The sequence below is a fragment of the Lagenorhynchus albirostris genome, chromosome 11 (assembly GCF_949774975.1).
Source record: "Lagenorhynchus albirostris chromosome 11, mLagAlb1.1, whole genome shotgun sequence".
NCBI classification, from domain to species: domain Eukaryota; kingdom Metazoa; phylum Chordata; class Mammalia; order Artiodactyla; family Delphinidae; genus Lagenorhynchus; species Lagenorhynchus albirostris.
The window spans coordinates 38409260-38697617 of record NC_083105.1 but is presented as its reverse complement, the minus strand read 5'-3'; the positions used below and the strand labels follow the sequence as shown (position 1 = coordinate 38697617).

The window sequence follows — 288358 nt, the reverse complement described above, 5'->3', positions numbered from 1 at the left end:
TTCCAAATGAATGAAATTTTCCTGCCCTGTTCATCTCACCTGTATCAAGCCGATTGAACCTTATGGAGGTGGTTTCAAAGATAATGTTAGGATTTATGAATGTTTTCTCCTATTTTCTTTCTTTTTTAAAATTTATTTATTTGTTTATTTATTTATTTTTGGCTGTGTTGGGTCTTTGTTGCTCCACGTGGGCTTTCTATAGTTGCAGCGAGCAGGGGCTACTCTTCGCTGAGGTGCGCAGGCTTCTCATTGCGGTGGCTTCTCTTGTTGTGAAGCATGGGCTCTAGGTGCGTGGGCTCTAGAGCGCAGGCTCAGTAGTGGCACATGGGCTTAGTTGCTCCAAGGCATGTGGGATCTTCCCAGACCAGGGATCGAACCCGTGTCCCCTGCATTGCTAGGCGGATTCTTAACCACTGTGCCACCAGGGAAGCCCCTCTCCCATTTTCAACAGGGAAATGAGTCAGAAATGGCAAAATGAATAATTACTTTCCCTTTTCTTTATGCATCTCTCCTGTTACATTTATAATAAAAGTGCACTTTATTTGAGTCTAATTCAATTCATTTATTCTGATCTTTGAGTTTAAAATACAAGTAAAGTGACTAAACTAGTTTAAATTGCCTAGATTAGGTTTTAGTTATTTCTTTTTCTTGTATCTTTAAGGAAACACCCTAATGTTTATCACTTGGATCTTGCTTCTGTATTTAAAATTTGCTTAATAAAAAGATTTTCTTTCTTTTTCCTCTGTCTCTCCTCTTCCATCCTCCCTACCTCCTTCCACAGCTTCTGGCTCCACTTTGATTACTAAAAAAGAAAGGAAAAGCCAACAAACATTTGTTGAGCATTTACTCTGTCCCAGGAACTGTACTCACTTCTCAGATTCTTTTTTTAGTCTATTTTATTCATGGTAATCTTTCCTACTCCCACTGGTTCAACCATCATCTTTCTACTGGACTTTCATTCTCTAGACAATGTGTCACCTAGTTCTACTGACTCAGCTTCATAAACCTCCCTTAAATCTATCCTTACCACTCTATCGTCACTGACTTACTCATCTTTCAGCCTAAGTATCTAAATGAACTCTTAACTTGTCTCTGTGACCTCATTTTTTCCAGTCTTTAGTGCACGTATATTTTTATCACTATCAAAATAATCTTTCCAACATGCAAACCTAGTTGGTGATTAATTCAGCAAAAATTTATTGCGTGTCTACTGTTTTTCCAGATGCTTTGTGCTGTGAATACTTGTGTGAATATGACCAGGGTTAAAACCTCAAAATGTTTCCTATTTGGCAGAGGAGGCAGATGTATAATTGGACAATTATTACAGAATGTAATAGGTAAAAGGATAAAAGTATATGCACAGTATTAAGGAAATGCTAAGGAAAAGTATGAGCCTTGGGCAGTGAGTGGGCAGAGAGGTTTAGGAAAGACTTTCTGGGCAAAATAATTCCTGAAAGGCATTTTGAAAGATGAAAGAAGATAATTTAGGAGGAAGATGAAGGTCGGGCTGGGCACGGGTGCTAGAGGAAAAGGACATTCTGAACCCAGGGGTAATCTTAAGCAAAGGCAACAAAAAAGAAAGAAATAGATTGATGTTTTCAGAACTAAAGAAATTCTGTTTATTGTTAGTTTAAACTCCTAATTTGGGGGATAGTATATTATGTAGCAATAGATAACTAATGCAGCAACTGAAGGGCTGTTTACAAAAATAGTACAAAGAAAATCTAAACTGGACTGGTAGCTATAGAGATGGAGAGAAATATATGGACGTAAGAAACCCAAAGGAATTAAAATCTTTAGGATATGCTGTTGAGTAGTGAGGGTGAGTGAGAAAGGAGAATCAAGGATGACTCTCAGATAAGTTTCAACTCGGCCACGACATGGACATTACTCCCCTGTACTTAAAACCTGTTAATGGTTCCTCATTATTTCTAGTAAAAATATCAAATACCAGCATAGACCTCTCTGACTTCTACAAAATGGCTCTTTTTTTTGGGGGGTACGAGGGCCTCTCACTGTTGTGGTCTCTCCCGTTGCGGAGCACAGGCTCCGGATGCGCAGGCTCAGCGGCCATGGCTCACGGGCCCAGCCGCTCCGTGGCATGTGGGATCTTCCCCGACCGGGGCACGAACCCGTGTCCCCTGCATCGGCAGGCGGACTCTCAACCATTGCACCACCAGGGAGGCCCAGGCAGCTCTTTCTTACCTTACCAACTTTATAACCAGTTCCCCCCTCTCACCCCCACCCCTGCTCATGCTATTGATTTTGGAACATATGCTCTTTTGCTTTTCTTTTTTAACTTTGCTTGTGGTGATTCCTCTTCTAGAAATGTCTTTTCTCTTCGACCCAACCTCAACTCTTCACACATACTTCAACCACACAAAGCACTCTTTTAAGAATCCATGTTTCTCTCATCCCTCCACCCAAGTCAAAGTTAAATATTTGATCTTCTGTGTTACTGCAGCGTTTTACATTTATCTATATTGTCATATTATATCATAATTATTTATTTACATGTCTACTTTTTCTTCTAGACTATGGACTTTTCAAAAAATGCTCATTATCTTACTTTTTTTGGTGTAACTGCCTATACTAGCACCTGATGTATAGTAAGTGTTTAATCAATATTTATTCAATATATGAATGAAAGTATATGTTTGAAATCAATGAAATATCATTATATCTCTCCTGAATTTTTAAATTCTTCACTTTATGATACATATTGGAGATGCTTACACATGGAATTTACCTGAAAATTAATGTAGCTTTTACAGAGTCTGTGATCACCTGTCCTTGGTCTCTCCACAGCCTAATCATTCAATCAATTTTTAATTGGTTTGTAATTTTTTCTTTATTTTTTGTTACCCAGGGTAAAAATATTTTTCATTTCTGTCATTTCTTCATATCCCAGTAGTCCAAGGAAGATGAGAGGCACATGGAGCATGCCTGGACCCAACTTACAGCTTGGACCTAAACCCAGTCAAGCCCAGGCTAGATCAGTCAACCCCTAGACAATGCACAGACGTGTGATCAAGAAAAAATATTGCTTTTTAGAGCCACTGAATTTCAGTGTTGTTTGTTAAATAGCATTATTACAGCAATAGCTACTGATAAAATCAGTTCCTTTCTTTCTTTCCCTTCCATTCTCAACGCTACCATCCTTTTTCTTTTATTATTCACGTGGAGTATTGCTATAGACCACTGAGAAAAGTCTTCCAACCTTTAGTTTCTTTTCCTCTCAACTCATTTTATGTACCACATCAGATTAATCTTCCTGTTTTAAACCATTCTTCAAATAAAGTCCAGATAAGTAGTCTATCTCCATTTATTGAAATTCTGTCTGCCCTTCAATGTCCATCTCAAATGCCACTTTCTTTAGAGACCTGCTGTCTTCCTCCCAGTTGATGAGCTCTTATTTTTCCTTTGGACTTTATCATCTCCCCAATTCTCCCACGACTCAACCCCTGGTAACCACCATTTTGCTTTCTGTTTCTACAAGTTCGGCTTTTTTAGATTCCACATATGGGTCCTATACAACATTTTTCTTTCTCTGTCTGGCTTATCTCACCAAGCATAATGCCCTCAAGGTCCATCTGTGTTGTCAAAATGGCAGGATTTCCCTTTTTTCTCATGAAGGAAATATGTATATATATGTATGTATATATATATATAAATGTATATAAATATATAGTATACACACACATCTCCTTTATTCATTCATCTGTCTATATCTCCAACCTCTAAATATTGAAGTTCTCCAGCGTTTAGTCAGTGAAAATACTCTATTGTTTCTTTATTCTACTTAGAACTTTTGATCTTCCAGAATCTATGGATTGATATATTTCATTAGGCTTGGAAAATTATTGGTTATCATCTCTTCAAGTATTGCTTCTGTCCCCTTCTTTTTGTAAATCCAGTTATATATGTTAGACTTCACAGTGCACTCTAGCCCTCTTGCCACATACCTTGATTTTTCTTCTCTGGATTACGTTTTTCTGACCTTTTCCAGTTCCCTATTTTTCTTTTTAGCCTGATATAATTTTCTTTTAAATCCTTCCATGATTTCTTAATCTTGGTAATTATATTTTTAGCTGTTTTCAAATTTGCTGTGATTTCTTTTTATAGTTTTCAGTTGTCAACTTTCCATGAATAAAGTAAACATGGTTGTCTTAAAGTCTAATTATGGAAATTCCAACATCTAGAGCCCCTGTGGATCTCTCTATTGTCTGCTGTTTCTGCCATATCTCCTTGTATACTTTATTATCTTTGATTGTAGATCAGATATTATATTTGAGGTCGGTTGTAGAAATACTTTGAGGCCTACATATATATTATATTCCTCAATATAGACTGATAGTTTTTACCAAGTTCTTGAGGGCACTAGCAATCTAGTATCACCTTAATTCAGTGTCAGCTTTGAGATTTTTCTGGATTACTCAAATGATTTGCAGTCTGAATCTTTGATGCTTTTCTGAAGTTATGGATGTTTTTATAATTAGGTAAGCATTTACTTTTTAGCAAAAGAATTATTTTGTCTACTTTCTTGCTATTTTCACTCTCATGCAATCTTATAAAACCTGATGGCTTTAAACATTCTCTGTGTATACGTTGGTGAGGCTTGAATTTGTTTCTTTACCCTGGACTTCTCCCTTGAATTCCAATCTTGTATATGCAGTGTCTTCTCTATGCCTCAATTTGGATATTTACCAACATTTTCAAATCAAACCTGCCTGAAAATAAACTCTTGCTTTTCCCCAGAGCATATGCTCTTCTTGAAGTTTTTCCAGTCTCTGTTGATGGCAATTCTATCCTGGATGCTTAGTCTAAAAATCTTAACACCATCCTTCTGTTCTCTTCCTTTCAATTCTATTTCAAATCATTTGGTAAATTCTTGTAGTTTTACAGTTCAAATATATTTAACTGAGTCCAGTCACCTTCATCACCATTACTCTGGCCACAGCCAGTATCCCTCCTACCAGGATTAGTATAACTGCCTCCTACCAGGATTAGTATAATCGCCTCCTACCAGGATTAGTATAATTGCCTCCTACCCGGTCTCCCTGCCTCCACATAGAGAGTAATAAGATACCTTTTTGACCTCATGAGGTATACCACATAATATATTTTTCACCTCTTCTGTTACTCAGTTGCTAGTTCTTAGCTGGTTTTCAAACATTCCAGGAATGCTTCAGGCTTTCGGACTTGCTCATCCCTCTACCTGTACCAGATTTTCTCCAGACAGCCACAGGGGAAGCTATGGGTCTTTGTTTAAATGTCCCCTATCAGGGAGGCTTTTTCTGACTGTCCTGTTTACAGATGCTGTCTTCACCCTACTCTAACCCTTCCCAATATCTCATCATTCCCTGTAATTTTTCTCCTGTTTTGTTTTTTACATAGCATTTATTAGCCTCTGACATACTATGTGTTTTATTTATTGATGTTTATTTCTTATTTTTCTCTCTCTCCTCCATTCCATTAGAATGTAAGCTTCACAGGATAAGGATCTTGATGTGTTTTCTTTACTATCCAAATCCCAACAACAGGAATATTGCATGGCACATGATAATGTTAAACGGGTATTTGTTAGCTGGGTTAATGTTCCCAACCAGAGGAAAGAAGTGCACATTTTTGGTCAGTTTCAGAACTGAAATCTTATTAATGCAAAAGGCTATTTTCCTTTAGGGCAACAAGACAGGATTGCTTAAAATATAACTAACAAGAAATATTTAATCTCTCAAATTTAATCCTATTAAGTCGATTGTAGATGTCCAACTTATAATGAAATGCCAGTGGTTACTATAATTTCATGTTAGAAAGGAATTTCTAGGCAGCAAATAAAAAAATGTCACTGAATTGATATCTACTGAACATTCAATTACCATCTGGTTCGCTATGCTTCTGGCACAATCAACCGTGAATACTTATTTTTGTGTTTATCCAATGAAAGACATTGGTGTGGTGTTTCACACGGATCACTTTAACCTGCCTTGACAGTCCTTTGGTGAACTGGTGAGAAATGGCAGTGATCAAAATCTCTTGCCAAATTAGATATTTGACCCAGGACACATCAGGACACTGTTTTGGATGTTTTACCATTATTCTACTCACTGCTTATACCTTAATATGCTTTCAAAACATTAATGCCAACCAAATTCTGAGAATTTATTTTTAATCCCGATTTTACAGATGAGCAAATGGGGAAGAAGTTAAATGGCTTATTTAAAGCTGCCTCACAAATTAACAGCCTACTGGGACTTTGTGTCAGGCATTTTTGTCTCATGTTTCTAAGTTTATTAATGTCATGATCTGATGCCAGGATAATCCAGGCCTAAGGAACATAATTTATCTTCTGGGGGTGCTGCCATGATGACTGGAGACTTCCCCGTTAAAATTCAGGGTCTGGAACAAGACTTGGTTCACGCTGATAAAAAATGAAGCTCTAACGTGTATTTCTGTTCTTCGGGAAGAAGTATCATTTTGGTGTTTACCAGCCTTTTAGATAGAGGGGCTCAAATAAAAGGCTTAATGGAAATATAGAGCTCCACGTGTTCTGATGCTAGTACAATGGAGTATTATGGTTTATAAGTAGAGCTAGAATTTCCTTCTCCAAGAAGGTAGAGTTAAGTTAGGTATCACTTCTCTAGGCAACCACATACTCAGTTATACATATGTAGAGTAGCTTGTTGTGAATCAAAATGCGTGAGTTCCTTCTGGGGTATAGGGGATTCTTACTGCATCTTGTCCTTGGGCAAGGACTCCTTTCTTGTGTTAGAAAGAGGGGCTTAGAAGTATAATTATACTTGGCTAAAACTGCCAGCTGGTTGATAAGATTATTTTCTTATTCTTTCATATTCTTAGTTTTCTCATCTGTTAAATAGTGATCATTGTAGAATCTCTCTAATAAAGTTGTTATAAGAATTAAATAAAATTAAGTTGAGTGTTTGGCACAGTGCTTCGCACATGACAAGTACTACATATTGTTACTGTTGTCATTCTTCTCATCTTCCTCCTTCTCATTATTACCATTATTAAATGATGATGATTATTAAATGAAGATGAGAACATATGTTTTCCAGATGAGTACGATGGGGATAGTGAGGAATTCTTTTTATCTTCTATATTTCAAAGACTGGCTATGAGAGCTTTTGCTACCAGATGCAAGATAAGAACATCATCAACTACTTAGTAGTCAAATGACTCCAACATGGAAAGCCAACAGCTATATTAGCATTTTAAAGTGATAAAAACAAATGTCAAGAAAATATTAAGTCATTTTTACTTAGATTAAAAAAATGGCAAGAGTATAATAACAGACTGTAGTTGAATAGTTAATTGATGTGTTCTCAGAGAATAGAAGTTAGAGTGAATGTAGGAATGTAAAACTAATATTGACTAGTGGCACATCATTAACACAGAAATGTTTTTTGGATGAATGAGTAAATGGGTGGGTGGTTGGTTCCTAGCCTAACCACAAGTCTCTGAAAATGTCAAGTGTGGCAGACATATAGATTGTCTTACCCACATCTTTCCCAACTTTCTTTTAGTGTGTCCTTTTGTATTGCAGAGATTGGAAAGCTAAAAACCTTATCTCCCAGACTTCTTTAATAGTGAGGGTACCAGATATGATTTAGGTCTTGTCAGTCAGGTGAACTCATGTGAGCTTTGAATTTGGACCTGAATTATGCCATGAAAAGAAGAGCAAGAAGTATCCATTTTTCTGGTTGAGACTGTTGTAGGGGTGGATGGCACTGGGGCTGGCCTTGAAAGTGGGTGCTCCTTGATTGTGATAGGGGAAGCAGCTGTCCTGGCAGTCCATTCCTGCATTGGGAACTTGGGAGTTGTTCCTGAACACTCTGCCAGAGTTTATTCATTTAGTAGTCCCATTTACTCTGTGAACCTTTTAACACCTGGGACTTATAGCAATCCCTTCCTATTTAAAGAAGTCAATATGGATTCTGTCCTCTGCAACTAAGACTTGACTAGTGGTTCCTTCTACCTCCAGTGCCCCAACTTCATCCTTCTTATCTTTTTTCATCTTGCCTTGGTCAAACGCTACTTCCTTTCGTAAATATTTTCTGATCTCCCCAGCTAATGGACTTTATTTGATCCACTAGAAGGTTTTGTGTTTGTGCTATGGTTTTTGTAATATTCTGTCTTGGTTTTGAGTTAGTCTTCTTACTCTGAATGCAAGTTTTTTGAGGAGGTATAAAATTAAAATATGCTTCAAGGCCTTTTTGAATTTCCACAGTGCTTATCATAGTTTCTTAGATATAGTAGGCACTTAATGAATATTTACATCCGAATGTTCTACTCACAACCTAAGACAAACATTTCCCAAACTGAATTCATCATTTATACCCTTAACCCTGCCTTTCCTTCCCCATCACAGACTGGTCTTCATGGAGCAACTCTATCACATTTTTTGAGTTATTTTTCAGCTTTACCACGATTTTCCTTATTTCAGCTTTAGTGTCAACGCAGTTCAGAGTTAAATTACTGCCTTATATGGATCATTTTGAGAGACTGTACCTAGAGTCCAGTTGTAAGGCTGATTCTGAGGTCTGCTTTGTTAACTATTTGTGCCCAGTTTTGCCCGCAAGATGTAAGTTTTCAGACAGTCTTACCATCGTTAACTAAACAAATCACATCAAGTGTCATCTATTATTATTATTTTTATTATTTTGTTAAGAAGCAGAGTACAGTGTTGAAAAGTGAGGACATGGAGTCAGACTAACTGGGTTGGGATCACCCAGGCTCTGCCACTAACAGCCTGGTGACCTTCGGCCAGTTCCTTAATCTCTCTGTGCATCAGTTTCCTCATTTGGAAAATGTGGATAATACCTTCTTCTAAATGTTGTTGTAAGGACTGAATAGTCAGTATACATAAAGTACTTAGAATGGTGCCTCGCTCGTAGTACACATATGGCATCAGCTGTTATCTTTCCTATTTATTAAATGTGAATTTGAGGGCTTCCCTGGAGGCGCAGTGGTTGGGAGTGCGCCTACCGATGCAGGGGACACGGGTTCGTGCCCCGGTCCGGGAAGATCCCGCCTGCCACGGAGCGGCTGGGCCCCGTGAGCCATGGCCGCTGAGCCTGTGCGTCTGGAGCCTGTGCTCCGCAACGGGAGAGGCCACAACATGAGCTTTTTAAAAAATAAATTTATTATATATTTTAAAATTTTTGTCTGTGTTAGGTCTTCGTTGCTGCCCGCGGGCTTTCTCAAGTTGCGGCGAGCAGGTCTACTCTTCGTTGGGGTGCGCGGGCTTCTCACTGTGCTGGCTTCTCTTGCTGTGGAGCAAGGGCTCTATGTGTGCAGGCTTCAGTAGTTGTTGCTCGCGGGCTCTAGAGCGCAGGCTCAGTAGTTGTGGCGCACGGGCTCAGTTGCTCTGTGGCATGTGGGATCTTCCCGGGCCAGGGATCGTACCCGTGTCCTGCATTGGCAGGTGGATTCTTAACCACTGCACCGCCAGGGAAGTCCCTTGCGCTTTTAAAGTATCTAAATGGTATGAAATTCTGACTAGTTAGGACAGAACAACTAGTATTTCTGGGAATGTATGTGGACTTCAGGGATTTTAGTAATCGAGTAATTTTTCTCCACATTGTGAAATAAATGTACATAAAATAAAACTTTTTTTGAGTTCACTTAAAAAAGCAGTGTACATAGATTAAATTATCCAGATAATTGTTAATATAAAATAGTTCGCTCCACAAGAGTCATAAGGAAGCAGTGATATTTCTGTAGCTCTTGCAGATGTTTATTGGAACTTAATGATCTTTTTATTCTCATACCCTTTTTTAAAAGGAAGAAGTAGGTAATTAATACTCTGTCACATTTCCTGAGTTTTTAAATTATATAAAGTAGGGTGGTGATTTCAAGGGAAGAAAGGCAAGATATTTTTTATTAGCTATAGAAATAAAATTAGGCTGTGGAATGAGTTTTCTCTTTTTTTGTCCTTTAGTCTAATTTGTGGAACATTAACATCTACAGTATCTTATCTTTATTTTTCTCCTCTGATGGAAAGGTGACTATTAATGATTCATTTTTTGAGCATCAAGATATATCATCCGAAGGTGACAATGTTCATGTATGGATATATAGGAAATCAGGCATTTCTTTACTGGCATTTGGTGTTCAGGGGAGAAGAATGCTGCCTACAGAGAACTTGGGGGTTCTGAGCACCCTGCTCCACTCTTGCAGGTGCTCAGTACAGATTCACTGAGTGAACAAAGAGGTGAAGTTCTCTAATAACAGGCAGACTTGTTATATCAGGCCTTGCCATTCCGTGGATGAAATCTTTCTGAAGGATGTCAACTTCCTTTTGCTTTCCTTCTCCAGTCCTGTTCCTAGGATCTCGGAGACTCAAATAAAGGATCAGCCACCGTTCAAGACTTTTTATGTCACTTCAACAAAGGGACGTAAAGGTCAATTTCAGGCTGCTCACATTCTACATAGAATATTCAGAGTTAATGACTGATAACTATATTTTTCTATATGTATATTTGTAGTAGAAAGAATATTTTTATATTTTACGGTCAGCAGCAGAATTCGTTTTTGGGTGAGGATAGGCTCTGTTTAAGAATGTACCATAATAGCTACTTTGAGAAGGATATGCGAAACTGTCCCCGACACTCCCTCCTTACCCTCTCCTCCTTCTTTCTCATGTAGGCTTGGCCAAGGTAGGATTGACTGAGATCAGGAGGGAACAGTATTGCTTGCTTCATATAGAATGGGAGAACTTTTGTGTTTCTGAAAGAAGATCAAGAGAGACAAGGAGAGAAACTCTTAAGAGAAAGGAATATACGAGAAAGATTTAGATCAGCACTGTCCAATAAAACATAATGTGTCATACAGATATATAATTTAAAATTTCCAGTAGCAAGGTTTAGAAAGAAAAAGAAACAGGTGAAATTAATTTTAGTAATATATTTTACATTAACAGCATGTCCCAATTTGGGCTAGCCAGATTTCAAGAGTTCAGTGGCCACACGTGGCTAGTGGTTACTGTACTGGGCATCACAAATACAGTGACAAGAGCCCCAGCATCATTAAAGTTCTGAGCAGTGGGAATGGATGAGGGTTCTTTTTTTTTCCCCCCAAATCATTTATTTATTTATTTATTTATAACATCTTTATTAGAGTATAATTACTTTACAATGGTGTGTTAGTTTCTGCTTTATAACAAAGTGAATCAGTTATACATATGTCCCCATATCTCTTCCCTCTTGTGTCTCCCTCCCTCCCACCCTCCCTATCCCACCCCTCTAGGTGGTCACAAACCACCGAGCTTATCTCCCTGTGCTATGTGGCTGCTTCCCACTAGCTATCTGTTTTACATTTGGTAGTGTATATATGTCCATGTCACTCTCTCACATTGTCCCAGCTTACCCTTCCCCCTCCCCGTATCCTCAAGTCCATTCTCTGGTAAGTCTGCATCTTTATTCCCATCTTGCCCCTAGGTTCTTAAGAACCTTTTTTTTTTTTTTTAGATTCCATATATATGTGTTAGCATACGGTATTTGTTTTTCTCTTTCTGACTTACTTCACTCTGTATGGAAGTCTCTCGGTCCATCCACCTCACTACAAGTAACTCAGTTTCATTCCTTTTTATAGCTGAGTAATATTCCATTGTATATATGTGCCACATCTTCTTTATCCATTCATCTGCTGATGGACACTTAGGTTGCTTCCATGTCCTGGCTATTGTAAATAGAGCTGCAGTGAACATTTGGGTACATGACTCTTTTTTTTTTTTTTGCTGTACGCGGGCCTCTCACTGTTGTGGCCTCTCCCGTTGCGGAGCGCAGTCTGCAGACGCGCAGGCTCAGCGGCCATGGCTCACGGGCCCAGCCGCCCCGCGACACGTGGGATCTTCCCGGACCGGGGCACGAACGCGTGTCCCCTGCATCGGCAGGCGGACTCTCAACCACTGCACCACCAGGGAAGCCCGCATGACTCTTTTTGAATTATGGTTTTCTCAGGGTATATGCCCAGTAGTGGGATTGTTGGGTCGTATGGTAGTTCTATTTTTAGTTTTTTAAGGAACGTCCATACTGTTCTCCATAGTGGCTGTATCAATTTACATTCCCACCAACAGTGCAAGAGTGTTCCCTTTTCTCCACACCCTGGATGAGGGTTCTTAAATTAAAAATTTTAATTCATTTTCTGTGTTATGCCAAGATGCAACCCCCTCTCCATCATCCCTGTATCTTCAGTAAAATTCTATTATTGTGTATAGAATATTTTTTGTGAAATTTATTTTTATCTGTATTGGCAGGAATACTATTAAGTATTCACCCAAGCCAGGGGCATAATGTGTCTCCCTCATTTCTGGAAGCCTAATAAAGCCAAGTGTCATTCATTCTACAGCCTTAACATCTCCTATTAACATCTTAACATCTCCTATTAACATCTTAACATCCTTAACATCTCCATTCTACAGCCTTAACATCTCCTCCTTTCTGTCTCCACTTTGCTTTGTTTACACTGTACAGTAAAAAGAACAGGGGCTGTGTTCCATATTTGGGTTACACAAAGCAGAGAACATAAAATAGCCATCAGGAGACAGATGTGAGTGAGATGAGAACCCAACAGAAAAGGCAAATCAGAGAAGGCTTGGAGATATGGCAGGAGGGCAGAGCAGGGGGTTGCCAGTTTGCATTGGATGGGAACTTGACTCATTTTTATTCAAGTATTAAAATTAAATTTGGAGAACTTGGGACCATTCAAGAAACTAGTAATTTTTATGGGCAGGCGTAGGTGTGAGATCTGGGAAAGGCTACCTAGGATGAATTAACGTAACGTAACGTAACGTAACGTAACGTAACATAACATATTCTGTCTTACGAAAATAATTTGTTGACCTGAACTACAGTACAGGTCAACAGTATACTACAGTTTTGGGTTTGGGTACAAACCTAGCATGAATTGACGTAACATTATTCATAGTATTTATTTTCACATTTAGGGTGACTATTCATACATTTTGTAGCAGGAATATTAGTATATTTAATAATGGGGTGCTCCCTCAGACCCCACGATGGGGTGTGACATAATATAAGATATATGCACTCTATTGAAGTCCGCAAATTTTAGAATTCCAAATTCCAGCTGGCCTCTTGAGTTTCCAGTAAGGGACTGTGGACCTGAATTTGGATTGGAGGTAGGGTGTGGGTGGAGAGAGGAGGAATGGGAAAAGCTTTCCTAAAACACTTCACATCACAGCCTAGAGGTCAGTGCTTGACTTGTCAGCTCTCTGCTGATAGACACACCCCTTCTCCCCTGGTGACAGCAAATGTTCTCTCTCTTTCCCTTACCAGCCTTCATATCTTTCATTCCTTGTTGTTTGTCCTCTACCTCCTGAAGTCCTATAGGGTTGTGTATAGTTCTCCACATAAAATTCTAGGATTGTTGGGTAGTTGGGAGAAACTCTTAAGTCTCAAAGTAAGAGATGCTGTTAATCAGAACTTCACCTCAGAGTGTTTTTTTGGAGCAAAAGAGGAGATTGTTTGACTCACGTTGGTTATGTTTAACTGAGTGTGTTGCTTGATCTTGAAAGCATGTAGAAGGCAGTACATGGGCAGTAAATATGTGCTTGACGTTACACATCAGTCACTATTTTATATATAGCATAGTGATTCTGATCCTATTGGAAGAGTAACAGCTCATGGGGTATGCTATTCAGGTATACTATCTAAATCTAGAGATTCTTTCATCTAAGAGAGTTAACAGTACTCTAGAAGGGGCTGATGTATGTGTTTTTAAAAAAACTTTATTGAAGTACAGTTGATTTACAATGTTGTGTTAATTTCTGCTGTACAGCAAAGTGATTCAGTTATATATGTGTGTGTGTGTGTATATATATATATATATATATATATACACATTCTTTTTCATATTCTTTTCCATTATGTTTTATCACAGGATCTTGAATATAGTTCCCTGTGCTATACAGTAGGACCTTATTGTTTATCCATTCTATATATAATAGCTTGCATCTGTTAATCCCAAACTCTAGATCCATTCCTCCCCCACCCCCTCTGCCCCTTGGCAACCACAAGTCTGTTCTCGATGTCTGCAAGTCTGTTTCTGTTTCGTAGATAAGTTCATTTGTGTCATATTTTAGATTCCACATATAAGTGATTAGATGGGGCTAATACATACTCAGGGAATAACTTACATGGCCAGAGAGATGTGTTTATCTCTTCTGTGTATTCAGAGGCATCCACAATGTTCTGATATTTTGTATCTTTCTTTATATAATGTCTGATGCAAACTATAGAAAGGAGTTTGCTCTCTCTCAGATAGAGAGTCCTGCATGGCCAGAAGTCTTTGTTCCCCACAAATCTCTCCAGATTATTTTTTTCTGTTTATCTTACTGAGCCAGACTTCTTTCAAGAATTATCTCTCTCCTCTATGTAATATTCATTTTGAAAATGCTTCTCTTTCTATGCAGCTATGACAGAATAATGTGTTCCTTGCTGAACAGAATGCAGAGTAATTTCTTATCCAATAAAAATGAAAAAATGAAGCTGTTCAAAAGAAACTTCCAAATTGCCCTGCAAAGGGAACTCCAGAGAGACACCCCAGCAAGCTGGGAGATCAAAGGGTAACATTCAGGACTCATCCATTTGCATTTATCTTTCATCTGGGCAGCGAGTGATGTGCCAGTCATTAGCCTTTTGCTGTTTCTAAGGCAGCAAACAAATATTACAGTTACTGGAGAAAAGACCTGAAGCCTTGTGGTTGATAAAAGAAAACTCAAAAGTAGGCCTTAAGTTCACAGACATCCATTGTGATTGGTTTTCAGTCAGAGACCATACAGAGCAGTAATTATTGGCCTATGTTGAGTCATGATCATCACAGAAGAGTAAGGACCCTTTCCCCAGAAAGATGCATGCACACACAACTTTATATAATTTAGGTGTAAGCGTGTGGATTCTCTGAAGCCTGTGTCTGTACCCCAGAGTAAGTCTAGAAAGGGAAAAGCATAGAAAGCAAGTATAAATATATGTTCTTATTTTTTTTTAACTTTTAAAATCTGTTTCTGGAAAATAATGCTTTGTTTGTATCTGTATCTTAAAGAAATTACTAAGAAAAGGTAATGTTCAGTTATTTAATTCTGGAATTGTATGTGGCTGAAATAATAGATAGTAGGAATCAATAAGATTAATTTCAAAATCCTGACAGGACAAACCATCTTGAGATTTTTCCAAGGTCTAAAATGTCAGTTTATCTGTAGACACTAAATGAAGAATTCTATCCAAAAAGACTCTGTGGGAGTAGAGCCACCTTATTCATACCTGAATTATTATTATTGGACCTTTAAATATTCTGCAGCATGGACTTGGACCTTTACATATTCACTGTCGCCTTTAGATGGGCTTTTTGTGGATTGTAAGTGCTCCAGCGTGGAGGGAATAATGGGGATGAGAGGTAGGGGAAGCAGTTAACCAGTTAGTAATATCACTGTGAATGGCTCTCCAAATTAAAAGACATTAAAGAATTATTGTTAACTAAAGAGCATCTTGAATTCGGTGCCTTATAGAGTCCAACAATACTATCTAAATGTTAACTTTCTAGGGCCTTGAAATTCATTTTATGGGTACTTTTGATAGCTATTATCATATTTTATTCTCTTTACAACCATGTATGGTAATTATTATTACCATTCTTATATTTTGGATGAGGAAATGAAGGTCAGAGTGGTCAAATAACTTGCCCCCAAATCCTAGTTGTGATAGATCTGGGGCTTTGATCCAAGTTTCTGATTTGCTTCCTTTTGACTCCATCGAGAACAATACATTCCACGTCAGAGTCACCTGGCACTGACAAGTGTTGGTCTGGTTATCACTATCAGTGAGAATTTGTAAGATGAGACTGATTTCTTCTAGGGCAGGAAGAACCAGGGTCACATGAGTGTGCTAGACTCCTTGTTGTAGAGGAGCATGGAACAGTGGGGCATGGTAGATAGAGAATAATGGCTCTTGGGGTTTGGGAGTTTGGTAGCAAAGAACATAGAAAATAGAATCCTTACTTCTCATTTCTCTCAGCCTACTCCAACATAGCACAGTTTGGTAATGAAGTGAAAGATGTCTTTAGGAATGAGAAAAATAAAATAAAATAAAAAGCAGAGGCCCAATCAACCTTGTGCTTCATTCTTTGCTAAGGAAGATGCTAAGAAGATTTTCCCTCCCAAATTCCAGTTTGAAGCTGAAAGGTCAGAAGTACTAGAACAGATAATGACCAAGGCACAGTATGTTCTAAACCTAATGACAAAGTAGATGCAAATAAATAGCTGGAACTGGAGGGCACTCATCCAAGGGTCCTGAAGGAACTCAAGAGTAAAATAGTCTGTGGGTCTAAGACAATTTATAGTCACAGATGACCCTTGAGTGTTCCTAGAGTTTGAGGACAGGTAACAAATCCAGTTCCCTGTTACAAAAAATTCAACTTTTGTCACTGATTTGTTTTTATTTCTACTTTAAGAAATCAATTCACAGGGCTTCCCTGGTGGCGCAGTGGTTGAGAGTCTGCCTGCCGATGCAGGGTACACGGTTTGTGCCCCGGTCCAGGAAGATCCCACATGCCGCGGAGTGGCTGGGCCCGTGAGCCATGGCCGCTGAGCCTGCACGTCCGGAACCTGTGCTCCGCAACGGGAGAGACCACAGCAGTGAGAGGCCTGCGTACCGCAAAAAAAAAAAAAAAAAAAAAAAATCAATTCACAAATGTTCATTGAGTATCTACTGTTAGACATTATGACATGATTATGTTTTTGACTTTTCAAGTTGATTTTACTAGATTTCCAGAAAGCTCAACCAATACCCAGAGGTTCCACAAGAATCCTTATAAACCTAACAGCCTGCCTATTCAGGACTTTAGTCTATTATAAGTTAAACACCACTAGTTTAAGAAAATAAAATCACAGACCAATACCCAAAACCCATAACATAGTTGACGAACAAAATTAGTTTCTTCTTTCAGGTAATTTAAGAGATGATGTTTTATGTACTTATTCTAAATAGGAATGATAGTTTTTGAATGAGGATTACAGGAAAGTGTATTTTTATTTCTTTTCTGTCCTGCCAAACTAGAAATGGTTCTCTAGATTTTTTACAGAAGCATGGAATGGCTTTGAATTGAAACTTTAAAGTTCTTTTATTTCACTCCTTTCAGTCAACCTGAAAAACTGTCAGAATCAGAGAAAGAATTTTGATAGAGTCTTTGGGAGATATTCCCCCAAAGAAAAGCAGTATGTAGATGAAAAGGTACTTTAGCTGATGGTTGTAAAAATGCAACAATTAAGGCTATATAGTTTTGCAACTATAGAAGTTGCAAACTTTTTTTCTCCTTAAATAACACTTTTTTTTCCTCCTTAAATCCTTGTAAGAGACAGTTGGATTTCTGCTCCCTGCTCTATCTTTCCATGACTCTTTTTTTTTTTTTTTTTTTTGCGGTACGCGGGCCTCTCACTGTTGTGGCCTCTCCCACTGCAGAGCACAGGCTCCGGATTCACAGGCTCAGCGGCCATGGCTCACGGGCCCAGCCGCTCTGCGGCAGGTGGGATCTTCCCGGACCGGGGCACGAACCCGTGTACCCTGCAACGGCAGGCAGACTCTCAACCACTGCGCCACCAGGGAAGCCCTCCATGACTCTTAAATGTCAAGGGAAGACAGAGGACCTATGGGGGTGAAGAGGGAAGAAAAGAAAGAGTCGCACTTGGGTATTCTTAATATTAGTTGAATTACAGCCCCCTGACTGTTGCTGGGACTAGGATAATAATAGTCATAACGAGTCTTCAACATATTTGTATATCTTTTAACTTTGGACCACGTAGTGCGATTGTACTTTCCTAGAAAACTCCATGTAATGGTGGATCATTTAGTAATAAGACTCCATTCTATTTCGTCTTTTTTGTTATATATATGACCTAGCTCAGGAAGTGAGTTTGTCTATTTTTCTCTCAGTTCTTTTTCTCATTGGTATTCTTTCTTCTTCCTTTTATTGTAAAGAGAAGGAAGTTAGACTTTAAGGGATTAGAGGAGGGCTTGTTTGACTTTCCGAAATCGTATTCATTCTCAGAGACTTGTATTTTATAGATGGGAAATAAGGTTTTTCTTATAGCTACCCATAAATTAATGCTGGCCTTTGAGTGAGAAATTAATATGCTCCTCAGAAATTTCTGCTACTTATCTGGCAATTTTCCTCACATGGAATAAGGATTCATCGTTATGTCTAAATGTAACATGAAGATGGAGTTTATGAATGTGCTCTTCATTGGAACTACTGTCAGAATTATGGAGGGTCAACAGTTGTTTTTTTCTGCTCTCTGAAATATTGGTTGAGCTGAATAGTGTTGAGTTGAATAGTGTTCTAACACAGGCTTTCATTCACATTTGTATCTCCAGACTCTACCTAAAAAGTGCTCAATAAACAAACATCTTGAGCATCTATTAAGTTCTGGGACATGGTGATGTTTAGGAAGATAGGCTCTGGATATAGAACTATGTTGCCATTGTGGTTCCACTGTTCTTAACCTCTTTGTATCTCAGTTTTTTATCTGTGAAAGAAAATAATAGTGCCTTCCTTACAGAGGTGTAAGAGTTAAGGAACACAATGTACAATATCAGGCTAGTTTCGGGATTGTTTGTGCTCAGATCCATTCCTTGCCCTTCCCCAGCAATACTTTGTGTCACAGAGGGGCTGACTCCTCTGAGCTGCATTTCCCCAGGCTCCTGTGTCAACAGACTTCTGGCTGGTGAAAAATTGAGGGGGCAGAAGAAAGGGAGACGTCAGGGCATTTCCCCCTCCCTCTCTACTCCAGGGATATTCTTGGGCAACAACTACATCTTCTTCATGGCACCAGCTCCTGCTGGACAGACCCACCTGGCTTCCTACTTCCTTCAGGTGTCCCCAGCCTCTGGGCTCCCTCCTCCTTTTGTCTCTCCATCCTGTGGGTTACAGTGGCTTCCCGCCGCTGCTGCTCTCTGGCTTACCTCACTCTTCCCTGTTTGGGTCTCAGTTCCTCCAGTCACTTGTACAACCAGTTCCCTGAATTATTTTCTCTGTTGTAAATTCTTAACACTGTTTCTGCTTTTCTGGTAGGTTCTTTATTGATGCATGTATATAAAATATTTAGTCTAGTGCCTGGGCAATAGTATGTTCTCCTTATATGGTAGGTATAAACAAGTATAAACCAAGTAGAAATTAGTAAATCTGTAAGCATTTTAAGTATAAGGAAAAAACCCACAGCCTCCTTATCCATAATTCCAAAATCTATAAAAGCTCTGAAAACTTGAGTGTTTCAAAAATAAGTTTGTGGCAAATAACTTTGATTGCAAATTCTGACTTGAACTGACATGAATTATTTATTTATCCCACTTAGGGTGATTTTATTTATGTTTTATTGCATAAAATAGATGTGCTTGATCTCAGAAGACTGATCAGGCTCCACTGGGAATGTTATGTAATAAATGGTATGTGCATATATTCTCTGTATAAACTCCCCAAAATTCTGAATTCAGAAATTCATTGGACCCAAGGGTTTGGAACAGGGGATTGTATGGCTGTATCAGATTTCAGAAAAAGAAAAAGTTGAAATGGCTTTGAAGAATGGGAGAGAGAGGAGATGGGGAATTCTGAGTAAAAAGGCAGTTATAAAGAAAAGAGTGGAAAAAAAGGAAAAATGAGGTGAATGTGAAAAATAGTAAGTAGGAGGAGGAAAAAAGAGAATAAGTAGTATACAAATTATAAAAAGAATCTTCAAATGTTGGATTTTATTGTTAAGAAATAGAGAACCCTTGAAGAGTTTTGAGCAGAAGAGTAACTTAAATAGCATTATGCTTAAAGGAGCATTAAAATAGGTAGGTTGGCATAAAGAAAAAACCTTTTGGAAATGGAGATACATTTAACAGGCAACTTTAATAGGATGAGTAAATGCAATTGGAGTGAGGTAGTGGCGTGCCAAACAAAGTACCAATATAGAATCTACGGGACTTGATAATTAACTGGATATGGAGGAAGAGAAAGTGTGATGGTTATTTTTGTGTGTCAGTTTGACTGGGCTAAGGGATGCCCAGATAGCTGGTAAAACATTATTTCTGTGAGGATATTTCCAGAAGAGGTTAGTATTTGAATCAGTAGACTGAGCATGGAAGATTGCCCTCACCAATCCATTGAAGATCGGCTAGAACAAAAAGACCAAGGAAGGGCAAATCTGCTCTCTGCTTGACCTAGAACATCCATCTTCTCCTGCCCTTGGACATTTGCGCTCCTGATCCTTAGGCCTTCAGACTTGGGCTAGGACTTACCTGCTGTCTTGGTTCTCAGACCTTTGGGTTTGAATTGACTACACTACTGACTTTCCTGGCTCTCCAGTTTACAGACGGCAGATTGTGGACTTCTCAGTCTCTATAATTGATCTCTTTCTTTATACCTTTATATATCTTATTGGTTCTGTTTCTCTGGAGAATCTTGACTACTACAGAAGGGTATCTAGAATAATTAAGTTCTTGCCTGGGCAATTGAAAGAATAGTGCTGCCATTAGCAGATGTACGCCAGGCAGGAGGAGGAGCAAGTTTGTGCGGAAGACAGTATGTTTAAGTCATGACATACTGAGAGACTCAAATATTAAAGCCATCTGGAAATGATAGAATGTTTATGAAGATGGAAAGTAAATATCAGTTTTGCTAGATTCATTTATGGATTCATGAGATTTTGAGAAAAGCAATTTCGAGTATGTTCTTCATTTGAAATTAACATGTAGAAATCTGGCTGCAGAACGGATGGATTTGCTTTCGTAAAGCTCTTCAAAACAAAAGCCTTGCCAATGCAAGAATTTAAATAAATATACTTTAAGTAAAACTAGAAATTTCTATTCTTATATTAGCTATTCATTTCCCCAGCAACTATGCCACAGTTCCAGAATTACAAATTCAATGAACACATAATTATGAAAAAATTCCAAAGTGATTTTCATGGTTTTTACTTCTTGTGAATTTGGAATTACCATTTTAAGATGATATGAAAATTCTTATTCTTCAAAAGTAGTTTACAAAGTGGACATTTATCTCCTTTTTTTGTGAAATGTCATTACAAAACCACAATCATATTTCATCATTGCTCAAGTACCACTGAAACTGCAGTGTCATAGAAACAGATGCACTTCTCTAATTATAGAGAAAGTGCCTTGCTTAAAGGCAAGCAGTCTTCAAATTTACGACTAGCTCCTTTTCATTAAGTGGGTCTCCTTGTGGCTGGAGTGGTATTAACTGTGATAAGTGTACACAAAGACACCTGTATGAGTTTGCTAGAGCTGCCATAGCAAAATACCACAGATGGAGTGGCCTAAACAATAGAAATTTATTGTCTCACAGTTTTGGAGGCTAGAAGTCCAAATCAAGGTGTAAGGAGGGTTGGTTCCACTTGAGGTCTGTGAGGGAAGGATTTGTTCTAGACCTCTCTCCGTGGCTTGTAGATGGCCATCTAATGCATGTCTGTCTGTGTCCAAATTTCCCCTTTTATAAGGACATCAGTCATATTGGACTAGAGCATACTCTTTTGATCTCATTTTAATTTGATTACCTCTTAAAGACCCTATCTCCAAATAAGGTCACATTTTGAGGTACTGAGGGTTAAGGGTCCAGCATGTCTTTTTGGGGGGACACAATTCAATCCATAGCAACACCTCCTCATAAGTAAGGTATGTTCCTATGACTCAAGTGCCCCTAGGTCCCACTTTAATATAGAAAAAGACTATGGAGTTTCTTGAGAACTAGGTAGAAAGCTAGCTAGCAGCAAAGCAGATGTAAGGATCTCCTGGTTGGTCAGCTGTCACAGCTCTTTCAAGGAGGAAAATTAATAATAATTGAAAGACTAATATTTGCTCACAGAGTCCTCTTTACTTTTAGAATGAAGATATTATCTCCAAAAACTTAGAGCCTGGATACAACATAATTGTCTGCCTATGAGTAAAAGCAATAACTTTGATATGAAAAAATTTTTGAGAGGTACTTTTATTTTATTTAAGGTATTTGTCTTAAATAACATTTATTTACTTAATTATAAGTTTCTGCTGACAGGACTTTGTCTTATGTTTGACATGTAGTAAGTTTGTCAAATGAATAAATAAACTAATGAACAAATGACATTGTTATATAACATTGGATTATCATTTGGGGATAAGAATAAGGAAGAGGAAATTAAAAAATGGAATAATAGAATCCCCTGTAAATAGAATTAAAATGAAATCATAGAACATTATAACTTAGAGACTTTGAAGATCCTTGTAAGAGAAAAGTTTAGTTCCTCCTTTTACAATGGAGAATTGAGGGTCAAAGATGTCAATGTTTCTGAGACCACAGGACCAAGTTAGTAATGTGGTGTAGTGGAAGAGCAGGCATTCTGAAATCAGAGTTTTTGTTGTTGCTGTTTTTTTAAACAGTAATCATTAATTCTGTAGATCTGTAGGTCAACTGAGGATTGGCTGCTCTCAGCTGGACTTGGTTGGTGGCTCTGTTGAGATTGTCTAGCCTCTGCTCACGTATCTGGAAATCAGCTGAGCTAGGCTGTGCTTGACTTTGATTTGAATTTGCTCACTGTGTCTCTCATTTTTCTCCTGGGAAACTTGGGTATGTTCTCATGGCAATGACAGAGGAGCAAGAGAGCAAGCCCAACTGTGCAAGCTCTTTCAAGCTTTTGGTTATGTCATGTTGCTGATATTCCATTGGTGAAGTCAAAGGGCTGAGCCCAAGGTGAAGTGGTGGGGTATATTCCCCCTCTTCAGTGAAAGGAGCTGTGAAGTTACATGGCAAAGGCTGTGGATATGGAGGGGCAGATTATGAAGAATTGGGGCTTTAAACTACTGCAAGTGATGAATGTTGGGGAGTGCGAGATAGAGGGTGGGAGTTTGTGACTTTTTTTTGCCAAGAATAAGGTACATGCGATCTTGACTTTACTGCATTGCTTTGAGAAATCTGGCTGTCCTCAGTTTCTTTATCTGTGAGCAGGGATTAACGATATCTGTATTACTGGATAATTGTGAACAATAAAGAGGGAGCACTTCTAAAACATTTGTTATGCAGTATATTTTGAACTTATGTTAGGTCTCTTCCCTCTTTTTCAGAGCAATTTCAGGGTGTACATCCCTAAAAACCAAGAAGACCATTATAAAGCAAAAAGCAAATAAACACATAATGTACTAATGTATGTTAGTGCATTAACGTAGAAGAGGAACAAAATAAGGGAAAATTTTCTTGGCCTGAAGAGGATATTCAATGAGGATTAATGGAGGGGACTGGAGAGGGTATTCCAAGGGTAGGGGGGATAAAACAAAATGTGGGGTGATGTCAAAGTGAACACATTTAGAAGATCGTCTCATTACAGTGTTTTCCCCCATGTGGGAGACTAGAGAAAGAGGCCTGTCCCACGTGGGTCCTTAAAAAATTTTGAAAAATATCTCTTCTCTCACTTCCATCTGGTCCCTCCCTTTTCCTTTCCCAGGACTTTTTAGAGATTTGTAAAAATGGAGAGAGGACCCAAGGAGGCTGGACTTAGATGTGGTTTGCTTCTCTCCTGTCTTCTGATCTTTTCTCACTGCTTTTTCTAATCCTTGCTAAGAATGGATGTGGCTTTTTTTTTTTTTTATTCATAAAGCCATTATTGATGGCCAGCTCTGTGCAAGGCACTGTGTCTGACGCTGAGTAGAGGTGGTGGAGTAGTGGTGGTGGGATGTGTTTACAGAGACGTATGCAAAGTGTTTCTGCTATAAGGGAGTTGCATATTCTCCATTTGCCTGCACCCCCGATAATCTCCACTCTTTGCTCCTTGCACTGTGTCTCAGGCTGTCCTCTGTTGCCTTCTGGCTTCCATTGGAGTTCAGTCAGTGAACCACCAGCAGGAGGTTACAGACTGGGAGATGAGAGTTTGGTTCCTGCCCTGCAGTCTTGACAATTGGCATTGGCTACACTCCTAAAAGTCATGGCTCCTGTACCCTTTCCTAGAGCTACGGATCCAGCTTCCCCTGAGTTCTGGTAACTGCTCCTTCTTACCCCTTTAGCCTAAGCTGGTAATAGCTTTTCAGCGTTACTAGTCCTTAGATGCTTCATCAATACTTGGTGGTTTCCCTTAATCCACCCACACCTTTGTAGATACCCCTTCACTAAACCTTCTTCAATCACTTCTTCTGATTATGCCATCTGTGTTCCCTCAGGACCCTCACTGATACACCTTCCCACTGTAAGATCAATATGGGAATTGAGAGACAGGTGGTGCTAATGTGCTTTCTTTCCAAAAGGAAGCTTTGCTGGATTAGTGATACCCTATTTTTTAAATATATATTTCATACATTTGCCTTTTTGCTTGGAAAATGCTTTCATCAGGGCTATTTGTCTTCTCTGAGATACTGAAGACAGCATGTACTGTGTGGTATAGTGGCTTTTTCCCTCCCTTCCTTTACCTTTCCTTCCTTCCTTCCACCCTCCCTCCCTCCCTCTCCCTCTCCCTCTTTTTCTTCTTCCTTCCTTCCTTTCTTTCCTTCTTTCTGTTTACTTGCTCTGTGTAGGAAGACGAGAGACAACATTTGAAATCTAAGCAATGTTTGCACAAAACTATAGAGCTGGTGTTTTAAGGAAAGAGGATAGCACTAAAACCAGATAATTTGGTCCCCATTTTACATTAGGAAAATTTTAAATGCTGGTGTTTCTGTTTATGCATTATACTTTCTCATGACATACTTCCAACTAAATACCTCATTCTCAATAACCTCCCTGCCCCCTTGCAGTCTGTTGCCAAATTTTATATATATTACTTCTACTGTATCTCAAGAATTGATTTCTTTGTTTCTATTTCTGTCATACATTCTTCTTAAAATCTTATTCTATGGGGCATTTGAAATAGACCTGAGTGTATGATGGCTTGATTTAATTTTTTCTCCATGGCCAAACTCAACTTAGCTCATGAACCCCACGTTCAATTTTGGCAGAAACTCATTCTTGTTAATTCAAGGTTAACACAGTTATGCCATATATTCCTGAACGGAGTATCAGACAACAGCCTCTCCCAGGGTCTGGATTCTGCCTACTTTGTTTCCTGTCTCATCCTCTGATGTTCAGTCACTGTTAACATGGGGCCAGGCTGAACCACCTGCAGTTCCTCAGTGTATTTAATGCTTTTTCCTACCTCTGTTTTCAAACGTGTAGTTCTTTTAGCTGGGTAAACCATGTTCCCCTTTCCCTCCTGTCACCTTCTTCACTTCAAGTGAGTGAATAAATGTCTAGTCTCTTTACTTGACCTCTCTTTCAAAAAATTCAATAAGAACCTAGCTTACCAAAGTCCTATGGAAGTAAAGTTATTCCCATTACAAAGATAGGGAAAATGATGCTCAGAGATATGCTAAGCATCATAAAATGGAAAAATATATGAGTTGTGCAGGTGGAATTGAAAATTCCTCTTTCTGACTCTAAGTTTTGTGTCTCACTTTCTGCTTACCATAACCTATTTATTCGTGTAGCATGTATTTGTGGAACTCCTAATATGTATCAATCACCGGGATACAGAGATTGTTTAAAAATTCTCACAGTTCACTGGAAATGGTGTGTAAGTGGAGAGAGAAGCACAACACCAATTGGAGAAGAATTAATGGCAGTAGAGTTAGAGGCAGAGAAAAGTAAACGTGCCATCCTCTGGGAAGATGTGAAAATACTCTCAGAGAGCTAACATTTAAGTTAGTCTTTATTTAAAAAAATATATTTATGTATTTATTTTTATATATTTGGCTGCACTGGGTCTTAGTTGTGGCACGCGGGATCTTTGTTGCAGCATGTGGGATCTTCATTGCGGCATGTGGGATCTTTATGCGGTAACTTTAGTTGTGGCAATGTGGGATCTAGTTCCCTGACCAGGGATCAAACCCGGAACGCCGCATTGGGAGTGCAGAGTCTTAGCCACTGGACCACCAGGGAAGTCCCTAAGTTAGTCTTTAAATATAAGTAAGACTTTTCTAAGCAGAATGAAATTCAGGCAGGGGTAACTTTTTTTAATTTAAAATGATGGTAGTTTGTTTATTATACATTTTTTTACATTGACTTAGATTTTTAAAAGTATTACTTAAAATATTTTCTTGATTTTTGAGTTTTTTTGGTGCCCCATTAAACTCTGTGTTTGAAGCAACTACCTTGCTCTTCTCACCCTGGTCCTTTTCCTGTAACAGTCATGGAGTTGGAAAAGGTATACTTTTCCAGTGAAAGATGACAATTTAGGCTTTGTAGAGTGAAGGGTGTGAGTTGGTGTCAGCGGTGGGGAGGTGGAGACTGTCCAAAGATATGGCTACAGTGCTGGATTGTGAAGTGGCTAACAGGCTAGGAATTTTGGTTTTGATTTTTTAAACGAGTTTTTGGATGTCTTTTTTAAAGATTAAGAGTGGTAAAATCAGATTTAATTTTTGGAAGCTCTCTTTATAAAGAGTACTCAGTGGAGGAGGCAAGACTTGAACGTGGCAAAAAATTAGCAGTTGGTTTCATCAAACAAGATAAATATTGAAAGTCTAAATAAAAGCAGTAATGATAGATATGGTATTGGAAGTAATGTGATCTTATATTTTTTAATTAAAAGTTTCTCTTACTAATTATACAATTAATTTTTTTCTTCAAGGCATGTTCATTTGTCCAAGATTTTTAAAAGAAAAATCATCTTATTTTCCGCCTTTTAATATTTTACTTCACTCTAGTTAAAGTATAAAATGATGGTGAAGTGCAATGTTACACCTTCACCCCATAATGCCCTATCTGATGAACATTGCTTTATATGTTCTCAAAAAAATCAACAGCAGGAAACCTCAGAGTTGATTTTGTTTAGCACGTCACCACCTAGTGAAAAACACGCACATACACACACATGCACACACACGTACAAAATAAGTGCAAAAAGCCTGAGCAATTGAAAGTCATCTCCCAGTCACTCAAGAATTGCCTCTCATAATACTTTACAAACTCTTTCAGCCCTAAAAAGGAGAAGACTCCTCCACCACATGAGTGGTTAACTTACTCTAGTGTAGTTTTCTCATTTGTTGACTTAGCAACAGTCTTTGAGTCTGAGAGTTAAAAAAATAGGCTGTAAGGAGTAAACATTGATTTACCTAATCAAGTAAGCATCCTTGAAGACAACTAGTTCAAATATAGGCCAACCAGGGTATGTCATGTTTTATTAAGTTGTACTAATTTTTTTGAGAGGGGTCTCAGAGTAACTATACTGGGAAATTAAGATATGAAAATGATAAGTGACGGCAATTAATGTTCTTGATCAGTTTGCACCATGACATCAACAAGAATCATAGCTATAAAAGTATGAAGTTAAAAGAATGGAGCAAAGGCTAAGGTAAGTTTGTCCTAGAAAAATATGAAATACTCTGGAAGGTAATAGGTAACTTTATTTTGGCAGTGACTTCTGGCCGACTTGGAGGATATAATTTAATAGATTTTTCTGAGTGTTCCTAATAGGGCATCTTCATCATGAACCTCAATGCTAAGTGTGTTATCTTGGAAGTTATCATCTCTTCTTTCAGTGGACAGAGAAAGAGTTGTTGAGAAGCCCCTCTCTAGTTTGGTAAATAGACCATCTTTAAGCAATTAAGAAACTGAATATGTATCCGTAGCAGACGTTAGTTAGTCTCTGTCATCATCTTCCCTCCCCTCCCCTCCTTGTTTTCTTTCACACTTTCACAGTTTTATATTTTACATTTAGGTCTATGATCCATTTTGAGGTATTTTTTTGTATAAAGTGAGAAGTACAGGTTAAGGTCTTTTTTTCTTTTTTTTCTCCATTGAATTTCTTTTGCACATTGCCAAATACCAACTGACTATGTGTTTATTTTCTGTTTCACTGACCTTTGTTCTTTCACTAACATCACTGTTTTGATCATTGAAGCTTTATAGTAAGTGTGAAAATTCAGATACTGTGATTCCTCCAACTTTGATCTTCTTTTAATTGAGCTTTTAGTTGTTTTGGTTATTGTAATTCTTTTACTTCGTCAAGAGCTTGTAGAATCAGCTTGTTTATATTTTCTGGGAAGAAGAATCATGCTTCTTCTGGGTTTTTGATTGGGATTTCATTAAATCTACAGCTCAATTAAGGGAGAATTGACATCTTAACAATATTCTGTCTTCCAATACATGAATATATCTATTTTTTTTCAGATCTTCAGTTTCTTTCATCTGTGTTTTGAAGTTTTCAGCGTATGTATTATGCATGTATCTGTCAGATTTACACCTCAGTATTTAATCCTCTTTGGAGCTGTTGTAAATAGTACTTCTAAAAATTTTAGTTTTTATTTGTACATTTATAGTATATAGAAACAGGGATGAATTTTTATATTGATATTTTATCCTGTGCACTGCTAAACTCACTCATTAGTTCCAGGAGCTTTCTTGGAATATACCTCGGAATTTTCTATATAGAAAATCATGTCCACTGCTAATAGAGGTGGTTTTATTTCTTCCTTTACAAACTAAGTGAATACCTTTTGCTTTTTATTCTGCTGCTTTTTTGCTATGGCTGGAATCTCCAGGAATATTGAAAAGGAATGGTGAGAGCAGACATCTTTGCATTGTTCCCTATCTTAAAGGGAACATTCAGATTCAGTTTTTCACCATTAAGTATTATATTACTTGATATTTTGCAGATTCCCTAATCAAATTAAGGAACTTTCCTTCTATTTCTACTCTTTAAAGTTTTTTAAAATCATGAATAAAGTTTGAATTTTGTTGAAGCCTTTCCTGCATTTATCGATATGATCATGTGGTCGTCCTTCTTTAGTGTGTTAATAAGATGCATTACATTGATTTTTGAATGTTGATCCAGCATTGAATTCCCAGGATAAACCCCACTCAGTCATGATCTTTTTGAAATATTCCTAGATTCAATTTCCTAATGTTTTCTCGAAGATTTTTGTATCTATTGTACATTCATGAGGTTTATAGATCTGTAATTTTATTTTCTTGTACTTTGTTTGGTATAAGAATAATGCTGGCCCACTAAAATTAGCTTGAAAGCCTTATCTCTACTTTTATTTTCTGGAAAAGATTGTGTAGAATTGGTATTATTTATTCCTCAAAAGTTTGGTAGAATTTGGCAGTGAAACCACTTGGGCCTGGAATTTGCTTTGTTGGAATGTTTTTGAATTTGATTTCTTTAATAGATATATGACTATCCAGGCTAGCTATTTCTTTTTGAGTAAGTTTTAGTAGATTTCTTATTTTAAGAAATTGGCTCATTTTATCTAAGTTATCCAATTTTAAGGCATAAACTTGTTCACAGTATTCCTTTACTATCCTTTCAAGGTCAGTGAGGGCTGTACTAACAACCCCTCTTTCATTATTTATATTAATGGTTTGTGTTTCTCTTTTATTCTTTGTCAATTCATCAATTTTATTGATCTTTTCAAAGAACCATCTTGTTGTTCTATAAATGTCTTGCATTGTTTTTCACTTTTCAATTTCATTGCTTTCTGCTCTTTATCATTTCCTTTCTTCTGCTTGCTTTAGGCTTAGTTTGCTCTTCTAGTCTCTTAAGGTAGAAATTAGACCTTTCTTCTTTTCCAAGATAGGCATCTAATGCTGTAAGCTTTTCTCTAAGAAATGCTTTGGTACCATCTCACAAACTTTGATATATTTTATTTATTTTCATTTTTATTTAGTTCAAAATATTTTCTAATCCAACCTCCCTTTGCAGCCTCATCTTCTAAGACTTCCCTCATGTAGCTTGTGTTGTAGACATACTTATTTGATTTTATGCTTTTGTTCCTTCGCTTCTGATGTTTCTATTACTGTGACTCCTTTTTCTTAGTTCAATCTATCAGTCTTACTTATCCTCTTCAAATGTCATATACTCCATGAAGCTTTCCCTGATCACTTCCCAGGGAAGTGATATCCCTTCTTTGAGCTCCCAAAGTATATTATACTCTGCTAATGTCATTTAATAACTATTTCCTTATAGTTACTGCCTACTATAACCCATTTTCTTTGGCTGCAGAGGAGCATTGGTAACTTTACTCTGGATAGGGCAAACAATGGTCAGAGGAAACAGTTTTCCAGATTTTTGGATTGCAGTATTTCCCTGAATGGTTTCATTATGTACTCGATTACTCCTACAGGTGCCAATATACCTAAATAGGTGGTGGTGGTAGAGGCAGCAACTAATAATTCTTCTTTGCCAGCTAAACTTACATCCAGAATGCTGAAGAATGGTTAAATAGTTCTTTGCTCAATGCTTTCAGTGATGAAAATCTAGAATGTACACATTGGGCATGTTTGTGAAAAATTATGTGTTGCACCTGTAGTCTGACTCATCCCCGTGTACCAAATAAGAATCCATTTTCTTTCTTCAAGTCTTCTCTTTGTTCCTCTACCACTGCCCTTCCCTCCAACACACTCTGCTTTTGTCCTTTTTATTCCTTCTTTTCTCTGGCTCCAAGTCTCTACCTTCCCTCCTGTTCCAAATTACAGCCCTTCTTCCAGCAGTTAACAAGGCCCTTGCCTTATCTTATATCTTTCAAATCATACACTACTGTATATAAAATAGATAACCAACAAAGACCTACTGTGCACCACAGGGAACTTTACTCAATATTTCCTAATAACCTGTAAGGGAAAAGAATCTGAAAAAAATAGATATATATGTATGTATAACTGAAATACTTTGCTGTACACCTGAAACTAACACAACATTGTAAATCAACTATACTTTAATAAAAAAATAAATAAAGCTGGGAAAAAATCCCAAATCATATGGATGAAGATTTGGCAATGTGAGTCATTGTTCTTCTCAGGGCGGTCCCTGGAGAGGTAGATGTTGGCTTAAGAGGTGGGGAAGGGCATTGGATTGCCTCCTACACTGACTTGTTTTTTTCCTTCTGTGTTATTTTTTCTGCATTTCCTGAGTATTTTAAAAAGGCAGTGATCTTACATCATTCATGTTGAGTTCTTATCAATAGGTACCTTATAAGATCATATGCTCTCTTTTATGTATCTCCCAACTCTGTTAGTTTAATCTTGGAGGATACCATCTCTAATTACCTTTTCCAAATTTCTGTGATTCTTTTCTCTTCTGCATTGATTACGGTGAGCAGAAGGAAAGGCACTTCATAACATATAATATTGTTTGTATACATATATCCACTAAATTAGAATATTTCTTGAGAGTGTAGATTAATTAGTCTTTTTTATTCATGTGTTTCCCACTTATCATTAATTACCATGGTGCTGGATATTTCATTCATCCTCAGTTAACGAATAAAATTGAAAATGAATGAATACAATTAAGACATGGTAACAACAACAACAAAAAACAGAATACCTGGAAAAGTTTCAAAATGAAGAAATCTAATCAGATTTGCCAACCTGTTGAGGCAAAGAATGCAGAAGGATATCTTATTAGGAATACAGATTTGGACTCCCTCTTGTAAGAGCACCAGATTCACAACTAACTTCTGAGCCATCATTGACAGGAAGACACTGGAACTCACCAAAAAACATACCCTGCATCCAAAGACAAAGGAGAAGCCACAATGAGATGGTAGGAGGAGCACAATCACAATAAAATCAAATCCCATAACTGCTGGGTGGGTGACTCACAAACTGGAGAGCAATTATACCACAGAAGTCCACCCACTGGAGTGAAGGTTCTGAGCCCCTCATCAGGCTTCCCAACCTGGGGCCCTGGCAATGGGAGGAGGAATTCCTAGAGAATCAGACTTTGAAGGCTAGTGAGACTTGATTACAGGACTTTGACAGGACTGGGGGAAACAGAGACTCCATTCTTGGAGGGCACACAAAAAGTAGTGTGAGCATTGGGACCCAGGGGGAAGGAGCAGTGACCCCAGGGGAGACTGAACCAGACCTACCTGCTAGTGTTGGAGGGTCTCCTGCAGAGGCGGGGGGCGACTGTGGCTCACTGTGGGGACGAGGACACTGGCAGCAGAAGCTCTGGGAAGTACTCCTTGGCATGAACCCTCCTGGAGTCCTCCATTAGCCCCACCAAAGAACCTGTAGCCTCCAGTGCTGAGTTGCCTCAGGCCAAACAACCAACAGGGAGGGAACTCAGCCTGACCCATCAGCAGACAAGCGGATTAAAGTTTTACTGAGCTCTGCCCACCAGAGCAACACCCAGCTCTACACACCACCAGTCCCTCCCATCAGGAAGCTTGCACAAGCCTCTTAGACAGCCTCATCCACGAGAGGGCAGACAGCAGAAGCAAGAAGAACTACAACCCTGCAGCCTGTGGAAGGAAAACCACATTCACAGAAAGACAGACAAAATGAAAAGGCAGAGGACTATGTACCAGATGAAGGATCAAGATAAAAATCCCAGAAAAACAACTAAATGAAGTGGAGATAGACAACCTTCCAGAAAAAGAATTCAGAATAACGATAGTGAAGGTGATCCAGGACCTCGGAAAAAGAATGGAGGCAAAGATCAAGAAGATACAAGAAATGTTTAACAAAGACCTAGAAGAACAAACACCTAGAAGAATTAAAGAACAAACAGAGATGAACAAAACAATAATTGAAATGAAAAATACACTAGAAGGAATCAATAGCAGAATATCTGAGGCAGAAGAACAGATAAGTTACTTGGAAGGCAGAATGGTAGAAGTCACTGCCGCAGAACAGAATAAAGAAAAAAGAATGAAAAAAAGTGAAGACAGTCTAAGACACTTCTGGGACAACATTAAACGCACCAACATTCGCATTATAAGGGTCCCAGAAGGAGAAGAGAGAGAGAGAGAGGACCCGATAAAATATTTGAAGAGATTATAGACAAAAAATCCCCTAACATGGGAAAGGAAGTAGCCACCCAAGTCCAGGAAGCACAGAGAGTCCCAGGCAGGATAAACCCAAGGAGAAACAGGCCGAGACACAGAGTAATCAAATTGACAAAAATTAAAGACAAAGAAAAATTATTAAAAGCACCAAGGGGAAAATGACAAATAATATACAAGGGAACTCCCATAAGGTTAACAGCTGATTTCTCAGCAGAAACTCTACAAGCCAGAAGGGAGTGACATGATATATTTAAAGTGATGAAAGGGAAGAACGTACAACCAAGATTACTGTAACTGGCAAGGATCTCATTCAGATTCAACGGAGAAATCAAGAGCTTTACAGAGAAGCAAAAGCTAAGAGAATTCAGCACCACCAAACCAGCTCTATAGCACATGCTAAAGGAACTTCTCTAAGTGGGAAACACAAGAGAAGAAAAGGACCTACAAAAACAAACCCAAAACAATTAAGAAAATGGTCATAGGAACATACATATCGATAATTACCTTAAATGTGAATGGACTAAATGCTCCAACCAAAAGACACAGGCTCGCTGAATGGTTACAAAAACAAGACCCATATATATATGCTGTCTACAAGAGACCCACTTCAGACCTAGGGACACATACAGACTGAAAGTGAGGGGATGGAAAAAGATATTCCATGCAAATGGAAATCAAAAGAAAGCTGGAGTAGCAATACTCGTATCAGATAAATTAGACTTTAAAATAAAGAATGTTACAAGAGACAAGGAAGGACACTACAAAATGATCAAGGGATCAATCCAAGAAGAAGATATAACAATGATAAATATACATGCACCCAACCTAGGAGCACCTCAATACATAAGGCAACTGCTAACAGCTATAAAAGAGGAAATCGACAGTAACACAATACTAGTGGGGGACTTTCACACCTCACTTTCACCAATGGACAGATCATCCAGAAAGAAAATTAACAAAGAAACACAAGTTTTAAATGACACAATAGATCAGATAGATTTAATTCATATTTATAGGACATTCCATCCAAAAACAGCAGATTACACTTTCTTCTCAAGTGTGCATGGAACATCCTCCAGGATAGATCACATCTTGGGTCACAAATCAAGCCTCAGTAAATTTAAGAAAATTGAAATCATATCACACATCTTTTCCAACCAGAATGCTATGAGATTAGAAATCAATTACAGGGAAAACAACGTGAAAAACACAAACACATGGAGGCTCAACAATACTTTACTAAATAACCAAGAGATCACTGAAGAAATAAAAGAGGAAATCAAAAAATACCTAGGGACAAATGACAATGAAAACACGACGATCCAAAACCTATGGGATGCAGCAAAAGCAGTTCTAAGAGGGTAGTTTATAGCAATACAATTCTACCTCAAGAAACAAGAAAAATCTCAAATAAACAATCTAACCTTACACCTAAAGGAACTAGAGAAAGAAGGACAAAAAACCCCCAAAGTTAGTAGAAGGAAAGAAATCATAAAGATCAGAGCAGAAATAAATGGAATAGAAACAAAGAAAACAATGGCAAAGATCAATAAAACTAAAAGCTGGTTCTTTGAGAAGATAAACAAAATTGATAAACCTTTAGCCAGGCTCATCAAGAAAACAAGGGAGAGGACTCAAATCAATAAAATTAGAAATGAAAACGGAGAAGTTACAATGGACACCGCAGAAATACAAAGCATCATATGAGACTACTGCAAGCAACTCTATGCCAATAAAATGGACAACCTAGAAGAAATGGACAAATTATTAGAGAGGTATAACCTTCCAAGACTGAACCAGGAAGAAATAGAAAATATGAACAGACAATCACAAGTAATGAAATTGAAGCTGTGATTAAAAATCTTCCAACAAACAAAAGTCCAGGACCAGATGGCTTCACAGGTGAATTCTATCAAACGTTTAGAGAAGAGCTAACACCAATCCTTCTGAAACTCTTCCAAAATATTGCAGAGGAAGGACACTCCCAAACTCATTCTATGAGGCCACCATCACCCTGATACCAAAACCAGACAAAGATACTACAAAAAAAGAAAATTACAGACCAATATCACTGATGAATATAGATGCAAAAATCCTCAACAAGATACTAGCAAACAGAATCCAACAACACATTAAAAGGATCACATACCATGATCAAGTGGAATTTATCCCAGGGATGCAAGGATTCTTCAATATACACAAATAAATCAATGTAATATTAACCATATTAACAAACTGAAGAATAAAAACCATATGATCATCTCAGTAGATGCAGAAAAAGGTTTTGTCAAAATTCAACACCCATTTATGATAAAAACTCTCCAGAAAGTGGGCAGAGGGAACCTACCGCAACATAATAAAGGCCATATATGACAAACCCACAGCAAACATCATTCTCAATGGTGAAAAACTGAAACTATTTCCTCTAAGATCAGGAACAAGACAAAGGATGTCCACTCGCCACTGTTATTCAACATACTTCTGGAAGTCCTAGCCATGGCAATCAGAGAAGAAAAAGGAATTCAAACTGGAAAAAAAGAAGTAAAACTGTCACTATTTGCATATGACATGATACTATACATAGATAATCCTAAAGATGCCACCAGAAAGCTACTAGAGCTAATCAATGAATTTAGTAAATTTGCAGGATACAAAATAAATGCACAGAAGTCTCTTGCATTCCTATACACCAACAATGAAAAATCAGAAAGAGAAATTAAGGAAACAATCCCATTCACCACTGCAACAGAAAGAATAAAATACATAGGAATAAACCTACCTAAGGAGGTAAAAGACCTGTACTCAGAAAACTATGAGACACTGATGAAAGAAGTCAAAGATGACACAAACAGATGTAGAGATATACTATGTTCTGGGATGGGAAGAATCAACATAGTGAAAATGTCTATAGTACCCAAAGCAATCTACATATTCAAGGCAATCCCTATCAAATTACTAGTGACTTTTTTTTACAGCAGTAGAACAAAAAATCTTAAAATTTGCATGGAGACACAAAAGACCCTGAATAGCCAAAGCAATCTTGAGGGAAAAAAATGGAGCTGGAGGACTCAGACTTCCTGACTTCAGACTATGCTGCAAAGCTACACTAATCAAGACAATATGGTACTGGCCCAAAAACAGAAATATAGATCAGTGGAACAGGATAGAAAGCTCAGAGATAAACCCACACTCCTTTGGTCAACTAACCTATGACAAAGGAGGCAAGGATATACAATGGAGAAAAGACAGTCTCTCCAATAAATGGTGCTGGGAAAACTGGACAGCTACATGTAAAAGAATGAAATTAGAACACTCCCTAACACCATACACAAAAATAAACTCAAAATGCATTGAAGACCTAAATGTAAGAATGGACACCGTAAAACTCTTAGAGGAAAACCTAGGAAGAACACTCTGACATAAATCACAGCAAGATCTTTTTTGACCCACCTCCTAGAGTAATGAAAATAAAAACAAAAACAAATGGGACCTAATGAAACTTAAAAGCTTTTGCACAGCAAAGGAAACTATAAACAAGACGAAAAGACAACCCTCAGAATGGGAGAAACTATTTGCAAATGAATCAACAGACAAAGGATTAATCTCCAAAATATATGAACTGCTCATGCAGCTCAGTATTAAAAAAACAAACCCAATCAAAAAATGGGCAGAAGACCTAAATAGACATTTCTCCAAAGAAGACATACAGATGGCCAAGAAGCACGTGAAAAGCTGTTCAACATCACTAATTATTAGAGAAATGCAAATCAAAACTACAATGAGGTATCACCTCACACCAGTTAGAATGGGCATCATCAGAAAATCTACAAACACCAAATGCTGGAGAGGGTGTGGAGAAAAGAGAACCCTCTTGCACTGTTGGTTGGAATGTAAATTGATACAGCCACTATGGAGAACAGTGTGGAGGTTCCTGAAAAAACTAAAAATAGAATTACCATATGATCTAGCAATCCCACTACTGGGCATATACCCAGAGAAAACCATAATTCAAAAAGGCACATGCATCCTGATGTTCATTGCAGCACTGTTTACAATAGCCAGGTCATGGAAGCAACCTAAATGCCCATCAACAGACGAATGGATAAAGATGATGTGGTACATATATACAGTGGAATATTACTCAGCCATAAAAAGGAACAAATTGGGTCATTTGTAGATGGACCTAGAGTCTGTCATACAGAGTGAAGTAAGTCAGAAAGAGAAAAACAAATATCGTATATTAACGCATATATGTGGAATCTAGAAAAATGGTACAGATGAACCAGTTTGCAAGGCAGGAATAGGTACATAGATGTAGAGAACAAACATATGGACACCAAGGGGGGAAAGTGGAGGGGTGGTGGTGGTGGGATGAGTTGGGAAATTGGGATTGACATATATACACTAATAGGTATAAAATAGATAACTAATAAGAACCCACTGTATAAAAACAATTAAAAAACAAGAAATGCAAATTTAGCTCCAAATGCATAGAACACATGAAAGAAGAACAATACAGTCTTCTACAAAGTTGGCAAGCCTATTTTCTATTCTCCAAATACATTCTCAATGGAAATAAAAAGCAAGGAAATATCTAAGTCACTCATGTGACTTATGTGGTAGATCTATGATCATAAGATCTATGATCTTATGATCTATGTGGTAGAATTAGGTGATATGCAGTGCTTAATTTCTATTTATGAAAATTAAGTCTTTCAAAACGCACCTATCATCAAAGTGTTAGATACAAATATCTCATTTTTAGGTGTGAAGCTCTCAGATGAATACAAGTTGAAAATTGTATTGGCATACTAAAATGTCTCAGAAAATTATATTATATAAAAGAAAAGCTTCTTATTCAGGAAAATGTGCTGAACTGTATTTCTAAAAGTGAATAAGTGTTGGTTCAAGAAGACTTAATTGAAGTTACCTTGAGCATTGCCTTACTCTATTAGAAGCCTCTCAGATTAAGATTCTTCAGAGAGATTATAGAGCTGAAAGGAATAAGCATGATTCACATTTTTAATCAGGGGAACTTGTATTCCTTTATCTAGGAAAGCAAATCCTTCTTTTCATGCACCCTTAGGTTCTGCCTCTAAGTTTTTTTTCACATTGAGCTCTTCTTTCATATCCTGTGTCAGACTGGGTATCTTGGCAACTCTACTTCGGGTGTGGTCCTTGTCTTGGGGTAGTGATGGAACCTACCAGCAAGCCAGGGTGACTGTTATCCTGGCTTGCTCAGTTAGCTCTTTTCTATACCAAGATGAAGACTGAAGTTTCATTTCAACAACCCAGACATATGTATCTATTTTAACAATGGCCAAATGAAGTTCTTTAAAATAAGACTTTGGAATAATTGAGGTTGATTCTGAAGACACAAAGCTATCAGTAATTTAAAGGTAAGTTTTAAAATAGTAAATGTAGGCTTGTAAGTGATCAATTACAATGTGTATACTCAGTAATCACTCTTCATTAGAGGAGAGAAAAACATTTTAGCCATGGGTGGCTAGAAAACAAGGAGCAGTCCCAGTTTTTTACTCTGCTGTAATTTTTGCCCAAAATTGAGCAGCTGTTGTTCATCTTCTAATAGAAATATTCAGAGTCTTAGTTTTGGAAATTTTCAGAGTTTGCTGCATTTGCTGAAGCACCATTATATATATATATAATACTTTTGCCAAACTCTGGTATCATATTTTAAAACAATTTTTTTGAGATATAATTGACATTTATTAAACTACGTATATTTAAAGTATACAATTTGATAAATTTTAACATATGTATAAACCTATCATGCCATCACCACAAACAAAAATAATGAATATTTCAATCATCTCCGAATGTTTTCTTGTGCCTTTTTATAATCTGTCCCATTCTCTTCAGAACCCTCTTCCCCCTCCCTAGGCAATAACTTATCTGCTTTCTGTCATTATGTATTAGTTTGTATTTTCCAGACTTTTACAAAAATGGAATATCAGAGTATTTTCTTTTTGGTACCTTGAAAGAAGTATGCTTCTTTCATTCAGCATACTTTTTTGAGATCTACCCATGTACTTGGCATGTATCAATTATTTTTCCTTTTGTTGCTGAGTAGTAATCCATTGTATGGATATACCTCAATTTGTTGATCCAGTCACCTATTGGTAGACATTTGGGTTGTTTTTAGTTTTTGGCTATTACAAATAAGTCTAAATTCCATAGACATCCTTGTATAAGTTTATGTGTGGATTGATACTTTTATATCTCTTTGGTAAAAGCTGGGAATAGAACTGTTGGGTCATGTAGTAGGTATATATTTACCTTTTTAAGAAATCGTCAAACTGTTTTCCAAAATGATTGTACCATTTTACATTTCTAGTAGCAGTGTATGAAAATTCTAGTTGTTCTCCATCATTGCCAAGAAATGATATGATCAGTCATTTTAATGTTAATCTCTTTCCCTAGAGACTAATGATGTTGAGCATCTTTTGATGTGCTTATTTGCCATCCATATATCTTCCTTTATCTTCCTTGGTGAAGTGTCTGTTCAGTTGTTTAGTCCATTTTTAAAAATTGGGTTGTTGGTCTTATTGAATTATAAGAAATATATGTGTGTGTGTATATGTATATGTTCATTCTGGATCAATGTCCTTTTTCAGAAAAATGTTTTTCAAATATTTTCTCCCGATAGTTTTAGAAGAGTAAACGTTTTTTAATTTAATGAAATAAATGTGATGATTTTATATTTGTGTCTTTTGTATTATATTAAGAAATCTTTGCAAAAACAAGGTAATGAAGATCTTCTCCTAAGTTTTCTGCTGGAAATTTTAGATCTTAATTTAAGGTCCATGATCTATTTCAAGTTAATTTTGTATACGTTCCCTAACCATGTGGTTATCCAGTTGTTCCAGCACCATTTGTTAAGAAGATTCTCATCTCCCTATTGAATTGCCTTAGCACATTTGTAGAAAATGAATTGATCATATGTGTACTGGTCTATTTCTGGATTCTCTATTTCATTTTACTGAGCTAATTGTCTATGTTTTTGATAATACTACATTGTATTATTTATTGTAACTTTATTATAGACCTTGAAATCAAAAGTATAGATCCCTCAACTACATTCTTTATCAAAGTCGTTTCTGTGATTCTCTGTACTTTGAATTTTTACAGAAAAGCCTGTTGAGATTTTGTTTGGGATTGCATTTAATCTATAGATCAATTTGGGGAAAAATGACATCTGAACAATATTGAGTCTTCTGATCCATGAATATGGTATATGTCTCCATTTACTTAGGTCTTTTTAAATTTTTGCAGTGTTTTGAAGTGTTTAGTGTACAGGTCTTACACATATTATATTTGTTCTTTGAGGTTGCTCTTAAGCTTTGTTAGAGCAATCTTTAGCCTAGGTTAATTTGCTTCACTACCAAAGTAATACTCTTCTGAATACTTTACCCGATACCCTGTGGATTACAAGGTTTTCCACTGAGTCTCATGGGAACATGAACTAGTCCTAGCCCTAGGTGGGTTTTATTTGTTGTTGTTTTTGCCAGCAGCAGATAGTTTCTACTTGCATGCGTGTACTAACCGATACTCAACTGCATATTTAAGGGGGGCTTTCTGCAGATCTCAGGAATGTCTCCATTCTTCAGAACTCTGCCTTGCAAACTCTGGCTTTCTTGGCCTGCTGCATCTCTCAGCTTGTCTCCTCAACTCAGAGATTACCAGTCTATGCCTGGGATCCCCATTTCTACTCAGACACTAGACTGGGGCAATTGAAGTGCTCACCACACTGTTTCTCTCAGTGATCACTGTCCAGTGTTGCCTGACATCCAGCATCTGAAAACCATTGTTTCATATATTTTGTACAGGTGTTTAGTTGTTTCAGTTGGGAAGTTATACCTGGTCTCTGTTACTCCAGTTTTGCCAGAAACAGAAGTAATACTACTTTTAAAATCTTCTTTCTACCCTTATCTTTTTGCATTTGTACACTTTTATTTTGAAAGTTATTTCTCTGTACCTAGTATGTAAATTATGAGTTTTTAGTTTTAACTACTGCTTTTGAGGTGGAAGTTTCAGGTAAGACTTGAATCCCAGTAGAGAACTGAGATATAGTACAGAAAATGTTGTGCATTTGAAGGCTTATTACACGATGAGGCTTTCTAAGGAAAGCAAAGCAGGCGCCCAAGTAGGTCTGAAAATGGCTTGAGAGAGCAGGGAAAAGGAGACTGGCTTGGCTTTTATTGTGACCGGGGGGTGGGGCTGCTCGCTGGAGCAGGCTTATATGGTTTGAACTTGTACTGGAGCCAGAGGAGAGCTCTCTTATCAGCTTGCCCACATGTGGGACAGAAGAAGAAGTGGGAGTGGTGAGGCTTGAAAGCTGTCAACAGTCAAACATCAAAAATGGAGTCAGACTCATAATTTACAACTCACCCTGATATTTGACTGATGACTGAAATGGGTCATGTTTCATTTAATTGAATTTGACCTTGTTTAAGTAAGTCCTTATGGCTCTATATAGGTCTTGTAGCCTGAGGTCAGTAAGGGAGGTGAAAGCTTCATTTTGCAAGCCTTTTGCAAGAGCCCAACATTGTGTATTTTGAGAAGTGAAATGAGCATCTTGATCACTTTCAGTCATGTTTAGAACTCTGAAGGGGATAGGGAGTGAGGCCTTGTATTGTGGCTTTATGTATGTGCAGAAACATGTGAGATCTTGGTTTATATTTTGGGTATATATGAGGCAAGAGATTTCCGGATCCCTTTACTCTAAATAAAGAACATAGGGCTTCCCTGGTGGCGCAGTGGTTGAGAGTAAGCGTGCCGATGCAGGGGACACGGGTTCGTGCCCTGGTCTGGGAAGATCCCACATGCCACGGAGCGGCTGGGCCCGTGAGCCATGGCCACTGAGCCTGTGCCTCCAAAGCCTGTGCTCCGCAATGGGAGAGGCCACAACAGTGAGAGGCCCGCGTACTGCAAAAAAAAAGAGAAAAGAACCTTGAGTAAGAAATTGTTCTTGCTGGACTAGATGGACAAATAACAGTGGCTTAACAGTTCTTAAAAATGTGCAAATGGTGCCCAAATTTGGCCAGGGCATCCAGTGCATGAAGTTTTGGATTGTGTTGGCCCTTGGATCCCATCCATGGTTTGGGATATCCTAGTTAAAGCAGCAGCTCTTGAGTGAGCATCCATCATATGTTGGTGTTCATAAAGTACAGTTCATAATACTTTTCATTAAATACATAAAATACAAAAAAAAAACACCCCAAAAAACCCTCCCGTTGCTATTCACTCAGCTGTTCCCAAGGGGCTTCTCAGATAGCCAAGGGGTCTTTGAGAGGGCTGACTTCCTCCAGAAATAAGGCATTTGGCAAGGTACCGAAGGGGAGACCACCCCCTCCTGTAAGTAAGATATGCCAGAAAGGCTAGGTTTGTCTCTTTCCTGTGGGTACCATTTCAATTTTAGCAAAGAGGCCTTGGGGGCCTTGCTGAGCTTTCAGGGTGCTGCTTTCATAACCCAAGGCATGATGGGTATGGAGGAGCATGGTCAAGGCCTGTGAGAGCATTTTGCTTCCAGGATGACCCAGTGTACAGTCAGTGATTGTCCCTTTAATGGGGCAATCTAATGTGGCTGAGGAGGGCAGTTTTTTACCTCAGAAGTCCATGGGCAACTTGTGGCCATCATGGAGGGTCCGTAGACTTCAACAGGCATTAGAGGGAGTTGCTAAAGCCTCAACATGGAGGAGACTCTGGGGGAACACTAAGGAGAGTGCTATAGTATTGTAATTCAGACAGATTCTAGAGCCCTTTATCGTGGGGAGTCTCATTCAAGGTGGGTCAACTTGTGAAAAACAACATAAATGGGATTAAGAAAAATTTAAATGAGGAATGTGTTGCCATCAGAACCTAACTAGGCCTAAAAGATGTTGAGCTTGTTTTAGTTCAGTGGTTGCTTAGAGAGTTGATAGCTGTTTCTTGACAGTGGCGGGATAGAGTTGCTTTTAGGAATGTGACAGCAGCATGTACCACAGTGACTAGTCTTCCTCACGTAAGTGACTGACCATAAGTAGTCTGTGTACAACATGAGTGGGCCTGTATATTCCACAGTGTATCAGCCTTTCTCCTGAGCTCTATCTAGAATTAGGGCCAATGCCTGGTTGAGTCATACAACCAGTGGTCACAGGGTAAGAGCTTAGAGTTAGTCACAGCTTATGCTGGAATCAAACTCATGATTCAATCTGAGATACACAGATAGGTCTGGTCCTATCCCACGGCACATGACCCAGGGTCACTTTTTTTTTTTTTTTTTTTTTGTGGTACGCGGGCCTCTCACTGTTGCGGCCTCTCCCGTTGCGGAGCACAGGCTCCGGACGCGCAGGCTCAGCGGCCATGGCTCACGGGCCCAGCCGCTCTGCAGCATGTGGGATCTTCCCGGACCGGGGCACGAATCCATGTCCCCTGCATCGGCAGGCAGACTCTCAACCACTGCGCCACCAGGGAAGCCCCCAGGGTCACTTTTTAAGTAGGACCCCAATCTTATACTCCTGTCTCTAAATGTTAGTTTTCAAAACTTTCTAATTAGGTCAGTTATATCTATGACAGAGGCTCAGTAGGACTCAGCAAATGCAGCATAAAGCAGCACAGCTCAAAGTGCAAGCTTGCCAGCAGGCAGCAGCATAGCTCAAAGAATGTGCTAGACAACAAGCAGTAGAGCCAGTTAGCCAGTTGTTTGATCCAGTACATTCCCTTTATACCAATTTGCATCACCATTGGAAAAGAAAAGTTAAATAGTACATGGTTATACTAAACCAAGGAGCTCCTGATTTAGTATATCAGTTAAAAAAAAAATTGTGATTGGTAGACAGAGAGGTAGGATGAAGGCACAAAAGAAAGTGTAATCATCTTTTCTAGGGTAGAGAAGGATTTAAAGAGAAGGGAACACTTGAGCTGGTCTGGAAGGAAGATTAGAAGTTTTCCAGGTGGAAAACTGCTGGAGTGGGGATGGGTTGGTTTGGTATTATAAGCTGAAAGAATTACACATGCAAAGATGTGCAATAGTGCATTTAAATAATTGTAAGAAGCTCAGGATGGTTGAAGTGGAACGTTCACATCAGCAGTTAGGCTAAAGCAGATAGTGGAGACCTTTGTGCTCCACTGAAAGAAAATCATGATAAGGTTTACATTTGGAAAGGTCAGTATTGCAGCAGTACATGAATGACTTAGAGGAAATGTCTGGAAGCCAGGAGGCCCAAGGCTACAGTTAGCTCATGTGGAACTTTTATGCAAATTAGATAATGGTATCCTTTCTTAAGGTACTTTATTTATTGGAAAATATTCATATCACTGATTATAATGGATGTTTTATTGTGAAGTGAGAAACTTTTATAAAAAACATATAAATCTGTAATGCCCATGAAGTAAATGGTACCTTCATCAACAATCTTAAGTGTGGTGAGTGGGCAGAGCACAGACTATACAAACATGCATATCTATCATCTATCAAGGCCAATAGCAGCAATTTAAGTTGATATAATCCAAGGGCTTGGTGATCTATGGTTACTCAGACTCGAAATTCCAGATGTAAAATTTGAAAAAGTGGTAGGACTCTTAAGAAATCTCCAATCCTGCCCTGTCCCTTGGGAAATGGGTGGATAATTATGTCATCCAAAAAATGGGCAATAAAAAGAGAAACAGGGTGGTGGTTGGAGGGGTATATTAGGAAATGATAGTTTGGTTTAGCTTTAGACATACTAAATTTGTAGTATTTTTGGACTTACCTGTAGGAAATTAGATATACTAATCTGTAGCTCAAGACAAAAAAGTAGATTGAAGTCACAGACTTGATAGTCACCAACATATTGGCAGTCATAAAAGACATGGGAATATGTCATGCTTAATTACAGGAAATTAGATGGCTGAAAGAACCAAAAGTAAGCATGGCTCCTTGTCTCTTCCTCCCATTTTTTCTAATATTGTGACAGGGTTCTTGTATGATTTCATACAGGGAGAAATTGAGTCTCCCAAACAACTGGTATTGGATTGTCATCCTTCTACCCTGATGTGTGGGGACTCAGAGACAGATTTAATTCAGTTTTAGAGAAATGAAGCAATGTGCCTTTTCTTGAATCTGCTAGTTCATATTCTATATATAGAGGCAACAAAGCTTCCTGATTGAATACACTGGCTCTGGAGGCCAGTGTTACTTCAACGTGAGAAAGTGACATCCTAAAGTGGAACATGGCATGTATAGAGAAGAACCAGCAAAATGGGGATAACACAATAATAAGGGCAATCTGGACAGAGAGGCAGAGAGTGAAGCGATTAGGGACTTTGAGATCAGATTGCCTGGGTTATAAGGCAAGCTCTGCCTCTTACTTGCTATATTAACACATTAATTCTCCTTATTGGGTCAATTTCCTCATCTGTAAAATGGGATAATAATGGAATGACCTCACAGAGTTGTTTTATTAATCATAGGATTAAATGAAGTGATATGTATAAAACTTTAAATTTAGTACCTACCGCATTTGTTTTTAGCAAATGCTAGTGATGTGCATTTTGCATAAGGAATCTATGTGCTTGCTGTCGATGTGTGTGTCTTTACAGTATGTATAGAAAAATGTTGTAACTATAATTGATTAATTGATGCTTATTCTAATTTATTCACAAAGGGCTTTGATGTGGCACTATCATTAGATACAAATATAAAGAGATTAGAATAAAAGGACAAATAAGTTGAGTCATATAAAGCCAAGAGGACACAGCAACACATGCCATAAAGTACAACACAATATTTGCAAGTGGTCATATATTCAGCTGAACAAATTTTAAAAGGTGGAGTATACATTTTGGCTAATTCCTCTTTCCAAGATAGTTTCTGGGTTCATGCCATTCGTGTATTTCCACCCTGCACTCCTTGCATCTTGGCAACGGAGTAGTGTTTCACTCTCCCTGAAGAGAAAATGTTTCCAAAAAGTTCTTTTCTAGTGTCTTCCCAATTTTGGTTAAGTGTTCTACCATACGCCCAACTCTCAGAAGTAAAACTTTGGGCATATCTTGGTCCCTTTCTCCCTGTATCGACTCCATTAAGGACATGTTTTCCTCCTTTGCAGTGCCTGTCCCATCAGATCTCACCTTTCCATTCTCACTGTCATCCCTTTGGTTTAGATCTTCATCACTTCTTGGATGTCCTTTATATTATTTTCCTATCTGTTTTTCCCTCTGCCGTTTGATCTCACCCTATTTCAGTCCCTCTAATACATCTTTATCAGATGTATCAGTAGCTGCTCCAAACAGAGGTATAATCCTATTACCCACTCGCTCGAAAACTTTGAGTGGCTCCCTAATGCATTCCAAATAAAGGATAAACACCTGAGGTACAAGGGATCCTCATAATCTAATCCCACTTTTTATTTCCAGATTAATCTTTTACAGTGTTCCAACACATAGCTGTGTTCTAACTGCTACCCCAGTGCTTTCTTCTTTCCTTGTTCCTGCATGTTTAGAGCAGTGTATTAATCGTCTCTGTGTTCCATGAAACACAGAGTGGAGTGCCTTGCTTAAGGTAGAGAGTTCAAGTAAAAACTAGTTTTCCTTTTGGTGAATTGAAAACCCATGGAGTGCTGCCCCCTTTTGTTTACAGTAGCCTAGAGTCCAAACCACCAAATAGGGAATGATGCTGAATGACTCATCTTTTCCTTTTGGTTCGAACCCTCATAGAAACAAATAAGGCAGGGTGAAATAATTCCATACTCTTTTTTCATTTTATCTAGCTTCAAAGATTGTTTAGGGAGATAGAAGATAGAATTCTATATAGAAAACTTGGATCTCTACTGATACAAATCATATATGTAAACTCAGAGCTGGAGTAAAGCCAATAGTACTTTGAACATTTCCAGAACCCTAAGAATATTCAGGCTTTAACATAGACTTTTATGTAAAAGCTAGGGGATGGTCCAAGGACATATATTTCCTAAAGACTTTGTAAGGTTAAAGGGCAGCCTCCAGATTAAAGGGATACTGAGGCAAGTAGCAAGGTGGTTTTTCACACTGATACTTGGCATTTGGTCAAGTAAGAAAGAATGTACCTGACCTAGAAGATAAAGAGTACTTCTTCCTTTTTTATTTTAATTAATTTTTTTTATCGGAGTATAGTTGGTTTACAATGTTGTGTTAGTTTGTGCTGTACAGCAAAGTCAGTTACGTATATATCCACTCTTTTTTAGATTCTATTCCCATATAGGTCATTACAGTGTATTTAATAGAATTCCTTGTGCTATACGGTAAGCCCTTATAGATAAAGAGTACTTCTGTAGGACCTTGCTGGGTTCCCAGTTTGTGACTCCACCTGAGCCAGTCTCGAAGACCCAGCAGAAGTAGAGAGGAAGGATGACTCAGTCCAGTAAGGATGATGGCCACATTTTTAAGAAGGGATGACAGGATGATAGATGCACAGGAAAAACATCCCAAGTGCATGAGGCCTCTTGATTATAATATGAACGTCCAAGGCTGTGAATTTTAGAGCTTTATAACCATGTCTTTGTTATGAATCACATTGAACCTCTCTAGGTATAAAGACAATGAATAGTAGATAAGCATGCACTATAAAGAACAGGAAATCTCAATTAAGACAGGCCTTGAGCTTTATCTCAGATGTCAATAAAACCAAACTTCCTTGGATCTGAAAGGGAAAGGCATTCTAAAACTGAAACTTAGCGGTTGACAGGATGCTCCGCACCTCGTGGAGGACAGAAATGTTGTGGGCTGGTGCCTGATGCAATCTTGGCACCATCTTTGATTAGGAGCTAATGTTAGCAGAAAGATCAGGTGTCAGTCATGACCAGAGTTGTTCTTTACTATCTTGAGAAGGTCACTGGATTGCTGCCCCTTCTTTTTTGAAACCTGATCTGGGGACCACAAACAGCCACAATGAGCTGGATCACTGCCATGTGTTCTAAATTGGGCTGACAAGGCTGACTCAGTGCCAGGAGTAGACACAGGATGCAGCTTGAAATATTTAGATGGAGAGAGGGTTGGGTTCTTTTTCACTTTCAGTAATGCTATTTGAAGAGATAAGATTGGATATGAACATCAAAGAGTAAATTAAATGAGATTTGTCATGCATTTGGATAGAGGAGATCCACAAAGGTCTGCCACTTTTCCATGTTAAATTTTAGGTTGTGGATTACCTTCCTGTCTTGGGAGGCTGCTGTTCCTTTCCAATGTGGTGGGCCTTCTCGTTAACACGGTAAATTTAAACTTAGTTCAAATGTCCCGTGAGAAGCAATGGAAGATCCCTCTTGTGAGCAAGGATATGTACATAGCCATAAACACAGTTTCTGTTATTTCTGTGTGAATTTGCCAGCTGCACCTCACTAGAGCTGAACTTTTGCTACATAAATAAAACCATCTGTTGTATCCCAAGAATTTCAGTCTCTAGAGAACAGGATCATAAACAATCGATCCTCCCCAGAACTTGCAGTATGTTAGTTTGAGTAAAGCTTTCCCACAGCACTGCTTTAATTATTTTATCTGTTTTTAATCTAAGGATTTTATAATTTGGTCTCTCTAATCTAATGTTTTTTTGTGGGTATGTAAGGAAAAAGTCTACCCCACCACTTTGGGCAATGTGAAGAAAAAATGCATCCTTTAAGGTATTTTGCTGAATGGATCACAAATAGATGCTCAGACAGATTAAGAGAGAGTTTGGAAGACGGAAGTATATTATTCCATTTTTCTGATGGGAAAATGAGACATAGAGTGATAAGTTCAAGGTCCCACGTACCACAACTATTAAGGGCTAAACATGATCCAGATTTTGTGAATCCCAGTTGAATAATCTTTTTACTCAACACTGTCTTCAACTTGATGTTTATTTTCTTTGAAGGATGGATAGCAATCATGTTTCTTAGTAAAACAAAGAGAATCCAATCTTTGACCAATTGACCAAACAAGACCCACCAGCTGGGAAATTGGTTGCCTCATAAAAGTGAAATTAGCTTCTTTCTGCTTTTCTCTTTTCTTCAACCTCTCCTGCCCTCTTTAGCAGAAATTGTTTAGTGTTATTTCATTTCATGGAAGAAATGAATTTCTAGGAGGCTTCTGAAACTAGAATATGTTTGTCTAGAAGACCAAAAGGGATTGATCACAAAAGTCTTATCATTTTAAAAATTAATTAATTTATTTTTGGCTGTGCTGGGTCTTCGTTGCTGCACACAGACTTTCTCTAGTTGCGGCGAGCAGGGGCAACTCTTCGTTGCGGTGCGTGGACGTCTCATTGTGGTGGCTTCTCTTGTTGTGGAGCGCAGGGCTTCAGTAGTTGTGGCACGTGGGCTCAGTAGTTGTGCCTTAGCGGGCTCTGGAACACAGGCTCAGTAGTTGTGCCGCAGGGGCTTAGCTGCTCCGCAGCATGTGGTATCTTCCCAGACTGGGCTCGAACCCATGTCCCCTGCATCGGCAGGCAGATTCTTAAGCATTGCGCCACCAGGGAAGTCCCGAAACTGTTACCATTGAATACTGGCCAGAGAGTGTCTCTAGACACAAAGCTGTATTAGAATCACCTGGGGAGCTTAAAAATGAAATACTAATGCCTGGGTCCCACACCCAGAAAGTAGAATTTCTTTGGTCAGGGCGGGGATCTCTAACATAATTCTAAACGTGCAGGCCGGGTTTGAGAACTACGAGTTGATGCACCTTATTCCACAGGGGCAATGAGCCTATGGATTCCAGTCTTTCTGCTAGGGTGGTCTTCTTAGGAATCATTTTAAGTGAAGCTAAGAAATCAGGTAGCAATATGGAAGGAGGCTCAGGAGGGATGGAAAACAGCTGAATGTAGTGGCAAGACTCACTAAAAACTGGTTTCTACTTTTTCCTGAGATTTGACTAATTCTCCAGTAAAGCTTAGGTGGTTGGAAGTATGGAACATAGATTGACAGGGTTTCCTGACCATGGCTCCTGCCGGAGCTGGCCACAGTTCCTCTGGCACCGTTTTTATAGCGGGTTGAAATACTATATAGACTCTGCCTCTTTAATTTGGATGTATAACAATGCTGTTGTTGTTATGATTTATTTTGGCACATAAAGGTATTAATAGCAAGTATCTTCACTGAAATTGTATTTGGATGTGACTTAGTAGGCTGCTCTATGCACACACTGATATTTACTGAGCTATTTGGGAACAGGATGTACCCTGCATCTTAAGTGACCATGAGCCTCCCCAGTCCAGTAAATGCATACTTCAGCTAGTACAATTTTTAAATATCTTAATGCTTAGAAGTAATAAAAAGAAATTCAAAGAAGTTTAAAAAATAGTTAAAGCTGATGTCTACTTTTTCTTTGGGACAACAAGGTATCACGGATATCAAGTCAATGTTTGCAGTTTGGGAAGAATCTATTCATGAGTTTATCTTATGCCAAAACCATGGGCAAAGTGAATCCTTGTAGCTCGTTATGAGAATTAATCCAAGTTTTGTTTAGTGTTAGTATCCTTACTGGTTCCTCTTTAAAAATAGTTCTTCTTTTAGTTTGTAGTTCGTGCTTTTCCCAGGCTGGTTCGGAAGAGCCTGGTAAGGCAGCAGCAAACAGGGAAAGGACAGCTCTCCACCTAAGGCACACCAGTTCTCTGGTCAGAAGGCTTTCTGTTAGCATAAGGGAGTGTGCTGGGAGGAGATGAGGGTAGTTTCATCTGTAGGCGTGAGGTCACTATCTCTTTACTTTCTAGGATAGATCTGTTCTGGCCATAAGACGTACTTTAAGTTTATTTTTATATCGTGGCTTTAAAAATATTGGATATTGCCAGATACCTACTATTTTAGAACAAGGCAGGAAGGGCTCAGTGAATTTTTTTAAAAAAACCACTTAATGTGTTTCTTAATACATGTAAATTTTTCTCAAGAGAACCAAATATGGTATCGATTTATAAAGTTTTGTTCTGTTTGTTATTTCTCTTTCAAAATAAGAATGCCACATCCAAACAGTTAACCACTTACTTAGATGGGACATTAAAATTTTTTTGACAATTGGTTCTTTAAAGGCTTTGGTGTTAAAATAGTTTATAATGATTCTGTTGTAACAAAGTGACGTAAAAGAGTAATGCTCAGGGCCAGCTAGTGTGAGTGAGTTCTGGTGCCGGCTTCACTACTCACTAGCTCTGTGACATCGAGCAAATTATCTTGATCTCTGTTCACAGGGGGAGAGAGGGCAGAGGGACTGCTACACCAGCTTTAAATACTATGGTGCACTTAAACACTATTTACATTTCAATGAAGAAATTCTAAAATGAAATTTTATACAGATTTGCTTTCAAGAAATTCATCTCTGTGTGTAAATTATTACTTTAATCATCCCTTAGAAGAACCAGTTTATACTCAAGAATATATAGCAAATTATTTGTGTAAGAGACATCAAGATGGACCCCCGCCACCCCCTGCCCCCCATTTGCTCTTTCCTTCTATGGGAAAAATCTGTTTCCCTGGCCTGTGTATCTTGGAAGTTCTGATACATTATTTTGTCTCTCTTAGATACCCTCAGCACATATGGTAGACTTTTTGATGAAACTAGTGTGACAAGTCAGAGCCCAGAGCAAAACTTTCTGCTTGGCGAATGTCTCTGTTCTCACAGAAGTTGCTATGAGGCTGGTTTCGTACCTCCAGCAAAACTAGTGCAGTAATGTGAGGGCCCCAGCCTGCTTGTCCCGTCATGGTTGCTGCATTGCCCTGACTGAGATGGACTCAATCCAAGATCAGCCAGTCACCTCCCCCCCACCAACCAGAATTCTCTCTCAGATCCTTATTCCTAGTCCCTCCTTCTTTGCTTCACCATAAGACCTTACTTTCTCACAGAATTTTATGGGAAAATAGAGGCTATGTGTTGGTTAAAAGTGAATTTCCATGCAGGAAATGTTGCTTTCTCTGAAATAAGGTCCTGGATTTTACATAAAAAGGAAGTTTCTCCAAGATTCTGTGAAGCATTATCCGACTGAAACTCTTGTCATTAAAAATGAAAATAGCATGTTCTCTTAACAGCCAGGTCTTTTTGAAGGAAAATGCTGTGTAGTTCTAAGTGAAAAAGGACATGTATATTTTTGTCCAATGTATTATTACATTTTAAATGAGGGGAAATAGCTGTCAAATTAAAAGCTTCTGATAATTGATGAAAATAATTAAAACCTAGTAAGTGGTTGTTAGAAATTATATTTAAAAATTGTTAACCATGAAACTCCTAAAAGTAAGCACAGTGAGTCCATAGTATGTATCCAAATATTTCATGAAGAAAAAGTTATTACTTAGACAATCAGTTGAAATTGGAGAAAATGTCCTCTTCACTGTTACACAGTGTGGGCTTATTCAAAATGTTTTTTAAAACATATCTGTTGAGCTTTAGAAAATTATTGGTAGAGTTATCACAGCAAGGTTGAGAGAATTGGATATCTGTAATGGACCCTCTAACCCCCTTATCTGGAAAATACAAAATGTCCTCTAGATGGAGCACCAGGACTTCTCTTTGTTAAGATAAATAAGTCTTAATTTTGTGAAAGGAACTTCAGAACTTCATTTTAAACAGAAAATAAAGAACCTGTTCTTAACTTTGGCATGTATTACCCGGGACATGTACTATTTGATGAAGGAAATGTTATATTTCAGACAACTTATCCTTGCATGTGCTGGAGTAAAATGTGTTTGATTTTTAATTATCCAAGTGAGATTCACTGGGTCCTGGAGACTTGCTGTGGCATGTGCAAGAGCCAGAAAAGCTGCAGATGTTCTCTAAAGACTTCAGTATAAGTGAGAGGGAGGGATGGTGGAGGCTAAGAGCCACAAGGGTTAGGAAAAGTCCCTTTGCTAGATGGAAGCATTCTCCAAAGGTAGCTTCTTCTACTTCTTCTACCGAAGAAGTAATCATGAATGTGAAATACAGAAAGGAAGTTTGAAGTCATCTAATGCATTCTTCTCATTTTGCAAAAGAATAAAAAGAGAATCAGAGAAGTAGATGCTTTCTTTTATGCTGATGCAGTTAGTGATGTCACAGACAAAATTGACTAAGTAGTATGGTGAAGCTTTGTGGTTTTAGATGTCTAGCATCCAGTCCCTCTTCCTAAAAACACTGATTTTCTTTTGGGAATTATATTCCCCAAAGTGTATGGAATCTTACAGTGGCATCTGACGTGTCCCATGAAATTCCTTCTGTATAGCCAAGGGTTAGGTATGTGACCCAATCAGTTTTCCAGGGACTTCAAATCTTGAGCAGAGTTTTTGTAAGAAGATAGGAAAGAGTTGGAATTCATTTATCTTAGGTAATCTTATAACCTAATATTCATTTGACTAAACATGATTCTTTTTTCCCCCCAGCTTTACTGAGATATAATTAACTTATAGTATTGTGTAAGTTTAAGGTGTACGACGTAATGTTTTGATATATGTATTCATTGCAAATTCCAAGCATGATTCTTCAACCTTCCTATTAGTTCTATGAGATGTCCAATAACCTGATAATTCCCCTTTTGCTTAGGTTGGCCAGAGTTAGTTTCTGATACTTGCAACTAAAGAACCTTGTGATTCCAGCAACTACCATCCACCCAACAATGAAGCAAGACCTTCTTATTACAAATTTAAATCACCCAGCAGAGCTGCCTTAGGTCACCAAGAGTAATTTAAGACTGATTCATACAGGAAAAATAAAAACACTCTTCTAATTGCCCTGACCAGAAATATAATCAGAATACTATGTTCTAGATCTTTTGAACAATTCCAAATTTTGAATTCTAGTCAGATTAACCTGACAATGCTATTGTAATAAACATTTGTTGCCTCAATAAGAAAAGTTTTCCGTTATATAATATTATGCTAGAGAACACTCTAAAATTATATTTAAGGTAGCATTTACAATCTTTTCTGATGATAAAAGTAATACTGATTTATTTTGCTCAGATTTTTTCCTAAATCTAAAAATTGTATAAAATGAATAAACTGTTGCTTCTTTTCCTATTAGAAATGAGGAAAAAATTCTCCAAACTGGTAAAGTAGTACAAACAATAAGCTATAGAATTATGTGAGTCAGACTAAAATAACAATGAAATACTATGACTGTTGAAATTTCTTTCCTCATTCAAATTCTTTCTCAAAAGCATTTAGCTTAACCCTGCTATGTAGAAAATGTGTACAAAAACCTCCTTTTTCTTTTTAATGTAATTTCTTTTAATATACCCAGCAAGTAATCACTCACTCCCACCCACGGTATCTCAAAATATAATTTTTAAAAAGGAGTTTGATGTTTATAAAAGTTTCTTAGGCTATTATAACTAATCTTTGGAATAACGCAGTAGGATATGATTTATAAGCTGACAGGTCTCGTGTTTTAACAATGAAATCTACTGGAAACAGTTAGACCATTCTTATCTTAATGACATTTTAAGGCAAAATTTGCATTTTGGCTCAGCTTGCAAAGCAGGGGAAAAGAATGCTCCGAAGCCTGAGAGCAGGCACGTTGGCTTTCAAAAGCAAGCCAGCAGAGGGCTTTCCTGGGCTTGCTACAAGTGCCTTGTTAATGGCATATTCATAGCACAACTGAAGAAAAATTACCTTATGAAATATAAACTCATATTAAAAGGAAATCAATTTCCTAGATATGAGCTACCTTATTAAATAAAAAGAAAAGCTGGTTAGTAGATTGAAATTTATATGATTTAATTCAACCTAAAATTTGTCTTTTTAATGTAACATCCTTTTGAAGGTCACAATGTGTGTTAATCAGGTAGAAGTGCAGGTAAAACCTCACCAGACTGTGGGGTCCACTCATATTAGATTTTGATGTAGGTGGTGCCCTACTGTGGCTTTAACTGGGTTGCTGTGCACTGGGGCTGGAGCCAGCTCGTACTGGCTCGTGAAAGCCTGTTATTAAATTTGCAGAATTTAATGAGTCAGTTGGAATCACATTTGTAGCTCAAAATTGGCCATGGTGGGAATATTTACACCATGGAAATCTGCAAACACTCTGAATCTGGGCACTCCCCTTTCCCCTGAGCTGGTTGTTAAACATTTACCAGCACATCTCTGGATATAACAAAAAGGGGATTTTCTTAAGAATTGTGCCATCTCACACCATTTTCATGCCTGTTCATGCCTGCCTCTGTCCAGGCTGGCTGAGTGCACAAAAAGTCATTCTTGAAGGTTTGGTTCCAGTGTCTTAGATATTGGGAGCTCAGTCTGGCTCTTTCTTCACCGACAAGTAGGTGGGATCTGGAGGTGGGCTCTGGAGTCACCCTTGGGGTTTGGTGTGCAGGAGAACGTGTGTGGATGAGGCAGTGAGCGCAGGCCTTGATGTGTCTGTGAGCAGTGGGCTGCAGCCCCTATCTCTGTACCTATTGTTTATTTTCTCCCCTCTGGTCTTTCACAGGTTATAGTAATTGAGATTGTCTCAGGCAAGGTTAACCTATGTCTCAGCTGTGCCTTCTAAAATGCTATGTCCTTTCAGCTTCACACCTCACATGGCATCTGTCATTGTTGATGTAATAATATTGTTATTTATAAATGTGGTGGGGCCTCAGATTTATGAACACCACATGCAGATGTGCAATGAAAAATTAGGTTCTTTATTTTTTTCTGTAGCTGACCTTATTATGATCACCATCCACAGCTCTATTTGGTTGGCTTCGGTAAATGTCCTTCACAATTCCAGCCCCTTCCCCGGCTGGCATCTGCGTGTGGAGGTGTCACTGTCCTTGACTGTCTTTGGAACACTGGCTCTGAGGTCTGTACAGTGTTCTCTGAACTAGTGCTGGTCTCCGCTGGGAGTGGCTGGTCTGGACTTCTCCGTGGGTTGGTGACCTTTGCTCTACAGTTGTTCGTATCCCTCGTGTTTTGCTGATGTTTGCAACTGCTGATGGAAGCTGCTGTAACTCTTGCTTTGTTATTCTGGTTATTTTCTGATGATTTGGGGCTCTCCTTCAGCTCTCACTGGCTTTGTGGAACCCTTTGAAGTCTGTGAATCCTTGGCCATGCATCCAACCACCAGACTTCTGTGTCGGAGGTGCTTCTTTCTTCAGATAGCTGCCCTCTGGTGAGCTCTGAAGTCAGACTCTCAACAACCTTCCATAGCATTCCTATGGAAGCATGGTCTCATCTGTCAAGTGGCATCTGAGGGCTGCCAGGAGAGCTGCAGGCCCCTCTTTGCTTAATCCATACTTTGCTTCTACCTTCCACATGTCCTTTGTGGAGCCACCTTCTTCCCTACCTTTGATTCTTTCTCCTCCCCACAGTCTTTCTGGATGTGTGTGATGACCTTTAACTCCTTCTTCCTCCTTACCTCACTGAGAACTCCATAGAAAACTCTAAGACCTAATTCCTAAGTCCTGCCTTTTAATATATGAGGGGGAGAGAAGTAGTATAGAAAATCTCCTTCTTTGGAGATTTTGGAAATACCGTTGGAAAAGCTTGGCTTTTAAATTTATTATCTTTTTGTAGGCAAAATATCCTATTTTGTAGTTTTGAAGCTGAATATCATATTTTCCTTTTTTCCTCTGAATAATATGAAATCCTAAATGCAGATATACGCCTCATTCTAACTTGGAGAAGATCATACACATAAAATTGCAAAAGAGAAAATATATATTAATTATCCCCATTACATACATGTAACTTTGCTCACCCTCTGGATTATACGCTCCATGATAGAAGGCTCTCCTGCTGTTCAAGACCTGTTCTCTCTCTTTGAATTTGCAAACAAAGCAACTGACATAGGATTAATCTCCAAAATATATAAGCAACTCATGCAGCTCAATATCAAAGAAACAAACAACCCAATCCAAAAATAGGCAGAAGACCTAAATAGGCATTTCTCCAAAGAAGACATACAGACTGCCAACAAACACATGAAAGGGTGCTCAACATCACTAATCATTAGAGAAATGCAAATCAAAACTACAATGAAGTATCACCTCACACCCGGTCAGAATGACCATCATCAAAAAATCTACAAACAATAAATGGCGGAGAGGGTGTGGAGAAAAGGCAACCCTCTTGCACCATTGGTGGGAATGTAAATTGATACAGCCACTATGGAGAACAGTATGGAGGTTCCTTAAAAAACTAAAAATAGAGCTACCATCTGACCCAGCAATCCCACTACTGAGCATATACCCTGAGAAAACCATAATTCAAAAAGAGTCATGTACCACAATGTTCATTGCAGCACTATTTACAATAGCCAGGACATGGAAGCAACCTCCATGTCCATCGACAGATGAATAGATAAAGAAGATGTGGCACATATATACAATGGAATATTACTCAGCCATAAAAAGAAATGAAATTGAGTTATTTGTAGTGAGGTGGATGGACCTAGAGTCTGTCATACAGAGTGAAGTAAGTCAGAAAGAGAAAAACAAATACCATATGCTAACACATATATATGGAATCTAAAAAACAAAAAAATGTTTCTGAAGAACCTAGGGGCAGGACAGGAATAAAGATGCAGACGTAGAGAATGGACTTGAGGACACGGGGAGGGGGAAGGGTAAGCTGGGACAAAGCGAGAGAGTGGCATGGACATATATATACTACCAAATGTAAAATAGCACAGGGAGATAAGCTCAGTGCTTTGTGACCACCTAGAGGGGTGGGATAGGGAAGGTGGGAGGGAGATGCAAGAGGGAGGGGATATGGGCATATAGGTATACGTATAGATGGTTCACTTTGTTATACAGCAGAAACTAACACAACATTGTAAAGCAATTATAATCCAATAAAGATGTTAAAAAAATTAAACAAAATAAAATAAAATGAGGATAATGATAAAAAATAGATACCTCATATGATAAAAAATATATTGATATATAATTTATCATATGCATGTGTGTATATTTATGTGCATATATTAATATATGTTCCTATATACATATAATGTATGTGTGTGTATACATACATGCATACGTGTATGTACACACACACACACACACACACACACATACACATATAAAATCCTGTTTATGTTACTCCTTTGCTTCAAACTCTCCACTAGTTTCTATTCTTCTGAGGGTAAAGTCCAAAATTCTTACAATGGCCCAAAGCACTTGAATGACCTTCCTTTGCTGTTCCCACATCCCAGCCTTGGCACCGTTCTCTCCCGGCTCACTCTGCTCCAGCTGCACCAGCTTTTATTTCTTCAAACCTACTGTGCTCTCTCCTTCTTAAGGCATCTACATAAGTTGTTTTCTCTGCCTGGTAAAACCTTGGTTCTCTCTGGTTAACTCCAGTTCTCAGTTTAAAAGTAACCTTCTCTTGGAAGTCCCTTCTGACCCTCCCCTTTCCTGCAAGACTCTCTGAAGGCATCTTGTACTTTCTTTAAGGGCACATATCACAATTGCAATTAAATAATTAACTTCATAATTATTTTAATGTTGTTTACGTCACTGAGGAAAGAGGCTATCATATTCATTTCTCGATTTTTTTTGCCTATAATTATAGTACCCACTTGGTTAGTTTGAGATGATTTGAATGTTTTATCTTTATGTGTTTTATCGTCATACTACTTAACATAGTGTTTCACCCATAGTAAATGTCCTAGAACTTATACCAATAAATAGTTATAATTTTTATTTTCTCTATTTTCCCCCCCTGCCTCCTTCTGTCTCCTCATCTGTAGGAAAAGGAGAGTTCTTTCTGAGATATTTCTGTGAAGATCAAAGCAATCAAACTCAAACCAAGAAGTAAGCCAGGTGTTAGATTCTGAAATGTTGAATTCAGCTTCGTGTAGCAGTTTGCTATCAGAGACCTTTTAAAAAAATGCCACTGGAACTTCTAATGGATCACAGTTGCCTCCAGAATGCCTCCAAGTCCATTATATTTAGCATGGAACATAAGGCTTTCCACGGTCTGGACTTCGCCTCCTTCTAACTTCATTTCCTATCTCACTTCACCCCGCCCTCCAATCCTGCCCACCAAGCCCACGTGTCAGGAAAGGGAGATGATCATCATTATTACCATCACCACTAACAATGTTTATTAAGAATTAGTTTGCACCAAACACTGCGTGAGGGCCCGTGGGGACATACAAAGATGTTTAACTCAGGATCACAGCTCTCAATCACCTATTAAACTAGTCGAAGTGACAGATATACTCATAAAAGATAGTTAAATAGCAAATGCCAAAGAGTGGTTGAGAGCAGAAGAGCAATTTCCTGAGATGCCGCTAGTGCTCTGCTTTAGGTTTATGTTTCCACAAGTCAATGTGACTTTTGGGAATCAAGGAAAGGTAGGGAGGAGATATTTAATGTTCTGCCTGTCTCTTTGAAGGTAAGTCCTATGATTTATCCACGGCTTTGTGTAGTCTTCCTTCTTCCTCATCTTCAAAACTATTGTAATTCAATCTGAATTCAGGATACAAAGGAACAGATGTTTGTCAATGACCGATGGCCCTCATCCAACTCTCCTTGAGCCCTTGGCTTACTAACTTTACAAACTCAAATTTATTAGCCTGTGGAGAGCAGTGCTTGGATTCATTCACATGGAGAAGTTAACCTGGTCCACTGGTTGAGGCCATGCATTCAAATACCAAAAAAAGAGGCTTTGAAAACTCTACTTCCCCAAGAGTCTTATAGCAGAGGCATATATTAATTTATTCAATTAACAAATATTTTTGAGACAGTGAGGAAAGGAAGTGATTAAAATGTGTTCCATGCCCTCAAAAACCCACAGTAGGTGAGACAGACCAGTAAATATATAATACATTGTTCCGAGAGCAATGACAGTGGTATGGATGATGCATCACACAAAGGACTGAGCACCTTGTTATTGGAGAAGGGTTACACAGCAGGGGTGATGTTTAAATTTAGTATAGAAAATGAGCAAGAATTAGCTTGGGGAATTCCCTGGCTGTCCAGGGTCTAGGACTCTGTGCTCTCATTGCCGAGGGCCCAGGTTCAATCCCTGGTCAGGGAACTAAGATCGCACAAGCCGTGTGGTGCGGCCAAAACAAAATAAGTTCAAGAACTAGTTTTGCTTTACCAGAAAAGAGTGGATATTAAGTCCCCTATGTCTAATCCTGTGTATTTTCCTATCTGTTTTACCAGAAGTGGTAGTTCTTAGGCATAACCTGTGAAAAAAAGTAGAACTAGATGCTTTCTTTCAGACCTAGTGAAGACCCCTCTGAAGAGAAAGCCCTCCCAAGTGCCAGCCAGGGAAGGGCCATATCACCACCTCTAACTGCTCTACCGAAGCACTGACCTTACTAATTCTTCTAAATAAGGAAAGTTGATGCTACAGTGTTGTTGCATATAACTAACAACCCCAAATCTTAATGGCATACTACACATTTATTTTTCTGGACCATGTGAATCAACTCTGAGGCTATTTTACACTGCAATCTTTTCCACATGTTTCCTCGTTCCCCTTGGACTAGTGGCAACCCAGGACGTATTATTCTTCCGAGGGATAGCAGAAGTGCAAGAGAACAATCCAAAACTCTGAAACACAGGTAAACCCCTGCTGGAGTTGTGTCTGTTAACATTACATTGGCCAGAAGAGTCATGTGACCAATTCAAACATCAATGGGGAAGTGAAGTATACTTCTACTACTCCAATGGGAGGTATTGCAAAAGCACACAGAAAAGGGAAGACGTGATTCTATGACAAGGAGAATATGAATGAACAACTGGAAACAATAATCTATCCAAGTGTGTTCCTGCCTGTTGTCTGCATACTACCACATAATTCTTAGATGAAAGCCTTCATCTCCAAGCCACTCAGTGCTGAAAAATGTCTCCCAAACCCCCAGTCTTGTCACAACTTCCCTGTGTCACTGAAGTTGCCCCAACTCCCAGCAGTGGGGTACTGTAAGAGAAGTCTAACCTAGAGGTTCTCCTGGATCTGACTCTCGGGTAGCAGAAGAGTAGCTGTATTCAGCACAGTGCTTGGTGATAAAGAGACGATTTCACAGTGCCTCATTTCTGTTTCTCTTGGGGTTCTCACTCACAACTTTCATCTCCCCTCTATACCTTTCAAGAAGATTTTTCTCGGAAAATGTAACATCTTTGGGTATATATAAATCCTAGTTTTCCAATTTTTTCCTGTGTCTAAACAGATGATTTGGGAATCTTGGAATAGTAAACCCCATCTAGTTTATGGTATCTCTTACTAGAAGGTCATTGTTCCAAGATCAGTAGTTGGCAAGCTAGAGACCCAGGAGAGCCGATGGTATAGTTCTTGTCCAAGTCTGAGTCTGAGGGCAGAAGACCAATGTCCCAGCTCAAAGACAGTAAGGCAGAGGCAGCGAATCCTTGCTTACTTGCCTTTTTGTTCCATGCAGTCCTCCAGTGGATTGGAGTAGGCCCACCCACACTGCGGAGGGCAATCTGCTTTGTTCAGTCTACCGGTTCACATGTTAATCTCATCCAGAAACACCTTCACAGACACATTCAAAATACCGTTTAACCAAATGTCTGGGCACCCTGTGCTCCTGTCAAGTTAACACATAAAATCAACCATCACAGTCAGTCATCCTCCTTTTTCTCAGTTCCTCTGTCTCCGTCATGGATCACTGCATGTCAAGGAATAAAATTCTAACCAAGTTAACTCAAGTAAAAAGGAAGTGATTGGATAGATAGAAACCAAAATGTGGTGAAACATCTTCTCCGTCACTTGTTCCTTTGCTTCCTTCTGAACATCTGTTCCATTCTATTTCTTTTTGCAGAATTCTTTCCTATTTAACAACATGTACATGATTGGAAAATAGCTGCCATCCCTAATTCTGTGTGACCACAAAGCCCCAGGGCCCACAGACTTATGACTACATGTGACTTTCATCTCTATGGTTTATGTTTCAATGCCTGAGAAGGAGAATTGGATCCATTGCTAGGACCACCATATATTATTTCGTTTAGCGTCAAGTGCCTATCCCTAGTGGCCAGAGAATGTAAGTGCCTTACTTCCTATTGCTGCTGTAACAAATTACCACAAACTTCATGGCTTAAAACAAAAATTTATTATTTTATGGTTCTGGAGATCAGAAATCTGAAATCAGTTTCACTGGGCTAGAATCAAGATGTTGGCAGAACTGCATTCCTTCTGGAGGCTTCAGGAGAGAATCCATTCCATTGCCTGCTTCTAGAAGCTCCCTGAAATCCTTGGCTGGTGGCTGCTTCCTCCATCTTTGACTCTCTCTTCCACTCCAATCCTTCTGACTCCTGCTTTCACTGATAAGGACTCTATGGTTCTATTGGGCCCACAAGGAATTAAGTTAGAGGAGTTGTTAACTTAATTACATCCATAAATCTCTTCTGCCATGTAAGGCAAAATTCACAAGTTCTGGGAATTAGGATGTGGTTGTCTTTGGGGAGCGATTATTCCACCTATCATAGTGAGAGTTGTAAAGATGTAATGCCAATGGAGCAGAAGCTATGTTGCCTCTGGGAGGAGTTTCTCTGCATAAGAAGTGTGGAAAGAGTAGGCAAATTAAATAACAGATACACTTCATCTTCCCAAACAAGGAACTGTTTACTAGTAGGTAGTGAGACTGGCCCTCAACCTCCACTTAATTTTTCCGACCTCTGCTGCTTTCTCCTCCAATGGGATCTATCAATTCCTCCATATTTGTAATGCACTTGCATTCCTTTTTTTGTACTAGAATAGACTAGTTTGGTATTTAATTTTCCCGAAGCTAGAGTCTGTATTACAACACAGATGCCTAACCCCCTTAGACTCATGGATCAGAAAACACTGGATGTGATGGAGGTGGTGTTGGGGATCTGTGCTTCTAATATACTCCCTAGGTGATTCTTGCATACACCAAAGTTTGAGAACCACCTCTGTATTCTAAGGTAAAGCTGATAAACTTATCTTGTTAGAAGAGAAGACTGAAAAAAACTTTCCAAAGGAACTAGTGTGTTTTCACTGCAGCTTTTGGGAGATAATGATAACAATTTTGCATGTAACTCAGTAACACTCTAATTCAGGCTGGAAGCCAAGGAAGAGGTCATGTCAAGATAAGGGGGAAACACTTTTTAGGGCTGATCCGACCTTCATGTGACTCTCAAATCACAATGAAGGGCTTAGTTTTTTCTGAGTTATGTTTTCATACTGATTTGTGCTCTGCTGAAAACCACAATGGTGCCACGTCTCTAAAGGCAGTTTTTCTGTATTAACCTTGCCAACTTAGAAAAGGTAGAAGATGATAAGCTGATGTTTGACACTCCAGGCTGCAGGTTGCAGTGGCTATTGTCATAAATCATTGTCAGGTGTCTGAGTTGGAATCTTGGTGTTATATGAAGTCATCTGAACCATCACACTTAGGGATCTGACAGGTTTTCTCTTATATTTTAAATAATTTGATCCAAGTATGAGATGCTTTAATATGCCTTCTTTATAAATGTATAGTTGTTTGTTTTGAATAACTTGGATATAATTATTAGAAGAGTTAAATAAGTACTTACCTGTGAATCATAGATGGCTCCATATCACGAGTTTGTAATTCAGTTGAGAAGGTATGTTGCAAATACGTAAAGTAGTAACCTAGAAAATGAGAGCATATAATTTTTGATAGTTGATGGTTCTGTTTTTGGCAATGCAACAGATGAGATGATCTAAAAATTTGTCAGCTATAAAATACTTGGGCATGCTGAATAAAATAAAATATTCATCTATTTAAGTGGTTGAATAGAAGTAAGGAATATCACCAAAGGCCAAAGACAAAGCAGAAACTAGATTTGGCATTCCCTCACTTTGAGTTTGGGACTTGAATTTATACTCAGTATGCTGGGAACCCTCAAATTGAGAAATTAACATGAAATTCCTTGGAGCAATTGGCAGAAGTAAATGCAAACTCTTTTTTGGAGAGGCATAACTTCAACGCTGGCAGTAAAGAATTACCACAGAAAATGTTCTACCAGATGGGAAACCAAAATTCAAAATTACAAAACCTATGCGGTAATCCACCCTAAGTGTGAGAAGCCAACACAGCAAGCAACAGGGTTAGAACCCTCCTCCTCCTGAGAAATTCAAGTAATATTATCCCTCAGCAACTCTAAAATAAGTAAATCTAAAATGACTGAAGATATAAAATGGAATTGAAAACATGAGAAACCAACATAATTTATATTGTTATATGTGTAGTACATTGTATATTACACTATATATTATAAATGCACATGTAATGTGCTATAGTATGTAAGTGCTACAGTAGTTTAGAAAATAAAGAGAACTGTAGGAAATATTGGTTTTATATCAAGAACTTGATGCTAAAGTGTTGACAAGACAAAACTTTAGTTGTAGGAACATTACTTCTTTCAAGATGAAAGATATTGCAAATCAGTGACACCATAGAAACTTGAAAAATGAATGTCCCTATAAAACACAACACATTAACTTCTGTGGGTGAGCTTTAAATTGAAATCATGACCAACATAGATACCACTTATGACACACAGTCTGTATTCAGAAAAGCTAAGATAGATGTCATTTACAAATTAAATTATATGAAGCATTCCAGAAAGTGCTAAGCAGCACACCTCCTGAAAGCATAAATAGAATACTGCAAAACTATCTTATAATAAGGCAGTTAAATTCAGAGTGGTTAAAATCACGTCAAAGATATAGGATTCTTTTTGCTGCTCAATGATAACATAAATTCTAGATAAAATCACTGAACCTGAAATATGTTAGGTTTAGTAAGGCAAGTGAGGAATAGTTGCATTTCACTAGTAGAATGTGATATGATGGGAATCAAATGTTATCTATTTTAGATTTGATTTCAATGAATGAAGAATGAGTGTTATATAAATCACCATAGAAATTAATTTTTCTTAAAGATGATGAACTTCATTAAAAATACCCCTTTCTTTATTATTGACATATAAACTATAAGCCCAGCAATTTCCCATTCCTGACAGTTGTTTTTAATGTGGTGTGTTGAGGCCAATAGGCTGTCAGGTGTCAACTTTCTAAAGATCATATTCCATGTGGGAAAATGTGCCGTGTTCTTGTATCAGAAAGGGAACTGTTTATCTCATGCATTATGTAGTTGCCTCAGACTTCTTATGAACTTAATATCTCTTCACAAGCTGGTGACTGACTCACTTTTTGCCAGAGTTACTTTATCAGGGTAGAATGAAATATAAAAGCTGTCAACTAAATTTTGACAGTAATAACTACATGTAGCAACAGTCATAAATTCCTTTTTTTGTGGTTCTGGGTCTAATCTTTCATCTAAACCCTCTATTCTACTGTAGCTATTCATGGAAGTCTATTTTACCTATTTTCATGCAGGCTACCATTTAATGTAATGAATTCATAATGTAGTTAGTTGAAAAAGAACTTGGAATTTCTGGTATTGTTTTCTCTGCCATTGTTCATTCTCCTTTACTAATCTGCGACCTACTCTAAACCTGGATGGAGGAGGAATAGAAAGCCAGCATATGCTAAACCTCTAGCTATAAAAGAATGGTCACCCTGGGAATTCCCATTATAATTTCTTCTATTTTCTTTACCAGACAAAATAATGTATAGGTTTTAAATACATAGAGTTCAAAATAGAATAACAGTAATAAATATGCCAGGTGATATAACCTTGGAATTTTCAACTTCAACCAGTGAAAATGGCTGTGATGCTTTTGAATCAAACGTTTAAAGATACTGTATGAAATCTGAGATGAAAAGTTGAGAGTTATTACATTTGAATTAAGAATGTAAAATATCCAAGTTTATATTAGAAAGAAGTACTTTTCACAGGCTTTATATTGCTGTTTACTAATCCTTTTTCACCAAGATCTGGTAGTATTTAGAAATAACTATAAGCATTATCAAAATGTTTCTTTTTTGAACCATGAAATTTAACTTTGGTTTCCATTTGGGAATTTTCCATAGGTATGTCACTTGTGACAAATTTTAAGTCAAGCAGCTACCAGATTGGGGAAAAAAAATCCTAAAATATGATTTATAGAATCTTCATATTTTAGGTCGATTTTTATGGGAAATTATGAAGATAAGAGAAACTGTTGTAAATTAAGGAGGGGACTTAGTAATGTATATTTGTTACGTACATTTCCATGTTTTTCAGAAAGAGTTAATGAGCATTCTATGTAAATCAATTTGGTGCCTTTAATTTAAAAAATTCTTTGGAGGAAAATTATTGCTCTCTAGACAAATTTCAGGCTTTTTTTTTTAACATCTTTATTGGGGTATAATTGCTTTACAATGTTGTGTTAGTTTCTGCTGTATAACAAAGTGAATCAGCTGTACGTATACATATATCCCCATATCTCCTCCCTCTTGCGTCTCCCTCCCACCCTCCCTATCCCACGCCGCTAGGTGGTCACAAAGCACGGAGCTGATCTCCCTGTGCCATGCGGCTGCTTCCCACTAGCTATCTATTTTACATTTGGTAGTGTATATATGTCCATGCCACTCTCTCACTTCGTCCCAGCTTACCCTTCCCTCTCCCCGTGTCCTCAAGTCCGTTCTCTACGTCTGCGTCTTTATTCCTGTCCTGCCCCTGGCAAGCTTAACTTTTAAATTTATTCTGTATTCACATCTTCTTAAGTATCTAGAATATTTTAATTTTGATTGTGGTTGAGTAGATACATAATTTTTAGACCAATAATTAGAATGTAACTATAAATAGCTAAGCCTATCTGTTTAGACTTATATTAATTTATTGTCTAGTTATTTTGAGTAATGACCAATAACCTTTCAATAAATATTTATTAGACACATATTATGCTTAAATTATTTAATCTAATCCATCAAAATTTAAAACTGAGTGTACGTGTGTGTGTGTGTGTGTGTGTGTGTGTGTGTGTGTGTGTGTGTAGGCATATAGCTACTTATACTTTGGGCGAGTTGGTATGGTTTTCCTGCTTTAAAAATGAATTTATAGGCAAACATCTTCTCTTGGCTCATAGAATTGGCAATTATGTAGAAATGGATGGAAAGGCATTAAAATCATGTAAAGCAAGAGTAAAAGATTATTGAGTTTGAGACACAGAAAATAAACTGTGTATATAGTAGATGTTGGGCATGCAATACATCAGGATGTTAAGGATATTTTCACAGAAAAGACCAGGAAATCACTGCACAAAAACTGTCTGAGTACAACAAGGTATTAAGAACTGCTGTGTGTTTTTGTCTCATAAGGTAGTTCCTGTGTAGTTAGATATTCCTTACCACTGTGCCCCCATCTGTTAAGTGAGTCTTGATACTTTGCAGGTAACTGATGGGATCTGCTGTAGGAAACGTGCACCCATTATATAATCATGGCCTTCACTCATTTATGGGGCTTAGATCATCTCTATGGAGTTCATTACGAAATATTAGAGCTGCTGTCTAATGCCAATCCAGGTAGTCAATTGCTACCAGAGAAGAGTGCACTTAGTGTTGGATTAAGAAGTTCTTTTTTGTTGTCTAATTGGGTACTTGTCCCAGAGGATGGAAAAACAGGGTGTGAAGGAAGGTTTTCAGGATTAGGTGAGTTACTTTATTTTCTTTTTAAAGTCAAATATTAGAATATCATCTTTTTGTGTTATTTTCTGCTTCTATTGCAGAATGTTTAACAGAAAGATCTGTGGGCACATGAATATGTCAACTTAAACTACACTGTAATGGGGCTGGAGTTGAAAATATATGCACATAATTTTAGTTTACTTATAATTCTTAAAGAAAAGTTTATGAAAACATCTAGACATTCTAGGAATGATTGATAGGATTTTATTTCAAAGGACAGTAATTATTTTATGAATAAAACATGGAATAGATCACTAGTTAGGAATAATGCTTATCTCTTATGACATCAGGAGATAACAGGGTTTTTTGTTTGTTTGTTTGTTTGATGCTACTGACTTTAGAAGTCATCAAAGGCTAATATAGGCTAAAAAGGCGTATGATGTGCAGGAGTCGGGTAGGGTGTAACTAATACCGGCTCAGTAAGAAGCTGCCATGCATTGCTAATGAGAGATTCAGCCAAAGGGTTGCCTGCAAGTTCTAAAGCTTCAGATGCTGTATGTGGTTAGAAATCCTGGAATTGCTTTTTGAATTACTTTATTACAAAGCTATATTTATAAGAATTTGAGCACTCTACAAGTACTCATACTTCTAAGATGCCATCTTAGTAAAGACCAACAATTTGGTTACATTTCAGGGAGAAAGGCTATACTGAAATGAACATTGTGAGAAAACTCAATTTAATGATACCTTGGAGTATATTCTTGCTTCATATACTGCTGTTTTCATTACAAGGTAAGAACTCATGTTAAACTTTTACCTTATTTTATTGTATTTTAGTCTTCCTTGTAAATTGTAGAAACTGTTTCCTCTTATACTGTAAAACATTTCCAAGTCATTAGGATGGGTATATACTAAATGACACCCAGATCATTTTTTGGGAAAATTTTTAATAATATAGATAATTTGGAACTTCTGGTTTTCATTTTCTGAGTCTATTTTTTAAATGTTAAAATCATGATTTTATCATGATATGCAGCTGTACTGGAAGAAGCTCTGATTCTAACTTTTTCTCTTCTAAATAATGATTTTAAACAGTTGTGAAATTTAAACATTTGAAATTTTATAAAAGATAAGGAGACATTGAATACTTAAACTTTCTTGATGCCATCAACCCAAAGAATGGTAAAGGAATGTTTTAAGAAGGACTTTAATGTTTGAGACTAAGCATTGATTTTCAATTATATTATAGCAATATTTATAAATTAATTTTTATAAAATATTTTTATGGCAGAAAGCATTTATTTACATTCAGTTATTAACTTTTAGTCCCTGAAAAGGGCTGTATATTTTGGGGCTTGTAGAGGAAGTGGGAGAAATTACTGAAGTGTAGAAGACCAGCGAGGTCACAGACACTATCTTCCAATCCTAGTAGTGACTGAAACTCCAAGGAGAAAATGTCTTAGAGCAGCGAGAGCTGGAGGGGACTTTGAAGATCAACCTGGCTACCACTGTTATTTTGTGATGTGTTTGCTTAAGTTTGGCATTTATTAAGTCGTAGGACTGGGACTAAATCTTGGATCTCTGACTTCAGGACTAGTGCTTATTCCACTGTATCATGTCTCTGTATAAATCAAGGTACACTGCCCATTCTTTCTGAATTACTGGTCACCCTGATGTCTCACAGGGAATTTGCTGGTCAAAATCCTCTAGAAAATGTAAAATAACTAATAGCAAAACTCAGTCTAAGTTTCAGAATTTAGGTTTAAATGATCTGTTTTATAATCAGATCATGTGATCAAGATATTTGGATAATTTTTTTCATTCATATATATATATATATATTTATCTCTGGCAGGTTATATTTGTACTTCATCCATCTTGACGAGAACATCAAAGTGAGTATTTCTTGTTCTTTATGTCCTCTAAAACATAAAGATAATTGGAATGAGCAAAGCTCAGCAGGTCAGTGTATCTGCTTTTGAAAAATAAATTAAATATTTTACAAAATAAGGGCATGAGATTTAGTTCTTTAAAACATTTCCACAAATTAAAAATTACTAGGCATTCAGTTCCTTATTTATGAAACAAAAATATTTCCTTTCATTTTAATTACAAGAGGAGTTTTTGGTGGTGTCCAATGACTGTAGATACTAAGGGGACATTTTCACTTCAAAGATTTGAAAAGAAGTTATATTCAGTAATTTCCTATTTCATATTATTATTAATGTACATTGTTGATTAGAAATGTGCTGTATTCTTAACATAGAGTAAACATTTTTAATGATAAAAGAATAAAATGTTTCTAGCAGTAAATAATGAAAATCATTTTTTGGACTAAACTGATCTTAATGAAAAATGGAATTCTACTCAAAAATTCTACTGTTTGATTTTGATAACCCACAGTTTGATGTGCTTATGCTCATGAATGTTAATCTGCCCTTTAAGACATGGAAAGAGAGAGAATCGAGTATTATGTTTGAAAAACGTGAACCTGCACTTGTCGAATACTTATCTCACCAGTTTTATGAAGGCATGTGGAGAAATTATCATGCATGTTAGTGCTACACTGCTACACTATTTTGTTTATTTCTCTATCTCAAAGTTCCTTCCTAAAATGCAGTTTACATCAGAGACTGGAGAGATCTGGGGACACTCCCAAATTTTGTAAAATGAGACAGTGCCACCACCCAAATCTAACCCCTCCAAAGCGGGGAGGGGGACCTTTTCAATGTTAAAGCAAGAAAGACCTCTTTGATAAAGTGATGGAAATCAGGAGGAAAACACCAGCTCTCTCTTGGGAAAGGCTTGTTCAGGTTGCCTAGGGGCCTTTGACTATACAAGTTCTTTTTGTTTTCTTCCAGAAACGGGTTTAATGAAAATCAACAGAAAAGAGCTCTTTTAGCAGCCCAGGTAGGTTATGCCTCAGAAGGAGAGAGAGGCAGAGAAACAATCCATCCTGCTTTGGGCCTCTGCTGTCACTTCAACAATGAGTCCTTTGTGGAGGCGAATAAAATGCTAAAAACAAGACAGGAAAGAGGAGGAAGAGGCAGGGTAACTTCTCTAGTGCTGTTCTGTGACCCTCCAGCTCAGGCTTAGCTCACATTTACTTGTTTGTGGTCAGATGCTTTTTGCTATTCACCTCGGTTCCCTACTGATAGGCTCCCAGAATTTGTGGGAGATTTAATCTCACTATTTGCCAAAACATTTTAATTGGTTTAAAAATTAAGCACAATGTTAATAGGACAAATACAAGCAAAGAGGGGCAGAGAAAGGTGTACGTGATCTGAGTAAAGTACAACAAAAGGGCATCAGAGGTGTCTTAGTGTCCTGACAAATGGGTTTTATATTATCTAATAAATCTAAATTACAGGCATTGATGAAGAGGTGACCTTTCTTTTTTTAGAGGGGTGGGGTAGCACTGAATTTGAGGAGGCCTTTTTGCTTGGGTCCCTCTATATAAAGGATATTGGATAACATAATTGCAATATCTTCAAATTATGGTTGGAATGTTTAAATGGGTGGATTTTAAAAAATATTTCTCCATTTAAGATAGAGAATCCTAACTCAATATTAAGACATTTCTTTGGAAAGTAATATGATTTGAGTATTTATGTAGCAAACAGCTTATATATTCAAGGTCTTTGTCACATGCTGAATTGCAGTCAATTTCTATTAGCATTTTATGATGGATGCCTGGTTTTTTTAATATTTTGTGAACTTAAAGAGAATTGAAAAAAAATAGAGGGCAGATTTGATATGCTGTTGTGATGATTCAGAAGGCAGAACTAATTTATTCTTATCAAGAGTGGAGCTCTTTCTTTGCACTAGAATGGGCAAAGGATTGTCTATGGAAGGGAAACACTTTTTTTCTTAAAAAGAGTATTTTGTGTACTTAAGTACCTATGTATCATGTGAAGTGGTTAAAATGATTTTTCTCTGAGAAATGTGAAGTTGGCCAGTAGACCATATTAGCCACAAAAAGATATCAACATGACTCAGCAGAAAATCCAATTTTGAGAAAAACTGCATTCTGGTAGAACCCACTAGATGAAGAACCTGTGAAATATACCCCCACAGGTGTCACATGAAACAGCCTGTGGATGGGCTTCTACTGTTGACCATTTGGATGTTTTTAGAATTTGTATAATTTACCCCCCTAGAATTATCTTAATACCTCCCTTTTGTTAATAAGTGAGGAACACACTTGCCTTGATTTCCCTTTTAGAGAGAATGAATAGCTGGACACTTGCCCTTCTCTTTCCTGCAGCTAGAGAACATGCACCAACATTACTTAACATCTGAACAAATTTTAAGGGAAGAAATGTTAAAGAAGGGCAGTGAGGTCGCAATCATGCGTTTCACTGTTTAGGATTGAAATTTCATCTGTTATGAGGCCATTCTTGTCCACAGATTCACTCCCCTGCTCTAGGAAGACGGAGCACTGATGGACAGATAAATGTGCACATAAGGACTCAGGAATATGTTGGCAATGAGATAACAATGACCAGAGAAAGGGTAGACACAGACTCCTGTCAATGGTGTAATTGTGTGCTACAGTGATTTCTCATCTAAAGACTGTATTTCTTTGTGCTTCTCAGCCTCCTGTGGAGATGTAATCAGCATGGAGGAAGAATGGGTTGTCCTCTTTCATCGGTTATGTGAATTTATGCACCCACTGCTTGGAATATTTTTGCATTTGCATCACATTTCAAAATTCTTCTCCTGAAAGCAGGGGCAGATTATTTATTTATTAGAGGTTGCATACAGTTTGTATGTGCAGGAGTGACGGAGAGAGGAAAGGGAGACTAGGAAGGGAGAAAATCCAACACAGCTCTGTTAATGAGGGGCCTTCCTGCTTTAGGCATCTGGGGCTCAGTCTTGCTGGCATCCCTCTGAGGAACTGTGTACAGTGTTTTAGAATTGTTTCTCCAAGGGATGGGGGAGATGATATACTTATCCACCAGCACCTGCCTCTCATTCCTTGAGGGCAGCTTCTGGGGGGACTTAAATCCCCTGAAAGTCATTTCTCTTGTCTATCCTGCTTGGACTCTACCCTAAGGCAGAGACAAAAAGAAGCCGGTGCTTGAGGGTCTCAGTGTGCACAGAAACCCAGACGCAGGTGAAATCCAAGGTGAGATGAGAGGATAAGTGGAGGGGCATCAACAGAACATTTTATAGTCATGGTTCTAAACAGCTTTGGAAGGCAAATCATTCCCATTTGCATAATGTCTATTTCTGGTTCAGTTGGTATTTGTTGACAACACACAAAGGACCATACTAGAGGTATAACCATGAACAGCAGTGTTTGTTCTCTAGAAATTCAGTGTCTAGTGGAGGTAGAGCTGTAAAGAAGTCGTTTCTGTGTAACTTGTTCATCGAATCTAAGACACCACCAATTTTTGCCATTATTTGTATGATATAAAAAAATGAAAGAGCTCCCAATTATAAATGTAAGATGTGCCATTCTGAGTTCAGATCTGTTATAAAAATAAAAGCTGTGTGTCATGTCTTAACATGAAATGTTATAGTATGATGAGTGGAATGCTGCAGAGATTAGGATGCTGTGGTAACCAGGGGGCTGGTGTGCTAAGTACTTATTGTGATTTTCATGGAGGAGGTGTAGCCTGAGTTGGGTAAGAGGATATGGAGTGAAAAACAAATTATATGTTTTTGCCTTGGTCTAATGTTGTCAAGTGTATTCAGTTTTTGCTTAATAATAAAAGTAGGTAACATGTTTACAACACTTATGTGCCTTGCACTATTTTTGGTGATTTACTTATCCCATTTCATTTAATCCTCACAATTCCGTGAGGCAGTTATTGTTATTCTGTTTTACAGATTGGGAAACTGAGGCTGAACAGGTTAACTAATTTGTTCTAGTTTATAAGCCTGTATGAGACAGAGTTGAAGTCACTATACACTTTTAGTGAGCATCAGTGATGATTCATTAGCACCAAAATAAGAAGAATTTGGTGCCCAGTAATATTGGTTGTTGTGTTAGATTTAGGCAGTTGCAGACAATATAGCTAAAGAGAGAATAAGACTTGTCTTGAGGGAATCCAAGTCATAGACTTTTGTGAGTCTGACTTAGTTTGAAGAGGGAGGAAAGGGAAAAAAGAGGAGATTGAGCAGTGAGGACAAAACCTTGGAGGAATGAAAGCAGGAGACAATGAACTTGGAGACATGATGTGGGCCAAGGACTTTAGAAAAGAGCCTTGAAGTGGTGAGAGAGTGTGGGAATCCTTTTGTCTGCCATGGGGCAGGTTTGCCCTTTAAAAGAAAAAGTACTGCAGTGCAAATTGCCAAGATAAAACTTTTACCATGTAGGAAGGAGACCGGAATCTGTTGAAAAGAGGATTGTACCTGAAGTCACGTTCTTTATCACCCTTTTTTTTTTTTTAACATCTTTGTTGGAGTATAATTGATTTACAATGCTGTGTTAGTTTCTGCTTTATAACAAAGTGAATCAGTTATACATATACATGTATCCCTGTATCTCCTCCCTCCTGCGTCTCCCTCCCACCCTCCCTATCCCACCCCTCTAGGTGGTCACAAAGCACTGAGCTGATCTCCCTGTGCTATGCGGCCGCTTCCCACTAGCTAGCTATTTTACGTTTGGTAGTGTATATATGTCCATGCCATTCTCTCACTTCGTCCCAGCTTACCCTTCTCCCTCCCTGTGTCCTCAAGTCCATTCTCTATGTCTGCGTCTTTATTCCTGTCCTGCCCCTAGGTTCTTGAGAACCTTTTTTTTAAGATTCCGTATATATGTGTTAGCATACGGTATTTGTTTTTCTCTTTCTGACTTACTTCACTCTGTATGACAGACTCTAGGTCCATCCACCTCACTACAAATAACTCAATTTCGTTTCTTTTTATGGCTAAGTAATGTTCCGTTGTATATATGTGCCACATCTTCTTTATGCATTCATCTGTCGATGGGCACTTAGTTTGCTTCCATGTCCTGGCTATTGTAAATAGTGCTGCAATGAACATTGTGGTACATGACTCTTTTTGAATTATGGTTTTCTCAGGGTATATGCCCAGTAGTGGGATCGCTCGGTCATATGGTAGTTCTATTTTTAGTTTTTTAAGGAACCTCCATACTGTTCTCTATAGTGGCTGTATCAATTTACATTCCCACCAACAGTGCAAGAGAGTTCCTTTTCTCCACACCCTCTCCACCATTTATTGTTTATAGATTTTTTGATGATGGCCATTCTGACTGGTGTGAGGTGATAACTCATTGTGGTTTTGATTTGCATTTTTCTAGTGATTAGTGATGTTGAGCATCCTTTCATGTGTTTGTTGGCAATCTGTATATCTTCTCTGGAGAAATGTCTATTTAGATCTTTTGCCCATTTTTGGATTGGGTTGTTGGTTTTTTTGATATTGAGCTGCATGAGCTGCTTCTAAATTTTGGAGATTAATCTTTTGTCAGTTGCTTCATTTGAAAATATTTTCTCCCATTCTGAGGGCTGTCTTTTCATCTTGTTTTATGTTTTCCTTTGCTGTGCAAAAGCTTTTAAGTTTCATTAGGTCCCATTTGTTTATTTTTGTTTTTATTTCCATTTCTCTAGGAGGTGGGTCAAAAAGGATCTTGCTGTGATTTATGTCGTAGAGTGTTCTGCCTATGTTTTCCTCTGAGAGTTTGATAGTGTCTGGCCTTACATTTAGGTCTTTAATCCGTTTTGAGTTTATTTTTGTGTACGGTGTTAGGGAGTGTTCTAATTTCATTCTTTTACATGTAGCTGTCCAGTTTTCCCAGCACCACTTATTGAAGAGGCTGTCTTTTCTCCACTGTATATTCTTGCCTCCTTTATCAAAGATAAAGTGACCATATGTGCGTGAGTTTATCTCTGGGCTTTCTATCCTGTTCCATTGATCTATATTTCTGTTTTAGTGCCAGTACCATACTGTCTTGATTACTGTTGCTTTGTAGTGTAGTCTGAAGTCAGGGAGCCTGATTCCCCCAGCTCCGTTTTTCTTTCTCAAGATTGCTTTGGCTATTCGGGGTCTTTTGTGTTTCCATACAAATTGTGAAATGTTTTGTTCTAGTTCTGTGAAAAATGCCATTGGTAGTTTGATAGGGATTGCATTGAATCTGCAGATTGCTTTGGGTAGTATAGTCATTTTCACAATATTGATTCTTCCAATCCAAGAACATGGTATATCTCTCCATCTGTTTGTATCATCTTTCATTTCTTTCATCAGTGTCTTATAGTTTTGTGCATACAGGTTTTTTGTCTCCCTAGGTAGGTTTATTCCTAGGTATTTTATTCTTTTTGTTGCCATGGTAAATGGGAGTGTTTCCTTAACTTCTCTTTCAGATTTTTCATCATTAGTGTATAGGAATGCAAGAGATTTCTGTGCATTAATTTTGTATGCTGCTACATTACCAGATTCATTGATTAGCTCTAGTAGTTTTCTGGTAGCATCTTTAGGATTCTCTGTATAGTATCATGTCATCTGCAAACAGTAACAGCTTTACTTCTTCTTTTCTTATTTGTATTTATTTCTTTTTCTTCTCTGATTGCTGTGGCTAAAACTTCCAAAACTATGTTGAATAATATTTATCACCCTTTTTTCTTATCCTTCACTCTTTCCAGTTTTTCTAACATCATCTGGTCCTCAATTTGACAATTATGAGGCAAATTTTGGGAATGTGTATTCTGGTGAATGTAAAAATGCTGTTGGAAAGGACATTGCCCAAGATGATACACTAAGTTGGCATTAAGTTGGAGTAAAAATCCATAACTGATTAGTTTTAATAATCCACAGCTATTTGCTACTATTCCATATTAACCTCTAGAAATCCTAGGGTTTTATCTGGGTTGCTTAGATTAATGTAAATCTCTTTCTTGCTAATTTTTTATGTGTGAGGCATTATGCTGGAATCTTTATATACATTATTTTATTTATTGTTTGAACTACTCAGTGAAGTATATATGTGTCATTGTTCCCATTTTACAGACAAGTAAAAGGAGGCACTAAGCAGTTAAGAAACTTGCCTTAGTAATGGCAGAATCAGGACTCTAATCCAGATCTGTTTGATTCTATAATTCATGATCTTAATGATTACCCTGAAGTGCCTTGGGCTCTATAAACAGATACATTTAAATTTCTACGAACTTTAAAGTGTCAGCTCTTTGGAGACTGAGGGTGTCACACTCACACTTCAGCAGCAGAGGCTTCTGTGGATGGTGTCTGCACAGATGGGGCTGCAGGAAGTGGGTACATCACTGTCTGTTGGTCCTTTGGTCCCATGCATTTTCTCCAGACCCATCTGCACTTGAAAGTATTAAAAAACTGCTACTCCTGCAGGCAAAGCAGTCAGTTAATGCAAAGATTAGATTCTGACCAGGCTCTTTTCCAAGGAGGGCAGGGAGGCAGAACTGAGGTCAGAGAGCATAAAGGACTTGTCAAATTCAGGTAAGAAGCAAAATCAACCTTGAAATCAGATCTAAGTACAACCTTAGCGGAGCCCTTTCTGCCTCTCCAAGATTTTGCCTCAATAACCCAAGGAAATATGGAGTCAGCTCTCTATAATTTCTGTGTTTGTAGCTGTTTTCCAGATTTTCCAATTGCATGTTTGTCTTGAATTAAATAATTTAATTCTCTTGAATTCTTATTTCTTTCTTTTAAAGTTTGAAGCAACTTCTCCAAGATATTTCTTCCATGAAGCTATTAATTGGGGTGAGAGTAAAATAAAAGGTTAGTGCTACATCTATGTTTTTGTATTTGCTTTCTCAAAAGACCCTTTTGGGGGATATAGTGAATCAACTCTCAATGATTTCCACATAATGCATGAAGGAAACTGAGCCAGGGTGGTAATAGTACTTAGTAATAGTTTGTTTACTTCATATAGAAATTTGAATTATATTTGGAAATACACAAGGTTAAGCAGTTAGACAAAGCTGATAACTATATGACCAGGAAAGATATCACTGGGTATCAGGAGCTTTTTTTCTGAATCAATTACTGGCTCCTCGATTCTTTGACATTGCTTTTTTTTTTTTTTCGGTATGAGGGCCTCTCACTGTTGTGGCCTCTCCCATTGCGGAACACAGGTTCTGGACGCGCAGGCTCAGTGGCCATGGCTCACAGGCCCAGCTGCTCCGCGCCATGTGGGATCTTCCCGGACCAGGACACGAACCTGTGTCCCCTGCCTTGGCAGGCGGACTCTCAACCACTGTGCCACCAGGGAATCCCGACACTGCTATTTTTGCTTACCAATTTTCCATTTCCATTTAGCAGAATGCTAATGGTAGTTTGAAATTCAATTTGAATTTTTTGTTGCATTTAGAATAGCAGGGATTTATGACTAGTTTTGTTTTGATATCTGTTTTCAGGAGAATACACAGGGTTGTAACTAAATTTTTGAAGGAGATACATTTGCTTACATAATTACTTCGACACTTATTGATTGGAAAAATACAAGATTGTAACCTAAGATAAAATTTGAAGATATATATGCCGCCCTAGAAAAAGAAAACTGCATTTAAATTTATGAAAAACATCATTTTAATCTATATTTATGATTAAAGTTAAAGCAGCTCATTTCTCCTCAGTTAAGATATACTTAGAGAGTTGTATGTCTTTAAATGTAGAGACATTTTAGATCAATGAATTTTAAGGTGAAAGGATAATAGAGTTTTAAAATTCTTGCCTTCGGCAGAGCTGTGGTTAAAATACCGCAATTAGATAAGTGCCTTTCATGACCTGACCGTATTCCGGAGAAGGCCAGTCTTTAGTAAACACTTTACGGTCACTCAGAGATGTTCTCTAATTCTATTGATGTGTTACTTAAATCCTTTCTGCTTGAGTTTTGCCAGTTGTCTCTTGTGTTCTCCTTATTACAGGACAAATTTTCACTGTGATTCATCTGCAGTTTTAAAACTCACTAAGGAGGTCATAGTTTCTTTCTTCCTCTTTTCAACATAATTCTTTGGGGTGATTTTTCTTGCCATGAAAGAAAGAATATTTTTGGTGACAACCAGCAGTGACGTTGGCCTTTGCCCCGTTAAAATTAACTATGGGTCAGAAAGAATGCATCCATTTGTAATTAAGCCTGAGGATTAATACACAAACTTCAAATGGAATGTTTAATCATTCTCTTAAAAAAGTAGTTTCCTTGTGATTTCTATTATATATTGTGCCTGATCCCTTGAGCTAATGATGGACGTTTTTCTTTAATACAACACTTGCTCCTGGAGAAGTAGCTGATAAGACGTGCCAAATTCCGTCAAGGGAATCATCTGCAGCTTGTGTATTTCTGGTTCTCATCATCTGGGACAGAGATTCCTTACATGGGAACTTGACCTTTCAATTGCTTGAAGGAGGCTAACCTTTGCTCTCAGGGTAGTTTGAGATGTGAAAGCCTGTCTTTCTTGTTTCACGGCACACATAATGAAATGAACTAGATAGAGACTTAAGGGGCTTAAGTCTTTAGCTCATCAAGGCAATAGGCCCAGGGTTCTGTTTTAGTTAACAGAGGTTACTGTTAGTCCAAGGTAAATCTTGACAGATTTATGTTTATAAAAACTGATGCACACCAGAAGATAACTTATTTTTTTGCCCTACAGGTTCTTGTCCTCATGAATGCCTTAACGGAGCTTTCTGTTCTAAGGCTGGTACATGTGACTGTCAAATATTTCAGGCACTTGGGACACGGTGCCAGATTGGTAAGTTTCAGGGATACTTATGAGAGAATTATGAGATGCCGTGGAGAACATGAAGGCATAATTTGCTGTATTAGTGTTCATTCTTTGGGAGTTGGTACAATAATGTTGTGTATTAACTAGAGTATCCACAATTTATTTCCAGTAATTTTGAAACAATGTGAAAGAAAATGAGTATGCCCACTTTAACTTCTCACTGAACTCTATTTCCTCAAGTGTTTTTTCTTTTCTGTTTTTAAATTTTTATTTAATTTTTAAATTAGAGTTGATTTACGATATTATTATTTTTCATATTCTTTTCCATTATGGTTTATTACAGAATATTGAATATAGTTCCCTGTGCTATACAATAGGACCTTGTTGTTTATCCATTCTATATACAATGGTTTGCATCTGCTAGTCCCAAACTCCCAATCCTACCCTCCCCTGCCCCCCTCCCCCTTGGCAACCACGTCTGTTTTCTATGTCTCTGAGCCTGTTTCTGTTTCATAGATAGGTTCATTTGTGTCATGTTTTAGATTCCACGTATGAGTGATATCATATGGTATTTGTCTTTCTCTTTCTAACTTACTTCACTTAATTTGATAATTTCTAGGTCCATCCACGTACCTGCAAATGGCATTATTTCATTCTCTTTTTTTATGGTTGAGTAATATTTCATTGTGTGTGTGTGTATGTTTGTGTATGTGTGTGTTTGTGTTTCACATTTTTATCCATTCATCTGTCAATGGACATTTAGATTGTTTCCACGTCTTGGCTATTGTGAATAATGCTGCTATGAACATAGGGGTGCATGTATCTTTTCGAATCATAGTTTTTGTCTGGGTATATGCCCGGGAGTGTGACTGCTGGATCCTATGGAAACTCTATTTTTAGTTTTTTGAGGAAGCTCCATACTGTTTTCCATAGCGGCCGCACCAATTTACATTCCCACAAATAGTGTAGGAAGGTTCCCTTTTCTCCACACCCTCTCTGGCATTTGTTATTTGTAGATTTTTTTAATGATGGCCATTCTGACAGGTATGAGGTATTACCTCATTGAAGTTTTTTTTTTTTTTAACATTTTAAAAAATTTCTTTACTGTTGTATCTATTTTATTTATTTATTTTTGGCTGCATTGGGTCTTCGTTGCTGCGTGCGGACTTTCTCTAGTTGCGGCCAGCGGAGGCTACTCTTCGTTACGGTGCGCAGGCTTCTCAGTGCTGTGGCTTCTCTTGTTGTGGAGCATGGGCTCTAGGCACACGGGCTTTAGTAGTTGTGGCACATGGGCTCAGTAGTCGTGGCTCATGGGCTCTAGAGTGCAGGCTCAGTAGTTGTGGCACACAACCACTTAGTTGCTTAGTTACTCCACAGCATGTGGGATCTTCCTGGACCAGGGCTGAAACCTGTGTCCCCTGCATTGGCAGGCGGACTCTTAACCACTGCACCACCAGGGAAGCCCCCTCATTGAAGTTTTGATTTGTATTTCTCTAATAATTAGCAATGTTGAGCATCTTTTCATGTGCCTGTTGGCCATATGTATGTCTTTGGAGAAATGTCTATTTAGGTCTTCTGCCCATTCTTTGTTTTTTTTTTTTTCTTCTGTTATTGAGTTGTATGAGCTGTTTGTATATTTTGGAAATTAAGGCCTTGTTAGTCGCATCATTTGCAAATATTTTCTCTCGGTCCGTAGGTTGTCTTTTCATTTTGTTTATGATTTCCTTTGCTATGCAAAAACTTATGTTTTATTAGGTCCCATTTGTTTATTTTTGTGTTATTTCTATTGCCTTGGTAGACTGACCTAAGAAAACATTGGTATGGTTTATGTCAGAGATTGTTTTGCCTTTGTTCTCTTCTAGTAGTTTCATGGTGTCCTATCTTATATTTAAGTCTTTAAGCCATTTTTGTGAGGTTGCGTTCTAACTTCATTGATTTACATGTGGCTGTCCAACTTTCCTGACACCACTTGCTGAAGAGACTATCTTTTTATCCATTGTGTATTCTTGCCTCCTTTGTCAAAAGTTAATTGACCGTAGGTGTGTGGGTTTGTTTCTGTGCTCTCTATTCTGTTCCATTGATCCATATGTCTGGTTTTGTGCCAGTACCATGCTGTTTTGATTACTGTAGCTTTGTAGTATTGACTGAAGTCTGGGAGGGTTATGCCTCCTGCTTTGTTCTTTTTCCTCAGGATTACTTTGGCAATTCTGGGTCTTTTATGGTTCCATAAAAATTTTAGGATTATTTGTTCTAGTTCTGTGGAAAATGTCATGGGTAATTTAATAGGAATCGCATTAAATCTGTATATTGCTTTGGGTAGTATGGCCATTTAACACTGTGAATTCTTCCAACCCAAGAGCATGGGATATTTTTCCATTTCTTTAAATCATCTTCAATTTCCTTTATCAATGTTTTATAGTTCTCAGTGTATGAGTCTTTCACCTCCTTGGTCAGGTTTATTCCTAAGTATTTTATTTTGTTTTTGATGCGATTCAAGTGTTTTTTCCATTTTAAATGGTACTGGCCCATTAAAACCAGGCTTCCAATTCATCTCTCTTTTGCTTTATAAATTAGATTTGTTATTTGGAGCCACTCATTCTTTTTGACTTTGAATTAATGGAACATTCTGTACATAAAAGAGAAATAGTGTTGAGAGCTCTTCAAAGGCAGAAGGTTCTTAAAAATATTTTTATCCATGGTGTCTAGGTTAGGACCCTACATCAATAATGACTAAAAAGCATTCATTTGTTTAATGAGTATTTATTAAGCATCTACTCGATCCCAGGCTGGGCACTGGGAAGAATGAGTAATATAGACATGTTTCTGCCCTCTTGGAGGTTACAGTCTAGAGGAGGGGGACCAACACATAACAGATACACAGTAATTACACTTGTGACGTTCTGTAAAGGGAAGTGCAAGATTTTATGAAAATATGCAACAGAGGTAAGGCATACTATCAGAGAAGACTGCCTGAATAATGAATAACTCTGTTTTTTCTTGAAAAGGCCAAAGTTGGCCAAGCCTAATACATTTAGGTAAATTACAAAAAGAAAAGATAAAATGATTGTGCCTTATCTTTATGCTCTTTATAGAGTATATTAACACATTTTAATGTCTTAACCAATATGTATTACACGTTTTGAGTGCTCCGTAAATGTCACTGATTTTCATATTAATCTAGAAGGAAGGGGCTACAAAAGCAAAATGGAATGGAAGGTGACCCACAAAGGTATAAAGGGAGATAGGCATGAAGGCAACAGGAGATAAAGTTGTATGCTTTAAGACAAACACTGCTTACAATGTGACCAGTTTGAAGTCATGAATTCCTAAATTCCAGCATACTTTGGATGACTAATGCTCCCCATCCCCAGGTCCCAGGCTTCTAAACATGACTTTTTGGTCAGTGGTTAATTTTCTCTGTGGATGCTATTATTTTTGAAAGAATTGCAGAGACTAGAACACTGTCAGTGTTAATTTTTAGAACACTTAGTGGTGACATTTCTTTCTTTCTGAGCCATTATATTTGCTTTATCACTATCACCTTCTTTTACTTTATCATTATCTCCTCTCTTCCTCTCTTCCAGAGTCTTTGTTTGGAAGCAAAAATTAAGGAAGTTTCTAACATAAATCCTTTCTTCAAAACAACTTGGAGACCATGTTTTTCTTCAGAAGAGTTTGATAGTTTTGAGAGTAGTTGGTAATTTTGTTAGGTATTTTTCCCTGTGATATTGTCCACCAAAGAAGAAAACATTTATTTTAATGAAAATTAGAATTACCTAGCATGACTGAACCTTGCCAGAAACAGGTATAATTTGTTTTATTCTACTAAATATTATCCTATTTCTTTTCAGTGCCAAACATGGGCAGTGGCAGAGATGGGATTTGCAAAAGCTGGGGACAGTACCACTTTGAAACTTTTGATGGCATCTACTATTATTTCCCAGGAAACTGTTCTTACATCTTTGCGAAGGACTGTGGTAATTTGGAGCCTCGGTACACTGTATGGGTAGGTGATTCTAGGACATAATTAACTTAAAAATTATTTCTGGCCAAGTCTGTATTTTTAAAGTACTGGACAAATCATGGAAAATATATAGTAATCATAGCATGAATACTTAGGGCCCTGACTAGGGAAGGAGAGGGGCTGGTTCTGAATGGGATGGGCCAAATTTGTAGCGATTTTGAGTATATTTCTATCAAGATGGAGCCTAGGACTGGGAGAAGAAAGGTTTGCATCCATATGGTAGGGACATGTAGGCAACACAGAAATGTCTATATCATGGATGTCATAATATCAACTCCAGTTGACATACTCATTCTTCACGTTTTATTTGATCATGTTGAAGAGAGGGTAGGTTCAGGCATCAATCATATTACTCGTGTATGTTTCCTTCTTGACATGTCCAGTGTGATGGCCATCTGGATGTTTTAAAATCACATACCTCGGTCTAATCTGGGGGCTGGAATTTATTAAATGGAGTGTATGAATTATATAAACACAGGCTAAAGGATGTGGAGACAGGCAGCTAATTTCTAGGTAGACTGATACTATATGATTGAGCTCAGAGAGTTAGTTCTTAACTGCAGAGTTCTTTCTTCAAAAGAATTCATAGGAGACATCTCAAAATGCGAGCTGCAGAGTAGCTCTGGTAGAAGTAAGGAAGTAGGGACCTCTTTCCCTGCTGTTGTCTTCCTCTGAATTTTCTGGTATCTCGAAACACAGCTAGAAAACTGCAGTGCTGTCCTGTTCTAAAGCTAAAACCCTCCATAACTATCATTTGTTTGAATCTCTGTTGTTGAATCCCTCCGACTTATGTTGGAGTTGCCTAAATTTTCCTCCTCTCTTAGACGAGGCAAATATTCAAAAGTCGGCCCTAAAGCTTTTCAACAGCAACAAATCCTTGTGCCCTCAAAAGGAAATGAAGTCTATTGAAAGTTAACTTATGGGACATAAGGCTAAAACATTGGAGGTCTCTTTAGGTAAGGAAGTTAGTGGCATGCGTTTTTAGTTCATACAGGGCTCAGTCCCCTATTGTCCTTTATTCATCCACTCTAGGAAGGAGTTGCTGGGTTTATCACTCAAACATCTTCTGACTCTCTCATTGAAATGTTCTTGTCCAGTGTCCGATCCTTTTGAGGACTAAGGTGTCAAGTAGATAATTGTGTGATCCTAACACACAATGTTCAACTGTGCTTCCAGAGTTAATAGATAATTGTTTTTACTTGGCCCTGTTTGGTTGGTGGAATTTGCTTTCACATTAACAAATCCATTTACTTTAAATGTCATCTTTCCCCAATTGTAAAAGTTGTTCACCTCTTTTGTAGAAAATTTGAAAAAATTCAGAGAAGTCTAAAAAGTACTATCAGAATGATCAGTCAAGGCTTATCAGTGCTAATGGCTTCACATATTTCCTTCTAATTTTTTTCCTCCGGATTTTATACACATAAATTTGAAATTTTACTATGCATAATTTTATTTCCCGCATTTTCACCTAATATTATATCAAGAACTTTTTTTCCACGTGAAATGTTCTTGACAAACACAGATTTTGTTAGCTGTTATTTGTTCCAACTATGGAATACTGAAATTATTTAATTGTACCCTCTTTTAGAAATTTAGATTTAAAAAATATTTTCAGTATTTTAGAAGATGTGTGTTAATAAATATCTTTATGCATATATCTTTTTATGCTCTTGATTCTTTTCTTTTTCTTCTTTAAATTCAATTTTATTTTAATGAAAATAATACATGTACTTAGTTTAAAAGATTTCTTCAAGATATATGAAGCCAAAAAATAGCCCCTCTTTCCTTTACTCCTTGACCCCAGCTGAAGTCTGATGCCCCAAAGGCAATTACTTCAATTTTTTTAGCTGTTTCTTCTGGCTTTTACCTAACATGTCAAAATGTGCTATTATTTCTTTATTTATCAAAGTTAGGACTTATTTCTTCACTTCTTACTATGGAAAATGGGAAGTCATCTGTTACGTTATCCTTCGTGCCCCTAACACACACACACACACACACACACACACACACACACACAAACACACACACTTTCCTTTTCTCCTCCTAATAGTTATATCACCGTTATTGGTTAACTATGTGGTTTTTATACTATTGTTGTTTACATATTGTACATATATGAAAAATATTTATATAAATATTGTTGAGAGCCAAGCCTAATATGTTATTGTGATTTTATTTCTCTGTACAATTTTATAGAATTAACAGTTATCCCATTTTTCATTTGCTGCATTTTCTATACTTCAATCATTTTTTCCTTCAAAGTATCTCTAAACAACTGTTCTCAATATGGTCAGATACATCAGACAATCTCTCAGTTTCTCTTTCCTTCCCATGTGATGTCCCTTCCTCAGTTCTTCATTTTCCTGTTCCACCTGAGAGTGGTTGTTTTTGAGCCTACTGTACACCTAGCACTTAGGATTTTATTCACCACCTTCCTGGAGAATTTCATTCTTCTCTCTCCTGTATTGGTTTCCCTGTTTCTTAGGTCCCGTGAAGTGTCTAGCAGTCCTTGAATTTTGTTCATACTTGAGAGATAGGCTCTAAAAAGCTTATTGGATGCTCTGATCATGTGGGCAGTGCTTGTTTATAGTGCTTTCTGGAAAGGGAAGATATTTTCCTGGAAAGAGTGTTACTGAACTAGGTTCATTTTGCCCATCTTGCAGCAAGCCAAAATGCTGAGGTGCTGGGGTTTGCAGCAAAGAGAGGGTTTATTAGGCAGCCAAGTGAGGATACAGGAGAACAAATCTCAGATCCATCTCCCTGAAGGCAAGGGTCTTGGGGTGTTTATTGGATAAAGAATAAAAAAGTAGGGTGGCCTGAGGCATGGAAGCCTGGGGCAAGGTGACTGGAAAAAGGTGTGGGGTGTTTATTGGATAAAGAATAAAAAAGTAGGGTGGCCTGAGGCATGGAAGCCTGGGGCAAGGTGACTGGAAAAAGGTGTGGGGAATCGTTGTTCCAGAATGGAGACACTTAGCATGATCTGAGGGTGTTTTCAGCCCTCTGACGTCAAAAAGTCACCACACTTGCACATTGGAGCAAGTTGGAGGGGAAGGGGTCCTCTCCAGTCTTAACCAGCTAAGTCAAACTAGACACCCCTGACACCAAGTTCCTGGAAAACAACTCGGGCAAACATCTTATTGTTTAGGCTACATGTTGCTTGGAGTACATGCAAATCTTTGGTAGCAACAATTAAAACGACCTTGGTTAGTGAAGGCAGGTGAAATAGATTTGACTAATGATTACCCATGTTTCAAGAGTGCATAGGAGGGAGAAATTTGAAATCTTGATTATAGTTTGGAAATCACTTTCAGAATGTTGAAATTCAATTCATTCTGATTTCTGCTCATTTTGCATATGGTCTTTTAAAATTTCCCCTCTCTTTTTTTTTTTTTAATTTTATTTATTTATTTATTTTTGGCTGTGTTGGGTCTTCGTTTCTGTGCGAGGGCTTTCTCTAGTTGCGGCAAGTGGGGGCCACTCTTCATCGCGGTGCGCGGGCCTCTCACTGTCGCGGCCTCTCTTGTTGCGGAGCACAGGCTCCAGACGCGCAGCCTCAGTAGTTGTGGCTCACGGGCCTCGTTGCTCCGCAGCATGTGGGATCTTCCCAGACCAGGGCTTGAACCCGTGTGCCCTACATTGGCAGGCAGATTCTCAACCACTGCGCCACCAGGGAAGCCCTCCCCTCTCTTTATAGAAATTTTTAGTTCTTTTTATCCCCAATGTTCTGAGATGTCATTATGTGAATTTTTTTTTTCTTTTTTTCCCATTTATCGTGCTAGGTACTTGATAGGCTCTTTCTAGCAATCCAAATCCTTCACTTTTGGAATAGTATTTCTTTCTTAATTTCCTCTCTTTCTCTCAGAAATTCTGTAATTCAGATATTGGAGCGCCTGAACTAAGTGACTGATTCCTTAATTTTCTCATTGATTTATTTCTCTTTTCCATCTTTTTGCTTTTTTGTTGTACATTTTGGGAGATTTCTTTCCAACCTTAAATATTTATCTTCCAGGGGTTCTATTTCAGTTATAAGTTTTTCCTATCGTACTGTCAATATCCAATCACCTATTTTTATTCCTTGAATTTCATTTTTAACATCATTTTATTCTTGTTTCATGAATGGCCTTTTCTCACTGTTCTCCCTGAAGATATCAATTGTGGATTCTTGGAAGTTTATTTTTCTGACTTGTTTTTGATTCCTTTGATCTCCTTTCTTTTGTTTATTTGGCACCTGCCTTTCACATTGCAGGCTTTTATCAAATGATCCATGAATGTTTATTCACATTTGAGAATTAGGCTCTAAAAGCTGGTTGGAAGATCTGAATACATGGATGGGGGCGTGCTTGTCTAGTGGGAGATTGAGCAGGGAGTCTCTGGTTTCATTAAATAAGCCTCCAATATTCGTATCTGTACATCTTTTTCAATTTTGTTTCTTCAAGGAAACCTCCTCCAGTATCCTGCCTGGGGTCATATGTCTGGATTCCTGGATACTGAGAACATTTTAGTTATACTCCTACTTTAGGCTTTTTGCATTTGCTATTCCCTTTGCCTAGAATGGTCTAAATATCCATATGGCTTGCTCTTATCCCTCCTTCATCTTTACTAGAATTTCCCCTTCTCAGCGAGGCTTTTGTTGGCCATTCAGTCTAAAACAGCCCCCAACCCCCCAACAACCCTCGATACACATGCTGTCTATCTCTTTTCTCCACTTAATATTTCTTCATGTCATGTAGCGTGGTGCATATTTTAGTTACATGTAGTTATATATTTTTTATTAACTGTTTTTCTCTAATGGAATATAAGGTTCGTGAGGACAGGTATTTTTGTCTATTTTGTTGACTTCTACATCTCCAGAATCTAGAACAGTGCCTGGTACATAATAAGTGATCAATAAAATTTGCTGATTAATCACTAAATTATATATTACATTCTTGCAGTATTAAAAATCTATCTTATCATTGGTGATTTTTCTTATCACTTTTATGCTTTGAAAGTTCTTTTCCATCTATATAGTTATATATATTTTCTTTCAGCTATTTTCTGCTGTCATTATTTGGACCTTTTAAACTTTATTTTGGTGGTAGGGTAAGAGAAACTAACATTCCTCTTCTCCTTTCTTACTTTTCTCTTTTCTTCCTTGCTTTCTTTTTTATTTTTACTAGTAAACTAATACTCCCATCAGTTTTTTGAGAAATAACCTCTCTTCCCTAAAGTGTTTGGACAATTTTATTTTTAGAGTTATAGTTACTTTTGCAACCTTTAAATATTACTTTGTGTAATATATATATTTTTAACATCTTTATTGGAGTATAATTGCTTTACAATGGTGTGTTAGTTTCTGCTTTATAACAAAGTGAATCAGCTATACATATACATATATCCTCATATCTCTTCCCTCTTGTGTCTCCCTCTCTCCCACTCTCCCTATCCCACCCCTCTAGGTGGTCACAAAGCACCGAGCTGTTCTCCCTGTGCTATGTGGCTGCTTCCCACTAGCTATCTATTTTACATTTGGTAGTATATATAAGTCCATGCCACTCTCTCACTTCGTCCCAGCTTACCCTTCCCCCTCCCCGTGTCCTCAAGTCCATTCTCTAGTAGGTCTGCGTCTTTATTCCCATCCTGCCCCTAGGTTCATCATAACGACTTTTTTTTTTTTTTAGATTCCATATATATGTGTTAGCATACAGTATTTGTTTTTCTCTTTCTGACTTACTTCACTCTGTATGACAGACTCTAGGTCCATCCACCTCACTACAAATAACTCAATTTCGTTTCTTTTCATGGCTGAGTAATATTCCATTGTATATATGTGCCATATCTTCTTTATCCATTCGTCTGTCGATGGACACTTAGGTTGCTTCCATGTCCTGGCAATCACGCCACATAGTTTTAGAATATTAACATCCTGTATGTAAAGATTCAGATCATTTAAATAAATATGCTAAATTAACTTGTACTTTATGAAGTTACTTCTGTTGTCCAATTTCTGAAATAAATTTCTTTTTTTCTCTTGAAAATCCTAACTGTAGTTATAATTTTGTGAAGTTTCATGGGACTAATGATGCTATAGAACTGTAGACGTGCATTGTGGATTTAGTTAACTCAGATGAAGGCAAGTTTGTGTATTGTTGTTGGTTTCTATGCTTTCTCTTGTTTTTCTCCCTTTAAGGTTCATAACAGCCCTAAATGCCTTGGTTCAGTGTATTACTGTTATCGGTCGATCAGCTTGTTCTTTTCAGACCAAGAGGAAATTCGAATTTATGGGCATGAAATAAAAAAGAATGGAATCAGGTAAGATGATAAATGATATAATGAAAGTAATACAACGGATTAACAGAATTTCTAAACATCTCACTCTGGAAATGAATGTGGAGAGAAGGGAGAGGATTTCTTCAACAGTAACCTTTAAGTTATAGCATACAGACATAAAAATTTCAGTAGGCTCCAAAGCCAACCAGGTGGCCAGGAATCTAACAGTTTAGCCTCCCTAATGTTTTTGCAGGATACAAATATACTTATATAGGTGGAGGTAAGATTATTACATCTACTTGTAAGAGAGATTCAGGAGAAATCCTCATAGTTCAACTCAAATTATTTTTGCCCCCTTTCTTAAATCTTTTCTTCTTTTTTTTTTTAAAGCAGTAAATCAAAATAAAACTTAACCTCTGAAAATCCTTTCCAAATTTGTGTGAATGAGGTTTGGGTGTCAGGATTTTCTGTTAGTGTTCTGACGAAGAGTTGAGAGTCAATAAATAACTGGTCTTCTTGAATAGCTAAGAGAGGGGCCCACTTGTAGAACTGAAACTTTAGGGGAAGCGGATGTTCATTTATTTGGTGGAAGGTTTCATACATTTTAAACTAGAAGTACTGTGGAGTAATCTACCATCCAATCTAAATAAGTATAGAAATACTCAATTTTAAGTTGCCCCCCCCATCCTTGACACACTCTCTATCCCTTTTCTCTGCTTAATATTTCTCCTTCATGTCATCTAGCATAGTACATATTTTAGTTACATTTCATCATAAATTTTATTAACTGTCTTCCTCTAATGGGATATATTTCATGAGGGCAGGTATTTTTTGTGTTTTGGCTGACTTATGCTGAGAAAAGTAAATTGTGTGATAGCACAATTCTATCCATCATGCAGAATTCGCCAGCAAGTGTTTGAACCATGGGCATTTTTTCCAGGGCAATGGCTGTACCAACCTATGTACTTTTTTTTCAGTTTAGATTCCTCAAGAGGCAGCAGATGATAGCAGGAAGGGCTTTGGATGAAGCACCAGGGGAGCCAGGCACTGACCCAGGTTTTGTCATAGTCAGGCAACCCCAAGCAGCCCCTCTGCCTCTCTTGGGCTTATTTTCTTCATCAATTGGGTTCTGTACTTTTCATTTTCTTATAAAAGAAAGATTATCAATTTGAAGGGGAAGGCAATGCACTTACATATGTGTTCCTTGGAGCTGAATTTAAACAGTGGTTTAGGATTTTTATATGGGATTTGGGGTAACATAGTGGGCACTTAAAAATTATTGTTTTGTAAAACAAAAACGCCATTTAAGTAGATTTTCAAGAATACTAACCCTTTGTTAAATATAGGACATAATATTTAACTTTTAACTCAGAAAAAATATTTCTTTGAAGATTTCCATTTGTATAATAGAAAGAAGATGGTTCGTATTATTCAGCTAAATTGCTTATAATAATGCTATACCGGGCCTAGGGCCTATCTCATAGCAGATGCTAGATAAATGTTCACCAAAATGAAGTCAAATGTGTTTGGCTCTGCACATCATACTTTACCTTTCTGGACTTCAGTTCTCTCCCCTGTGAAATGCAGGGTTTTGGTACATATGAACCTGTGAATAATTTTCAGTATTAATCTGTGCATTCAGTTTAGTTTGCCTTGTTAATGTTTCAAGTTGCATGGAGGTTTTCTTAAATTTATGGGAGATTATCTAACTTCTAGTATCATCACCCATCTCTACTAGCATCTTTTAATGTATAGACATTTGGATAATCACAGTTATGCACGTTTTGTTTTCAAAAATTGTGTATTTATTCAAATTTACTATGAAAGAGATCAAGTGACAAATGACCAAACCAAGGAACACCTGCAAAAGAAAAACTATACCTTGCCGCAGTGAACATCCCATTGCTATGGAATATCTTTATCAAACATGACTCACTTTTTTCAAGTATAGCTTTTATAAACTTGCAAACTTAAACAATATTATTCGTACTTTTACTAGGAATTGAAAATGAATTTCTTATGTTTATAATTTTTAATAATAATAGATTATGACAGTAAAGTCATTTATTCTCTGGTGTAAATTTTAGTTATTTTCCTATTCTTATAAATCTTATGACTAAAAAAATTATCTGCACACATACTTGTGCAAATGATTACAGATATTTTGAATTGTTTCTTTAGGGACTATCCCTATGTTAATGAGTATGTTTAATTTTATAGTTTTTATTTCATGTAGCCATGTTCTTACTGGAAAGGAACTCACTAATTTGAAGTTTTTGAGAGAAATGTATGAATGTACCTACTAACCTCTCACCTCACATTATTCACTTAGCCTGACTAGTTTTCTTCTGTCCTCTTATGTCTCTCACTTCCTCTGTATGTGTACATGCTTGTGAAAAATGGAAAGACTAGACATTGGATCAGGAGTTTAAATATTCAATGTGACCCTTGCTTAAATAGACCAAATTGTATGCAACTTAAAAATTATGAATATAATCCTTACAAATACTGTATGGAAAGTATTTTTTATTCCTAATAATATACTTTGCAGCCTTAAAAATATAAATTATAATTAACATGGCTTTTTCTTTTGGAAAACAATGACTTGTACCAAGGTGACATTTTGGGCATAGAAGCTCTTATTTCTTTACAGCCAAGTTTGAAACAAAATTAAACAAAATCATCACTCAAAAATGTGTTTACATACTTTGAGTATTGTTTGTTCTTACTTCAAAATTGTTGAGCAGCATTTTTAGATTATCTTAAACTCTCTAGATAAAAATATAAATACATTCAGCTCTCATTATTCTAAATAGACAAGGTTATTTTCCAGATTTTAAAAATCACTGACATTTAGCAGAAGTGTGCTTTTGGTTGGTTGAAAGAAGCATCCAATTATAAGTATAAAATCAATCAGTATGCAAAAATAGGTATCATTTTTACTGTTGTTTTATTTCAATATTAAAATTTCAAAAATGTTGAAAATCTAACTGCATAGTTTATTCAATAATTTTGAATAATAATTATCTTTTATTTAATTCTCATTCACTTCAAGAAAGAAATAGATCATCTGTAATTGATGTTTCATCATAATTCTTAGATTGCCTTTGTTCTATTTTTCAAGTTTAACATTGCCTCAGACAATTGGACAGGTTTTCATTGAGAAACTAGCTGACTATATTCTGGTGAAAACAACCTTTGGTTTTTCATTGGCTTGGGATGGAATATCTGGAATTTACCTGAAGCTGTCTGAGGAGCATAAAGGGAAATCATGTGGCCTATGTGCAAACTACAATGACATTCAATCTGATGATTTCATCATTCAGCAAGGTAAGTGGAGCAGAAGAAATGGGTGGGTACTTCTGAGCTCTTCTTCCTTCACTGATCACTCTGTTTATACCCAGAAGGGTACAACTTGTCCTAGGTTGGGTAAAAATGGTAGCTATCGCTTGCCTGCTTATGTGATTTTAAGTGAAGCTTGAACAGGAAAATATTTTTGTGTCATTCTTGAAAGCCATGAGCTAGCTTACATTTGCTAAATTAATACAAGTCGGGTCTTACTCATGTAACAAATACTAACTGAGCATTTACTTTGTGTCTGGCACTGTTGTAGGAGCTTGGGATATATCAGTGGAAAAAAAAAGCTTCTCCCTTCTTGGGGCTTATATCAACATTTTAGTGATTCAGACCCATTTGGGGCAAACTTGTCTACTTTTGGGCAACAGATATTTTGCTTCCAGTCTTGATAGGAATAAATTAAATGACTTCCATGTAATAGTTTTGTAAATACAATAAAATGTGAGCAGAATTGATAAAAGTTGAGTAATAACTTGGAATGGTTTTTATCATGTATAATGATGTATATATCATTATTTCATCTGTTTATTCTAAGTCATGAAACTGATCCCAGTGAGCTGTTAAAAATGGGTTTTGTTTCAATATGGGTACTAGTTTGCAGTGGCAACAAAATAAGAGAATTACAGGGCACAATCATGATTTAGGTCCACATATAAATGTGCAATAAAAAAGAATACTGTTCTTATTACCAGAAGACCTACCTGGCTTTGAATCTTGTTCAGCTCTTACAAGTTTTATAATTTGAGGCATCTCAATTAATCTCTCTGATACTCAGTTTCTTCAGCTGTTAAATAGGGATTAAAATAATTTGGAACATAGAGCATTGTTAATAATAATAGCATAGCTTGATACCATTTAGTAATAGTTAACATGAATACATAGCTATATTATTCCCAACTCTTACAACATCCTGTAAAGTGGGTGTATTTTCTTAATTTTACAATGAGGACACAAGGTGATGTGCCCAATGTAACACAGCTTGTAAATGGTGTTATCAGAGTTGAGTTAACAGATCCAACTGGCTCCCAATTCTATTCTTAGATAAATGTGAGAGAAACTGACTTTTAATCTGTAAAGCGCTATATAATACTGTTTGTTTTATATTATAAAATTAATAGAGGAGAGTTGCCCATATGTTGTGTTTTAAGGGAATGAAAATCCTACTTAGAGTGTGGGTTCTGGAGTCAGAATGTGGGATTCATATTCTGCTTTGCCACTTGTTAAACTTTCTAAGTTTAATGATATACTAGTAGTGTATACTTCATAGAGTTGCAAGGATTAAATGAGGTAATCCCTGTAAAATACTTAGTACAGTGTCTCGCTTGGCACATAGTTAATACTGAATACATTTTAGCTAATTTATTGTCATCTCCAAGTGTTCTCAATGAGCCTATAATGGAGCTAACGTGAAAATGTTTGATTAAAGACATTGCTTTAAGAGGCCCTTGTCAAAATGCAAACATTTTCCCAGGATGCATAATGCTTCATCAGTATTAGTTTACTAGTAGCTAAAGAGCAGGGCTTCAAGGAGTCAATTTTCTTACATGCAAAATGGAGATAATAATAATGACCCTTAGAGCTTCCTAGCCTCTGAGAATCTAATGAGAAAATGTAAGTGAAAGTGTTTAAAAGTCTGTGAGCACAGTACAAATGTACAGTATTGTACATTTCATCACGAAATGGTGTTTTGCATCCGGTTGGGTATTTAGAATGAGAGAGTTCACAAACTTGGAATCTTGAGACTATATTAGGAAGTAGGGTTTTGGACGTAGGCAGAACCAATCAGATGGCAGCTATTGATTTCTTTTTCTTCTGTATCAAAGCTTTATGAAAAAAATAATACTCAATTCAATTCTCAATGTTAGAGTTAAAGACTGCCATGGGCAACTTCCCTGGGAACATCTAGGGAACATGGTATAGAAGTTGGGATAGAAAATAGCATCCGCTCTTGTTAGAGGCAGAGAGACTCAGATTAGGATTTGCGTTAAGAGTCAGACAGACTTTGATAACCTGGAACATAAAATGGTTGCTTACAGTGAGATAATTGGGCAGCAGGCAGAGGGGTGTTAGCAGATTATTTGTGGGAGAAGACCGGAAGGAGGCAATTTGACTGAATTACGGCTGAACTGGCAGAAGGCAAGAAGGACCCTGGAAAGTATATGGAAGGAGCCTAAAGAGAGATTTCAGCTTTTTCACAATTTTATTTAGTGCACAGAGTAAAGCAGAATGATAAAAAAACTAACTTATGATAATTTATAAAGATGTGACTAGAACCTGCTTTCCGATTTTCTCTCATACCGTAATAATGCGAGAATACGTCTACAGGTGAGCTGTATTACCTTTAGCTTAAAGATGCCTAGTATTTTCTTGAAACTCAGCCTGTACTTTGCTGATTAGATAAATCTTTAGAGGCAGAGAGGTAGTTTGATTGAATCCCATTGAATTAATAATTTCTTAACAGTGATTAAAATTGTATTTCTCTCTGCATTCCCATGCATTCTTCAGGCATGACTTCACAAAGAAATGAGCCTTTTCAGAATTTCTGTAGATATAGAAATATTTAAATTTGTTGTCTAGTTGAGATTCTGGTTCCATAATTCATGTCTATGGCTAGCTACTCATAGAAGCCCTGATTTACTCTTGTTTTTCCCAGCATAATAATTACTACTGCCTCTCTTTCACTCTTAGAAGTGTTCCAATATGGACAGTAAATTGCTCCGTTTGTAGTACATTTTATATGAAACATTTTAATTTTAGTTTTGCAGGCTCCCGGACCACCAGCTGATATGGATTTAAAGTCTCATAGTAACTAACATTTGTGACTTTTTTGTTAATGCAATGTAGTGAAAACAGCTAAATATGTGGTTAAAAGCTGGAATTAAAGTGAACTCTAAGGGATTGCCCAGGTTGTTTAGTTACATTAAAATTTGTGCATAAATATGGAAATATGTGGGCCTTTAGGAAATATTTTTGATTCTGCAGACCTTTAAAAGTATGATGATGCTTTGAAATGAAATGTGACTATAAATTTACTTAAAAGGAACATCAGTTTTTCCTTTTAAAAATAAGTATATTTGGCTTTCCTGGTGGCACAGTGGTTGAGAGTCCGCCTGCCGATGCAGGGGATACGGGTTCGTGCCCCTGTCCGGGAAGATCCCACATGCCGCGGAGCGGCTGGGCCCGGGAGCCATGGCCAGTGAGCCTGCGCGTCCGGAGCCTGTGCTCTGCAATGGGTGAGGCCGCAACAGTGAGAGGCCCGGGTACCGCAAAATAAATAAATAAATTAATTAATAAAATAAAAATAAGTATATTAGGGCTTCCCTGGTGGTGCAGTGGTTGAGAGTTCGCCTGCCGATGCAGGGGACACGGGTTCGTGCCCCGGTCCGGGAAGATCCCACATGCCGCGGAGCGGCTGGGCCCGTGAGCCATGGCCGCTGAGCCTGCGCGTCCGGAGCCTGTGCTCTGCAACAGGAGAGGCCACAGCAGTGAGAGGCCCGCGTAACGCAAAAACAAAAAAAAAAAATTAAAAAAAAATAAAAATAAGTATATTAGACCAGACCCATGCTTGCTTCAGGGTATAGCATTTCCAACAATATCAGAGATAATAAAGTGGACCAAACATCTAGGACTCTAATAATCTATTTAATAAATATGGAAAACTCCCTTGTATTTATTCGTTCACTTATTTAGCAAATATATTTTGGGCACCTACTCTATACCAGATAGTAAACTAGGGATCCAGCAATAGGACCGCTTAGACAAGCTCTCTCCCTTCATGTAGTAGAAGGCAAAATAAATAGACAAATTAAAATATAATTTTTGTGAGCAATAGCAGCCATTAAAGAAGGGGGAAAAGGAGACTAAGTGACAGAACAGTGTATGTTTGGTGGGTCTAGATCATGTGCCGGAGAAGGCTTCTCTGAGGAGGTCATATTAAATAGATGTCCACATGAAGTAAGGGAGACAGCAGAGGGAAGACTGGGGTGGGGGAAGAGTGATTTCGAAGGAGGAGATGCAAGAGCAAAAGCAGGAGCAGGGTGGAAATGAGCTTGAGTGAAGAACATTATAAAGCTTGTATGATTGGAGTAGGCTGAGCAAAAATAGGAGTGGAAGATGTAGGAGGGATAGGGTGGGGTAGAGTGGGTGAAACAGGTGGGGAGTTGGGGGAGTGCAGAGGCCAGATCAAAAAAGTCTTCCAGGCCCCTGTAAAATTTGGGATTTTATACTAAGAGAGCAAAGCGTTCTTATAGATGAACTTTAACAGTCTTCCCCAAAATTGGTAATAGTAAGTAGACATCTTCCTATCTTGAAGATGCCGAGATAGAATGGTGAACCATTTGGCTTGCAGTTTTTGATTCTAGTGGTGCAGTAGCTTGTCATCGCTGGTGGACCTGTGGCTGTGTAAATCTCAGTGGTAGAGATGCTAACACTCAAACATGAAGGCTGTCAGATGGAACTTTGAGATGTCATCTAGTTTGGGTCTGCGGAGTCCTTGAGATTGCAGATTCAGCCCTTGTCTGAACGTGGGGCAGGATTAATTTTCATGTCAGACCCTGAACTTGTCCTCAGGCCAGATAGAAGGCCCAGAGTGCTCACCACCAACTGCCTGTTTGTTGCTGCTGCATAGTAGCTCCTGAATCTTGCCTCTGAATAATGCTGGGATGGTATCAGGATTCCTAATCTGTCCCGAGCATCTTTAGAAACACTATTCATCATATTCCAATGGAATGAATTCACTTCTTAGTACCCTCTTCTCCAGGTGTCTTTTCCATTTTTTCATTGTCTGTATGAGCATCCTCTGAAATCTCCACAAGGGCTCTAGGTACCCCAAAAATGGAGCTACAGTTTTAGTAAGGTTCTGACTTATGTCAAATAGAATGAGAGGGCTGTCTGAAAATTTTCATACCAAACTTTGACTTATGTTTCTTAATTTTATGCATATTTTTTCTCCTCTCTGCATTATAAACTGCAGGCTTAACTGGTATTCATTTTGTACCACTCACTTTTCAACCCTTCCCCATTTTGCTTCAATGAAGTTTGCTTTCTCTCTCCAATGGTATTAACTTTTATTTGGTACTTAAACTTTGTTCAATTTATTTTTATTATGCTGAAGTAATGTTATAGTCTAATATCATTGGTAATTATAAAGCTATTGAGTTTAACTTTTTGACCAGGAAGTTTATGTTGGTGAACTGTGTCTTTGTGGAAAGTGATCCTATTATACATATTTTTTTGTATGTGTTTGTGTGAAATAGAGGACTATACAGAAGACATTGCTATGTTTGCAAATAGTTGGTTGGTGCAAACTCCAGATGACCCCAAATGTGTACCCACACCCTCAGATTTTCCAAATCCATGCTCCAGTGGAATGCCAGCATTTGAGGTAAATATGATGTGAAAAATTTAGGCATGTTGGATACACCACACATATACTGTATTTGTATATTTAACACTAAGCATTCTTAGCGTAAATACTACATAAACACTATTAAAATCAGGAAATGTAATGCAACAAGAATAACTTAATGATTATTTCAAAAATGGTGACTACGATGAGTTTCATAAAAGTAGTACTCATTATAAAAATATGTAGTTAGAAAAATGTTGTTTAAAATTTATAAGCCTACATACTTTCTCTTTCCTAGTAAGAACAGAGTGTCTTGCAAACAGATCAGCAGAAAAAAATGAGAGTACAAGCATATCATTCAGTATGTTCTGCTGACCGCCATCTTTTTCTGCATAGGCAATCTTCTTCAAGTGTCAGATACTGTTGCAGTTTCCCTTTTTGAGCTGCCATGAATATATTGATCCATATTTATATATTGCCAGCTGTGTTAATGATCTTTGCAAGTAAGTGAAATGATTTTATTTGCAATAAAATTTTCTTTATCCAAAAAGAAGAGCAAAAACAATTGTGTAACTTCATCATCTCAGCAGTTCACAAAATGTAATGGGAAATGTAAAACATACACTGTACTAACAGCTATTAAAATCTTACTGGATAACAGGTACAGTCTGAGTGTTTTATATTAACAGCATGAACAGAGTACATTAGTTCTTATACACTTTTTGTGCCACTGATCCCTTTTGGGAATCTAGAGAGGCTATAGGCTCTTTTCAAAATAGTGTTTTGAAATGCACAAAATAAAGCATATAAGATTACAAAGGAACTAATTATATTGAAATAGAATTACTGAAATAGTAAATGAAATGAATTTCTGATCCATGTGCTCTTTTATGTGCATTTCAGGTCTAATAACTAATGTAGTTTGATATAGTGATGAGTATAAACAATATTTTGAGATATCTGCAACAATTAAATGAGAAATGAAAATATGGAAAAATGAGATATGAGTTACATTGATGACAAAGTTACAGATTCTGCTAAGAACATTGTGATGTGTTGCCCATGTGTGTAACTGAAAGAAGTGCTAAATATCAGCTGGAGATTAGCAAAAATAAACATGTAGTATTTTTCACATCCAAGGGCACAGACTCTTGCCTTCACTCCCGGGTTAAGAACACGTAGACTAAGGTGGTTGTCTAGGGAACAAATTCAGTGAGACTCATCATAACGTGTTCATCAATGTAGAACTTATAAATTACCCATTACTGAGGTGAAGTCCTTTTTATTTTAGTTTTTCAAAAGTTTACCAAGTGAAAGATACATGTACCCTGATATTCATAGCAGCACTATTAACAATCGCCAAGACATGGAAGCAACCTAAGTGTCCATCGACAGATGAGTGCATAAAGAAGATGTGGTATTTATATACAATGGAATACTAGCCATAAAAAGAATGTAATAATGCCGTTTGCAGCAACATGGGTGGATCTAGAGATTATCAGACTAAGTGAAGTAAGTCAGAAAGAGAAAGACAAATACTATATGGTATCACTTATTGTGGAATCTAAAATATGACACAGGTTAACTTATTTACAAAACAGAAACAAAGACATAGAAAACAAACTTGTGGTTACCAAAGGGGAAAGGGGGTGGGGAGGGATAAATTAGGAGTTTGTGATTAGCAGATACAAAATACTGTATATAAAATAAACAACAAGGTCCTGTACAGAGCAGGGAACTATATTTAATATCCTGTAATAAACCATAATGGAAAAGAATATGAAAAATAATATGTATATATATGTATAACTGAATCACTTCGCTGTACACCAGAAACTAACACAACATGTAAATCAACTATACTTCAATTAAAAAAAATTACCAAGTGTATGTGATTAGCTATCTTGAATGTTTGAGAATATCTCAAGAAATTTTTATGTTTGTATCTTTTAAGTATCCCAAGAAGTTTAAATGGTACATGGGAACATTGCTGTAAAGGACCAAACTAATTTTTGGTTGAGTAAAACCACTGAAATTATATCTTGGGTAGCTTGTTAAGAGGTCTAAGTTTATCAAAAGTGAAAACAGAGAGGAAAGGTTGAGGTAGTGTGAAGTTATTTATAATCACTCTGCTTTAATTAAATTAAGATTATTATAAAAATAATGAATGTAATAATATTTTCCAGATATTAAAATGAGATTGTTTGGGAAACTTCTTAATTTTGAATAAAGTACAGTTATACCTTTATTTGTATGTATAGTCTCAGGGATTTCTGAACTAATGCAGGAGTTTGAAAGAGCATTCCCTCTGCCTAAAATATTGAGTACTGACCTTGATATTTTATAACATTCTGTCCTCTATTTGGTTTTATTTTTCATTTAAGTGCTATATTGTTCTATCTCTGTTCTATCACTTAGGCTCTTTTTTGAGGACTCTGTAGGTAGTCCATTGTCCTTATTTAGCCATCTATATGGAATTAACAATTGTTCTTATTCCATGATGACTCATTCTGGGACCATTCTCCAACAGTCTTCTCACTTGTCTTATCATCTTTAGCACTCGTTTCTCAGGTAGGCTGAAGTGAAGGATCACTTGGCAGATCCAGAAAAGTCAGTCGCCATTTATTAGTTGGGATATTGTTTGGTTGCTTCAAAAGCATCAGTGGCTTCGATTCAATTGAATGCTTATATTTCTCCATTGACTCAGTGATACTATTGCTATGTCATCCCCCAGGGCCTAGGGTATTATTTTCAATTTCATTGTCAAAACTGGCTCACCACTGCCATGCTCATATTTTAACCCTTAGGAAGGGAGAAAAGGAAATAGAGGGCTGTCAGCATTTTTAAGGAAGTGATGTGGAAGTTTCATGCACATTCTCACTTTTAACCCTTTGGTCAGAACTTAGAAACATGGGCCATACCTAGAAGTAAGGACAGCTGAGAAATGTTGTCCTTGGCTGGGCAGCCATATGCCCAGCAAAAACTTGCAGGTTCTAATAGTGAAAAGAAGAGGGAACTGGGCATGAAAGTTAGCTGACCATACCTACTTCATCTGAAATTTCATCATTAAGAAGTTAACATTTTTGTCTTTTGAAATTTTGATGTATTTAGGCTTTGGATTTCAAAACCTAATGGCTTTCTTTAGGGCAAATAAAAACAGCAGGATGGTGAAACACCTTTTACTGGTTGAAATCAGCTGACACCTTAAGATACATATCTGAGGTGAAGAGGCAGGGCAGAGCAGGCAGGTAATACCAAAGAAAGGGCTTTATAATGGAATAAGTGGGCATTGATAAAATGGAAGTGAGAAGGTACCAGGGTTAGCCTTTCACTCCCCTCAATATTTCACCCAGGACTATACCTACCTACATTCTTTTTCCCCTAAAGGAGAGTCTCTTCATTTCTTATGTTAAAAGACTGCCTACAGGGATCCTATACCATGATTATATAATTGTGAATCTGCTGAACACAAATTAATTTCCTGCTTGGATTATGATAGTGTATTGAATTCAATTCAACACATTTTCTGAGTGTTTTTTCCGAGTTGAGCATTGTGCCACATCTTGGTGAAATAGAAACAATTTATTATGTTGATTTAAAAAATTTTTTTCTTTAAACCCACATTTGTTTATTTATTTATTTTTGTCTGTGTTGGGTCTTTGTTTCTGTGCGAGGGCTTTCTCTAGTTGTGGCAAGCGGGGGCCACTCTTCATCGCAGCACGCGGGCCTCTCACAATCGTGGCCTCTCTTGTTGCAGAGCACAGGCTCCAGACGCGCAGGCTCAGTAGTTGTGGCTCACGGGCCCAGTTGCTCCGTGGCATGTGGGATCCTCCCAGACCAGGGCTCGAACCCGTGTCCCCTGCACTAGCAGGCAGACTCTCAACCACTGCGCCACCGGGGAAGCCCTATTATGTTGATTTTTAATTTATTTTATTTTTAAATTTTTTGTTGAAGTATAGTTGATTTACAATATTATATTAGTTTCAGGTGTACAGCATAGTGATTCAATATGTTTATAAATTATACTCCGTCTAGCATTATTATAAAATATTGACTATATTCTCTATGCTGTACATTACATCCTTATATCTTATTTATTTTATACCTAGTAGTTTATACCTCTTCATTCCCTTCTCCTATGTTGCCCCGCCCCTCATTCCTCTCCCCAGTGGTAGCCACTAGTTTGTTCTCTGTGAATCTCTTTCTGTTTTGTTATATTCATTCATTTCTTTTATTTTTTTAGATTCCACATATAAGTGAAAACACAGTATTTTCTTTTTCTGTCTTATTTCACTAAGCATAACACCCTTCAAGTCCATCCACGTTTTTGCAAATGGCAAAATTTTATTCCTTTTTATGGCTGTGTAATGTTCCATTTGTAATATTCCATAATATCTTCTTTATTCATTCATCTTTGATGGAAACTTAGGCTGCTTCCGTATCTTGGCTATTGTAAGTAATGCTACTATGGCAAAACAAATTCGGGGTGTTTACAGAACACAAAAAAAGTGTTGCTGGGCATGGTGAATGGGAGAGAGAGAGGAGATGAAGTTAGAGAAGTAGGCAGAGCCTAGATTACCTAGAGTCTTAGGGCTCATAGTAAGGAGTATGAATCTTTGCTTGATCTTATTTCATACAACTTGACTATTCTCAGCAGATCTGAATTTGCCCTTTGCCTTATCTCTTACCCTACTCTGCTTATTCTGGGTAGGCTGACTGTGCTTTAGCCTGAATTATGTCAGAATGTCAGTTAGTTCATTTGGGATATAATAAATCTGGGGGGAGGGGGTAGTACAAAATGAAAATGCAAGGCCCCCTGTTAAAAACATTGTTGAGAATTTCAAGATAGTGACAGCAGAGTGTGAAACCGAGTACAGGGTCCAGCTAAGTGAAGGGTCTTTTTTTTTTTTTTAATTAATTTATTTATTTATTTATTTTAGTTTTTTATTTATTTATTTTTTTTTGCGGTACGCGGGCCTCTCACTGTTGTGGCCTCTCCCGTTGCGGAGCAACAGGCTCCGGACGCGCAGGCTCACTGGCCATGGCTCACGGGCCCAGCCGCTCCGCGGCACGTGGGATCTTCCCGGACCGGGGCACGAACCTGTGTCCCCTGCATCGGCAGGCGGACTCCCAACCACTGCGCCACCAGGGAAGCCCTGAAGGGTCTTTTTAAGAGCAGGGCCTTGTGTGACTGACTACACAGGTCACATTCCCATAAAGCTGGCCCTGATCTTGATAAATGTTGCTGAAAAAAATGAATGCCTTCTACTGATGAAAAAAAAACAATGCTGCTGTGAACATTGATGTGCATATATCTTTTTGAATTAGTGCTTTTGTTTTCTTCAAATATATACCCAGGAGTGGAATTGCTGGGTCATAGGTTAGTTCTATTTTCAGTTTTTTGAGGAACTTTCATTCTCTTTTGCATAGTGACTGCCCCAATTTACATTCCCACCAACAGTTTACTAGAGTTCCCTTTTCTCCACATCTTCACCAACGTTTGTTATTTTTTTGACAACAGCCATTCTGACAGGTGTGAAGTGGTAATCTCATTGTGGTTTTGATTTGCATTTCCCTGATGATTAGTGATGGTGAGCATCTTTTCATGTGTCTGTTGGCCATCAAAACAAAAAACAATTTAGAAATAGTCCCTGTTCTAGGAACTCAGATTCTAATGGGGCAGAGAAACAAACCTTCAGCAATTATACATGCTTTAAAATGCAAAGTGCAGTGAATGTGGAGGAGAGAACTACTAACTTTATCAGGTAGTGCCTAGAGGAGATGACAGCTGAGTTGGAATTTGAAGGATGATACATTACCAGTTCTTGAACTTGTAGTGTTTCTGCTTCTAAGAATGCTAAACTTAGCAGCAAGGAAATGCTTCTAATTTTGCCACACCCAAATCAATTGATTTATTGATAAAAACAACTATTGTTTAATGTTCATTTTCCCTATTAAAGTTCACATCCAAAATGGAAAAATAAGCTTATTTTCCCCTCAGTAAATTGCAATAATAATTTCTTTCTTGCCCGATTGTTGTTTTTATGCAATGCCAAATGTAATATGCCCAGTACAGTTCCTAGCATAACATAGTCACAGTAAATAGTAGCTATTTGAATAATAGTTGCATTGGGTTGGAAAGCCAATATTCAGTTACTTTGTTAGTTTTCAGAGCCTCCATTAATTGTAGGAAACAATGCACATATTTAAAGTAAATCATAGATTTTAATGTCTTTCTAGGAATTCAACAGTTTTAACTTACCTTGTTTTTCAGAGACTTTTCTTATTCGGAGGTTTAGAATATTTTCTGAGTTTCTGAAGTTTATATGCTCAGTCCTTCTTTTTCCTTCTAAAGCTCAGTTAATTGGACTAGATAAGCTTCATGACTCAATTACAGTAGCACAGGATAAGTGCAATTTGAGACTGGTGGCTTTGGCTTTTACAACAGAGATACTGAAAATGCTAAGGCTCACAAAATACAACATTCATAAGGTCATTATCTTGAAAGATATTTAACTATTTAATTTTGAGTTTCAGTTGGGTTGAAAAACAAGCCCACTACCTTATAAACCCTGTTTATTTTATAGATGCCTTGTTAATCTGCTTTGGGAATTGGCAGACCTCTTATATTTGTTTGGAGGAGTTTCTAAGGTGATTATAAGAAAATACTTAAAGGTTATTCACTCTTGGCAGCATTATAAAAGTAACTAGCTTTAGTAATTTAAACCTGAAAGAATTAAAAATCTTCTTTTAAATCTTAAATTAAATGCTATTTATTTAATCTTTCAAAAGTTCTGCAGGTTATTAGTATTGGTTTTATTCCAGCATGTATACTATCAAGAGCATGGTATCTTAGAAATAATTTTCATATTGGTTGTTTTTGCTGTGATAGAATTTTATCTGTTCTAATAGGATTTGTTAAATTCTGAAAGATCTAGGATGCTTTGTGTGGGAACAAAAAAATACAAGGATTCTGGAAAGAACATCATAATTAAAATAGAAATCTTTTTCAGTATAGGTACTCCCTTGAATCAAATGAAAAGTGGCCAAATTATTGAAAGATGAAACAATTTACCTAGGCCTTTTTAGCTGGGATCCCATGTTTATCTGTTTTCTGCATTATTGTACGTAACATATTATAATGTATTATATACAAGCTGACATCAGCTAATATTAGAATATTCACCACATACTCAGCATTTCTTGAGATCAGGAGCTCAAAGGTATGGTTTCTGTCAATATTTCCTGTGTGATATTGGATCTGTCTTTTCACTTTTCAGAACTCACGATGATGAGACCTATTGTCGAGCAGCCACCGAGTATGCTAGAGCCTGTTCCCATGCTGGCTACCCTATTCAAGACTGGAGAGATGACTTTCCAGCATGCAGTATGTTTCATTATTTTCCAGCCCTGTGCACCTCTATTAATTTTAGGCTTATCCTAGTACTCAAAACTTACCCTAGTGCTCAAAACTAATGAATTGCAAATACTTGTTATTGATGCAATAATGTTGGTAAACTTTTGCATACTTTTAAAACACTGTAATCTCTGTCTTTCTGTGTCTGCCTTACTTCACTTAGTATGATAATCTCTAGGTCAATCCATATTGCTGCAAATGGCATTATTTCATTCTTTTTTATGACTGAGTAATATTCCATTGTGTGTGTGTGTGTGTGTGTGTGTGTGTGTGTGTGTGTGTATACACCACATCTCCTTAAGACAAATATCATATGATGTTGCTTATATGTGGAATCTAAAAGAAAAAAAAAGACACAAATGAACTTATTCCAAAACAGAAAGAGAGTCACAGACACAGAAAACAAACTTATGGTTACCAAAGGGGAAATGGAGGTGGGGGAGGGATAAATTAGGAGGCTGGGATTAACATATATACACTACTATGTATAAAATAGATAACCAACAGGGATCTACTATAGCACAGGGAACTATACTCAATATTATGTAATAACCTATAAGGGAAAAGAATATGTATATATATATATGTATATGTGTGTATATATATATATATACATATATATATATAATATATATCTCTGAATCACTGTGCTGTACACCTGAAATGTATACAATATTGTAAATCAACTATACTTCAATAAAAAATTAAAAAAAACCCAAAAACCCCACTGTAATCTTTTTGAGTGTTGAATAAAGTTGATTTACAGCTCGCCTGTTTGCCCATTTTAGTTGATAAATGTGATGACAGCTTTGTCCATCGGGATTGTATCAGTTGTTGCCCACCAACCTGCACATTTGAGGACCAATGTCTTGGGAGTAATCTCCATTGTCTTGACGGATGTTACTGCGCGGATGGTAAGTGCTTCATGAAAGAAACCATGTCTGCACTCCTGGAAACTAGTACCCCTGTGATCCAAGAATCATATCTTAATGTCATCTCTCAGGATGATAGGGCTGTTGTGATTTTCTATCCTTGTAGGATTTGATCCTTGAAGTGACTAGAAGGAATGGCTGCTTTTCTTTAGTAAAAGCCTTATTCCTTTGCAAATTTCCTTGGAAGTTTGGAACTTTGTCTTGAAGTTACCCATGGCAGATCTTTTGTTCTCTTGAGTATTTAAAGATATTTAATAATTTATATACTTTCATTTTTTAAAGATGAAATCAAGTTCAGAAAAAAAAAAACCTTCACATTTTGGCAGTACAAGATTTTAGTCCTGATGTAGTTTTAATATTTGAAATTAGAAGTAACATAGTAAGTGATAGAAACGGGATTTAAATCTGCTATACTGATAGATATTTATAAGAACATTGAGGATTTACTCAAACCCTTTTATTTTTACAGATTAAAAAAAAATAGAATCCCAGAGATGTTAAGTGATTTTCCCACTGTCATACACTTAATATGACTGAGGACTACTTGGAATCAGATCTGTTGACCTCAGTCCATTGTTCTGTCAGTGCTACTCTAAGTGCTTTGGACCCGTGCCAGGCCTAAACTGTTTGTTACCAGCCAGTGATGAGATAAGGAGTTTGCACCAGAATATAAATCCGTGCACCAAAATATAAGTCAATGCTTCCTTCATCTAGAGAGTCTTACTCTGAAAACCAGATCAGCTGAATCAAACAGTGTGCTTAGTAACACTGGTTCAACCACCTTTCCTCATTAGAGAGAAGTACTAAATGCAGTTCTACTGTACTAACCCTTTGAGAAGCACTGCTTGGCTCTTTATTATCTGTGTGATGATAGTGTAAATCTCTCACTTTGACATAAACAGAAATAAAACCAAGAATATACTTTCTCCCTCTTCTCCTCCCCTCTTCCCTCAAAAGCAAAGAGACATTAGTTGCCCTAATTTTGTACTGTGAATCTTGAATTTCTGATGGCAAGTCATGGGATAAGAAAGTTGAAAACCACTGAAATAGACCCTTATAAGGTAGCTACTGATTGAGACAGAGCAAGGCTGTCGGTAACCTCCTTGAAAGTAAAGAAACTTGTTATTTCCAGCACATAGTGTAAGCAAGTGTTCAATAAAAGTTGGTTGAATTATTATATTCAAAGAATACAATCTTTATTATTTATTTTGTGAATTTGATATGTTTTTCTTAAATAGGCCTCATAATGGAAAATGGGACTTGCATCTCCTTGGAAAATTGCCCATGCAGTTTTCATGGATTAGCTTATTCAGTTGGTTCAAAAATTGAACAAGAATGTACTGAATGGTATGTGATTAATATACAGCTAATTATTTCTGGATACTTGACTAGTTGACCATTTTACCATGACATATGTTTAAAGAAATATACTTTTTATTGATTTTTCTTCCAAAAATTCCAAGACACAGTTTTCCTTTTATTTAAAGCCTTACAGGGACAGGGTGGTGGGGGGAACATCTATATTTTCTTTTATGATGTAATTCTCCTCACTTCCCTTGGTAGTTCTATAAAATCTTATATCCATGTGATGAACTGTTGAATTGTCTTGTTATTCATAATCACCAATTTGCACAAACTTTTACCTTTAGAACTTGATGGTTCTCTTGGCCTTCTCTATTGAGTACCTTAAAAAGTGACTATCCAGTTTTTGGCCATGATTAGAGACTTTTAGAAATTCTTCTTAAATTAGCTAACTAAAACTATTATAGCCAAAGATTAAATCCCTTCAGGGCAATCTAAAAAGAAACAGAGGTGTAAATGTCTTTAGGCAATTTTCCCTTAGGTGTCTGTGTATATAACTGAAATGCAATTGAAAACTAACCCTGCTCTTAGATACTGATTTGAGTTCCTGCCATTCTGAGACTGCTTCTGTCCTCCAAAATTCATACCTGTTTGATGGTAGAAGGCAGAATTTATCTTACAAAGGGAATATCTTTTCTCTCTCCTTAATGTCTGATGATGCTCAAAGCCAACTTTTAAAATTTTTAGTAGATGAGTTAACTTACTAATCTTAACCTCTCTCTATATATTTCTCTAATGATGTGGGTAAATACTTTATTGTGTGTGACCTTTTTTGGTTTAATCAATGAGGGAAGGACAGAAACAGAAGTTCTCTGCTTAGTGTTTTTGTTCTTGACTAATGCAATAAATAATAATTTAGGTGCTTGCCAGTCCAAATGTATCAGTTAATTGAACTTTTGGAGAGATATTTTTCAAGTCAGATTATTCCGAACCTAAAAAACATGATACATTTTGGTTACATTTACCAATACGTTATTGCAAATATTCATACAGTTTCTCTATACAATTAGATTAATATTTTTATCATTTCATTTAGTGTATGTGTTGGTGGAGTTTGGAACTGCACTGAGCATGACTGCCCAGGTAATCTTTTAAAATGTTTTTAAAGACAATGTCTTGATTTTCTTGAAATTGAGGAGGAAGCTAGCACTGATTTTTGTAAGGTCATCTCATATAAATGCAATGATTTCTAAATCCAGATATTAAGAGGATAGTGGAAAATTGAATAAATGATAGCTCTGAGCAGACAGCTTTGGGAAAAATTTACTAAAATAGTAGAAATATTCTAAAAAATATGTGGGACAGGTATCATTTAATAAATTTTAAGTTAAATTGAATAACATAATTTAGTAAGTTTGTCAAACACTTTAGTTATTCTTTTTGATACCTAAAAATTTATCCTAAGTTGACCTACTTCTTTTTAAGAATAAACATAATTTCTTCTTCCTTCTCCTTTTCTCCTTCTTCTTCTCCTTCCCCTTCTTCTCCTTCTCCTTCCTCTTCTTCTTCTTCTCCTCCTCCCCCTTCCCCTCCCCTCCCCTCCCCCTCCCCTCCCCCCTCCCCTTCCCCTCCCCCTCCCCCTCCCCTCCCCCTCCCCCTCCTCCTCCTCCTCCTTCTTCTTCTTTTCTTCCTCTTCCTCTTCTTCCTCCTCTACTTCTTCTTCCTCTTCTTCTTCTTCTTCTACTTCTCCTTCTCCTTCTTCTCCTTCCTCTTCTTCCTCTTCTCCTTGCTCTGCTTTGCTCCCCTTTGCTCCCCCTTCTCCCCCTTCTCCTCCTCCTCTTCCCCCCCCCCCGACCTCCTCCTCCTCCTCCTTCTTCTTCTTCTTTTTCTTTTTTGGTAGTTCAATGCTCTGTTGTAGGTGATTCTCATTTTACTACTTTTGATGGTCGACATTATTCTTTCATTGGAATGTGCCAATACATCCTTGTAAAAGGAACTGGAAAAGATAAATTCACAATTACTTTACAGAAAGCTCACTGTGAGCAGGTAAGAACATTTCAAAATGACCAGAGGAATGTTCATTTTTTTTGACTCAAACTTCTTATCTCGGTTAAGAATGGTAACATGAATGGGTATAGTTATTTTCTTCAAAAATAGGACACCACTGATTGTTAAGATGCATCATTATTCTATATACTACAAAGAAAGAAAGCATGTTGATGATTAATCTGTTATACTATTAATATCATGTATCCTGATTTCAGAGATATTAAATATCTAAAAATCTAAATATCTATTAAAATATAGGATATTAAAATAAATTCAGAGATATTAAAATATATTAAAAATATATCAGATTAAATAGTGCGTATTTATTGTACTTTCTTTCTTAAAAATGGTATTTGTTTATGTATAGGTTTTTGGAACATTTCATGAATGCACAATAGACAATAAGCTTTTTGTTACTTCAAAACTGCTCTCTCTTTTTTTTTTAACATCTTTATTGGATGTTAATTGCTTTACAATGGTGTGTTAGTTTCTGCTGTATAACAAAGTAAATCAGCTATACATATACATATATCCCCATATCTCCTCCCTCTTGCATTTCCCTCCCACTTTCCCTATCCCACCCCTCTAGGTGGTCACAAAGCACCAAGCTGATCTCTCTGTGCTATGTGGCTGCTTCCCACTAGCTATCTATTTTACATTTGGTACTGTATATATGTCCATGCCACTCTCTCACTTCATCCCAGCTTCCCCTTCCCCTTCCCTGTGTCCTCAAGTCCATTCTCTATGTCTGCGTCTTTATTCCTGTCCTGCCCCTAGATTCTTCTTTATTCCTGTCCTGTCCATCTTTATTCCTGTCCTGCCCTAGATTCTTCAGAACCATTTATTTTGTTTTAAGATTCCATATATATGTGTTAGCATACGGTATTTGTTTTTCTCTTTCTGACTTACTTCACTCTGTATGACAGACTCTAGGTCCATCCACCTCACTACACCTCACTACAAATAACTCAATTTCATTTCTTTTTATGGCTGAGTAATATTCTGTTGTATATATGTGCCACATCTTCTTTATGCATTCATCTGTCGATGGGCACTTAGGTTGCTTCCATGTCCTGACTATTGTAAGTAGAGCTGCAATGAACATTCTGGTACATGACTCTTTTTGAATTATGGTTTTCTCAGGGTATATGCCCAGTAGTGGGATTGCTGGGTCATATGGTAGTTCTGTTTTTACAGACTGCTATCTTAAAGGTGATTTTTGACAGAATTTAACAAGTTTCACATCATTCTAAATAGATATGATGGATTTTTTAGCATTCTGGAATATTTATTTTAAAGACATTTTCTTGAAATAAGCACATCAATAATTTGTAAACAAAGAAACCCAGATCTTTCATTCATCTCTCTCTAAATCAAGTAGTCAAAATTTTGCCAAAATCTTTTTTTCTATTTTCATTCGAACATAAAATGGTTGTTTCCAACAAAATTCCAGTCTACTTTGTTAGCTTTTTTTTAGTTTGATTTTTATTTTTTCTTTTGCAATATGTCAGGTCTCAGTTAACCTTCTGCGTGGAACAGTAATTCTCCTTGTTCTTTTCTACATTGAATTTTTAAAATATTTAATATACCACAAATGAATTTGGAAAGATCCTTTAATTATGCAGTATGGAAAACATAATTATTGGCACTTTATTGAAAAAATTTCTATTTAATAATCTGTGTAAACTGTATGTATGTATATGGTATATTTAATGTACTACATAAAGATATATTTTATTAGTAATGGGGCTACATTATATTCACAATAAGATGTAATAACTATTATATTGCTTATTCTCAAATTTTCTATATACCATAAATTTTTATCCATGTGTGCTCTCTCCTTTCTTTTCTCCTTTCTCTCCCTCATCCTCTCCCATTTCCTTCTCCCATTGGTCCTGTCCCTTTCTATGTCTTTCTCTCTCTCTCTCTCACTCCTTTAATTGATAATTTGATTTTTATGCAGAACCTTGGCTTGGTCTGCCTTCAGTCTGTAACTCTAATTCTGGAGGATGATTCCAACAAACAAGTGACCCTTAGTAGGGGAGGACAGATCCTCACCAGTCCTAACCAGGGATTCAGTCTGAATGGTAAGAAGCAATGCTGATGGTGTACTTTTCTTACATGAACAACAACAGCAGCACGACTTCAATGGAGTCTTTTCCCATTAGCCGACTAACCTAACATTTATTGAGTGACTATGTGTTGCCAGCTCCTCAGCCAGACTTAGTTGAGACTGCCATGTTTATGGGATCTAGTGTTTATCTCAAGTGGACTAGAGTTTGGAAGAGGAGAGATACGAGTAAACAGCCACTTAAAAATATGATAAACCCAAAGATATGCATAGGGACTTTGGGGGTCTAAATGATTAGGTACAACTCACTCAACCCTGCAGGTATGGTCAGGAAATTTTCTTAAGAAAGGAAGTATCTCACTGAGCATTTACAGCTCCTACATCCTTACGGATGAAGGAGATGGGGGAAGTGTTCTAGGCATAGCAAAGAGGAGAACTATGCAGTATGTTTAGGGGGAACTATAACTACTTTGGCATTGCTGCCGCATGAAGAGGGTAAGTGTAGAATGTCCAGAGATGAGAAGAGGGAAAGAGATGGGGGTGAGAATGGGAAAGACCTTATTTTTTAAATTGAAGTATAATTGACTTACAATATTATATTAGTTTTAGTTATACAACATAGTGATTCAATATTTTTATAGATTGTACTTCATTTAAAGTTATTTCAAAACAATGATTGTTATTTCCTGTGCTGTACAATATATCCTTCTTGCTTATCTGTTTTATACATAGTAGTTTGTATCTCTTAATTCCATGGGGAATGCCTTATATACAGGGCATCATACTTTGTGGTTTTCCTGGGAGGCCCTGTTCATGCCTGTGTTCCAGTATAGTTGCTAATAACAGTCTGTTTTGCTTTCAGAAATGTCTTGAATTGTGTTATAAATTACATGGTCACAGTCAATGTCGTGCCAGGATGTTGATTGAACTTGATATGAAATTGAATATGCAATTGTTATTATTTGACCATTTTTATGTACAAAGATGGCAATCTCATATGCTTCAACCAAATAAGCAATGAGTTTTAATGAGGAGACTAACTTTGTCTTTTTTTTCTTGGTAGACTACTATAACAACACTATGGAAATGGCTTTGAGAAATGTTAGACAGTAGGCACAGATAATAGTTAGGATATTATTAGAGGAGGGCATACAAGGAATGAGGAGGAACTGATCCAAGACAGTGACAGTAGAGATGGAGAGAGGAAAACAGATTGAAATTTTATTTAGAAAAAAAGTGCTGTCAACTCGGTGATGGATTGGATTGGGGTTGGTTGGGGAAGGACAACAAGGGGGATGAAGTGATCAAAGAATGATTCTCAGATTTCTCGGTTTGGTGACCAGACTGATGGCAGAAATTGTGATAGAGATGCAGGAGCAACTCTTCTGGTTGCAAAAGTCAAATTCAGTCTTGAGCACAAGTTTCTCTTCTCTAAAGATGTCTCATAAAATGGTGCTTCTCTAGTGCTGTGCTCCCCTTTTTGCTGACAGTTTCAAAGGAATGGGGAGTTTTTGAAAAAGTGCCCCTTCCTTATTGAATCATGACCAATTCGTGGGAACACACACACACACACACACACACACACACACACACACACACACGTTAAGGAAAAGAGATCAGATTTCAAATGTCTAAGGACTGTCCACCCCCACCATGAGATGCTTGCCAACTGAAATTACATGTGCACCTGACAATGTATTAAAAATATCTGCTGAAGACCCAGAGGGAAATGGAAGAAAAGAAAGCAGGCACAAGGTGGTGAAAATTGGCCCCGGAGCACAGGAGCAGGAACTGGGAAGAAGTCTTTTGGAAGAAGACTCCCGATGTTGTACATTAGCATTTCAGAACACTGCCTGTGAGTCTCAAAGCTGATTTATGTATGTTCTTTTCCTGCAGGAATTGTTGAAATTCAGACTCTGTCATCCTTATTTATTCTTCTAAAAACCACGTTTGGTTTAAAGATTCTGTTTGCTATAGATGGGGAAAGAGTTTATATTCAGCTCACTAGTGCGTGGAAAAGAAGAACGTTAGGTCTGTGTGGCACGTTTAATGGGAACATAAGGGATGATTTTCTGTAAGTATGATCTCTGTATAGCTAACATAATTTAATGACTAGTAATTTAGAGGATATAAATTCTTACATTAAAAATGTTTACTTAACTAATAATAGCTTAGTACTCACTGTTCCAAGAGCTTTACATGGATTACTGTATTTAAATTTTGTAGCAATCCCCTGATTAGTATCTCTGTTTTATAGATAAGGAAGCTAACTGAGGCACCAAAGTGACAAATAAATAGCTCAGTCACATAGCTCAAATACAGTGGAGCTGGACTTTGGGTTTAAGTAGTGAGACTCAAGAGCCTGAAGGCTACCCACAGAATAACTTCCCGTTATTCTCTTTCTGCCGCCTATCCTATCAAGCTTAACGGTATTTTATGTAAAAAAAATTTTGCTGCCTTTAAAAAGTCTTAGAATCATTTGGTATGAATGATAGTAAATTATACTTTAATAATATTGATATCATTTGGTATGAATGATATCTCTAAAGCAACATTGTGGCATCTAAGTTAATTGGATTTTACGATAGTTGGTGTTTCATTAGGAGAAAAAGCAATAAAATACATTTATACCCCTTGTATTGACAAAGCACTTTCACCTACATGTGATAAGACGTGGTGTATAACTTAGTGTAAATGCTTTGAGCACCTGTTATTGTGCTAAGCACTGTGGGACAATAGAGGCAGTAAGACATTGTTCCCATCCTCAAGGAGCTTATATTGTGGATTGGGAAGGGACAACCGTCTTTCAGAAATAATTTGTTCTAGGCGACGTATTAATCACAATATGTATAAAAATACTGAGGTGAATTCAAAAAGTTAAGTGTTAACTTGTGTGGTTGTGGCTAGAAGCACAGCAAAATTTTGAGTAGCTCAGGGTGGGCTGGGTAGGCAGGGAGCGTTTCCTGGAGAAGCCATTCTCCAAATGCCATTAAAAAAACACTTCTGCATATTCTTCCTGCTTTGGGTTCTGTCCGCTCCCTAATCTTCCCCATTAACTCCTATTTATTTTTCAAACCAACTCGGTCATTATTTGCTTCAAAAAGTGAGTTTGTATCCCACCAAAGTTAATTTTGACTCTTTTATCTATGAAAATCTGTTGTTTATCTGTCTGGTTTCCACTTAAAACTGCAAAGGCGGGCTTCCCTGGTGGCGCAGTGGTTGGGAGTCCACCTGCCGATTCAGGGGACGCGGGTTCGTGCCCCGGTCCGGGAAGATCCCACATGCCGCGGAGCGGCTGGGCCCGTGAGCCATGGCCGCTGGGCCTGCGCGTCCGGAGCCTGTGCTCTGCAGCGGGAGAGGCCACAACAGTAAGAGGCCCGCGTACCGCAAAAAAAAAAAAAAAAAAAAAAAAAAAAAACAACTGCAAAGGCTTTGAGAATAAAGACCGTGTCCTTAATCCTTATATTCTTAAGAACTAGCAGAGTACCTTATATGCACTAGACAGTTGAACTGAACGGAGGTAGGACTTTTGATGTGGCCGCAAGAAGAGAATTTGGATCAGCAAGGAGAAAGGGCATTTCAATTTTTTAATTTTAAAAGAGAGTTTCTTTTACCTTTTCTCCTGTGTAATTAATTTGCTTTTAGGTCATTTACGGGTTTTGTTTGTTTGTTTCGTTTATTGGTAGATCAGAATATTGATTTCTTATCAATTTGTGAAACAGAAACTATATTAAGTGACTTGGTTAAGATGTGCAGAGGAGACATTAAGCCTTTTCTCTTCCTGTTTGTCAGAATGGGTTAGTAGTCAATGTTTAACAGATGGCAGATCTGTCTGCCTCTTTCTAAGGCACCAGTCTCCTCCATGTATAAACATTCAGCCCTGATAACAGTGCAGGATAATATTTCAGAGTCAGAGATAATTTTCAAACATTGTTTAGCTTTCCAGCATAAGCAGTTAAAATTCCTTGCATCACAAAGTTAATGTGAATCTGCAAACATAATGAATGGAAAATATTAATTACTTGAAAATTTATTTTGTATGCCTTGTTTTAGTAAATTCACTACAGTGAACTGAAAGGCTATTTTATAAAATGAATGCAATAAATAAATGGGTCTACATTTCAGCTTCTTTTTTTGGTATTTATTGTTTTAAGTGAATTAAATGAAATAAGAGAGCCAAGCTCTGAGTCAGTTCCTCCTGGGAATCCTGAGTACACCTATCACCTTGACCTATTTTATTGTGCTTTGTAGGGATAAAGAGGGATGGAGAGGGAAAGAATGAGAAGAGCTAGTGCAAGTCATGCAATTTCTGTGAGTCTTCATGTTCTCATTGGAGCAAAATTAGATTTTGGACTGGGTGTTTGTTATAATTCTATACATTTCTAGAATAGTTTCATTTTGAGGAATAGAAAAAAGAAGGAAAGGGTGGCTACAAGGGATGAGCATGGTGGAGTAGCTTGTGTGGCTCCCTCTTTTACTCCTGTCTTTGTGGTGAGAAGCTCCATATAGCTTCATATTGGTGATTGAGATAAATGGTAGGCAAAGTAGTTATGTTTATTTGGACACTAAGAGAGTGAAGATAAATGCTACTCTGTTATTTGGCCGTGTTGTAGCAATTCATGCAGTTATGGCTTGCATTAGTGAAGTTTTGCTTGGTCAAAGCTTCCTACAGGAAACCTAGTCCAACCTGATTCTCTAAGTAGTTCTGACAGTGTCTGGCACAGCTCCAGCAGGGATTGTCACTCACTATTGGCTGATGAGTTACTAAATCTTGATGACTTCTGGAGGGGGCATTTTAGTGTCTGGCTCTTAAACATTGTTGTGGTTTATAAGCCAGAAGGATAGATATTTCTCTTCCACTTTGGTTTGCTGAGGGAACTGAAGAAGTGAGAAAACGTGGGTGAAGAGTGCCTCATTACCATTTCTCCTTAATTTTCACTTGGTTTGTTTGCCCAACCTCACAGTGGAACCTCAGTATGTCAGGCCTCATAATGAAAATTGAAATACTGAACCAGCAGTGTAGACTATTTCTTCTTTAGGACATTTGTCTTTACCCTGAAAAGAATCACGTGAGTTCCCTACCTCCACCTCCCTAAACCACACGCATTCATGCTTTGGTTGTGTGATATTTCATCAAAGTGGTGTGAACTACGTTTGAATCTCACCTCTGACACTTAGCAGCTGAGTGAACATTAATATTTCTCTAAGCTTCTGCTTTGCCTTCTCTCTAAAATGGGGATAATGGTGTGTCCTTCACAAGGCTGAAATGATTATTAAATAAAACCATGTATGTCCACAATTTGACACATTGTAAAATCTTAATAATAAGAAGCTAACACCGTGTATATTTAAAGATGTAATAAAACATTTCAAGCTTTAAGATTTCTTTGTAAATTAAAAAAGTAGTATTCTCTTTTTTCAATATTTGAAGACTCTGAAGGAAGGAAATGAATGGGAGAGGCTAAGAGAATATTATATTTGCTTTCTAGTTCTCCATCAGGCATGATAGAAGGTACCCCACAACTTCATGCAAATGCATGGAGAGTTTCCTCCACTTGTTTTGCACCTGTTCATGTTCCTATGATGGACCCCTGCAACATTAATCAACAAAACAGTAAGTCTTTCTGCATGTAAACCTAAGAAAAAGTTCTCTCTATTACTGTAATTTTGTAAAATTAGATAGTGATTTTAAATTCTGATTTTCTTCATTATGATAAAATCGATGCCATTCTTTATGTATTTTTATTTAATACATATGCCTCTTTATGTAATCTAGGTTACTTTAAAAAAGAACTCCAGAAAATGACTCTTTTATTTACTACTCTGCATTCATAAATTTACTTATTTTAGATGTTCAGAAATCCCTCAACTGTTCCCAAATGTGAGCTAGCATTTTGGGTATTTCAGATTATTTAAATGCTAAAGAAAAATCTCTGGAAGTATTCTAATAATGCTCGTATAGTCTTGGGATATTCAACTTCGGTTCCACAGTGTGACAGTGCGTGTGAATTCTCCTGTTTATTGATGTCACACTACGAGTTCCTACTCACAGAACATATTATGGCTTCATAAGCAGGAAGCCAGTGATCCAGAGAAGCTTTGTGCCGTCAGGTGTGTAACAATTTGAGATTGTCGTAGAGTTCCAATTTACAACGACAGTGCAACTCACATGCCAAGAATTTTTGGTTGTATTTTTTTTTTTTTACTAAAGCCACAGCAGACCACGTGAAAGGCTATTTTACTGTTCAATAAAAGAAGGCGTTTTTTTTTTTTTCAAAATCACTTTGTGAAAGAAAATTAATGTGCATGCTTAAATAGATATTTTTATAATTTAAATTTGTTCCTTTATTTTGGTTGGTTTACTGTTTTTATGTAGTTTTAAAAATTAATTATTAATATTGATTGAGTACCCATGAGAAGTTAGCAGAGTTTCTGGATTTTGTAGTGGTTGTTTGGAAGGATTCTGTTTATTGTTCTGTGGTCCTTATTATTAACTTATAGTTTTAGTGTCCTGGAAAGAAAACAAGATAATCTTGCTTTTAGTGATTTTTTTTTTTTAATCTAGGCCAACTTCTAATTTATCAATTGGACTTTACTCCAATTTTCTCTGGTTGTTTCTTTAATGACCTCCTTTATTCCCTACCATTTTTTTATATATATATTTTTGTCCCCATATCTTATGTCTTCTATGACATATATATTTTAGATATTATTTTTCTTCACCTTTGCCATGAACTATTATTTTTTAATTTCAAATAGGTAAATTCAAAAAGATCCCCAAAGAAAGGAAAATAAATAGATGAAAGTCAACTCTAATATGGATTCTGAAGGATATTTTTAAACAAGGATTTTCTGAGTCACCCTTTCACTTAATGTCAGTAGGAATGTTTTTTGATCTACAAATCTTTAGGGCACGCAATAAAAGCTATTGCTTGGAGATCCTGGGAATTAGGAGTATATATGCTAATAGTATGCTATTATAGTCTGTCATTTGTTTTCATATATTATGTGCATAACAATGCAAAAATATATAATACTCAGGTAATTACTTAATTACCATGTGTTTCCAATAATAAATATATTTAAAATGCTCAGCAAAAAAAGTTCAGTATAACTCCTCAGTAATGAAAAAATTCTATCTCTAGCAGCTCATCTTGTCTCTCAAAGACAATGACAACTCAAAGATTGATTAATTTTATCTGTGAAGAAATCAATGCAATCAATGCAATCTTGGTCCATTGCACCAAGAAATCACAGGACGAGGCTTTTTCAGAAAGATGAAATCCAGATTGTTTTGTCAAACTTGGTTACTCCCATAAAGAATTATATCTGAGCAGTCATTCTCAAGGAAAAGTCAACACATTTCAAGAACTTATTATACACATCCCCTCAAATGGCTTGGTAGTGATAGCTCATAGCCTTTAGCATATGTTCCATTACCAATTTCTGTTCATTATTCATTTACTCACGTATTCGTCATAGATTCATTTATCAAACATTATTGATCTAATATTTACCAGACATTGTGCACTATGCCTGGCGCAGATATTGCATTTAACGACTATGTGGCATCTACCTCATTACCATTTACCTCAGAGACTCCATTGGAGTGAGATGATTCCTAGTCCTTCCTGGATAATTGTGTATCCCAGGGAATTGCCATAACATCCACAATTGGCACTGCTTTTATTGTGTGTGGATGTTGGGAGGTAAACCTTCTAATATTCATCAGTTCTTTATAGCAGAATTAGGGTGATTTCCTAAGATGGTCCTCAGGCGATGGGGTAATTGAGGCCACTTCTGTCAGTTAACCCTTCTGTTGCTCAACTTATTCAGGTATAACACAATACTCTTTTTTTTTTTTTTTGCTAGAAGAATATTAAATATGGATTAAGTGCTGTTACCAATATTACCAAAAGAAGTATAAGCTGAAAATATTGGCTCTTATTGAAAATAATATGCAGTACAGTGTTATTTCTCGGAAAGCAAGATGCTTGGATAGTGCTGGAATTTGATACTTCAGGGGTATTTGATACTAGCTAGACTAGTAAATGAAGTGCTAATGGGGTTCTTTGTCTGTTAGTTGGATATGCAGCACACTGTGATGTTATCCACCAAGAGCTCTTTGCTCCTTGCCACATCTATATTAGCCCTGGGCTGTACTATCAGCTGTGCCGCCATGATGCATGCAAGTGCGGAAGCGCCTGCCTATGCAATGCTCTTGCCCACTATGCCTACCTCTGTGGCCAGCATGGTGTTCCCATCGATTTCAGAGCTCAGATTTCATTCTGTGGTGAGTATGATGGCATTGTCACTGATAAAGATGATCAAATAACACTTTAGAGATTTTTGTATTTGTAATTACCGCTATTTTTTTAAATAAAAAGTCAATATTTGCTTAGGTTATTTGACTTATTATAATGTGTAAACATGAAAAAAAGTGAAATACTTCATTTCTTAAAATTGGAGCTCTGTTGGATAAGACCAATGGCTTTTGACTATTTTTACCATAAGCAAAATTAGAGTGTAGTTGTATGGTTTGAAATATGCAACAGAAATAATTTGAAACATTTGAAAAAAATTCTTATAGAAATGTTCTAAATATTGGAAAGTATGGGAAAGCATTATGTGGTAGAGTGACACAGATTTGTAGGTAAATAGGTAAATTATGCAACAGACAATTATTATCTCAAGTTCTTAGGGCTCGAATCTTCCTGGTTATGATGTCTGTTGTTATCATGCATAGTAGATTGTTTCCTTTCCTTACTGTTCTATAATTTCTTTTATGATTTAATCTTTCTTTATCAAGACTGCCCATTCCCCTTACCCCCATTAGAATCTTCTGTGACCTGGGTTTCAGGAGCTTCATTCTCTCCATCTCTTCATCCCTCAGTGGTTTCAAAAAACTTTTTCCTATTATTCCAGGAGTAACACTGGCCAGTTGTGATGTTAATTTCTCAGCTTGGGCTTTCTAAGACAAAAATAATGTAAATATAAAGGTAATGTAAATCCATATACCAAACCTGTGCAGGAATTTGATTTCTCAGAGGATACTTTATTTCATCAGAGACCCCACAGAGTTAGAGAAGCTTTCCTGGCATCTCCCTGTACTATGAGCAGATTTCTTCTAGTCCAGAAGTTGGCAAATTACACCCTTGGGCTTCCCGTGTTTTTGAAAATAAAGTTTACTGCCCATATGTTTGCATATTGTCTATGACTGCTTTTGAGCTACAGGGGTAGAGCTGAGCAGTTGTGACGGAGACTGTATGGCCAGAAAAGTTGAAACTATTTACCATTTAGCTCTTTACAAAAAAAGTTTGCTGACCTCTGCTGTAGTCCATCTTTTCAACTGACGATGGAGATTGTTTTGGAGGTCCAAGTTAAGCGTCTCCCAATTCCTCGCCCTGAAAAGGACCAACTTTCATTTTCCATTTCCTTAAGAGTTAAATATCAGGTCCAAGATTACTGGGACCCATCCTCCCTTCCTCTACTTAAAGTTCTGAATTTTATTTCTCGCTTTACTTCTGGCGTATGGAGAAGTTACCCTCCACCGCCATTTTTTTCTCACAATATCAATTATACATTTAACATTATTTCAGTTGTGTTTTATCCAGCATTTTTGTTTGTATAAGTGTGTTTTTCGATTATTTTAGTTTGCCTACTGTAATCAGTTCAGTTTGTTCTAAAAAGAAATTGGAGGGTTTAGCAAAAAGTGCAAACATGATTAAAAAGGCAAAAAACAGGAGCTGTGAGTACAGATTGATAAAGTCAAGTTTTGTGCTAATTGTAGAGGACTAAAAGTTTACTTAGGATTAAATAATGTCAAAGAAGAAGGTGGTGTCAGTATAGCAGTAAATAAATTTAAAATGTGAGGAAGGGAAGTTTATCTAGACGGATAAAATGGCTTAAAAATATTTAAAAAAATTATAGCACAGACTGTTAAAGAATGTTATGGAATGTCACCCTTAAATATATTTCACATAGAAATTTTGTTCTTCTGTTACACTGAGGCAAAGAATTATTTTATTTATTTATTTATGATATAGGATTCTGTAATGTTCTAGGTTTATTGATGTAAGATATCTTCTTTTTTCATGATTTATGTCTATCATAGACTTATAACCCAGCATAAAATGCTTCTCGGCCCTGTGGAGATCTTTCTCAACTGATGCTTCTTCGTCCTCAGGGGTGGTGTGCCAGAAAGGCATGATGTACCATTACTGCTCCACCTTCTGTCGCCGCTCCTGCATCTCTCTCTCTTCCCCAGAACAGTGTCCTGATGACTGTGCTGAAGGCTGCAACTGTCCCGAAGGCAAATACTATGAAGACACACTTAGCTTTTGTGTGCCCATGTACGTCACAGGAGTGGGTTGACAGCGTCCAGTTTTTATCTCTTTTCTCCCTTACAGGATAAATGGGCTATCATGCCTCTTTCCTTTCTTTCTGTTTTTTATCTAATTGACTCAGCACCATAAATTTTTCCACTATTAAACAGTCACTTTTTCCATGAAATAAGGGTGCGTATTTGCAAAGATCTGCTTGTGAGTTGTTTCTTTAATAGTTCTTAATGTCTTTACCTTTATTTATTTATTTGTTAACCCTGTATGTGTTCACAAAAGCTCTATAGAAAGAGCTAAGGAATCTGATGGTTAATCCTGAAGTTTATTCCCACTTGCTTTTGCCATATCAATAATGATAGCAAGGTTTATGTTTCACGGTCATGTGGCAGATTTTAGTAGCAGGATTTTAATGTCTCTCAGCGCTCAGAAATTTCTCAAATCTCATATGACATTAAGACTTTTGTTGTCTACATAAGGCTAAATGATATACCAGTTGTGTTTCTCTGAAGTGCCTTCAGGGACTTTTTATTTGGTGACAAAAACAACACAGTCTGTTCTGTCACTAAAACAATACAGAGCTTGAATTTAGAAAACAAAATCTAAAGCTGCACAAGGCTTCACATTTGTATAACAGAATTGCATGGGATCTCATGGAGTAATGTCATTGTTAGACTGTGCATTAAAATTACCAGTACAGAGCATATGGTCTGCTTGAATTTCAGTGTTTTTTTTTTAAATTTATATCCTATTTTGTTAATTTAACCCTTTCTTTTCCTTGCAGATTTCACTGTCGGTGTCATTACAGAGGCAGCATTTACCAACCTGGGGAGCTCATCCCAACGCTCTCAGGCTTATGGTAGATTTCAGTGATGGTGATTGTTCTTGACAAATAACATGTAATCATATAACTTCTTAACCAAAACCATAAATTGAAATATGACACCTATAATTTGAAAAATACAGATAACCTTAATATATACACTTTTAAATCATATATATTACATTTATATATATTAAACCCTAATATATATATATATATATTAAAAAAAACCACATGTATATATTACATTTCAACATGGAGTGCCTAAGTCTTGTGCTCGTAACTGCAGAAAAGAGCTATGAATTGAAGTTTCAAATAGTGAAATGGAAGGCCTTTGATCAGTTTGATTCTCAAATAAAAGTTAAGGATGAGATGAGTGTTCAAATACTGTAAGTTACTGAGGGGTTTTAGTTTTGTGGTTTATCCACTGGCTTATTGAGAACTGGTGTGTTTTTCCTTATCATGATACCTTCTTAAGGGATTTTCAAGATTCACATTGCCTGAATTTGGTTTTTGCCTTATGCCCTGACTTTCGAACTCAGGTTGCAAGATTGGACTTCACTCTATCTTCCACACTGCTGCCAGAAAGACTTTTCTAGAATTCAAACCAACCACATCACATCTGTGTTTAAGGTCTTTAGTGACTCACTTCACGGATAAATTCTTAGTGTCTTAATAGGAGCTGGCCTTTGACTCTTTGCCATCTGCATCCCCTGTCACTTCCCACATGGTACTCTGTCGCATGGAAAGCTGTCCTACCCCTACATGGCTTTGTACTACATCTCCGCTCAGTGTGACAGCCTTCCTACTTTAATCTATATCGTAACCTTCATCCCTTCTTCAAAACTTTCCCGACTTTATCTTCTTTGACTGCCCTGATGTCAATTGCTAACAGATTTTTAAACATTTTTTGGTGCTTTACTTCTATGTCTTAAACGTTTCTATGTTGCATGTCACACTGGCTAAATTATTTATTTGTATGTCTTTCTCTCCTACTAGAATATAGTAGGCACTTGGCTAAAGACTACGAATTTTGGTGTTTGAATTCCCCATGCCTGTCACAGTGCCCCACACATATATGAGTGTTTGATAAAAATATGTTGAACTGAAATAGCTCTCTTCGAATTGGACCTACACCAATAACTTATTTGTAAAAATGAAAAATCGTATTTGTCAATTCTTGCATGTTATATTGTTTTTGAAATACAGAAAAAACTTGAGGTTTGGTTTCATGAATTAACTACTTGTTTACTTCTACCAGCCAGTGTTCAAATGGGACTGTGAAATGTGATGAATTAGCAACACCCTCTGCTGGTAAGATCTGGATTTTTCCTTAAAGAGAATGTGCCTCTAGTACTGCTCCTACTCTTAGGGCAGAAGTTATTAATCCGTCACAGCCCTCCTTGCCAATGTGCATGGAGGAATAGCCTTAGAATGTTTCTCAACATGGTACTCTGGCGCTTCCTAACTTTTTTCACATTCGGAATTATAATATTTGTAGGACAGTGTGGGGTGGACATATAAGGCTGCTTAGGGGCAGAGCTGATCAACCCAGGGATGCTGCCTTGATGCTGCCTATCCCAGCACCACCCCAGGTGCCCCAAAGGCTTTAGGGATATGTATCCAGACACCTGTCGGAACTCACTTGTGCAACAGCAGTTAGGAAACCCTACTCCAGACCAGCAGATTCTAATGTACACACAGTCACCTGGGGATCTTGCTAAAATGCTGATTCTGATTCAGTAGGTCAGGGGTGATGCCTGCAACATTTCTGTTGATGGCTGAAGTGATGCTAATGCTACTGGGTCCTGGGCTACATTATAGGTAGCAAAGCTTTAGTACTAGCAGCCATCAATTAGAAATGGCATGTAAAATGACATCGACTGCCATCTCTCTTGAGGATATCATCTTACGATTGCATATCATTCCTGAAGATCTTATATATTAGCAGACCCTTTATATTACTTATTTTCACCACACAAAAAGCCTCAAATTTTTGGTCACTGTGGAGAAATTCTAGGCAAATACTAAACAAAACTACCTTTTGTTGATTTTAATGGGCAGGAAGAGTGTAGGCTGCTAAAACTAATTGTGAGCTATTGCTTTGTTATTTATTTGCACAGTTATGTAATATATTTTATAAATTAGCTTTAAATTATATGCCCTGGATTCAATTTATGAGGATTCAGGCTGTCTAGGGCTTCTTTACAGTGTATGTTCATGGACCACACACATATTCAATAGCTACTAGGCCCTCCCTGCCTTGGCCCATTTGCGTCAGGGTGGCTCAGCATTGAAGAAAAGGATGCCCAGGTGGCCAGACTTCTCACAGAGGAATCCCCAAGATTCCTTTTGGCCCTAGATAAGGGGTGTTATTTAATCCCTCTGAGCTCAAAAGTTTCTGGAGCAATATGTAAGCCCTAGCCTGCCTGCACTTCTACATTATAGTGAGGACTAATGTAAATAATGACTCAGAGGTGAAGCAAGATCTAAAAGTATCATGTGTTTGTTGTAAACATACAACTTTGTGAAGTTTAAATATGCTGTACCGTCAGTCCTCAAAAATTGATAATGTATGTTTGGATTAATCAAAATACCCTGGTTCTTGATCTCAGAAAATTATATACTAGTTGTTTAGTTACTGCTTTATGGAAGGCAGCTAAAGTTTTCAAACTCAGAATAGATTTTGGAAATTTAGGTGATTAAAGGAAATCTGTCTAGGGAATGTTTGTAAGCTCATGAACCAAACATTACAGAGTAAGATCAGTTATTACTGTTAAATGCACTGTATTCTATGGTGAATTGTGTTTTGATGACAAATGCATGTCAATAAGATTAAATGTATAGAGCAAATACAAAGTTAAGGGTATTTTATCTGTGCCTTGTCCCTGAAGTTCACATCTGCCCCGAGGGAAAACAGTATTTCGACTGTAGGTTTCCTGACCCTGAATTACCAGCTGGTGGTGTAAATTGTGAAACTACATGTGCAAACCTGGCTATGAACTTCACTTGTGCCCCATCATCACCCTGCATAAGTGGCTGTGTTTGTGTTCCAGGGTAAGCCTCTTTTTCTTGAATGTTTAGAATTTGATAGAAAACACAAGAGCACTTAAAAACATTACTTATAGGAATAGCCAAAATTGTGTTCTGACTAGTGGTTCACTTTGAGTTGGTAACTAGAAGACTGTTGTAATTATTTTTCTGTGCTCATGGAACATATCACATATGTTATGTGTGAGATGCATATCACATGTAACACATGACTAAATAATGTCACAATATGTTATGTGTACAATATAATTAAAGTAATGCAGTGAATCGAGGAGAGAACTCATTTCAGGATGGACTTGGCATTTACCTCCTGATTCAGCTGCAATTTTGGGAAAATGATAGTGAGCCACTCTGTATTCAAAACACTTGAAGTACATATCTTTTGTATATTCTGTTGTGCTGTTACTATTGTTGATTTTAAATTATATTATTGATGCCAACTGATCTACCTAATGGATGTTACAGAAAATGGTGTGTTGAGGCTACTTAGGGCAGTGGCTAAGAGTGGGAGCTCTGGCTTCAGACACACCTGTTTCAAATACCAGCCCTGCCGATATCAGCTGCGTGATTTTTCTGCAAGTTCCTTTAAACTCTCAGGCATTGTGAAATGTGGGGTGTGTGTGTGTGTGTGTGTGTGTGTGTGTGTGTGTGTGTATACACTCAATAAGTATGGGCCACTATTTTATGGCAGCATAATTTACTCTTATCTTTGTAAATTTTCTTTAGTAGCAGAAATTCCTAGTATACATGGAAGGTAAATACAGAATCTGGTGGCTGTTTGCTTCCTTGCAGGCACACGTGGAATGTGGCCTCACTGGCCTTCCTTCTTCTGGTAGTGAATAGAGGCAGTGCACAGAGGGAGGGCCACCTAAGGCAAAGAGGTCACCCATTCTTTCTCGATGAACGTACTCACACAAAGCGATTCCTGGGCTCTATTCATATAAACCAGGAGCAAAGAAGAGAGAGGTTTTGTGGTCTGTTTCCCAGGAGAGTCACATTTGTCTAAATGGTCCCCATCTGGAATAGGCTGAAGAGCCAAGTAATGGGACTGTATCAATCTCTTTAGAAAGAAAGGACATAGAAGGAGTGTGAAAGAACAAGGCCTTGACTGGGAAAATAAATGCAGGTAGAAATCAGGTCATACAGCAGCTGAGCAAGGAAGACATTTTAGTTAAAAAGGACAAGGGAAATAAAACCTTTATTATAGTAAAATAACTGAACCCTACAACATTGCTTGATTTGTTTGATTTGATTATGACTCAGGGATGCATGGCTGATTGAATAAATCTACATCCTAATTTTGTTTCATGTGCTTGATGCTATTATTTAAAAAAATATCTATTTGCTGTCACCTTTGACTTTTAGTTCAACAGTGATTTATTAATTTACTGGTCAAATTTTATTACAAAAACTTAAAGTAATTTCCTCCCACCTTCTCTTATTTTATTGAAATAAGTATAGTTGGAATTGACTAAGAGGCCTCTCACTGTTTGGAAATAATTTTGTTACATGGAACTTTCTATTATAAAGTTGTTTTTGGTAGTATGATTTGTACTGACTTCCACATGACCTTGGCTGACTTATTTTAGGACAATAAGCCTGGTGTCACTTGTTTTCTTGGGGCTCCTTATCGTGCCAGCAGTTCTTCGACTACAAATCGACCACATACCTTAGCTCAGAAATCATTGTGGATTAAAGAAATGGAAAGTCATATAGTGGAAAGAGTCATATAGAAATGGGTTAAAATGTTGGCCCTCTTTCTTATTAGGTAAAGTACCTCAGGACAAATCTTAACCACTTGGGAGTCTCAACTTTATCTTTTTAAAACGGGTGTAATACTATCTACTTCATAGATGGTTGAGTATATGCAGCACACTAGTCATATGGTAGGTGCTCAGTAAATGTTTATTTTATTATTAACTCCACTTCCCAAACCTGCTTAAAGCAGACAATTCACAGTGATTTACAGCTCTCCTCTTCCTTCTTCCAGTTTTGATTAGTTATGAAAAACTCATCAGTCATCAGTGTAACCATTTAAAACCACTCATCTGGCTGGTTATTTAAGAATTGTGCTTACAACATTTAATGGAGTATAATCTGTAAAAATACTGAATCACTATGCTGTACACCAGAAGCTAATATAATATTATAAATTAACTATACTTCAATTAAAAAATTAAATATATGAATAATATTTTAAAAAATAAAAGAAATGAGAATTGAAAAAAAAAGAATTGTGGTTCATTTCCGTGAGGCATCCCTTATCTAAACAATTCAGCAGCCAGTGTTAATGAAGCACCTAATATCTGGGACATTGTGTTAAGACACAGGGATGATGGTGCTAAAATAAATATATATAAGATAACAATAGAATCTACCTTATGGAATTGTCACTAGGATTAGATGAGTTAATGACAGTGGCTGGGCCATAGTTAACACTCAAAAATACTAGTTTTTGTTATTGTTCTTATTTTCTCTGTAAGGCATTTAATGAATTACTTGCAGTTCATTGTGGTAAATCCTCCAATAAAGGTTTGTACAGATTGCTATATATAGGGAGTGTGGTACATAAAAGATTGCACTGAAAAGATTGCACTAAATTGAGTCTTGAGTGATGAGAAAAAAATCTTTTAGTTTTCTAGGCAGAAGAGAGATGCAATGCTCAGGGAAAGTGGCTAGAAGTTTGGAAAGGTTGAGGGGAGAAATTATGGACTCTAGGGCACTGTTGTCTGAAAGAAAGAAATCTGAATGAGTTGATGCATCATTTATATAAATTGTTTCATTTCTTCACCTTTACTCAACAATTAATTGAGTGTCTGCTATGTGCTAGGCATTGAAACACAACCATTAACAAGATATTCATGGTCTTCCGGAGTGAAACTTAAAGTCAAATGGATAACATATACATTAGATAAACTATGAGCGAGGAAGCAGAGCACTAAAGGAACATATGTGATTATTTCTATTTTAGAGAAGAGGCAAGAAGTCAGGAATCCTGACTTCTATGTTAATTTTGACAACATGGAATTCTCACATTTTAAAGCAAGTTCAGAAAAGAACTATGTATTTTATCTATTTTTACTAGCTAGATTTGAATGTTGCTATTACTATTTTATTATCCATTATTTATTATTTTAATTTCTTTTATTATATTATAGTTATACTATTATATATTTAAATTATTGTATGTATTATTTATTAGCATTTTATTATTATTTATGGAAGCTATTTTTGAGAAAAGATTTTAGGAATATTGAAAAATATATGTACATATTTATATTAAGGGTATTGAAATATTTATTATATATAATATGTATTTATTTTATCTTCATATCAAAATATTTTGATAATACACCCAAATTGATTTTTCCTTGAGATTATGAATAATGATTTTGTTTTAATTTTTGTATTCAGAGGTATTTTAAGATACTTTCTTATGGGGTAATCTTTCATGAAGGAAATTACACTTTGAAGAAACCAACATTCAAAACCTGATATGTTAATAATAAAATGTGAAACACTCGATATAATGGTTTCTTATTCAAGACACACCTAAAGTCTCATGGCTTTTAACTTTAAGCACTAACAAAAGAAGCTTTTGATTACTCTCTCTATCCTGTAATAGAAAATGTTATCCAGCTCATACTTCACTATTTTATAAAAAAATTCTTAGACTCACAGACTCTTCTATCAAGTAGCAAATATTAAAGAAAGGGAGACTTACTTCCTCTTTAATTGTTTTTTCAGAATATCTCACTTTACCCGGAAATTTAGGCTTCTGTCTCCCTTTTATTGTACTAAGTGATAACAGAAAGTTTAAAATTTTGCATCCAGTCATTTGCCTGGCATTTATTTATTTCTGTGATGTGAAAGGTACTGTGTGTAAAATAGGGGAGAAAGACTGGATTCGATCCCTCCATAGGTCAGATAGAACATTCTTACGACAGCTGTAACAAATATAGGTGGTTTTGAATATGACAAGATTGCTGATTTTTTAAAAAACTGAAATTAGTAGTTTATATTAAATAGCATTTACTTCTTCACTTGAAAGAATGGCAGAGCACAAAGGAAAGTGTTATGTTCCTGAAAGCTGTCCGTGTATCTGGAAAGATTGGGAGTACCTCTCAGGAGAAGTGATTGCTACACCATGTTATACCTGGTAATGAGATCTGTTTATTTCACAATTTTCCTAAGAAATTGTATTAGTTTCAGTCATCTTGTATTTACTTAATGTGACTGATTTCAGCAAAAAAGCAAACCAAGTCTGAGTAAATAAGATTTTAAAGGCTTTCAGGAGTTGTTTGGGAGCTACTACCTTCAGGGAGATCATTATTTTTACTCCTATTTGTTCAACCCAGGAGAAAAAAATGAACTATGACAATTTGAAAATTTAATAGGAAAAACATATCTCAAGTTTATAAGAAAGTGGTAAGTGTTGCAAAGAGAAGGTCACATTTGATGGAAAGTTTTCTGTTTGGAAATAAGCCATAAAATAAAATTGAAATACAGTTTCCTTGAAATGTGGATAAAAATTCTAAGTTCATGAACAAGTCCTGTCTAAGGTATTTAAATGGACTCCAGTAGATGAGATGGCATTGTGGTCTTTTAGCCACCAGCAGGCGTATGTTTAATTTTTCATTCCATCACCTGTTTTCTGTGTGACCCAGGCACAATTTCCAGGATTGGCTGTGATGTCTGATAATTTATTTAGACAAAGTGGTAAATATATGCCTTATCTATCATTGTAATAAAATGTTATCAGAACGAATTGGCCATATTTATAAGGGCTATTGGCTCAGTGAATGCTTTTGAATACAAACCTTCCAATATTTATGCTGCTTGAAAAATACTAATTAGAGCCAGGTTTCTTAGAAAGGTAACAGTGTTTGTATTATTTTCTAATAGTGTTTGTCGACGAGGAATGTTCAACTGCACATATTATCCATGCCCAGCAGTGTGCACAATATATGGGGACCGTCATTATCATTCTTTTGATGGACTGGAATATGATTATATCAGTGATTGCCAGGTATTTTTGATAAAGGTATGTCACAATTACTTCCTTTTACTTACAATTATGTAAATACAATGTAAAAAACAAGTATGGTGGACCATGGCATATCAAATCCATGTATCATTAGTAAAACCTATAAAAGTTATAGCAATTTAAAATTAATTTCCTTGACTCACTGTAAAGTTTTATTATGTATAAGTAATGAGCTAATTCGTAAACTTTCTGTGCCTCTGTTTTCTCATTTGTAAAATGAGGATAATAATTGTACCTATCTCCTGGGGTAGTTCTTAGGATTGAATGAAATAAATATATGTAAAACTCTCAGAGAGTGCTTGCTATTTAGTAACTGCTTAATAAATGTCAGCCATTTTTATTTTTATTGGTTTAGTTTGGTGAATACAAATATCAGACATTAAATCATGTTTTGGACCACGTATTGTTTATAGTTGTAGCAATCAAAACGACATGGTTCTCAATTCTAGACATGCTATTTTGATGGTGTGCTTTGGTAAACCCTGGGCTCTGTATATCTGATAAAATCCTTAAAATTTCTCATATCTTTAATGCATTCGGATTTTCTGTAACCCTAAATTTTATTTAGATATCATTGATCCCAGAATTAAATTTCTAAATGAAAAATGTAAGCTTTAGGAAGAAGTTGCACAAAAATAAGCAAAATAACATCTTTTTCTCCAGCAAGGTAACATGTGATTATCTTGAATTTGTGTTTTTTTCTGGGTAAGGCTTTTATGTTTTTAGAGCTTCATGTATGATCCTGTTCTTTAAGCATATGTCAAGAAAGTAGACATATTCCCATTTTGTATTAGTTATATTAAATAAAAAACAAACAGTAAAATCTATAGCCTCAATGGAAACCACTGAGTTTCCCTTTCAGTGCTATTTTTAGCCTTCTTTATGAACAATTTTAAGTTTCTTAAAGAATAAATCCCTGGGAATGGATTTGGCAGTGAGATAATTATAGAAGATGACAAGTTGCCTATAGGGGTTGCCTATAGTGTGTGTGTTGTGTGTGTGTGTGTGTGTGTGTGTGTGTGTGTGTGTGTGTGTGGTTTTGATACTATTTGGAGCATAGGAAAAGCACAGTGTTACATATACATTCTATGAGTATTTGTCCTCTTAGAACAAGGCTTATTTAGCAAACAATTTTACATGAGAATTTTCTTGTTCCCTGAAGTTTAGGTTGTAAATTGAGAAGCTTGGAAAAGTAAATAACAATTTAGAGATTTGAATACATAAACAGATACTTTTTTTCTCAAAATGCATCAGACTGATTTTATACCAAATCCTTACTTCTCTTGATATTTAGGTGTCTCTGACATTCCTTAAGATCCCTCTTCCTTTGACTTTCTAGATATTATGCTGTTGGAACCCTTCAGTGTCTCTTCTGGTTTCTCCATTGTCTCTTTGTTGCCTTTTCTTTTAGCATAAGTCCCAGACCATAGGTGACTGAGTTGGCTTCTTCAGGGCAAGGACCAAACCTTAGTCACCATTGTTTTACCAGTGTAGAGCATTGTGCTGGGAACATAGTTGTCCACTGAATATTGACTGAACTGGATGTCTGTTCTTGGTTCTCTGCCCTTTTCTCCTAATGCTTGGTATGATCATCCCTCTCTACCATCTCAACCTCATCTACAAGCTGATGAGTTCCAAATTGACATGAACAGCTCTGACCTTCAACTTCTAGGCTCTTCTGACTCAAGTTCATCCCTATAATAATACACTTTTTTCATTCTGTTAATCTTTCTAAGACTCACATTGCTATCATGTCATTGCTTTCTAAGAACTACGGTTGACTCCCAATTACCAGCTTCCATAAAATCAAACTTCCCTTGAGAGCCTTTGATAATCTTTCAAGGGTCTCAGTTAGCTCCACCCCTCCTTTATGTCTTTTCTCAGGGTATTTTCCTGTACCTGATTGCCTCTACTCCCTCAAAATAACTTTTCTAGTTCACATTTATCTGTTCTGTTCTTCCACATCCTATTGTATTTAATAGTCATCATGTCAAAAGTAAGCAGCCCATTATATTCTGATTATTTTATGTGTGCTCAATTAGATTGTGTATCATTTTATATCAGAGCTCTACGTTATACTGCTTTTGGGTTCCTCATAAGGGCTAACACAATTATGGTTGTACTATAAGAGCTGAAAAATTACTTGCTCAGTTTTTTAACCATTTTTTTAGAGGGTAGAAATCACAAGCTTACACTTAATTAGTAATCTTTGTTATAAACTCATATACATGCCTTTAACATGAAGTATGTAGAACAGTGCTTCTTAAACTTTAGTATGTATGCACATCACCTGGAAATCTTGTTACAATATAGATTCTGATTTTATGTGTTTGGAGCAGTATCTTGGATTCCGCAATTTTTAATAAACTACCCTGATGTTTCATGTCCATAGTCCACTCTTTGAATAGCAAGGATGTAAAGCATTTTCTTCTTTAAAAAATGAATTTTAACTATTTTTGAAATTCTCTTCTTCTGAATAGTAAACTTTGTCACATCTAGAAAAAACAAAGTATCATTGGCAATATTGTATCAAACATGACATGTTCCCATTGGATATGTCATTGAGTTTAATTAATGATGCTTTTTATGCTTTCATTTTAAGTAGCAAAACAAAAATTCTGCCAAACTTTGTTTTCATTTTGTTTAGGGAAAAAATTATTTACAAGTATTTACTAAAAACATTTTAAACCTTGTTCATGTATCACCATCTTTGCAAACATTTTCCAATGTGTGACAATGGTCTTTGCTCATGCATTATCATTTCATTCATTTAATAAACAATTTTTAGGGCCTATTAAGTGTAAACTGTGTTAACAAAAACACGCCTTCTCTATTTATTAAGATAGAATTTTGCAAGAAAATTCTGAAGTTTTGAAATAAGGATCAGGACCTACATTTCTTTTTTCCTCCCCCCAGTCATTTTGCAAAATGCTGGGCATTTGGTGAACTCTTAACAACTGCTTATTTGATCTACCTGGCTTTTCTTTAACTCCTCATTTGTCTTTGCAGTAGAGAAATCATAGTATTTACCACTGAATTTTCAAACAATTATTGTTTTTTTTTAATTGAAGCATAGTTAATTTACAATGTTGTGTTAGCTTCAAGTGTACAGAAAAGTGATTGTGCAGAAAGTAGAATATTTGTCTCAACTCTTGATTCCTGACAAAATGAAAGTATCTTCTTCTGTTTGATCCTGAATGATGGTAGCAGTCTTTTTTTATTGGTGCTGCAATATAACAGTGCCATTTTATTTAGCAGGCAAGAGCCATTAAGGTTTGGCGTTTAGATTTTATAAACCTGATTTCCTATCATCACTTTAATTTTCTACTATATCCTTCTGTAAAAATGCATACATAATGTTCAGTCTCAGATTTTAATGAGACATGCAAACCTGTATATGAGAAGACATGTTATAGGAAATGTTATTCCAACATTTGAGTACCTAATTAAATATCTGGGTTAAGATTTGTCATTAGGGTTCATGTGGTAAAAATAAGATATAAAGAATATTAAAAGTCTAAAGCTTCAAGTTTTAGAATTGTATATGCCTTTTTTTTTTAACACCTTTATTGGAGTATAATTGCTTTACAATGGTGTGTTAGTTTCTGCTGTATAACAAAGTGAATCAGCTATACATATACATATATCCCCATATCTCCTCCCTCTTTCATCTCCCTCCCACCCTCCCTATCTCACCCCGCTAGGTGGTCACGAAGCACTGAGCTGATCTCCCTGTGCTATGCAGCTGCTTCCCACTAGCTATCTATTTTACATTTGGTAGTGTATATAAGTCCATGCCACTCTCTCACTTTGTCCCAGCTTACCCTTCCCCCTCCCCGTGTCCTCAAGTCCATTCTCTATGTCTGCATCTTTATTCCTGTCCTGCCCCTAGGTTCTTCAGAACCATATTTTTTTTTTTTTAGATTCCATATATATGTGTTAGCATACGGTATTTGTTTTTCTCTTTCTGACTTACTTCACTCTGTATGACAGACTCTAGGTCCATCCACCTCACTACAGATAACTCAATTTCATTTCTTTTTTATGGCTGAGTAATATTCCATTGTATATATATGTGCCACATCTTCTTTATCCATTCATCTGTTGATGGACACTTAGTTTGCTTCCATGTCCTTGCTATTGTAAATAGAGCTGCAATGAACGTTGTGGTACATGACTCTTTTTGAATTATGGTTTTCTCAGGGTATATGCCCAGTAGTGGGATTGCTGGGTTGTATGGTAGTTCTATTTTTAGTTTTTTAAGGAAACTCCATACTGTTCTCTATAGTGGCTGTATCAATTTACATTCCCACCAACAGTGCAAGAGGGTTCCCTTTTCTCCACACCCTCTCCAGCATGACCAACATATACTTGATAAGCCAAGAAATATTTTATTCGACCATGGAGTAATTATTTCATACCAAAGACAAATTAGTGATTAACCAATGAAACCTAATAGTCATGGTTTTGAAATATTATCATTCCAGATAGTAAATTTCTCAACACTTGGAGATTTTCTGCTGCAATTTTAATTAATTTATTTATTTTTTAAGAATCAGCATTTCCTTTGAGAAGGATAGAATGGCTGCCAGCACCATTCATTTACCTGCTGCTTTTTCATAGACAAGAATCACTTCTGTGAATATCATATTTAATTCCTTCTTCCTTGTCAAGCAGCTCTCTTTCCTCCCTGTCTTGATTACAAATTCCAGACTTTGTCATTTGTAACGCATTTTTATCTGGTAAAACTTATTTATTTTTTTGGGCCCAAATGTAATCAAGATTACATTTGATCTAGTAATCAAATTCATAAAAATTTCCCTTTTATTTGCCAATGGGACTTTAAAAAATTAATACTTACTCAGCTTTATCTTGAAAGTATAATGTTACTTGACTCTGACATATTGAAGGAATTGTAAAGTTTTTTTTTTTTCTTTTTAATCTCTGGATTGTGGAGCTTTTTTGTTTTTTAATGTGGACCATTTTTAAAGTCTTCACTGAATTTGTTACAATACCGCTTCTGTTTTATGTTTTTTTTTGTCCACAAGGCATGTGTGGTCTTAGCTCCCTGACTAGGGATCAAACCTGCACCCTCTGCATTGAAAGGCAAAATCTTAACCACTGGACCACCAGGGAAGTCCCTGGGTTGTGGAGTTTTAAATGTAATCTGATTCCGGCGAATACTTACCCTATCTTTGTTGATGGTTATCAAACTTTAAAAATTCGAGCTTCCCTGGTGGCGCATTGGTTGAGAGTCCGCCTGCCGATGCAGGGGACGCGGGTTCGTGCCCCGGTCCGGGAGAATCCCACATGCCGCGGAGCGGCTGGGCCCGTGTGCCATGGCCGCTGGGCCTGCGCGTCCGGAGCCTCTGCTCCACAACGGGAGAGACCCCAGCAGTAAGAGGCACGCGTACCGCAAAAAAAAAAAAGAACTTTAAAAATTCAAGTTCTCTGATATTTTATTCATTTTGGAGGCTGTTTATGCTATACTTTAAATAGCACAAGGAATATAGCACATTATTTTTTAAGTGTGTTGAAGCAAATCAAGGACAAAGTTCATAATTGTATTTCCTGACGTAAGACTTTTTTAAGAGTAAAAAGAGTTGAGAAACCAAACAGCAACTTGACTTGCTATAAGCTCAGAGAAAGAGAGGACACTGGATGTTTTCAGCAAAAGTGGGAAATTTAGTATTCCAACTCCTGGATTTCAGAGCCAAACTCTACTTCCATTATCTATGACAGGCCCCTGTCACTGCTAGGTTTCTTCCTGTAACTTGTTCTAGATTAGGTTTTTCAACATTCTGTTCAGTTGATAGCTCAAATGTTTGGTGCTTTCCTTAAGTCTCTGAAAACCCTTCTAATTTCATCCCTCTCAAATTTTTATACCTTGTATCATATCATCATTTTTCATGTCAATATTTCTTGTGTGATTTCTATGTGTCAGGCCCTATACTGAGAAGTGGAGGTACAGAATGTGCAAACATAGATATCAGTTTAGGGTCCTTTGAAACTTAGGCTGGTGGTGGAGAGTTATTAATCACCAAATCACAAAATTCATATAAAATTGCCACTGTAAAAGTTAATGATGACCTATGCAAAATCCAATTAAACCTTTTAAATTTTTATCTTCCTTTTTTGAAGTGGTTCTTGCTTTGTCTTCTCTGAGGTAATTCTACTGCTTCTGCTGGTCTTTGACCACTCCTCAGTCTCCTCTGGTGGCTTCTTTCTCCAGGAGTTTCTTAGAACACTGGGACTCACAAGTTCCATATTTTCATGCCTGTCTCCTCTATAAAACTCTTAGTTGCTTGTAATCTCATAATATCTTGAAGGATAAACCCTGTATGCATTTATGTATGTACGTAGGTATGTATTTATCCATCCATCCATCCATCTGTCCATCCATCCACAGGAAGTGAAAACAGAGAGGAAAAGAAGTCAAAGGAAATCATTACACCCTATTTAGGCAAATGTAAAGATCTAGATAGAGCCAGATAGAGCTTTCTCTGTCAAATAAGAGTAAAATGCAAATTAATGGCATAGTAATTATACAGTGATGTGGCACTTCAGGAAAAAAAGAAAGAGAGATAGAGAAGAAAGAAGGAAAGAAAGAAGTAACATGTAAAAATTAGATGAAGATTTCACTCTGAATAAAATTTACTCCCCATAAAATAAAAATATTTTCTGCCTTCCAGAAGTTATGAAAGAGATGATGGAATTAACTAATAAGAATTTAAATGTATGTTAAGGGAATAAAAGTAAGTGAAAAAGGAAATGGTAAAATTAAGGGACAAATTAAAGCCCAAGATACATTATAGAGTTGAGATAATAAGCATTTCTTTTAAAAAATGATAAGTATACCATCTTTTGTTTACATTCCATTCCTTTTGGTTCAAATGTGGGAGATAATCTAATTGTCTAGAGTTGTCTTTTTTTTTTTGCCTGCATTAAAAAGTCCCTTGACCCATCAAAGAATGTGCTGCTTTGGGGCCATTCAGCTGTGGAACATAAACCATGGCTGCCTGAGGCTACTGTATCAGCAGGGACTTTCTGTGAGATAGTTACTGTTAAAAGGGGCTGGGACTATGACAGGTCTTAGACTGACATAGCAAGTAAAATAATATACTACCTTGAGAGGTGCTGACATTTTATGTTTTGGAATCACTTGGGAGAATATTCTCTATCAGTGTTTTCAGTACCTGAGCATAAAGGGTTTGAGGAATCTATGTGGCACATTGCTGTTGACCTTTTTCCTCTAGCTTTGTGTTACTTACTGTGTTGCTTAGCAACTCTGTAGCATTATCTCCAAACCTAATATTAACTTGAAATATATATTAGAAACGGAAATTGGAGAAATGTGACTCTTAGGACTTGATAGTTTCAAGTTACTGTCAGCATAACATGATATTACCAGGCAGACGATACAATATAGAATATTTCTTGGCATTTCTGAATTAATATAAAGACTAAAGCTAACATTGAGACACTTTAATTAATAGTAATAGAAATGTAATGGCAATAGGAATCCTTTCAGCCAGCTTTTCACATCCCTTAATCTAAATAACTCTTTCCAAGAGGAAGAGGAAAACAAAACCCTGAATTATATATATATTTCTTCTTTGAAAATTGTTCATAAAGGCAGAAAAGTGTGGCATTATTTTTTGAGTAATACAATGCCGTAATCATCTTGATGACCCTTATTTTTCTCCTTTTCAAAGTTTAGACAATGCTTTGGAAAACAATTGTTTAAGAAGAAGAAAAAGCTCTCGGTTCCTATGAAGTAAGGAAAATTGGGTCACAGAGGAACAAATTAATTACTCTGTCAACAGCATTCATTGAAAACCTATCCTCTAGGCACTGTGTTATAGTGATTACTAATAAGACAGGAAGAATTTGGCCAAACCAAGAATTATATTGAGCTAGTGTTCGTATTGTTGGTGGTATAAAAAACTAAGTATGGAGAATTTACATCAAGACCTATATGATTTCCAAACATTTAAGGACTCTTCTCACTTTGAAAATAAACACTGCCCCATATATCTAAAAATGAAAAGGATTCAGGAAATGTATGTGAACCTTTGAAAATTGGAATTTGAGTTCAAAGAGAATTGTCCCTTTCCTTTTGATGAAATTCCCACCTTCCACTAGGTAGTGGAAGGACTCAGGGCAGTGTGGCTTTAACATTTGGGGTGAAAAGGACCACTTCAAAAATTTGATGAAAATCATAGACTTTCTTCCAAGAAAAATACAGATACTCAAAAACAGCATTTTACAATGAAATTCCAGTCTGTAGAACTATTGAAGCCCATCTATTAAACTGGAATAAAAGTTAAAAACCCTGTTTCCAGAGAGAGAGTTCTCAGTGGATGGAGAGAGGAGTGGCTGAAGGAAGGTGAGGGTGAGGTAACTGGTGAAAAGGTTAGATTGAGAGTGTGTGGGACTAAATAATAGTCTCTGGAACTAAGGATTTCCTATAACCTACAACTGAATTTTCTCCTCAACCGTTACTAAACTCTTCCTAATTGCTCTGCAAGTGGCATTAAAAAAGAGGGTTTTGAACTCTGTCTCTGCCCTTATTTAGTTAAGTGACTTTGGACATTCATTTAATCCTTCTTAACCTCTGTTTCTTGATCTGTAAAATGGAGATAATACATAATTCAAGAATTATCATAAGAATTAAATGAGACAATGCATGTAAAGTTGGAAGGAAGCCCTCAAATGATATGCATCATTTTATTTACTAATACAGTGTCAAAGTTTTATATTTATTGCAATTTTATCTTGTAGGCAAATAATTATTTAGCCAGAAAACTGGCTTAACATAAAGCAAAAGATGTTGTCTAAAATGAAAATATTTCTTTTAAAATTCCCCTACATGACATGTCTTGTTGGGTATTTGATAAGAAGAAACTGGTAAATTTGAGCTGTAATAATAAAATGGAAAAAAATCCTTGTTGGAACAGCATTTTAACAGGAGATATTATAGATAAATGTTTAAAGATTGAGCTATCTTGGTATACTTTTATTAAATTCTTCACATTATTAGATCAAAATGATTTTTATTTTAGAGGTAAGTTGTATTTCAATTTCAATACAATTCATTGTAAATCTTGGACTTCTTTAAGATTTGTTAATGAAAAATAAGTAAAAGTTATATATAATATACATTTGTATTAATATAATATTTTTGACATTTCAGAGTACAGATGATTCAGATATATCTGTCATTAGCCAGAACAAGAAATGCTTTGACAACGATATTGTTTGTTCTAAAAGTGTTTTGATTTCAGTTGGGGACACTGACATTTACCTGCATGATACTCCTTACAAACAGGTTAGTGAATTATTTCTTGTAAATCATTTTAACTTGTCCTGAGGATACTGAAAATAAAATAGAAACATTGTGGGGGTACTTTTCTTTATAAGTGGTTACTAGGTTTGAATTTTTTTCTTTGTCATTTTATGTAGCTTCAGTAAATCCTACTTGATTTGTCTCTTTTGTTTATACTCCACTTCTCCATTTGCTGATTCTTTCCTTGTCACCTGTTACCTGGAGTACTTCAACATTCTCCAAGCTAGACACCTGGCCTCCTGTCTTAGTTTTTCCCCTCTGATCCATCCTGCCACAGTGCAGCCAGAGTGGTTTTCCTAAAATGGAAATGTAATCTCCTGACACCTTAGTGCTTCAAAACTTTCAAGTGACCTCCCATTGCCCTTACATGGCCTCACCAATCTGGCCATTGCTGCCTCTCCTGCTGTACCTCTCATTGCTTTCTGCTTCAAGCCCATGTTCCAGAAGTTGGAGCTTTTATCAGTTCTTCAAATGCTCTATATTCGTTCTCTCACCTCTGGTTCTTCATGAATGTCATTGCTCCTACCTGGATCAGCCTTTCCATTTAACTTATTCTTATGTGATAAGTCTCATCTTATCTCCTTCAAGGAGTTCCTCCTCTTGCCCTCAAGCTCCCTGTCAGGACATGCATCACACTTTAGTGAAATTACTTGTGTGGTGGCAGTGGTTCCCAACCTTTCTGGCACCAGGCACTGGTTTTGGCACCAGGGACTGGACAATTTGTCCATGGACCGGGGGGTTGGGGGATGGTTTAGGGATGATTCAAGTGCATTACATTTATTGTACACTTTATTTCTATTATTATTACATTGTAATATATAATGAAATAATTATACAACTCACCATAATACAGAATCACTGGGAGTCCTGAGCTTGTTTTCACTTGCCACTCACTGATAGGATTTTGATATGAGTCTGCAAGCAATTGGTTTATTATGGTCTCTGCACAGTCAAACCTCTCTGCTAATGATAATCTGTATTTGCAGCCACTCCCCAGCCTCACTGCCTCAGCTCCATCTCAGATCATCAGGCATTAGATTCTCATAAGGAGCGGGCAACCTAGATCTCTCACATGCGCAGTTCATAGTAGGGCTCACGCTTCTATGAGAATCTAATGCTGCCTCTGATCTGACAGGAGGCGGAGCTCAGGTGATAATGCAAGTGATGGAGAGCGGCTGTAAATACAGATGAAGCTTCTCTCTCTTGCCCACTGCTCACCTCCTGCTGTGTGGCCTGGTTCCTAAGAGGCCACAGACTGGTACCAGTCCAAAGCCCAGGGGTTGGGGACCCCTGTGTGGTGGTCTGTGTCTTTTCTATTTGTCTGTGAGTTCTGTGAGAATTGAGACCGCTGTCTTATTTGTTCATTCTTGTAAACTTGGAGCCTGTGCAGTTTGAAAGAATGAATAAAATTCATTCATTCAATCATTTATTCATAATATCTACTTTGTACAAAGTTATGTATTAATTATTGGGACTACAACAGTGAAAAGGCACTCACTGTGCTTGCTTTTAAGGAACTTATACTGAGGTGAGGGACACGTTTCAAGTAAATGAGGCTGTGCAGTGTGGTGTGCTATGGTAGGAGTGTGTTTAGGAAATCAGGAGAATCCCTAAGAAGAAGAAGACCTAAACCAACCTGGGATGTTCAGGGTAGTTGTGAAGAGCATAGACTGGTGTCAGTTAGTACTCACTTAGAACCTCTGTTCTGTCACCTGCTAACTGTGTCACTTTGGGCAACTTTATTTAACCCCTCCAAGCTGCAGGTTTCCCATTTGTAAATTTGGGATGATTATGGAATCTACTTCCTAAATTCACATGAGGATTAAATGAAAGAATGAATTTCGGGAAATGGCTCTCCTCCTCTCCTTCACCCTCCTTATTTTTGAAGGCTCAGAAGACATGCTTTGGGGGAAATGATTTGAACTGAGTCTTAAGGGATGAGTAGGTATTAGGCAGGTGAAGAGAGAGAGTAGAAAGGCAATCAGTACAGAGGAACAGTCATGTTGAAAGGAGCAGAGTTCAAAGGTAAAATGGCACGTTTGGAGAACTGCAAGCAGTTTAGTTTGGTTGATGTGGATGGGGATAGTGGAGGGAGGGTGAGGCAAAGAGATTCAGGGAGGAGCGTCCAGATTGACTTTCATGCAGGAAGCTTGGGGACAAGGGCAGTAGACAAGGAGGCTGTGTAATATAATATTTGAACTTACTCTACAAGGAAGAAATTTTAGAATTAAGTGACATGATGTGACATATGGCCTTTATAAAGTGGCCTATTTTTGAGTTTTTAGACTAGCGTTTCTCAGTTTGGTTTGCAAAACTTCTGCATTAGAATCATCTAGAATATTTATTATAAGAGCTGGTTCCTGGATTCCACCTCAGGAATTAGAATGGCTGAAGTTGATGATAATCAATATTTCAATGGTTTCCCCAAATTCTGCACACTAAAGTTTGAGAATCGGTGCCCTAGACCTTAGCTCATGTCTCAGTAAGAAATGTTGAGATCAACTAGGCAGCAATCAAGATTTGAGCAAAACAGAGTTTGTACAAGTCGTGCTAACATCTTTTTGAAGTAATTACTGCAGTTTGGTGTAGCCATCATCTGGATATTCATTTATAGGTGAAGGTTCTCTCTAAGAGAAAGGATGTGTTAAAAAAAAGAAAAACTGAAAATAGTAAATGCTTTTATAAAGACTGTTTGACACATTTTTGAAGTGGTAATTGCAGTTCTGTGTAATGTTCATCTTCCAATTTTCACCTGAATGCAGGTGCTGATGAATCTCCTTCATATAAGTTGTGAAGTATAAAGTAAGATGAAGAAAAATCATGAAGATAGTTTGACCCTAACAAATCTCTGGCTAATATTTTTTCTTGAGCATCAAAATTGAAAATAAGTACCATTTGTTTTATGGCAGATGGATTGCTCATTCAGGGGAAGGAAAAAAACCTGTTACTTTTTTTCAATAAATGTACCACTCTAATTTTATCAAATATGTAGCATATAAACATTTTATGAGCTGAAGCTGTATTTTAAAAGTTTTAATTCTCTGCTTTTTATAACTTACTTTTCTAACATCACTAGAGTTTATTTAAAGTGCAATAATTCTCCCCTGAAGTGGAGGTCCAATTCATAATACCTCAACCTTATAAGGAGAAACGTCTTTACTTCCTAATCTGAAAAGTAAGGAGTACACCATCTCCTTTTGACCATTGTTCTCTTGTAGCAAACTGCCTTGTCTAATAAAAATGAAGGATTTAGCTCTACAGGCAAATAGAGAGGATGTGCTTTTACATCAGGATAACTAATACAAAACCAACCTGAAGAAGTCCAATAATCTTATCCAAAAATTTATTTTATGTTCCAGTGATATGTCAACCAGTCTGAGGGAAGTTTAATAGGAAAATACACGAAGAAGGTATTTCATGGATTGAAAAGGAGTTATAAGCTACAAACATTTCACTTACTTACTTTGATTATTGCTGTTCAGGCTGGAAGCTGAGAACTAAGAACAGGCCAGTGCAGGAAGGCGTTAAAAATATATGTTATCCTTGATCTAGAAGCTGCAGATACTGCCATGAACTTGACAAAGTGCATCCTTCTGAGAGCTAACGTTCATGTAGGGGGGAAGACAGATAATAATGCCAAAGACAAATCAGATAATAGAAAGGTCCTGAAAAGTGTAATCAAAATGGTAAAAATAGGTTCTATGGCAGAGGGTGATATGGGGGCCTGGCAGGCTACACATTTTATGGACCTAGTGAAAAATGAAAATGTAGAGCCCTTGATCAAACAGGGAAAATTTTTTTCCTTTGTTTTTTAGTCTTTCTTTACCTGCCATGGTGTTTTTTCTTTATTATTTAATGCCTTGCTCACTTAGACACAGGGTACTTCCAGGTTGAGTGCAGACCCTCACAGGTACTGAGGGCATTGCCCTATAACTCCAACTTGGCGCTTGGAAGTAGAAGGAAATGAGGTTAGGTAGAGTCCATTAACAATTCATACGGTCCTATACAATATACCGAGCGCTTATAAGTATGACCTTGATCTAGGAGCCTGAAAACTCCTTATGGATGTGACTGAGTTTATTTAATTTGCCCTATGAAATATTTATAAAACGGTACACTATAGTACAGTGTTTCCAAGCTATGCTTTTGTTCTTACTTGGGGGAGAAAAATAACCAAAGGAATTCATATCTCCTTCACAATTTTTATTTTGCTTCTGGTTAAATTTGTTTTATTTACTTTGATTTAACCATGTATTTTTAAAGTTTTTATGTGACTTAATTTCAATGTCAGATTCAGCATAATCTTTTATAGGGTATAGCCCTTGCCCATAAAGAACATTGCATATTCTCACTTTAGGTTAAAGGTACTCTAAATTTTCCCAGTGGGTTCCGTCTCTAGTTTCTCCCTATTATCCTTTCTAGCACACACATTATTTTCTTTTAATATACAAACATGGTCTGTCATTTTACTATTCAAAAGCCTTTATCGAGGACATTTTGCACATGGAATAACAGCCATTGATTGTGATGGGTAACTTGATGGCAAAGGGTCTCAGACTATGCTTGTCATGGAATCCATGCTGTAGCTCTCTGGTGCTCTCCTTAGTACTGAACAATCTTAAACTTCCTGCCCCTAAGCCTTTGTTCAAACTGATTCCCTTCTCTTGGGATGATTTCTTCCTCATTCTCTTTTCCAGCCCTTTATATCTTCTTATCATGGCTTCTTACATATCAGTATATATGTTCCACCTCTTGCAAAGGGCCTTCCTAAGTTCCTTTTATGGAAATTCATCTCCCTGTCCTCCTTAACACCTCTTTCTCTCTATAGACACACACACACACACACACACACACACACACACACACACACACACACTTTGTGCTTTTGTTTTTCAATTATTCAAGTAAAGTCATACATTTTTAGTACTCAATCATATTTATTCACCATCAGTATAAAATTTCTGGGTCAGCAGGTATATCCCCCTAATGTACTCTATGTCCACGCCTTGTTTGTGCTCTTCACTATAACTGAAATACCTTTTTCCTTTTGCTCATTTATCCATGTTGAGCCTATCTACCAGTGTGTATCTTGTTACCAATTTTATGATTTTCCTATTTTATGCACTTGTTCTGTCTTTCACTACAAAATTCAGGAAAGACAGGGCTAAGCAGAAACACTAGTACGTAGATAATTATTGATGGATATAATTAATGTTTACATTTTGGTGAGAAAACAAGAAATTCATTTTTTTCTTTATTATGCTTTTTCTTTTCTTTTTTTTTTTTTTTTTAAGAAACGATCAGGTTTTTTTCTGGAAAGTAAACCAACATACCAGCTTTGGAAGGCAGGGTACTACATAGTAGTATACTTTCCAGAGAAAGACATCACTATTCTTTGGGATAAAAAGACAACCATCCATATCAAAGTTGGACCACAGTGGAGGGTAAGTCAGCCTATTTGGTAGGTCAATCCAAATGAGATGCAAAAAATGAAATTACATTTACCTTTTGATGTTTTACAGAAATAAAATGATTGATGTTTTCCTTTAAGAAATAAGTTATATTTTCAGAATTACTAACTCAGACCCCAGAGAAGAACAACTTTACCAAGTGCTGTATACAGTTCTTTTTTACTTCAACCTTACAGTATCCAGTTTTTCAAAGTTACTTAGGTCAGGTTCTTTTTTTCCCATTCCCTGCAGCATGGTTATTTGATATGTTTGTAGTAGAGTTAGATTCATTTATTACAGTTTGCATTCCATCTTTTCCTCCATATTCTGGATATTTTTTTTAAGTTTACATACAGTAAAATTCTAAAAAAAATGTAAAATAATTTACTTTTGTGGTCTGCAGTTCTATGGATTTTAACAAATGCATGGAGTTGTGTATCCACCACCACAGTTCTAGATAGAACAGATCCATCAATTCCCAGATTTCTCACATGTTGCCTCTTTGTTGTCAACTCCTACTTCCAACCCCTCACCCTTGGCAACCATTGATCTATTTTCCATCTGCATAGTTTTGCCTTTTCTGGATACAGTAGAAATGAAATCATGCAATCTATAGCCTTTTGGGTCTGGCTTCTTTGACTTGGCAAAATACATTCAAGATTCATCCATATTGTTGAATGAATTAATTGTTTGTTCCTATACACTGCTAAGTGGTACTCTGTTGTATGGATGTATTAGTTTGTATTATCCATTAATGGTTGAAGATTCAATCTGGGTTGTTTACAATTTTTGTCAATTTATATTTTACATTGTTTTAACTATTGTTTACTGTTAAATATTGTACTAGATATTATTAAATATTTTTATTATTTTAGATATTTAAAATTTTATTAAACATTTAAAATTTATATGTTAGGGTTGTTTTTGAAACGTTGATATAGTTTTAAAAATCCACTTTATCTGAAATTGAAATTGAGACTCATGGATATAATCTGTGGCAAGTTAGGGAAAAATGGGGATAGTAATAACAAATTCTTATAAAACTAGAAAATATACATATTTTAAAATATTTTAAAATGTTATAAACTTAAGATATGATTGTATATTGAAGTCATTTTCTTTCAGCCCTAAGCAAAATAAAGCCCCCAAATCTATTCCTAGGTGTTTGCTGGCATCTTGCATTTCTTTGATGAAGATAAAGTAGTTTAGTCATTGCCATACTTCTTCAGCTATGTTTTCTGCCATTGTCTACCATGTATCCTCCCTTCCTTACTTTTTTGAAAACAAATTAACCATTTATTCTTCTACATCTTCCCTTACTTTTACTGCTGCCTTAAATTTTGGGGTGAGCAGTAGCAGAAGAGGCCACTGTCTTTGAATAGGTATTGCGGCTTCTGAGAGCAGAGGCACCATGGTAAGCAGTGGCCTTGGCAGTTGCAATCCCAAGGTTATTGTCAGCTTTGCTGGAGGCATGGGCAGCCAACTTTACCATTAACAAAGGGCTGCGTTCCATTCTTCAGTACATGAGGGGAGAGGTCAGTTTGTTTAATTTCAAAGCTTAAGGAGGATTTTCATTGATTTTGGAATCTCGTTCTTCCCTGTACTCTTAATCCACCTCCCTCCCCAAGAGAAAAGTTTTTCACATTATTTGAGAAAATGCAGTGGACATTGTTGATGTGGATAATCCATATGGCACTTGCAGTAACCACTGCATAACCCATAACAAACTTTATAAAAATTAGGTAAGATGTGGATTTCATTTATTGTGTCTCATGGTGGCATGGTATATGAATATAGAGTTAACGTTTTCTTTAAAAGTTATGCTTTGAGTGTTTTGGCTTTTCAAAGTACGACCTAAAGAAAGATAAATTATTTCTATGGTTTCAACATTTATAGTCTTAGAAAACCTTAAACATAATAGGAAGTGGATCTTTCATCATTAAAATGTAAATATGTAAATATACACAGAATATGTATATATATACACATATTTGTATATACACACTCAGACATATACTGTAATGTTTGTATATACTTGTACAAATACTGTAGTGTTTGTATTATACTTTTCCAAGTTACTTATATTATTAGTTATATCAATACTAATACAATGGTAAGTGTGAATAGATAAACTTTGGGGTATGGAAAAACATTTCTGAGAATCTAAAATAACTGTTAAATATAATTAAATAGACATGAAATTCCACCTTCTTGAAACATTTTTAAAATGATTATTGTGGAAATTCTTAAAATGTCTATTTTAAATCTCTTGAAAATTTCAGTGAATATTAGTTCTTAAATGTTAAAATGAATATAGAATATTTCATGATAATTTTCTTTTACTTTAGGGCAAATTATCAGGATTATGTGGAAACTTTGACAAATGTACTTCAAATGATATGACCACATCCAATAACTTAGAAGTGAGAAATGCCCAGGTATTTGGAGATAGTTGGGCATTAGGACAGGTAAGTGGAATATATGTATTTTAGAACTAAACAAATATTTTTTGTTGTATTTATCCACTAAAACATTTTATCCTTGCAGAAAAATTTATTTAGGTAATACTATTTTATGTAATATTTGTGCAGTAATTCATAGTTGACAAACTCCAACTACTTTCACATTTAATTTCTCATGTAATCCTGTGACAGTCTTATAATGTAAAGGTTGTTGACTCCATATTATAGATGAAGAAATTGAGACTCAGGAAGGTTAAATGACTTGTCTAATATTATATATCCAGAAAGCCGCAGGAGTGACTTTCGAATTCACATCTTCTAATCTCATGCTTTTCCTTTCACTGCAAAATTCTCTTTATTTGTATTTCTAATGATGTATCTTTTGTCAACTCAAGGTAATGAGTAAATGAAGGCAGTATTTCTTAACATTTGCTCTCCAGACATGGCTGGATGTGGGATGGGGAGGGGTAGGGAGTGGATTTGTGGCCAACTTACCTTTGGGAGCAGTTAGAATAAATTAAGTCAGGCATATTTCTTTTTTGAAGGATTTCTTGAGGCATTATATTCCTCTAAGGGAGAGATGTGTTTGAAGGGATTCCCGAACTTACTGACACAGAACTTACATTTTTGTGTATTAGTTATCAAGGAAATAGTTTTCTATGGGACACAATCTGAGAAATGCTGAACTCAGAAAACAGTCAAACTGGAAATTTGTTCTACTCTTTTCTTCTACTTTTTTTTTTAACCTATTTTTTTTCTAACTGAAAGTAGTGTCTGCAACTACAATTTCCTGGTTGGTTACTGTTTGGTTAGTTGCCTTACTATTTTGCCTAATTTACTAATATATCTAAATCTTTTTATAAAAATAAAAGGGGATTGGGGTTAAACATTCATCCAATTTAGTAAAATTTAAGCAGTATATTTCATAGTGGTCTACATTGGAAAGTATAAAGATTTTATTTTTTAAAATATAAAATGAATTAAGGAATATCTAATTTATAATAATACTTAAATATTTGGACTCATCAAAGAATTTTAGACTCATTAATACCTAATGGACAAAGCTGAAAATAAAAAAAAATTCATTCAGTAAGTTCTATTTAGCACTTAATGTTTTCCAGGATATATGAACACATAATATTATTAAAACATAGCCACTGCCCTTAGGAATTTAGAGTCTAGTTTAGCAGACGAGGTAGAAAAACTTAACAATGGAAATATGAGACAGGTGCTTGGATAGAGGTGTATACAGCATGGAGTTCGTGATGGTCAAAGGAAGGTTCCCCAAGAAGGTGCCATTGAGCTGACTCCTACAAGACTCATAAGAGCTATACAAGTGAAGATGATGGGAAAGAGTGCAGCAGCAAAGGAGGGAGCATCCCTTTAGAACGTGTCAGGAAGACTGGAGTGAGTATGGTGCCTAACAGGAATTTTAAGAAGTTCAATATGGCTGTGGTGGAAGGTTTGAAGTAGGGAATGGCTGGAATGCAAAATATGAAGCTGCAAAATATGTGTGCTAGGATCTAGACTCGAAAGCCCTAAATTAGTTAGGCTCTTATAATCCAGCTAAGAAATGTTAAATCAGTGAAGATTTAGAAAACTATCTAAGTCTGAGAGACATCTGAAACATCAGCATCTGTTGAAAGGACTGCATAAGGAAAGATGAATTTGGAGAATTCAGGAATGCCTCCCATCTTCCTGGCTTATTGCATAGACACTGGTGCTCTTCCAGGAGACAGGGCACAGAGGAAGGTGGGTGGTAGGGGACAGTGGGGACAGGACAATGGTGTAAGATAAGTACATTTTAGAATGTGTTGAGAGAGAAGTGACAGATATTTATGTGGAAATGTCCCAATTTTTGAGATCTCAGAAAAGAGATATGGGCTGGAAATATGGATTTGGTAGTTACTATCATATTCAGGTTGCTGAAGGCATAAGAAGTGTATAGAATGAAAAAAATAGAGATTTGAAGGTCAAGTCTTGCAGAGAAGGGAGGTGGAAGGAGGATGAAGAGTGGCAGCAAATGAACTAGGAGGAAACCCTAGTGGTGCCACTGGAAACACATGAGAGACATGTAAGAAGGGTAGAGTATGAAACAGAATCAAAGACAGCGAAAGGGCAAGTGAGATGAAGATGGAAAAGTTGCCTTTATTTTTAGTAACGATATCAATGATGGCCTTCTCCAGGCCAGTTTCAGGGAGGTGGATTAGAAGAGGCAGAGACCGAATTGTTTAGTATGTGGGAGGTGAGCCTGTAGACACTTGAGTGTATGCAACTCCTCAGAGGATGGCTTGTGACAGAAATGAAGGACGTGAAAATTAAAGGGAAGAGAATAATTTGCTTAGGCAATTTTTTTAGTCATGTAATGCTGCACTTGACAGTTTAAAAAAGATTTACCTTCACTCTCTAATATTTTCATGATTTTAATAGTAAATTTAATTGCTTTCAAAGATAATATATACTATTAACACTGAGCTGGCCGAGCACAGGTGCTTTAGGTAAAGTCTGTCCAGAAGAATGTGAATATATTAGGTATGATTGTGGTGGATGAAGTTAGATTAGGTTACTCTGGTTTCAGCTTCAGAAATCACCCCTTAAAAACATTCTTTTCTCTTTTTCCGCAGTGTGAAACCCCAACTGAATTATTTAAACCCTGTGAGGCACATCAAAACAAATTTCCTTATGCCAAGAAAGAATGCTCCATTTTGTACAGTGATGTTTTTGCTCCTTGTCGCAATGTGGTAAATGAATGCTTTACTAAACTTTCCAATTTAAACAAGTACTGCTGTATTTATAATATTGAGATGAACAGGACAAATAATTTAGCTACCCATTGGCTTTTCAGGTATACTACCTAACCCTTGTTAGGAAGACAAATTTGGGAGTTTGTTTTTCTGTGGCACTGACACATTTAGTTGATTTACATTCTTCCTGACTCCATCTTATTTAACAGCGTATATAATGCTTGTTAATGATCTATTTCAGTTTATGAAACACTTTTACATCCATCATCAAAGCCATAAATGACTGATCAAAGCCATAAATGCTTATTTTTCTTCAGATGACACTACCAAATGGGCATTCTTCTCCTTAACCCAAAGTATAGTTTAAAAGTATTATTAGTGACACATTTAAAATGGTTTTAGAAGCACATCCCAACATTGAATGTAATTTATTTAGAAATTTAACTTTTAAAATGTCTTTCCAACATAATAATTTTAGGTTCCAATAGAAGTTGTAAAAATAGTTTAAGATATTATTAAAAACTAAGCAAAAGTACATTTGTAAGTAGAACATTCTTTTAATGCCATGCGAATATGCCAATAAAGAAACAATGAGCTTCTACAGATATTAATCTGTTGTATTGCAGATGTTGAAGTTATATTTGTTAGTCCCGTTACCTGTGTTGCTAGTTCTTTGATCTTACATTTGCCTAATAAATTCCTTTGGATGAATAGAAGTTTGAGATATTGAGAACTCTCTAGGTGGCAGTGTTAAGCTGATAATAGCAAATTTTGAAAATCTACCAGTTAGTTTTCTTTTAGAAGGTTGAATTTTAATCAGTTGTAGTTAGTAGTTTTTGAAATTAATTTATCTTTCACTTCATTTTCAGATTGATGTTACTTCTTTTGCCAAAAATTGTCATGAAGACACGTGTAACTGTAACCTTGGTGGGGATTGTGAATGTTTATGCACAAGTGTAGCAGCGTATGCGTACAAGTGTTGTCAGGAAGGGGTTTCTGTTCACTGGAGATCATCTACTATTTGTTGTGAGTATCCTCTCAGGGCATCATCATTAGGTGGGAACCTTATGAAGAGATTCATATTGTCTTATCTTAGAAGCGATACCATGGACTCATGGAAATAGAATTTCTTTAAGATGAGTAAATTTTATATTCTTTTGACAATGCAGATAAATTGTAGTATAGCTAAAGGATTTATAAAAGAAACTTTGAAGTAAGTTTTTCTGTTCTGTGTTAGACTGTTATGACTGTAACATTTGAACTACAAATTATTTACATACCATTTTCAGAGATACTGTTTATGACTATTTCTCTTATGGCTATGAAATTCCACTGTTCTAATGATAAGAGACATAGTTTTAAAAACATCATTTTGAATTTGCGTTCAGATTTGACTCTAAACTTTTCATTTACTTGTGTAGATAGTAAGTCATCTGATGAACAGCTTATGATTTTAACACTTTCAGTGGACATCTATAAATTGGCAGATATATTTGCCTACCTATAAAATAATCTTAGGAAATTTAATGAATTATTACAGAGCACTCTTAAATAATCCTCTTTGCTCAGAGAAAACTCGCAAATAATGATGTCGTTCTGAGTTCTTTCACTTTGTCATTGATAAACCATATCTTGCATATATTCAGATAAGTGGTGAGATCCTTATTTAGTTTAAATTTCTTCTTTTTTCCTTTTAGCACTCGATTGTGACTATTACAATGAAGGTATGTGACATTTAAAGAATATCACTATAGTATTCTATTAAATATATCTTCAGATTCAAAATTCTTGAACAAGTTTGCTGGGAACAAGGTATGAAGAGTTCATAATTTGGCATACAGTTAACCCTTGAACAAGGAGGGGGCTAGGGGCGCCAACCCTCTGTGCAATTGAAAATCCATGTATGGCTGTGTAGAGAGGAAAAGATGATTTTCAGGAGAAGAAGATACAGTCTGAAGGTAGGAAGTTGGGAACGTATACATTTAGGGAATGGCAAGTGAGCCAGGAAGGATTAGAGACGTAAGAAGGAAACTGAGGTAGAGCTGAGTCCCCTGGGCTGAGTCACAGGACAGTTTCCAGGACTTTCTGAATGGAGATTTAGTGGTCTTCTAATAACGCACTACCTCTGCTGGGAACCAAAAGCTATAGTGTGGTTGTCATTAACTGCAGCTGAAGTCAGATCTGGATTAGAGTCCACTCTCTGTCACGTATGAACATTGTGAACCTGGTTAAGTCATTTAAGTTTAATTATTTTGTTTATTTCTATGTTTGTTGTGAGCTTAGATGAGACACTGTATGTCACCTATACTGCTGGAACAAAATAAAGCCTTATTAAATGGTGCTGTTATAACTAAAAAAAAAAAAAAAGAAAATCCATGTATGGTTTATAGTCACCCTGTGTTATCTGCAATTCTGCATCTTCAGATTCAACCAACCATGGATTGTGTACTACTGTAGTATTTACTCTTGAAACAAATCTGCGTATAAGTGGACTTGCACAGTTCAAACCCATGTTGTTTAAGTGCCAACTGTATGACTCAATGAAAGCCATTGCCTTCTAAAATGTATCTAAATTTCTAAGTATTCGTGCTAAAATTTATTCCCTTTAAAATAAAAGTGTTGTAACTAAGTTCTCAGCACCTAGGAGGCTCTCAGTAGTTTTTGAATAACATGAATGAATGAATGAGTAAAGCTAGCTAATTTTTTAGGTTAAAAGGATGAAAGATATATACCAAACGTATACCTTTTACCATTATGAATAAATATGGACATTATTCAAACTTTTATTATGTTGTGGAAATCAAAGAAACAAACTATAATATAGGAATTTATTTAGCCATCATTTTAGGCAAAATAATTATTTATATCTTATCAGAATGAGAACTTACTGATTTAGTAATAATGAAAATCTAGTCTCCCAAGCATTCAGATTTGCAATGGGAAGTCTAAGAGGAGGTGCTGCCTAAAACTAAGGCATAGATGTAAGAGACAGAGAATTATATCCTCATTGAAAATGCCAGACATTAGCAGAATTGAAGCCTGCTTTTTGTCAAACCTATTTAATGAGGAAGGCGTAGCCACTTAAACCTAATTCAGACAAATAAAATGATCCAGGGAAGTGTCCACTTTGACGGTAACTGGACAAAAACCCATGATGAGTAGGTTAGAGTAACAGTTATAGGAAAGCTGATCTATTAAAGAAAAAAACCAAACAACCAATGCAAAGTATTTTCCATGACTTATTGAGCCAGGAAGAAATCTGTCAGCTGTAAAAGTACAAAGAAAGCCAGAAAATTTTAGTAAAATAGAGATGATGAATTAAAAAGAAAATGGACATTTTAGTCTTTGGTTGTTTCTGTTATATCTTTGGAAGTTTGAAGAGGAAAAAAATCCCACATTTAAAAAATTCTGTGTTTGTTAAAGAAAATCTAAACTAAACATATTTCCCGCACCACATCCACTCCACATCAATCCTTTGGATTCCATGCTTAAGATGAGACTGATTGCCTAATATTAAGTACCTAATAATAAAAATGGCTTTTGTTGTGTTAACTATACCTATATCATATAATTTAAGCTTCAAAATATGCCTGAAAGACATAACATTATTATTATCATTATTAACACTTACAAAGGAGGAAATTGAGGCATAGGTGAATTAAATAACTTGGTCAAAGTCGTTTAGCCAAAATGTGGTAAATGGATTTATAAACAATCTAAGTTCAGAACCCACAAGCTTGATCTCCATGCTACACTGCCTAGTTATGGTTAGCACATCCTAGTCTAGGAATGATCACCGCACGTCGTTATCATATGCTGTACACAACGTACACAGACAGCAAGTTGAGAAAACGCTCCAATAACTTCCTCGCTTAAGAATTCCTTCCTCACACAGTTCTGCTGTGAAAATCTCCATCTGTGCCTTTGTACTTTCTGGCGTTCCTTCAGCAGGCCCTTGGAAACAGAAGCAGAATTTTCTATGAATATTGAATTTCTGCCTCTTACTGCTTGGTACATTTTGCTTTTTGTCAATAAGTCTGCTGCACTTCTACTGATGGTTTTTTTTCCTAATGTGTTACAAGATTCTTCAAACCAGTTCTTCTAGTTTCATTTGTAATACTGTATTGGTAGTATTCAGAGGGTGAACACGGGGCGTTCGGCCTTCATGAGACCCACGAGAGACAGAGATTCTGTTTCCTATGATCAAAGTAATAGGGAACAGAGTCAACCTGCCAAGGAGAGGAAGAGTTGTGAAAGTAACGTGATCAAGGTAGATAATTGAACGGGAATAAAGAATTGTGGAAGTTGTTGATTGTAATAAAAAGAAAAAAGTTTTAAATGAGCATTCTTCATTTGTTTCATCTCAAATAATTTCACAACTATTGTAAACTTACCTAGTCTTCTTTGGACGTTCATAGCTGGCATTTTTCTCTGGACACTATGTTATTAAAATACTTAAATTATTCAAAGCAAATGCAGAGATAAATGATTGTGATTCTGTAGGAGGAAAAAAATTTTTAAAGTAGGAAAATTCAGAGGTTACTACTGAGATAAGTTCAATAATCCTTCACACAATGACTGTTTCTAGTATCTTCATTTTTATGGCATTTGCTAAAAATATAAATGTTCTATTGCTGTAGGGAGTTAAGACTTCAAGATCCTGCTAAAAATTGTTGTGCAAGTTTTAAGTTCAGAGTGATTTTATTAGATCAGATATTCTTAATACTGTGCTTAAATAATAACTACAGGAAATGATTGCTTTTAGTAGACAGTGAAATTATAATTCTCCCTGCAGAAAATTAATGATAAAGTCAGTGACTTTTGTCCCTCAATTGCTAGTGAAAATGCAGGAAAACAATTCAGACACAAGATATCCATCGACTGGGAATCAATTCAGGAGCTTTCGATTTTTATACAAATGGATTTCTCAGATGACAGTTGTCTCTTCAGGTTGCTGTAGGAAGGTACTTGTGCAGTAGGGGAGAGAATATTTTGTTTAGTGGTCTATCTCCTTTCTCCTGTTCTTCTCTTGGACATCTGTGAGGGTGCTTGAAGCCCACAAGCTGTAGTTGTATATGTCGTCTTCATTTTGAATTGAATCTCATGATTTACATGTTTATATACCTATTTGTACATTATTTACATATTCACACAAATCTAAATTGGTGTATATTTTCATCTTGGAAGTTTATGTTGCTCTTGTCTTCCCTAGAAAATGAGCTAATAGGTGGTGGAGACTAATGATATAGTTTTCTTGGGTGTTGTAGACTTTGGCTCATAGAGAAACTGTGCAGGGTATATATTTGTAACAGTGGTGAGGAGTCCATTGCTGCCAGGCTCATAGCGAAATTCTTCCTGCATCTGCTCAGTTCCATCTTGGTGTGGGGGGCAGAGGTTTTCAAAGCTCCATGTGCACTCAGGGTGTCTGAGTCCCTCCTAAATCTCCTTCCCCATGGCTTAGAGGTGACCCTAGCTGCTCAGTGGTGAAGTGTCTCAGCTGATGACTCAGTGGATGGGACAGCACTTGAAGATTCATCCTATAATCCCTACCTTCTCCTGTTCCTCATGATGGAAATTTTGGTTCTTGCTCTCCTTCCTGTTTGGGAGACTTTGTAACCCTCTAATCCAATTATCTTCTCCCCTTCTCTTAGGCTTCGTTTTCATCCTGAAAGGGGAAAAACCCAGGTTGTGGGTTTCTTTGAATTTTTTTCCATCCATCTTAAGAGTAGTCTGGGAAAGGAAAACTGTCCTTGAGATAAAAATTGGAGAAAAGAGGAAAAGTGAAATTTACTGAGAGCAACCAGATTGTTCTTTTCTGAAACCACCTATTGCACCTATATTAGCATTTTACATAACTACAACGTAAATATCTACATATATCTGTAAAAGTACACAGCTGATAATTATGTAATTTAGATAATTCAGAAGAAACCTCAAAGTTTTATAGTACCTCACTTATTTTAAAACATTAAACGTCATAGAGATTGGGTTGAAGGTAAACTGACGTTATCATAAAACTTAACGCATCAGTTTATTTTTAATATCAGTGAATTTTAAAATTAATTTATATAGTTTTCTTTATAAGATGAAGTTTGTAGGAATACTACTTTGACTGAGTTTCAGGTTTGGTTCTACACTAAGTAGTTTTTTTTAACTATAGTATATATTTTTCACTTTATATGAAACCATTGAAGTGTATGGAAAGGACAGCATAAGTAACATGACATTTGGCTTCTCTGTTCAGCATCATCTTATTTTCTTCTTTATAGACATACCTCACTGATGAAATTCAGTAATCCCCCAAATAGTAAAATATTGTATATCATGTCTGTGAATTCTGTGTTAATGTAATGCAACCTATTAAGGAGAGATGATTTTTAGAAGACTATCAAAATACCTTACCATTGATAGAACTAAGCTTAAGTTTATTGAGAGTAGATTAGAGTCTTGGAATATTAGAGTGAAAGGTTACCTAGACAAACATCTTCAAATAGGTGAGAAAATTTGAGGTCTAGAAAGCTTAAGTCAACCTTTTATCCATCACCACTAGGTATACATGTACATATACATATACACATACGCAGTCATGTATATATATATTCTAAACTGCATATTCTAAATATGTATATATTCCAAATCAATATAATATATTCTTTTTGAAAAGAGTTGTTATTTTGTTACTGATGAATGTTTAAATGCTCAATAATTTTCGGAGTATTTTTTGGTATTAGAATTTATTCCATTGAAATGGCAGCTTGAAATGTAAAAATCCTATGCCAACTTATAATTCTCTCATTTGCATTTAACTAGGGCTTGGAGAAGGACCATATATGCTGGCAAGTTATGGGCAGACTGGCCTTATTCTGGGGATCAATATGACCAGTAGAAACATTTTCTCTCTGCCAAGAAGTAGTATTCATGGCAATTTATTTTTTACTTTTATGATCACTCCAGGCCTTTTCAAAGATAAGGCATCGTGTAAGTATAATTTCCAACTGAAAGTAAGAATTTAGTTTTCCATTGACCTTTTTTCATTTATTCATGCAGTAAATATTAATTGGGGAATCTAATATGTTTATGACATTTTTCTAGGTGCTCTAAAGGATTTGAAATAACATAAGACACTGGTGTATGAACTAGCTCTCTCTTTTGTATATAAAATCATTTCTTTGTTTATCTGTTGGCATATATAGATGCAATTAGAATTGCAATTGTTTGGTTGAGTTTTTGGTCCCAAATAAAGCACAGCTTCAGTTTTCATAGCATTAATCACAGAACTTAATTTGAAATTTTTGAAAAATAGTCTTCTGATAATTAACATGTGAAAGGTTTTAATGCCAGATTAAAATTAAAGAAAAAAAGTTGTGATTTAATATCAAGCAAGTTAAGTTAAGACCATAAATCAAAGTCTAGATAGTCATTGAGACGGTCTGTTTTTCTTACGTGGCCTTGTCTGTCGTGGTACCTGGCCCCACACTTACTGGTTTGCCCCTGTACATCTATACTGGTCGTATCCACTTGGCACTTGTTCTGCCTGGTGGTTAGTGTCCCCTTCTGATCCATGATGTTCAGGCTACATTGTTACTATTCTTACCCTGCTTAGAACCATGCATGTTGTGTTCTATAAACTTAGGAAATATTTATTGAATGAATGAATCCGACTTAAGTTTCACTTAATTCAGAGAAATCTCCTGATTTTCCAGTTAAAATAAATTGCTCCATTCTTGTAAAAAGAGCTCCTTTAATTCTTTTTAATCTGTGAAAACACCTATCACAGTCTAAAGTTCTAATTTATATATTAGTTATATATTTTTTCTCTTATAAAAATATCTTTTATTTTTCTTCGCATCTTCCAGTGCTCAGCAGAGGGGTTTGTAAGTTTTAGGACACAATAAATGCCTTTGGAATCGTTTATTGGATTTGAGAGAGCTCTTCATTGTATGATGTACAAAAATTAATTTTTTTAATAGAAAAATCCTAGTACATTTAAATTAAGGAATTAAGACCTAAAGAAATTAAGGTTTAAGAAATTAAATCTAAAATCTCAATGAAGAAACTTATGCCATGGGTTTTATAAATATAAGGGAAACTTTTAAAGTGCATAACAAAAAAGCATGGCACTTCTCAAATGCTTTGTAGTTGTTCGTTAGCTTTCTCATCATCTCTGGGGAAATAGACAATAATGTTGAGCAAATAGTCTTTTCTTAATGCAGTAAAATCACTTGCAAGAACATTTGCTTATTAAGAATCCAGTGATATTGAAATGCAGCACCATGTTTAAATTGATCTGTTTCTCTATTCTCGTTTTCTTTTCTATCATCCAATTTAGCCATTTGTAGATTTTGTACATTTGAAAATGTTAAAGCTTGCAAGTACAAATGTGTGTCCAATTAACTGTTCAACTATTTGCATGGAATTGTACATTCTGGGGTCCTAAGTTGATACTTCTTTTTTTCGCCCAAAGACATGATCAATTATTTAAAAATTGGAACTTATCAAAGACTGATTATTTTTGGAGCTGTCACTTTATGCATTGCATTAAAATACTATTTTTTCCTTTAGAGATCTTATAAATCATTTCTGAAATCTTTGAGATTGGCATTAACTATGTATGACAATTGTGCAGTTCTGTTTTTGTCAGCTTTATAAATGAATTTAATGATGCCAGTGCTGATGATCTGCCTTCTCCAGAGAACCCAGGGAGTTGTCAAACACTGCTCTGTTTTACAGCATTGGCACTTGTTTCCTTGGAATCTGCTGAAAGGCCAAACTACTTTCTCTATGTCCATGATGATGACACTCTTATTCTGAAACTGTGGGAGGTGAATTCAGCCTTTCGTCGGAGAGCCACATTTTTTCACCATCAGGACCTCTGGATTCCTGGTTACAGTGCTTTTGAGTTATGCAGCAAGAAAGGCTTTTTCATCATATTGACAGATTCTAGTGCCAAAGCATCAAAATATGATGATTCTGAAGAATTTAAACATTTAAGTAGCTTCAGCATAGAAGGTATGTTTCCTGAGATCTTCAAATACAGATTAAGTAGGTAACTTAAATAATGACAGAATATTTATTAGGTTTTAATTTAAAAATCATTTTTAATTAGTTGCATGACCTTTTGTGACCTTAGTAAGTTTCTTAACCTCTCTGCCTCTCAGTTTATGCATCTGTAAAATGGGAGAAATAATAATACCTACTTCATAGGGTTATAGTATCCCATAAGTTAATGTGGTAAATTGTTTAGAATAGCCTTAAATGATGTTATTTTTATGATTGCCTCAATGATTACTTTCAGTGCTCTCTGGGCTTTGGAAACAGAACTTACCCATGTCTCCTTGTTGTCTAGTTTTGTATCTACCTTTTCCTTCATTAGAAGGCAACTTCTCATATAGTTTGATTCTTAATGATAAAGACAATGTGTTTATCTCTGTTCTTTGAATACTATGGAGTCTGGTTCCACTGACCTCTAGAAGATTTTTCTGGTTCAGCAGAATCCTGGTCTTATTTCTAGAGATCCTTGCTGTTCTATAGCTATTGAATTTTCTAAATTTCAGAGAGGAATCCTCACTGCCTTATCCAGTGTTTAAAAGTCATGCTTTATTTTCAAAACCTAAGAGCTCGATATCTGCCTTGAGTCTCCCAAACAAATTTTTTTCACTCTAACAGACTCAGATTCTAAGTCAGTCTAAGAGAGCTAATCATTTGCCTTTTTTTGTTGTGGATACATTTCTATAAATCTCTTTGGATTTTAGAAAATTCAAACTAAGCTTCAAATTTTTGCCTATTGAATGGGGCTCCTGGACTCATGAGAAAAAGAGTCACTGACATGGCTATACAACATTCTATAGAGTGAGTGTGATATTTTTACTTGAATTTACTTAAAAGTTGAATTTTGCATGCCTTTATTTCCTCTCCAATACACAAATCTGCTGCATTAGAACCAGACCCAGTGGCCTTACCTGAGCTTTGGACAACTGCAGCCAATGGCATCATCAAAATCTCAGAAACTCATCTTTGTGGGCTTCCCAAACCTAGGATACACTAGGGGTTTATTCTAGTCTTGGAACCAACCCTCTCTCATGCCCCATGATCCTAGTAACCCAGGTCTAATGAGTATTTTAATATTTAGATGCATAGATGCCTTCCAGAAAGCCTTATTTTCATTCTCATACCTTGGAATTGAATTCCATATCTGAAGTCCAAGAAACATAACCTGCTTCCTGAACTTTCTCCCTTATGGAGCTCTCTCCTTCAGAGATAGTTCTGGACTGCTGCAGAAGGACTGGTCTATGATGTGGGAAGGGGAAAATATTAGCAGAGTGTGCAGGAGAAAGATCTTCAGTCAAGGAAGGTTTTTCTAACTACAAGCATGTATTATTAAAACCTATTCATTCATTTTTGTCATTAGATAATACTTACCGTGTACAAGGCAATGAGCTAAATTCTATGAGAAGAACAAAGATGGAGTGTTTTCCTTACGTCTGATGTCAGGCAATAAATATGTCTTTGGTCTTGTCATTTTTCCAGTTGTTTGAATTTGGCAAGTCACTTGGCTCCTCTTAGCCTCAATTCCTTCATTTATAAAATGGAGGTGATACCCACTCAACAGGATTGTTGCAAGGATAAAATAAAATTATGGACAAAAATTTATTTTGCAAAAAATAAAATTCCAAACAAGTGTATGCTATTATCATGATACATAGATCAATGAACACCCACTAAACATAAAGAAAGGAAGAAGATTTAGAATTTTCCTTGGCCTCCTGCACCTCTTGCTTTTTTAAATGTTTGGAAGATAAACTAACATTTTGATATTCAACCTGAGTATGAAATGCTTTGATCAGCAAGCAGTTACAATGCTTTTTATTCCCAATAGCCCTGTCTTTTCCACAGCATTATAATCAAAGAAAGGTCAAACCCTAAAGGTTTACTATCATAAATCATTATTTTTCAAGCTGTCCATTTTTGTACACAATCTAAATTTCATTTTTCCCCAGAAATCCAGGCAGCAGTGCCTTACAGGAGGATGTGTGAATGGAGATATGAACCTTGTGCCACTCCCTGTTTTAAAACGTGTAGTGACCCTGCAGCTCTAGCATGTAAATTTCTTCCACCGTAAGTCATGTTTAACCATTCATGAACAGATTCTAGCATTAGTAGATTCTGCTGTCAGTGATTTTTTTTCTTAGATTAAAAAAATTCTTAACAATAATTTGTTCTAGATACTCATTCACGAATTTCTTTTGTTTTATTCAAGCAGTAGTTATTGAGGGTCTGCTGTATGCCAGCAGTTCTTCTAGCTGTTAGGGATACAGTATTGAACAAAGTATTTACCTTTCCGCAGCTTAAACATTTTGTTGCATTGAGGCAGAGAATAAAAAATAAAAATGTAAATATATAATGCAATATATTGTAGGATGGACTTATGTATTCTGGAGAAAAATAAAGGAAGGTAAGGGAGCATAAGGCAGGTGTGTGTGTGTTTGCTCATTAATGTAGGGTGGTCAGGGAAGAATAGGCTGACAAGGTGACATCTAGTAAGAGATGTGAAGGAAGTGAGGGAACTAGCCATGTGGATATCTGGGGAAAGAGCCTCTCAATCTGAGAAACGTGTAAAGGTCCTGAGATGGGAATGTGTTTGGTGTGCTTGAGGATGAGCAAGGAGGCCAGTTAATTGGAGCAAAGTGAACAAAATTGAGAGGTAGGAGAAGAGAGCAGAGAATCGTAGTGGTGGGTGAATCATATAGGGCCTTGTAGCCTGTTGTGAGGACTCTTTTTTTTTTTTTTTGCGGTACGCGGGCCTCTCACTGTTGTGGCCTCTCCCGTCGCGGAGCACAGGCTCCGGACGCGCAGGCTCAGCGGCCATGGCTCACGGGCCCAGCCGCTCCGCGGCATGTGGGATCTTCCCGGACCGGGGCACGAACCCGTGTCCTCTGCATCGGCAGGCGGACTCTCAACCACTGCACCACCAGGGAAGCCCTGAGGACTCTTTTTCTCTGAGTAACGTCCTGGTGTATTTTGGGCAGAGGAGTGACAGGATCTTTTAAAATGTTTACACTGGCTATTAACACTGACTTTTGGTGAGGGGAAGAACAAGGGCAGAACAGGGCAGTAATACAGACATGAAGGGGATTTGACTAGGTTGGTAGCCCTGGAGGTTATGTGGGAAGTGAACAGATTCTGGATATATTTTGAACTTAGGGCCATAAGGGATGCTGATAGAGTCAAGGTCAGTTATGAGAGAAAGAGGAGTTAAGGACTCCAGTTCAGGTCTCAGCATTTTGTATGTTTCAGAATCATATGAAATCGCCATTTTTGTGGTCAAAACTGGTCAAATATCAACTCGAATGATTTCAATTTAACGGAAGGGCTGAGTTGCCATTTACTAAGATAAGGAAGATGTTAGGAGGAGCAGTTTGGAGGAAAAGCCAGGAATTTGGTTCTGAGGATTTTAAATTTCAAACTGAAAATTGTTTGTTGGATTTGGTGATCTGGAGAATAGGAAGAGGCAAAATGGAGATAAGCAATGTAACAGCTTTTTTTTTTTTTTTTTAAGGAATTTTGTTGTAAAGGAGAACAGAGAAATGCAACAGTAGTAGGAGGGAATATTTTTAAAAGAATCATTTTCTATTAGTCATTTATGAGCTTCTGCTCTACAACAAACACTGGCACTAGAAAAGGTTCTGACATATGAGTAAATGAGATGTAGCCCTTATTTCAAGGAGCTCACAGTCTTTAGGAAGAAGACAGGAACAATAGCAAATAATTGACAATACAGGGGAAAGAGGGCTAGAGGAATAACCACCACAACAACTAGCACATTGAAGTATTTACAGCATGACACATGCTGTGCTAAGTGCTGTACAATTGGTAATCTCATTATTCCCATTTTCAGAAGAGAAAACAAACCGAGGCACAGAGAAGTTAAGCAACTTGCCTCAGGCCACGCAGTTTGCAGGCAGCAGAGCCAGAGTTTGAACAACTACATCCTGTTGGGTAACAGGTGCTATGGGAACAGAGAGAAGGAAATGATATTTCTGTTTATTTTCTTAAAAATAAAAACAACCAGTTCTTTCTGAAAAGAAGTCTTCACCATTCACTTGGACCTCCCACATTCACAAACCTATTTCCTGTCTCTTCTGGGAGCCATCGGGAAGAGGGGAAATAACAGGGGCCCCATAGGAAGGAGAGCACGTGGGGGAGGAAGGAAGAAAAAGAGAGGGGCAAGGCCAGCCCTGGCACTGGGGAGGAAATGGAGCTATATTTTGAAGTGGCATTTGGCTAGTTTATTTCTTGTGGCATACCCAGTCTCCAGGGTGGTTGAACCCAGATCCTCAGTGCTTCCATTGTTTGGTCTGTAGCTCCCCCGAAGTTTCTTTTTTGGTATAGTTAGAACGCAGAGAAGAGACTCGGCATGAAACTTCCCCCCTGCCAAACTGTTTCTCATCTCTGTCTTCACCACTACTTCTTTCTACTTCTTCCGGTTCCCTGGGCTGAGGCACCTCATCATGGCTCCCCCTGGTACTTGCCGTCCTGAGGGGAGACTCAGGTACTGAGTTGGCGTGTCAACATAGCCCTGCACGCCTCCTTCAAGTCCCCAGCAGAACCACCCTGCTTGTTCTAGATGATTTCAGTTTCTGGCACATAGCAAGTGTTGAAAATAAAAATATCTAGTGGAAATGAGAACTTTTATGAGAAAAGATGCCAACTAGCATACCACAGAGCCCATATGTAAGCAGAGCTATCCCTATTACATAATATACCTATTATAAGAACTGTTCTACATCTGAGGCATATTTATCAGTCAGAAGTTGACTAGATTACCAGTTGTATGACAAAATAAAGAGGACCCTGCTGTGTGCAACCATGATGCCATTTTAAAGGAACAAGTTACTGGATTTTGGAAGATGATTTTAAAACAATAGCTGTGGTTTTGACTTGCATGAAGCAACTGCAGAATAATTGAGTTGCATAAAAAATGATGTTTATTTAATGTGAGGATAATCAACCGGCCCTAGTATTTTCAGTAATCTAGTAACTTTTTCTTTTTTGCTTGACAGAGTTTAGAGTAGGATAGGAATATCATATACTGGTTAAAATTTTATTATTTAAGTTCACTTTATGAAATAAATAATTGGTCTTATAAGCTGAGCTGTTAATGTTTTTTAAAAAAAATTTGTGAAGGAAGTATCCAAGAGATGGCCAAAGGGTCTCTGTTAAAAAGAGAAATTAGCTTTTCTTGGTTTTGGATTTCCTTCCCTGAAAGAGTGCCCTCTGGTGGCAACACGTGCCCTTAGTGTCAAGTGAATTGGAAAGGGGCTGTATTTTTGGTCCACATCTTTTGCTTTATAGATAAGGCAAATGGAAATGTTTTAAAATATTAAAAATAGTATCATAACCTGCTGGTGTATTTGAGAGGCAGATAAGCAAGGCTTTTTTAAACTATATGTACAGTAATTCTCTCTAGTAGGTATGAATCTAATAATTGGTTGTACATGAAGGATATATTTCTTTTGCATCAGAATAAATTGGACTCTGAGCCCCAACTGGACGAGAAGGAAGACTTTACCTCAGTCATTATCTTGGCTTCATTCCCTTAGAGGATAAGCATTCAGGATGGTCCTGCCTGTTTTTGGTCCCCGATTCCCAAGCCCATGCTTCTTGAAATGTGGGCCTCCTGATTTCATGTGCCACACACAAGACCAGACGTTTTGGGGCTTGAAATTCAGTCTCCTTAGGCTCATATACAATCACCTCCTCCCAGAGCACGGCCACTATTTTGGGCACAGGCCCTGAGGCTCTTGAGAACTGCAGCCTCTGCCATCCCCCTTCCCTGTTCTCAGAGAAGAGCAACCATGTCCCACCTCCATCTCTGCCACCCAGAGATTTCTAACTACTTTTCAATGACTTCAGGGCTTAACAGTAAGCAGGGAAGGCCCCTGAACATTCTGTTTTTGTTCTACCAACATCCTTATGGATATTCAAAGAGTGTGTCTCTCTGCTTATATGTTGGGGAGCATAGGAAAGTAACGATATGATGAACATAGAGTAAAATCACAATTATAGAACATGGCCTTAGTGTGTCCCAAACATAAGTGTATGTTTTGAAAATTCTGTGTTCAGATTCTGCCTCAATCGTGAATACTTCTTTATCATCCACTAGCTTGTGATTTCGTACAATGAGGTATGATGGAATAACAGCAAGCAGAGCACTGCTTAGTGCTTGACAAGGAGAATAGAAGAATTTTAGGAAAACTGTATCTTAGTTTCCTCTATTAAATGTAATATATTTTTATATTAAAATTTTTTTCTTACTTTAATTTTTTTTTCATCTAAAGGGTTGAAGGATGCTTGCCCTACTGCCCTAAAACTATGATCCTTGATGAAATCACTCTCAAATGTGTTTACCCAGAAGACTGTAAGTGTGAACCTTACTTCACTTATTCTGAAAAGTAAAATACTTGAATATTTTTTATATGATGGCAAGTGACTATAAACAGAAGTTTTAGACAGACAATAAACCTTCATGAGGTTCTTATTCATTGTCCTTTTCAAAGTTTTTGGATTCTGAATTACTTTCTAAACCATGTAAGTCTTTGCTCTCACATTCCTTCTGCAACCTCTCTCCCAAAATATTTTCCTTAAAGCTAAACATCCTTATATGAACTATGTGGACTTCACTTTAAGCAAAACAGATTAAAGAAGAGTATCTTTGCTTCTTTGTAGGCATACCTCTGATTCCCACAGAACCAGCATTAATTTCTCCAGGTAAGCCATCTCTACCCATGTTTACAGGTATCGTTACAACTTTAGACACTAAACTTAGCATCATGTAATTTAAATCTTGGCACTCCTAAACAGCTACTGGTGTTAGTACTATCCCATCCATGAGAGAACCCAGCAGTCACTTTGGTCTCACTAAGTAGCTGTTCACTGGATCAACAAGCCACATTTTCAGAATGGCTTCTACATTTGGTCCACCTCTGTCCCATTTCAGTTAGTATAGATAATAAGAACTTCCCTCACGTTTTTGCCTAGAATTTAGCTTTTGCTAAATCCTGATTAAATTTTCACAGTGACTAAGTTGACGCTGAAGAGACTTTAAGGTAAATGAAGTCATCCTTTAAGCACTTTTATTCTCATTCCTGTGTTCTCTCACAGCCTCTGGAGGAGGCATTCTGGGCTCAAACCCTCACTTCGCTCCCTCACTGTGAAACTTACCTCAGGAAAGGATTGAATAAATCCACTCACAGTGAGGCTTGACAAACCTAATGTATTATATCTCCTGGGGTTATAATTTAGAAAAATTCAGATATTTATTCTTTAAATATGTTTGACAAGCTTTCATTGAGTGTCAACACTGCCAGGTACTGTCCTGACACTGGGGGTGGGGAGGGGGGAGGAAGGGAGAATGGTGAACAAGTCACAGCTCCAACCCTAAAACAGCGAAAAGTCCATAGGCTGTTGTGATATTACGGTAGGAGTAAGTCCAAGCGGTAAGCAGGAGGGGTCTTATTCTGGACGTGTGGTCTCAGTTGGCTAACAGAAGGTCAGAGGTGGATAGCTAGAAGGAGGAAGTGTGTGCACGTGCAAAGGCCTGCAGCCGAGAGGGAACCCGTCACACAGAGGGGCTTCAAGCAGGTCATCGCACCTTGAGAGTGTGGTGTGGGGGAATTGTGCCAAGAGATGGTCTGGAAGAGATGTTTAGAGGCCAGATCACAAACGGCCCATGAGGAAAGTTGTTGGGTTTGTGTTTTTTTCTGAAGGCCGTGGCGAATCACTGGAGGATTTTAATAAGTCTTGTGACATCTTCCAAATAATAGTCTCGCTACAATCATCGCTATTACTACTATTCTTTTTTTTTAATTATGATATTTATTATTTTATTTTTATTTTTTTCACACACACACACTGTATTTTATTTTTACAAGAGATAAATAAACTGACACCAAGCATTGTAAATGCATGACCACAACAAAAGCAACAATGATTGCAATTACCAAACACGAAACACACTCATACTATGTCATAATATTGACATTCAGTCCAGTAATTCTCCACTGTAACAGCTCCTTTACTTTAAAGTGAAAATTGATTTGTATAGTTTTTGTCTCTGAGTCCTTGTGGGATTTTTTTTTTTATTCAAACAGAAAGTCACAAAGATTATAATCATCCTCACCAGTTCACTCAGTCCCATGTAATTAATTTTTTTTCATCTTGATCTTTTGTTAGCACTTTTATGAATTCATCAGTTTTCCATTAGAGTTCTGAAAATGCTTATTCATTCAGTTCAGCAGTATAGTCAGTTACCAGAAACCTGTACTTGTCAGAGTCTTTTCCATGAATTCCTTGAAGATGAAACCCTTTTATAGGAACATTTTTGCAAAGCATCAGAGTACACCCAGAACTGTCTGTAAATGACAAAAGACTTAAAAATTAACCACGGTTAAAGATTTGATGAAAGTTCATAATAATGCAATTGACAAGGAAATTTAGTTATTTCTGAGATAACATTTTAAAGTAATAACTAGAATTATGACATAACATTATACCAGAACATATAAGATTTTTAGAAATTTCATGTAATGTCTGAATCATTTATATTAACATATTTCCATACAAATAACCCAACGAAAGTTTAGTATTAGTTGTTTTTCTTTTTGTTTGTTTGTTTTTTTATACAGCAGGTTCTTATTAGTCATCAATCTTTTTTTTTGTGGCACACGGGCCTCTCACTGTTGTGGCCTCTCCCGTTGTGGAGCACAGGCTCTGGACGCGCAGGCTCAGCAGCCATGGCTCACGGGCCCAGCCGCTCCGTGGCATGTGGGATCTTCCCGGACCGGGGCATGAACCCATGTCCCCTGCATCGGCGGGCGGACTCTCAACCACTGCGCCACCAGGGAAGCCCTGCATGTGTGTTTTTGAATTATGGTTTTCACTGGGTATATGCCCAGTAGTGGGATTGCTGGATCATATGGTAATTCTATTTTCAGTTTTTTTAGGAACCTCCATACTGTTCTCCATAGTGGCTGTATCAGTTTACATTCCCACCAACAGTGCAAGAGGATTCCCTTTTCTCCACACCCTCTCCAGCATTTGTTGTTTGTAGATTTTCTGATGATGCCCATTCTAACTGGTGTGAGGTGATACCTCATTGTAGTTTTGATTTGAATTTCTCTAATAATTAGTGATGTTGAGCAGCTTTTCATGTGCTTCTTGGCCACCTGTATGTCTTCTTTGGAGAAATGTCTATTTAGATCTTCTGCCCATTTTTTGATTGGGTTGTTTGTTTCTTTAATATTGAGCTGCATGAGCTGTTTATATATTTTGGAGATTACTTCTTTGTCCATTGATTCATTGCAAATATTTTCTCCCATTCTGAGGGTTGTCTTTTCATCTTGTTTATGGTTTCCTTTGCTGTGCCAAAGCTTTAAAGTTTCATTAGGTCCCATTTGTTTATTTTTATTTCCATTACTCTAGGAGGTGGGTCAAAAAAGATCTTGCTGTGATTTATTTCAGTGTTCTTCCTTTGTTTTCCTCTAAGTGTTTTATTGTGTCTGGTCTTACATTTAGGTCTCAAATCCATTTTGAGTTTATTTCTGTGTATGGTGTTAGGGAGTGTTCTAATTTCATTCCTTTTTTTAAAAAAAATAGTTTATTTATTTTATTTATTTTTGGCTGCGTTGGGTCTTCGTTGGTGTGTGCGGGCCTTCTCTAGTTGTGGAGAGTGTGGGCTACTCTTAGTTGCAGTGTGCATGCTTATTGTGGTGGCTTCCCTTGTTGTGGATCACGGGCTCCAGGCTCACGGGCTTCAGTAGTTGTGGCACATGGGCTCAGCAGTCGTGGCACACGGGCCCAGCTGCTCCATGGCGTGTGGGATCTTCCCGGACCAGGGCTCAAACCTGTGTCTCCTGCACCAGCAGGCAGATTCTTAACCACTGCGCCACCAGGGAAGCCACTCTAATGTCATTCTTTTACATGTAGCTGTCCAGTGTTCCCAACACCACTTATTGAAGAGACTGTCTTTTCTCCATTGTATATCCTTGCCTCCTTTGTCATAGATTAGTTGACCATAGGTGCGTGGGTTTATCTCTGGGATTTCTATCTTGTTCCATTGATCTATGTTTCTGTTTTTGTGACAGTACCATATTGTCTTGATTACTGTAGCTTTGTAGTAGAGTTTGAAGTCAGGGAGTCTGATTCCTCCAGCTCTGTTTTTTTCCCTCAAGATTGCTTTGGCTATTTGGGGGTCTTTTGTGTCTCCATACAAATTTTAAGATGATTTTTTCTAGTTCTGTAAAAAATGCCATTGGTAATTTGATAGGGATTGCATTGAATCTGTAGATTGCTTTGGGTACTATAGTCATTTTCACCATATTGATTCTTTCAATCCAAGAACATGGTATATCTCTCCATCTGTTGGTATCATCTTTAATATCTTTCATCAGTGTCTTATAGTTTTCTGCATACAGGTCTTTTGTCTCCCTAGGTAGGTTTAGTCCTAGGTATTTTATTCTTTTTGTTGCAATGGTAAATGGGAGTGTTTCCATAATTTCTCTTTCAGATTTTTTATCATTAGTGTATAGGAATGCAAGAGATTTCTGTGCATTAATTTTGTATCCTGCAACTTTACCAAATTCATTGATTAGCTCTAGTAGTTTTCTGGTGGCATTTTTAGGATTCTCTATGTATAGTATCATGTCATCTGCAAACAGTGACAGTTTTACTTCTTCTTTTCCAGTTTGTATTCCTTTTATTTCTTTTTGTCTCTGATTGCCATGGCTAGGACTTCCAAAACTATGTTGAATAATAGTGGTGAGAGTGGACATCCTTGTCTCGTTCCTGATCTTAGAGGAAATGCTTTCAGGTTTTCACCATTGAGAATGATGTTTGCTGTGGGTTTGTCGTAAATGGCCTTTATTATGTTGAGGTAGGTTCCCTCTATGCCCACTTTCTGGAGAGTTTTTATCATAAATGGGTATTGAATTTTGTCAAAAGCTTTTTCTGCATCTACTGAGATGATCATATGGTTTTTTTTTTTTTTGCGGTACACGGTCCTCTCACTGTTTTGGCCTCTCCCGTTGTGGAGCACAGGCTTCGGACGCACAGGCTCAGCGGCCATGGCTCACGGGCCTAGCCGCTCCGCAGCATGTGGAATCTTCCCAGATTGGGGCACGAACCCATGTCCCCTGCAACGGCAGTGGACTCTCAACCACTACGCCACCAGGGAAGCCCGATCATATGGTTTTTATTCTTCAATTTGTTAAAATAGTGCATCGCATTGATTGATTTGTGTATATTGAAGAATTCTTGCATCCCTGGGATAAATCCCACTTGATCGTGGTGTATGATCCTTTTAATTTGTTGTTGGATTCTGTTTGCTAGTATTTTGTTGAGGATTTTTGCATCTATATTCATCAGTGATATTGGTCTGTAATTTTCTTTTTTTGTAGTATCTTTGTCTGGTTTTGGTATCAGGGTGATGGTGGCCTCATAGAATGAGTTTGGGGGTGTTCCTTCCTCTGCAATTTTTTGGAAGAGTTTGAGGAGGATGGGTGTTAGCTCTTCTCTAAATGTTTGATAGAATTCACCTGTGAAGCCATCTGGTCCTGGACTTTTGTTTGTTGGAAGATTTTTAATCACAGTTTCAATTTCATTACTTGTGATTGGGCTGTTCATAGTTTCTATTTCTTCCTGATTCAGTCTGGGAAGGTTATACCTTTCTAAGAATTTGTCCATTTCTTCCAGGTTGTCCATTTTATTGGCATAGAGTTGCTTGTAGTAGTCTCTTAGGATGCTTTGTATTTCTGCGGTGTCTGTTTTAACTTCTCCTTTTTCGTTTCTAATTTTATTGATATGAGTCCTCTCCCTGTTTTTCTTGATGAGTCTGGCTAATGGTTTATCAATTTTGTTTACCTTCTCAAAGAACTAGCTTTTAGTTTAATTGATCTTTGCTCTTGTTTTCTTTGTTTTATTTCATTTATTTCTGCTCTGATCTTTATGATTTCTTTCCTTCTGCTAACTTTGGGTTTTTTTGTTCTTCTTTCTCTAGTTCCTTTAGGTGTAAGGTTAGATTGTTTACTTGGGATTTTTCTTGTTTCTTGAGGTAGGCTTTTATAGCTATAAACTTCCCTCTTAGAACTGCTTTTGCTGCATCCCATAGGTTTTGGATCGTCGTGTTTTCATTGTCATTTGTCTCTAGGTATTTTTTGATTTCCTCTTTGATTTCTTCAATGATCTCTTGGTTATTTAGTAACGTATTGTTTAGCCTCCACGTGTTTTTGTTTTTTACGGTTTTTTCCCTGTAATTCATTTCTAATCTCATAGCGTTGTGGTCAGAAAAGATGCTTGATATGATTTCAGTTTTCTTAAATTTACTGAGGCTTGATTTGTGACCCAAGATGTGATCTATCCTGGAGGATGTTCCATGCACACTTGAGAAGAAAGTGTAATCTGCTGTTTTTGGATGGAATGTCCTATAAATATGAATTAAATCTATCTGACCTATTGTGTCATTTAAAGCTTGTGTTTCTTTGTTAATTTTCTGTCTGGATGATCTGTCCATTGGTGTAAGTGAGGTGTTAAATTCCCCCTCTAGTATTGTGTTACTGTCGATTTCCTCTTTTATAGCTGTTAGCAGTTGCCTTATGTATTGAGGTGCTCCTAGGTTGGGTGCATATATATTTATAATTGTTATATCTTCTTCTTGGATTGATCCCTTGATCATTTTGTAGTGTCCTTCCTTATCTCTTGTAACATTCTTTATTTTAAAGTCTATTTTATCTGATATGAGTATAACTACTCCAGCTTTCTTTTGATTTCCATTTGCATGGCATATCTTTTTCCATCCCCTCACTTTCAGTCTGTATGTGTCCCTAGGTCTGAAGTGGGTCTCTTGTAGAGAGATATATATATCTGGGTCTTGTTTTTATATCCATTCAGCAAGACTGTGTCTTTTAGTTGGAGCATTTAATCCATTCACATTTAAGGTAATTATCAATATGTATGTTCCTAATACCATTTTCTTAATTTTGGGGGGGTTTGTTTTTGTAGGTCCTTTTCTTCTCTTGTGTTTCCCACTGAGAGAAATTCCTTTAGCATTTGTTGTAGAGCTTGTTTGGTGGTGCTGAATTCTCTTAGCTTTTGCTTGTCTGTAAAGCTTTTGATTTCTCCATCGAATCTGAATGAGATCCTTGCCGGGTAGAGTATATCATGCCACTGTATATCATGCCAGGCTGCAGGATTGTAGTTCTTGCTTCTGCTATCTGCCCTCTTGTGGATGAGGCTATCTAAGAGGCTTGATGGGAGGGACTGGTGGTGGGTAGAGCTGACTGTTGCTGTGGTGGGCAGAGCTCAGTAAAACTTTAATCCGCTTGTCTGCTGATGGGTGGGGCTGGGTTCCCTCCCTGTTGGTTGTTTGGCCTGAGGCAACCCAACACTGGAACCTACCTGGGCTCTTTGTTGGGGCTAATGGGGGACTCTGGGAGGGCTCACGCCAAGGAGTACTTCCCAGAACTTCTGCTGCCAGTGTCCTTGTCCCCACATTGAACCAGAGCCACCCCCCGCCTCTGCAGGAGACCTTCCAACACTAGGAGGTAGGTGTGGTTCAGTCACCCCAGGGTCACAGCTGCTTCCCCTGGGTCCCGATGTGCACACTACTTTGTGTGTGCCCTCCAGGAGTGGAGTCTCTGTTTCTCCCAGTCTTGTCGAAGTCCTGCAATCAATTCCCACTAGGCTTCAAAGTCTGATTCTCTAGGAATTCCTCCTCCCGTTGCCGGACCCCCAGATTGGGAAGCCTGACGTGGGGCTCAGAACCTTCACTCCAGTGGGTGGACTTCTGTGGTATAAGTGTTCTCCAGTCTGTGAGTCACCCACCCACCAGTTACGGGATTTGATTTTACTGTGATTGTGCCCCTCCTACTGTCTCATTGTGGCTTCTCCTTTGTCTTTGGATGTGGGGTATCTTTTTTGGTGAGTTCCAGTGTCTTCCTGTCGATGATTGTCCAGCAGCTAGTTGTGATTCTGGTGTTCTCGCAAGAGGGAGTGAGAGCACGTCCTTCTACTCCGCCGTCTTGGTTCCTCCCCAACTCATTACTCCTATTCTTAATAGCTACCATTTACTGAGTACTTACTATGTGTCAGGCATTGGAGTACGAACTTTGCATGTATTTAATCTTTATGAGAAAGCTAAGAGAGAGGTCTTATTATTAGCACTGTAGAGATGAGGAATTACTCTACTGCTGTAAAATTTTAGGCATCAGTGAATTTAGTATAGTTTAAAGCATATTTTGAGAGGGGCTGGTAATACTTTCCCTGTGTTGTATAATCTACGGAGTGAATAAGTTTAGAATAACACTGCATGTACTAAACCTGGGACATACACTGTTAATTCCTCTAAGTACTGCTGTCTACTTTGCATTCTGTAATATCGCCCCAAATCAATAGTCATTGTATATTTTAAACATCTAAAACAATTTAAAGTACCGTGGTCACTATATTGGGGAGATAGATTTTACTCCATGACCCTCAGAGGTAAGAAAACTACCCTGTAAAATTATTTTTATTTGTAGATGGTGTGATCCTGTATACAGATTATTCTAAAGTATCCACTAAAACCTGTTAGCACTAATGGGCAAATAGTAATACATCAACAAGCTTACAGAAGAAAAAGACCAGTGACTAAAATCAATTGTGTTTCTATGTACTAGCAATGAACAATCTAAAAATGAAATGAAGAAAGCAATTCTATTTACAGTAGCATAAAATATGTAGGAATACATTTGGCAAAAGAAGTGTATGACTTGTACAATGAAGACTACAAAATGTTATTGAAGGAATTAGGAAGATCAAAATAAATGGAAAGCCATCTCATGTTCCTGGGAGACTTAATATTGCTAAAATGACAATGCTCCCAAATTTTATTTACAGATTTAATGCAATACCTATCAAAATCCCAGTTACTTCTTTGCAGAAATTGACAAAGTGACCCTATATTCATATGGAAATGCAGGGAACCTAGAATAGCCAAAATAATTTTGAAAAAGAACAAAGTTGTAGGACTCATACTTTGCAATTTAAAACTTACTACAAAGCTATAGTTATTACAAGCTTGATTATTATAATTCTACCCCAAGACAGTGCTTTTAACCCATTGATGATTTTAGAAAACAATGGACTACTTTATTGCTGAGACCATTCAGATCCCCAGTTATCAGAATTTTTCATGACTCTGTGCTTGCTCTGGGCTGGAACTTTGTCTCCTATTACTTTACTCAAACATTTATGATGATGGAAATGAAGATATTTAAGTCTGTAAAAATTTCATATTCTCTAGAAGATACAACATCTAATATACCATGAACACTGTTTATAGGACCAAGCAATGGGAATTTTTATTCTACTTCATTTATTTTGTAAGTTAGAAGCCATAAAATAAGTACAAAATTAAGGTTATTTATGGAATTTATTTAACAAAAAAATAAAAGTTTTGTCTAATGTCATTGTGGTAGGCTGAATAATGGCCCTCCAAAGATGTCCATGTCTTAATGCCCAGAATTTATAAATATGGGACCTTACATGCTAAAGGGATTTTGCAGATGCGATAAAGTTAACAATTTTGAGATGGGGAAGTTATCCTGGATTATCCATGTGAGCCCAATGTAATCATAAGGGTCCTTATAAAAGAGAAGGAGGAGGGTCAGAGTCAGAGAAGGTGTCACATGTCAGATGTCAGAATCAGCAGGGAAGGAGAAAGGGAGGGAGGGAGAGAAAGAGAGAGAGAGAGAAATTGAGATTTGAAGATATTATTCTGTGGCTTTGAAGTTGGAAGAAGGGACCATGAGTCAAAGTATTCAGGCAATCCATAGTTGAAAAAGGCAAGGAAACAGATTCTTCCGTAGGGGATCCAGAAGGAGCACAGCCCTTGCTGATATCTTGATTTTAGGACTTCGGACTTCCAGAACCACAAGATAATAATTTGGTGATGTTTCAAAACACTAAATTTGTAATAATTTGTTTACAGCAGTTATAGGAAACTAATATAGTCATTTTTAGATGGTATCAACAATGGACACTGCAGTTACAGCTAGACAAAATTTCAGCCATTCATTTTCACTCTTCTACAGTCCTTCAGATTTTGAATATTTTAGAGATACCTTTAGTACTAACAAAAAGCTTTGGAAGAACTCTTACAAATGTGTTTACCAGTTGTGTTTTCCCTTTCCATGGGTAACTCCTTCGCCACACCCAACTGGGGTCTCCAACGATCCACAGCAGCAACTATTCTGCTTGCAAGGGAAACATTTTAGAGATTCACCAGGGAAATGAATCAACCTCACTACGCATGTTAGAAATGCAACAAAATTTGTAACTCCTGAGCAATCTTTAGTGATACTATTGATACTTCTACCTGTTCAAACAATTGTGTTGACACCAACAAGGCACTGAAGATGTTTCTAGGGTGGTGCTTAAAAGCCAGTGCTCTGGAATCAAAATTGCCAAGTTCGAATTCTGCCTCTGACACTTACCAGCTTACCTCTCTACAACCTTAGTCTCCTTATCTGTAAAATGACAATAATATTATTATCTACTTCACAGGGTTCTTGTTAGAATTAAATGAAATAATCTATATAAAATTTCTTAGCATGGTCTCTATCACAAATGAATTTTATATATGATCAATACCACTCCACTAATGCAGGGGACCTCTTCATTTCCTTCAGAAATGATTACTCCATCAGACTTCACTGCGATTGACAAGCTAACACCTACGCCAGGTTTGGAATGTGAGGTATGACTGAGTAATCTCTTCAGCTATTTGTCATTTCCTTATTGTGTCTATTCATGTTTCTGTATCACTATCCAGATGCTATTAAACTTCTTTTGGTATGCTCTCTAGTCTTTCTTTGCTAAATTAAATAAGCATTACATTTTAACAATTTTCTTTCCTTAACTGTCAGATATTTCTTAGTAATTAGACTCTGGTCACACTAAGAAAAACAAATAAAATGCAAATGAAGTCTTAAGGATGATTCCTTAATAGTAGTAATTGTGTGATAGGTGTAATAATAATTATGTATGATAACTTAATACTTTTATTTATTGATTTATTAATTGGATAATTTATTAACTTAATAATAATTATGTTTCTTTAATAATTCTTTAATGATAATAATTCTTTATAATAATAAAGAGCATATTGTGGGCTTCTCTTCGGGCATTCAAAAATATTTATTAAGCAGCTGCTATATGCCGGGCACTGTGCAAGATGACAAATATATACTAGTAAGCAAAAAAAGATAAGGTCATTGAATCCCAGAGCTAGTAATTGTCTTGGCTGAAACTTGAGAAATTATCTCCTTACTCCAAATATGCTACTTGTTCTGATAAACCAATGATTTATTCAACCAATTTTTATTTAGCACTATTTCTGGCTAGGAACTATTCAGGTACCATAAGTAAAGCAATATAAAAGCAGGCAAAAATTCCTGCTTTTATGGAGTTTACATTTTATTGGATTCTGAAACAGCCAATAAGCAAAATAAATTACCAAGTTATGTAAAACGCTAGAGATTGCTGCCCAGGAGAAAAATAAAACTATTTTCAATGAAATGATCCTCACTGAACCTCACTGAGAAAGTGACTGTTACTTTAGAGCAGAAAATCTGAAGAAGTGAAAGAGTGAACCACGCAAAGAACCAGGGCAACAGCATTCCAGGCAGAGGGGCCAGCCAAGTGCAAGGCCCTGAGCTGAGAATGTCCCTAACATCTTAAAACAATAAAAGAATAGCAAGGAGTAAAATAGTATGGAGTAAAATAGTAGGAAGTAAATTAGATTATGTAATAATAGTAGGAAACAAACTAGATTATGTAAGGCCTTGTGGATGATTGTGAAGACTGTGGCTTTCGTTCTAAATGACACAGGAAGAGAAAAGGGAGATTTCTGAGCAGAGGAATTATATCATCTGATCTGTTTCAGGATCATTTTAGCTGCTGTGTTGAGAGTACGGTGTAAAGAGACAATAGAACCAGTTAGGAGGCTACTGCAGGAATTTAGGCAAGAGATTGATGGTGATCTGGACCAGGTGATAGCATTGGAGATGGTGAGAAATGTCTGGGTTCTGGATCTATTCTGAAGGTAGAGGCTACAGAAATTACTGAAGAATTAGATATGAGGTGTGAATGAAAAAGAGGCATTAAGGATTCTAAGAGTTTTGCCTTGAACAACTGAAGGATAAAGTGGGCATTAATCAGGATGGGGAAATTGTGGGAAGTGAAGGTCTGGGGTGGGTAGAGTCAGGAGTTCAGTTTTGCCACGTAAAGATTAAGATTCCTCTTAGACATCAAAAAGCTATGGGTACACAGATCTGGTGAACACAAGTGGAGTTTAGGGTAGAGATCAAGTTAAGATGAAATTTTTGTAATTCTCAGTGGATAAAGGGTATTTAAAATTGTGGGATTAGATGAGATCACAAAGGGATTGAGTGAAGACAGGGAAGAGAGAAGGGCCACTACAACTTCAACAGATTGAGAAACAATGACAAACATGCAAAGGATATTAACCACTGAACTAGGAGAAAATGGAGGAGATTGTAGGTGATCTGGAAGCCAAGAAAAGAAAATATTAAGGAAGATGGAGTAATAAGCTATACTAAATATGTTAACAGGTCAACTAGATGAGGTCTGAGAATTGATCATTGAATTTAGCAATGTGGAGTTCATTGGTGACCTTGTTAAAGATTCTTTCAGTAGAGTGGAAGGTATAGATTCTTTAGGTGGTTTAGGTGTTGTTTAGGCGTTTCAGTTTTCTTCTATCTCCTTTCATTTTCTGGGAGTTGATACAACTTATACACAGAAAATTTTGCAAGACTGAAGTTGACTATTTGCCTACTTTTGGCTTTTAAATTGAGAAGTCCTCTCTTAGTAGTCTCACTATTTAGAAAACTCTTTACCCTCTCTTATTCTTGTTTTTTATCATGTATAACACTGGAATGATAGAAACTGCCCCACGAAATTTAGGGAGAATTAAATGAAAAAAGCTACTTTATTAGTGCATGATATATAATAGGTGCTAAATAGATGTTAATTTTTCTTCCTCCATCCCCTGAGATGCAGTATAGAGTAGTGGTTAAGAGCACTGTTCTTCAGAGCAACAACGCCTGAATTTAAGTTCTGACTCTACTAGCTATGAAACTCAGGGCAAGTTAATTTGACCTTAAACCTGATTTTCTATCTGAGAAATAGGGAAAAATATTAGCTCCTACCTCAGAGGGAATAAAATAGACTAATTAGAACAATGTCTGGAGCGTAATAAGTGTTATATTATTTAGCATTGCTATAGTTATTAGTATAATTTATATAGAATGTAATTTATAAAAAAATCTACCACTTATTTATTTTTTTATTTATTTATCTAGAAGTCTGTGAGCTATATATAAAAAGTAATTTATGATTCTATCCAGGTGCTGTCAAACTGATATCACATTTGAGTTTTAATGGAATATATGGATAATATTAAGTTGTAATTTTTTTTAAACTGACCTCAACAGAAGTCTTAATCATATACTAGCTTTATACAACATAATATGAAAGGTTGACCGCCACTGTATAAGTCTGCTTGCAAAGCACTAATCTAGACAATTTAGGACAAGACTTCAGTTTGCTCAGAAGTTGGGTATCTGGGCAATTCTGATAGTCAAATCAATATTAAGGTAAAGTTTAAATGAAGTTCATACTGAATATTTCAGAGAGGATACTTCAACAAAAAGCTGTAGTGAAATTTTAATTGTTCATCTTTCAAAAGCTTTTGTATTTAGGAAATGTACACTATAAGCAATGTGAATGGGAAATTTAAAAATTAAAACATTAGTTGAAAATGGAAAAATATGCTTTAATTTTCTTTTTTATTAACAGCCTCAAGAATTTGATCCTGTTTATAATTGTACCCAATATATATGCCTTGATAAGGAATGGAAGTTGTACAACTGGTCTCTTAATTGCCCAAAGGACATAGAAATGCCTGACTGTGGTTTCCGGGGAAGAGCTGTTCAAGTGAACAGAGATATTTGCTGCCCTGAGTGGGAATGTCCGTGTAAGTCTGCGTTCCTTACATGGCAATGAATTTTTAATCGGGGGAGATTATTATTTTTTTTGAAGCAATCACCTCATCAAGACAAAGTTATTGTTGAACTTTCTTCATTTGATTTATGATTTTGATTCCCAGTAACTTTTAGAGTTGCTTTTTGTCAAACATAAGGAGACTAATTTAAAAGATGTTTTAAAAGGAGCAGTTATTACTGTAATACAAATAATTAGTTAATAGACTAATAGACTAAATCTACTCTCTACCACTTTTTAGGTCGGTGTTCCATGTTGTCAGAACTCAGCATTATTACATTTGATGGAAATAATGCAGCATTGTATAGTATGGCTTCTTATATCTTAGTAAGAATTCCTGGAGAAGTTATAGTTGCTCATATTGAAAAATGTTCCATGAATCAGGTAAGTCATAATCTATTCTTTTGTCATTTCTTCATAAATCTAGTAGCAGAAGTATGTTGCAACATTAGGTATTCCCAGAGTAAGAAAGGACTCAACAACTCACTGAGATTTATCTTCTGGTACTTAAAACAAAATGTGTTTCATGTGAATATATTTAGAGGCATATAGTATTAATCCAAATAAGGTTTTTAAAAGTCAAGTAATGTATTTTTTTTAAATTTTTTTCTTTCAGAATGGAAACTCATTTAAAAAGCTAGTGAGTATCTGCAAAATGTCTAGTGAATTACTTATGTTTATTGCTAAAATTATGTTTAACTACATAAAGTTTCAATTTTCTTTCAAATTAAGGCTTCCTCTGGAAGAATCTCTGCACTTTGTTTTAAGAAGTTAAATTTGACCACACCTGTACATAAAGTACTTGTCAATCGGGCAGCAAGAAAGGTAGGAACACAAAGTAAAGCATATCCTCATAATGGATGAAATTGAGAAATTACATAAGCAGAGTTATTTCCAAAAAGAGGGGAAATTAAACACATCAGTGGAATTTCATTGCTATGATGTCTAATCATTCTTTTCATGGACAGTTGAAAATGTGTTTCATACTATTATATGTCTCCTACCATAACATGCCAACTGTTGCAAATGTTTCTCCCCTTTTGAGGTTAACTGAAACAGCCATGTTAAACATGCTAAAGCTCTCTTGGATCATATGAGTGGCCAAGCTTCTTAGTGTCAGAGTTAATGTTTAGTGTTTCAGATTAGACAAAGTGGAAATGATGTGAAAGAGAGGATCATAAGGTTGCAAAGGGTAGCAGCCAAGAACACCCGAAGGAAGACTACTGAGAGAAAAACAGAGGGAAAGAGTAGTTTTGAAATGTTGACACCATTAATTGATAGCTTAAAAAAATGAAGGAATATTTAAATTTGTTGAAATGAACTGAAGAAGAGTAATGCACCATTAAAAAGTTGGAAAGGAGCCATTTGATTTTACAGGAAAAACCTTTATCCAAAGGAATTATATTTACCAAATAGGAGTGAGTTATAAGCTGGATGCTTCACTCAGGTCTACATGGTCTCTCAAAAACATAAAAAAATAATTTATAAAGATTTTGCTCAAAATGGCTGAGATGTTATATGCTTTCTGGAAATAATTCTGTTAGCACAGGCCATACATTCTAGACTGGAAACAGTGTTAAAGCAAGCCTAAAATGCGGTAAGATATCAGAAAGTTTAATTTTAAGTCAAACTTAAAATATATGAATGTGTTACTTTTTTGGACATGAGAATTTCTATATATACCTTTGATTTTAATGAGGTTGGTATATTAACAGGAAGTGGGTGGGAAATTAAACTCAAACCTGGTCCGTGCTGTTGTTGTGAACATGTGGTTGGAAGGGCTTATTTTTGGCCTCAGCTAAACCGATGGCTGGTCATGTATTCAGTTGAAAACTTGTTAACTTAAAAAATCATTTAGTGAGTTTATGTGATAAAATGACACAGGTCCTGATCTCAAGTAACTTGCAGTTGTGTGTGGGGTGCATAAATGTCATTATCTGCCAATTAAAAGGCAGTAGGAGCTATAGTGATAGAGTGATGACCAAGATATCATGGAAACAGAGATACAGGTCATTGAAAAATGCAGTTTATAGGAGGGTCAAGTGGATATTTTTGGAGGAGGTGACACCTAAGATAAATCTTAAAGAATGAGTAGAAATTAACCAGGCAAAGAAGGCTGTTTCAGCTTGAGGGTGGCAAGAGGAGGAAGATATAAAGATGAGAAATTGGATGGTTAGTCAGATAGAACTCTGAGAAATTTACTGCTAGTTACAGCTCATGGTTCCATGTCATCATTGTTATTTAAAGCACTGTTTTCAAAGTAAAAATCCTTGGATTCCTTATATTAGTATTACCAAGAAAACGTGTTAAAAATATAAGATCTAGGATCCAATCCAAACCTTGGAAGTAGAATTTCTGGTAATCTTAATCTTTACCAAGCTTCACAGATGGTTATTATGAACATTATAATTAAACAAACACTGATTTAGAAGATCAAATAGAGGACCCAGATTAAAGAAAACATCCTGAAAAAAACTTTATTATCTTTAATTTATATTAGGAGGTAATGGTATAATCAACATATATTGGGGGAAACATAAAAAAGCATATATAACTTAGAAGAAAGTTAGGTTTTGAAGAAAATAAAGGGCAATGAGGTTAGAACAAATATTGACTATAGCAAGACAGCAAAAGAACAATAAAAGAACTTAGGAGTTGTGAGAAACTGCGACAGCAGCAAATAGATTTTTAAGCATTTAAAAACAGTTTACGTTAAATCAGAAGAAATGGAATAATCTGAATTTTCCTAATTTTTATGAGTGTATATTAAAACATAAACATTGTTCTAATAGGTGTAAATGCATTATGTAATTTTAGGTAGAAGTGGATTCTATTGCTGTACCTTTGCCTTTTTCAAATGAAGATCTGTCCATAGAGGATTCTGGTTCAGTGTATGTGATTACTACTCCAGCTGGACTAATCATAAAGTGGGCTCATCTTACAGGGATCATAGACATTCATTTTGGCTCTCAATTTAACTTGTCATCCTACACAGAAGGACTTTGTGGTAAGCACTGCTTTTCAAATCTCTATTTCTTCTTTTTTTTTTCTGTTCACATTACACCGTCTTGACCCCTCTTGCCCCATTTTTTGGGTTGGAGAAGTGATGTTAACTTTCAGTTCCCCATGTGAGTAGTGAAGGAAGCAATGTCTTTCCATAAATGGACTTAGAAGCAAGAAATAACAGTTCAACTTGGGTATTTTATGGAAATATATGCTTATCACTGTTTCTACAATACTGTTTGTATTCCTACTAGCTCATCTTTATTACGCATTAATGAAGTGTCAGGCATTATTTTACATACTTTAACTCATTTAATTCTAACAGTAGCCTCAATAAGTAGGCACTAGTGTTAATTTATAAGTGATAAAAATGAGGCATAGAATGATTAAAGACTTAAATAACTTTGTTTCTTATTTTTTTAAGTTTGAAATCAAAGAAAATTTAGTTAAGTCATCTTGAAAGTTATATACAGGGAACACAGTATTCTGAATATTAGTCCCAGTTTTCTTATGAAGTGTAAAGCCTAGACGTACCTTTACACTTAGGTTCCATAAGTGTAACCTAAGTGTAAAGGTACATATTACACTTCCTTATCACAATATGTTACATAGATACATAGTGATAAGCCAAAGGAAACAAATTAGAAATATCTCTAGGTACATAACAAAATAAAAAGAACAATTCTGGCTCTGGTGTCTGCCAGAGCTATCCCGTTTACAGATGTTTAAGTGAACATCAGTTTCCTTATCTTTAAAATGGGAATAGTAAAATCTACCTTCAAAATTGTTGTTAGAATTGAATGTGAAAGTTAACGTAAAACACTTAACACACTGCTTAATACAGTCAATAAATATTAGCTTAGTACAAATACATCTATTTTAAACTCACTAAATATTAATTGAGTAAAAGTTAATGGATCAGCTTCTGAGTGTCTGGCATTATGCTTGGTGCTGACAACTCAGAACAAATAGACCAAGTCCTTGCTCTCAACAAATTATATGAGATACCCAAATTTCTTCTTCAAAAATGTAAAGCATTTAGTGGAAAGTTGGGCTAAAATGGTTTACAATTTCCTTGCCTGTTTAGAGCATGCTAAACACAGCACAGACTTCTGTGGTGGCTTAGGTTATCATTGTGGAAATAGTTATTGTATATACATGGTATTGGGTATACATAATAACCCAATAGATATTATTGAGTAATAACTCAGGGATTTGGGGAATGCATATTTTCTCTTCTGAGTTATCACTTCTGTGTGCTATAACTTCTGCTTGGTTTTCATGTTTGTTTGGCTCTTTTCCTCTACTGTCAGCTCATGCTTTTATGGAGACAGTCTGCTAACTGGATTCTTAACTAGTCACTATAGAGAAGGGGCTAGGGTCACCTTTTTGCTAACAAGGGTCACCCCCTAAACTTCCTGACCTCCACAATGGGAGAGCAGTGGTTTGTTAAAAGGAAATCAGGGTGCTGGCTGATTGAGTTGTAGTGGACAAGAGTGTGACCCAAACTGAGTATGGACACCAGAATGGGAGGTCTATATTGACAACTTGTTCTACATAGCACTGTGAAGTCTGCAGGAGTGGTGGCTAGAGTTGCAATGAAAACATATTTCTACTACCAATACCTCTTCCCAGAAGAGTTTAGACTTTAAACATAGCTGCTTTACAGTATAGTTCAGTTAGCTTGAGTTTTATTTATTTATTTATTTGCACTGTACTCAGTCTCCTGTATATTTACAAGTGTGGGGCAACTGTGGCAGCAGAAACCTTTATTGATCTGGTTATAACTGCTTGAGCATTAAGATTTGATACTTGAAAAAAATGTTTAACTCGTATCTTTTATAGCTAGGAGCCTTGGGAATTAAGAAAAAATTATGTCTTAAAGTAGGGTGGGATTCAGGTAAGGTATGATCAGGGTCCTAGGCCCATTTCTCTGTACTTCCCTTGGCTTTTCACTTCACTAGATAAAAAGTAAGCTCTGTCCTCAGTTTGGCTTCCCTGAAGGAAGCTAGAGGCTATAGCAGGTCACAGCATCACAGCCATCAATCGGCCATGTCATTGCAAGGAAGAGAGATTGTCTATGTCCTAGAATTCCCCAGGTCAAATCCTGAGCTTAACAATGGTTGTTCTAATGTTGAACAAATCTGTGTGTCTAAGTGACTGCCACAAGCTGACTGGTTTATGCCTGGATTACCTGTAACAGTTGTTAATGAAAGGGAGTAAGGCTTACCTTTATGCTTACCAGGGCCCTCTGCTGGAGTGGCGTCATGTGCTAGGTAATGGGGCAGAGATAGTTCCTGAAGAGAAAAATTTAATGTTTTCAGGCAGGGTTTTCCTGGGGGAATAGATGCTTAGGAGGCAATCACAAAATGTCTACTATTCTGGGGAATACCCTGTCAGATTTAAGAACTAGTTCTTAAATTATGAGATAGTGGTAATAGTGGAAGAGTGTAGGGACAGAATCAATCTCCTCTTTCTTCTTCTATGATCTTTCAACATATCTTGACTTCTAGGATTATAATTTCTTTCTTATCTGGTTAAGACAGTTCTACACTATTTTATCAAAGAATCAGACACATAATTAAAAAAAATCAATCAACGTTAAAGTCAAAGGACATAAATTTAGTGCCTGATTCAGTAAATAATTTATTCATTTTAAATCAGTTATTGAGATGATTTACTTCTGTTGCCTATATTTGGTTTAAGGGAAAAAAAATTTCCTTCTAAATGTCACACATCTTTTTAGGAACTTGCAATGATGATCCAGATGATGATCTAAGGATGCAAAATGGCACAATCATTACGAATATAGAAGACATAGAATTATTTATTGAGAGCTGGGAAATTGAGAAATCATTTGAAGTAACAACGAGGAGGCCTTTTAGAAATTGTACTGAGCACGACTGCAGTCACTGCATTGAGTTATTAAATAGAAGAGTTTTCATCCCATGCCATAATGAAGTAAGTTGAAAGCAACCATAAATCAGAACTGTCATGTTAGACATGTTGAGAGGAAAAGCCAATAAATTCTTGTTCTTGCCATGATGTTCTTCTACTGAGAATAGTTTATCCCCAAACCTCCTCTCAGTACGCTTTGGAATTCAAAATCATTTACTGTTTATTGACTTATAGAACAGGAAGGATAATTATCTTTTTCTCCCCATGTTTTTTTTTCTGAACTATATCTACAGCTTTCAAGAAAAGTGAAATTTTGTCCTATGAATAAATGCCTCTAGGAGAAAGAGATGAATGCCATTTGATAACCCAGTATAGAAACCAAGACAATGAGGCTTTAATCAATTCCTGGCTTCTTAGGAGAACAATTTAATTGTTCTTTATTAGTCTCTAACTTAGGAGAACAATTTCATTGTTCTTTATTAGTCTCTAACTTTCTGACTTTAGGTGGCTAGTAGATATTTTAAATAATCTGCATCGTTAAAAAAAGATCTGTTGTTAGAGACAAAAGACAGACAAATACAGCATTTCGTGTATCGTTAAATGAAAAGTTAGTGAGATCAAGTACCTACTAGGCACTGTGTTAAACTCCTATGATACAAAGATGAGTAAGACCCTCTCCTTGCTCTCGAAGAGTCTAGAAGGAAGGCAAGTCTGTGAACAGATTAATCAACATATACAGTATGGAGATGCATAGGCACCCAAGTCGGGAGAAGACTTCCCAGGGTTTCAGACATCTTAATTATTTAGAAGGATGAGTTTGCCAGGAGAGAAGAGGGAGGAAGGGAGACCTAGGCCAAGAAAACAGTATGACAAGAGCAGGGTTGCTGGAAAAGGCCATGTTAGGAAAACACTGAAATAGCTTAGTGCAAGACTTACGGAGGGGCGAAGTCTGGGAAGGAGAGTGAGTGAATTGTCAAAGCAGAAGGAGTTCACTCTAGGACTTTCTGTGTTCGACCATCAAGCGTAGACGCCGTAGTTCTCAGCCTGCCCTCTATGAGTTCTCTGAGGGAAAAGACAAAGGATATGAAGTCATGGGATAAAAATGGTGTATCTTTCTGGAGCTTCAGTTTTGCTCAGAGATTTGCAACAAAGTAAGTTTTAAATGTTTACATTTTAAAATGCATGCATATAAAAATGAAAAAAATAGCAAATACTTTTTAACTCATTTCAGTGTCATTGTAATCTGTCTTTTTAAAGCATAAGGACTTTCAAAAATTGCATTTTTAACTGGGAACTTAGAAGGTTGATTACATCAGGAAACTTTTCAACTTGACTATTCAAGGCATAGTGAGGCAACATAGGGTACCATTTAGTCTATGATAGCTCCAGCTTTCCCTTAGGTTCCTCCCAGTGAATTTGATGGCAAAAGAAAGGAATGCTTGACATTTCGTTTTTCCGCTTCTAATCTTCATCCTCATTTGCAAATCTCCACATAGCAGGCAGATGATCTTTTGAAAATGGAAACACAATTGGATTATTTCTCTACCTAAAATCCTTCAGTGTCTTTCACTTACCCTTAGAATACGCTCTAAATTTATCAGGGCTTATAATTTCCTCTATGCTTTGGCCTGCCTACTTTTCCAGCTTCCTCTTGTGCTACACTTTTCTTACTGGCTAAGCTCCAGGCATTCCAGTCTCCTTTCAACTGTTGCACTATTGCAAATGGGCTTTTATGCTTGGAGTGTCCTAAGCTAGAATACTTCCCTCCTCTGATCTATTTTAGCATGGTGACTCCTCTTGATTCAACACGTAGGCTTTAACTATGAGATCCACAAGGCAGAGAACAGGTCTGTGTTAGTCACCTTTATATTCCTCATGAATAGTACGGTGCCTGATAAGTAGTTAGGTGCTCAATAAACTGTGAAAGGATGCATAAGTGAATGGAGGATACAGGAGAATCAGCTTTTGTGGGTTCAGTAGAGAAGGGTTACAATTTTTTTTATATTGGAAAAATTAAGTCATGTGGGACTTCAAGGCAAAAATACCCAGAAAAAATTTGAAGCTATTCTAGATCTCAGAGGAGACCAGTTGAAGCCAGAGGTCAAGTTTGGGGAGTTATTAGTATATGGAGTTTTTAAAAATAACAGTAACTCATGTATGATGTGCGAGAGTCTGCTCTCTATACTTTCCATGTATTAGCTCACAGCAATCTTAAGTAGTAGTAGGTTTATTATTAACTCTATTTAACTTATGAAGAAATCAAGGTGAAGATGTAAATGCCCAAGATGGCGGTAGAAACTGTGGGAATGGGTGAGCCCAGGAAGAGCGTTTGTAGTGAGTAGACAGGGCGATCAAGGAAGGGGTCTAGACAAATACTCAGAATGAATCAGGAAGAGGAGACAGCAATGAACAGATGGAAAGGCACCAGAGTGTGGTGCTCTCAAAGTCAAGGGAGAGGCTTTTAAGACACAGGGGCTGTGCATGGCATTATACGCCTCTGAGAGGTTGGCGAGGGTTTAGAATATCAGGGTGTTCCCTGGATTTGACAAGTAGGGGGCTCTCAATGATCATAGCAAGTATTCCATGAAAAGTGAAGTGGTTGGAAACTGAGGAGATGCAACAGAGGAGACTAAAAAGGAAGTAATATCTTAGTTTTTATAGATATGGACCTTGAAGAAAAAATGATAGGATATGAAAAATATTAAGTATTTTTATCTGACACTTTGACCTGTGTCCAAATTTAACATCTGAATGTAGTTGCTTAGTATGTTTGCTGAATAAATGAGCAGAGAAAAATTGGAGTGAATGTTGTTACAAGTTAAATTATTTAGATTTCAGGTATCTCTAGATCAAAATGAAACATACTCTGTAGAAAAAATGAGTTTCTAATAAGTTGAGGCATGACAAATTATATAAATTATTTGACTAACGTTCAATATTAGTACACGATTTTTTGAGAAGCATTTATAACCTCATTTAATGGGCAGTGCCATGTATCATTACAGAAAGCTTTAGGAGTTTCCAGTTTTATCTGTAATAGATCAAAGTCTTATTCAGTATATAGAAAACATGATTGTAACCCAAAATGTAATATCAGAAATAGGTTTTTGCTAGATCCACATACTCTGTTTCTTTTCCATCTTTATAAGGTAGATTTATGTACATTAGTACAGACAATATTTATCTTATCTAAAACTGTGTGTTTAAAAAATTATAAATTCAAAAGTGACATCTAATATTACGAAGCTTTGAAAATCTAAGGTCAAAGAGGAACTATAATGAATATTAACTTGCTACCTTTTGATTCTTCAAATAGTTTAGTCTAGCTTAGGGCCTTCAGAGAAATAAAACAACATAACTTATCCCAAGGCACAATGTATCTCTAGGTTTCACCACAAGACTTTTGTGAAAAGATGTGGATCAATTATACCTATTTTTGGAACTATGAATGTGATGCTCTTTCTGCATATGTGGCTCTATGTAACAAGTTTGACATTTGCATTCCATGGAGAACACCTGATTACTGCTGTAAGTAGTACACTTCAAACAATATTTTCCAACACTCAAATAACAGTCCAGTTTTTTTGTATTCACCTCTTTCTTTTCCTTTTCAGCACAAAATAATTTTTTAAAATTCATTTATTTATTTATTTTTGGCTGTGTTGGGACTTCATTGCTGCGCACGTGCTTTTCTCTAGTTGCGGCGAGCGGGGCCTACTCTTCGTGGCGGTGCGTGGGCTTCTCATTGCAGTGGCTTCTCTTGTTGCGGAGCATGGGCTCTAGGCATGTGGGCTTCAGTAGTTGTGGCACGTGGGCTCAGTAGTTGTGGCTCATGGGCTCTAGAGCGCAGGCTCAGTAGTTGTGGCACATGGGCTTAGTTGCTCCACGGCATGTGGGATCTTCCCGGACCAGGGATCGAACCTGTGTCCCCTGCATTGGCAGGCAGATTCTTAACCACTGCACCACCAGGGAAGTCCACAAAATAATTTTGTGAGAATAAAACGAATGTAAGTGTAACCTACAGTTAGGTCTCCCACTTAAGCAGCTTCTGTTTTTAACCTGGTCTAAATTTAAAGCAAGGGTGGGGGTCAAGAAGGTGGAGTAGGAAGACCTTGAACTCACCTCCTCCAACAGACGTACCAAAATTACAGTTACTTACAGGGAAACCATCTATGAGAATGACCTGAACACTAGCAGAAAAGATATTCCACAGCAAAAGTCATAAAGAAGGAACAACACCAAGATGGGTAGGAAGGGCAGAGATGTGGTATAGTCAGGACCCACACCCTTTGGTCAGTGACCTATAAACAGGAGGTATATCGCAATTGTTGAAGTCCTTCCTAAGAAGTGAGGGGTCCAAGCCCCACATTGTCCTCCCCAGCCTAAAAGTCCTGCACCAGGAAGATGAGTCCTCAGAACTTCTGGCTTTGAAAACCAGTAGGGCTTATGTTTGGGAGAACTGGAGGGCTATAGGAAACAGACTCTGCTCTTAAAGGGCGTGCACAAATTCTCCCATGCTCCAAGTCCCAGGGCAGAGGAAGTAGTTTGAAAGGTTACTGTGTCAGAACCACTTGCTGATCTTGGAGAGCGCACTGGAGAGGCAGGAGGCAACTGAGACTCGCCCTGGGGATGGACATGCTGGAAGCATCCATTTTTGGGAGCTTATTCTACTGCAATAACACTGGCGCTGGCAAAAGACTGTTTTGGGATCCTCCCACTAGCCTATTAGTTCCAGGGGATTCTCTGCCCTCCAGTGGGTCAGCAGGCTAGTGCAGACTGTGCACTAGCCTCCAGGCTGTGCAGACAGCCATGCAGAAAGCCTGCTCCACCCTCCAGGGGCCCCTAGTCACTGCGGCATTGCAGCCAACCAGGCCAGGGGCCAGCCCTGCCTACCAGCGCACCCACACTAGTTGGCACTGCCACAACAGAAGCGTGCACACAGCCTACATAGGGGGCACTCCTAGAGCATGCAGCTCTGGTGGCTAGAGAGGAGTGTGCCCTCATAACAAAAACCAGAGCAAGACACCAAAGAAAAGAAAATTACAGGCCATTACCACTGAGGAACATAGATAACAAACGTCCTCAACAAAACATTAGTAAACTGAATTCAGCAACACATTAAAAGGATCATATGTCATGATGAAGTGTGATTTATCCCAGGGATGCCAATGATGGTTCAGTATCTGCCAGTCAGTCAGTGTGATAAACCACATTACCAAATTGAAGAATAGAAATCATCTCAATAGGTGCCAAAACAGCTTCTGACAAAATTCAGCATTGACTTATGATAAAAATCTCTCAATAAAGTGGGTACAGAGGGAGCATACCTCAATATAATAAAGACCACATATGAGAAAACTACAGCCAACATCATACTCAATAGTGAAAAGCTAAAGGATTTCCTCTAAGATCAGGAAAAAAACAAGGACACCCACTCTCACCACTTTTATTCAGCATAGTATCAGAAGTCCTAGGCACAGCAGTCAGACAAGAAAAAGAGATAAAGGTGTCCAAATTGGAAAGGAACAAGTAAAACTGTCACTGTTTGCAGATGACATAATACTATACATAGAAATCCTAAAGACACCACCAAAATCTATTAGAACTAATAAATGAATTCAGTAAAGTTGCAGGGTACAAAATTAATATACATCAATCTATTGTGTTTCTGTACACTAATAACAAACTACTAGAAAGAGAAATTAAGAAAACAATCCCATTTACAACTGTATCAAAAATAACAAAATACCTAGGAATAAATCTAACCAAAGAAGTAAAAGACTTGTACTTGGAAAACTATAAGACATTGATAAGAGAAATTGAAGATGACAAAAACAAATGGAAACATGCCATGCTCATGGATTGGAAGAATTAATATTGTTAAAATTATCATTTACCCAAAATAATCTAGACATTCAATGCTAACCCTATCAAAGTACCAAAGAAATTTTTTACAGGACTAGAACAAATAATTCTAAAATTGTATGGAAACACAAAAGACCTCAAATGGTCAAAGTAATCTTGAGAAAGAAAAAGCTGGACATATCACCTTCCCTGATTTCAAACAATACTACAAGCTATAGTAATCAGAATAGTATGCTACTGGCACAAAAACAGACACATAGATCAACAGAACAGAATAAAGAGCCCAGAAATAAAACCACGCTTATATGGTCAATTAACCTATGACAGGAAGCAAGATGTATTTGGGGAAAGAAAGCCTCTTCAATAAATGGTGTTGGTAAAGCTGGACAGTGGCATGCAAAAGAATCAAACTGGACTACTTTCTCAAACCATATACAAAAATAAACTCAAAACAACTAAAGACTTAAATGTAAGCTGTGAAACCATAAAGTTAGACAAAGATATAGGCAGTATGCTTTTTTGACATCATCAGTCTTAGCAATATTTTTTTGAATATGTCTCCTCAGGCAAGGGAAATAAAAACAAAAATAAACAAATGGAACTAAATGAAACTAAAAAGCTTTTGCACAGCAAAGGAAACTATCAACAAAATGGAAAAGCATCTTAGTGAATGGGAGAAGATGTTTGCAAAATACATGTCTGCTAAGGGGTTAATAACCAAAATATCCAAAATACTCATATAATTCAACATCAGAAAACAAACAACCCAATTAAAAAACGTGTAGCATATCTAAATAGACATTTTTTCCAAAGAAGGCATACAGGTGACCAACAGACACATGAAAAGGTGCTTAATATCACTAACCATCAGAGGAATATAAATCAAAACCACAATGACATACCACCTCACACCTGTCAGAAGGGCTGTCATCAAAAAGACAAAAATAACAAGTGTTGGTGAGGGTGTGGAGAAAAGCCAACCCTCCTGCACTGTTTGTGGGTTTGTAAACTGGTACAGCCACTATTGAAAATAGTATGGAGTTTCCTCAAAAAACTAGAAATAGCATATGGTCCAGAAATTTCAGTTTTGAGTATTTACCTAAGAAAACAGAAATACTAACTCAAAAAGAAATATGCACCCCTATGTTCATTACAGCATTATTTACAATAGCCATGAAATGGAAACAACTTAAGTGCCCATCTATAGATGAATGGATAAAGAAGATGTGGTATATACACAATGAAATACTACACAGCCATAAAAAATGAAATATGGCCATTTGCGACAACATGGGTGGCTCTAGAAGGAATTACGCTAAGTGAAATATGTCAGACAAAGAAAGACAAATACTGTATGATCTCAATATAGAATCTAAAAAACAAAACAAACAAAACAAAACAAAAATAGATTCTTAGATAATAGAGAACAAATGGGTGGTTGCCAGTGGGGAGGGGTGAAATAGGTGATAGGGATTAAGAGATACAAACCTCCAGTTATAAAGTGAATAAGCCTAGGTGATTTAATATACAGCATAAGGAATATGGTCAATAACATTGTAATAACTTTGTATGTGTGCAGATGGTTGCTAGACTTATTGTGGTGATTATTTCATAATGTATGCAAGTGTCAAATCACTATGCAGTATACCTGAAACTAATGTAATATTGTATGTCAACCATATTTCAATTCGAATAAATGAATGAATGGATTTAAAGTAGGCCTCAATTCTCCCAAAAGGAAACCTAGTCCACAAACGTTAGTTAGCAAAATAGATTGAAATATTGAAGAAATCACAGAGGTTTGAAGGGGATTTTAATCTTATATCCTACAGCACACTTTGCTGGTCCTCATTCAACCTGCCTCTCTTTCCCATGCTTGTCCTTACATGTTGTATGTGGAGAGGTTGGAGATTTTTCTTCCCCCTTTTCCTTCTTCCTAACATAATATCTACTTCCTAGAAACCAGTCTTTCTGGCTTTCTTTGATTAATATCTAGGTTCAATATTTTTCCAGATACATGTTTGTATTTCCTTTTTCTTTTATATTTATCCTTTGCCCATTTTTATACATAGGGCTCAAGCTTTCTCATCAAGTTATAACTTCATACAAATTTTTTATTAAACTTTTCAACAATCTTGGGCACATTTTACAGAAAATATTGTTAATTTAATTATAGCCATTCAATGGTAAAAGGTTTTCAAAATGAATGTTACTAAAATGCTCAAAATAAAAGGTTTTCATCCCCCCCAAAAGAATAAAATGCACAGATAAAGAATAATATATCACAGACACCAGTTACATGACTCCACTTCAGAAATAAAGCAGCTCATGGTGTACCCTCTCTTGTCCCTTTCCTCTCCCTACTCCCCCAGAGGTACTCACTATTCAAGAGTGGGGTTACTTGATTCACTGGGAACATACGACATCTTCAGTTTTACTATTACAATCGTTCTCTACTGAGATGTTACCAATTTACACCTCCACCAGCTGCATGTTCATTTTTTAACAGTATGACTTTTTAAGATCACTGAAAATCAACAAGAATTTTCTGAAACATAATTTAGAAACTGCTCAGCAATGGTAGTTTCTTTTGACAGTGAAGGATTAAGCCTAAATACGCGGGATTTTCCTTTTCTATGACTTGGTTGAGTTGCATATTTAAAACATGTTTCTGTGCTTATTCTGTGTGGACTGTTGTATCTCCTCCTACTGCACAGAGCAGTAACTTCATAATAGTTGACTCTATATTTATGCCAACCAAATTTGGGCTGTGTTTTGGTCATATTTATTTGATATAAATCAGATGAATTTTTCCTGCTATAACATAATACTAGCTGGACACCTGGAAGATGGCCAAAAATACTCATTGATTGTTTTGTTTCTATTTATAGTTAAGTAATACATGAAAAGTAGACTTTGAGGAGACTGAAAATGTGCAAAATTTATTTTCAGAAAGAAAACTTAACATTTCTTCCTTTTACTAGAATTCAAGTAGGTCACTTTTATCATTAGCAAATTCCACAAATCCTCTATTATTTATAGCTTTGAGTTGCCCAGAGGGGAAGGAATATCAACCCTGCGTGCGACCTTGTGAAGCAAGAACATGTCTGAACAGATGGTTCTATGGACACTCTTCATGTCTGGATTTAAGAGAAGACTGTGTGTGCAAAAATGGAACCATTCTTCACAGGCCAGAGTCAACTCAATGCATTCCAGAGGAAGAATGTGGTAAGCAGAGAAGTACAAAATGACATCTTAGGGACCCAGCAAATAAATAATACTTTTTTAGAACTTGGAGAGATGTTCTGAGAAAGACTGATTAAAGGTCACCTTAAGTGTTGGAAAGGAAGAGAGTATGTAATTTGATTTTAATATGATTTCAGTTGAAGTTACCAGAATTAGGGACTTCGGTGGTGGTATGTTTTAATCTCTACTTATGCTTATAATAACTGGAAAAGAATATGGCAAATTAAGAATGAAGAGAATAGTGTGTGGACTGAATTGAAAGTTCAACTATTTCACGTATTAATGATTCAGCTTTACCTCTATGAGCCTGAGGATATGCATCTGCAAAATGGGGAAAATAATAGGACTTATCCCACAAGGTTAGTGTGGGGATACATAAAATAATAGAAAGAGTTTTGTAACAATGCCTAGAGAAAAATAAACACTCAAGAAATTTCAGAAAGTGTTGTTATCTGGGAGAAAACATTGAGTATTTCTACTTTCATTTTCAAACCATTTTATCCTGACACATTGTCTCCGTGGTGGTTGTGGATAAAAAAGGGCCCAACTGAGAAAACTGCAGTGTTGTACTTTATCTATCATAGGGCTCATTGTTATGGTCAGAAGTAACGCTAGTAATTCAAGGGAAAGGCAAGTAGAAGTGAAATGCATATATTGTTTCAGAAAAAAGTTTGTGTTTGCCACTGAAGAAAGTATTTGTGGAAGAACTTGAGAATATACACGGTTATATTTGTTTTTAGGGACCTGTGAGATTGGTTTGGTAGTAAATAAAGTAAGAGAAATTCACTGGAGGCTGGGAATATGGTGGTCACTTCATTTATCTTTATTATTCCTTAAAAGAACTACTAGAGGGCCATATTTATCATTATGTAAAACATTCATAATAAAAGTAATAGAGTCACTAAATAATATTTTGCTTGACTACCTACTTTCTACATTTAGATTTTAAAGCTGAAATGTTTTGAATTTTGATATGACAAACATGTTAATGTGAGGTAGAGACTACCTTGTTTTCTAATACCAGTTTTAACAGTTGATATTTTAAAACCAATTAAAATTTATGTTACCAAGTTTGTTCAAGCTAAATAAATTGTATTAACAAGACTTAAAATGAATTTAAAAAATTAACAAATCATCTTATTTATAGAAGAGGACATGCAAATTTATAGATAGTTGTAGAAGGGAAAAAGATTTTCTGTGGAATATAAAAATTTCATTAAAGAAAAATGTAAGCTAGTAGCTGATGAACAAAAAGAAGAAGCTGAGAAAGGGTAGATAATGGGACATGTTATCTGTGTCACTGGGCCAAGTCACAGTCTGAAATCAAAACATCACAGCTTGGTTTATTTTCGTGCCCAGGTTCTAAGTGATATAACATTGACCATCTTTTTAAGCGTGCACTGATAGTGAAGACCAGCCTCGAACTGCTGGGGAAGTTTGGAATGGGGGCATTGACGAATGTGCCCTGTACAAATGTTTGGAGAATGGAAGCATTATTCCCATAGAACCTGATTGTGATGAAGAGCCCTCGCCAATTTGTGAACGAGAAGCTGAAGTCGTCCTGGGCTTCATTGATAAGTGGACCTGCTGTTCAAAGGAAGTTTGCAGTATGTATGCAGGCTGGAGCCTTACAGTCTGTTAATGCCACAAAATATGTTGATATTCTTTGTGAAAAAGCAGGGCAGGCATGATGCTTGGTGTTAAAAAAAATGTATGGGGTTTGGGGCTTCCCTGGTGGCGCAGTGGCTGAGAGTCCGCCTGCCAATGCAGGGGACACGGGTTCGTGCCCCGGTCCGGGAAGATCCCACATGCCGCGGAGCAGCTGGGCCCGTGAGCCATGGCCGCTGAGCCTGCGCGTCCGGAGCCTGCAGCGTCCGGAGCCTGTGCAACGGGAGAGGCCACAACAGTGAGAGGCCCGCATACCGCAAAAAAAAAAAAAAAAAAAAAAAAAAAAAGTATGGGGTTAAAGTAGCAATGAAAGTATTGCTATAAATGTCACCTACACTTTCTCAAAGCAAGTTTTACTTCATTATAGTTTTGTTGATTTTGCAAATAGACATGCAAAACTCTGGCTATTATCAAATAATAATATTCAGAAATACGTGAAGATAAAAGATCTGGGAATCTTTGACTTATGACAATCAGGGGTCAAAGACAACAATAGGTGACCTTAATTCTGCTGCCTTTTCACATATGACCATTCTATGAGCTGAATGGTTTAATTGTAGTGTAAAAACACGCATAGTGAGAATCATTTCCCTGCTTTGAGTTAGAAACACAGGATTTTAGTTGTGTTCACAAATTTTTTAATACTTCTGTTTATTTCCAGGCTGTGACATGACTTTGTGTGAAACTGCCATTCCAACATGTACAGATAGTCAAAAATTGATCGTTGGCTATAGCCCTCTTTCTTGCTGTCCACAGTACCACTGTGGTGAGTAATTAATTAGGAAAAGTAAGAATGAGGTTCACTGTTCAGAGTAGTGGATTAAATTCTCATTTTTGTGTCTACAAGGAAATTTATTATAAAAGATTGTTTGCAGAGCTGTCTTGCTAAAGGTAGCTTTTTAAAAACCTGCAATTTCTTTATAAATATGTATGTATATGAACTTTAAATCTATTTATTATATATATATATAATTAACTCATTCTAAAAACCTTAATTTCAGTGGAAATATGTATTTTGAATGTATATATTTGTATATTTTAACTGTAAATAATTTGCCATTTCCTATATATTTCTGCTAAGATTTTATGGCAGGAGATTATATATATATATATATATATATGTATATATATACACACACATACATACATACAGATGATTAATCATATATATGATTAATAGAATGTTATATATATATTTTAAATGTCTATTTACATATATTTTATATGTAAAAGTATTTATTTTATATATAAATAACCTGCTATTTCCTATATATTTCCGCTAAGATTAAGATTGTTTTAATGAGCTAATTATCACTAAACTCAAAGAGAACTGAGCCACACTATTTCATTTATTTATTGTCTCACTCTATACACATTTCCAAATATCTCTGGAATGTTTCTGCAGAATGTGACCCACTCAAATGCCCCGAAATTGCAGTGCCAGAATGCAGAGAAGACCAGTTCATGCTTCAGGTTCAAGAGGAAGAGACTTGCTGCTTTCCTCCTGCCTGTGGTAAGCATTCTGTGAGGTCGTTTCCTGGAAGAAGAGGGAGGATCTAGGGAAAATCTCTCATTTCATATGAATTTCATGGGACTCAATGGTAACCAATATTCTGCTGATATACTCTTAAAATTCAACTGAACAAGAATAGCAGAAAAGAAAGTACAGCATTTTAAATGATTCTTGACAATTATTTCAATTAGTACTACTTTTCCCTATCGACAAAGACTATGTATATCATTGAAAACATGATCAAGGTAATATAATCAAAAAAAAAAATAAGGCTAGCACCTAGTTCTTTTTAGAGAAAACTTTAGCCCTGGCTTTCCTGAATAACCAACGAAATAAATGACTCTGCTAAGCAGCTCACCTTTTTAAAACTTCATCTCCTGTATATCCTGTGTAAGCAGATGATCTCGAAAAGAGAATGGTAGAAATAAATGAAAGGTGTCTGGGAAATGACTGAATTTGAGCTAAATATTCTGACGAACTAGACTTTGAAAAATAAAGAATTCTCTTTACCATTTCACTGAGGAATTATCATATCAAAGGCTGTTGATTAATGTAGGTTTCAGATAAACCTATGTAGATCAAAACACTTCTTTTTGTATCATTTAAGGTTCTTTGACTGCAGTGGCAACAACTGATTGATTCTGGCTAGCTTAAGCACAACCAATTATTGGGAGAATTGGGGAATCAAGATTTTGTAGAATCAAGATGAAGCATTCAGCCACGCCCTGGGAAGAAGGGAAACCAGCTTCTCTAGGTGTCAGTCACTAATGATTGAGTCAGCAATATCCGTTTCTTGTCTCGATGTGCCTCTATTTATGACTCAAATGCTATAGAAAGACATTCTCATTCATCTAAAGTGGGTTTTTCCTACACATGGGCCTGGTAAGAGTGAGGCACCTTTATTAAGAGTCACTCCAAGGCTGCGTAGGTGAGGCATTTCCTCAAGTGCATTAAGAGAGTTGTTATCAAAGTTGGAAGAGGGATGCTAAGAGCTCAGAAGAACAGGTGCCTACTACATTGTTCATTCATGGGAGTGATCCAGAGTAGTGAATTAAGAAAAATAAGTATATCAATGGTATTTTGATCCTAGTAAGAACAAATTACTCCTGAAATCTTATATTTCTGGTAAAATGGTTCTTCTGTGTCACTGTGCTTGGGCAAGTATAAAGCAATACACTCAGATAGTATTATTGTTTTTATGACCAAATAAGGAGATCCGTTTATTAAATCCTTATTTTCCTTGCTTCCTATTTTGTTTTACATAATGTATTTTTATTTTGATTTTATATGTGTACAGTAATCTGAACTGATAACTAGTTTGTTTTTAGCTCAGCTGCGACTTTGCCTTTTTGTTTCACCTTTAGTTTGCAAATCCTGCACTGAACCTATTCCACTATGTACTGACGGAGAATTTCTCACTGTGGATCTTAATACTACACAATTCTGTTGTCCTCAGTATTACTGTGGTAAGTATATTTTAACTAATTAAAAATATCTAGATATGTTCAATATTTAAGAAGGCCAGTGCATGTTAATTGTACTGTTATATGAGACCTTAGTTGAGTTCTAGCATATTAAATACATGTAATGTTTTCATACATCTAAGAGTGCTTCTTGGACAGTATTGTTACCTCCCCAAAATAGATTAGCTATGACTTTTCTCATCATCCTAGACTTTCTAGATATACACGTGATTCCATACCCTCTTCACCTCCTTTCTCTTCTTGCCCCCCTGCCATTTCTCAGGACTCTTAACCTGATGAGTGTGTCCTAGTTCTACTACTGTTATTGTATGTGCTTGTATTTGTTTGGTCCTTACCAACACACTGCAATTGGGTGATGGGAGAGGCAGCTCTGGGGAGATCCAAGTCCATGTATCACATCAGTAATGGCAGTGAACTAAATGGTAGCTAGTGAAAACCAGCAACTACGTGAAGTTAATCTTTTTTTTCTATTTAGTTTTTTCTAAATGTTATTTTTCTATTTAGTGTGTGAGCCAAATCTCTGTCCTACGCCACTACTCGACTGTGCACAAGATATGAAACTTGTGAAAGAAAATGTATCTGGTCAATGTTGTCCAATATGGCACTGTGGTAACTAATTTTCATATTTTAAAGTTTTACTAGAATGTATTAATATATACGATCAATATAAATATGTTGTTTTTTGCCTTTTAGAATGTAGCTGTGAAAGTCTTGTTGTGCCAACTTGTGAAGTGGTAAGAACACATATTTTTATTGAATTTTAATATAATTTAAATCAGTTTATTCTTCCTTTATTGCTTTCATTTCTGATTTCTTTTCAGAGTTAATGGAATTATTCTCTTTAAGTTGTACTGAAGTAGATTAAATCTTCTCTGATATTAGGGAGCAGTCAACATTTTAAATTATACTTGAGACAGGAAAGTACAATCAATATGTTATTTTTTTTTCCACTGGTGACTGAATCTACCAGCCTTATATCTACGTAAGTTCACCGGTCTTAAAATAAGCACAGTATTGAAAATATATTACCTCAATAATGAAAGGTTTTCCAATGATTCTTTAAGAAAGTGCACTAACAATGCATCTGTTTCAGAGGAGGAGGGGGTATAAACATGTAACTGTCTGTACCTTGTTAGGGGTTATGTATGAACATGCAAACCTTATAGAAATTCCAAAATTTAATTTTTAGAAATAATAATTATGACTCTGGTATCACTTATTTAACCATTAGATGGAGGTTATGGTGCTTTACAAGTCTTTTTTTTTTTTCTTTAAATATTTACCTCCATGGTATGCCTCTAAGACTTGAGAAAGATAATATATTCCTGGCCTTATTTATCAAAGAAAACATGTTTTCTTTCACAAAGATTTTCTTTTTCTTTTCCTTCTCAAACAATGTATATCATTAGAAACTCATTCAGACTTTTCAGGCCAAGGCTATATTCAGGGGAATAAATGAGGCAGTTTTTAAAGTAACAGAACCCTTCTTAGGATGCCGCTGTTTCATTTAAAAAGCAGGGTGCAAAGTTTCAGTTATGCGAGATGAATAAGTGCTGGGAGAACTGTTGTACAGCATAGTGACTATAGTTAACAGCACTGTATTGTAGACTTTAAAATTTGCTAAGTGTTCTTACCACAATATAATAATAATAATAAATAAGAGAGTGGGAGGAAACTTTTGGAGTTAATGGATGGGTCTATGGCACGGTGATATTTCATGATGTATACTTATCTCCAAATATGTCAAGTTGTATACATCAATTACGTACAGCTTTTTGTATGTCAAATAAATTAATTAAATTGTATTTTAAAAAAGCATTGGGCTTCCCTGGTGGCGCAGTGGTTGAGAGTCTGCCTGCCGATGCAGGGGACACGGGTTCGTGCCCCGGTCTGGGAGGATCCCACATGCCGCAGAGCGGTTGGGCCAGTGAGCCATGGCCGTTGGGCCTGCGCGTCCGGAGCCTGTGCTCCGCAACAGGAGAGGCCACAACAGTGAGAGGCCCGCGTACCGCAAAAAAAAACCAAAAACAAAGCATTAATCTAACATTTACTCTAATGATGAGTTACCATCTGTGATTTGCATACAATGTTTAAGCTTTACAAGTAACTTTCATAAAAATTCTCTTGGATTATTTTGTGTATACACTATATATATAACCTACAGAAAAGAGTGGAATTCTGATATTGTATTTTTCTCAAGTTCTTCACAGTTTACATAACAAGTTTTGTATATTATTTCATTGACTCTTTACAAAGTAGATATATTTAGCTCATTTTATAAGTAAGAAAACTGAGGTCTAGAGAGAGTAAATGATAGACTGAGATCTTCAGGAATTAGACCAAGGGTTGTGTCTAAACGCTCATGCAAGGCAATTTATTTTTAACATTTCTTGTTCTACAGAGGTATTGACCTGACCCATTGTTCCTGAAATTGCTAAATATTTGTTTCAGTGTCTAAGATGATATATATATATTTTTTTAATTTATTATTTATTTATTTATTTTTGGCTGCATTGGGTCTTTGTTGCTGTGTGGGCCCTCTCTAGTTGCAGAGAGCGGGGGCCACTTCTCGCCACGGTATGCAGGCTTCTCATTGCGGTGGCCCCTCGCTGCGGAGCACAGGCTCTAGGCGCGCGGGCCCCAGCAGTTGTGGCTCGCGGGCTCTAGAGCACAGGCTCAGTAGTTGTGGCGCACGGGCTTAGCTGTTCCGCGGCATGTGGGATCCTCCCGGGCCAGGGATCAAACCCGTGTCCCCTGCATTGGCAGGCAGATTCCCAACCACTGCGCCACCAGAGAAGTCTCTAAGGTGATATATTTTAAAAAAGCACTATCTAATCTTTTGGAGTAATTTATGCACTGGGGGAGTTTGATTTATTATTATTTTTAACTCTGTATTCCAGTATTTTATTTCCAATCCCATTAGAATTGTATAATGACTAAAAGTCATAAAACATCAAAGGCGTTAATGTCTATGAAACTACTTTACATCTCGTAAAGCACTATAAAAAGTGAGATATTATTAACTTATGGAGAAAAGTGCCTTTTATATATTACTATGAATTTGAGTTATTTTTTGTGTCAAGAATCAAATTAGTTTTTATTACTGATGTCATATGAAAATTAAACACACCCAGGAAAAGTTGATGTTTAAAATACAATCCTTGAAACTTTAAGCCTGAGTCCTACACTTGAGAAGAACCTATACCATTTCCCTAGTAGGGAAAAGTTTAAGCATTGGTCATAACAGCAAATTACTAACAGCTAAAGGTTATAGCACTTTCTGTACATCAGCTTGTTTTAAGCTCTTTACATATGTTGATCCATTTATTTCTTTCAACAATTCTGAGGCAGACGGTATTATTATCCCCATTTTACAGATGAGGAAGGTGAGGAGCAGACTGGCTAAGTAATCTGCCCTAGATGACAGAGCTATTAAGTAGCAGAGCATGATTGGCACAAGGGCAGTCTTGTTCCTGTGCCTGTGCTACTAATCATTGTACTACACTCTTCTGCTCTTGTTTTATATGCTAAAGAAGCCTTGCTCTGATGCAGACATCAGAGTTCTGGACCACCTCTACAGAGCAGATCAAGAACATTTTCATCAAGAGAATTTTCTAGGGTTAGCAAGCATTCTTTTATCTCTAATTGCCCACTAGAAGCTCAGAATCTAACAATATAATTTTAAAGTTAGGACAAATCATAAAGATCATCTTATCCACCTTCACTCATTTAATAGATAAGGAAATTTAAGTTTAGAGAGATTGAGTGGTCTATGATCACATTTTTATTGTGAGTATTTTCTATAGGCTACTAATTAAATGACCACTGGGTTAATCAAAGCTTGTTCACTGTCAAATATTTTTATGAACTTGCTATGTGGCTGTGGGGTAGGAAACTTATTAGATGTTATATTGTGCATTTTTTTTACAATGGTAATATAATAAGCCATATTGATAAGTCATATAATAATATCTTTCTAATAGGGAGAATTTCATGCAATAGACCTCAACTTTCAGAGTGACTGTGGATGTGTACAGTATCTCTGTGGTAACTATGTTTTTTGAAACTTTTAAATGATAATGAATATTATTGATATCTGTTGTTTACTATGAATAAATTAAAAATAAGTTTTGAGATGTACTACACATTTTAAGCCATTGGCCAGTTTTTAAGTATAAAAAGTATACTTTTTATTTTTCAATTTCCTCTTTTGTAATATTCCTAAATGTTCTGAGAAACTTGGTAACAGGACATAAAAATGATTCATTTTCAGAGGCTTCACAGAATTTAAAGTTGATGCCAGGGTTCTTTTTAGTGTATATAATTTAATTTAAAAGTAGACAACATCTAAAAGAGATTTTTGCTCACTGTTTTATTATTATTGATGTTAACACTGCAAAGCATAAGGTTGATTTTTCTATGAAATAACAAATCTTCATATTAAGTATTAGTAGGTTAATAGAAAATAAACTTTTGTTTAATAGCTTAAAACTTTTGTATTTTTATATGAGAGAAGAGTTAAATCCTATGTTCGCAAGGCACAAGGAGCTTCTGAGCTGCATTCTTCATCACTATTCTAGCCTACTATGAGCCACTTTTAATGATGTGATAGCACATTATATCACCTACCTTCATCATAAAGTATGATTTATATGACTTTATTTTGCAACACAAAAAATTGAAAAATTTCTCTCAAAATAACAAAAAGCATGAAATGTTACACAATCCCTTCATGAAGAGACCTACTGTTATTGATTTAGATTTTGCCTCCATTTATATCCACTCCCCAAAATTGTCATGTTATGTTTCCAGAAGAGGGAACAGCAAGTAGCTTGATGATCACTTTGGGCTAAAATTCTGGAATCTGCTATAAAGTATAGTTTTTAGAGGCAGTTCAAACAGTGTATAGCAGTTGAGTTTAGGAATCAATTTCTTACTCTGTGTTAAGGAATAAATACTACATTCATTATTAAGTGAACTCTTGAGCTGTTAACAATATATAAAGGTAAAGATCTTTACTGGTTTTGAAAAAATTGCATATCACAATAAAAACATAAACTTAAATAAAAGTTCCAATGATCAGTTAATAAAAAACTTAATATAGTACTTTTTGTTGACTTTGTTTGTTTTCTTAGAAAAGGATGATGTGTGTGTGTTTCAAGAAGTATCAGTATTGAATCCTGGCCAATCTATGATAAAGTATTTGGAAGGGGACTTTTGTTACATGGTAGAGTGTCTAGAAGAGAAAGATAACCTTACAGGCTTCCACACTTTGAATTTTACAATGTTGAATTGTTCAAAAGAATGTGATGTTGTAAGTATTCTTTGTAAGTCATTCTGGTGAGAGTTAATTAATCTTTAAATGGCAGCTGTAGAATTTGAATGAGTGAATACTCCATAAGTTAAAAATATACACTTGAATAGTTCTTTAATAATCTGTTAATTTGTAACTTATCTATATAATGCAGTTTCCTTTTCATGTGTATAACCTTGAGCTTCAGGAATCTTATTACCTATACAGCTTGTTTGACCTGAGCTTGTTAAATCTACTTGATGAATCTTGGCTGCTAGATGTAAAGGTTAACATCTACTTCACTTCTAATACAGCTATATAAAGTCAGTTATTATTTGAAGTGCTTCAAATTCAACCTCAGAAATGCTTTACAGGTGCTCTGAGACAGCATAGGTTGTATTGGGAAGCACTTTCAGAATGAATTCATTAAAAATATCAGTATTGTTACTGGCTAATTCAAATTATTATTATTATGCACAGCACCAGGTATACACTCCATCGCCAAGTGATTATGATTGTTGTGGTACCTGCAAAAATGTATCCTGCAAATTTCAAATGGAAAATGGAACATCAGTTATATATGAGGTATGAATTTCTTCGTTCCTAAAATGTGCTCCATGGGTAGCTGTCTGTGCTATTTTCTAAAGAAGCTGTTCCACAAATTTGAAAAATATCACTCACACACACACATAGTGTTCCACATACAACAAGCACACCCATATACAGCATGCTTACAACACACAAGACATAGTTACATTTTAAAGTATCTGATTTCTGTTGTAAAGGAGCATGTTAAAATGGTTTCTCAAACTTATTTTATCATAGATCCTTACTTTTTTCCCCAGATGTTAGGAATGGACTTTGAGAAATGTTGATTTCTAATAATTAGAACAAAGGAAGAGAACAATGTTATTTTATTCACTCATTTGAAATGAAACATTTTGATAGAAATCTGAAACTCAAGTTGTTAGCACTTTATTATTTCAGGTATCAAAGATTTCAGTGGGTAAATATGACAAAAGATTAAGAATATTTGAAAAAATTTTTAAAAAGAAGATCCCAAGAGTAATGAATGCTATACCACATCTTTCTGCCCAAAACAATAAAATTATTATTCAGAATTCTTCTGTTATCTCATAATAACTCTATGGAGGTTTGAAGACTGACCTACTCCTTTCCTTTTTTAGAATAGAAGAATGGAACCATGTATTAGTACAGTTGTTAGTGCTGTCATCAGATTTAGGAGGCTCACAAATTCTGTTTATAATTTACATTACCTGAAGGTAGTTCCAATTTATTATTGCTATCCTTAAATTTTTTCCATTAATAGTTTAATTATATGGAGGTCTTATTTATGTTGTTCTTAAGTACAAGGGATTACTCATAGACCCAAAAGAAAAAGAGATTTCTCCAATCCTGTGCATTTTATTAAATAAGAAAAGTGAACAATTATCTTATTGTTTCATAGTCTATTGTTTTATAATTATGTGAAAAATAGTGTTATTGATTTAAATAATGTTGATATTGTTTATTTGTTTAATCATAGCAATATTTGTTTCATATTATATCATTTTAAAGAGGGAGACTTGAAAAAGGAAGCTTATAAAATGAGGAGACATAGGTGTGAGAGAAAAGGAATCAGAGACTACTTGAAAATATACAGTCATGTGGGGATTTAGTAAAAGAGCAACATAAACTCTATAGATGTCAGTAATCCTGTGATAGCCCTGAAATTTAAATGAAAGATTAAATTATGTTTAGAATATTTTTTGAGAACACAACAAGTAAAGTAATATAGGTAAACATATATGAAGATTGTTAACTCTTGGCTCTTTCAAAGATAAGCTTTAGTTATCTAGAAATCTAATTCTTATGGAACAAGTAATTTTTGATTTCAGATAAATTAGATAGTACTATTTGAATTGAATATTAGAATTAATATTCAAATTTGAATGTTTTATCTTCTTTTATACCTGGACTTATAGATCTTTTCCAGTTGAGATTCATAGAAGACCTGATGATATTTATACATTAAAATAGAATCTACAGAAAATAAAGTTTGTCAGAATTCTTTGCTGGTTCACAAGGAATCTTCAAGTCAGAGTCTGACTAGCATTTTAAAATGCAGGTTATAAAATAAAAAAATATATCAACAATTACAGCCTAATAATTATATAATAGTTATTTTCAGCTGATTTTATTTCTAAATAGGAATTCTGAAATCAAGAATGAAATAAACACTTAGGGACTCCCCTGGTGGCACAGTGGTTAGGAATCCGCCTGCCAATGCAGGGGACTTGGGTTCGAGCCCTGGTCCAGGAAGACCCCACATACCACGGAGCAACTAAGCTCTTGTGCCACAACTACTGAGCCTGAGTGGCACAACTACTGAAGCCCATGCACCTAGAGCCTGTGGTGCGCAACAAGACAAGCCACCACAATGAGAAGCCCGCACACCACAACAAAGAGTAGCCCTGTTCGCCACAACTAGAGAAAGCCCATGCACAGCAAAAAAGACCCAATGCAGCCAAAAATAAATAAATTAAATAAATAAATTTTTTAAAAAAGAATGAAGTAAACACTTAGTATGTTGAAAAAGTTGTTAAAAGAATAGGGATATGTTTAAAAATAACCAGAAGGTATAGAAAACTAGAACCACAGTGAATAATCACTATCATCCAAAGATTTTTAAATTTTTTGGTGATAAGGGAGTAGAAGGAAAAATAAACAAACCTCAAGAGAGGAGGTGTACTAAGTATTATGACTTGTTGTTTTATAATTAGTAAGGGAATATTAGAGTAAGACCTTTGACACTTGGCCACGTTAGATAATTAATTTTGTAGTAGAAAAAGATACCTATTTGCTTCTTTCCTCTCTGTTGCTTTGTTTCACATTTACATCTTGGTTCTAGTATGAAACCAAAACACCCACACACACACATACCACATATATGTATTTTTAATTATTTTAGATAAGTTTGGGGACATTGCCAGATGGACATTTTATGTTACAAGAAGCTCTCTGAATCTTCACTTTTGATTCAGTAGGATAGGAAACATTCTACTTAAGAAATATAGCAGATTTTAATAAGCAAACAGTAACTTTCTCTTTTATTTTTAGGAGGGGAGCACCTGGAACTATAATTGTACCACATTTGAATGTGTTAAGACTGACGAAGGGACGATGATTCTGAAGTACAGTATGGTCTGTCCCCCTTTTAATGAGACTGAATGCAAAATGGTTTGTACTTTGTTATAGCTAAGAAAATTTGGCATTAAATATAATTTAGAAAATACACATTAATATGTTTTCCAAGGTCATACATACATACATTATGGCTTATTTATTTTGCTAAATGTTTTATTTTCATGTATACATAAAAGCTCTGTTATATTTTCTCAGTTTGACACTTTGAGTTGTATATGGCATTCCAAATAATTTTGAGTCTCCCTGAATGGACATGATGCTATGTCTGGGTTTTTAATATGTAGACCAAAGGATTATTGAAAAATCCTTTGATCAGCCAACTTAGCCTCTTCTTTCCATATGGATTAATAAACTCATCAATCAGAACTTGGTCAAATTTCTCTTTCTTAAACACACAGCAGATTTATGCTGTCATTCGCTGTTTAAAGCATACTAGCCTAAGTGAAATTTGCCGTAGTTTCTCTGAGCATGGGCCACTGTGAAACTCAGCACATGCCAGAGCATTGCTGATTCTTTAGTTTTGCTCTTCCAATTCCCTTTTCTCTCGTAGAAGAGCCTATTGGGAGAGTAGATTTTCGAAAGTCACACAATTTTTAAAAAAAGATTCTTTGTAGCCTTAATTATTTAGGAGATAATAATCCCTAATGAAAAGTAAGCTTTATTCTGTTGTGCGAGGCAATATTTTTCTTTAAGTGTGGAGAAATAGCACAGTTTCACTTTTTTTTCATGATGTGCCGTTTTAGTGATGATGGTTAGCTAGTTGGCTGGCTAGTGAGATACAATATGTACTAAAGTAATAGAATTTCAGCTCTTGAAGGAATCTTAGGCATCATCTTATTTCACAGATTCATTTTTATTGAATAAATTCTTTTATTTGAATTACAATTAGCAAGTTAATAAAAGCAATTAGCAACTTACTGTAAGAATTCCAAAATAGATGAAATTTTCTTAATTTAGCCTTTGTCAAGAGACATCCTGAAGTGGGGAATTTTTTTTGAATAATAAAATATTAAAGAAAAAGAGACATCATTTTAACATTCAGTTATATTCAGGAACTCAGTCTAGTCTCAAAAAGTAGTTCAGATTGTTTCGAGGAGTTTAAGAGATATAATGGCCTCTATTTAGAGTCCCTATTAGTACTTTGATTTGGTAAGAAAATCTTTTGTGGTATTTAAAATGGGTTCTTTTAAGTAAGTTAATCCTTTTGCACCTTTTCATATTACTAATGAAGAAATAACAAATTTTAAACAAAACATCTGCTCCTAATTTTACAAACAAAAATTCTTATTAGAAATTGTTAAATTTCAATCATCTTTCTATAAAGTCTTTGTGATGTTTAGTAAAAATATTGAGAAAGTTGGTTTTTTATTTCTAGTTTAGGATGAAATGACAAAACACTGAATTTTAACATTATTCCTTTTTTCTTCCTAGAATGAAGGGATTGTAAAGCTTTATAATGAAGGCTGTTGCAAGATCTGTAAGTGAAGACAAATTACATACATTAATTTGATTAGTTTTAATTGCTCATGATTATTATTTTTTCACATAAAATTCAGTTCCTATGTTGCAATGAGGGAAACAAATTTTATAATGTTTATTATTTAAATGTTTTTGTCATGCGGTTGATTATTTTGTAATTTAATCTTTATCTTCTGGAGCGTAAGTTTTTAATTGAGATGAATTTTAATTTAAATATTAGAAATTTATTGTTGCATTTTTCAAAAGGTATTGCACAGGATTTCAGTAGGTTTTAAGTTTGAAAGTGCCCTATGGTCAAATGTGCTTTGAACAGGCTGAACTACACAAAGGAGGTTATGATGGGACGTCAATAAGGATATACAAAGTGTGATATTTTCCAAACCTATTTGAACAAATATATGGTTCTGTATAATACATTTGAGAAATACCAATTTAGTCAATTATATTTAAATCATATATATAAAACTTCCCATAATTATTTTGACAAAATTATGTGCATGCAATATATTTATTTGAATTATAAGGTTTATTTCATAGTGCGTTTTAATGATTTTAAGGACTGAAATAGAGGGGTATTCATGCAACCATTTTTATTTATGTGTTTATGATTTTATTTTTTGTGTTCATGAATTTATGTCAAGAAAAACGTTTTAGAGGGGAGTGGAGGAGTGCTGCTTCATGGGTATGGGGTTTCTTTCTGGGGTGATGAAAATGTTCTGATATTGGATAAGGTGGTGGATGTACAACATTTTGCATGTATGAAATGCTACGAAATTGTGTATTTAAAAATGGTTAGTTTCATTTTAATGCAAATTTCACTTTAATAATAGAAAACAATGTTCAATCTCACATATAATAAAGTTATTAAAATCCAATGAAAATACTAAAACAAAAAAAAGAAAAAAGTTTTAGGAAAGTTGGCATAAATAGTAATTTTAACATTGTTTAGAGAAGCTTTTGGGAAAAAAGTCTACAACACAATTCAGGTTAATAATGCCACTGTGTAGGGTTGGATTTTTAGACACAAATTATCATGCCTCTCAAGGGAGATTTCTGAACTTCTTTCATGAAGGGCTAAATCCCATAAATATGTAAGAATAGTCTTGTCTATTTAGAGGTGTTAGTCATATTGAAAACAATATTAAAATGTATTAGGGACTTACCTGGTGGCACAGTGGTTAAGAATCTGCCTGCCAATGCAGGGGACACGGGTTTGATCCCTCGTCCGGGAAGATCCCACATGCCGCGGAGTAACTAAGCCTGTGTGCCATAACTACAGAGCCTGCGCTCTAGAGTCTGTGAGGCACAACTACTGAAGCCCGCGCGCCTAGAGCCTGTGCTCCACAACAAGAGAAGCCACTGCAATGAGAAGCCCCTGCACCTCAACGAAGAGTAGCCCCCACTCACTGCAACTAGAGAAAGCCAGCGCACAGCAACGAAGACCCAACGCAGTGAAAAATAAATAAATTAATTAATTAAAAATAAAATAAAATAATTATCTTTAAAAAAATAAAATAAATTAAAATTTTGATGAAACATAAGTAAAATATATATTATTGAACATAATAACAGCTTATAAATCAGAAACTCACCTGTTTTCTACTGACAATTTATTTCTCACAAAATTCCAATGATGGGTTCTGCATTTATCCTGATTTTCAGTTTAGAGAGTTTAAGTAACTCGTCTAAGTCATACCTCTTGTGGGATTTCCCTCCAGGCCTGATCTCACAGCCTGCTTCTTAACCGCTAGTGATATTCTGGAACATCATCAGTATAAGTTTTAGGAGAGGGCGGAGGCTGACTGATGATGTCTGCTCATCAGTGCAGGGCTGGAACGACAGAGTCTATTTACATGAGGTGTGAAAAGTAAAATCCAACACATTCATACCCACCCACAACAAACATTCGGATGTCCAATTTGTTCTTGTATTCATTTGCTGGGACTGCTGTTAACAAAATACCAGAAACTGGGTGACTTAGCAGAAATTGATTGTCTCAAAGTTCTGGAGGTTAGAAGTCTAAAACAAAGGTGTCAGCAGGGTTGATACCCTCTGAGGGCTGTGAGGGAAGGGTCTCCTCCAGGCCTCTCTTCTTGGCTTGTTAGACGGCCATCTTCATGTTCACATGGTGTTCTCCTTGTAAGTGGATCTGTTTCCAAATTTCCAGTCATAAGGACACCAGTCATATGAATTAGGGCCCACCCTAATGACCTCTTTTTCACTTGATTACCTCCGAAAAAAACCCTCTCTCCAAATAAGGTCACATTCTGAGGCACATAGGAGTATTTGGAAGACAGAATTCAACCCATAACAGCTATATTGCCAGGATTTTAGTGGGTAATAGAGTACCACTTAATGCTTTTTAATTACTGGGGCTCTTAGACACATACTAATGAAAATTTTTGCTCATTAGAAATGAGCAGTTTTTCATTGTTTTCTCTGAATCAAATGTAAACTAATGTGTATCAAATAGTCATTGTATCAAGAACTCAATGAGTGAAATTTAGGCTCCAGAATCTAAGGAAGTTTATATTTTTATGCTCTCATGTCTTTTTCCTTCTGCTTCTTTAGATTCTAGACTCTTCCACAGGTATGAGATATAGGAATAGAATCACATTGCAATGTAAACACCTTGAATTCTGTAACCCCATTTTAATTATTAGAGAAGTGAGTGTATTTATGTTATCTGAGGGCAGACAGGGGAAGATCTGTTTGACTTGACCGTATTGCTACTATTGATTGTCCGTCACGTGTCAACACTCTATTAAACCCATAGCAGACAGTACTGCAACGAATCTTCACCACAGTTCTGGAAGGTAGGTGGGGAGGTAGGTATGGTTTCCCTACAGGTGAGGAAATGAAGGTTCAGAAAAGTGTATCACGCTAATCAATAATACTCAATAGATTTAGGCCTCTCCAGTGCCTGGCCTCAGGATATTTCAATTTTGCCAAGCTCTTTGAAGTACAGAATAATAACAAGCCCCCTCATTTTCTCTCATCTGAGGTATAAGGCCTTGTGAAGTAGTTTCTGCTTTGGCATTAGAGAACCCCCGTCTGTAGTCTTCGCTTTTGGGTGACCAGGCTTTATCAGAGAGACTGTGCATACTGCGTATTGTTGCAGGTGCTACGCTAAACAAAATGTGTTACAATAAAGTCTCTGAGGAATAAATAGGAAATGGCTCTTGGCATGAACAAATCCAGCCAACTAACAATACATTTATGCTGTCCCAGTTTCATTCATTGAATGAGTTAACACAAACAGATTTTTACTGAGTGCCTCTCACGTACCAGACACCCTTTTAGGCACTGGGACCATGATAGAGGATGAAACAATATCTGCATGCATAGTGTATGTTATCAAGAAGGGGAAGAAACAATAAGAGGTAAATATACACTATTATGTCAGGTAGTGATGAATGGTATAAAGAACAATAGCGCAGAATAAAAGTGATGGAGAGGGAGGGAAATTGGGTTGTTCATTTAAGTGCGTGATTAGAGAATGCCTCTGTGATGAGGTGTCATTTGAATAGGGACTGAATGTCCTTGGGAGCCAGCCAGGTAGAGTGAAGAGTGTTCAAGGTGGAGGAAATGGCAAAGTACAGTCACAGCACAGGGATGAAAGTGATAGAAGAAGATAAGGACCTTATAGGTCATGTCAAAGATGGTTTCCTTCTTGACTATTCTTTGTTTTAAAACTTATGAGAATAGAAGGGCTAATGAAGTAACCACTGGGTGAAAGCGTCATAAGGAACAAAACAGCCTGCCCTCTGCCACCAACACTGAGCCTCAGTCCACACCGTATTTGGGAGGTCGGGGAAAGGAGAAAGAACAAGCATAGGAGATTGAGGAGGAGCCACAAAGAGATGGGAGGCAGAGCAAAGAGTACGCTCTGGAAGCCAAGTGCAGAAAGTGTATCCAGGAGGAGACAGTGATAGACTGAGTCAAACACTGCTGAGAAGTCAAGTAGGATGAGAACTGAGATGTGATCTTTGAAAATAGTAATTGAAAGTCATGGATGACCTTGAAAAGAACAGTTTAATTTCAGGCAGTCTTTGCTACCCATCTCTGCTTCAACCAGAGTGGCTTAACTTTTATATACTTCACATGTTGGGATTTCATACAAGCATTTATTTTATTTTATTTTATTTATTTATTTTGCGGTACGCAGACCTCTCACTGTTGTGGCCTCTCCCATTGCGGAGCACAGGCTCCGGACGCGCAGGCTCAGCGGCCATGGCTCACGGGCCAAGCCGCTCCGTGGCATGTGGGATCTTCCCGGACTGGGGCACGAACCCGTGTTCCCTGCATCGGCAGACAAACTCTCAACCACTGTGCCACCAGGGAAGCCCTCAAGCATTTATTTTAAATAAAGATTTTGTGACTAAACTCATTTGAAGATTGGAGCTCTAATTCCAGTCTTTTGCAAACAAGGAAATTCAGAATGATTTAGTCTCTTTCCTAAAATGACAGAGCAAATTAGTAACAGAGTGAGATGAGAACCTTGGTTGTTTTGTATCCTGATTCAGGGATTACATTCTCTGTCATACAGCATTAACTATATATTATTGGGTGTATTATCAAGTGATAATACATCATGCACACAGAAGCATATTAATAGATTAATTAATACAAAGTGTTTTCATTAGAAATTGTGACATCATTTCAGAGCCATAAAATCAAGTATGAGTCATCCATACATTTCAACATGGTTGATAATAATTCAGTTACATTCTTGAATTTTACATTAATATCCATTAAGATAATGTGATTTTAAATCTATCAGTTTATATTTTAAAATTGATTTATATATATGTATGTATGTATGCCTTAATTATGTACATGTATATTTACCTGTACATGTACAGGTAAATATGTATTACATTAAAATATAATGTATAAATATTACATTAAATATAATAATAAATATACACCTGACACAGGTTGATGTTAGCATTACTCCATGTGTGGAATATGTTTGATTTATGATTATGATAATTATTCTAAGACAATAAGATAAAGAGATAAATATAAAGCTAGAAAATATATGAGAAAAGTTGAAAATAAATATTAACATACACTATGTAAGAGTAAACTTCTCACTATCTCTTATTATAGAAATATGTTTTATATAAATATATCAGTTTTCAATTATAAATATATTCATATGTTTAATTGAATTAAGAAACAATTTGATACGGACTTTTGATGAATAAATACATTCTGTATTTTATCAGGCAAACGAGACGAAAGAATATGCCAGAAAGTGATTATTAGATCAATCATAAGGAAACAGGACTGTATAAGTCAAACCTCTGTAAGTGGAAAAATATCATTTGTTACATAAAGCGTATGTGTCTTTCCAGAAGTATATGTGTCACAGCACTGGTAAGTTTGTAAGCCAACAAAATGCCAACACTTAAAATATTTAACTTTTGGAGATTATTCCTACATTCTAATATTAAAATATTCTGTTTGTGAAGAAGTATGAATTATTCTTGGCATAAATAATCAACAGTTCTGAATGTTAATTGCAATACAGAGAGATGGAAGTTTAAACCTAAATATATTTAACCACATACTGTCTTAAGTGTGTAATTTTAATCAGCAAAAATAGTCTTAGTTCTAACTTTTCCCACTTTAATAAGACCTGTCTGATTCTATAGTCTACTTAATTGTGATACAATACAGGTTACAATAGAATCATTAGATTGTGATTACTATATTCCATAGATCTGTCTAGTTATGTGTGCACATTTCATACTTTGAATTATGTCAGATTGCCATCTTGGACAAACAATGTGCTACCTTAGTGGAATCAATATCACTGTTCTAAAATTTTTTAAACAATTTTCTCATCTCTTCTTACAGATAAATGTTGCATCTTGCGATGGAAGATGCCCATCAGCTACCATATTTAACATCAATATTGAGAGCCATCTAAGATTCTGTAAGTGTTGTCGTGAAAATGGGGTGCGCAACTTTACTGTGCCACTGTATTGCTCAGGCAATGGCACTGAAGTCCTGCACACTCTCCAGGAACCTATAGACTGCACATGCCAGTGGAATTAAATTCTTGGATTCCAAGAACTCTATGCAACATCATAAGGTCAAATGGAGTTAATTTTTATCACTCTTTTTAAGGCACTGGGCAGATTTATACTGTTTAATAATGTATTTTTCAGACTATGGGATATGGCAATTTAACACTTGCTACAAAATAAATAAAATTTCCAGGAAAAACTAGATTTATTGACTTAGTCTATTTTAGAGAATCAAATGATTTTAAGGTGTTCAGCTGAAATGCTGTTATGTATATAATTGCAGCATGCAATTATATTCTCATCTATTAGAAGGTTGTTTCGTAGGATTCTTTCAGTTTCACTCAATAGTTTTTTCTTTTTAATTTGCCATAGCTATTCGAATTAAGATACTCTTCATTGCTACTGTTTATTCTGGTAAATGTAATCAGTTAATAGTGGCATCTGGATAGTCATAAAGAGTGATACGCTTAGAGACTGATCATAGAACAATAGGATTTTAGATTATTTGAAGTCTGAGTGGATATTAGGAATGTTATTGCAAATTTCCCTTATTTTGCAAATTTATCAGATAACCGGAGAAGCTATGTGACTTGTACAAATTCATCCAGTGTAATGATATAGTGAATTCATGTTAACAGCTGATTTAAGTCTACATCTTTGACATTCCAGCAATATGTTCTTTCCTTTTGAACAGTATGGTAAGGTGTGTATCACAGAACCTTTTATTCTTAAGGAGTTTGCTTTGCCTAGAATTAAGAATTTTAAACTCAATTCCTTTAAAAACAAGGAAAAAATGCCACACATACATATGTATATACATACATGTAATAGTTACCTGAATAATAAGGAACGGGGAAAATGTAGCATCATTTGCTAAATAGAGGAGGGAGATCTCGGGCTTTTATTTTTTGTACCATTAAAACTGTTTTCAAATATGTTGTTATTATTTAACATTTAGTTAGCTATTTACTGTCTCATAGACGTCTGATATTTGAGATGTATTTGCCTAACTATTGAAGTTGCATGCTATTTTTCTGTTCATGCTGCTCTTTTGCTAATGAAGGATGAAATAAAATGATTTGAATGTATTAGTAGTTCTACAGTGGAATGCCGCACTTTTTAAAGACAGTAGATTATTGACATTTGCAAGGAATATATTCTAAGATCTTTGCAAACCCCCCAATTGTTTGCCACTTATAGTATATAATTATCTGATTCTCCTCATCTGTAAAAAGGAGAGAATGCCCCACTTGGTATGATTGTTGTGAGGATCAAATGAAGTTGAACATCAATGAGAAAAGAGTAAAACTGCATTGAAAAGTGGATGTGGGAGCCTGATGACTAGGCTGAGCTAGGTGATTTGTTTCTATTTCAAAATCATGCTACCCAGAAAAATTACAACAGATCAGATATTTTGGGACCCCCCAGGGTTACTTAGAAATGGATGAAAGAATCAAATGAACATTGCATCTGCAAAGCCCCAGTATCTACTGTATATAAAAACTGATTTTATCTTATTTGCACTTAATAACACTTATAAGTGTTCTGTCTAGACATTAATATTTCAATATTCTTTGATTCCTGTTAACATGTAGATTGAATCAAATCTATTTGGTTAAAATATACTACCATTTTGCTTAAGAGAAACTGTATTTACCTCAAATGAGGTACATAATATTGTATATTGTCTACCACTCATTTCTTTATTTTCATGCTCTGTTAAATATTTATTATATTAAAAATATTGAATTGTCTTTAAACCTATCTGTGGGGAAAAAGGGAAACATTTTCCTAGAACTTCATAAACATTCTCAAATACAATAAATCTATATTGAGCACTTGCTATGTGTCAGGCACTGTTCTAAGCTCTTGAGGACATGGGCAATACAAAATAGACACAGGGCTCACCCTCATGCAACTTAGAGTCTAGTGAGAAAGTAGGTATTGCATAAATAAACACACCTGCGGGGAAAGTCCAGAAGGAAAACCCAAAATTCTTTGGAATGTAGTTCAAGGTGGCCATCAAATCAGCAGAGGGGTACAAATGGACTTTCCATAAATGGTGTTGGGACAACTGGATAGTAAACTGAATAAAGAGATGTTAGATCAGGGTATATGGAGTCTGGGATATGAACTTCTCAATGTAGAACAATATATTTTTTGATTTCTGAATTATGTTTGTATCACATATTCCTCATACTTAGATTAGTTATAAAATAAGTATAAGGGATCTTAGAAAAGAACAGTCAGGAAAGGAGGCTGAGAAAGAATAGTTATAGAGTTTGGAGTAAAGCCTGGAGCCTTCATGGGGGTCATAGAAGCCAGGAATTGGAGTTATTCTGTCAAATGGTGATGAAAAGTCATTTGATTTATAGAAATAAGAGTTCACTGGTGTTTCTTATTATGAACAAAAGCCATAATGAAGTGGTGTATTAGTCAGTTTGGGCTGCTATAACAAAACAGCACAAACTGAGCAACTTAAAAACATCAGACATTTATTTCTTACAGTTCTAGAGACTGGGAAGTTCAAGATCAAGGTGCCAGCAGATTTGGTGTCTGGTGAGGGTCTGCTTCCTGGCTCAAAGACAGCAGTCTTCTTGCTGTATCCTTTCCATGACAGAATGGGTAAAGGAACTTTCTGGAGTCTCTTCTAAAAGGGCACTAATCCCATTCGTGGGGGCTCCACCCTCATGTTCTACTCACTGCCCAAAGGGCCCACCTCCTAATACCATCATATGGAAGGTTAGGACTTCAACATATGAATTTTGAGGGGACATGGCCATTCAGCCCATTGCAAATGAGTTGAAAGGTGATAAGTAGATGATAAATTGGACTCAATATGTGCACTGCTCCTGATGTACTCATGCCCAGATTCATTCAAACACATGCTTATGTTTCTGCAGCTGGTGCCGCCTGCTCCCATCTTAATGACAGTTTCCCCTCCCAGGCAGCCTGAGGCAGCTAGGCAGGAACAGCACAGCACATGTGCAGCAGGCCCAGACTAAGCCATTGACCTCCTTGCCTTACTCTGACCACTGTCTCAGTCTTCTGGGGAGGAAGGACTGCATCCCTCCCCCATGTCTGCCTTAGGGGCTCTGGTTTCTCCTACCACTTCTGAGCCTGGAAGAAGCATCATGCCCCCTGATTACCATGAAGAACTGAGTAATGCAGCCTGGAAAAAAAGGAGGAATTAATACCCTGTGAAGTAAACTCTGAACAATGGACAGGTCCAGGAGCCAGCAGGTAAATTGCTCACTGTCACCCCTCATCCTCAATGACTATTCCAAGATGCAGTGGTTCCATTTGGCCTTTCCAGATATATCTGTTTGGTGTAAGCAGTGGCCTGCTCTCTAACAATCTGACTTGTATTAGCTTTTGTCCCTCTCCTGCCTCACTTTCCTTAAATCAGTTCCTTGAAGAGTTTTCTTCACCTCAGTAAATGGCAACTGTCAAATTTAGTGTGGGTGTGTGTTGCATTAAAACTACAAGATGTGATTTTTAGCTTAGATTTTTTAAACAGCTAACACTCTTTATTGAGTCATTTTGGAAGGGAGAAGAGTAAAAACAAACTCTCTTGTATTGTTTGTAGGAGAAAAATAATACAAAACATACACATAAATAATTTCTATTGTCATTTTGTTTATTTTTGTTTTTCTCCCTGCCCCTCCTGATCTGGGATTAAATTGAACATAATTTTTAATTTCTTTAAGAATTTTTAGTGAAAGCAGTCTTGAGAAAAAAGAGCAAAGCTGGAGTTATCATGCTGCCTTACTTCAGACTCTACTACAAAGTTACAGTAATCAAAATAGCATGGTATTGGCACAAAAGCAGACACATAAATCAATGTATCAGAATAGAGAGCCCAGAAATAAACCCACACACCTATGGTCAATTAATCTATGACAAAGGAGCCAATAACATACAATGTAGAAAAGACAGTCTCTTCAGTAAGTGGTACTGGGAAAACTGGACAGCTACATGTAAAAGAATAAAATTAGAACATTTTCTCACAGCATATACAAAAGTAAACAAAATGGATTAAAGACCTAAATGTAAGATCAGAAACCATAAAAGTCCTAGAAGAAAACATAGGCAGAACACCCTTTGACATAAATCATAGCAATATTTTTGAATCTGTCTCCTAAGGCAAAGGAAACAAAAGCAAAAATAAACAAACAGGACTTAATTAAACTTAAAAGCTTTTGCACAGCAAAGGAAACCATCAACAAATAAAAACACAACCTATTGAAGGGGAGAAAATATTTGCAAATGATATGACCTATAAGGGGTTGATATCCAAAATATATAGACAGCTCATACTATTCAATATCAAAAAAATGAACAACCCAATTTAAAAATGGGCAGAAGACCCAAATAGACACTTTTTTCCAAAGAAGACATACAGATGGCTAACAAGCACATGAAAAAATGCTCAACATCACTGATCATCAGGGAAATGCAAATCAAAACCACAATGAGATATTACCTCACACATGTCAGAATGGCTATCATCGAAAAGTCTATAAATGAGAAATGTTGGCAAAGATGTGAAGAAAAGGAACCCTAGTACACTGTTGGTGGGAATGTAAATTGGTGCAATCACTATGGAAAACAATATGGAGATTCCTCAAAAAACTAAAAATAGAACTACCATATGACTTAGCAATTCCACTATTGGCTATATAGCCAAAGAAAATGAAAACATGAATTTGAAAAGATACATGCATCCCAATGTTCACAGCAGTATTATTTACAATAGCTAAGATATGGGAACAACCTAAGTTTCCATCAACAGATGAATAGATAAAGAAAATGCGGGGCTTCTCAGGTGGCGCAGTGGTTGAGAGTCCGCCTGCCAATGCAGGGGACACGGGTTTGTGCCCCGGTCCGGGAAGATCCCACATGCTGGAGAGCGGCTGGGCCCGTGAGCCATGGCCACTGAGCCTGCGCGTCCGGAGCCTGTGCTCCACAACAGTGAGAGGCCTGCGTACCGCAAAAAAAAAAAAAAAAAAAAAAAAGAAAATGTGGTATATACATACAATGGAATATAACTCAGCCATAAAAAAGAATGAAATTCTGCTATTTGCAACAACATAGATGGACCTGGAGGGTATTTTGCTTATTGAAATAAGTCAGACAGAGAAAGACAAGTACTGTATGTTATCACTTATAGGTGGAATCTAAAAAAATAAATGAACAAAACAGAGACTCATGGATATAGGGATCAAACTAGTGGTTACCAATGGGGGAAGGGGGAGGGGCAAGATAGTGGTAGGGGATTGAGAGGTACAAACTACTCTGTATAAGATAAATAAGCTACAAGGATATATTGTACAGCACAGGAAATATAGCTTTCTGAGATTTTTATATGAAATTAATTACCATGCAATGTTTCAAGATTAATGTTCACATTACACAGAAAATAACAGTATTGAAATCCAGATATCTCAATAATTTCTTAAAATTAATCTATTGAGAACATGTGTGCCTACAATATATAGATTCAGAAGATTTCAAGATACAAAATAAGTATGACTCTGATCAGAGGGCCTGTATGTAGCCCAAGTGGATTAGGATTCATGTTTGTGCTAATACTCCCAGACAGGGTCGCTGTGAATGATCGTACATTTTGGTCCCAGTATTAAAGTGCTCATCTGAGGGGCGAGGCTGTGCTGAAATCTGACTCAGGTTCCTCAAGCCAGGTCGTGAACCGAGACAAGAGACTGTTTCTACCCAGAGGATGAAATTCCCTTTTCTTTGCACAGAGGCACTGGCCTCTTGCCAAGCCAAACACCCGTCTTTGGGACTGCATCTTCCCAGAGGGAGGAGCCTGTTTCTAATAACTCCTGAGGTAAGAAAGGGGAGGCATTTTCTAATTCATCCATCAGACATTGTGCCTTTTCCTAATACACCTGTCATGAGTAGGCACCTTTTCCTAATTTGCACAAAGGTCAGCAACTGTCTGTTCGCAGCCTTCATTTCTTTCTAATAAAGTCTTAAAAATGACTATAGTGCTTGAAATCTTGCCTCTAGACTGCATCTCTGGGGAAAAAAACCCTTAACTTTCAGAGTTTTTCTTCAACAACTGCTAACTAGAAAGCTTTAAGTTCTAGCTAACATAAAAGTTCTATTATTAGATTATCTATTATCAGAAAATACAGAGATTAGCAAACCTTGAGATTGATAAAAAAATAAATTATACTTACTAAAGAGTATGGAATTTAAGTTTTCTGCTTTCTCAATCATATTTATTTTGTGTCAAAATTATCTTAAATTATATGTCTATATTTTCTATTAAAAGCTATATATGACACATATAAATAACTTCTAGTTTTGTGACCCAAGTTAATAGTTCTATATGTGAGTAAACTATAATCCTTACCATCAGTGTCAATGGCTCCATTATTTACTTCTTATGTTTGATTGATTTCTTGGTTGCTTGATTTAAATCTCCAAGTAATTTTTCTCTAGAAAAGTACATGGAGTGTATATTTTCTAAATTTTTAATCACAGTGTATCATGACAGCTAAGATTTCAGGCTCTCAGACCAAGTAGGTACAAATTCAACTCCTGATACCTTCTTTTGCTGTGTGACTCTAAGTAAATTTAACGATTTTGCACTTCATATTTTTCAAATTTCTCATTGGATTAGTGTAAGGCTAATGGACTTAATGCTTGTAAAGCACTTACTATAGTGTTTAACATGTAAAAAGGACTTGATATATATTAGCTGAGTATAAAAATCTGAGGTGATAGTTTGCTCCTCCTTACATCCTTTCATGCTCCTCTGATCACCCAAATTGTCAAAATTCATGAAAAACTACAATTTCCTTCTTTCACAGCTACTGTTTTTGTTGTTAGCCATCTTTCTTCATCTCTAATGTTTGTGTTGTGATGGCCACTCATAAAATATAGTGGGATGCTGTTAAAACCTGTTGTTTCCTGGCAGCTACTATGTCTGAATAGATGTAGAAAGACCAGGGAGACAGTTGGAATGAAAGAAACTTCAGGTACTTTTGAAAGATGCACTTTGGTAATAATACAGTTTCTGGTATTCACAGATCTCAAAACTCCAAGTTAAGGAATTGGAAATGGGAGAGCTGTAAATTATTTCCTTTCCCTTTTCCTGGTAGACTTTGATCTATTATAAATAACAGAATTTCTTCCAAAATCAGTTTTGTTCTGTTAAGCAATTTTAGTTTATGAATTTTTTTGTTTTTATATTTTTCTGTTTCTTCACTGTTTAGAGATACATTAGCCAGGGTTACACTGAAGTGCTGGTGATACACTATTATAAACTTGAAGATCCATTTAAACATTTTTTTATGGTGCCCCAAATTTGGAAACAACTTAAATAATCTACAGTTCTACAGTTCAGTTATTGTTATATAAATTATATGATATTCATAACTTGGATTATTATGCACAATTCAAAATTATATTTTCAAAGATTCTTTACTGAAGCAACATGTTTTGTGAAAAAAAGCAAAATATAAAAGTAAATAATTTCAATCTTGCCAAAAAATATATATATGCATTGCATAAACAATATCGGGAAGAAACAGATGAATATGTTCAACACTTGCTATCTTGGGCTGATGGGATTATGGGTAAATTTGTGGTAAATTATGGTACATTTTCCATGTATACAAAGATGTATACATCTTTTGTATACACCTGTGTACCAAAAATGTATACAAAATGTATACATCTCTTTAAAAAGCAAGTGTTTCTTTGGGGATTTGAAAAAACAGATATTTTTTCTTTTTTCTTTTTAAGGAGAAAGTGAAGTCCTTAGAGAAACAATTGTGGTAGATGGGACTAAAATCAAAATTACCCCGAAGTATAAATTTTATTACTTAAGTAATGCATAAAACAATTCTACTCATTTTTGCATTTTTTCTCTAGAATTAGCCATTTTGAATAGTATCAACCTCAAACAAACATTGTAACACTTAATAGAAGAGAAAAATAGAAAACTGGTTAGCTTAAGTAAAGGAGTCTATATTGTGATTGATGTGGAATTTGTGGCCCATATTTTAAGAATGATGTTTGTATTGAAAGAGAAAGGCTCACCAGCCTTTTAAAATTTACTACAGTGGTAATTGTTTCTCTTCACTTAAGAATTAGAGATATTGGGCTTCCCTGGTGGCGCAGTGGTTGAGAGTCCGCCTGCCGATGCAGGGGACACGGGTTCGTGCCCCAGTCTGCGAAGATCCCACATGCCGCTCTGCGGCTGGGCCCGTGAGCCATGGACGCTGAGCCTGCGCGTCCGGAGACTGTGCTCCGCAACGGGGGAGGCCACAACAGTGAGAGGCCCGCGTACCGCAACAAACAAACAAACAAAAAACCAAGAATTAGAAGATATTGAAAAGGAACGCTGCTTATATCTATCATTGTCAAAAAATGACCATCTTCAGCAGCTTGATTTTGGCTAAAATAACATGCATATACTACGTGTTTATGTGGCACACATAGTTGAAATAAAGCACTACATTTTCTTGTCATCTGTGGAACACTTATTTTTTGTGCCCTTTTCTTTCCTGGATAAGAATTATATATTTTGTAATACATATAGTATACTTTTAGCACCCAAATCTTATCACTGATTTTATTTTAGAATAGTACAAACTCCGAGATCAAATATCAACTTTAAATAAAATGTCTATAAAATTTTGCAAAGAAGTCTTAAGGAAATAAACTGACCATAATATTAGGATAATAAATATCAAATATATGAGAATTATTCAATGATGAGAACAGTGCAATAAAATCAACATTTAGAAAATGATTTAACTTCAGAAATAAAGTACATAGGTTATAAATATATTAGACCTTTTGCTAAAAGTAGTACCTAAATACCTGTACTTTTTAAGTTATATTCATTTCCTTGATCTAGCCTGAGCTCTAAATTATATCAAATAAGACCAAATTATTTAGTCAATGAGCAAGGAGATTCTATAGCTCTTTATGTAATTAATGGTTAGGAGAACAGACTCTGGCGCTAGAGTGTCTGGGTTCAAATCCCAGTGATGTTACTTACGACTCTGGGAGAGGAGCTGTAGCATGAGTGCCAGTCCGATGGATTCCTTCAAAGAATTTGAGAATTTGAGACAACCGGACTTTGAGATGGGCAAGAGAGAATGAAATGCTGGGACTTGAATGCATTAACCTCTGCTTCCCTTACTCTGCTAGTTTCATCTTTCCCACTGCATCCCAAGTTGTCACATGTGCAGCTTTGATAACTGCAACCTTGCATACAGCCACGGCCACGCAGCTTTGGTGAAATCATCTTTATTATGTTTGTCAACAAAGAGGAAGGGGCATCTGTCTCTGAGCTCTTGTTGGGAAATCCTGTGCAATGATTGGTCAGGCTTGCTTATCACCTGATCAATCACATTGACTGTTGGGTGTGAATTAGCTTTCTATTGCCATGAAACAAATTACCACAAATTTTGTGGCTTGAAGAAAAATGTTTATTATCTGACAGTTTCTGTGGGTCAGGAGTCTGGACAGAGTTTAGCTGGGCGCTCAGGATCTCACCAGGCTGAAATTAAGTTGTTAGGTGGGACTGTGATCCATCATCTGAGGTTCTGGGTCCTCTTCTTCCAGGCTCATTCAGGTTGTTGGCAGAAATGAAGTTCCTTGTGATTGCAGAAAACTGAGGCCTGTTTTCGTGCTGGCTGTGGGCTGGGGCACACCCTTAGCTACTGGAGGTTATGCTTGTATTCTAACCACTTGGCCTTCTCACGCCATGGCTGCTTACTTCTTAAAGGCTGGCAGGAGAATCCCTCTTTTGTTCTGCTGCAGTGAGGTCTTATATAATGTAACACAGCCATGGAAGTGACTGTTATTTTTACAGGTCCCACCTCAGAGGAGGGGGATGGTACAGGGTGTGACTACCTGGGGTGAGAATATTGGGTGTCATCCTAGAATTCTGCCTACAGTAAGGGTTAGAGTATTATGCTTGGACCAGCCAGTATCACTGGCCATCCGTATGAGCTCACAGAGCTCCGTCATCCTCTACTCTCCTATGAAGGGAGACAAAAACAGTACCACTAATTTATCCAGCTTAGCAGATTTAAGGAAGGATGTTTTTATGTTGGCCTTTAATCTCTTTCTCTAATTTTTCAAGGTGTAAGGATAATGGACCTTCCCCTCTGGATATAAAGCCCTTGCAGTAAGTCAGGATTTCACTTCTGCCTCTCCTTTTCTTTCCCTCTACCTAAGATACTTTCTGCATCAAAGTTTCCCAGTAAAAGTTTACTGAACTGAATTCATTACATGTTAAATGTGTTGATAATCTCATTTAGAAAAAAATTCCCACCCATCTTGGCATACTTGTTAACAAATCTAGCAGGAAAGCCATAAACTTGATGGACCAGACCTCTGAATTACTTCACAACCACCCCTATTCTGGAGATGAAGATCCTTTTTGTATAGTCCTGATTCTCAACATGACATTTGCATTTTAGTCCACACGAATGGATATAGATAAAACCAATTTCTAATCTTGGATTCTGATGCACAGCCAATAACACTTGATTAAACATAACATTTTCACTCAAAGTAAATTAATTTGGATTATTTTGGATAATTAAATATTTTCATAAAAGATCAAAATAACTGCTTTTCATATTGTATAAATGAATATGCTAAAAGAGACTACCACCCATTTTAAGGAAGTTTTACATTGTAGAAAAGGCCAATCCTACTTATAGAACCAAAAAGCCAATCTTTTTGGCACCACATTTAAGAAATCAAATACAGATGAAAAAATGCTGCTGATCCATCTTTTATTTGCTTTCTCAAAATAAAGCTTAGGAATTCTATAGCAACAATAGCTTCCCATTAAATAGTGATAGAAATATGGCTCACTTTGATTACATATCAGCTTGTAAAAGTGTTATTTTTGTGAGAAAAGTTTGAGTAAAATATCTTCTTTGAAAGAGGAAATTTAAAAAGATCTGTAAGAACAGGAAACATGAGACAAGGAAAGACAAAAAATAGTGCCACTAGTTTTCCAATTCAGAAGATTTAAGGAAGAATGTTTTTATGTTGGTCTTTAATTTTTAAGTATGGTTCCATTTAAATCTTAAAACAGTACACTTTTCTACACTCTGGAATGTGACAGATCTTGGCCACTCTAAAGGTTAACACATAGTTTAAAAAACAAAATACAACTGAGCAAATTTTACAGATCTTATTGGCTTATTCAAGGATGCATGAAAGGGGCAGCGTCCAATCTAGCAGACAGAAAGGAGCTCCAAGGAGCTGTATAAAATGAAAGATTTTTACAGGCAGAAGGGATCAGGAACAAGGAAGTTATACTAGATGAAAAAGAGCAGTTGGTTGTGACAAGGTCACTTTCCTTTAGGGAATGGCAGGAGTCTATCAGGCAGATTACCTAACTAGTGCTAATCAGGAGATTCCTGATTGACTGGTGTAAGATTCCGGTCAATCTGGGAGAGCTGAAACTGTAATTAAGTCTCAGTTTGGTGATGTAAGGCTTAGCATAAGTGACTCCGTTTGGGGCCTATTGTCTTGTTTTTAACAACATTAAGAAAGTTTCTCATGAATATTGCAAAGGACTCTGAAAAAGACTCTTAAGAGTTCATGGCAAAGGCAGAAGTTTACAGTAATATTATAAATCACGCATGGGTTTTTCCAGAGTGGCATGATTCATGTTAAAATTTCTATTCAATATTTGCAAAAACATTTTTTTTTTTTTTTTTTTTTTGCGGTACGCGGGCCTCTCTCTGTTGTGGCCTCTCCCGTTGCAGAGCACAGGCTCTGGACGCGCAGGCTCAGCGGCCATGGCTCACGGGCCCAGCCACTCCGCAGCATGTGGGATCTTCCCAGACCGGGGCACGAACCCGTGTCCCCTGCATCGGCAGGCGAACTCTCAAACACTGCGCCACCAGGGAAGCCCTCCAAAAACATTTTTAACCGTTACATTGTGATACGTCCCAAGTGCCACCTAGAAAAGAGAGTTTTATAATATTCCGTCAACAAGTATTTATTCAAAAAATATTTGTAGAGTGCCTACTATATAAGGTATTATGATTGGCTCCACAGGTAATATGATCAATGGGACATAAATTTTACCTTCGGGCAGATTATAGTCTGGTAGAGGTACTAAGATGTCCACAGATATCTATATAAAAAATAGAATTCAGTGAAGCATCCATTAGAGGCATTAAGTACCACAGAAGCACAGAGGAGGGGGATATGACTCTTGTGAGGAGGACCCAGGCAAAGCTTCATGAAAAAGGTAAAATAGAAGGGAACTTTTAAGGACAAAACCAAAAATGTATGAAGTGAACTGAAAATGTTTCTGGAAGACTTCAATGGGCAGAGTAAGGAATTAGGAAGGCTGAGGAGCCATCGAAGACACTGTGAGTAGGAAATTAACATTATCAGAACTGACTACTTTAGGAAGATTAATCTGAGGACAGTTGAAAATGGATTGAAGTAGGGGAAAAACTAGAGCTAGAGAGGCCTGTTTTAGATCAATCTAATAAAAATAAATGAAAGGAGGTCAAATATCTAGATGTGATATTGTGATTTATATTAGGAAATATATATTTGGTCTTAGTCCTCATTTGTGGCACAGAGCTCCTAAAACCTTTGGAATTTCCTAAGTGGTGAGAGCCATAAAAGTGTCTCTTGTTATGTTAAGGTAATTTTGGGGGCCTAAGGATGGGAACTGGTTGCCAGGAGAACCAATCATGTGATTAGATGGTTTGATCTTTCAAGCTGGCCCCCAGCCTCTGGAGGGGGGTGGAGGCTGGAGGTTGAATCAATCACCAGTGGCCAATGATTTAATCAGTCATGCCCATGTAATGAAGCCTCCATAAAACCCAAAAAGGACAGGGTTTGAAGAGCTTCTGGGTTGGTGAACACTTGGAGATTTGGGGAGAATGGCTTGCTCCAAGAGTGTATGGAAACTCCACACCCATTCTCACATACCTTACCTTATTCATCTCTTCAATCCAGCTGTTCCTAAATTATATCCTCTTATAATAAACTGGTAATCTAGTAAACAGGTTTCCTGAGTTCTGTGAGTCGTTCTAGCAAATAAATTGAACCCAAGGAAGGGTTTGTGGCAACCTCCAATCTGTAGCTGGTTGGTCAGAAGCACGGTTAACAACCTGGGCTTGCGACTGGCATCTGGGGTCAGGGGTCAGTCTTGTAGGATTGAACCCTTAACCTGTGGAATCTGATGCTATTTCTGAGTAGACAGTGTCAGATTGAACTGAACTGTAGGACACCCAGGTGGTGTCCCAAGCTTTGCCTGGTGTTACAGAGGTGTGCCCCCCTTAACACACACACACACACCTCACATGTTGGAATTAGATTCAGGAACCCGAAAGATTAGATGACAGGGCAAGAGGGCCCAGAGTGAGATAGTAACAGCAGGAGCCAAGAGGAGTAAGTTTATGCACAGAGTCAGAGTATACAACACTCAGCAGCTCCTTCACTAGAAGTGAAGCTCCATGAAGGGGAGGACTAATTGCACCTGTTGCTAGCCCTCAGTGCTTAGCACCGTGCTTGCACATAATACGCACTCAATATTTCTGACTGAATAAATGACTGGAATTTAAATGTGAGGAAGGGGTGGGTATTGTGTTTACTTGTATATTTGCCATGTTTCCACCAGGGATGTGGTTAATGCAGCTATGTCCACCCAACTTCTGGTGAAGACAACGGTTACCTTTCATAACAGATACATAAATAAGACCCCAAACAACACATTTCCTAATAGGGAATTCACCTTGTAAGATGTTAGTGATCTCCATTATTGCTTAAATGACTTTCGTTTGTGTTTCTCCATCTGAAAAATAAATTATTTTCCTTGAGAATAAATGCCCTGAAATTGTACTAAATCTACACTTTCCGTTTTCTCAAAAGAAAAGATCCATGATTTTCTTGAATCTTTCACTTCATTTCTCTATAACTAAGTTCCTAGGTCAAAAAAAGGGTAAGGCAGGAACAAGGCCATACTTGTTATTTGATGGGATAACCCTTCAGGAAGGAGAGCTTTTTAGGAAAGCTCCTTGATTAACTTGCTACCAAGTTTATCGACCTAGTGGAGAGACTGATGTAAACTACAGAAGGTGATAGTGTTTTTGACAGCTGCTTATTTAAAATGCAATTGTTTGCACAGCAAATGTATGACAAAAAAGCCATGTTGAAATATACACACTTTATTTTTTTATTTAATTCACTTGATGGATTTTAATTTTATTTATTTTTCAGACCAGTTTCCTGATTTTTCTATCCCCCCAAGTTTTATAACACTGTATAAGTTTAAGGTGTACAGCAAAATAATTTGATATATGTATATATTGTGAGGTGATTACCACAATAAGTTTAGTTAACATCCTTGATAGATTTTTAATTTGATCATATTTCTCACAGACTAAAAGCTAATTCATTGGCAATGAAATCGTTTGTGATATAATGCCTTGACACTTTCCACTTTTAAAGACTAAAGATATGTAGGGCCCTCAGGAATTAAAACAACATAAATATAGTTCACATGTATAACTGCTTGAATTAAGACATGGTCTGTGACATCATGAAGTTCCTAATCTGGCTGAGAATATATATAAATACATAAAAAGTAAATTTTTGTGTTACAATGTAAACAAAGTTCTATAGGAAAACAGAAGTGCAAAGGTTTATGGCCTGTTACTTCACTGAGGGTATAAATTAGGGTGCCAAGGAAGAGGAGAGAGGTGAAGTTGGAAAAGTGAATTTGGCCAGAGGTACATCGTAAGCAACCAAGAGTCAGAAGAGACTTTTAAGTGAGCACCTAAAAAGTAAGCTTTGTTTTGTTTTGTTTTTCAAACCATTCTTATTTACTTATTTAGGCCGCTCTGGGTCTTAGTTGCAGCATGCCGGACTCTTAGTTGCAGTATGCAGCCTCTTAGTTGCAGCCTGCATCTAGTACCAGGGATCAAACCCAGGCCCCCTGCACTGGGAGCGCGGAGTCTTACCCACTGGGCCACCAGGGAAGTCCCAAAGTAAGTTTTTAAGTATGCTCATGTGTGTATTTCAGAAAGATCACATTAGCTAACGGTGTATAGGAGAGACTGGGGATATCAGATAAAGAGACAGTCCAAGTATGAGTTTATTTGCATTAATCCAGTGAACCAATATTAGTTGTCACTCTAGTCAGTGTTTACACTTTACTAAGCACTGTTTAAGCTTACTTTTGGCCACAGTCAACTTTTCAGAGAGATGATCAGCTGGTAAATGGAGCCATAGGATCTGAACTGAGTTTCCAGCTCTTAAACATGGCACATACTTTCCAGAGAGAAAGGTAATTCGGTTTTCAGTTAAGCCCATGACTGTGGGAATAGAGAGGAAGTAATCAACCTAAGACATATTTTAGAAGGAGAACCAAAGGGATTTTTGAGGACAACTTGGCTTTGAGTAGTGAGGGAAAAGATCTGAGGATGTAGAGTTGGTGATTTTTTTGTTTGGTTGGCTGAGCCTCTGCTCAGGAAAGTCTGGGAGAGGGAAGATCATGAATTTAGTTTTGGAAGGATGCTTTTGAGTGGCCTGTGGGGGACATCCATGTGGAAATGGCCAATGCAGACCTGTAAATACTGCTCTGAAGCCCTGGAAAGAAATGAGATCCAAGATGGCATGACTGGGAGTCTGAATATGACTGAAAAACATAAAAGTGAATGAAATAACCCCGACTCATGAAGGGTTGGATGGGACCTGGGAGTGCTTGCACATGCACCTAGACCAATGTCTTCAAGAACAACAAAATACATGGAAACTGTAAGGGACTAAAAATAATTGCTTGAATGCACAGATGGGGCTAATATTAACAATAAGATACAAAAAGGCCAGAAATCAACTGCCATTTCTGAGGTGCCAAGAGCAAAAGCAGGGAACTGTGCATGAGCCCTGCACACAGAACCACCCAGAGGGTGGGCAGACCACCTAAGCTACCCCTGTGCCGGACCCACCAATCCTCCCTCACCCCCATTTAAGGAAACAGCCCACCCCCCCTCCGCAGGAATGGGCAAGTGCACCTGTTTCTTGTACTCCCTCCCTCCAGCTGTAGCAGGAGTCCCAATAAAGCCCAATAAAGCCTTACCTGAATTCTTCGTCCGGCCTCTTACCAATTTCTGTTGATCATGAGACAGCCTGGGGCCTGAAACCTGGGATCTGGGACCCTTTGCTGTAGTGCTTGCACCTGGACAAAGGTCTCCTTCCGCAACAAAATACAAAGAAACTATAAGGGACTAAAAATAACTTTCCGCATGCGCAGTTGGGGAAAATTAAGAACAACAACATACACAAAGACCAAAAACCCAACTGCCCCTTCTGAGGAGTCAGGAGCAAAAGCAGGGTAATGGGCATGCAGCCTGCACACAGCACCAAGGGGGTGGGCAGACCACCCAAGTCATCCCTGCATCCTGACCCCTAGACCCTCACCCTATATGAGGAATCAGCTCACGCACCCCACCCCCCAAGGGAGCGAGCAAGGACACCTGTTACTTGATTTCGCTCCTTCCTGCTGAAACAATAAAGCCTTGCCTGAATTTCTTATCTGGCCTCTCATCAAATTCTATTGATGAAGGAGTCCAAGAACCCTGGCCAGTAACAAACATAGAGTCCAAAGACCCTCGTGGTAAAAAAGGCACCATGGGTCAAGTCAGTTTTTAAGTTGCAAATGTCAAGGATGATGTGGACTTAAGAAGACAGAAGAACCATGTGAGGGTGATGTCAGGGAAGCTAACTGAAATCTCAGGATGGAAGTAAGGTTCAGTCAATTCTGTTAAACACTACAAAAAACAAGTAAGCAGACCACACAACTGTTACCAATGAAAGAAAGCGGCTTCATACACAGCCACATTGGATGAACTTAAAACTGGGCTCAGCCAGGATTCTTCGCAGCCACGGCGGTCGACTTCTGTTTTTCCTGAGGCCAATTTGAGTCCTCCTTCACCGCCCTACCCTTTCCTCCCTTCTTGCATGTACTGTAATTCTCCACATCAGTGTTTGGGGACTTGCCTCCCACGCCTCTCCCTTCCCGCAGCTTGCCGTTTCCATGGAGACCTTCACTTAATTAACCCCGCGGAGAGAGAGAGGGCGTTGCTGGCGGGAGCGAAATCCAGCAGAACAGCGGCGAGAAGAGCTGGAGCGGAGCGGAGGCTTGCTGAGCGGGGCCTGGAGGAGAAGCGCGGAGCAGCCGCGAGGTGGGGGCGATGGCGAGCTCCTTCCCCCCGCAACCCCCGACCCCGTCACCCCGGCGCAACACGCGGCGCACGAAACTTGCAAAGTGCTGGCTGCGCGGCTGGGGTCAAGGTCTGGCAGTGTCAGGGGGGGCTGCGCGGGGCACCCGGCACCCAACAGGCTTCCTCCACTGAGCACCAGTCGGCTTCCAGGTCCCTGGTCTTTTTCCTTTCCCCACCAGTCTAACCATTCTTAAAACCGCCGCCCTTTTCTTTAAACTCTGTTCTTTTCTCCATTGGTCAAAAGTTTGGGACTATTTCTAAAACCGCGCGGCCGGGGCCAGTTGCTCTCTTTTTACACTTTGGGAGCAAACCCTGACTGAGCTATATTTGAACGGGGATTTGGACTTCAACAAGCAGCAGGGAGCGGCGTTCTTATTATGCAGCACCCAAACCTTCGAAATTCTACCTGACAGCTTAGATTTGGGGGAAAAAATTAATACCCCAACCCCGCGGTTGGAACGCTTATAACAGGTTGCTGAGAATAAAGAACAGGGTTAAAGCTTTGCAGTTTTGTGGAGGAGTCTGTGGATTGAATGATTAGGTGTTTCTTTTTAACTGGGTTGCATTTTATCCGAGGTGAACACCTGCTTAAGGAGACCCACAGAAGATTTTGTAGGAAGAAACCTGCTTTAGATTGGGCTTTAGAGAGCTTTAAAATTGATCCTGGAGACCTGTTTACTATTAAAATGATTTTTTCAGGTTCAGAAATATGTATTTTTAAAAAAATACAGAGGTGTTTATTTTTTCCTTTATACCTTAAGTTGAACGTGACAGTTCCTAAGTCCCCAGGGACTCAAGGTTCCTGGGAAAAGTTATACAAGCTTTTTGGATCAATGCATTTTAAAAATAAATTCAGTTGGAACGAATGTTGAATGTTTTTTCCATTTAAGTTTCAATTGCATCCACTGTATTTGAAATAGTTTTCATAATGATGGTATAATTTAAAAATGTGAGGAATTACTGCCAACAAAGTAGCAGTGTGTAGGTGTTCTAGATTTTCATCCATTAAGCTTAAATAGTTTCACACAATGCAATGTAATTTTGTGTAATTACCTGATAATTCATTTTATTGCTAACATCTCCTTTATATTTAATTATAGCAGCTTCTAGAAGCAAATTGTTTTGCTATTTGTTATTAGTTGAAAAGTACTGATGTTTCCAGTTTTATTGGGTGGACAATGTTATGAAGCACCTACTTATTAATGCCTTAACATTCGGTTCGATGGGCAGTCTAAATTGAAAAGACCTGACATTAAAGTGATATATATACACACACAACCTAAAGAATTTCCAATAGTTTAATTTTGAAACTAAAAATATACATGTTTAATTGAGCTGAATATACTTTATTTTCCAGATGGAGAAATCAATTATTCTACTGCTCTGGATACAATATGTGTTTAAGGTAAGACATTTTTGAATGTACTCTTTTTGGAATTAATGGGCAAGATGCTATTGCATTGAGTCTATCCATTTTGGAATAGAAAGCGTATGTTGAAGACAAGTAACACTAAATATGAGATTTAGTACCTAAGAAAAGTTTTCTTTGGTAGGTGCTGCACAAATATATGCATATTGGTGGCAGCTGTCTTCACTGCTTGTAAATTGTTTTGGGGGATGATCAGTGCAGAGGGAGAGAGAGCAGAATTTGGTAGAAGTCAAGGTATAGTGAGGCATTTTCAAGTTGTTTTTGGTAGGAATTTTGATGAATGTATCATTCTCTTGGGAGTTGAATTATTTTTTTGTCATCTAGGGAACGTAAAGGGTCTCTGATAATGTGGTCTGGCTATTTTGCCTCAGTTGCTAACATTTTCTTTACCTACAAACGAACCAAGGTTTTAAAATAATTCAGAGTCAAACATTTTGCACTCAAACTTATTTTCATTCTAAGTGCTTTGCCAAGAATCCATTATCGTATGGTAGTTCTATTTGTAGTTTTTTAAGGAACCTCCATACTGTTCTCCATAGTGGCTGTATCAATTTACATTCCCACCAACAGTGCGAGAGGGTTCCCTTTTCTCCACACCCTCTCCAGCATTTATTGTTTCTAGATTTTTTGATGATGGCCATTCTGACGGGTGTGAGATGATATCTCATTGTAGTTTTGATTTTCATTTCTCTAATGATTAATGATGTTGAGCATTCTTTCATGTGTTTGTTGGCAATCTGTATATCTTCTTTGGAGAAATGTCTATTTAGGTCTTCTGCCCATTTTTGAATTGGGTTGTTTGTTTTTTTTGTTATTGAGCTGCTTGTAAATTTTGGAGATTAATCCTTTGTTAGTTGCTTCATTTGCAAATATTTTCTCCCATTCTGAGGGTTGTCTTCTGGTCTTGTTTATGGTTTCCTTTGCTGTGCAAAAGCTTTTAAGTTTCATTAGGTCCCATTTGTTTTTTTTTTTAATTTCCATTTCTCTAGGAGGTGGGTCAGAAAGGATCTTGCTGTGATTTATGTCATAGAGTGTTCTGCCTATGTTTTCCTCTAAGAGTGTGATAGTGTTTGGCCTTACATTTAGGTCTTTAATCCATTTTGAACGTATTTTTGTGTATGGTGTTAGGGAGTGTTCTAATTTCATACTTTTACATGTACCTGTCCAGTTTTCCCAGCACCACTTATTGAAGAGGTGGTCTTTTCTCCACTGTATACTCTTGCCTCCTTTATCAAAGATAAGGTGACCATATGTGCATGGGTTTATCTCTGGGCTTTCTATCCTGCATATACCCTGAGAAAACCATAATTCAAAAACAGTCATGTACCAAAATGTTCATTGCAGCTCTATTTACAATAGCCAGGACATGGAAGCAACCTAAGTGTCCATCAACAGATGAATGGATAAAGAAGATGTGGCACATATATACAATGGAATATTACTCAGCCATAAAAAGAAATGAAATAGAGTTATTTGTGGTGAGGTGGATGGACCTTGAGTCTGTCATACAGATGAAGTAAGTCAGAAAGAGAAAAACAAATACCGTATGCTAACATATATATGGAATCTAAGGAAAAGAAAAGTCATGAAGAACCTAGGGGTAAGATGGGAATAAAGACACACACCTACTAGAGAATGGACTTGAGGATATGGGGCGGGGAAGGGTAAGCTGTGACAAAGTGAGAGAGTGGCATGGACATATATACACTACCAAATGTAAAATAGATAGCTAGTGGGAAGCAGTCGCATAGCACAGGGAGATCAGCTTGGTGCTTTGTGACCACCTAGAGAGGTGGGATAGGGAGGGTGGGAGGGAGGGAGAGGCAAGAGGGAAGAGATGTGGGAACATATGTATATGTATAACTGGTTCACTTTGTTATAAAGCAGAAACTAACACACCATTGTAAAGCAATTATACTCCAATAAAGATGTTAAAAAATAAATAAATAGAGCTGCCAAAAAAAAAAAAAGAATCCATTATCATCAGGGTACACAGTTTGACATGCTAAGAGGGTGTGCTGTGACTTTGTTTCTTCCTTCTCCCTGACCCCAGGATCCTGGTGATTCCTCGTTTGAGAGATATGCATCTAAAATTTGCCTGCTCTTAGTTTACTTGCCTTTCTTTTTTTAAAAATTTATATTGGAGTATAGTTGATTTACAGTGTTGTGTTAGTTTCTGCTGTACAGCAAAGTAAATTGGTTGTACACATACATGTATCCACTCTTCTTTAGATTCTTTTCCCATATAGGTCATTACACAGCATTGAGTAGAGTTCCCTGTGCTATACAGTAGGTCCTTATTAGTTACCTATTTTATATGTGCGAGTGTGTACAAGTCAGTTCCAATCTCCCAATTTATCCCTTCCCCACCTTTCCTCCCTAGTAACCATAAATTTGTTTTCTACATCTGTGACTCTATTTCTGTTTTGTAAATAAGTTCATTTGTATCATTTTTTTGGATTCCACATATAAACGATATCATATGATACTTGATACTTCACTTAGTATGATAATATCTAGGTCCATCCATGTTGCTGCAAATGGCATTATTTCATTCTTTTTTATGTTTACTTGCTTTTCTTAAGTTATTTCCTGAACTATGCTTATAAATACAGTATCCAATGGATGTTATTTAATTTATGTGTAGAAATTGATGTTACTGAAATATTTTTCAATCATACTTTGGTATATTTTAGGTTTCATTTTTTGTAAATTTGCTTATAAAAAATAACAAAGAAGGCATTTTTATTTACTGTTACTTTTCTTTCCCATTTCAGATCTCAAAAAGTTTCCATTTTATACCAAAGAATAAACAAACAACAATTTTTATTGAATGGGATGAATTTCCTAAGGGAGGAAATCCTGAATTTTATTTTTTAAAATACCAACTTGTTAATAATTTTGCTCAAAAAGTAAGGCATGTTTTATTTTTTGGCTCTGATAAAAGTGAGCATAGTGTAAATTTGTTGTAACTGAATGCCACATCATAAACAGGAATTTAATAGTCATTGCAATATCTTACTTTAATTTTACTAATACATAAAATGCTAGCATTTTATTAAATATCTTCAATAACTAATTGATCAAAATAATATTTGTTTCATCATCAGAATGGTTATGTATTTTCCTTTTTAGAATTTATGTACTACACAGAGAGCAACTATTTAAAACTTAATATTTTATGTAAAAATAAATAGTTTATGTATGTTTGCATTTCATATTGGAAAAACTGCTTCTTATGAAGAGTAGAGAAGTCAAACCTCTAATTATAATGCATCTTACATAGAGTTAATAAACATTTCTTAAGCAGATGAATCTCATTATTTACAGAATGTAAAAAGGATTCCCGCAGACCCACAAAGGCTTCCAAAATCAATAATAACACTAGAAGAAAGTGAAGACTGTCACATCATTATCCAGTCCATAAAATATGGACAAATTTTAAGTGAAAAGTCATTTCAAACCCGTAAGTAATATGTATGTGTTGTTCAGCTATCTTACCTAATTATAAAAGGGAAAATTTTTTATTACCAGATCATTTGAATTTTACAGTGATTAATAGATATGCAATGGTAATTAAAAATCACATCCCAATAGTATTTTGTTTTTTGATTATAATTTAAATTTCAAAATTTAAAGGAAATTGTAAACTAAGGTAAGAATATGATTTTCAGTTTTGACATTTAATGTGTGCTAATATGAATAGCTAGGTATAGTGGAGGTATTACATGTAATCCATGTAATTTTTTATTCTTAAAAATCCTATAATGTGGATTGTAATCTAATTCATTCATTCTAAGCAGAGTGCAAGAAACTCCCATATAGTCTAGAAAAGGTTTTATAGTTAGATAATATTTTCCCATCATGGTGAATCTTTTGTAATTCAATATCCTTTGTGTTTCATTCAGTTTTATTTGAAACCATACTAATTATTCTCCCTGATCTTTTAGGTGGAATATCAACTAGAAATATTAAAACAATAGCAACAAGTACGAGTGTTTCTTTTAACTGGAGTGTTCTATCTTCCAATGACACTTTAGTGTCAATATCACTTAATAATTCTTCACAAATTATGCAAAATAATGTCATGTTTTATGAGTGGGATGATTTGAAACCTGCCACCTTATATGTTTTTACATTTGAATTTAAACAATTGCATTTGGATTTTATAAATATATTTCAGAGACTGGATGTTCAGATTGAAACAGGTATGTAGATATTTCTTATTAACTTATATATTATATATTTTGTAGATAACTTGGCAACTTTTAAAATACGATTCAGCCAAGTATTAACCACTGTAAACTGCTTGTAAATGAATTAATATAGTCCTCTTTTTCTAAGTATATTATTCTGATATTTGAATGATTTACTGAACAAGCTTGATTTAGCAGGGTAAAGGTAAGAACCAACCTTTTCTTCCACCTCTTCTTTTAAACTGAACCAAGTGGGTTCTCTTTTCTTTAACTCTGGCAATGGTTCATATAGATTCCATGGCTTTTTAGGTGACTTCAATATATCAATGAACATTCTCATTTTCAGATATTAAAAGATCATTAAAAATCTAGTATAAAAACATAAATCTTTCATCAGCATACCCAGAATGCAATGGACCCTCATATATAATAAGAGGTGAAAAGTGTAGCTCAGCAGACTTAGAGAGCTAACTCCTTTGGTCTCAAGTTATTTTTTAGAAACATAGCATCAAATTGTATGCTATGGAATTTAGAGATATTCTAGTCCAGAGCTGTTGGTTTATGGTATGTCAATGGACTGTATCTCCAAAAAGAAAGTTGTTTTAAGAAACTGAGTCAAATAAATCTCTCTTTACTGAAGGAAAATATATATATATATATAAATCCTTCATCCTATTTAAAGTTTCTCCATTACTCATCCCTGATCAGACCTGACCCAAATTTGGAATACTGCAAGGGGGAGGTGAATGTGTTCAATATTCTGGTGTTTTCCTATTTCCTGTTCCTTCCCTCGTATGGTAGGAAAAGATATGAGAAGAAGACAGAGTCATAGATGGCTAGTGGGGGCAGTGCACTTTCTGTGATGGGCTAAGAATCCCATTTTAATACCTTCTATAGGAATAATCAATGAACTGCAATATTTTTTATAATATTTTGGTAATAAAAAGACAATAAGGTATTTAAGCATTCCCTCTCCCCATTCTTCTTTTTCCCCTATGAAAAAAAAGACAGCAGTTCAAAAGATCCTTCTTACATCTTCCTAATATGTTGGGTTGGGCACTGATGAAGCATAAGCATGAGCTGAAGTACAGTTTCTACTCTGAACAGGCTGATATTTTCCTGTCTTTCTGTGATGTGTAATCTTGGAGAAAAAGGCTAAGTGGCTGGCCATTCAGTTTTTTCTGGAAGGTGAACCCATTTGAAGTCAAGTGACAGAGAGCAGAATTCTAAGCAAGCATGATGTCTAGTTCTCTAAATTAAAAAGAAGCCTGAAATATACTTTAAAAGTTCTCTACCAGTACAAGAGTAAGGGAAAGGAAAGGTAACAAAGTAATTTAGAAAGAAAAACATCTGTTGTTTTGTGTTGTTATAATTGGATGATAATTCTGCATAATTAATTCTTACAGCTACTTAAAACTGTTTTAGTTGGTGGTAATTCATTTACTACTTGAATAATGACAGCTTTAGCACTTTTATTGGTTTGGGAGAAACATAGGGAAAGTGCACAGTTAATACTATGAGGTTTTCACAATTAACTTATGTAGATGTTAAGAAACGTAATTATGAAATGCTACATTGCTGAATCCATCTTTAACAAAGCATTTTTCTTTTGGTAGGTTCATGTTCGCAAGGATGGGTAGCATTAAAAAATAACTGTTATAGAATTAGCAAAGAGAATAAGCCATGGAATATAGCCCAGCAACATTGTAAGTTATCTTTAGTTTCTGCACACCTTGTGGATATAAAAAACGAAGAGGAAAAAAAATTTATGTTTTCACATCTCAGGTCAAAGAATCAAATAATAATATGGACTGGTCTTAATGATTTGAAGGTCAGTAGATATAAAGAAATATGTATATTGTGATAAAACTGTTTTATCTATATTCATTGATTCCTTCTTACTTTCATTCATTCAATAAGTATTTATTGAGTACTTTTTTTTAAAAGATTTCTTTTGATGTGGACCATTTTTTAAAGTCTTTATTGAATTTGTCACAACATTGCTTCTGTTTTATGTTTTGGTTTTTTGGCCACGAGGCATGTGGAGTCTTAGCTCCCCGACCAGGGATCAAACCCACACCCCCTGAACCACCAGGGAAGTCCCATTTTTGAGTACTTCTTATAAGCCAGACACTATTTCTCTTTTTATTTTTCCAATCTCTTTCTTTTTTAGAGTAGTCATTGGTTCACAGAAAAATTGAGGGGAAGGTACAGAGGTTTCCCATATACCGCCTGCCCCCAGGCATGCACAGCCCCCCATTAGTGACCTCCCCCACCAGAGTAGTAACTTGTTAGAACCCCGGGACCTACACTGGTACGTCATTATAGCCCAAAGTCTAAGGTTTACATGATCTGCACTCTTGGTGGTGTTCATTCTGTGGGTTTGGACAAATATAAAATAATATGTATCCATCATTTTGGTATGGTACAGAAAATTTTCACTGCCCTAAGAGTCCTCTGTACCGTGTCTGTTCATTCCTTCCCCACCTCCTTCAATCTCTTTTGTAGGCATTTATTTCTTTACCTAATTTCTCTTTCATTTTGGTCTTTCCCAGACCCCTCTTAAATTCATTTGATTGATCTTATCTATTTCTTCACTTAGTTTACCACCTAAACCAGTTAGTCTCAAATGTTTATCTAGTCCACTTTCCTCTTATGACTACCAGACACCTATCTAATTTTCCTCTACTTATCCCTTTTGGAATTTTCCACAGACACTTCAACATTGCTAAAACTGACTTGTTACCTCCTTCCCGTCAAACCTGCTCCACTTCCTCTATTTCTCACCTCTGTGAACAATACCATAATATGAATCCCAAAACATGGTGGTCTTCATTTTATTTCTTTCACTGTAGACATCCAGGTTTATGAAGTTCAGTTTCCCTAAGAGAGATACAGAAAGATCTGAAGATTTTAGTCAATACCAGTGAAATAAGGAATGTGTGACATTTTTCTCCAAAAATTCCTAATACCATGGAAGAGCTAATGAAATCTCATTTTGGTTCACGTTTTGTAGGAAAACTTGAGACCTAACACAATTATCTGTCTAGTCTGTGTTTTCTTCTTGATGATCCGTTTACTTTTATTTCCTGCCATTCAAAAATAAATCCTATTCTCCATGAGATATGCTGATCTCTAGTGACCCAAGGCAAATTCACTCAGTTTTATACCAATTTTTCTTTGGAACTTTGCATAAGCTTGGGAGAAACTATTGGCAATCTTTGATTGCATTTTCATCATCCTCTTAATGAGCTTCCTTTATCTTTTAATAGGAAGTGAATGAAATTCTAATAAAGATTCCTCAAACCACAGTTCATCTCAGAAGTCCCCCTCCCAGAGTGCCAGTGTCTTTCCAAGTAGGCCAGTTAGTGTATATATAGTTGTTTCCTGCTGTTAGTTATGGTGGTTATAAACTGTTTAAATTAGAATGTTCTCTTCCAATAGTTACGGTTCCTGGTTTCTGTTATAAAGTTAGGTCACATGGTCATGATAGCTAAAGTGAGGCTCTCAAGGCATCCTCGTGGTTGCTATGAATTTTTCTAAGGTGTCTAAGATACGAACTCTGCTTCAATATACTTAAAAATAATTTGGGAAGCAAATGAACCATCGAAGTAACTATTAAAAAAGAAAACTTCCTTTGTAGTAATAACTGAGTCCTATAGTGCCTCCTAAGTGCTAAGTGCAATTCTATGTGATTTACTTGTATGACATAAGAGGAAATTGGGGCACATGTGGACAGGCCTCAGAGTCTGATCTTAACCACTGTACTCTACGACCTCTGCATGAAGCTGGTCTCTTGAGGTTGACATCAGAGTTAGCTGCTAGGTCTTAATCCTTGTGGTAGATTAAGAAAGTACTCACCCCTTTAAGTAAACCCATGCTGAGTAAGTGTGAATTTGTTATTGGATGTCAAGGATAAAGACTGTCTTATTCATCATTGCATTCCCAGCTTCCAGTTGGGACCTTGCCACTCAGTAGGAGCTTAACGAATGAAAGATTAATAGTTTCTTTATTCTACTTTGGGAGGGTTACATGGGTAAACTCACTGAGTTCTCACAACAACCTAATGAGATAGGCAGTATCATTATTCTCATTTTATAGATAAGGAAAATGAACTCAGAAAGATCCTGGCTCACATAGCTAATAAATGGCCATGCCAGGCCTTGAACCTGTATCTGTTTGACCGACCCTCATGCCCTAATCACTTGACCATACTGCCTCTGAGCCTCTGTCTGGTTTCAAAATGGCAGTACGATATATGCAATAAAGCAGACTCTTTAGGAAACGATACTCCTCCATTCTATTTGGTGGAATTGGAATGCACTGTTTTAAAATCTCTTCAGGAGGGAGCAGGTCTCTTTAGTCCTCACCCAAGCAACTAGCTTGGCACCACGCCTGATGTTGGGGATAGTGTCATAATCACAATACGGACATAGTCTCTGTTTTACCGAGCTCATTATAAGAATTATATTTGTTTGTGAGGTGCTGTTATGTGCCTGGCATTTTACATACATATTTTCTAAACCTGTTGAGAGAGGTCTTCTCTAAACCATGCAGAGTAGTCATGATTAGTCCCATTGCATAGGTGAAAACATTTCATTTCTAAGAGGTTAGCGGTTATCTGGGAGTAGATAGTAAGTGACAGAAATACTGATAAGAATCCACATATATCTTTGTTGAGGCTTCTCTTTTTCCTACTCAAGGAGAGTAGCCACGTGACTATCTACAGATAGATTCATTACCTGTGAGAGTTGAGGTTGATGATATTCACCAGTGGCATCCTTAGCAGAAAGGTAACAACAGCCTCTTCTGATGCTTAAGACTTATTTGTTGACTTGAAACAAAATCACTAACATCTAAGGAATAATGGGTCTGTGCCTGGCATTGTGTTGAGCCCTTTGCATGCTGCACTGCCTGTGATCCTCACAACAACTTAGATTTAGTATACCCATTTTACAGCTGAGAAAATAGAGGTTTAATGTGAAATTTAGCAATTCTCCTGAAGACATGGCTAATGAGTGAATGAAAATGAACTCTGTCTCCAGCTCAGAATCTTTATCATGAAGGAAATCCACACAAAAATGTGAAACTGGTTGATGATTTAACAGTCTTAGAAAATTTTATAATATAGATGTGTCTAAGAAAAATCTTATACACATATTTGAAGACATGATACTTTAAATTGGCTTAATTTGTACATCTTATTACAGAAAGAAGGTCATCTCACATGGACAGATGGATCATCTTTTGGTCTTAAGAAAAATGAAATTTTTTCTTTTCCACTACTACCCAAGAATGAAACAGATTGCTACATTTTACAGCAAAATGCAACTGGATCAAACTATTTCTTTACAAGATTTTTCTGTTATGTTCCCTTGCCATATGTTTGTGAATATGAATGTAATTATTTTATTAGTATTCTTATATTCATGCATCTTACTCTTTTACTACTTTAAAGACAGAATTATAATTTCTAATAAAAATAATTTTCCTTTATATTTTTCAGCACCTTCTCCACAGGAAAACCTTTTATTTTATGTAAAGGATGTTGGAACAACTGAGGTTGTATTTAGTTGGAATGATTTGAGTGGTTGGAATAATTTGAATAAGTGGCTGAAACTGGGGTATAAAATTATCATTAAATATTATTTAGATTATACAGAAGAACAGCATTTTGAAAGCGTGCCCCCAAATACTACAGAAAAAGCAATTACCCAACTGTCTCCTGGCCGTGTTTACAGATTTTTATTCTCTGCAATAAGTGAATGGGAGGCAAAGACTACTTTAAGTCCAGTATTCATTGTTGAAACATGTAAGTTACAAGACATCTGAAAGTATAATTTTTCAAATATTTAATATTATCATTAGTACATAATTCCTGAGGGTCTGCTGTTTTCTCATAACATTCTGGGAAATCTCTCCCTTTAACCATTGTAGGTTACAATGAATCTGTTTACGTGTTTGGCTTTCCTATTAAATTAAACACCCAGGAGGACAGGAACTGTATCTTATTTGTTTTATATACCAGCTAGACTGGTGTCCAGTTCATAGTAGATAATCAGTAAATTTGGGGGAAGCTGAATTTTCGATATGTGCCAATAGCAGGAGATAAACAGACATGCATCCCAGACTTAAAGGGACTTACAATGGAGAGAATTAGTAAGGAATAAAATTAAATGCAAATAAAACTGTATAGAAAAATATAATTACCTAAATTCCCATCTAGTGGTACATTTGATCAATGCTTTCTAGAATTCAGAAGGTGGGTGACGGGGAAGACTCGTGGAAAGGAGAGGCTTAGAAGGAAGAAAAGCACGTTTTAAGCAAAAGTGTGGAGGTAGGAATTTGTAGGAAAAGAACAGTGTGGATTGACTGGAGATCCTCAGGGTGAAATCAGTTTGACTGCTGGTGGTGTCAGATTTGGACATGCCAGGGGTCTCTGTCTTAGATGGTTGGGCTTGACCTTAGAAACAAAGGAAATCCATGAAGACTATAGTTTCTAAGACTTGTTTTACCTTTTACAAACACTTTTAATGCATTCTTTCCCCTTTTGCCTTTTACAAACAGTTTTAATGCATTATTTCACAGTCTTTATCTCAACCTTTGGAGTAGCTATATAGAAATAAAAAAACCGAGCTTCAGAAAGGTTAAGTAAACTGACTAGACTAACATGCTTTGTTAAGCCACACAGGAGTCCAGGAACCCAGATGGTCTTGTTTTAACTCTCCAGTTATTGCTTCTAAAGAAAGAATCAAAAAGAATGTGCGTGCATATCTGTGAGTTGGGAGGGTAGGGAACAGATACAGGTTTGAGACTGATACGTGCAAGGTGCTGTTTTAAGAAAATTAATCTGGAGGGATTAACTAGGAAAATCACTGGCACTGGATGAAACAATTTGCAGTTGGGAAACATTTCTGTGAGAGGATGAATGCCTGAGTTCTGGTGATGTTGGGAATGAAGAATAAATAATATGAAGTCCCTGCCCTCTGGTCTGACAAGACAGAAGTAAAAGACATATATAATGTATGATCACTGAATGCCAGAAGTACCATTGTGATGGTGCTTGTAATAAAATTGATTGAACAGTAGTGTGTGTCAAACACTTGGCCAAGTGGTTTACCCTCCTTATCTCATTTAATCTTCATAATTACTCCTATAATTCCCATTTTATAGTTAAAAAAAAAAAAAAACTCCGAGGCTCAAGATCACTAGTATAATGTATTTTTCTGGTTTCTTTTCATCCATCTACTAGGTCCGTTATCAGCCCAAAATGTCACAGTTACTCATGTGACCCCAACGGAAATATTTTTACACTGGGATGGTCCAGATCCTGTATCTTTCCACCATTATTTTGTGGCTATTTTGGATGTTGTAAACAATAAATCAGAAGAGGTGTTTGTTGAAAAATCCAACACATCAACAACAATTGGAAATCTAAGATCTTTCCATCATTATCTGATCTATCTATTCAGTGTAGCAGAAAGAGGAACTTTAAGCTGCTTTGAGAAACCTGTTTCAGCCATTACAGGTAAGTGTGGGCACGTTTTGCCTTTTGATCAAAAATACAAACTGCATATTTAAAAATACTATTTTGCCAAAATTTAATAGTGTCGATCCTTTCATGGGTACAAATAATCGGGTTGAACATTTGTTTGGCTGTTGAATCACAATGCTAAGCATGGATTCTAAAGACTAAATTCATTTAGATTTATATGAGCCTCGTAAACATCTGTGTTGTTCCTCCCAGAGTTCCTAGAAGACATGTTTCGTATCATAGCCTTTGCTGGAAAATAAATTATCCTAAGAGATGAAGATTAGTTCACCCAGTTCTCTTTAACAGCACTAGATCCAGCAAGTAGATCTGCACATTTAATCAGTTTTACCTGGTCCTTCTTTCTTTCCTCATGCAGTGTTGAGAGTTGACCTCTAGGGGGAAGTGTCATCCCAGGACTTTTGGCAAATGCATTTCTAATCTCCACTCACCACACGGCAGTTTTTGAATCATTGTCTAGAATATAATCATTAAAGTACTCTATCTTTTAATTAAGCATTCTATTTACCCCATTAAGTATAAGTCAATCTTTTTTGAAAAGCGAAAACACTGTTTATGAAAGTACATAACTAAGCACATTTTGGCATATCCCTGTGTGTGTATAACACGTGTATTGTCTGTGCATGTGTATTTTACATGTCTATATGCAAAGTTCTTTGAAATTGCATGAGCTAAAATTTAAATGCACTAGAACTGAGGGAGGAGGAAAGGAAAACGTGCATGTGCACAGACGTAGATTAATTAACCTTCTCATATTTGCTGGGAATACTTGGGCTTCTTTGAATAACAATAATAAATTGTAAAGTAAGTAATAAAATATATTATTTCATGATTACTGAATGCAAATGCTTAAGATACATGCGTTCACTGTTGCAAATCCTAATCAAAAGTATTTTTCCAATTGGATACGAGAGCAGATGTTTTCTCTTCCCTGAGCCCAAAGCATCTGTCAATTGGTAAATGCTTGATTGACTCCCTTACACTTTAGGGAGATGCTTTCATTTTTAACTGACAGGCAGACTAGGAGGATTTCTCACAGACTCATTAATTTTGAAGTCACATTAAAATCTTCCGTGGTAGATGTAGAGCAATTGACATCTTCCTGTACTAATGGTGGGAATGTACAATGGTACAGTTATTTTGTAAAGCAGTTTGGCAGTTTCTCAAAAATTTAAACATAGTGTTATTATGTGACTCAGATATTCCTCTCCTAGTTATATATCCAAGAGAATTGGAAACAGTTGTTCACAAAGGAAACTTTATATGGATGTTCATAGCCTATAAGCAAAACATGGAAACAACCCTAATGTCTATCAGTTGATGAATAGATAAACACAACATGGTGTATCTCTACAGTGGAGCATTATTCAGCAATTAAAAAGAGTGAAGTACTGATACATGCTACAACATAGATGAACCTTGAAACGATATTAAGGAAATTAGTTACATAAGACCACATGTAGCATGATTCAATTTATATGAAATCCATAGGCACATCCATAGCGACAGTAATTAGATCGGTGGTTGCCAAGAATGGGAAAAGAGAGAAAGAAGGGAGTGGTGGGTGACAGCTCATGGGTATAGGGTTTATTTTGGGGGTGATGAAAATGTTCTGGAATTAGATAATAGTGATGCTTTCAAAACATTGTCAGTATATTAAAAATGACTTAATTATATTCTTTGAAATGGTGTTTTGGGTACCTGAATTAAGTCACAATAAAGCTTTAAAAAAAAAAAATCTTCCATGGTATGTCCCTATTTGTTTAATAGGGACAGGAGAAAGGTACATGTGAGTCTGCACATTTAATTATGTCATTTGCTATGTATGTTGACTCTAAACTGACACAGCTGTGCAGGTCTAGGATTTAGTAATCCAGTGCTCTTTTACTTTCCTGAGGTTGAAGCAATATGCATTTTTTTCATTTGTTATTCACTCAGTAGATTATGTTTCAGTGTCAGGAATTGCAATGGGTACTAGAAATGCAAAGGTGAATAAGACTAGTATCTACCTTCAGAGAGCTTACATATTAATGGAGTGAGACAAATTTTTAAAAAAGGATGATGCTGTATTATAATTGCTATTATATGGCTTATGCTCTTGGTACTGTGGGAGCATAGAGAGGGGTCAGTTAACCCAGACTTGGGGTACAGGGATGGCCATGAAAATCTTCCTGGAGGAGTGATGCACTGAGTCACGAAGGAAGAGTAAGAGTGAACCAGGTGGCAATGGGGAGGTAGAGGGATGTTGTGAGTAGGGCAAACAGCATGTGCACAGATGGTGAAGACCGAAGAAGAGGCATCTATCTAACCATAACTGGGAAAGTCAGAGAAGGCTTTTTTTTTTTTTTTTTTTTTTTTTTTTTTTTTGCGGTACGCGGGACTCTCACTGTTGTGGCCTCTCCCCTTGTGGAGCACAGGCTCCGGACGCGCAGGCTCAGCGGCCATGGCTCACGGGCCCAGCCGCTCCGCGGCACATGGGATCCTCCCGGACCGGGGCACGAACCCGTGTCCCCTGCCCCGGCAGGCGGACTCTCAACCACTGCGCCACCAGGGAAGCCCTAGAGAAGGCTTTTTGATGAGACTGACAACTGAACAGTAGGAAATGGGGAGTAGATTGGCATGGCTAGAGGACAGGGGAAATGTAGTGAGAGTTTAGAAAATGTAAGCTAGGCACACAACATGAAGGGCCTTGATATAGAGAATATATTTTTATTCAATAAAATCTAACTCTTCTGGGTTAATGGAGCCTTTGAGAATGTGGAAAAAATAATGGACTTTTCTCCCATAAAAATGCACAGGCATGGATAGAAAATTCTTTGAGTAATTATAGGACTATAACAGACTCATAAGTTTTGTAGGTATGTAAGAAAAAAATATCTGAAGCTGTTTCACCATGGAATCTTGTGAACAGTTTTCTAATTGGACTATTCTGGCATTTTCTGATAATTTTACGTACATAATCAATTTCAACACCTAAAGTCAGGCTGGCTCCAATTTTGTGAATTGAAGGTATGGAATGAATAGACTATGGGTCTGACCCAGAATATTTTCCTAAGAAATTAAAATGTGGTGTTTAATTGTGTTTCTAAGGAGGTGAACTTCAAAACAGATTAAAAATCACTTTATAGTTTCTGAAAACAAAGTAATTTTGAATATCATAGAGAATTCTTTAAAGATTATTTAAAGTAAACTGTTGAACAGTTTAAAATTGCATAATTATCCTTATAGACATAAACTAATGATTGATCATTGTACCTGAGAACTATCAAAAATTTAGGGGAGGCATGTAACACAAGACAATGAGACTAAAAGGAAGACATTACAATTTCCAGAGAATTGTATAGTATTGAAAATCCCCAAGCCTGATATTCAAATAAATTGTGTAAGGAGATAAGCCAAAGTATTTTCTTTGGTTATTACAAAACAGTATCAAGAAAATTCTCCAATACTTGTATAGTAATCACAAAGACATATTTTTCTCTAAAATTTAGTCCTTTTCAAGACATGGTGACCTGAGGATTTGTTACATTTTAAACATGAATTAATATTGAACTGAGATATTTTTGCTCAGCATGAATAACGCTGACAATAAACTAAAATGTATGTATCCATTTATCTATTTCTCGAAGGTATTAATCCACCTCAGGAAGTTTATGCTAAACTTGAAGATGTGGGAGAAGACAGTATAATTCTTCATTGGGGATCCCCACCAGATGGCCACGAGGTCTACATTCAAATCACATCCATATCAGATAGAAGAGAAGTCAGGAAGCTTTTTGTAAAGGATGCTAATAGAGTCAAGGTTGATCACTTAATCCCTGGAATGACATATGACATTGGAATGGCAACAGTAATGAATGGGAACTTGAGCGAGCTGGTCACTATTCAACAAACTCTAAGTGAGAATCAAGTACTTTTCATTCTTAACAGATACTTGCTGATTTGGGGGTATTGTAAAATAGTTTCTGAAATAGCCCTCTGGTAGCAGGTTTTATCTTTTTACAATAAATAGATTGTTAGTGTGCTTCAGGATCTGGAGCAGTTCGCATCTCTTGTATCCTGAAAATGTCCTGTGCTTGTATAAAGGCAGCATTGTTTATGATTAAGAACCTGATCCTAAAGCCACACTACCTAGGTTTGAATCTGGGTTCAGCTGTTTGAGTAACCCTGGGCAATGTATTCAACCTGTTTATGACTCAGTTTCCACATTTGTAAAGCGGGAGAAAATAATAGTGTGTGTTTCATAGGTTGTCCTGACAATAACTGATTTAATAAATGTAAGGACTTAGAACAGTGCCTGACATACAGCTGGACGTCTTTATAATTTTTATTGCATCCACAAAGGCATGCTGTAGCACGTTGGACGGAAATATTGACAGTGTATAAAAGGTTTAGGACTAACAAAAATTTTCCATTTTTTTCTCAAATAAAATTAATATACTCAATAAGTAATTATTGAAAATTTAATAAGGAGGAAGAAAAGGAAAAAATGAAAAGTAAATACATGAAATAATGTTTATAGATATTTATAAATTATGGTAAATATTAAGGAAAAGAGAAAAGTGATGTCAGAGAGTGTCCACTGAAATAAAAACATAAAGCATAAGAACAGTGAGTTTCAGTTTCATTTGGGGATCTTACTGAGGACTGTAGCCTGGGAGACAGCCTCTCAGAGAGCTTTGAGGAACTGCTCCAAAGAGGTAGGGGGAGAGGCCGGTATAGCATATGTGATTTTTGGCTAAGAGGTACGTGCAATCAGGCATACGTCTTGGTAGAAGGTTACTGCTAGTCGTGAGGAACAGATATCTCAGTTAATGATTTTAGTGCTTTTCTGAGCATGGGAAGATGTAAGGATATGGGTTCATAAAAAGTTTTCCTGAAATATATCTAACTGCTTAAGGGCCTGTTTTCCCAAAGCACAGAGTGCTTCATCCCATTCTTTATCCTGAATTCCTTTCAGGGTGTATCGTAGGTCAGCGACTGCAGTAGCTAATGACTTAATCCTGGTGTAACAGTATGGCAAGTGACATTCCTTGTTTTACAAGAGTAATTGAAGTGGGATGGAGGGTTCTACTGGAGATGGGCTGTAACAGAAGGAGTTTCATTTGAATGGAGGCTTAAACCGTGAGAAGGCGCCAGAGCAGAAGAAGGTGGAGGAAGGGTACTTTAGGCATGAACAGCTGGCATGAAGGCTGTAAAACAGGAGGAAGCTTGGTGTGTCTGAGAAGAAAAAGGCCAGGATAAGTGTTGTCTAAGGAAGAGGGAGAAGGGTAGTAGGAAATGGTATTGGAGAGGTAGTCAGTGGTCAGAGCACATAGAGCTTGTAGGCCATGCTTTTGAGTTTGTTCTGAGGGCAATGGGAAGCCATTGAGGGGTTTATGCAGGAGAGTGACAAGGCGACCTATGTTACAAAAATGTCTCTCCTGATATGTGCAAAGAATGATTTCTATAGGAGTGGGAGTGGAAGTAGGGAAACTGGGTAAGAGGGTGTTGTAGAATATAGGCAAAAGATTATGGTGGACACGATGGGGAAGTGCAGATGGAAAATAGAAGACACATTTTATATTATGGAAGTAAGAAGTCTGAGCTTTCACACTGGAGTGCTTGTGATAAGTAAGGGAGAAACTGGGGTTTTGAGTTGACTAATTTGGGTGGATAGTGGTGACTTTGAGGAAGGAAAGCTCATTGGACCTCACAGGCATTTTGGCTAACAAAAAGGGCAGCCTGATGGAAAAAGTGAATTGGTTCAAAAAATTGTGTAGCAGGGTCCGCAGTCAACCAGCATCAGATCCTCCTGTTTTAACTTCCAAAGACTACACCTAAATTTAGTTCCATAACTTTCAAGCTTAAATTTTTGAGAAAACCTGCCTAAAGATAAATATAATAGGAAACCATTGTGAAAAAGGAGACAACTAAGAAAGAGATATTGCTAAAAAAAAAAAAGAAAAAACACTATTTCATGTCTATTAAACGACCCAATGCAAATTTATAGTCAGAACAGAAGTACTAAAATTAAAATGCATAAGTGGAAAATGAACTGTAGTCTTAGAGCCACCAATCGTTACCAGTTATTACCAATATGAGGTTAGATTTTCCCCATATTGTCTCAGGGCCTAGGTTTTTGCTCCACAAGATTTAAATCACTGAGTGTGTGTATGTGTGTGTGTGTGTGTGTGTGTGTGTGTGTGTGTGTGTATATATATACTTGTGTATACATATATATATATATATATATACTGGGTCTTCGTTGTATATATATTCGTTGTGTGTATATATATATATATATATATACTTGTATACGTGTATATATACTGGGTATATATATGTATGTATATATGGGTCTTCGTTGCTGCATGTGGGCTTTCTCTAGTTGTGGCAAGCGGGGGCTACTCTTTGTTGTGGTGCCCGGGCTTCTTACTGCGGTGGTTTCTTTTGTTGTGGAGCATGGGCTCTAGGCGCGTGGGCTTCAGTAGTTTCAGCACGCAGGCTCAGTAGTTGTGGCACGCGGGCTTCAGTAGTTACAGTGCCTGGGCTCAGTAGTTGTGGCTCACAGGCTCTGGAGCGCAGGCTCAGTAGTTGAGGCGCACAGGCTTAGCTGCTCTGGCATGTGGGATCTTCCCAGACCAGGGATCGAACCCGTGTCCCCTGCATTGGCAGGCAGATTCTTAACCACTGTGCCACCAGGGGAGTCCCCACTGAGTATATTTTTAAATTGGTTTTCATCTCTAAAGTCTTATTCTTCTTTGACTGTAGGGAACTTAGCATATTTCAGCCCATCTACCATCTAAAACCAAATTTTGCCATCCTTTCTCTACAGTGAGCTCTTTTGAAATCTTATTAGGCTGTCTATCTTCAGGTGTATGCATAGTTCTCGACTCTGGTTAATTCAAGTACTTATTTATAAAGTCACCATCCAAATGGATGCTGAAACATGGATTAATATTTATAAATCCTAGGAAGAATAATAGAATTTTAGGGTTTGAAGTTAGAACAGAGATTTTCTCATAAGATACGTAATTCCTGTGATCATTTTGTAATGCATCCCTGTAATTTTCCTCTAGTTTGGAGCCATGTCTGTTCTCCAGAGTATCACAAAGCAAATCTACTCCCTGATTCACGTAAAAGTCCATCATATGTTTGGAAACACCCATTAGGTGCTTGTGGTGTCTATATTTTCTTTCCTTCTGGTGAATTTTCTCTAGTTCCTTCAAGTATTCCACTATTTCTTATAATCCTATTTGTCTTTCTATTCAGTTCTTAAACTTTATAATCACTTTTGGCATCACTTGATTATTTATCATTCATCATTTTTACTTGTGTCAAGATGATTAAGCAAATATTGACCTATCCCAAGGTGCAAAGGTGGAAATTAACTCTTTCCTTGTATTCATTCAACAAATAGTTGTTAACTATTATTTACTATGTCCTGTTTCTCTTTCTTCCATACGCTTTGAGGCTGTTAAGAATAGAGGGACATTTACCTTTTAATGAGCGTCTACATGTTACAGACATATAGAAAAAAATAAAATTTACACATTCCTTTATTTTCCTTTCCCCTTTGAACCTTCTCTCTTTGTCTCTTTCTCAGTTATCCTGAAAGCAACCAAACAGAACTTGATCTCCAGTTATTACTGTGTGCCTGTTAAAGTGTGCACTTTGAGAGAAGTGGGTGCTTATGACAACAGACCTTGGAACCAGATTACCTGGGTTACAGTTCCAGCTCCACGATGATCAGTTTATGTCTTTTGGAAAGTCATTCAACCTTTTTGGTCCTCAGTTTTCTTCTCCCTAAAATGGGAATTATAATAATCTTATCTACTTTATGAAGTTAATATAATTTAAGGGCTCAGATACCAAGCAAGCACTCTGAGAGTCTTTGAAGTTGTTATAATTTTTATTTCTTAGTAAAGCTGTTTTAGCTATTTATGTGGTCTTTCTTTGTCTAAGGAGTTAGCTACATCCAAGTTTTATTGAGGGAAGGAAATCTGTAGGAGAGCTGGTGTTTGAGTTTTCTTTTTTTCCTCTCGATTTTAGAAGAATAAATTTTAAGATAGACTGGGCATCTCTGAGGCCTCATTCTAACTTACCTATAATAAAAACCTTTGAATTTGGCCTAGTTCAGTTTATCTCATATTGAAAAAAACTCATACAGCCCTCAGGGCTGCCACTTCTTCTGAAAAAGCTTTTGCAGGAAAATAGGTAAGGATGGAGGTCATGGTCACAGAGGTGGAGACCCACTGGAATCCACCAGAAATGGCAAAATCTTCTCCCAGTTGAGTTTTCAGAAGTTCAGTGTATAGTTTTGAAGAGAAGGAATAACTTTATCCTATTCTACACCTGTCCAGCCTTGGTGTCCCTCTGCTTTAACATGTCATGTGTTAATACTGTTGACTATATCTCCTTGGACAAGTGGAGTTGGTGTAAAACCTTATATTTACCCCCTGGAGGGAATGTTGCTGACTCTGTATACTTTTAGAACCTAGAGTAAACTATGCCTATTTAAAGGCTTGTCTCTCCCTAGAAAATGTTTTCAGCACCCAAGAGCATGCAAGTGAATTTTCTCCATGAGGGCACCGTTACTCATTTCCAATCTGCAGGTCTTTAATTGTTGCTCAAAGTACATTTTGAAGCTTTCATAGATCATTGCCCACAGATTCAGATGGATTGGATACTTGGGGAATGTCATGCTAGTCTTGCAAAACCATGCTTACTGTGAGAGCTTTGTAGCCGAAGAAAGCTGTAAGGAATTTAAAGAGGAAACCCACCAAAAATGTTAGTGATGACAGAAAAAGAAAAGTAAACATAACTGGAAAAAGAAAAACATGGTGAAAGTGCCTTGAAACCCAGTAATATACCATATAGAATGTGCTATGGTTAGTATATTGAACGTTTCCTCATAACCACCAAGAACATAAAACGAAAGTTATATATTACAGCTGAATGAATTGGGGGAGAGATTGCACAGATTTTGTGTTCTATATTTCTAATTATAGATGTGTGTTTAAATCTTTTTAGACAGTACTGGCTCTGGGTAAAGTGACAAAATCACAGTCAGATCACATTGTCGCTGTTCTAACAGTGACTTAGAACAAGTTCCATTGCATCAAACCAGATGTCACCAAAAAAAAAAAAAAAAAAAGGAAAGGCCGTGTTATTTTCTGGAAGGAAAAAAACTTTTTCAGAATGTATATTTTAGAAGAAGATAGAAGATATCTATTTGGAAGAAGACAGACTTAAGGATATACTAGATGGTGTCCCAATAATCTAAAAATAGAATTGAAATTAAAATTGACCTGAGGAAAAATAATGTGAATAGAAGTCACCTAAAATTTCAAATCTGCTCTAAATAGCAGAATAGAGGGTTGTGGTACAATAAAGCTCTTTAATAGAGGTCAGGGAGAGTATGAAATGTAAATGAATCCTTCCACCAAACTGTTGGCCAGAACCATGTTCCTAAAAATGAAATGAAACGTCTGCTCACAGTCGCTGTGCAGACAGGATAAAGCCTGATCTCGAGAGCATGGCACGCAAAGCCTCTCACAGACAGCGGCCAGCCTCAGAGGTGGCCCGTTCATGCCCGGTCCCTGTTCCTCACACACGCCCTGTGCTTGAACCACCCTGAGTGCCTGCCCTGTGCCTGGAACTGCTCTGAGCACTTTATGCATAAATGCAGTCTCTCACTTAATTGTCACAGGAACCCTGCAAAATAGATGCCCTTCCCATTATAGGGATGAAAAAGCCAAGGCACAGAGTGACTAAGTAACTTACCAAAGACTAGAAGATGGAAACTAGTTGCCAAGGACTAGTGACTAGTAACTTGCCCTGCTAGTAAAGAGTGAGAAGAACTTGGCATTCCCTGAATACACGATGATGCCCATTTTGGTTTCCAGGCCTTGCTAATGCTTTTCTCTTGGTCTGGGATTCCCTCCTGACTACCTCTCCCCACCACCCACACTCTTTCCGGTAGACTTGTACTATCCTATAAGACTCAGATAAAACATCATCATCGACTCTGGAAAGCCTTCCCCAATTATCTCTGCTAGAATGTTGATTTCCTCCTCTATTCTCAACAGCCTTTTGTTCATGTCACTCTAACCATTTGGGACTCTATAGTTAGCAATCTGTGCATGTCTTTTCTGAGATTGGAAACTCTTTGAAAGCAGGAATCTGGCCTTATTTACTTTATTTGAGCACTCCTCCTACTATATAGGTTTTAAAAAGTATTAATAAATAGATAAAAAGGAAAAAAATGGGAAAATCTCAGATTTTTATGTTTTTTTCAGACTGTTAATGAGAATCAAAAAATGAAAGTTAATTAGGTCCTTTCAATATATAGGTACATACAGTCTTTCAGAATGTACACCTTATTCCTCTGTCCAGTGGTGACCTAGTAAACACAAGTTTCATATATAGGCATTTAATTTTTTCACAAATTCTACAACATGCTAGACATAATATAGAGAAATATGAAAGTTTTAAGAAAATACTAATTATAAATATCTCTCTTTATCTTTCAGAGCCGAAACCAGTTCAAATTGTTATCCCTTATGAAAGTCATAGTACCTCTGTAATCTTATATGTTCAGATGCCTGATATTGGAGTGTTTGATGGCATACATATTGCAAGTGACAGAGGGCCAAATGTAACCAGGTTTTTGAAACAGGACAATAAAATAACTGTTGACAATTTAACCCCAGGCACAGAATATAATTTCTTTGTTTCTACGATCAGTGGGACTAAATTAAGTAATATGTATTATGCGCCAGCAGTAAAAACATGTAAGTATTTTAGGACTTGTCTAAGATGCTTCTTTTTTTCAAAATTTTAATTTATTTTTTAACATCTTTATTGGAGTATGATTGCTTTACAATGGTGTGTTAGTTTCTGCTTTATAACAAAGTGAATCAGCTGTACATATACATATATCCCCATATCTCTTCCCTCTTGCATCTCCCTCCCCACCACCCTCCCTATCCCACCCCTCTAGGTGGTCACAAAGCACTGAGCTGATCTCGCTGTGCTACGCTGCTGCTTCCCACTAGCTATCGGTTTTACATTTGCTAGTGTATATATGTCCAGGCCACTCTCTCACTTTGTCCTAGCTTACCCTTCCCCCTTCCCATGTCCTCAGGTCCGTTCTCTAGTAGGTCTGCATCTTTATTCCTGTCCTGCCCCTAGGTTCTTCATGACAATATATGTATGTATATTTTTAGATTCCATATATATGTGTTAGCATATGGTATTTGTTCTTCTCTTTCTGACTCACATCATTCTGTAGGACAGACTCTAGGTCCATCCACCTCACTACAAATAACTCAGTTTCGTTTCTTTTTATGGCTAATATTCCATTGTAAATATGTGCCACATCTTCTTTATCCACTCATCTGTCGATGGACACTTAGGTTGCTTCCATGTCCTGGCTATTGTAAATAGAGCTGCAATGAATATTGTGGTACATGACTGTTTTTGAATTATGGTTTTCTCAGGGTATATGCCCAGTAATGGGATTGCTGGGTCGTATGGTAGTTGTATTTTTAGTTTTTTAAGGAACCTCCGTACTGTTCTCCATAGTGGCTGTACCAATTTACATTCCCACCAACAGTGCAGGAGGGTTCCCTTTTCTCTACATCATCTTCAGCATCTATTATTTGTAGACTTTATGATGATGGCCATTCTGACGGGTGTGAGATGATATCTCATTGTAGTTTTGATTTGCATTTCTCTAATGATTAATGATGTTGAGCATTCTTTCATGTGTTCGTTGGCAATCTGTATATCTTCTTTGGAGAAATGTCTATTTAGTCTTCTGCCCATTTTTGGATTGGGTTGTTTGTTTTTTTTGATATTGAGCTGCGTGAGCTGCTTGTAAATTTTGGAGATTAATCCTTTGTCAGTTGCTTCATTTGTAAATATTTTCTCCCATTCTGAGGGTTGTCTTTTCGTCTTGTTTATGGTTTCCTTTGCTGTGCAAAAGCTTTGAAGTTTCATTAGGTCCCATTTGTTTATTTTTGTTTTTATTTCCATTTCTCTAGGAGGTGGGTCAAAAAGGATCTTGCTGTAATGTATGTCATAGAGTGTTCTACCTATGTTTTCCTCTAAGAGTTTGATAGTGTCTGGCCTTACATTGAGGTCCTTAATCCATTTTGAGTTTATTTTTGTGTGTAGTGTTAGAGAGAGTTTTAATTGCATTCTTTTACATGTAGCGGTCCAGTTTTCCCAGCACCACTTATTGAAGAGGCTGTCTTTTCTCCATTGTATATTCTTGCCTCCTTTACCAAAAAAAAGGTGAGCATATGTGTGTGAGTTTATTTCTGGGCTTTCTGTCTTGTTCCATTGATCTGTATTTCTGTTTTTGTGCCAGTACCATACTGTCTTGATTACTGTAGCTTTGCAGTATAGTCCGAAGTCAGGGAGCCTGATTCCTCCAGCTCCGTTTTTCTTTCTCAAGATTGCTTTGACTATTCGGGGTCTTTTGTGTTTCTATACAAATTGTGAAATGTTTGTTCTAGTTCTGTGAAAAATGCCAGTGGTAGTTTGATAGGGATTGTATTGAATCTGTAGATTGCTTTGAGTAATATAGTCATTTTCACAATGTTTATTCTTCCAATCCAAGAACATGGTATATCTCTCCATCTGTTTGTATCATCTTTAATTTCTTTCATCAGTGTGTTATAGTTTTCTGCAGGTCTTTTGTCTCCTTAGGTAGGTTTATTCCTAGGTACTTTATTCTTTTTTTTTTGCCATGGTAAAAGGGAGTGTTTCTTTAATTTCTCTTTCTGATTTTTCATGATTATTGTTTAGGAATGCAAGAGATTTCTGTGCATTAATTTTGTATCCTGCTACTTTACCAAATTCATTGATTAGCTCTAGTAGTTTTCTGGTAGCATCTTTAGGATTCTCTATGTATAGCATCATGTCACCTGCAAACAGTGACAGTTTTACTTCTTCTTTTCTAATTTGGATTTCTTTTATATCTTTTTCGTCTCTGATTGCTGTGGCTAAAACTTCCAAAACTGTGTTGCCTAATAATGGTGAGAGTGGGCAACCTTGTCTTGTTCCTGATCTTAGTGGATATGGTTTCAGTTTTTCACCATTGAGGACGATGTTGGATGTGGGTTTGTCATATATGCCCTTTATTATGTTGAGGTAAGTTCCCTCTATGCCTACTTTTTGGAGGGTTTTTGTCATAAATGGGTGTTGAATTTTTTCAAAAGCTTTTTCTGCATCTATTGAGATGATCATATGGTTTTTATTCTTCAGTTTGTTAATTTGGTGTATCACATTGATTGATTTGCATATATTGAAGAATCCTTGCATTACTGGGATAAACCCCACTTGATCATGGTGTATGATCCTTTTAATGTGCTGTTGGATTCTGTTTGCTAGTATTTTGTTGAGGATTTTTGCATCTATGTTCATCAGAGATATTGGCCTGTAGTTTTCTTTTTTCATGACACCTTTGTCTGGTTTTGGTATCAGGGTGATGGTGGCCTCATAGAATGAGTTTGGGAGTGTTCCTCCCTCTGCTATATTTTGGAAGAATTTGAGAAGGATAGCTGTTAGCTCTTCTCTAAATGTTTAATAGAATTCACCTGTGAATCCATCTGGTCCTGGGCTTTTGTTTGTTGGAAGATTTTTAATCAGTTTCAATTTCAGTGCTTGTGATTGGTCTCTTTATGTTTTCCATTTCTTCCTGGTTCAGTCTCAAGAGGTTATGCTTTTCGAAGAATTTGTCCATTTCTTCCAGGTTGTCCATTTTATTGGCATAGAGTTGCTTGTAGTAATCTCTCATGATCCTTTGTATTTCTGCAGTGTCAGTTGTTACTTCTCCTTTTTCATTTCTAATTCTATTGATCTTAGTGTTCTCTCTTTTTTTCTTTATAAGTTTGGCTAATGGTTTATCAATTTTGTTTATCTTCTCAAATAACCAGCTTTTAGTTTTATTGATCTTTGCTGTTATTTCCTTCATTTCTTTTTTTTTTTTTTTTTTTTTTTGCGGTACACGTGCCTCTCACTGTTGTGGCCACTCCCGTTGCAGAGCACAGGCTCCAGACACGCAGGATCAGCGGCCATGGCTCATGGGCCCAGCTGCTCCGCGGCATGTGGGATCTTCCTGGACTGGGGCACGAACCCGTGTCCCCTGCATCAGCAGGCAGACTCTTAACCACTGCGCCACCAGGGAAACCCCTTCATTTCTTTTTCATTTATTTCTGATCTGATCTTTATGATTTCTTTCCTTCTGCTAACTTTGGGGTTTTTTTGTTCTTCTTTCTCTGATTGCTTTAGGTTTAAGGTTAGGTTTTTTATTTGAGATGTTTCTTGTTTCCCAATGTAGGATTGTATTGCTATAAACTTCCCTCTTCGAACTGCTTTGGCTGCATCTCATAGGTTTTGCATCATCGTGTTTTCATTGTCATTTCTTTCTAGGTACCTTTTTTTTTTTTAATTTTATTTATTTATTTTTGGCTGTGTTGGGTCTTCGTTTTTGGGTGTGGGCTTTCTCTAGTTGCGGCGAGCGGGGGCTACACTTCATCGCGGTGCGCGGGCCTCTCACTGTTGTGGTCTCTCTTGTTGCGGAGCACAGGCTCCAGACGCACAGGCTCAGTAGTTGTGGTTCACAGGCATAGTTGCTCCACGGCATGTGGGATCTTCCCAGACCAGGGCTCGAACCCGTGTCCCCTGCATTGGCAGGCAGATTCTCAACCACTACACCACCAGGGAAGCCCTCTAGGTTTTTTTTGATTTCCTCTTTGATTTCTTCAGTGATCTCTTGGTTATTAAGTAGTGTATTGTTTAGCCTCCATGTGTTTATATTTTTTACAGATTTTTTTCTTGGTATCTAGTCTCATAGCATTGTGGTGGGAAAAGATACTTGATATGATTTCAGTTTTTTTAAATTTACTAAGGCTTGATTTGTTATCCGATGTATGATCTATCCTGGATAATGTTCCATAAGCACTTGAGAAGAAAGTGTATTCTGTTGTTTTTGGATGGAATGTTCTATAAATATCAATTAAGTCCATCTTGTTTTATGTCTCATTTAAAGCTTGTGTTTCCTTATTTATTTTCATTTTAGATGATCTGTCCATTGGTGAAAGTGGGGTGTTAACATCCCCTACTATGATTGTGTTACTGTCGATTTCCTCTTTTATGGCTGTTAGTATTTGTCTTATGTATTGAAGTGCTCCTATGTTGGGTGCAGAAATATTTACAATTGTTACATCTTCTTGGATTGATCCCTTGATCATTGTATAGTGTCCTTCTTTGTCTCTTGTAGTAGTCTTTGTTTTAAAGTCTATTTGTCTGATATGAGAATGGCTACTCTAGCTTTCTTTTGATTTCCATTTGCATGGAATATCTTTTTCCATCCCCTCACTTTCAGTCTGTGTGTGTCCCTAGGTCTGAAGTGGGTCCCTTATAGACAGCATATATGTGGGTCTTGTTTTTGTATCCATTCAGCCAGTCTGTGTCTTTTGGTTGGAGCATTTAATCCATTTACATTTAAGGTAATTATCGACATGTATGTTCCTAGTACCATTTTCTTAAAAATATGGAATGCTTCATGAATTTGCGTGTTATCCTTGTGCAGGGGCCATGGTAATCTTCTCAGTGTTGTTCCAATATTAGTATATGTGCTGCCGAAGAGAGCACCAAAGTTGCTTCTTGATTTTGATTTTGTGTGTCATTTCAAATTAGTAGTCTACATTCACTTTAACACAGTTGTTTTCAAAGATCCTTTAAAACATTTGCAAAAACCTCATTACTGAGCCTGATCTTTAATTGCCCAAGTATGCAGATAGAGCTAACCTTGTTTAAAATTAGTAAGCCATGAATTTTTTTCTTACGTATTAACAGAAAAAAAATACTTGCATATTAATCAGAATTTTCAATGACTTAATCCAAGTGAGGAATGTGAGTAATATTTAGGCAGGTTATGAAATCTAGATCATATTTTTTGAGTGTAGGGGCCCTGATAGTGTCTCTCAAAGCATATAATCTAAGTGTGTGTTTGCTCATCCCATGCTGCCATTTGTCTAGAAAGAACTAGCTTGTATTTTCTTTACCTCTTTGAATATTTTGAATTAATATGTTTAATATTTGTTCATACCAATACTTACGTTTTCAGATTCATGTTGATTTTGATTTATCTTTAAGTCACTCAAAAATTCTACGGATATTAATTTCGAAATTTTGGGATACTTGAAATTTTCTAAGATATCCATCTACTTGATGTAGAAATAAATGGCAAAGAATAATAAATGCCATATAAAAATAATGTGGTGTCCTAAAAACATATTTCTGAATATAAATATAAATAAATGTCCAGATTCTTAATGATTTGCTCTTCCTGACTATAAATCTTCACATATGTAATTATACCACTGCGAGTCTTCTTCCCCCAAATTGTAATCCTTCCCTTACTCTTTAAACTCAATTTTTTCCACAAAATAATCTCGAATTGATGTCACAAATCACGTTATTCCAATAGCATTTTAACATGTTCATAATCAGCTCAGTATATGTTTATTTTACTTCTGCTTGTAATTTTTGTAACTTTTTGTATCTGTATTCTCTGTCTCTCTTATATTATGAATCATTGTGGGCAGCATTCTATTTGACAGTTCTTTTCTTTGAAAATAATTTATACGTGATCATCTATATCAATGTCATTATATCAATCAGCAGAAATACCAATATATGAGATAATTGTCTAAAGCTGACATTTTTCAGGTTTTCTAAAATAATTGTTTTCCTTTATGCTAGATGAGATCTTTAAACTGGGAAAACTAAACACTAAAACTCATCAGATAAAATTTGTTTTTAACTTCATCCAGTATTTGATACAAAGGGATTCTTCTTTGTGTATACTTCATATTTCTCTCTCTGTTGTCTTTTCAGCTTATGCTAATAGTTTCAGAAAGCTTTAATTCTTTTTTCCTCCTTTGAATATTGTACATTTACTCCTGTGAATTTGCTGTTATGTAGTTTTTACTGCAACATCAAAGTTAGCTGCATGTAATGGTATTTACAGTGATTCTGAGTATTGCAATAGATTATCATATTTTATAAGCTGTCATGTGTAAACAGCTATTTTTAATTAGGATAGATAATTAATTATTAAACTATTGTCCTTTTTTACACTGTGCTTTTTATTCCCTTTAAAGGGGTAAATAATAATAATAAAAAAAACCCGGTTAGAAAACATGCAGGAGGAATTTTAAGTGTTTCGTGTATTTTGGGTAGGTCTGGAAGCACCATCAAATATCCATGAGGGCAAAGTTACAAACTCTTCCATTGAAATTCTCTGGAATCGAGCTGATGGGAATTTTCAGCATTATGAAATCACATGCATAAACTGTGCTGCTGCTTTCATGGTACGTTAAAAGGGGTTCTCAGAGGAATAACTTTTATTCTGAAGCCAGTATTGCTGCATTCTTATATTAGGTAGTAGTGAAACTAAATAACCCCCAACATTTTTTTTGCTTGTGTTTGATGGTGGAGCATTTCTTAAATGAACACTTGGTAAGTTATTCTTTTGGATCAATAGGTCCAGAAAGTATTTCAAGAAGCAGCAACATTCTCTAACCTGGATCCTGCCACAGTGTACACCTTTTCAATTTGCACTGAAAAAGAAGGTTTTAAAGACAGTTCTCCCTACATAAAAGAAATACAGACAGGTACAGCCTATGTAAGCACTTTAGTTATTATTCAGTGTTCAAATATTTTTTTTTAATTTCCAGTTTTCTAAAATATTTTATTAAGATAATCAGAAGGATTCCATAAAAATGCTTTGGTTTTATGTGTTATTTTCTTTCTTTTTAAAAAATTCATTTATTTATTGATTGAGGTACCATTGACATATAAGTTTCAATGTTCAAATATTCATTTGGTTCTTATAGGGAAGATTTAATAAATAGTTCATTCTTCTCAAATTTTCTTAATGGGCAGGCAGTATTTCCTCATCTCTTTTTCTATTTCCCCTTGTATGAATTAGCACAGTCTCTTTTGTGTGTCTGTTTCCAGACAATAGAGTTGCTAACTGTCTGGGTTCTGGCCAGAGTCTCCATTTGTGATTTAATTTTTCCATTGTTCAGTTAAACAGACAGTGAAGTGCCATTTCCCCAGCATTAGCAACTTACTCCCAGTGGCAGATGGTGATTTATTCCATGGTAGTCATATGAAATAAAGGATGATTGGGAAGGGTGTATGCAAAATGTGTACGTTTTCAAATGTAGGTGAAGTAAAATTGTCAACTGTTCTACTAATATAACTATTTTAGATATTCTTGACATGGATGGTATGGGAACATTGATTGATGTATTTAGAAACTGGTCATGTCTGGTATTCTTTTACTGTAATAACATAGAATGGAATTGAGAGAGAATATCGTGGCAATTTTGTTCGTTTCTTATACATGGGAGAATTTTAAAGGGGCAACAAAATATATATTATACACTATTTTAACATTTTTTTTCAGAAAATAAAGGAAGCGTTTCATATTTAGATTGCAGTTAACTTTCCCTGCTGATTAACCTTGTCACTGTTTGGTATTTAATTAGAATGAGTCCTAAAAATCATTAACTATTTCTGAGGTTGGTGATTACACAAGACCAAGATATCGCCTCTTCCTACATTATAGAAGCAGGGGAAATATTGGGTACAACACTGCTGGGGTACATATCGGCTCTGTTTCAAAGTTTACAATGATTCTTGTTTGTTTGTTTTTTCCGCCCCACTCTTTTAACTTCTCATATCTACCAGGAGGAATAAAAGGAATGTCTTGGTTACCCTCAGAGTTTGCAAAGAGTCAAACAAATCCTGAGAGTATTTCAGGGTGGTTATAAAATAGGTGCTTTGTACGATAAAAAATGTTATTTTATGTGTATGTTTTAAATGATATAGCCCCAAGTGCGGTTGAATTTCTGAATCACAGTAGGAATTCAAATGCAGTAACCGTTAGCTGGCCTTCAGCTAGAAGTCTTCTGGATGGATACATTATTTCAATATCCAGTGAAAGCTTAATGAAAGAAGAAATCCTGCCTTCCACAAAAAGGTATGAAAATATTGAAAAGAAATTATATCAAGTTACATGGAACACAAGATGAACATTTTATATGTGTTGTTAGAAAGCTATGTTAGTGGTTTAGTATAAATAGAAATTAGAAAACTTTTCAAGAGAACTTTTTGGACTATAGTGTGATAGGAATAACTAAATCTGATATACAGTACCAAATTATTTATGCTAATAGATAGTAATGAATTAATTGATGATTTCATCATGCTTGCATGTATGACATACACACTTTTTGACTTAAATTTCTCCACGTAAGAAGCTATGCTTTCTCAGTAACTGTTTGTGTGTAAGCGTAGCAAATTGTTTCCATAATAGACAATAAAAAACCAAAACTTATATATAAAATTCTTTCTGCAAATAGTGTGAGAAGATGCAGTTTTCCAAATGTTTCTGAGCTAAATATCTTAATGTTTGATTTTTCTTTAATGTGTAGGACATTCTCATTTAACAGCCTTTCTCCAGGGACTGACTTTTTAATTAGCATTATAGCTACCAAGGGACTAAAGAGAAGCCATCCTACTGTCCTCATGGTTAGCACTTGTAAGTTCATTTTATATTTAATTAACTTTTCATGGGTTAAGGGAAAATAGTTGTGTTTAAAGCCAATATCTAGTTAACAATCAATATAGAAGTGGTTTATGACATTATGGCTTGAAGAGAAGGAGTACTTCATTTACATGGAGAATGCCTGCATTATATTCCTTTCTCTATCATTTATTGTGACCTTGGGCAAGACTATGTGACCTTGGGCAAAACTATGAGGTTCTTACTTAAACGATGAGAATAATTATTCCTGCCTAGGTATAAAATCTTGTTACTAAAATCAAATGCAAAGCTCTTTGTGAAAAGAGCAAAGTACTCTGAAACCCTAAGGTATTGTCATCTTGAAATACTCAATATTTTTCTAATATTTTGACTATATCTGTTAACATGTGGGTTTTCTCTAGTTACTGAGAGCGGGGGCTACTCTTTGTTGCGGTGCGCAGGCTTCTCATTGCGGTGGCTTCTCTTGTTGTGGAGCACAGGGGCTTCAGTAGTTGTGGCCTGAGGGCTCTAGAGTGCAGGCTCAGTAGTCGTGGGGCACGGGCTTAGCTGCTCCGCGGCATGTGGGATCTTCCCGGACCAAGGCTCGAATCCGTGTTCCCTGCATTGGCGGGTGGATTCTTAACCACTGCACCACCATGGAAGTCCAGCACTGTCTTTTCAGTTGCATTTCTTGGGTTCAGTTTGCCTCTTCTGACCTTATTAGCATCACTTACACGTATGCCTGCCCTGAACATATACAGATGTTCCAAAGAGCCCTGTCACTTGTGGGTCACAGTCGAATGTGTGCTCAAGTACCCATGCCCTATCAGTGTGAGAGGAGGCTTCCTCTGAGGATTTGCAGTGTGGAGGATGGGAAAGCACTGGAAAATGCAGCAACAGTCACATCAATTCCTGGAAAATAAACTAAAAAATTTGAGCACTTATTATATAGCAGCAATGGTACTATGTGCTTAAGTTACTGTGTTGAATCTCCTGGAGTTATCTAAAATGTAAGTTAAGGCTCATAGGCGTTCATAACTCATTACTGACGGTGAGATTTAACCCAGGTATCTAACTCTCAAACTGATACGACACTCTGCTGCCTCTCACAAAGACCATCCTAAGAACCATCAGCAATAGATGAGAAAAACCTTTTTTGAAAAAATGGTAGTTCCTGTTTTATATCAGTGAAAGCGTCTTAGACTGCTGCTTAGATTTGGTTGTGTTATTATCATTGTCAGCATCATCGTCACCACTGGCATCATCACCGTTGTCGTCATCATCACATTGAGTGCTTGTTCTTTGTCAGGCACTTTGCTAGCATTTTCTGTGCTTTATGTCACTGAATTCTCAATCATGATATTCATTCTACTAATAATGATGAGATGCATGTTTTTATACGAATGAGGAAACTGAGGCTTAGAGAATTTCAGTAGCTTATACAGGATGACAGATTTCAACCCATGTTTCCCTGACATCAAATTCTGTCCTTGTAACCACTCTGCTTTAGTGGAAAGGCCACTATGCTATAGGTAGGACTGACACTACCCATTCTTAGCTCTATGGCTTTGTGCAAATCATTATTCTATTTGGACCTCAAGCTCCTCATTTCTACCCTAGATTTAACAGTGCATTCTGTATTTTTTTTAAAAAATTTATTTTATTTTTATTTATTTTTGGTTGCATTGGGTCTTTGTTGCTGTGCACGGGCTTTCTCTAGTTGTGGTGAATGGGGGCTACTCTTCGTTGCAGCGCGTGGGCTTCTCATTGTGGTGGCTTCTCTTGTTGTGGAGCACGGGCTCTAGGTGTGCAGGCTTCAGTAGTTGTGGCATGCGGGCTTAGTTGCTCTGTGGCACGTGAGATCTTCCCGGGCCAGGGCTCGAACCCGTGTCCCCTGCATTGGCAGGCAGATTCTTAACCACTGCGCCACCAGAGAAGTCCATACATTCTGTATTTTAAGAGGTTGTTGCTTTGGCTGTGTTTTCCCAAACAAACCTGGCAACTTCCCCCCCTTTTCCCACTTTACAATTTGACTTTTGTCTTCTATTATATATTAATAATTTTTGGTCTTTTTTGTACCTCTCTTTCTTTGCAAGCTACCTCAAATCCATTTGGAAGTAGATGGAATATTAATAAATGTAAAAAACTAAAATATTATGGGACTCTGGGGAAATAGTAAGTTAATTCCAGTTGAAAGGGAATATACATCAAAGAAAAATAGAATAAAAAGCATTGTGAATCAGTGCCACAGGTTTAAATCTACCACTGGATTGAATTCTAATAGACTTAAATCAATAAGTAAGTAAGTACAAAAAAAATCTCACACAGAATTTGAATATTAGATGTGAGATTATTCCAATAAAATTTTAATGTGGCATTTCTTCCAGTTAAGGAAAGAAATGCTACATTTCATTTGAAATTTCTATAAATTAGAAATAGAGACATGCTACTGAATTGAAAAAATAAGTTTCTAGAACCTTCTCAGATAAAATGTTTAAAGGGAAAAGGAGTTTGGAAACTTAAGGAAGGGGGCTAGATATATCTCTTAACTTATGCAGTGCATAAAATTCTAAGTTAAAAATCTCACTTGTAATAACTTCATACTGAATTCTGCTATGACAAAAATAAATAATGAAAATCCATACTTTATATAATTTTATTGTGGAAAAAGGTTTTCTAGAAAATTTGTTTTCCTGTTGCTTTGTGGAGATGAGGAGACTTGAGACTCAAGGTAATAGCCTGCGCAAGATCACATAGTGCTAAACTGACTAGAAAAGCCTGCGTATCATGTCTGTCTTCCATAGTGTGACACTCAAGTTTATCAGTCCAGTACAGATAACATGATGATAGAAATTTTTTTTTTTCAAAGCTTTCATTTCCGTGTCTTATTTCCTTGCCCTAGATCCAGACCCACCATCAGATTTGCTGATTTTGGGGCAGGAAGAACACACAATATATTTGTCTTGGAAACGCCCACAAGGAGGCTTTGAAAGGTTTCAGGTAAAGTTGGTATCATGCAACCTTGATGTTTATTGAGGCCTTTATTTCTCTCCTTTTTGTCCTTCATTTTACATTTCTTAACAGTTTAAGAAATTATGGTACCACTCCTTTCCTGTAAGGTTTTCCTCCAAAGTAAATTTTCTGTTTGTTGCTTTAAAAGTACAAAGTTGTCATGGGAGGTTTTCAAATTTGAGTAAAAGCTGGTACTTGACTTTAAATGAGTTCGGGTTTTCAATGGAGATAGACACGTGCTTATGTAGTACAAAAACGTGCATAAAGAAATGCTGGTGCTGGAAGATAGTGCTTCTGTGACAGCACTGGCCACAACGAAGATTCCAGAAGTTAAAGACAGGTGATGTGTCACAGGCTCCCTTTCAACTCCATTCTACAGATTTAGTTGAGAGTGGAGACTTGCAGCCCAGAGGGTAGGAGAGAAAGATGTACAGAGAGGCCGCTTTTCAACTGTATCTGTGAAGTAAATGCGTACGTTTTTGTTGCTTTTGCTGTTAATAATGTGACCTGGCATCACGTGAGGACATATTATACACACCCTGCGTCCTGGCATCGTGTGGCTTGCAGAGAGAGTAAGCTTCTGGAGATAGCACTATTGCTTTGTATTCTACGTGGGCAAACGAGTTTTCTATACTTTCATAGTGATAGGAGATGGTAATTTTAGTTGTAAATAACAGAAAACAACCTGAAATAGTTTAAGAAATAAAAATTTATTAATGAAAGAGTGCGTCATGGACACCAAGGCAAAGAATATAACAAGGTGTTGGGGAGAACTGGAATCAGATGTTTAAGGCTACTGAGGCCCCATGCATTATTTTCTTACTGTCTACTTCTTTCTGCTCATCAGCCATAGTTTATTTTTATTTATTTATTTTTCCTGATGACCAGCTTTCTCTGTTAAGCAATCCATGTGGTGAGTGGAAAAATGCCATGTACAACTTCTAAGCACAAATGGTGCATTATGAACCACAGAGAAAGACAGATATGCTCCCTAAATTCCCAAGGAAGAGACTGTGATTATTCCATATTGTAGACACCTAGTCCAGTTTCAGTCAACTGTGCTTGTAGTGTAAAAGTGGTGGCCGTGGGTCTGTGGGTGATGGGGGTTATAGAGTCATTAGAATTTGAGCAGATATAACAAAAGGTGTTTCCTGTAAATGAAAAACAATATAAAGTTTAATTATTTATAGAATCAATACAGCCTAAAAGGAACCAGAGCAGTAAAATTACCAGACATTTGAAATGAACTAATTAGTACATCTGGGTTTTATATTTGAGTATGAACTTCTTAACAATGACAGTTCATAAGAGAAACAAGATATTAGTCACTATATGATAGATATAAAAAGAATCCACACTTATTTAAGGTATCTGGTACTAAAGACAAAGAGGGATGTAGTGGGCAGAATAATGGCCTTCCAGAGATCCGCAGCCTAATTCACAGAACCTGAAATACGTTGTATTACATGGCAAAGGGGAAGCAGATGGAATTAAGTTTGCTAATTTTCAGGTTTTAAAATAGGGAGATTATAGAGAGTCTAGATCCAGATGGTGCAGTAGGAAGATCCTGAGCTCACCTCCTCCCATAGACACACAAAAGCTACAACTACGTATAGAATAACTGTCTCGGAGAATGGCCTACAGACTAGGAGAACACATTTTCTACAACCAAGGATATAAAGAATAGACCACAGTGAGACAGGTAGGAGGGGCAGAGGTGCAGTCTAGTCAGAACCCACACCCCCAGTGCGGTGACCCACGAGTGGGAGGGCTATCACAACCACAGAGGTCCACCCTGAGGAGTGAGAGGTCCGCGCCCCACGTTGGGCTTCCCAGCCTGAGGGACCTGCACTGAGTAGAAGAGCCCCATAAAGTGTGGCTTTGAAAACCAGCAGGGCTATGTATGGGAGAGCCAGAGGGCCATGGGATGTGGAGACTCTGCTCTAGAAGGGCTCACACACAAACTCGCTGACTCTTGAGTCCCAGTGCAGAGGAAGCAGCTTGAAAAGCAGCTAAGTCATAAGACAGGAAGATTCATTGACTAGTGTTAGGGTGTGTGCTGGAGGGGCAGGGATCTGGTGGAGCTTTCTTTGGGAATGGAAGGGCTGGCGGGTGCAATTTATTTTTTAACTCTCCTTCCACCTACCTATCACTCTCAATCAGCCTAGTCAACACCATGTGCCTGCCCCAGTATTCCCCGAAGGCCAGTCCTGCCCAGCCAACCACCCTGGCTAGATTTTCCAAAGTAGCTCCTAACCCACCCCACCCAGCAGGTGGCCTTGGCTGGCCCAGTGCCCCTCCAAAGCAGCTCCCACTCTGGGGGGGGACAGTTCTGCATACCAGTATACCTGCAACAGTCACAGCTGGGCCTCACAGCTGGTCATGCTGGGGCCAGTCCCACCCATCAGTGGGCCTGCAGCAAGCACGGCCCAACCACCAAAGGAGGGCACACAGAGCTCACATGGGAGATAATCCTGGGGCACCTTGCTCTGGTGACCAAGGAGGACGGCATCACTGGGCATCACAGGACACCTTCTAAATAAAGCCACTCTTTCAAGACTGGGAGATTAGCTGATATAACTTATACATAGAAACAAACACAGAGAGTTAGGAAAAATTAGGAGACAATGAAAAAGCTTCCAAACAAAAGGACAAGACACAACTTCAGAAAAAGAATAGAATGAAATGGAGATGAACAATTTACCAAGTAAAGTGTTGAACATAATAGTCATAAAGATGCTTACTGAACTAAGGAGAAGAATGGATGAATACAGTGATAACTTGAACAAAAAAATGGAAAATATAAAAAAGAACCAGGCAGAACTGAAGAATGCAATAACTGAAATTTAAAATACCCTAGAGAGGAATGCTCAACATCACTAATCATTAGAGAGATGCAAATCAAAACTACCATGAGGTATCACCTCATACCAGTCAGAATGGCCATCATCGAAAAATCTACAATGAATGCTGGAGAGGGTGTGGAGAAAAGGGAACCCTCTTGCACTGTTGGTGGGAATGTAAATTGATACAGCCACTATGGAGAACAGTATGGAGGTTCCTGAAAAAACTAAAAATAGAACTACCATACAACCCAGCAATCCCACTACTGAACATATACCCTGAGAAAACCATAATTCAAAAAGAGTCATGTACCACAATGTTCATTGCAGCTCTATTTATAATAGCCCGGAGATGAAAGCAACCTAAGTGTCCATTGACAGATGAATGGATAAAAAAGATGTGGCACATATATACAATGGAATATTACTCAGCCATAAAAAGAAACGAAATTGAGTTATTTGTAGTGAGGTGGATGGACCTAGAGTCTGTCCTACAGAGTGAAGTGAGTCAGAAAGAGAAAAAACAACCATATGCTAACATATATATGGAATCTAAAAAAAAAAAAAAAATGGTCATGAAGAACCTAGGGGCAAGATGGGAATAAAGATGCAGACCTACTAGAGAATGGACGTGAGGACATGGGAAGGGGGAAGGGTAAGATAGGACAAAGTGAGAGAGTGGCATGGACTTATATATACTACCAAATGCAAAATAGATAGCTAGTGGGAAGCAGCCGCATAGCACAGGGAGATCAAGATCAGCTCGGTGCTTTGTGACCACCTAGAGGTGGGGGATAGGGAGGGTGGGAGGGAGATGCAAGAGGAAGGAGATATGGGGATATATGTATATGTATAGCTGATTCACTTTGTTATAAAGCAGAAACTAACACACCATTGTAAAGCAATTTTACTCCAATAAAGATGTTAGAGGGAATCAACAGCACATTAGAGGATACAGAAGAATGGATCAGCACCTGGAAGACAGGGTAGTGGAAATCACCCAATCAGAACATAAAAAGAATTTTAAAAAATGAGGATAGTTTAAGGAACCTCTGGGATAACACGAAGCATACCAATATTTACATTTTAAGGGGTCCCAGTAGGAGAATGAGAGAAAGTTTTAGTAGACCTATTTGAAGAAATAATGGCTGAAAAAAATTTTAACATGGTAAAGGAAACACATCCAAGTCCAGGAAGCACAGACTGAAACAAGATGAACCCAAAGAAGTCCACACTAAGACACATTATAATTAAAATGTCAAAAGTTAAAGAGAGAAATGTAAAAGCAGCAAGAGGAAAACAGTAGTTACATACAAGGGAGCCCTCTTCTGAGCTGAACTTTTTTAGCAGAAACTTTACAGGCCAAAAGGGACTGGCATGATACATTCAGAGTGCTGAAAGGAAAAAACTTACAACCATGAATGCTTTACTCAGCAAGGTTATAAATCAGAATTTAAGGAGAGATAAAAACTATCCCAGACAAGCAAAAACTAAAGAAATTCATCACTACTAAAGCAGCCTTACAAGAACTGTTAAATGGAGTTCTTTAAACATAAAAGGCCATAACTAGACACAAGAATATTATGAAAAAAAATTCCACTGGTAAAGGCAAACGTGTAGTAAAGGTAGTGTATCAACCACCTGTAAAAGCTACTATGAAGGTTTAATGACAAAAGAAGTAAAATATATCTAAATACTTAGTCAAGCAATAAACAAAATAAAAACATGTAAAAAATTATGTTAAAAGTGTAAAGTGCTTGTTGGGGAAAGTAATAAAACGTGCTTTTAGGGTGCTCTAAACTTAAGTAACCATCAACTTAAAATAGACTTTTTTTTTAAGACTTTTTTTTTGTTTTTTAAGACCTTCTTATTTAGGTCTTCCACCCATTTTTATTAGGTTGTTTGTTTTCTTGATATTGAGCTGCATGAGCTGCTTGTAAATTTTGGAGATTAATCCTTTGTCAGTTGCTTCATTTGCAAATATTTTCTCCCATTCTGAGGGAGAAAGGTTTATGGTTTCCTTTGCTGTGCAAAAGCTTTTAAGTTTCATTAGGTCCCGTTTGTTTGTTTATTTTTGTTTTTATTTCCATTTCTCTAGGAGGTGGGTCAAAAAGGATCTTGCTGTAATGTATGTCATAGAGTGTTCTGCCTATGTTTTCCTCCAAGAGTTTTATAGTGTCTGGCCTTACATTTAGGTCTTTAATCCATTTTGAGTTTATTTTTGTGTATGGTGTTAGAGTTCTAATTGCATTCTTTTACACGTAGCTGTCCAGTTTTCCCAGCACCACTTATTGAAGAGGCTGTCTTTTCTCCATTGTATATTCTTGCCTCCTTTATCAAAGATAAGGTGACTATATGTGCGTGGGTTTATCTCTGGGTTTTCTATCCTGTTCCATTGATTTGTATTTCTGTTTTTGTGCCAGTACCAAACTGTCTTGATTACTGTCGCTTTGTAGTATAGTCTGAAGTCAGGGAGCCTGATTCTTCCAGCTCCATTTTTCTTTCTCAAGATTGCTTTGGCTATTCGGGGTCTTTGTGTTTCCATACAAATTGTGAATTTTTTTGTTCTAGTTCTGTGAAAAATACCATTGGTAGTTTGATAGGGATTGCGTTGTATCTGTCGATTGCTTTGGGTAGTATAGTCATTTTCACAATGTTGATTCTTCCAATCCAGGAACATGGTATATCTCTTCATCTGTTTGTATCATTTTTAATTTCTTTCATCAGTGTCTTATACTTTTCTGCATACAGGTCTTTTGTCTCCTTAGGTAGGTTTATTCCTGGGTATTTTATTCTTTTTGTTGCCATGGTAAATGGGAGTATTTCCTTAATTTCTCTTTCAGATTTTTTGTCATTAGTGCATAGGAATGCAAGCCATTTCTGTTGATTAGCCCTAGTAGTTTTCTGGTAGCATCTTTAGGATTCTCTATGTATAGTGTCACGTCATCTGCAAACAGTGACAGTTTTACTTTTTCTTTTCTGATTTGGATTTCTTTTATTTCTTTTTCGTCTCTGATTGCTGTGGCTAAAAGTTCCAAATCTGTGTTGATTAATAGTGGTGAGAGGGAGCAACCTTGTCTCATTCCTGATCTTAGTGGAAATGGTTTCAGTTTTTCACCATTAAGAACCATGTTGGCTGTGGGTTTGTCATGTATGGCCTTTATTCTGTTGAGGTAATTTCCCTCTACGCCTACTTTCTGGAGGGTTTTAGTCATAAATGGGTGTTGAATTTTGTCGAAAGCTTTTTCTGCATGTATTGAGATGATCATATGGTTTTTCTCCTTCAATTTGTTAATATGGTGTATCACATTGATTGATTTGCATATATTGAAGAATCCTTGCATTACTGGGATAAATCCCACTTGATCATGGTGTATGATCCTTTTAATGTGCTGTTGGTTTCTGGTTGCTAGTATTTTGCTGAGGATTTTTGCATCTCTGTTCATCAGTGGTATTGACCTGTAGTTTTCTGTTTTTATGACAGCTTTGTCTGGTTTTGGTATCAGGGTGATGGTGGCCTCATAGAAGTAGTTTGGGAGTGTTCTTCCCTCTGCTATATTTTGGAAGAATTTGAGAAGGATAGCTGTTAGCTCTTCTCTAAATGTTTGATAGAATTCACCTGTGAATCCATCTGGTCCTGGGCTTTTGTTTGTTGGAAGATTTTTAATCAGTTTCAATTTCAGTGCTTGTGATTGGTCTGTTGATACACTTTATATTTCTTCCTGGTTCAGTCTCAGAAGGTTGTGCTTTTCTAAGAATTTGTCCTTTTCTTCCAGGTTGTCCATTTTATTGGCATAGAGTTGCTTGTAGTAATCTCTCATGATCCTTTGTATTTCTGCAGTGTCAGTTGTTACTTCTCCTTTTTCATCTCTAATTCTCTTGATTTGAGTCTTCTCCCTTTTTTTCTTGATGAGTCTGGCTAATGGTTTATCAATTTTGTTTATCTTAAAGTACCAGCTTTTAGTTTTATTGATCTCTGCTATCGTTTCCTTCATTTCTTTTTCATTTATTTCTGATCTGAGCTTTATGATTTCTTTCCTTCTGCTAACTTTGGTTTTTGTTTGTTTTTCTTTCTCTAATTGTGTTAGGTGTAAGGTTAGGTTGTGTATTTGAGATGTTTCTTGTTTCTTGAGGTAGGATTGTATTGCTATAAACTTCCCTCTTAGAACTGCTTTTGCTGCATCCCATAGGTTTTGTTTTGTCATGTTTTCATTGTCATTTGTTTCTAGGTATTTTTTGATTTCCTCTTTGATTTTGTCAATGATCTCTTGGTTATTTAGTGGTGTATTATTTAGCCTCCATGTGTTTGTATTTTTTTACAGATTTTTTTCCCTGTAATTGATATCTAGTCTCATAGCATTGAGGTTGGAAAAGATACTTGATACAATTTCAGTTTTCTTAAATTTACCAAGGCTTGATTTGTGACCCAAGGTATGATCTATCCTGGAGAATGTTCCATGAGCACTTGAGAAGAAAGTGTATTCTGTTGTTTTTGGTTGGAATGTCCTATAAATATCAATTAAGTCCATCTTGTTTAATGTGTCATTTAAAGCTTGTGTTTCCTTATTTATTTTAATTTTGGATATCTGTCCATTGGTAAAAGTGGGGTGTTAAAAAGTCCCCTACTATTGTGTGTTAACTGTCGATTTCCCCTTCAATGGCTGTTAACATTTGCCTTATGTATTGAGGTGCTCCTATGTTGGGTGCATAAATATTTACAAATGTTATATCTTCTTCTTGGTTTGATTCCTTGATCATTTTGTGGTGTCTTTCTTTGTCTCTTGTAATAGTCTTTATTTTAAAGTTTATTTTGTCTGATATGAGAATTGCTACTCTAGCTTTCTTTTGATTTCCATTTGCATGGAATAGCTTTTTCCATCCCTCACTTTCAGTCTGTATGTGTACCTAGATCTGAAGTGGGTCTCTTGTAGAAGGCATATATACGGGTCTTGTTTTTGTATCCATTCAGCCTGTTAAAATAGACTGTTATATGCATAAGTTGTTATGTGTGAACATTGTGCTAACCACAAACTGAAAATCTGTAACAGATACACATAAAATGAAAAGAAAGCAATACAAACATAACACTAAATAAATTCATCAAATCACAAGGGAAGAGAACAAGATAAGAAGAAAGAAACCAAAAATAATTTACAAAAGCAACCATAAAACAATTTAAAAAATGGTAATAAGTATATTTCTATCAATAATTAATTTAAATGTGAATGTGCTAAATGCTCCAATCAAAAGACAAAGGGTGTCTGAATGGTTAAAAAAAAACAAGATCCAAGTATATACTGCCCACAAGAGACTCACTTCAGATCGAAAGACACACACAGACTGAAAGTAAGGAGATGGAAAAAGATACTCCATGCAAATAAAATGAAAAGAAAACTGGGGTAGCAATGCTTATATCAGACAGAATAGACTTTAAAACAAAGACTGTAATGGAGCAATTAAAGACATTACATATTGATCAAGGGATCATTCCAAGAAGACGATATAACATTTGTAAATACCTATGCAGCCAATATAGGAGCACCTAAATATGTAAATATTAACAGACATAAAGGGAGATATTGATAGTCATACAATAATAGTAGGGGACTTTAACACCCCACTTAGGTCAATGAACAGAACATCCAGATGGAAAATCAGTAAGGGAACATTGACATTTAAGTACATATTAGACCAGATGGACTTAATAGATAAGTCTATATAGAACATTTTACTCCAGAAGAACAGAATACACATTCTTTTCACACAGGAACATTCACCAGGATAGATCACATGTTAGGCCACAAGGCAAGTGTCAGTAAATTTAAGGAGATCCAGATCACATCAAGCATCTTTTCTGACCATAGTAGTACACAACTAGAAGCCAGTTACAAGATGAAAACTGGAAAAAACACAAACACCTGGAGGTTAAGTAACATGCTACTAAACAACAAATGGGTCAATGAAAAAATCAAAGAGGAAAGTTAAAAATACCTGGAGACAAATGAAAATGGAAATACAACATTGCAAAATCTATGGGATTCAGTAAAAGCAGTTTTAAGAGGAATGTTTATAGCAATACAGGCCTATATCAGGAAACAAGAAAAATCTCAAACAATCTAACTTTATACCTAAAGGAGCTAGAAAAAGAAGAACAAAACCCAAAATTAGTAGAAGGAAGGAAGTAATAAAGATCAGAGCAGAAATAAGTGAAATAGAGACCAAAAAAACAATAGAAAAGGTCAGTGATACTAAGAACTGGTTCACTGAAAAGATAAAGGAACTTGATAAACCTTTAGTTACATTCATCAAGAAAAAAAAAGAGAGAGGGCCAAATAAATAAAATCAGAAGTCAAAGAAAGAGGAGAGTTACAATCAACCACACAGAAATAGAGGATCGTAAGAGATTAATATGAACAACTATATATATCAACAAATTGAATGACCTAGAAGAAATAGATAAATTTCTAGAATCACACAATCTTTCAAGACCAAATCAGGAAGAAATAGAAAATATGAACAGACTGATTATGAGTAATGAAATTGAGTCAGTAATAAGAAAACTCCCAAAACCAAAAGTCCTGAACCAGACTGCTTCACGGTGAATTCTACCAAACACTTAAAGAAAAGTTAACACCTACTTTTTTCAAACTATTCCAAAAAAACTGGAGACGAAGGAATACTTCCAAACTCATTTCAGGAGGCCAGCATTACCCAGATACCAAAATCAGATAAAGACACTACAAGAAAAGAAAATTACAGGCCATTGTCACTGATGAACAGAGATGCAAAAATCCTCAACAGAATATTAGCGAACTGAATTGAACAATACATTAAAAAGATCATACACCATAATTAAGCGGGTCTATATCCCAGTGATGCAAGGTGGTTCAACATCCACAAATCAATCAGTGTGATACATCACAATAACAAAATGAAGGATAAAAATTGTATGATCATCTCAGTAGATGCAGAAAAACCATTTGACAAAATTCAACATCCATTTATGATAAAAACTCTCAACAAAGTGCGTATAGAGAGAACTTAACTTCACATAATAAAGGTCATATTTGACAATCCCACAGCTAACATTATACTCAACAGTGAAAAGCTGAAAGCATTTCCTCTAAGATCAGGAACAAGTCAAGGATGCCCACTCTTACCACTTTTATTCAACATAATATTGAAAGTCCTAGCCACAGAAATCGGACACATAAACAAAATTAAAGGCATCCAGACTGGAAAAGAAGTAAAACTGTCACTCCTTGCTAATGACATGATATTATATATAGAAAACCCTAATAATTCCACCAAAAAACTATTAGAATTAATAAATGAATTCAGTAAAGTTGCAGGATACAAAATTAATATACATAAATCTGTGGTATTTTTATACACTAATACTGATCTCTCAGAGAATTTAAGAAAATTTTATTTACAGTTATATCAAAAAGATTAAAATACATACTGAGGAATAAATTTAACCCAGGAGGCAAAAGACTTGTGTGCTGAAAACTATAAGACACTGATAAAGGAAAATGAAAATGATACAGATAAATGGAAGGGTATATCATTTTCATGGATAATAATTTATATTGTTAAAATGTTCATACTACCCAAAGCAATCTATAGATTCAGTGCAATGCCTATCAAAATACCAGTGGCATTTTTCACATAAATGGAACTACAAAAGACCATGGATAGCCAAAGCAGTATTAAGAAAGAAAGAAAAAGTTGGAAGTTGTATGCTCTCTGATTTCAAACTATACTACAAAGCTATAGTAGTCAAAATTGTATGGTACTGGCACAAAAACTAACACAGATCAATGGAAAGAAAGAAAGGATCCAACCCTCATTTATATGGTTAATTAATTTACAGCAGAGGAGCCAGGAATACACAATGGGGAACAGACAGTCTATTCAATAAATGGTGTTGGGAAAATTGGACAGCTACATGCTAAAGAGTGAAACTGGCCCACTTTTTTACACTATATTCAAAGAAAAACTCACAATGGATTAAAAACTTAAATGTAAGACCTGAAACTATAAAAATTCCAGAAAAAAAACATAGTGTGCCCTTTGACACTGGTCTTAGCAATATTTTTTTGGATCTGTCTCCTCACGCAGGGAAAACAAAAGCAAAAATAAACAAATGGGACCACATCAAACTGAAAAATTTTTGCACAGCAAAGGAAACCATCAACAAAGTGGAAAGGCAGCCTATGGAATGGAAGAAGATATTTGAAATGATATATCTGCTAAGGGGTTAATATCCAAAATATGTTAATAACTCACACAACTCAATATCTAAAAAACAATCCATTTAGAACATGGACAGAGGACCTGTTTAGGCATTTTTCCAAGGAAGACATACAGATGGCCAAAAGGCACATGAAAAGATGCTTAGCATCACTAATCATCAGGGAAATGCAAATCAAAACCACAGTTAGATACCACCTCATACTTGTCAGAATGGCTATCAAAAAGAGAACAAATAACAGGTGTTGATGAGGATGTGGAGAAAAGGGAACCCTTGTGCACTGTTGGTGGGGATGTAAATTGGTGCAGCCACTATGGAAAATGGTATGGAAATTCCTCAAAAAATGAAAAATAGAACTGTCATATGATCTACCATTTCTCTCCTGGATATTTATCCAAAGAAAATGAAAACACTAATTTGATGCAACTTTGATATACATGCCTGTGTTCAGTTTCCTGTGATTTTATAAAGTGTGGTAGGCAGTATGGTGCAATGGAAGGATTAAGGCCCTGGAATTCCTTGCTTTGAATCCTAACTTCACCTCTGTTGTGAGACCTTGGGCAAATTTTGATCCTCTTTGGTCCTGTTTCCTCATCTGTCAATGAAGATTATTGTTATTCTATAGAATTGTTTAGGGTATTCAGTTAGATCATGTGTTTGGCAAGTGTTCTGGCATGCAAATTCTGTGAGGACTGGGCTTTTTTTATCTGCTTTGGTCACCATTTTTTACATTATTGAGACCAGTATCTGACATACAGCAGAAGTCAGTAAATATTTTGATGACTGAATGATTATCAGTTTTCTTTTTTTTAGTTTTCACAGTTCATATTTCACAATCAAGGAAGCTTAGTGTTTTAAAATTTTTAAAAAATTAATTTGTTTATTTTTTTATTGAAGTATGGTTGATTTACAGTGTTGTAGTAGTTTCAGGTGTTTAGCAAAGTGATTCAGTTATACATGCATATATGTATTCCTTTTCAGATTCTTCTCCCTTATAAGTTATTAAAAAATACTGAGTATAGTTCCCTGTGCTATATGATAGGTCCTTGATGGTTATCTGTTTTATATATAGTAGTGTGCATATGTTAATCCCAAACTCCTAATTTATTCCTCCCCACCCTTTTCCCTTTGGTAACCATAAATTTGTTTTCTATGTCTGTGGGCATATTTCTGTTTTGTATATGAGTTCATTTGTATCATTTTTTTAGATTCTACCTATAAGCAGTATCATATGATATTTGTCTTTCTCTGACTTCACTTAATATAATAGGTCCATCCATGTTGCTGCAAATGGCATTATTTCATTTTTTTTATGGCTGAGTAATGTTCCATTGTATACATGTATCATATCTTCTTTATCTATTCATCTGTCGATGGACATTTAGGTTGAAGGAAGGTTAATTTTGATGTGAATCCCTCCTTACCCTCTCCCTTGCCACACAGCCATCAGAGTGCTCTTTCTTAAAAGTAAATAAAATGTCATTCTTGTGCTTAAAAGATTCCTTACCATGGCTCAAGGCTCTCCCTGTCCTTTGTGACTCCACCCCAGCTCCTACCAATCTCTCCCATCTCAGGAAAGGACCCTGTCCTGAAATCACTTGCTCAGTTATCTTTGATTCTTCCCATTCCTTCATTCCTCAATCCATCACCTGGTTCTGTCATTTCTACTTCTGAAATGGATCATTAATGTGTCCAGTTCTCTTCATCTCCACTACACCGCCCTTGTCCTAGTTACTCTCATTTCTCATGGAGACCAACAGCCTAGGTGACAGACGATAGCCTCTCACCTCCTAACTGGTTTCTCTGTTTCCATTCTTGTTTTCCATATAATCTACTTTGCACACACAACAGCCAGAAAGAGGGAGAGAGAAACAGAGAGCGAGAGAGCACTGTTAAAAACATAGTATCTTTCATTGGTTTAACAACCTCCATTAGATTTCCATTGCCCTCAAATGAAGTCTAAACTCCTTGCCATGGTCTCCAAGAGCTCACCTGATTGGATCTTCATCTAATTATGCTTCCTGCTTGGTTACCATGTTGCTACCATATTGGGCTCTCTTTCTGTTCCTTTAGCATGGCAAACACTTCCCCATTGCAGGGTTTTTGTGCTTGACATTCATTTTGCATGGATATCTTGCCGCCAGTTTGGATCGACTTTTTCCTATCATTGTGTTCTCAGCTCAAGAATCATCTAGTCAACTAAAAGAAAAATGCACATTGTAAGAGTTGTGGCTTTCAGTTTTACTCAGGGAATTTAATGAGGACTGTAGCCTAGGAAACAGCCTCTCAAGTAGGTCGAGGGAACTGCTCTGCGGAGGTAGGGGAGAAGCCAGTACATACATGGTTTGGGGCTAAGAAATATGTGTAGAGAAGCATACATCTCAGTAAAAGGTTACTGTTAGTCACAAGACACAGATAATGATTTTAGTACTTTTCTATGTATAGGAAAATGTAAGAATCTGGGTTCATTAGAATTCTTCCTGAGATATACATCTGACTTTCTGAGGGGCCTGTGTTTCCAGAGCACAGAGTGCCTCATTCTGTTTTGCATCCCAGATTCCTTTCAGGGTATGTTGTAAGTCAGCAACTGCAGTGGCTAATGATTTAATCCTTGTAGAATTAAATGGTGAGCAGCATTCTGTTTTATATTCTCATCTCCTTCCTTGATTACCTAATCTAAATAAAATCACTCTTTCTATTCACTGTGTGATGTAGCTGAGTTATCTCATTCATTTGTTAATATTGAGTAGCTTGTTGTTTGGCGTCACCACTAGAATGTAAGTTCCCTATAATCAGAAGCCTTACCTGTCTTGTTTACCATAAAATACCTAGTACCAATAATAATGCTTTCCCTGTAATAGATGCTCAATAAATATTGGGTTGGCCAAAAAGTTCTTTCTGGTTTTTCCATAAGGTATTATGGAACGAACTTTTTGGCCAGCCCAGTATTTGGTAAATAAATAAAACTTTGCATAACAGTGTTCCCATATATGATTGGGGTGATTATGGAGGGAGGATATCAATACTGAATATGGTTACCAGCAAAGGGTAGAACTTGAGGTGAACTTTTAGGAACGGGTAGTGTTCAGACTCTTGGAAAAGAGGAGAGGATATTCTACACGAGGAAGTTCACAGATAGGAGAGAGCGTTCTATTTGTCATTCGTAAATGTCATTCAATGATAGGGGCATCTTGAATAATAAATGATTCATGAAAAATTCTAGCCTTTCTAGAATGATTTAATTCATTCCTGTTTTAGTGTAGGTATTCTCTAGAGAAAATTCTAGGCACTTATAATGTTAATTGTAAAAGATCCACATTTTTTACCCTTATCTGTTTGTCCTAATTCTTATATTTCAAGACAAGTGCCTAAAAAGATGATCTTTCCTTGGGGTTAACCGAGGCCATACATTTATTTGTTGTCAGATAAAATATATACCCCTAGAATTATGTTTTTACTATTTTTATATGAACACATTTTTTTTCAGAGACTGTAATTTATGTATTTCTTAAGTAAAACTTATTTTAAGAAATCACATTAATCTTTCAGATTCAGATTGTTTATTAACTATATTATATCACTAATGATTATTCTAGTCTTTCTCAACCAATTAAATTATTTGTTAAATTTTAATGAATTAAGCAACAGTATCCTGGTTGCTTAGCAAAGTGTACTTGCATAATTGGGATCATTTTCCTAATCATTTAAAATTAATCATCCCAGGTTTCAAACTATGCTTTAAAAGTAAAAATAAAGCACAAATTATGTTTTCTTCAATTGATTTCTATTAGATGTATGAAGTCCACATAGTTGGGGAAACAAATTTCTATTTTACAAATTTATTTTAAAAAATTTACATCATTTTATCATGAGATGACTGCAGTCAATTTCTTTTTCTTTTAACCCTTCATTAATGCCTTACTATGATTCTTTGTATGTTTGAATTTAGCACTTCATTAAGATTATATTCCTCCTCTGCTACATGGTACTTTTCCCTACCATTTCATACCAGAAGTTCTCAGCATTCTATTCACTATTCCTGTCTTCCCATATGCCAGACAAGCAAGGTAATTGCCAGTGACACCTTATAAATCAATAAGCAATGATATGCTTCTAGACCTCATGATTATCTTCCTTCAGTAACAAAACACTCTTCCCACAAGACAGTGATAAACATGTTTGCCTAGGAAATTTGTTTCTCTGACTCTTACCACATGACAAGTGTTTTATAAAGCATAGTGTAATTTAAATTATAAAATTAATGCGATTACTTTCATTTAGATGTATCTTTTCTTTTACGACATGAAATATGGAGTAAAGAAGAGTAAAGATTGTTATAAGTAGCTTTTAATGACTTAAAAAATCCCCAAGGTATCGGAACTACCAGATTACTTCTTGGTGAAGATAGGACAGATCACAAATTCTGCCTTGCAGTATTAATCTATGTGATGTGACTGGTATCGAGTTCGTGACAAATAAATCATTTTTAAATCATGAAAAACATGTATTTCTCTCTCTCTTTCTCTAGATATCCTATTATATGACATCTAGAAAGGAAAAACTATTTAAAGTAATTGTTTATAGCAACAAAGCCAAAGTCAAGAATTTGACTCCGGGTATGGAATATCTGTTCCACGTGAAGACAGTTAGAGGCAAAGATTACAGCATATCTGTAATGAAAAAAGTGGCTACAAGTAAGGAAATGTCATAAATAAAATTTTTGCTTTATAGTTTTATAAGAACTGAAAGTATTTTGGCCCAGCATAATTAAAGCTATTTTTAAACATAAAGCTTGATAATTAAGGAATAATGATGATCATGATATGATTAAGAGAACTCTCAAGATATATATGAACTTAAAAAAGTCTTTGTCTAAATGTATTGGGAACTACATAGAGTTTTTTTCCTAATCTGAAGCAAACATGTATATGTATGTATGTACATACATATCATGTATGTCACATATATGGAATATATGTATACATATACACACATTATATATACTATGTCGTAATGATATAAATGCAATTCATTTTCTATTGAGGTGGGGGTTTGATAAGCAGAGAACTTCTATTTTTTCTTCCCTGATGGTTGTAAATTCATTGTAAATCAGTTTCATAATGTTTTGGAGTGGGGTGGAGTAATAGTGTTTGTCACCAACAAGTCTTGTGAAAGTTTATGATGTTTACAGGATCCCCTCTCTGTGGAAACTAAATGATAACGCAAGAAACAATATTACTTCACCTGATGAATGGATTAAAAATGCAGGGATATAGGCATGCTGAAAACTTTGATGTAACTGAAAGAACCACATTTGAAAATGCCCTTACTTCTGGCCCTCACACCCTCTCTTAACTTATTCTGTTTCATCTTCAACCACCATCTAGCTATCTGCTAGGTGGTAGCTAATGAACCTATAACTGTATCATATAAGGATATTTCTGTTTGCAAGCACTCAGGAGACACAATTCTAAAGGAATGACTATTGGAAGTGACTCATGATTGATTAAGGAAAGATATTTGGGAACTAGGGAGGATGTTAATGTGTCACTTAAAATAAAACTCTTGTATATATAATAGCCTATTTCTCTATTTGCAGAGCTGAACATGTAAGACATTATATTGTACATGAATAAATTCAAGGATTATTATGTAGATGTTTAAATTATACTATTTATGTTTGCTTTATTTTCACATATATGTGTGCAGTTTTTATTTACATATATTTACCTTTTCAATAGAACCATCCAGGATATGTGGCTTAACATTGAAAGCTGTGAATACTTCTTCTGCAAATTTAATATGGAATCCAACAGAGACCAACTTCACTCATTACAAGATTTATATATCAAACGGAACATTTGCTAAAGAATATCTTATTTGGGGAATGGTGACTGAGCACACAGTTACAGATCTGACTCCTGGTAGAATATATAACATCACAGTACATAGAATGAGCGGCAATGTTGAAGGGTATGGCACATTTATCAGAGTTGTTGCAGGTATACAAATTCTTTTTGATATTTAAAAAATTTACATTTGTATTTCATATTATACTGTTCAAGATAAAATTTCAATGCATTTTTTGAAATTTGAAATTTTACAGTCTATAGGATAGTTCAGAGGGTAAAAATACTCATTTTACTGGGATATTCTGAGAATTTTTGAGATATGTAAGATGTAAATTGGATAACATAGTATCTGGCACATAGTCAGTGCTCAATAAATGTAGCTAATACTGTACATAGTTTCACATCAGATGAGAGGTCCAGCTAATGAAATTAGGTGGTTGATTTGGGGATCATCCGTTCTCCTAAAACCTTGTTCTTTGATATTCCACTATGTGCTATACACATGAAAAAGCATAGTCTTAGGGTGTGTGGAGAGTAATAAAGGATACAAGCATGGAAATACATATAGTATAAGTCAAATTAATAGGTGAAGCAGTGGAAGTGTTTAAGTCTTATTGTGGTTGCACAGAAAAGGGAATGATTACCTTCATAGAATGGATGGAAAAGGCTCTCTGGGGCTGCAAAAGGATAAGGAGTTTCCTAATCAGATTAGAGGGCATGTGGGATGTGTGGAAAGGAGGACTCACAGAGAGAGGGAACAGTCTGTGCAAAATTATGGAGGTGTAAATGATATGGTGTATTTGTGGAACTTTAAGCAATTCAGCATTGCAAGATTTTATTGTTTTTATATGAGAAGAGAACAAAATCCTATCCTGAATAACTTAAAGCATCACTTTTATATCTGAATGAAGTTGTGAAACCTATTAATATTTAAATTTTTTCAAAAGAGAACAAGATTGCAGTAATAACTAATGAGATTACTCTTAAATGATCTTTAAGGCTATGGATCTGACAGATAACCCAAAGCAGACATATGATGATAACTCAGTCTATAGACATTTGTTATGTGGATGTCACACTGTATTAGTTTCTTATTGGTGTTGTAACAAAGTGCCACAAGCTTTGTGGCTTAAAATAACACAAATTGATTGTGTCAGAGTTCTATAGGCCATAAGTCTGATATGGCATGGTTCCCATCAGGCTAAAATCAAGATATTGTGAGGGCTGTGTTCCTTTCTGTAGGCTCTTTGATCATTCAGGTCGTTTCAGAATTCTGTTCCTTGTGGCTGTAGGACTGAGGTCACAATTTCCTTGCTGGCTGTCAGGTGAGATCTGATCCCCTTCTAGAGAACGTCTCTCTTCTTGGCTTGTGATCTTCTTCCTCTATCTTCAAAGACAACAAAGGGAGGTTGTCTTGCAGTCATGATTCAATTCTCTTTTTCCTTTTTTCCCCATTACTTCAGACTCCTCTTTCTCTTCTAAGGGCCTTGTAATTAGATTGGATCCACCTGGATAATCTAGGTTGCTCTCCCCGTTTTAAGGTTCATAATGTTAATTCCATCTGCAAAGTCCCTTTTGCCATGTAATGTAACATTTTCACAGGTTCCAGGGTTTAGAATGTGGGCATCTTGGGAGCCCATTATTCTATGTGTCTTACATACTATTGTTCTCCTAAATGTATATATTGTTCTCCTAATGTATCACATATATATATATGTGTGTGTATATATATATATATATATACGTGATAATGCAAAGCAAGCAGAGTTCAGAAATCATACACCAACTTTACTCCTGGATTTGACGATAGCTGAGTACTATTGGGCAAGTTACCTAGTAAAAGAGTTGATGATCTCCGAGATTCCTTATGGCTCTTAAACACTCTATTACACTTTATTTTTATATTATATATCAATATGTAAGGCACATCTTTATTTCTTAAAAAGCATGTGTGTTAAATGATGAATGTCTTTTTCTTCAGATTTTGCAGTAGGTAAAGTACACAATCAAACACATTAAAACTGGACTCACTGTAGAAGTTTTAGTCTATGGCAAGGTTTCTTAACCTCAGTACTATTGACATTTTGGGCTGGGTGATTCCGTCTTGTGGGGATCCGTACTTTTTAGGGTGTTTAGCGTCATCCCTGACCTCTACCTACTAGATACCAGTAGGATCCTCTTAATTGTGACAATCAAATTTTTTTCTAGAAATCCCCAGAAGTCCAGAAATTGCCATAAGTTGGTAAAAATCACAACAGATGTATGGTAAGCACTGATCTGTATGGTTAGATAGAAAAATCAAATAGTCCACTGAGCAAAGGTTGAAAAAAGATACGATAAATAAAATGTTTTGCTTACGCACAAGTCAAGGAGACAGTGTGGTTAGTGGGAGTGACAGGATTCGCTCACTTAGATTGTGATCAGAGGAAAAAGTGAGCAAGGTAATGCCAATATCAGGAAAGTTTCATGGAAGATATTGAATAACAATGGTCATTTTAATTAAAGAGAGCACTTTATGAAATAGCAGGAACTTGATGTTCTTGTTGGATTGTGTGGTTTAGGTGGTGGTTTTGAGAGATTAGAGGTAGGTAATGGAGAGCTGTGATTTGGGAGGTGACCTGATAAGAGGAAATGGGAAAGGGTGGTAATCTAGGTTT

The 288358-nt window shown here is 36.6% G+C and overlaps 1 protein-coding gene and 1 non-coding gene across 2 annotated transcripts; one reads left to right on the top strand and one right to left on the bottom strand.

The window, feature by feature from the left end:
* Positions 1-67920: 67920 nt before the first annotated feature.
* On the top strand, positions 67921-215721 carry OTOGL (otogelin like). The gene is given in 59 exon segments (XM_060164963.1): positions 67921-67999; positions 69063-69102; positions 70069-70117; positions 76855-76921; positions 78793-78891; positions 82716-82870; positions 89061-89182; positions 92265-92470; positions 97753-97880; positions 98241-98347; positions 105125-105231; positions 106050-106175; positions 107432-107540; positions 108592-108638; positions 109396-109541; positions 111511-111634; positions 113515-113692; positions 117108-117232; positions 119702-119911; positions 121805-121970; positions 122740-122814; positions 124040-124092; positions 125673-125835; positions 129881-129988; positions 130735-130873; positions 140073-140207; positions 145520-145669; positions 148024-148143; positions 150762-150878; positions 151751-151907; positions 152579-152605; positions 157692-157859; positions 159612-159890; positions 161879-161996; positions 166220-166299; positions 166608-166676; positions 167541-167546; positions 176603-176670; positions 179793-179970; positions 180238-180380; positions 180613-180636; positions 180729-180821; positions 182814-183003; positions 185746-185960; positions 189284-189425; positions 194805-194990; positions 196403-196615; positions 197338-197442; positions 198082-198189; positions 199554-199655; positions 200178-200282; positions 200367-200407; positions 203657-203720; positions 204809-204987; positions 205447-205551; positions 208087-208206; positions 209605-209650; positions 214887-214966; positions 215521-215721. Coding segments are annotated over 59 exon segments (7062 nt in total).
* Positions 215722-261681: 45960 nt separating this feature from the next.
* On the bottom strand, positions 261682-261788 carry LOC132530161 (U6 spliceosomal RNA). Its single transcript, XR_009543715.1, has one exon. It is a non-coding gene; the product is annotated as a U6 spliceosomal RNA (small nuclear RNA).
* Between the last annotated feature and the right edge of the window lie 26570 nt (positions 261789-288358).